At 40.4% G+C, this 288323-nt stretch overlaps 1 protein-coding gene and 1 non-coding gene across 2 annotated transcripts; one reads left to right on the forward strand and one right to left on the reverse strand.

The window, feature by feature from the left end:
• Positions 1 to 34936: 34936 nt before the first annotated feature.
• On the forward strand, positions 34937 to 236765 carry SHROOM4 (shroom family member 4). Its single transcript, XM_054718521.1, has 9 exons — positions 34937 to 35177; positions 114919 to 115070; positions 190329 to 190463; positions 192739 to 195214; positions 201592 to 201653; positions 223739 to 224554; positions 228737 to 228917; positions 235228 to 235497; positions 236481 to 236765. The coding sequence occupies exons 1-9, from the start codon at positions 35061 to 35063 to the stop codon at positions 236748 to 236750; spliced, it is 4479 nt and encodes a 1492-aa protein (XP_054574496.1). The 5' UTR covers positions 34937 to 35060; the 3' UTR covers positions 236751 to 236765.
• On the reverse strand, positions 177296 to 177397 carry LOC114228572 (U6 spliceosomal RNA). Its single transcript, XR_003614723.1, has one exon. It is a non-coding gene; the product is annotated as a U6 spliceosomal RNA (small nuclear RNA).
• Positions 236766 to 288323: the final 51558 nt, after the last annotated feature.

The raw sequence follows: 288323 nt of genomic DNA on the forward strand, positions 1-288323 counted from the left end.
AACTGTTTACTTAATAAGTTTCCATTTTTTAAGAAAACTGCTTTGTTGAGGTATAATTGGCATATGGTAAACTGCACATATAAAATGTGCATTTTAATTAATTCTGATATATGTATATATCATGAAACCATCCCCACAATCAATACAATGCTTATATCCATCACTCCTGAAATTTCCTCCTTCCCCTTTGTAATCATTTCCTTTTCAGGCAACCACTGGCTCACCTTCTGACACAATAGAGTTTGCATTTTCAAGTTTTTGGTTTTTATAATTTGGAAGTTATTTTTACTGTTGTCATTTGTCCTCATCCAATTCCATCCCCCTTTTTATTGTTGTAAAATTAGGTAGCATAAAATTTGCCATTTTAACAATTTTTAAGTGTACAATTCAGTGACATTAATTACATTCACAATGTTATGGCACCATAAAAATTATATATTTCTAAAATGTTTTCATCACTCCAAATAGAAACTTCGTAAACATTAAGCAGTAACTCCTCATTCCCTCTTCAACCCAGACTCTGGTAACTATTAATGTACTTTCTGTACCTATGAATTTGCTTCTTCTAGGTACTTAATATAAACTGAATCATAAAATATTTGTCCTTTGTGTCAGGCTTATTTTACTTAGCATAGTGTTTTCAATGTGCATCCATTCTGAGGCATGCTTCAGAATTTCACTCTTTTTCATGGCTGAATAATACTCCATTGTATGAATATACCACATTTTGTTTATATTAGTCTGTTGATGAACACTAGGGTTGTCTCTACCTTTTGACTAGTGTGAATAATGCTGCTATAAACGTTGGTGTACACGTTTCTATTTGAAACTTGTTTTCATTTCTTTTGGATATATCTAGGAATAGAATTACTGAGTCATATGGTAATTCTGTTTAGTTTTCTGAGGACTTGCCAAACTGCTTTTCACAACTACTTAAACATTTTACATTCCCACCAGCAAAGCATGTGGGTTCCAATTTCACTACAACTTTGCCAATACCTGATATTTTCCATTTTATACAAAAACTATAGCCATCCAAACAGGTATGGAGAGGTATATATATCTCATTGTGGTTTTCATTAGCACTTCCCTAATGACTAATGATGTTAAACATCTTGTCATATGCTCATTACCATTTGTTTTTTAAAATATATTTTTATTGATTTCAGAGAGGAAGAAAGAGAGAGAGAGAGAGAGAGAGAGAGAGAGGGAGAGAGAGAGAGAGAGAGAAACATCAATTATGAGAGAGGATCATTGATTGGCCACCTTCTGCACACCCCACATTGGTGATCGAGCCTGCAACCTGGGCATGTGCCCTGATCAGGAATCAAACTGCGACCTCCTGGTTCACAGGTTGACCCTCAACCACTGGGCCATGCCAGCTGGGCTGCTTATTGCCATTTGTATGCTTTCTTTGAAGAGATGTCTACTTAGATCCTTTTCACATTTTTCTTTTAAAAATATATTTCTTTATTGATTTCAGAGAGGAAGGGAGAAGGAGAGAGAGATAGAAATATCAATGATGAGAGAGAATCATTGATCAGCTGCCTCATGCACGTCCCCTACTGGGGACCGAGCCCGCCACCCAGGCATGTGCCCTGACCAGGAATCGAACCGTGACCCCTGGTTCATAGGTCAATGCTCAACCACTGAGCCATGCTGGCAGGGCCCTTTTCACATTTTTCAATCCAGTTGTTTGTCTTTATATGTTACTAGAGGCCCAGTGCATGGATTTGTGCACCTGTGGGGTCCCTCGGCATGGACTGCGAGAATCAGCCGAAACTGGCAGTCCAACATCCCCTGAGGGATGTAGTAGGGTGTGAAGTGGCAGGCAGCTAGGGAGGAGCCTGAGCCTGGGCCAGGTGATGCACCGCTCCCGCTCACCCCGGCCCTGCTGTGCCTGCCACTGCTGTTCGGTAGGCTTGCTGTTGCTCCACTGCGGGCACCTCTGCAGCTGCGCTCACCAGCCACGAGCCCTGCATCTGGCACATGCCCCTCCCAACCCAGTGTCTTGTGTCCATTGGTTAGGCTTATAGCTTATATGCATGCATACAAGTCCTCTGGTTGATCTCTTACCCCCCACCACCCTCCCCTGCCTTCCTGCTTGACAGTCTGCTCGATACTTCTTTGCCTCTGTATCTATTTTTGTTTATCAGTTTATAATGTTCTTTATAGTCCACAAATGGGTGAGATCATGTGATATTTATCTTTCTCTGACTGGCTTATTTCGCTTAGCATAATGCTCTCCAGTTCCATCCATGCTATTGCCAATGGTAAGAATTCCTTCTTTTTTTTACAGCAGCATAGTATTCCATTGTGTAGATGTATGACAGTTTTCTAATCCGCTCATCTGCTGATGGGCATTTAGGCAGTTTCCAAATCTTACCTTTTGTAAATTGTGCTGCTATGAACATAGGGGTGCATATATCCTTTCTGATTGGTGTTTCTGTTTTCTTGGGATACATTCCTAGAAGTGGGATTACTGGGTCAAATGGGAATTCCATTTTTAGTTTTTTGAGGAAACTCCATACTGTTCTCCACAGTGGCTGCACCAGTCTGCATTCCCACCAGCAGTGCACGAGGGTTCCTTTTTCCCCCCATCCTCGCCAGCACTTGTTGTTTATTGATCTGTTGATGATAGCCATTCTGACAGGTGTGAGATGGTACCTCATTGTTGTTTTGATTTGCATCTCTCGGATAATTAGTGACTTTGAGCATATTTTCATATGTCTCTGGGCCTTCTGTATGTCCTCTTTCAAAAAGTGTCTATTTAGGTCATTTGCCCATTTTTTGATTGGATTGTTTATCATTCTTTTGTTAAGTTGTATGAGTTCCCTGTAAATTTTGGAGATTAAGCCCTTATTGGTGATAACATTGTAAATATGTTCTCCCATGCAGTGGGCTTTCTTGTTGTTTTGTTAATGGTTTCTTTTGCTGCACAGAAGCTTTTTATTTTGATGTAATCCCATTTGTTTATTTTCTCCTTAGTTTCCATTGCCCTAGGGCCTATGGTCGGCAAACTCATTAGTCAACAGAGCCAAATATCAACAGTACAACGATTGAAATTTCTTTTGAGAGCCAAATTTTTTAAACTTAAACTTCTTCTAACGCCACTTCTTCAAAATAGACTCGCCCAGGCCATGGTATTTTGTGGAAGAGCCACACTCAAGAGGCCAAAGAGCCGCATGTGGTTCACGAGCCTCAGTTTGCCGACCACAGCCCTAAGAGCTGTATTGGTAAAGATATTGCTAGGGCAAATGTCTGCTATTTTGCTGCCTATGGCTTTTAAATGTCTAACACTTTTTAGCCTGAGTTTCAAGTTAGGTGAAACAGAGATGAGCATTTAATGTCAGTCCATTAGGTAGCCCCAGACAGGTTGGAACAGATATACACAATACTTGAAAAGTAAGACTTCTTCTTTCTTTGGAACTAGGGACCAGGATCCCACACTAGGAATATGGGCTAAGACAGCTACTGTACTGGGGAGAAGATGGGTAATAGGCAAGTAAAAGTGCCACAAGCTTTTTCCTACCATTTTTAAGTTGCATTTTTCTTTATTAAGCTTTCAGTTGGTTGATGTAAACCCTTGACTGTTTTCCAGAGTACTGACACAGTTTATTCTGACAGGTTTTTTAAATTGCTTTTTGATGTTTCTTTGAGAGCATAGAGATTCTATAAGTCCTCCAGGTGATTCTGATGCAAGATTAATTTTGAGAATTTATCATGGGTCTAAGATATGGCTCAATTTTCTGGACTTTGTGATACTCTCTGGCATCTCTCTCTTAGCATTCTTTGATCAGAAGTCCAGTGGTGAGTTGACCTCTACTCATGTCTCCTTTCTCTACTGCTCCCAAAGAGAACACATAGTCATGGCCACTCAACATTGGCTCCACATCCCTTATACTACTGGACTTTATCTAGGGGAATCAAAGTCTGAGAAAGTCAGACCAGCTATGGCTGAAAACGTGAAATCTAGAACTTGATTGTGGCTTAATCCCACTCTACAGAGGCAGGGTTACTGGTCTTAATATTCATGCAAAAGGCCATAGAACCAAAATTCAGAGACTGAAGTAAATTTGAGTGAATCTCAAATAAATGATGTTCTGGGGCAGTGAAGGCTTCTGAATTTCCATGTAGGAGAAGCTTGGATAATTGTTCTTTTTGTAAATGGTCTGGGCAAACTAGGGATTTTCAGGGCAAACTAGGGAATTTGTTCTGAAACTACATTTGCATACTATTTTGGATTAGAGTGTTGTTTTTCTGGGAGTTTTAGGAGTGACTAGACGAAATCATGAGGGTTTAAAGCCTTATCCCTACCCTGATACCAAATCAGGTGTCTCTCCCTCTGCTGGCCCTACATTCTCTTGATCAGTAATGAGTATCCATCTATAGAAATAGACTTGAAAGGATGAATGAAAGGACCAGTCCGATGAGACAGCAAATATCTCCAGCCTCACTGTAGAGTCAAGGTCCTCCTAAATAAGAGTAGAGATAAAAAACCTAAACTGGAGTCACCAGACTTGAAGGCATGCACACTCAGTCCTCTGCACTCACGTGCTTCCCTAGGAGTCCACATACCACACCCCACGCACATGCTGTGAGCCGAGACACAGCATGATTATACTATAAAACAACAACAGCAAAACATTTATTTCCAAAAAAGGACAAGGTCACAAGAAGAAGCCTATAATAATTAACTAAGTCAATGGAAAACTCATTTTTTTAAAATACCCCCCATGGAGGTTTAGGACAAAACAACAGCTTAGTGACTATTTGGTTACAGTTTATAGCTACTTCTTTTGCCCTTGATACACTGCTGTGGTTTTTCAGTTTCCTCTGCCAATCTTGCTCAGCACTGGTGATTCAAAGATTAAAGTCCAGATATGTGAATTAAATAGCCTGATATTTAGACTTTATATGTGGGCTCTTCTGAGCCCAGTGACACCCCCCCCAATGCTGATTTTTGTCAGTTTTTACCCTGGGAAAGGTAGTGTGAACTACATCAGTTAGAATCTAGTCAGGAAAATGGAGCATATGAGTCCAATAGGTGAACTTTAGTGGGAAAAACACATGAGAAGAGCTGAGAGACCAAACAGGAGGAAGTGAAGCAAGCACCCAGAGGTGATCAAGAGTAGAAACTGCCTACCATCTCTAGCACTGCAAGAAGACAGGGAGAAATCAGTGTTACTATACCCAGATACCAAGTTCATTGTAGAGGCTGTCAGGTAATAACTATAAAATTGAGGGGATGCTCTTCAGCAGAAATTAGAAATTAAGAGGATACCCAGCTACAGCCAGAGATGCCACTTGAATTAGAGAACATTTTTCTGTATACCTTTCGTTGTTGATCAGCCAGAACCCATTTCCATTTCATCTGATATCTACACCATGAGTTTTCTTTCTAGGGAACTGCTCCTCTCCCATTTGGTTCAGTCTTGGTGATACAGTCATGCCCAACTCTTACTAGGGCATGGGTAGGCATATGATGCATGGTATTCCAAGCACATTCTCTCTCAGCAATTTTAATATTGAGCACAAGGACAGAAAATAGTTGGAACTGTTTTAGCCATATGAGGGTACCTTGAAAAAAAATTATGCTTCAATTCTTATTTACGTAGATTCCCAAAGACACTCTAATTCATACTTGTTTAATTTTTCTAAATTTTTTAAATCAAATTTTCCATTCAATTTCTTTATCTGTTCAAATTTGCTTAGGTCTGGCAATTGTTATGACTATGATGCTTGTCATTCCTCCATGCATTGAGTCGTTGTGTCTAGTCTTCAGAATGCCCTTCCTTGTATCTTTGGTCTAATAATGTCTACTCATCCTTTAATATCCAATCTAAATGTTACTTCTGTGAAACCTTCCCCAGTCTACACTTTCTCTAAAAACTTAAGTTGTTTACTCTTCCAATTTCCCACCACACTCTATACATATCTCTGTTTCAGCACTCATCAGACTATCTGATTATTCTATGTTTCCTCATCTGTCTCCCTTCTAGATTTTAAGATTCTTGAGGGCAGAGCCATGTCTTATTTTAACCTCAGGATTCTTAGTACCTAATTCTCTCAGTAGATGTTTGATACAAGCTTCATGAATGTATGAACAAGTGAATAGATAATGTTACCAGCACTAAAGACAGGAAACAGAAACAACAGAGAGAGAGAGAGAGAGAGAGAGAGAGAGAGAGAGAGAGAGAGAGAATGAAAATAGGGTGGTGAGGAGTAATGGTTAATTACAAGGCTCTATCAGGAAATACTGTTTTGGGCTAAGAAATATAGACAGAGAGGTCTTAGTGTTCCACTTGAGATGATAGCTATTAGATTCTGTAGAGACTTAAGGGACGTAAGTTCAATGGTATGCTGGTAAATATTTAACAACTAACTCTCCAGGGGAAAAAGACCTTAATTTGTAGCAGTTGCTAATGTCTTTCTTGTAATTACCCCCACCATGGCCAATTTCAAGTTACCAATGTGGTATTATTGAATACAGAGTTGAGAAGAGATGCTCTGTAGCACACCATTATATGATATTTCCACCATATAGCTACAACAGATATAAATAACCTTAAATCATACATAATAGTAACATGTAGTAAAATAATAAATGATACATATTTATCATCTTTATTTAAATATAAGCTTATGTGATTTAATATTTTATTGATTTTTTAGAGAGAGAGAGGAAGAGAGAGGGAGAGAGAGAAATATCGATGTGAGTGTGAAACATTGATTGGCTGCCTCCTGAACACCCCCAACTGGGGATCCAGCTTGCAACTCAGGCTTGTGTCCTGACCAGGAATTGATCAGGCAACCTTTCATTGCATGGGAGGATGCCTGATCAACCAAGTCACACCAGCCAGGGCTTTAATTTAATTTTTTAAAATATATTTTTATTGATTTCAGAGAGGAAGGGAGAGGGAGGGAGAGTTAGAAACATCAATATTGAGAGAGAATCATTGATCAGCTGCCTCTTGCACTCCCCCTACTTGGGATCAAGCCTGCAACCCAGGCATGTGCCCTTGACCAGAATTGAACCCAGGACCCTTCAGTCTGCAGGCCAATGCTCTACCCACTGAACAAAACTGGCTAGGGCTTTAATTAAATTTTTAATGATGGCTGTGTTTCACAACTTCCTTGCAAACTTCCTGAAAATTTTACTATCAGCTCTCAAGTGGAGAGACAGCTCCTAAGGCAGCATGGTATAGCATAAAGCCTGTGAGACTTAGAGATCAGACACTCCTGGATTCAAACCACAGATCTACTCTCATGAGCTGCGTAAACTTGGGCAGGGTAATTTGTCTTTTTGATTTGTTACAGTGAGAATAAATAATTTATTTGCAATATTTCACCACGACAACTATATCTAGCTACATATTTACTAGCACTATAGGTCAGGTTTCATATCCCTTTGGTTTCTTTTTTTTTAACCTTTATTTTTACTAAAAGAAGAAAAAAAAACAATTCACAAAGTTGTTGAGAATGGCAGCAAGTATTTGGTGGTTCTGACAGATAGTTTTGGATATGCATATTCAGATAGAGCATTAAACTAGAAATTTAGAATGATTTCTTACTAAAGGCTACATTCAACACTCCATCAGACACGAAGGTGATAAGCATTTCACATATAAAAACTGAAAGGATGAATGTTTCAACTTGGAAGATAGTAGCAAATAGATCTAATCCTTTCTTTGGCTGCATTCAGCTCTGAAAGGTATTTTTCCACATTTCATTACAGCATGTGGATGTGGATATACAATATACCTTTTTTGTTGTTGTTGTTCTCCAATGAGCAAAGAAAAGCACCAAGTCAGATTTAGAGATTGAACCGTTTGTACCACATTTAAGTCATATAAAAAAATCCTGATATCATAAAATAGTAACATTTAAGCCCTGAAGTGATAAGCTCAGGCTGTTCAAAATACAAAATATATTGCTGAGATATACCACTTGAACATTCAATTGAAATAATACAGATGGTCTTTGGTGTTATCACTGTCATGAAGAAATGCTTTATGTTTTGTCCCTCAAAAAGCTTGGGAGAATATCTTTCCCCTTGAATGACCTTCATAAATCAGATAGACTTGTACTTACTGCCCATTTCTTCACTTAGCATCATGAAAAGATAAACACTCAATGCGGGATATGTTTTCATAATCCCAATCTGGACCCTTATCTTCAGCACTGAATCAAAATCAAAAGGCATATTATTGACCACTAATGTTTCTTTGAATACATCTAAGTATGAATTGTCATTCAGGTACAGCTTCTTTTATTCATGTGACTGCAGCACCCTTCCTTGTTGCATGCATAGCTGCTACCTTGTCAACCTTGGTTTTAGGCCAATGTTTTTCAGTCTTTAGCAAATATCACAAAATTATCTTTAAGTACATGAAGATTATCTTATCTTGAAGACTTATTTTTCAGTGATAACTAGAACAAAAGTTCACTAGCTCTTTTCTTAAATATGCACATCAATATGCCAACTGAAAGATCACTTAGTGTGTTCACATATTAAGAATTGTTCTTCCACTGTGCAATGCAATGATATTATGCAAGCTATGCTAGTGATAAAGAAATTGTGCCAAAAATTTATTCTGAATTTTAATGAATATAATAGTAGCCACAAACTTTGTGATTAGTGCTATAAGTTTCTTAGAAATAGTATTAGATGTAGTGCATATACTCTAATCACTGCAATTTTGTTAATACCACTGTAGTTTAGGCCTCTTATCTCTTGGTAATAATATTCATCAGTTTAATATTGGAAAGCATTATTTTCTGCTTATTCTAGAGACATTTGACAGGCTACCAGAGGGGTTTGTGTGCTTTCTATGAAAATGTTGTGAAAGCTAAGGTTGCACCACTGGATAATATAAATTAGTGTTCAAATATTCATTGTTTTAATTCCTCTTTACTAATTTCTGCTGCTATATTAGGAGAAATGGTTGTTTTTATCATAGAAAAGCCACATATTAATCCCATTAATCATAAAAATAGCAGTGTATATGAAAAGCTTTTGCATTCTACTTCATATTTTCAGATTTACTTGTCCTAGTACATATATCTTCACATTCTATATTTATGCCAAAGTCAAGTTCACTATTTGTGTTTTTAATGCTGCCATGACTTGCTATTGTTTTCTATCACTGTTTTTATACTTGAATGAACCACTTTTGAGGCATTAAAACATTTTGGGAATTAAAGATAAAATACAGCCCAGCTGGTGTGGCTCAGTGGCTGAGAGTGTACCCAGGAACCAAGAGGTCACTGGTTCAGTTCCTGGTCAGGACACATACCCAGGTTGCAGGCTCTATTCCCAGTAGGGGGCATGCAGGAGGCAGCTGACTGATGATGTTTCTCTCTCATTGATGTTTCTATATCTCTATCCCTCTCCCTTCCTCTCTCTCTAAATTCAATAAAGGAAAAAATATTTTAAAGATAAAATACAAAAAAATTGTAACCATGAAACATACAAAATTAAGAATATAACCAAATGACAAGAACAAATGACATGACACAAACAACATCTTGTTCACTAAGTGTTATACAAGATGAACCAATCACTGCATTCTTTGTAGTTTATGCACAGCCTCACTGGTTAACACCACATTGAGATTTTGGGGTGGGGGAGAGCCATGATGATTCAGGGGTAATCCTGTAATTATGTCTCACAACCTCTGGCATATAATGTAAATACATTGCATTACCAGAAATAAAACCATTCTATACATGAGAAAACTGAGTCTTAGAGAAGCAAAGTAACTTACCCAAAGTTTTACAAGTGTAAATCAAACCCAAGTTGCCCAATTAGCTGCCTCACGGAGGCATCAAGATAAGCATCATCTCCTTTGGCATTGATAGGAATGACGGAAAGAGATGAGGGTATTTAGCTTGGGAAACATTGAAGCCTGGCTAGGGAGCAAGAATGGCAGAGGTAGCTGTGTTCAAATATGTGAAGGACATTCCTGAGATTAAGGAGCAGTCCTGTCTGGTTGGTTGTCCTGAGGGCAGAACGTGGGTGTATAGGAGGAAGTTACAGGGGGGCAGGAACAACATTCTGTCAAGTGGAATCCTGAGCTTGCTGAGGCAGGGAGCTCCCAGGTCCGTCCCAGTTCACTTAGAAACTGGCTGGGAGTGCTTGGCAGGAAGGCTGAGGAGGGGGTCTTACACCAGGTGGAGAGAGTGGGAGCAGGTGATCTGACAGATTTTGTAGCCTGGGTCTGATGAGTCTGGAGGCAGGAGGGCTGATGAAGTGGGACAGATGGACTCTGTGCCCCTCTGGACCTGACACTCTGGTGCCTTGGTTCAACTCTGTCTCCTGGCTGCCCAGCAGTAGCCCCGCCTGTTTCCTGGGTGGCCAAGGGGAGCCTGTGAGATTCTCTATGGGAGGCTGAAGTCTCTGCCTCCGAAAGGCACATGGGCTCTTTCTCCTGCTACACTCAAAGTGCCACCATATTTTGGCTTCTTCTCTTGCCCAGCTTCCTGAATCTAATGTTTAATCTTGAAAGCTGGAGAACAGAAGAGATTCAGGATACTGTCTGTACTTGGAAGCCAATGCTGTAGAAAGGTGAACAGCTGAGAGGACTCAACTTAACCCTTGGCCATTCTCAAACCACAGGACACTTTCTACTTGAAAAATATAGAGGGAGACCCTCTAGTTTAACTCCACCCACACCACCAAGTTGCAATTCCCATATCCAATAAGACCCATCTTGGCTTTCATTATAAATGCAGAAGAAATGGAACAGCATGACTTAAGGCCAAGAAGACAAGTAACACCTGGTTTGAAATTTGGTCAAGACTCCAATGTTAGCGGTATTATCAGAAGATTTTTCCAATGTCAATGGTAGAAGATTTTAGAGGTTTATTTAAACCATCTCTTTGGCTGTATGCCTAATTATAGCTGGCAGGAGGATATAAAGGAATTCAAGAATTCTCTATAGTAGTATTAGGGGTAGACACGGAATAGATGGCTAAGAATGCTCTCCTAGGCTCAGGAGTAATATATTGCTGGTATGTACTGTGATTAAGACTCTTGGATTAAAATATTAACATACTTCTGAACAGATTTTTAAATAGTCACAAGACTCTCAAGTACTGCTTTGTCATGGCTACCCTAGCTTACCCCTCTCCAGGCTCCTGCCATGCCTCCCTATGAACCAGCAACTACTGTGACCAAAGGTGGTTCAATATTTCTGATTAGTCTCAGGTCTTTTGTCTGGGAGAGGGGAAATGAGACTTGATCAAGCACTTCAATAGTCAGAAGCCAAATTTGGAAGAATTTTAATGTACTATATGTAAAGAGAAAATACAAAGCAATTTAGGTCAGGAAGAAGAGTCAGTGAAGGGTTGGGTTCCAATTCCCAACATTATGATCTGAAGTAAGACAGGTAAGCTTTTTATAACAAAGTGGATTTAGTGTTACAAAGCTTAATATTTTCTAAGAGCTTCTATGAAGGACAATAAAGATTGTCTTTAAATCTATAAGTTGAGATTTGTTAATTACTGTTATTGTCCCTCTGATAGTTCTGAGTACAGAATACAGCATTTTTTTCATAATGTAGTGATCCCCCTTGAAATATGTCGCATATAATAGTACCAGCTAACATACTAAACACTTACTCAACCAGACACTCTTCTAAGCACTTTACATATAGCATCCAATTTAATGCAATGATTCAGACATCACTATCATCACTATTTGATGTTGAAGAAACTGAAACCCTATACTGATATGGTCCACCAAGCCCTACTACTTATTGAAGCCCTACTACTTCTACATGCGAGGGAACTTTAATATCAATGACCTCATTTTATCCTCCAACATCTACCTTAAGGGAGGCATTATAACCCTAATTTTACAAGAAAACTGAGGCTCAGAGAAGAAGCCACTCACCCACGGTCATCCAGTCAACATCATCAGAACGGCAGCTCCAACCCAAGGCTTTTATGCCAAAAGTTGTGACTTCTTGCCTCATGTGCTTGCTTATCTCCCAAATAATTTTCCTTTTTTCCTAAGGTAGGTAGTTGTATTCTTCCCTATCTTCATGTTCTCAAGGTCATGTTCAATTTTCCCCAATTGGTAATTCCCTTCCTGGGACTCCTGGTAACATTCAACCTTTAACATTACTCTCTAACCAGTCTATAACCTGATTCTCATTAAAATGTCCCCCAGATTTAGTGTGCATTGATCTTTATCTGAACCAATCTTTAAATAATGGTTGCAAAATGATGATTTTTCCAACTCTATCACTCCCTTCTTCCAAATCCTTCACAGCTGAAATCACAAAGCTGCCCCATATCTACTTCCTGAGCCAGCCAAGCAAACTTAATGACCCCTGTATCAGTTACAGTGCTTTGGGCTGTGACTACAGGTATCTGACTAATTCTTATTTATACAGTAAAGACATTTCATGATCTCACATAACAAGAAGTATGGAAGCAAGTTAATTTCGGGGTTGCTTAATTCAGTAGTTCAATTATGTCATCAAAGACCCAGGTTTTTTCTATGTTAATGTTCTGTTATCCTAGGTGTGTAGTAATGTCTCCTTTCTTCAATAGCACACATTCTCTAAACGGAAACAACCGTGATCCCTGTCTGAAGATACCTGAATTCATGAAGCATGACATTTTTTCCTCAAATAATTTCTTTTTAATTGGGCTGTCTCCAATTACCCTATTAAAAATTATAAGCCCACCTCTGGCATTCCCTCTCTTCCTCCCCAGCTTCATTTTTCTCCATATCACTAATAACCACCAGGGATGCCACATATTTTATTTGTTTCCTCTCTCCCACATTAGAATGTAAGCTCAATGAAGGTAGAGACTTTAGTCTATTTTGTTTACTCTTATATCCCCAGTACCTAGGGCATTGCCTGGCGCACAGACTGCACTTAATATTTGTTCAATTAATTAATGGCCACAAGATGGCTGCCATAACATTAAACATAATTTCCTCAAACAACATTCTAAGCACCAAAGACAGGCATGGGACAAAGAGGCTGTTTTCTTTCAAAGCCTGCTGCTTTTATCAGACACTACAGTCTTTCTCAGAAACCCCACTACAGACTTTCCCTAAGGTCTTATAAATCACAAGCAGTCACATGCTCACCAGTAGGCCTCACTAGGCAAATGGGGATGGGCTTGCTATGATTGTTTTAAACCAATAATGATTCATTTCCCAAGGCTGGGCAAAGAACACCTCTGGGTTGTTTCTTTAGCATAGGACTGAACATTTGAGGCTGTCAAGTGATTAACATACAGTGTTTGCCATAGTAACTGAGCATGTTCTTGAGGACATCTTCTAACCCCTCTTCTCCTCTCTTGTCCCAAGGCAAGGACAGCCCTTATTTATCTGACCAGATCCCATAGGACCTTTCTTTCATTCAAGTCACACACCTAGTTCTCAGATTTTGCTCTCTAATACCATTTCCCACTAAAAGAAATAACTATATAGTGGAATGGCCAGTCAACCAAAATTAATATGCCCCCCAAAATTAATATGACTAAGGAAGAGGCAAAAAAAGACATTATATGCCTCCATGTATGATTCCCTAAAAAGGACATAGCCTATACGGTATTCCAGCCTGGAATACCTAACTTGAACCTAACCACAAGGAAACATCAGGCAAACACAATGAGAAGCTGTATATATATATATATACAGCTTGGCTCACTGCTCCTCAGTGCTGCCACAGAGGCAGGAGAGGCTCCCGCCACCGCTGCTGCACTCACCAGCCATGAGCCTGGCTTCTGGCTGAGCGTTGCTCCCCGCCCCCCCCACCCCACCCCCGTAGGAGCACACTGACCACCAGGGGGAAGCTCCTGCATTGAGCATCTGCCCCCTGATGGTCAGCGTGCATCATAGCAACCAGTCGTTCTGGTTGTTCCGCTGTAATGGTCACTTAGGCTTTTATTATACAGATATTTCCCATTTAAATTCTTTATTGTTGAAAGTATTACATATGTCTCATTTTCTCCCCATTGGGAACACTATATATTTTTAAAGCATAGGGTAGAGAAGACTATATTCTTAAAAATAGCAATGTCATAAAAATAGAAAGATATACTGTGGAAATGTTCTAGATTAAAAGAGACTAAAAGTACATAACAACTAAATTCAATACCTTATCCTAGACTGGATCCTGTACTGGCAGAAAAAAATACTATAAAGAACAACCAATTGCAACAATTGGAAGATGGAATGGCCTGTATATGAAATATGGAAACTAGTTGATATTAAGTATCATATTGATGTTAAATTTTATGATGTTGATAACCATATTATGGTTGTGTAAGAGAATACTGAGGTATTTATCAGGAAAGGACCATGATATATGCAACATACTTTTAAATAGTTCAGGAAAAATCAACTATGATTTATGATACATATAGATAGATAAGTAGATGATAGATAGATAGATAGATAGATGATAGATGATAGAGCAAACAAATGATAGAGCAAATGGGAAAACTGTTTTAACAATAGGTGAATCTAAGTAAAGGGTATATAAGTCTTCTTTATATAATTCTTATTATTACAACTTTTCTATAGCTTTGAAAATATTTAAATAAAACATTAAAAATATAACTCATGATCCATCACATCCTGTTTAGAACATTTCTGTGCTTAGTTTTCTAGAAGCTCTCAGGATTCCAGTATAGTAAAAGATGCCACTTCTGGATTTGCATGTTTTGGCAAATATGAACTTATCCAAATTATTTATTGGAGATCTTCCAGAAGAATAATTACTCAACAAACATTTTTCGTGTGCCAGGCACTGTGCTACAGACATGCTGGAAAAAATGTGACTAAAGCCAGCTTCTTGACCTTAAGAAGTTCATGAATAGGCATGTAAGTTATGAGTCAAGTGCTATAATTAGAGGAATGGACAGGTTCTAAGCGAAAACAGCAGAGAGATATCTTATTCAGCCTGAGGTAGGGATCAGAAGTAGCAAAGGAATGTGGAGTGGTCAGGGAAATTTTCCCAGAGAAGATTATTGAGTTAAGTCTTAAAGAGATTAGCCTTGTGGATGATGAGAAGGGGAGAAAGACATTCTTGGCAGATAGAACGGAATGAAAGAGGTAGGATAGTAGTTAAGAACACAGACTGTGGAACCAGAATGCCTGGGCTTCGATCCCAAATTTTACACTTATTAACTGAATTACCTTTGGTAAGTTAGTTAGCCTCTCTTTGTCTCCATTTCCTCATCTGTCACATGGAGGTGATGACATTATCCACCTCATAGGATAATTGCTGATGATTAAATGATAGGAAATGATACTTTTAGACTACAACATGGCATATAATAAGTGCTCAATAAATGTGAGCTCAGTTTATGTTCATTTTTTAAAAAACTACGAGTTTTGAATGCAGGGTTCATATCTGGGAATATAGGGAGAAAGGAGGGAGGATGTGATGCCAAATTAAGGAATTCATACTTTAACCTAAAGGCAATGGGATATTATTGAAGGATTATAATGATTTAATCTAATTTGTTCTTTATAAAGGCCCTTCTGGCTTAGAGAATGAAGTAGGGTAAGAATGGAGGCAGGAAAACCTGTGAAGAGGTCATTGGATTAATTCAATGAGAGGAGATCAGAATCTGAGATAAGGTAGTGAGGCAGAGTGTTATTGAGGAGGGAACATATTTAAGAGACATCATGGGAATAGAAGTCAAGGCTAACTCCCAGGTGCCTGACTTGAACATTGGGATGGATAAAGGCTCCATATCCTGAGATAGGGAACAGAGGTGGGGGACAAAGATGATGAGTTAACTTTTACCAAAGGAAGCTTGAAGGGGGATTTCTAATAAAAGGTAGAATAGACAAGGTTGGTATTTGCTACCCCTTAAGATTTACAAAGCAAATTCTGCCATTTTCTACCTGTTTGGCCTTCACCTAGCTATATGCCTTTGCGGAGTCACCATTTCCTCCACTATAAGAGGATTTTAATGATTAAAATGCCCTAGTGTACCTTCAAATAGGTTTTCTATTTGAAGAAATAATGACAGAAACTTCCCCTACTTGGTGGAAAAAAAATAGACTTACAAGTCCAGGAAGCACAGAGAGTCCCAAACAAGATGAACCCAAAGAGGCCCACACCAAGACACATCATAATTAAAATGCCAAAGATTAAAGACAAAGAGAGAATCTTAAAAGCAGCAAGAGAAAAGCAGCTAGTTACCTACAAGGGAGCACTATATTACTTCAGCTGATTTTGCAACAGAAACTTTGCAGGCCAGAAGGGAGTGGCAAGAAATATTTAAAGTGGTGAATAGCAGGGACCTACAACCAATATCACTCTACCCAGCAAAGCTATCATTTAGAATTGAGGGTCAGATAAAGAGCTTCGTAGACAAGAAAAAGCAAAGGAGTTCATCACCACCAAACCAGTATTATGTGAAATGTTGAAGGGTCTTCTTGAAGAAGAAGAAGAAGAAGAAGAAGAAGAAGAAGAAGAAGAAGAAGAAAAATATGAACCATAAAATGAGAATAAATACATATCTATCAATAATTGAATCTAAAAATTAAAATAAATGAACAAGGAATCTAATGAACAAAGTAAACTGATGAATAAAATAGAACCAGAGGCATGGAACAGACTGATGAATCTCAGAGAGAAGGGAGGAGCAGGAAGTGATTAACCAAAGAACTTATGCATTACCTATGGACACAGACAATAGGGAGGTGAAGGCCTAGGGTGGGGTGGGACCAGGGTGGAGAGGGGCAGTTGAGGGGAAAATGGGGACATCTGTAATACTCAACAATAAAGAGTTTTAAATGCCCTAGTGTAAGTGAAAAGCACACAATAAAATATAAATCTATTGTGATATATGATACATTTGTGTTATGATACAAATTCCAGCTATTTTTCTTTTGGTGACAGCTGACATTCAGGGAAAATAATCTTATTCTTAGGTCATCTTTTAGGGAAATTCAGAAAACTTTTCCCTTCCGGGGAAATAAAAGGGTTTCAAGAATACGTAGGAGGAAAAAATACGTAGGAACAGACCTCCCTTGTCTTAACCCTGTGTTTTTCTCCCCTTCTAATTTATCTAGCCTAAAAATAGGTAAGAAACTTGAAAATACTAGTAAGTCTTCAATGGGATGTAAAGGGCCAAAGCTGAAAATATGACTACAGAGGCCAAACTTGAGGTAGAATTAAAAAGTTCTGGAGTATGTCAGCTGTATTGAGATCCAGACACTATGGTTGAATTCCAGGCCCTGACTAGAGGAGCCTTATAAAACCTTTTGCAAAATGCTTAGTTCTCTTCTACCCTTATGTAGGTATGTGTGGTTTGTACCTATAGAGGCCACATAACAGGCACCCCAATTCTCTGTGCCACAGACTAACTTTTCTCTGCACATCCTGAGGGGCTTGTCTGCAATGGACTTGCCTCATAATGTTTCTATGGAAGTCCTTACAAGACCCAGATTCTTTTAGAACAGCAGATATAGCTATTCAGGTTACAAAACCTGAATTAGAAATATATAGTCTCTCCCTTGGACGAGAGTATAGTCTTTCTATTCAATTCAGCTTCTCAGAGATTTGCTTATTTATTGCTATTTTATTAGGCTGGCATTTTTTTGTTGCAGCGCCACATCTTGTGACCAAGATCTTTGAATCATTCATCTTTCAATCTTTAGGCTCAATAAATATACCTGTTTCTCAAAACCTCTGTCATTTTTTGTGTGGGTGATGAGGAGCTTCACTTTCCTTACCTATAAAATAGAAACATGAATACTTTCCTTGCGGCGTTGTTGTGAGGAACAAATTGAAAGTGCCTACCCTCAATAATATCAATAATAAAAATAAAATATAACTTCAAAATAAAATAAAAGGATCAAAGTACATACCCTTCATATTCATTCAAAAATATTTACTGAGAACCTACTATGTGCAAGACACTGGTATGCATTGGGGATACAACAATGAACAAAGATGAATATTACTACCCATGTAGAGTTGATATTATAGTGGGGGAAGATTGACAAACTAAATAAGTAAGATATATAATATGACAGATGGTGATAAAAGCTATAGATAAAAATAAGAGAAAATATGGGTCTAGTGGGTGCTAGTCAGAGTTGGACATCACCACACAGTAGGTGCTTCATAATTGGTAGTTATTTCTTTTAGGTCTCTTTGGTCTCTACCTCAAGCATTAATTGGATACAGATCCTAGGTACTTGCAACAGTTCAAAAACATTTATCAAAACCTAACTATGGTCCTAGCCAGTTTGGCTCAGTGGATAGAGTGTCAGCCTGCAGACTGAAGTGTGCCCAGTTTGATTCCGGTCAAGGGCACATGCTAGGGTTGCAGGCTTGATCCCCAGTAGGGGTGTGCAGGAGGCAGCCAATCAATGATTCTCATCATTGATGTTTCCATCTCTCTCTCTCCCTCTCCCTTCCTCTCTGAAATCAATATATATATTTAAAACTAACTATGGATCAGGGACTCACTAAGTTTGGGGATGTAGAGATGAACAAGGTATGATCCAGAAGCACAAGGATAGTTCCAATGTACTGTCATAAGTGACCAGACACACAGGGTGAAGGAGGGCAGAGTGTAGAGGAGAGCCACTTAGCATACTTAGGGGTCCTGAAAGGCTTTATGAAGGTGTTGATGCCTAAGCTCAGACTCAAAGGCTGAGAGAAAAGGCATTGGAAAGGGTGAACTCGGCAGAATAAATTACACAAACAAACTCATGAGGCCATGGACCAGAGAGATGAGTAAGGAGGAACTACATGAAATTCAGGGAATAAAGAATGCCAGGAGATGAAGCTAGAGAAATAGGCACAGCTCAGGAGAACATGGAAAGTTAAATCATGGACAACACACAGCAAAATTATGGAACAACTAGAAGTCTTTGGTAGGGAAATTACAAGGGCAAATTTGCATTTTATAAAGACTACCTTGTAGAATAAAAGGTTGCAGTTTGTAGACTAAATTCTTATCAAGGAAATAAAACCTAAAGGCAGAGAATCCACATAAGGCACTACGAGAATAGACCAGGAGAGCTTGATTTGCAGGAGATAGAGAGAAAAAGATGGATTTCAGAAATAGGAAGCAAAATTGGAAGGCCTTAGTGGCTGATTCAATTAAAAATGAAAAATCAAGGGTGAATCCCAAATTTCTGGTTTGGGTGGATGGTAGTGCTATGATGGGAAGTACAGAACAAAAGATGGATTACCTGGGAAAAGATGATGAATTCAGTTTTGAACACTCTAAACCTGATTCAATGGCTTATTTCCAGAAGGTTTTCTCTTGGGACTTGGTATACTTTAAGGTTTTATAGTCATGCATACATAGGTCCAGATTATAATATGGGGGTTATAATATAATTTACCTCATAGGATAAGGAAGATAAAATGAGATATTGCACATGAATTGCTTAGCACAATGCTTGACACAGTAAATTCCAACTATACATTAGATATTAGCTATTATTATTAGCTTCTTTTTTTTTTTCTGGGCTCAGATCACACCTGCTGATTCTGTTCAACTCTCCTAAGTTTTCTTTCAATGTTTTCTAGCTGACTTGCCTCTGACTTCTTAGCATATTCTTTTAGGAGCTGTCTCTGAATTTCTACAATCAACATTAATCCTCTTGTTTACTCTCTAGTTTCTTCATGGATTTAAAAGGAGCTTCATCTTTATTCTGAACATGGTTTCCCTGCTGAGTCACTCTCAGGCTCTCCTTAACCTTCAAATCACGAAGATTTGTACTGCTTGCTTGGAAGGAATTTTAACAGGTATGTCTTCTAAACACCAACATGCTTAATATCAGCATGCTTCCTCTATCATCTGATAATTTTGTTACTGGGTAAGAATCTCCATTGCAACAATTTCCATGATGGCAGCTATCATACATTTAGCTAGCACCTATGAAACCAGAGGCTTGACATTTATTCTTCCATTTTATCCCTAGAAGTCTTCTGAGGTTGGAGCTAGGATTATCCCAATCTTGTAGCACACAACTAAGATTTATTGAGCATTTACATAATATCAGGCACTGTTTTAAGCACTTTGCATACATTAATTTATTTAATTCTCACATCCCAAAATGTAAGCTCCATTATTCCAATGAACAAACCAAGCTTCAGACAAGTTAAAGTAACCTGCTTAAGGTCACATAGCGGATAGTGGGATATTGAGAATGGAAATACAAGTGTGTTCACTCCTGTGCCCTGCTGCATGCCACAGTGGGACCAGAAAAGGAAGGGCTAGGGAATGGGAGAGAGCCTGACTGTGTATGTATATCTGTTAGGATGAGTAAATGTGGCTACTGTCTATCTTTGTATTAAAAGACAAAACTAAGTTGACTGCGTAATTGGCTTTACTTGTAAGGCAGCGATTTTCAACCATTTTGATCTCATGGCACATATAAACTAATAGCTAAAATTCTGCAGCACACCAGATATATTTTTTGCTGATCTGCCAAAAATAGGTATAATTCTGATTCATTCACACTGGATGGCTTTTGTTGTGTTGGCTGTTGTCTTTTTTTTTTTATTCGACAATCTAAGGGAAGAGAGGTCATTGCCTCTGATTAAAGTCAGATATTGCATGTTTTAAAAAGTCTTGCAGCCCTAGCTGGTTTGCTCAGTGGATAGAGCATCAGTCTGCAGATTGAAGGGTCCCGGGTTCGATTCTGGCCAAGAACACATTCTATGGTTGTGGGCTCCATCCCCAGTAAGGGGCATGCAGGAGGCAGCCGATCAATGATTCTCATTATTGATGCTTCTATCTCTCTCCCTTCCTTTCTGAAATCAATAAAATATATATATTTTAAAATGTCTTGCAGAACGCCAGTTGAAAATTGCTGTTGTAAGTTGATGAGTAGAAAATAGAGTTAATGGATCTGGTATTTGAAATTCCTTCTCTAACTCCTTCCCACTCCTCACTCTTTACCCAAACACACATTAAAACTTCTAAAGTCAATAATAAAAAACACTGAAGTGCAGAGGAAGAGACTGTAATTCCACCCCTTACCCTAACGCTAGAATTTTCATTTCTAAGTTGTGTCCTCATTTGTAAAATCCTTTCTAATTTGTGTGCATATAAAGACAATTTTACCTCGTAACTATCTTGTATTTTGTTTTATTTATTTAACATTATAAAATGAACTTTTTATTATTCTTATTTTATTTGCTAATAGACCCTAATATACATCAAGTTGATCAACATTAAGATTATTTCCATTTTCTTGTTAGTAAAACTGCATTGACAATCTTTGTGCCTATCGACTTTTGCTTTCCTTCTGCTGATGTCTGTCCTTAGGATAGAATTCCCAGAGAGGGATTGCAGTGTCAAAGGGCAAGGAACATAATTTTGGTTCTTGATGCAAATTGCCAAATTGCTTTCCCAAAGGATCAGACTTATTTGGAGTGCAGCTGTAACAGTGCAAGCTCATCACTGACTGATGGATTTTTTAGTTGCTATCTTTCTTTCTATGTTTTCAATTTAGTCTTAACTCTTATTGTTTCTATGATTAGATATATACTAAAAATAGTGTGAAGGTGGCAGGAAAATACAAATTACCAATAGGAAATGAAATAACTAGCCATGATTTAAAATCCCTTTTAGGTGTATTTGTGTCCACAAGGGTCTCCCTCAGGCTGCTGTTTCAGTCCTTTTCAAGTCCATTTTTCCATAATGAGATGGCAGGTGGAAGGAAATATGGGATCCTGGCCCCCATTGGGAAGATTAGCTGGAGAGTGAGGAGAGACTCAGCCAGTGTTGGGGAACCTGGTGAGTGACACATGTAGCCAGGATACAGAAGGCAGAATCACAGTTTGAGGATGAACTAAGAAAAATCAGTGGCATCAAAGTTTTCTCCATTCTGTAACTAACCCAGTAGTACCTCCCTCATAAAGAAACTAATTTGTAGTCAGAATAAATAGAGTCAAGAAGTAGCACTGGCAAAAAGGAAGGAAGGTCCAGACCTGCTGCTACTTGGAACAATGGAGAAGCAGAATAATAAAAATTCTTACACAGTAAGCTCTTTCAAATGTGTCCAGTATTGTGCAAAATGCTTCCCCTGGCTTATGTCTAATCCTCACAGAAACCCTAGGAGGTGAGCACAATTAAGGTGTTTTTACGGATGAGGAATTTGAGGCTCAGAGAGGTTGAGCTCATAGGCAACATGAAGAGGTAGTAAATAGCATGAGTTCTAGAGCTAGGCTGCTTGGGTTGGAAACCTGGCTTTCCCATTTACTAGTTATGTGGTTTTAGGCAAGTTATTTCACTTCTCTACCCTTCAGTTTCTACTTCTACTTGTAAAAGAAGATAATAACAGAAGAACCTACTTGACAAGGCTTTTTGCAAGGGTTGTAGGAAATAATACAGGGTGGGGCAAAAGAAGAAACTAGGCACAGTGGATAAGTAACTGATCAAAGGTTAACTTAACTGGTAGATGCAAGTGCTAGAATTTAAATCCAGGGCCCTAGAGCCCACATGTACAATCACTACACACTATAAACGACTGACTTTCATTAGTGGTAAGGGGCTAATTAATAGAGGATAATCTTAGTCTCTAGCATAGTGCCTGACACATATAAGGCATCTTACCTAATAATAGACAAACATGTAAATTGACCATACCTCCGATATGCCCACAGCCAATCAGATTGAGTATGCAAATTAGAAGGCCAAAGATGGCAGCCGCCCAGCTGCTCCAGGCACAGAGTGGCCAGGCAGGACAAGATTCCTGCTATGAGAGGGAGGGTGGCGGCGGGGGGGGGGGGTGCTAAGGGATCTACAGGAGTGGAGTGCCACAGCGAAGACAAGACTGCAGACTCTGGAGTCTGCAGCAAAGATGAAGAAGGCAGACTCTGGCCGGAGTGAAGGCCTGGGTCCCAGGTGCCAGAGGAAAACCGGTGCTGGAAGCCAAGGGAAGGAAGGCCTATTGTACAAATCTCTTCGTGCAACGAGCCTCTAGTTTATTACATAATTTTGGAATGTTGAGTGAGCCATTTATTCCTGTTACCATGCAACCCAGTAATCATTGTGTATTTAATCAAATAAATTAGAGAAAAGTTATTTAATTTGTCTAATTATTAAATTAAACTATTTGCCTGAATTACCCTTCAGTATGGCTCCATGTCATTAATCATCTGTTCAAAATGCACAGCAAGGCTATTCATTCATCCTTTATTGATTGAGAATACCTACTAGAAGCCAAGCCTCCATACTATCTCTAGGGATAGCAATAAATAGACATAGAAACTCACTGTCTAGTGGAGGAGACATACATATATACAAATACAAATGATACTGTTTGATCAGAGGCATTGACAGGGGAGGAACATGGGAGAATATAAGAGGGAAACTAAGTTTTAACATATAGGGCTTTTGCTGCCCCACATGGCTTCTTCTGGTAACATATCTCATCCCACCTAGATGGGTACATCACTCAACCCTAGTAGGATGATTAAGTTTATATGTTTACTTGACTGGGCTAAAGGATACCCAGCTAGCTAGTAAAACATTATTTCTGGATATGTCTGTGAGAGGAGAGTGTTTCTGGAATAGATTACCATTTGTATCAGTAGACTGAATAAAGATTGCCCTCACCAATGCTGGTGGGCATCATCCAATCTGTTGGGACCTGAGTATAATAAAATGACAGAGGAAGTGCAAATTTGCTCTTTGCTTGAACTGAGATATCTATTTACTCCTGTCCTTTAGACAGACTGAATTATACCACCAGCTTTCCTGGTTCTCCAGCTTGCAGGCAGCAGATCATGGGATTTCTCAGCCTCCATAATCACGTGATTCCTATAATTAATAAAGAAACAAACAACAAAAAATTGGTTCTATTTATCTGGAGAACTCTGACCAACACATATTGATAATCAGAGAACTCTGTTCCTCTGGCCATGGTTATTAGTTTGGGGATAGACTCAATTCTAGAACTTTTGCTGGAACCATTGAGAACATGTTTCTACTGGGGTTGCTAAGTGGTAAGATGCAAATCTGTAGCTCTTGGTGGATATCTTGGCCATCATGCAGGGAGAGCCTGTTTAAGAACTGAGTCAACATAGAGGAGATCAGGGCCAACAAATAGAAACAGATTGCTGGTGACATCATTTGAACACCTGGGTCTAGCTATGCCTAAAATTGCCCCTGTGATTTTTCAATTAGTATCATTAACCCATTTATTTTGGCTTAAGCTTATATGTGTTGTATTTTTATCACTTGTTAGCAAAATATCTCCTCTCTCTCTCTCTCTCTCTCTCTCTCTCTCTCTCTCTGTCTGTCTGTGTGTGTGTGTGTGCGTGAGCATGTGCAGGCACATATTCACTGATATGCTGATTAAATAGGGAAGGCTTCCTGGAACAAGTGAGGCCTGAGCTACATCTTAAAGTATTAGAAGTTACCTAAAGCAAAGGGAAGTGTACTCTAGGTAGAGAGACAGCATGAGTAAAAGTATGGAGGTAGGATACACCACGAAATGAAGGGCGGCGGGGATATTGTAAGTATTTTGATGTGGCCAGAGGGTAGAGTGAGAGTCAGAGGAGGAAGAACCAAAGCTAGGAGGGCAGGGCAGGGGCCTGTAGTGGAGCCTAAGAAGATTGCAATTTTTATTTTTTATATTCCTTTTCTATAACTCAGCCACATTTTTACATTTTTTTCTCCTTTTGTTATTAGTTCGGCAGTAACATGTACCATTAAACAACATCAAAGTAGAAATCTTTCTAGGCTTGGGGTTTGGTCAATCTCAGGACCCTTTTTGGGTTCTAAATCACTAACGGAGCCTCTTTGTAGTGTCTTAGTTGCTGGCTGCTCTAGGTCAGGCAATCCTTATCTTCCATGAGGAACAGCCAGTCCAGGGGAAGAGACAATTACAATAAAATATGATCAGGGCCACAATGAAGTGATATAAAGGGTGCAAAACATCAAGAAAGCAGAGTTAGAAGTACCAAGGAACATTTCTTCTATAAGTATGACCTTCAAAATGATTTGAAGAAAGTATAGGGATTTGCCAGATGGACAAAGGTGAAGTGGAAGGCATTCTAGGTAGAAAGAAATGTTTATAAAATGACCTAGAGATACAAGAGAACAGGTTGTGCTTGGGGTAACTGCCCATAATTTGGTACTTCTGGAGATCTAAGTGTTTGGGTTGGAGGATTAGAAAGTGGCACAGGGGAAAAGTACTGGCAATGTAGCAAGGAGCCACATAATAAGGATCTTAGTCAAGGGATTTAAGATTTTATTCAGGAAACAATGCAGAACCATTGGAAAAAGATGGACAGAGGAGTGACATATAGTTTTTGTTTAGAAAGAGTTCTCTGCAAAGTGAAGAATGGATTAGAGGCATCTGGGCAGAATAGCAGGCATCAGAGAGAAAGCTGTTAGAAAGCTGTTCCAATGGTCTAGTTGTGAGATGATGATGAAGTGGCAGTGGGCATGGAGATAAGTGGATGGATTTGAGAGCTATTTTAGGACTAGAAATGACAGAGCTTGGTGACTAAGTGAATGCTAGTGATGTTGGGAGAAAAAAAGAGGAATTAAGTACGATATCCAGGTGTCTGAAGTTTAATTTAAACCAGTGAAAGAAAAAACAACCATTATAAGTGCCCTATATATTAGAACATTAAGTATTGTCAGGTTGCTGACAGCTGTTTCAGAATTCAAGAACCTCTTTCTTTAGCAATCTGAGCTGCCAAACTTTCTCTCTCTCTCTAAAAAAAAAAAAGGAGCCAAGCATCCTCGAATTTGAACATAAGTCCTTATGTATGACTTTGTTCATGAATCTACATGGGTGGAGGGGTGTATGATGTGTACACATCTAGTCACATAGGATCACTTCCCTCGAAGAAAATATTTGGAGTAAGTAATCCTTTGCAGAAGCCCTCTGACACTCCTAGACAAAGGCAGTTGTCTTTGTCTTTCCTCTTTGGACTAGGTTATTCTAGATTCAAGCAAAAAGAAAACGACTTCCTCTTCAGCCAATGTTTCATAGATGGGGTTCATTTCTACTTAATCCAGAGTAAAAATAAACTATCAAAGAAAGAAAAGAAGGATACATATATATCAATATTTTGCCTGCAACTATGTACTTCTCCAGAGCGTCATCAAAACGTAGTGGGGACTTTGTTGTACTCAAATGCCCATTGAATTAGTGTACCTTTTCTACAAAATGATGGAAACTTTTTGAAAGTAAAAGTACTGGGTTTTGTGTGTATGTGCTTGTCAATTTTTTTCTTTTCATAGCTAGAGGAGTTGAGGTAGGAACTTAATATTCACCAAAAATGCATTTATTAACGACCAAGGAATGATGAACAACTCACAGAAAACAGCATTTGGGAAGCTGAGAAGATTGGCTAACACACAGTTCAAAGGAAGGGGTGGCCCCTGTCCACGCTGGGTCCTAAGTAGAGGTCATCTTCAAACCCACATATTGGATCTGACCAGTTCATCTGATTTTTACATCCATGATATGAAGGAGTCAATCCCTGGCTGAAACTCCTCTAGAGCAATGACAAACATTCATCACAACCCAGCTGAACCTGTACCAGGTGAATGATTGCCCCAAGGGCAAATTGAAAGTTTCTAATTGGGCTGACATTCGTGTGAGTTTAGAACACAAACAAACCAACTCCTGCTCCAACAGGTCTTCCCATAGAGCACCAGCCACCACAGATGGAAGCCTCTTGCACACACACACACACACACACACACACACACACACACACACACACACAGCCTAGATTTATCAGCTCAAGAAGGATGAAGAGGCTTTAAATCTATAGTCTCAAACACAACACCAAGCCTAGCCAAGATTCTGAGATTTCATGAGAGAGTTGGTATTTTTCTGAGTGAATAAAAGCACAGGATGGCCCAAATGGGCTACATTGGCACTGGAAGGATTCTTTACGAAATTGCCCAAGGAGAAATGGAAACTCCAACTTTCTCTAGTAGCATGTACTTACGAGGATTTATTTTAAAAAAATATTGCCCAGCTATAGTATCTTGTATACTAATGTTATACTAGTTTTAACTCAAAAGAAACAGGCTTCAATCCTGTCTTTCCCTAGCCCTAGGCAAAATTCCCTAGGAATCAGACTCTTTAGTACTATAGTCTACTTAAATTGCCCTTTGCTCCACCCTACCCCCACTACAGGTACCCTTAGGTGTATAGCTAGATGGGAGGGAGGAACTTGCTATTATTTTCATGTAATCTATATATGAATAATACCTGGAACATTACACTTTTTTCCCCTCTCCACTGATAATTATCATTGCCCCAGATCTCTCCTCTGTGAGAAACATCCAGAAGAGCCAGGGTAATTACTGGGCAGGGTGGGGATATGTGGGAAAGGAAAGAACAGGGCCCTAGAAATCCAAGTAGAATAGTCCAATAGATCCACCTGATGAGATAAAAAAAAAATGAACACCTATTGATATTATTTGTGGCAAAATTTGTTTCATTAAAAAAATTTGCTCTGGGTTCCTTTGCGCCTATGGGTCAACTAGCCCAGGAATACTCTGGGCCCACCAACACTTGATTTTACAAGGAAGCATGGAGGGACAATTAGAAAAGCAATGAATTTATTCAGCCTTTGGTTTTACCTGTAAAATGATGACTCTAATTGTGACTCTTACCTTATTTTCCCACAGGAGTGATGAAATTAAGAAGATGACTTGATAAAATTCACTGAGTATCTTAGATGTATGTGCCATAGAACACTAGATAACAATCACAAAAAACAAGATAGATTTCTCTAATATGATCATTTGCCTATGACAAATGAGAACTTCCTTAGTCTGTAAACAATGTGCAAATAGTCTTTGAGCCAGCACAGAAAGGGTTTCTGAAATGATGACTACTACCTCACAGACTGGAAATGGGAAGTCTGAGGCTCCAGAATGGAAGGAAAGAGGAATAAAATTAAGCAGTCTTTTGAGGTAGAGCCTGCTTCTAAGGGATAAGGGCAAGAATTATTATAAGGAAAGGAGGCCCTCAAAGCCAAATTCAAGGAATATATCTTCATTCCCTCTTCTCCTCTCCCCAACACATACCAAGATCATTTCCCCCCTGAGGACCAAATGGAGCTTGGACCTAACACCCACACATACATTCTGTTACATAGATGTACATACATAGAGGCACTTTGGCAGTCAGAGTTGCATTCAGAATAGGCCCGTACAGACATTCAGAAGACAATAATGAACAGATAAGTGGACACACACACTGTGTAGAAATGGGTTGGGTAGATATATTTGGGGAGTAGTGATAAATAATAACACCCTTCTCATCCACTCCCAGGTTCAGGACCAGTTGAGAGACACAAGAAGCTGAAAGACAGAAATGAAAAAAATATCTGTTTAGCCTGGCTGGTGTGGCTAAGCAATTGAGCATCGACCCAGGAATCAAGAGGTCCCGGTTCAATTCCTAGTCAGGACACATGCCTGGTTTGCAGGAGGTAGCCAATCAATGACTTCCTCTTCCATTGATGTTTCTATCTCTCTATCCCTCTCCCTCCCTCTCTCTCTAAAAATAAATAAAAATACATTTTAAAAATATGTTTATTACTGTTAAAAACTGGATTGAAGGACATGGAATATATATAAAGCCATAATAAGCTTTCTAATACTCCCCATTTAACAGACAGAATTGCCAACTGACCCTGGAGTGGGGAAAGAAGCCAAGAGAGTTATTCTAACAGAAGTACTCCCAAATGGAAACATGGAGAGAACAGAATGGAGGACTCTAATCCCTTCCCACCACTGCTTAAAAAGGAGAGTATGACAGAGACATGATTAATCAAGTTATCACAGAATGCTTTTCCAGCATCACTGCTTTGAAATCCTGGTTTTACCACTTCTTGGTTCAGTCTCTTCACTTGGAATAAGTTAATTATACCACTTTTCAGGGTCATTGTAATCATTGCCAATAATGTATGTAAAGTGCCTTGCATAGTGCCTAGCATTTAGTAATTGTTTCTCAATCTAGGGCAAATTTAACTCACTGAATGAATATTGTTCTGTTGAAACATTGTTTCAGTCAATATGTAAGCTCTTTAAAAGAACAAATGTTATGACCATACTACCCAAAGTGACCTACAGATTCAATGCAATCCCTATCAAAATTCCAATGGCATTTTTCACAGAAATAAAAATCCTAAAATTGACAAGGAAATGCAAAAACTCCTAAATAGCCAAAGAAATTTTGAAAAAGAAAAACAAAGCTGGAAGCATTACACTTCCTGATTTTGAGCCATTTTACAAAACTATAGTAATCAAAACAGTATGATACTGGTATGGAAACAGATATATAGACCAATGGAAGAGAACAGAGAGCTCAGAAATAAACCCAAGCATATGTTGTCACCTAATCTTTGACAAGGGGAACACACAATGGGGAAGAGATAGTCTCTTCAATAAATGGTGCTTGGAAAAGTGTATATCCACATGCAAAAGAATAAAACTGGACCCCTATCTTACACCATTCATAAAAATGAACTCAAAATGAATTAAAGACTTAAATATAAGACCTGAAATTGTAAAACTCCTAGAAGAAAAACATAGGGGGAAAGCTTCATGGCATTGGGCTTAGCAATAATTTTTTTTGATATAACAACAAAAGCACAGGCAACAAAAGCAAAAATAAACATAAGTGGGATTACATTAAACTAAAAAGCTTTTGCACAGAAAAAAAAAAAGAAAAGAAAAGAAAGTAAAAGAAAAGAAAAGAAAAGGCAAAGGCAACCTAGATAATGGAAAAATATTTGTAAGCCATATATCTGATAAGGGTTTAATATCCCCCAAAACAAATAACTTGATTTAAAAATGGGCAAAGAATTTGAATAAGCATTTTTCTGAATAACACATACGAATGTCCAGCTGGTTTATGAAAAGATGCTTAGCATAACTAATAATCAAGCAAATGCAATGCATGTCGTTTCACACCTGTTAGAATGGCAATTGTATATTTAAGAAAACACAGAAGTCCATATTAACAAGTATTGGCAAAGAAGTTGAAAAATTGGAATTCTTGTGCAATGTTGGTGTGAATGTAAAATAGTGTAGCCAGTATGAAAAACAGTATGGAGGTTACTCAAAAAATTAAAAATAGAACTACCGTATGATCCATCAATACACATCTGGGTATTTATCCAAAAGAATTTAAATTAGGATCTAGAAGAGATATCTGCACTACTGTGTTCATTGCATCATTACTCACGTAAGCCAAGAGGTGGGAACAAAATAAATGCCCATTGACCAATGAATGAATAGAGAAAATATGGTATATACACACAATGAAATATTATTCAGTCTTTAAAAAAGAGGAAATACTATTATGCTACAACATAGATAAAACTTGAGAATATTATGCTAAATAAAATAAGCTAGTCTCAAAAGGACAAATATGGCATGATTTCACTTATATGAGGTATCTAAAGTAGTCAAATTCATAGAAGCAAAAGTAGAATGGTAGTTGTCAGAGGCTGGGGAGACATAGAAATGGGTATTGCTGTTCAAGATGTATAAAGTTTCAGTCATGTAAGTTGGAAAAGTTCTAGAGACCTGCTGGAACACATTGTGCATATCCTGTATAATAAAGAGGTAATATGCAAATTGACCATCACACCTTTGACAAGATGGCTGTGCCCATGTGGTCAAAGATGGCCACCCCCATGTGGTCAAAGATGACCTCCACAAGATGGCCGGCAGGGGAGGGTAGTTATGGGTGATCAGGCCAGCAGGGGAGGGCAGTTAGGAGGGACCAGGCCTGAAGGGGAGGGCAGTTGGGGGTGACCAGGCTTGCAGGGGAGGGCAGTTAGGGGCAACTGGGCCGGCAGGTGAGGGCAGTTAGGGGTGAATGGGTTGGCAGGGGAGGGCAGTTGGGGGTGACCAGGCCTGCAGGGGAGGGCAGTTTGTGGGGGGGACCAGACCTGCAGGATAGGGCAGTTGGGGGTGACTGGTTGGCAGAGGAGAGCAGTTGGGGTGTGACCGGGCCTGCAGGGGAGGGCAGTTAGGGGCAATCGGGCTGGCAGGGGAGCAGTTAGGCGTCAATCAGGCTGGCAGGGGAGTGGTTAGGGGGTGATCAGGCTGGCAGGCAGGTGAGCTGTTGGGAGCCAGCAGTCCCTGGATTGTGAGAGGGATGTCCGACTGCTCACAGGAATCAGGCCTAAACTAGCAGTCGAACATCCCCCAAGGGGTCCAAGATTGGAGAGGGTGCAGGCTGGGCTGAGGGACACCTCCACCAAGTGCACAAATTCCATGCACCGGGCATCTAGTAGTTAATAATACTGTGCTGTAAACTTAAAATTTTAAGATAATAGATTTCATGTTTTCTGTTATTTTTTTTTTTTACCAAATTTTTTTAAAAAATGTATTTTTTACTAGAGTAAGGATTCTGAAGCTAGGGGTCTATAAGCCTCAGAACAAACTGTATATAACATTGGGAGATTCTGTGAGGCCTTCTAGAGGTGAGATTGTATAGCTTTCATTAGAATCTCAATAGAGTCCTTAATTCAGAGAGGTGCTCAAGACACTGCTATGAGGAATATTTGAGTTTACAAAGGGTCCATCTAAGAAAGTTTTCTTTAAAGTTCAGAAAAGGACTGATAGTTCAGTTTTCTTTCTTCCCAAAAGGTAAACTGGTTGATAGAGTTCTAATGAATTATAGACTCTTTGTGAGGATGTACATGCGTGTGTGTGTGTGTGTGCGTGTGTGTGCGTGTGTGTGTGTGTGTGTGTTTTAATGAGGTAGAAGTAAACAACTTGTTTTTAATTTCTCTTTCCCTGTTTCTGCTGATTGGCATTTGCCCACATATTCTATTTGCTCCTTTTAAAAAACCCTTTGTGATCCTTCTTAACTTTTAATATTAGCATAATCTAAGATTCTATCTACACCACCATTTTCATATCATTCTGATATCCCTGAGTGAGATGATCCTCTCCAAATGGCTTCAACTATAATGTAAAAGTATATTATTAATCACCACCTTTCTCTTGATATGGAGTTTCCTATTTCTACCTGCTTACTAGACTTCCTACCTTTTTCCCCACAGGCAATTTCACATACTTTAGGTGAATTACTTATGTTTGCTGGACACACACACACACACACACACACATACACACACACAGAGAAATATACCCAGGGACTCCTCTCCATTGCTTTAATTTCACTTGGTTCATCTCCATCATCAAGCCTTTGTTTGCACATCTACTATGTTTAGACACTTGCCAGGAAATAGTCACAGAATTTGCAAACTGTAGAGGAATTTAAGAAATCAAATAGCTCAAGCCCTTCAATTTACAGAAAGGGGGAAAGATCTGCTTAATATCACACAGCAATTTAATGGCAAAACCAGCTTAGAATCCAGACCCCTCACGTTCTACCCAGTACCCTACCTAAATGATGAATCATGCTCCCACTAGCTGTACTTCTAGGAAAGAATGAGATCCCTGCTACTAGCAGTGATTTTTATCAGTAAACAAGCAACATTATCTAGCCATCCGCTATTTAAAATGTCTACTAGTACTTGTGTGCTGTTTGCACCAGGGGTTAGGTAGTTTATGTTCTTCTGCTGAAGAGATGTAAAGAACAGACCAAAGAGTGCAACAAGACATCAGCATGGAGTTAGTTTTAGAATGAAAATAGATTGGTTTACTTTCATAATAAGGTTGTGAGGATTTTTACTTTTTCTTTTTCAAAGTGTTTTCATATGTATTATTTCATTTTAGTCTTCAACAGGCCTGGGTGGGGCTTATTAGCTGAAATTTACAGATGAACAAAAGGAGACTGAAAAAAGTTCAGTGATTTGTCCAAGGTAACTAATTTAGTTAGTGACAAGGCCAGGGCTCACATGTATGACTACTGCTTCTAAATCTCTTTCCTCTAGTCTAGACACATAATTCTAGTAGACCTGGAGTGATGACTGCATATCCGATGAACTGAACTTTACAGATTTTAATATGCTGAGACTGAAACATGCTGAGTTCTACCAAGTGACAATCATAGAGATAGGAAACTTATCCAAAAAGGGGGGAAAAAATCTGAGTTTAAAGACAGGACAGAGCAAATGAATGTTATGTAATAGGTTGACACACAATTAAGAATAAACAGCCGAAACCGGTTTGGCTCAGTGGATAGAGCTTCGGCCTGCGGACTCAAGGGTCCCAGGTTCGATTCCGGTCAAGGGCATGTACCTTGGTTGCGGGCACATCCCCAGTAGGGGGTGTGCAAGAGGCAGCTGATCGATGTTTCTCTCTCATCGCTGTTTCTAACTCTCTATCCCTCTCTCTTCCTCTCTGTAAAAAATCAATAAAATATATTTTTAAAAAAAAGAATAAACAAACAGAGATGCCATTTTCTCAAAATTTCTGCTTTCTAGTAGGGGAAATGAAAAAAATGATCATGATCAAAATTATTTTTGCAGGTCTAAAACACTGAAGGTGATTTTCCATTTGATTCATCTCAGAGGACTTTTTAAAAGTGGACTATAGATACCCAAACTGCCATTTTATTAAAGAAAAGTCAGGTCAAATCATATAATGCAGACAGTCCAGAAGACTGAGAAGAAAGGATTGGGGGAGGGAGGGAAGCCTGTGAGAGAAGTTTCAGTGGCCTGCTGGGGCACAATGCACGCCAAAGTGTGTTGAAGAGGCAAGTGACAGGTAAGAGAATAGAAGCAGAGTGGAAACCTTGCCTGCAGAAAGCTGTCTGTGGAAGGAAGGGTGCCACAGTGTGTTCCTTGGCAATGAGGAAGATGCTGCACAAGAAGAGGGCAAGAGGCTGGAGGAAGGAGAGAGTGGAAACATCCTGTTGAGTCACAAATGAGTTGTCAAAACTTTCCCTGCTAGTGTGAAGACCTTTAAAAACTCACTGCTTGCAAATGGCTCCAGAAACGACACGTCAGAAAGGAATGGTAACCTGCCCAGCTCAAGAATGAGAGGTCAGCATACGATTTAGTAACAAATACACTTTTTGAGACTAATACTGTGTGTGTGTGTGTGTGTGTGTGTGTGTTTGGGGGCTCCTGGTCTACAAGCCCAGTGTGAACAGATGAGCAGAGATGTTCTGGACCCTGCCTAAAAGCTGATTCTTACAAAAGGCACAACATTGTTAATTGGCCAGCTTATCAATGGATGCTCTTTCCTGTAGGTTTGTTTAGGAGTGGAAACAATACTGCTAGTCATACAAGTTTGCTGATTCCTGGCTTGGTCATCTCAGTGGGGCAAGTGCAAGGCCGTGCCAGGAACTCCAGATGACTGGAACATACACAAGCACAGTGCTACCCATAGACGCCAGCACTGAGCCGGGTGCGGCTGAGCCCGGGCAGGGGGCATCCTCAAAGTGCTTCTTTATTTAAACTATGCTCCAGGGCAGTGTTTCATAATGACCCTACACACCTAGCGCATACGCATAGAGCAGCCTACACACACAGCCCCACTGTGTTCGCTGGCCTGCTTACTTTACTTTCCATCCCTCTAGGCAAGATCCACAAATTAGCAGTCTTGTAACCCTCCTAGGGACTGGTTCTTGGGACCTTCAGAAGAAAAAGGCAGTCAGAGGAACAAGAACGCGCTAATCGGGAAACCAGGGTTTCAGCCCACTCGGCCACGCGGGCCATCTACACTAACGACTGGCTGGAGGGGCGGGGAACCCAGCCGTAAGGAGGAGGACCAAAGTGGGGGCCAGCTTGAATGAAACAATGTAACAATTGATGTGAGGCCTCGCCTTGCTCCCACTTCCCAGCGATCCTATAGGCGAGGTCTCAGTGACTGCCCCTCCCTATTGCTCCGTTTTCTTGTCCATTACACGCTATCCCTCCGCCTCTCCTTCTTTCTTTTCTTTTCTTTTTTTTTTTTCCTCCTCCTTTCCCCCCCCTCTCTCCCCCTTTCTCCAGCTCCGTGTCATTTCCTCCTTGCGCTCGCTCGGGCCGAGCGTCTCCAGCCGGGAGAGGAGGCGGAGCAGGGCGGTGCGGGGTGGCGTAGCGCTGGAGGGCAATGGTGGCGGAGCTGCTGGGGGCGGAGGCAACGTAGCCCCCGCGGAAAAGGAGCCCCGCGGCGCCTGAGCCGAGCGGAGGATGGAGAACCGGCCTGGGTCCTTCCAGTACGTCCCTGTGCAGCTGCAAGGGGGGGCGCCCTGGGGCTTCACCCTTAAAGGGGGTCTGGAACACTGCGAACCGCTCACGGTGTCGAAGGTAAGAACTGGCGGCTCTGCCCCAGCGGTGCCCAACTTTGAATGGGCAAACGGGTGTACGGGCTGCAGAACGGGGCCCTCCGACCAACTTTGAAACTTGGCTCGGGCTGAGGGGTGAAAGCCCCCCCTGTGGCTCCTTAGCGGCGCGGAGAGCTCCTGCCACCAGCCCAGGCACAGACAACCCCTGAAGTGTGGCGAGAGCGCTGCCCGCAGACACACTCGGGAGGCTCTTGGGCTCCCCCACGTCGGGGCGGCTGCTCCCCTCACTTGGACTAGAGGAAGTGGTGGCTGATGGGGGTTTCTCCTTAGAAGTTCCCGCGCCCCTGCGGGGCAGTGAGCTGCTACAGGGGCAGGCGAGGCGGCTTGGCAGCTTTCTCAGCAGCGGTGGCCCTTGGTCGACCAGTGGGCCATCCTGTCGGGGGCAGGTTGCAAGGCTAGGGTCTCCTGTGGGAACGGAGATGAGGCATCGGTGACTTTCGTCGGCCTCACTTCCCACGGCCGGACGCGCGCACATCCATTCAACTCGTGGGGCGTTGCTGCCGCCGCTTAGGTTTGGCCTTTCCCTCCCTCCCCAGTCCTGTCCCAGCGCCGGCGAGATTTCCTGCACGTTGAGGAGTGTGGAGGAAACTTTTGCGCCATGGAGCGCAGCTGTGCTGGAGCTGCCGCCGCTGCCGCCAGGGTTTGTTTGTTTTAGGAGGCTGTGATCTGCTGGAAGCCAAGTCACAGCTGAGGACCAGGGAGAGGAGCTCTCCCAAGTGCTCCAGAACCCGCAAAACTAGCCATTCCTGGTAGGCGTGAGGGTGGGGGCCTCTGGGGCTGTTACTGGGAAGAGAGATTTGTAGGACAACTCACCTTGAGGCGCCAGATTGCCAAGTAAACCAACTTCATGTACTTGATCCCATTTTTGTTTTGTTTTTTGTTTTTATTTCTCTTAAATGCTCAAACCTGAAAAGCCGTTCCAACCCGCTGAAATTGCAGTTGAGGTTGTAGATGTGGGTTTGGGCTGGAGATACAAAGATGTGGCTTCTCAGCAGGGGACAAATGTCACTTCTTTTTTGGCTTTTTAACCTGGGTCATGTCTCAGCAGGGGCGCGAGTGCCCCCTAACCTGAGCTGCTTTTGCCTTGCTTTGGAGCTGCTGGTTAATTTCTAGAGTAGGGGTCCTTAAGGCCTTGGGGCCCACCCACACTCTTATCAACCCTGTGGTGTTGTCATAGGGTGTACCAATCAGCTTGAGCAGTCTGAGGTATGCTGAGGCACATTTTTGAGGAGCTGCCAGGGAAACCTGGGATCTTTAGCCTCCCCTGACACCAATAACTAGTCCAGATCTTCACCCAACACTCCCTTCCCCTGTACTAGTCATATATTTCTAACCAGCCTGAGATGCTTTTGTAACCCACTGTCATACCCCCTCCTAAGGCACACCCCTTCCAATCCTCTCTGGAGGGAGTAATATGCTTTTCTTTAAACAAAAACACTGTCAAACAACCCCTTTGGAGGGGGGAATCCTGGCCTTCGGGATTTCTTCTAATCACCCCCACCCTCCTTTTTCATCAAGGTCACAACTGGCTATGTAGCCCTCCATGATCTGGCAGTTCCTCTCTTTTTCTCCTTACACCACCCACAGAATTTCCACTGTCTGCCTAAACAACTTGACTGGGAGAGGTCACTTTTGACCTCTGCCCAGGGCTGACCCATTCTGAGAAGTACCCCAGAGAGTGCTTGCTGCTGTGCTGCTGGATTGTTATGTGAGCCAGCGCTAGCATGGCAGGGGGTGTTACTAAGTATGGGGCAGCCAGCAATTTGTGGTCTGGCTGGGGGATTATTTGCGGGTAGATGAGGGTTTCCTTGGCCAAGCTGCTGAGGAAGTGACTCGTGTGTTGAGAGGCAGGGTGCCTTTTAATGATTCCCTTTCCATTGAATGTACAGGTGACCCCTATTATATGAAGGCTCATTATTACACACATTTAGAGAGGTAGGGGGTAAAATCATTTCTCCCATCCCGCCCAAATAGCCTGGTTCCTTACAGTAAAAGTCAGCTATATATGATCTGGTTAGCCCCAACAATATATAAAGGGGCCATAGTATTTTTTTTTCAAGTGCAGTGGTTACCTTTTTTTTTTTCTTGCCAACACACCTCATGGCACATTTTATTCCCCTTAAGCTTTAGAACAATATAGCTTTCTTCTTGAAAATAGCTTCAGTATGAACACACTGGTGGTGATGGAATGGAAGGGCATAGAAAGAGAATCCCATTGGCAGATCAAAAATTTGGGTTCTAATCCTTGATTTGCTACTCACTAGCTCTGGGATTCTTCATACTTCACTTGTCCTCCATGGACTTAAGTGCCACATGTCTACAATGAGTTTCATGTGGGTGGTCTTTAAATAAGACGATGATGGTCTAGTAGCCAATCCTTTATGCTAGCTCAGGCCCTTTGCTCCTCAGAAGGGTTTCAGACTGAGGAAGATGATGCTTTGTTCCACTTTCACACAGGGTTACTTTTATAGTGTGTTTCCACATCCCTTATTTCATTAGCATTTTACAGGCCCCCTATGAGGAAGTCAGGGAAGGTTGTGGAGAAACTGATGGAAAAACTGAGGCCAGGATGCACTGAGTGGCTTCACTAAGTCTGATTCTTGTAGTACTGTAGTTTGTGAAGGGGCATGGGACAATGCCATTCAGGTACATATCCAGTTTTGGCAACCTCCCACCCCAGTGACCCTTTCTATGCCAGCCTATGGTTCCACAATGGGCCAGGACTGGGTTGTAGACACTCCCTGATGGAGTCTGGGCTCAGGGAGTAGGATAGGACTATTTTGATGATTTTAAACCACGTGTGATGATCTCAGGTCGGCAGAGACAGAGGTAAGGTACAAGAATCATGGTTGGAAATGGAGAACCTCCTTTGGTATCATGGGGAAAGAATCTCAAACATGATTGGGTCTGGGTGGTATGGCGTACATACCTGGAGATAGCTTATGGAAAAGGTGGAGTCATTTTGAGAGTGGGTGAATTTGAGAAAAGGTGATTAGTGGGAAAAGAGTGCATGTAGTATGAAAGTTTACCTCATATGTGTCATGGGAAAACCTTTGGACCAGGAAATAATCAGGTTGGGGAAATCATCAATTCCTACCAACTCCTGTGATTTTCCTGAATGTGGGGACTTCAACTACCCAAAGTTATGATGATTGCTATAGTTTCCTCCTGACAATCAAGTGACAAAAAAGAGGAAATGTTTTTTTTTTTAAGTTACTGTTAATTATCCCAAGTGTTAGAGATGGTTTCTAATTTCCCTATTGAAACATGACCCACAAGGGAACTGGGTCCATGTTCTTGGTGTTACTAATTCCTTTGGTTAGTGTCTTATACTACCTTGTTGGTCCATGGAACCTATCTGGATGAAATGGGGATTCTCTTCTAAACAGATTTGTCTGTTTTGCTATTTAGGGGTCCCCCTTTACAGTATAGAGAGCCATCTATGAAGTTGGCTTCCTGCGCTGGAAAAGATCATCTTTGGGAATGGGTGACCTTTCCAAGGTTCTGGAACTAATTATTGTGCATCACATGGGGCCTTTTAGTGTGGTGAAGGACTAACTCCCAAGAAGCACACCCCACGAAGGTCCCATTGTGAATGCCAAGCCCAGCCTGAAACACAGCTAAAAAATGTTTCACAGGAACTGTCCTTTTCCATATAACAGGACCTTTGCACCCAACAAAAACTCAAACTTGCAGCCAAGTTTACTGCCAACCACAAGAGAGCCTTAATCTGACTTTACTGGGATGGAGCGGGAACCAGATAGAGAGAGGCAAAAGGTGGAAATCAGGGACATCTGTAATACCCTCAACAATAAAGATAAATATATATTTTTAAAATAGGGCCTCTTAGAGCCCACTTAGTGATTCAAATTTTATCCTCCTCTCTGTCCCTCTGTTTCTCTGTCTCTCTGTCTTTCTTACCCCTGCCCACTGAGAGAGAGACTGAGCTATAGCATAGCATAAGGTTCCTATACACATTTTGTTATTGGTAATGTGCCCTGAGGTTGGCTAAGGGTGGAGAAAAGAAAGGGTGGAGACCAATGTGGAGATGCAGGAAAAGGAGGAAGAAAATTGGGTGTGGGAGGTTAAGATGGTGCAGAAAACAGGCTCACGCTACATATTTGCCCTTTTCTTGGCCCATTTTTAGCGGCAGTCTCCATTTGGCACAGTGAAAGATGTGGGGGCTAGTGACTGCCCTGGAACTAAGTTAAGTAGAGTGGAGCAGTAGCCTGGAGGAGGAAGAAGCTTCATCTCCTCCATGTAATGTGCACTGATGTCACGATATCATTTTACCCTTTCTAGACCCAAGTCTCTATTTGCAAAATGGGGTTAGGCATACATGCCTGATTTTTATCATCAAAGATGACAGGAGAATGAATTGGGCAAACTCTAATACTGTTTGTCTAGGAAGATGGCAGGGAATGCTCTTTTAGTTGCTTTTAGGCCCTCCTCATCCCCAATGTGAGCATATTTCTAGAAGAAGCACACAAAGACACAGTTGAGATTTCAAGAGGACATTGGTAAAGTCAGATTAAGGCTCTCTTGTGGTTGGCAGTAAATTTGGCTGCAAGTTTGAGTTCTTGATGGGTGCAGAGGTCCTGTTATATGAAAAAGGACAGTTTCTGTGATACATTTTTAGCTGTGTTTCAGGATGGGCTTGGCACTCACAATGAGACCTTCATGGTGTGTGCTTCTTGGGAGCTTAGTCCAGCATGGTTACTTACATGACTCCTCTCCTCATCTCTGCCTTTAGAATCAGCAAAGATGTCTACTGCTCAGTTCCTCAACTGCTATCCTCTCCCATAAAGTAGTAGGCATTTGGGGACATGATATAGGAATTAATCCAAAGAGATAGAAAGAAGGTTGAAAGAAGGCAGAACAAGAAGGGCAGTGGTATATCTGGTAACCTTTGGCTGAGCTTTGGGTACACACTACTTTTGGGCCTCCTGGACTGTCACGATATACCTGGTACCCTATTGAGATCCACATGTGTGGTCCCTGAAGTGAAAAAGGTGAAGTCTGTTAGAGGGTTTTCCATTATCTAAGCTTCAGACAACGAAAATAATTCAACTCCAGCTGGGAAGACACTTAAGCGTTGTCCCTTGAAAAATTAAAATTATTTATCCCCTTGCTCTTTCCATCCCCCTCCCAGGATATTTTTAAACAGACTTGAGATTGGTGTTTATGGAATGATTATCTGGAAAGAACATCACAGTTTTTATAGTTAGGCTTCTTCAGAAGCAGGAGGAGTTGGGGGAAAGATGCTGACCCATCTGAGAAAAGTTACTGAAGAACAGCAGGGATTAAGTGAAAGGTGCTCTCACTATCCCCCTACACATTACACACACACACACACACACACACACACACACACACACACACCAAAGCAGACTCAAAGCAGGGCTGTTAACCTAATGCTATTCTTGAAGAAGACCTAGAATCACAAATCCTCAGATGATGAGGGCCTTTTGGAAGTCCTCTGGTCTTAGTCTTAACCAGTCCATGAGCCTCCTATGTAGTAGCCCCGAGCTTATTCTCCTGTGGTCATTAGGGAGCTTACTCCCCTTTTAGTTAGTCCATCTCACTGTTAGAAAGTTTTGTCTGTGGACAGCTTTTTATTAAGTTGAGATGCAATCATTCTTCCTCTAACTATCATCTATGGGTCCTAGCACTACTTTCTGGGACCACGCAGAACAAGGATGCTTTCTCTGTCTTAGAACAGCCTTTGGGAGGTCCAAAGACAAAGACTGTGTCCCCTTGTTTCACTTTTCTATGCTAATGAGCCATAGATCTTTCAGCTGTTGAGATCCAGTCTCCTCTTCTGTTTCTTCCTCCCACTCTGGCCACACTCCAGCCTATCTATGTTCCTCTTGAGTTATGGAGCCCACAGCTGAGTACCATAACTGAGGAGAGTCTGACCAAAGTTGAATAGGATCATTCTTGAAAAAAAATACGGCTGAAGACCACTTTGGCTTTTTCTGGAGTCCATGCCATATGAAGATCCTGTGTCAAGCAAAGCCTTTTAGTGGCGGTATCTATCTATACTGCTGCCAAGCTATACCTGCACAAGCCCTCCACATGGGTATCTGGAATACCCACATAATACATTTGGGAGGGACACACTTCACCTATTACTATTGATTTAGAATTTCCCCTAGCCCTGCTCCTAGCTCAGGCCAGCCTTGGGAAAAGTGTTCTAAGGGAGATGAAAGAGAGGACAGAAGCCTTGATTTCAAGGAGTACATATGTTTATACAAAGAAGACAGAGAAGGAATTTTTATCATAGAAGAACGAAGTGGCATTTAATGAATAGTGTCAAAGTCAGACTCTAAAACATCAGATTTAAGTTATTTTATTTTTTCCCCAACTGCTGGCTTAGAATTTGTAGGAGTAACCTCTCTAAACTTAATTTTCCCCTTTGGGGAAAAATTGGTGTCTCCAAGATTGAAGATGTTGACCATATGTGATATACAATCAGCCCCCAACTTACAGACCCCTATGTAGGAATTTAGACACAGCAGTTCTTGTCCCCAACTCCTGTCAGATACTTATCTCCCTGCACATTGCCACTTACACTGACTGCAAAAGCCCCTGCTATTGCTGCCATTTCTGGGTTCTCTGATCTTTCTGTACCTGGAATACCCACAAGAGTCATTCCTGCTGGAGGTCTTGCACCCATAGTTTCATTTCCCCATGTCCTCATATCTATCAATTTGTCACCTGAGATGGGCAAATAAATACGTTGTGTTTTTTTTTTTTTTTTTTGCTACTAAAGCCCTGATCAGGAAGTGTATTGGGGTGAAACTTAGTACTCATTATTACTGAAGGATGACAGGCCTGGAGAAGAGAGAGTGTCTAGGACACATGTTCCATTGATACAATGTTATTGATAACTAGTGTCCTGGTGCACAAATTCGTGCACATTGAAAGGAAATCAATTAGAGGAAATATTTTAATATTGCTATTTGCCCTTTCTCTATAATAGAAGTGTCAATCAAATTCACAATTGATAATGACAGATCAAAACACATACATGTGATTGGCGCCAGCTTTATATGTATCACACATGTGCAAGTCAACTTAGCCTTTTATAGATATAGAATGAACTTGCTTAATTAGACCTGCTTTCTGATGTAGCTAAACTTTTCCCAGCCCAGTGAAGCACCCCAGCTTCTCTTTCAGGTAATTGTCAGCAACACAGCAGTAAATTTCAACATGAAGCAGATTATTATTGTAGATCATGCAGGGAGAACAAAGGGTAAAATATTTAACTGCAACAGTGTTTGACTATATTCTGCACAGTGAGAAAACCTGAAGTCATTTTCAAGTTCCATCATTTCTTACTTCTTTTCAGTTAGGTCAAGTTTCTAAACTTTCTAAATCTTGATTGTCTTACTAATGAAAAGAAAATAGGATTCTACCGAGTCTCCTATCTACCTACTCCAGGACTTCTGTCAATATAAAATAAGATGAGGCATGTGTAAAACATTTTACAAACATTCGGTTAAACTGTAAAATGTTTGTACCTGACTATAAAGCCAATCAGGTTCCTGGGCTAAAGAAACTCCAAGGAGGCTAGTCGCTAGGGAGAGGAAGCCAGGCGTGGCTACATGACATAATTACCTGGTGCCCACAGCAAACGTTTCCGGGCTGGGCTGTGGGCTGCATTTTGCGCCATGGGGTTTTGGCAGTGTTGGCTGCGATTTGGTGGGGTGTCACTCCAGGGTGTTGGTGGGGCCTGTGTCTCACTTGGGGGAAGCCGAGTGTTGGTTTGAACTGGCGCCATTTATTTTTAAACTAGAGGCCCAGTGCACGGGGTTCATGCACTAGTGGGGGGCGTGGCCTGTGGGGATCAGCCCGCTGTGGGAGTGCCGCTCATTCCAGTCAGCTGAGAGGCTGTGGACCTGCCCTCTGAGCGGCTACTCCCACCCATCCCTGTCAGCTGAGTGGCTGCTCCCACCCGCTCATCTTGGTTAGCCAAGTGGCACTCCCACTGTGGGAGCACACTAACCACCAGGGGGAAGCTCCTGCATTGAGCATCTGCCCCCTGGTGGTCAGTGGATGTCATAGCGACTGGTCAAGTGGTCATTCTGCCATTTGGTCACTGGGCTTTTATTATATAGGACTAGAGGCCTGGTGCATTAAATTCCTGCACTCGGGGTGGGTGGTCCCTCAGCCCAGCCTGTGCCCTCTCACAGTCCAGGAGTCCTTGGGGGATGTCCGACTGATGGACATCCTTATTGCTGCCGTGGAGGCGGGAGAGGCTCCCGCCACCACCACTGAGCTTGCTAGCAATGAGCCCAGCTCAGGGATTCTGGCTGAGTGGTGCTCCCCCTGTGGGAGCACACTGACCACCAGGGGGCAGCTCCTGCATTGAGCATCATCCCCCTGGTGGTCAGTACATGTCATAGCAACCGGTCGTTCTGCAGTTCAGTCGATTTGCATATTAGCCTTTTATTATATAGGACTAGTGGCCTGGTGCATGGATTCATGCCTTGTGGGGTCTCTCAGCCTGGCCTGCACCCTCTGGCAATCTGGAACCCCTCTGGGGGTGTTAGACTGCTGGTTTCGGCCTGATCCCTGCAGGCCAGGTCAAGGTACCCCACCAGTGCACAAATCCATGCTCTGAGCCTCTAGTATACATATAAGATTTTTGTTTAATCTCTTCCCACTCTCCCCCCACCCCCTTTCCCTCTGAGATTCATCAGTCTGTTCCATGTTTCCATGCCTGTGCATTGAGCATCTGCCCCCTGGTGGTCAATGCGTGTCATAGCTACAAGTCAAATGGTAGAACTGTTGAATGGTTGGACACTTAGCATAGTAGGCTTTTATATACATATACTAGAGGCCTGGTGCATGAATTCATGCACCAGTGGGGTCCCTTGGTCTGGCCTGCAGGATTGGGCCAAAACTGGCTCTCTGACATTCCCCGAGGGTCCTGGATTGTGAGAGGGAGCAGGCCAGGCCGAGGGACCCCACCAGTGCACAATCAGGGCCGGGGAGGGATGCAGGAGGTTGGCCAGCCAGGGGAGGGACTGCGGGAGGGCTCCAGGGCATGTCTGGCCCATCTCCATCAGTTCCAATTGGCCAGACCCCAGCAGCGAGCTAACCTACTGGTTGGAGCGTCTGCCCCCTGGTGGTCAGTGCAAATCATAGGAAGCAGTTGAGCATCCTTAGCATATCATTAGTATATTACGCTTTGATTGGTTGAATGGCTGACTGGTCAACCAGACACTTAGCATATTAGGCTTTTATTACTTAGGATATATGGCCAATGCATGTCATGGCAGCTCCTGCATCGAGTGTCTGCCCCCTGGTGGTCAGCGCACGTCATAGCTACCAGTCAGACAGACAGACACTTAGCCTTTTATATATGTTATTGATAATAGCTAGGGTCATAACAGTTTTGGAAAGGCCTATTTAATTCATAGTTTATGACTGATGAAATTTCAGAATCTAACCACCATGTACAATATTCTATCTACAGGAAACTATTTAAAGATCCAAGTTACTTATTTATAAAAAGTATTCTCTGCAAAACCATTCATAAGTTCAGAATAAGAAATGCTCTAGATATCTCTGTTACACATATCTAGGTGGGTTTTGGGTTTCTACCAAAGATGCTCATATCATTGTTTGTGCACACAGTGTATGTATGCATGGTTAAATTTCTTTTTGAAACGGAATTCCACGTTTACCTGAGTTATCTTGTTATCAGCAATTGACCCTTCTATATTGCTTATGTTGGTACCTAGATCAGTTTCAGCTTCTGTGTAGCCAATATTTGTCTCTTGGTACTCCCCTGAAGTATACCTTTTAGGAAGACTTTAATTAATTACATCATTAACAAATAAGTTGATATATTATTCTTCTTGGTTAAAGATTGTGTTGGGGTAGAGGTTTGTTTCCTAACACTCCTTTGCCCCATCTAGTGTAAATAGGCCAAGTGGGAAGATCATCTTAGGCATTAGTTTTTCAAGGGATGATCCGTTCTTCCTCACATCACACTGGTATGTTTACTTGGGCACATAGCCATCCTGGCTAAGCACTGAAGTTGCAAGGATCAAGATGACTTGGTTTCTCAAAGTAACTAACCCCTCCCCTTTGACTTCATCTCCACTCCCTCTTCTTACAGTATGATTCTGTGGCTATGTTATGTCACAGAGTGAGCACTGCCTGGTAGCAACAGAGACACATTTTCCATGCATCCAAGCTGCCCTTCTTTCATGACTGGTCTTGGATTCCCAGCCCCCACCCATCAGCACCAGTTACTTGAGGCCTACATGTTGAACTGTCTCATTCAAATGCCATTGCTTCTTTGTTCATTCATTGGCTGCCCTGTCCTCTGTCCAAAATCCAACTTTTCCCCTTCTTTGGTTAGAGTGGGCCCTTCTAGTCTGCTGTACCAGCTTAGTCCCTCTTGTCTCAGCCATACTTCTGGTGGTGGTGGTGGTGGGGTGTGTGAGAGAAGATCACAGAATTAAAGTTGATAAAGTTTAAAAACACTCAGCAAATTGATAGCTAGATTAGGGGGAAATTTTCTCATGCTGTGACTCTCTATCCTGTTTTAGTGGAGGACAAGACCTTTGTCACATTCCTGATACCCTCTTATCAACTTGTTGAGTAATCTTGGCATATTACTTCACTTCTATGGACCCTCCTGTTTCTTCTCAGACTCTCCATGAGGCAAGCTTCTGCTTTATTGATGAGTTGCTAAGGGCTCCAGTATCCTTGCTTGGTCTTGGTGGAAATGTGAAGGTTGACTGACAGCAAGCAGTTCTTATAGTGCATTGCTTTTCTCCACACTACTACTTCCTATCTTTCCAGAAGTGACTATTTCCTGGTATGTTCTCAGGGATGGCATGCAGCATGGTCTGTTAACTTTCACTCAAATCTTTTAATGTTATATCTGTGAGGAATGCAGGAGGTGGGACTAATTTGACAGGATCAAGGGTTAAGCCCAGTGATGGACAGACCCTTTGTGGTGTCTTCTGGCCCCCACCCCAATGCCACTCAGCAGATTCCCAGCTGTATGGTTGTCTCTCTTCCTGAGCCTCTGGCAGGAAACTTTTAAATGGTTCTCCTATACTGCCTTTCACGGTCCATCAGAAATTGATTTTTCTTATGGGGAAGGGGGTTGGGGTGAGGTGAGGTAGAGCTGAGAGTAAATCTGGTTCAACTAGTTATTCTGGAAATAGGTTAGAGTCTCATGGCTGCAGCCCCATCTTTGCTTATGAAAAGATGACATGCTAAAGCCGTGTCTTTGTTGGGCTGCCTTGCTGTTTTCCATTTCTTTTTGTTTATGTTTTATGTAAGTAAAAGCTCCTGTGAAAACTTCTGCAGGTAGGCAGCTTTTGATGGCACCTTATCTGACTGATATGGTGAATGATGACATCTTGGAGTCTCAGGGGTGAGTAAATGTCCGGTACTGACTCATGTGTTGTTTTTTTTTTTTTTTTTTGGAGGACTTCCCTGAGAGTTTAGAGTTCTGTATTAATTTAAATTTTCAATCAGGGAGTATCAAGATAACAGGCTGAAAAGTGGACAAGCTAAGGACTTGGATATACCACTTATGTGGATGTGCCTCACTGGGTAGAGACAATGTAGTTTGGTTGGACCTCAGCAACCTCTTGAACCAAAAGTGTAGTCTAGATATGATGGGATAGAAGAGGTACTGGCTCTGCTACATGGCAAATACTGTGGTTTCTAGGTGTTTTATATATATTCTTATTTAATTTTTACAGTAATTCTTTGAGGTAGATATTGATGTCCCCATTGTACAGATGAAGGGACTGTGGCTCAAGAAAAGTTAAGTAACAGACTCCAAGTCACACAGTAAGTGGAAGAGCTGGCATGCAAATTTACTACTGTCTGACTTTAAATCTGTCTTTTTCTATAATACCATGTTTTTAGAGATGAAAGGAACAATGAGAGAAAGAACTGGATAAGAATATGGGGGTGGGAAGAGATAAGAGAGATATGAAAGAATTATAATTTAGTGTGAAAACTGGTAATAATGCCAATATACCCTCAGGGGTTCAGGTCAAAGGAAGGGTTTTTGATTTTTTGGGGAGTTTTAAATCTCAAATCAGTGTAAGGGGTATGAGCCTCGATTCAAAAGACATGAAGTCCAGTATTTGCTTTGCCAATTATTATTTATTTGTCATTGGGCAAGTCATTTCCCTCTCTGTGTCTCAATTTCCTCATTTGCAAGATTAAAATAATAAAACTTGTACTTTTTTCCAGTAGGGAGGGAGATTGGTTTTATCCTTTAGTTCATGTAAAATTTGATGTGTCTGTGATTTAAGAAAGAAATAAAAAGCATTCTACGGGTGTCCATTATCAAATGGCAATTCTCTCAAGATAATTGTGAACTTAAAAAATGAAGTTTCTGAAGTTACCAAATCATTGCCAGTGTGTGAAATGGCAGGATACCTTCAATGTGACGTTTGCTACCGACGCAAGTTAGAAGACCAGACATAATTTCTGGCTAATGTCTTAACAGCCAGCAATTTGAAAAGCTATGCTAACCCTGGTTTGTCTCCTAAGAGCTCTCAATTAAGCCTCCAATCAATCAGTCAGTCAACCCATCAGTCAACACGTATTTGCTGAGCACTTTGTAAAGAGTCTAACCCTAAACTAGAGAATTCAAGAGACAGCCACCAAAGACCTGTTCCTTAGAAGTGATGGTTTTGTTGAAGACAGGCACTACTGAAAACCCAGGAAACAAAACCCTCGAGTTTCTGAAACCATGGGGTAGGATCTAAGAGCAGCATTTATTCATCGAGAAGAGATTTCATTATAGGCTGCTGTGACTGGGGAGCTTTGTGGGAAAATGGAGAAGAATTGGAATTAGGCCTTGAGGGATATATAGGATATAGATAGTCTGGGGAGAAAGAAGGATATTCATTTAGTTAGTGCAAGTGCTGCATGTTCTAAAGACACAGACAGGAGATTGAGACCAGTTGGTCCACTCCACAGTGAACTGATTACAGCATGAGCTCCCCGAGGACAGGGGATGTGTTGTTTGTTCATTTGCTCACTTAATTCATTCACTAAACTTACTGAATGCCTGTTCTGGGAGCTGAGCTATTCTTCCTAAGGCCTGTAAAACCATCACAGAACTCCATAAATGTCAATTTTATTTGTTTTCTAACAAATACTTTCTTTTTTAAAAAATATATTTTATTGATTTTTCACAGAGAGGAAGAGAGAGGGATAGAGAGTTAGAAACATCGATGATAGAGAAACATCGATCAGCTACCCCTTGCACACCCCCTACTGGGGTTGTGCCCGCAACCAAGGTACATGCCCTTGACCGGAATCGAACCTGGGACCCTTCAGTCCGCAGGCCGACGCTCTATCCACTGAGCCAAACCGGTTTCGGCAACAAATACTTTCATAATGCATATCCTGGGCCAGGCACTGGTTTTCTATTTGAACACATATGAACTCATTTATTAACTCCATTTTACAGATGATAAATCCAGGCATAGAGAGGTTAGGTAACTTGCTCAATGTCATACTGTTTGTGTGGTTGGCTAAATGAATCAGTGTATCTCTGCTTGATTGTTGCAGAATAATGGGATATAAAGGTGAATGGTGTGAGCCAGTTATTCTGAAGAACTCAGAAAACTGGGCTACATAATGGCTTCAAGTTGGGAATAGGTAGTGATTTAGTTGTTTGGGAGGAGTAGAGTTAATGTTTTAAAAATAAAGCCCCTAGCACAGTACCAGCCACATAAAAGCTTCCATGAAGAAAAACCTGAACTGAACAATGAAAGGGCACATTTTGAGAGTCAGTCATCTCGGCAGTGTTGTGACTGTTATGCGTCAGCAAGTTGCCAGAAGTTAGTGGTAATAAAACACCATTTGCATCTGAAGAAATGAAGGAGAGGTAGGAGTTAAAGGCAAATCCAGTATTTCTAACCTAGAAGGTTCTAAGTGGTGCTGGGGATTGGGAGGGCTAGTCAGTTTTGGATCTTTTGAGACGGAGGTGTCTATAGGACAATCAGGTTAAGAAGTGCCATAGGCAGTTAAAAAAAAGGATTTGTTGATTTAAGGCCACTGATCAGTTAAAACAACAAATCATTATTTCAGGAACACGAGGGTTAACATAGACAATGTACTAATCTGCTGATTGTTGTGAAAATTTGTTAATTGCCAGAGAATCACATGCCCCAATAGACATTGGAACAGGCCTCCATTGTTATTTAATGGGACTTTTTGGTCATAGCTCGGTCTTGCTTCCCCTCTAAACTGCAGGATGTCTAGTCACCTCAGGTGTTAGTGGCTGAAGTTAAATTTAGTACTTTCAAGTGATGAGAAAGTCCCCAAATCAAACAAAAAACTAGAAGAAACTGACAAAAGGCCAAACTTCAGACATAATGCTTGAAATGTTAAAATGTTCTAGGTTGTGAAAAAACCTCAGTTGACTTGCCAAGATGTTTAAGGATTGCTTTCTCTATATGAAAAACACAGTGTTGAGGCTTGGAAAGCTAACCTCAAATCCCTGGAGTCTCAAGTCTGTATTGCATTTTTGTTGTTAGCAGTTTGATACTCTCCGCATGGTGTAGTATTATTAATTTGTGAATATCATTGTTAATATTTCTACGACAGTATTGGTTCTTGAGTGTGACCTTTGAAAAAACACTGTTGAACTTGCAAATATTATTCAGTTGCCTTCAGTGGTGTCCTCATCAAACTCTCATCCTGATTTTTACATTATAATGATGACGACATAGGGATTTACTTCACAAATTCATTCACTGCTATGGGAAGGTGGAAAACATTGCTTTACCATTAAGAGACTATTTGCAAATTTGGAGTGATTATCTGACCCAAATCCTAGGCCTGATGCCCTGCATACGTACATGTAATTCTCAGAAAAGTTTACCTTTGTGTGCGGAGGGGCCTGGTGATCTCTCTCCTACCCCCAGCCTTTTTAGATTTCTTTTCTAGAGCCATTACTTCTTTTGTTCAGCATCATCTGCTTTTCTGTATGCCGAAAACTAAAACGTAGAATGTTGTAAAGATGCTGGTGCTAGGGGACTTGGTTTATTCCCTCCCTCCCTCCTATAGACAAACTCACTTCTTGCTAAAAGACTAAGGGAACATGGGTTCCTTTACCTAACTCTTCTCTCTGACAAGGTAAATCACTTGCAATTTATGTTTGCAATTGATTTGAATATCTAGCTGCTGGGACTTTTTTGTGAAAAAGACTACCTGAGTACTCTGGCTTTTACAAGAGCCAGCTTGCCAACTTCTGCTGTGTGAGCCCTGCCTGGTGGGTGGAAGATACTCAACTCCTCTGGATGTAAAGGGTTAAATAAGTAATTTTCATGTTTTCCCGCGCCGTTGGGCCGTTGGCTGAAGAAATGTGCAGTGTTCTGAAACCTGCCCAGGCTCTGCACATATTGTATCTGCTTAAGGAAGGTTTTGGCTCTTAGCCCTTCTCAGCTGCATTAGAGTTCAGGTTACATCCTTCTCCCCTTCCAGCCACTAATAAAAGCCAAAAGAATTAAGGATCAGGGAGAGTTAATTCCCACTGCTAAGACCCAGGCAGGGCTCTTACACCTCTCATCCTGGCTTCTAGGTTGGAGCCCTAATTTAAGGCTGAGCTCTAGTCTAAGCCTGTAAGTGACAGTGATCTGGAACAGGCCCCAGAAAAGCACTTGACAATCAGGTTTTGCCCTATGCTGTTAGGTCTCTCCTTCTCCTCTCCTCTCCTCTCCTCTCCTCTCCTCTCCTCTCCTCTCCTCTCCTCTCCTCTCCTCTCCTCTCCTCTCCTCTCCTCTCCTCTCCTCTCCCCTCCCCTCCCCTCCCCTCCCCTCCCCTCCCCTCCTCTCCTCTCCTCTCCTCTCCTCTCCTCTCCTCTCCTCTCCTCTCTTCCCCCTCCTCTCCTCCTCTCCTCTCCCTTCCCCTCCCCTCCCCTCCCCTCTCTCTCTCATCTCTCTCCTCTCCTCTCCTCTCTTCTCCTCTCCTCTCCTCTCTTCTCCTCTCCTCTCCTCCCCGCTCCTCTCCTCTCCTCCCCCTCCCTCCCCCTCCCTTCCCCTCCTCTCCTCTCCTCTCCTCTCCTCTCCTCTCCTCTCCTCTCCTCTCCTCTCCTCCCCACTCCTCTCCTCCCCCTCCCTTCCCCTCCCTCCCTTCCTCTCCTCTCCTCTCCTCTCCTCTCCTCTCCTCTCCTCTCCTCTCCTCTCCTCTCCTCCCCTCCCCTCCCCTCCCCTCCCCTTCTCTCCCCTCCCTCATCTCCTCCTCTGTTTGGATCTTAGAAGAGACCAGTGACCCCAGGGGCCAAGCCGACTGATGCTATTACAGAAATGGAAATGATGTATCAGAGTGCCTCTCTTCTAAACTGGAATATTTGGATGAAGCTTCTACTTTTTTTAAAGTCCCTGACCAACTTCACTACAACATTAGGAGTCTCATTCAGAATAAGAAATGCTATTGATATTTCACTCAACTTAAAAGAGTTGCAAAGTAATGAGCTCTGAGATAGTGAGCTCAGACAGAGGGCAGCTTTGAAGGAGGATCTTGCAAGAGCTGGGACAGGCAGGAAGAAGCCTCCTTCTGGAACAACTACACTACTATAGTGGCCGCCTCAATGCTTTCCCTCCCTTTGATCATCCCTTCCTCCCCCCTAAAATTATTGAATGGCTCTCTCCCAAACTACTTCAGCCTGGTGTATGGCTCATTCTCCATCTGGCTCTAGTCTTACTTTCTAGAAATTCTTCCAGGACCTGGTTTTCTTTCTGCACCAACCCCCCCCCCCCCCCCCTGCCGCCCGAAATACACCTGGGAAATTATGGCCTCCAAATTTCCCACTCTGATGTTCTTTGAGTGGCTGGGCTTCACACTGCATACTTGGAAGGCCTTCTTTTCTCTTCTAGGCCCCACCCAATTGGGCCTAACCTTCAAGCTCTATCTGTATGCTTCAAGGGCATCATCTCAGTTGGCTCCTGATGGAAGTAATTGCTCCCTTTTGGAAGGCTGGAGTTTTGATTTTCTAGTAGAAATCATTGGGTACTTTCGCTGCCTTGTATCTGGCTTACTGGATGAAAATCTTCTAAAGGACAATGGTTATCTTTACCATCCTCAGCGAAGAACACAGAATGGACTCTCCATAATGATTGGCTGGAAGACTCAAGCAAAAATTTTGTGCTCAATAATTGGTCATTTTTGCCTTTCCACTCCCAATCCCAAATTAGAAAGAGGATATGACATGAAGAGCTTGATACACTAGCCAAGTTTTCTAGTCTTTCTGTGATACCTAGTATGTTGGGTGAGCTAGGAACAGAGGGAACACATAAAAGGAAATAATGGTATTGGCGAAAGATGAGAGGGATCTCGGATGCAACCGTGAATGAGAGGGGAGATGGCAGCAATGGAGGATGGGGATGGTTACTTGCTTGTCCCAGAGCTGCCTAGAGTTTGGTTTGCAACAGTTAGGTTCCTTGCTGCTGCAGCTCCTGTGTGTGAACTGTATTCCTGAGGCTTGTACTAGTATGTGGGAAAGGCCTGTTGGCTGATGATTACAGCATTCTCCTTGCTGTTGGGAAGGGTTGCCATGAGACTCTTAAAACAGCAGCCACCCGTCTTGTTGCTATGTGTTTGGGGAGGGTAAAGTGTGAGCTTTCTGCCTGACTCCAGTGTTTTCACTGCTTCAGCTGAAAAGAAGTAGCTTTATGTGAACATACTGTGTGTGTGTGTGTGTGTGTGTGTGTGTGTGTGTGTGTGTGTGTGTTTTCACTTTTGCTTAAGCAAGCCCTAACGTATTCTGACTGACTAGCCTTGAATGTGAGTCACCGTCTGGTATTTATACCCAGTGCCTTAAGTGTCCTTATTATTTGACCATGACATTCCTTTTCTCACTATTTTACTCAAAGCTGAGAACGCTGACAAGGGCCAGAAAGAACCATCTCTGTCCTTCTTCCTAATGGGGTCTAAACTAATTGGTGGCTAACTGTCTCTGTGGAAGTCAATTAGGTTATGTTAGGGCACTAAAAGGAACAGATGGAAACTCACAGTGGCAGTACTGTGACAGTTTAAAAGACACACTGTGAGGTCTTCTCTTAGTCTGGCTCAGACTATTACTGGAGCAGATTTTAGGAACAGGCCTAGAAAAGGGACCCCAGGAAATGTTTGTTCTTATTAGGATCACTTAGTAAGTTTGAAAGGAGTACAGACCATCTGAGAAAGTCTTAGAGGTGATTCACTCTTTTCAGTTATTGGTGGAGAAGCAAAGAATGTTAGCTTGCTCCTTACTTCTGTTCCCATTAAGGTCCTTCTGAAGTTGAAAATTTTGTTTCGGAAGCATACTCCTAGAGTGTGGGAATGGTAAACCCCTTCAGGGCCACTGTTGTTATCAAAGGGACAGAGCCTCAGAGAGGAAGGACATGACTTCTAGCATGGTCATTTGGAGGCCAGGCAGCCAGTAAATCATTTGAGAATGAATTAAAAGTTCAAAGGGCAGGAGGGAATTCTTTGGCTGACCTCATAGGTGCTTGAAAAATCAAAGGGATAGCCAGTGTGCTTTTATTTTTTGAGGGCCATTTTGAAAGGGCAATGGAATGGAAGTGCAAAGTAGGAAATTGGCATTGCTGCTTTCACGTGCTTAGGAGCCTTAACTCTGGACTGGGGATGATAAAAGTTCCCATTAACTAAATGTCTTGGGAACTTTATATGTATAATTTCTGATTTTTCATCATTACTATAAATTAAGTAATAGTATTCCTATTTTACAGATGAAAAAATGAGGCTTAGAGAGACCAAACAACATTCTCAAAGTAACAAAACCTGTAGTGGTAGACCTGATTTGTACCCAGGTCTGCCTGACTCCACATCCACTGTACTTTAGAATTTTGTTTAGAAAACACTTTTTTTGTGACTCATGATTTCTTTCCAATACCAATATTAATTATTCCTATGACCATGTTCTGTATGCCATAGCATTGGAAAAAATGGGTCACACAGAACCAGTTGTTCCCAAGCTTTCCTGGGAAAATGTTAAATATGCAAATTAGACTCTCAGGATTAAGTAATATAATGTATGAGAGCTACTTAGTAGTGTCCCTAATTCTCAGATGCAGAAACTGAGGCTAAGAGGGTTAAATAACTTTCCAAAATTCATTGGACTAGTAATTGGCAGAACTGGTATTCAAAATGTAGTTTATTGGGTTTTAGAGTGTCTCAATGCCCCCTGTTGCCTCTTAAACTGGGATGGGGGGCACAATGAAACAAAAATACCCCAGCCTGACCGTCTTGACCCCCACAAATCTACTAATCTCACATGCCCTCTTTGCCACCAAATTTTCTTAAGTATAGAGTGGTCTTTTTTTTTTTTTTTTTAAGAGCAATGATGAGAAGTCATGACTCCAAAATCTCTTGCCTTGACCTTTAAAAATATATATTTTTATTGATTTCAGAAAGGAAGGGAGAGAGAGAGAGAAATAGAAACATCAATGATGAGAGAGAATCACTGATCGGCTGCCTCCAGCATGCCCCACACTGGGGATTGAGCCCATAACCCAGGCATGTGCCCTGACCTGGAATCAAACCCTAATCGCCTGGTTCCGTGGTTGGCAAACTGCGGCTCTCGAGCCACATGCAGCTCTTTGGCCCCTTGAGTGTGGCTCTTCCACAAAATACCACGGCTTGGGCGAGTCTATTTTGAAGAAGTGGCATTAGAAGTTTAAGTTTAAAAAATTTGGCTCTCAAAAGAAATTTCAATTGTTGTACTGTTGATGTTTGGCTCTGTTGACTAATGAGTTTGCCAACAACTGTCCTGGTTCATAGGTCAACGCTCAACCACTGAGCCATACTGGCTGGACTTGCCTTAACCTTTTTATCAAAGCTCTAGGTTCTTCAGCAGTCTGATGGACAGTGTCTATTTGAATATTTTTCTTTTTTTAAATCTCAAATCCTAATATGTCTAAAGTGGAACTTACTATTTCCCCCTTACCAAACAGGCTCTGTCCTTGGCCTCCTGTTTTCTACTCAGCTAGCATTGAAATCTTGGAGTGACTGCCTATTCATCCTCTATATCTGATCAATCACCATATGCTATCAGTCTTCCTTCAAAATAACCCTCTATTCTTTTCGATTCCTATTACCACCCTCTTCCATTCCCTTATTTCTGAATTACTGGATTCCTGGCTGTCTTCCCTACCTCTAGGCTTACCCCTTTTAAATTTACCCTGTAAGTCACTTCCCCAATCTGAGAATTTTAGTTTTCCTGTTTGTATAATGAGGAAGCTGGACTGCCTGGTTGATTTCTACAGTCCTTTCCAGCTCTAACATTCTAGACCAGCAATCTTCCTGAACAGTATATTCCTACCTCCTGCCACTGACACTCCCTATACTGCCCTCTATCACTTAAATAGTTGCTATGGCTCCATGCTCCTAGCAAGTGCCTTGCACAAATCTTTCCTCCCTATTGTTTCTAGTTTCTTTGTCCTAACTAATGCTACTTACAGTTTAAAGGAATTTTAGAGGTCATTCAAGTTGTCTAACTCTGATCCACTGCCTAACTACTATTTATAACATCCTTTAATTTGGTTGACCAGGCTATGCTTAAACCCTTCCATTGATGGTAACAACTACCTCACTAGCCAGCCCTTTCCATTGTCAGGTAGCTAGAGTTGTTATAAATCTATCACAAACTGACACCAATTTGCCTGACTTTATGGCACTCTGTTATTCAAAACTCCCTTCATTTTGATTTCAGTATCAACCCTTGAAGTCTGACATCCCAAGTTCTCCATAATATGGATCCTACTTTCTCTTCCAACCTTAAATCCTGGGTACTTTCTTTGCACTTCATTCAAACAACAACAGCAAAAAAATCGGCTAACATTTATTGAGCACTTACTGGATGTCAGGCACTGTTCATAGTCATTTTAAATTTATTATCTTATTTAATCCACACAGCAATCATATATATTTCTATTATTCTCTCCCCCATTTTATAGAGGAGGAAAATGAGGCATATGGAAATCCAAGTGATTTACCCAGAGTCTCACACCTAGTAAACGGGAGAGCTAGGATTTTAATTCAGCAAGGTTGTTTTGAGAGTCTATGTTCATCATTCCTGTCATACACTGTCAGACCCCAATGTGACAGTTTTAATGGTTGAGTCTTTAGGGGTTCTATGTATAAGATTATGTGTTCTGCAAAAATAGACAATTTTACTTTTTCATGTCAAATTTGGATGCCCAATGTTTCTTGTTAGGACTTCAGTACTGTCTCAAGAGTGGGCTTCCTCATCATGTTCCTGATCTTAGAGGAATTGTTTTTAGTTTAATATTGATTACTTCTCACCTTCTCGCTCCCTTGTACTTAGCATTTATTGCTATGCTATCTACAAACTGGTGTGAATTTTGCCTTTTTACGTAGGTAGATAGATAGATACTTCACTTCAACCTAGAGACATTATTCAACCTAGAGATTGTGAATTTTAGTGTGCATGAGAGAGAGAAAATATGAGAGAATATGAGTGTGTGTGTGTGTGTGTGTGTGTGTGTGTGAGAGAGAGAGAGAGAGAGAGAGAGAGAGAGAGAGAGAGAGAGAGAGAGAGATACCTCTGTGTTTGGGTGGAGTTTGCCTTGTATTCTGAAGAAAGATTCCTTGTATTCTGTTTTAAGAAAACTCCTTTAAAATGCTACATCCTACAAAACTTTTTCCTCCCTCTCCCTCCTTCTTCTCTTCTTTCTCTATTCCCTCCCTTCTTTTGGTAGTGATGTGGTTTCCCAATTGTATTTTGTAAATGATTTCCATCTGAAGTTTCCAAGTTCTCTGGTTGAGTGAGATATGCTTATCTAGCATGTTACTAATATGCAAGAACATGATTTACTACCCAGACAGACAGACTAATTCAATGGATAACACATCGTTCTCTAAAGGATCATGATACTGTTGCTAATTCCCTATGTGTACCAATTTAATTACATTTCAGAAGTCAAAAAAATTTAAGTAGTTCCAGTTGCAGTGTTCCAGTTCACTAAGCATTAACTATAAATCACTAGTGGGTACTTTAAAAAAATCTTTTGATGGATTGGCTGGTATTTTACATGAGTATAAGCCAACTACCTAAGGGTCTCTAAGTTGATTTTGTAAAGTAAAAATGTGTTCTTGATCTCTCTCTCTCTGGCCCCATAATATCTTTGTCAACCCCCACCCTATCCAGTACACCTTTCACAGGGCCCCCTTTTCTTCTCCCTTCATATATTTCATCAGACTCTTTAAGGGAGTCATAGACTGGTTGTGATTATTACTGAACCATATGGGAACCACACGTCTTATTTTTTCTTCTTCTAGTTTTTTGAATAATGGTTATATCTTCTTAAGTGAATTAATAAAAAAAGACTAGTTTTTAACTATTGAAAAACATATTATCAGGTAGCCTTGCCTTAATTTCATCATCCAATAAAGCCAAAATTAATAATCCTTTTTTTTCAGCTAACACCTGAAATCTGTTCTATAGGAGGGTGATCCTGGTTACTTTAATATACTTTAGTGTGAAGCTTTTATGACCTCTTAATGTTTTTACTAACAATCTTCTGGATTAGAAAGGTCTATGAGTCATTATTTAGTTTCTTTATCCAGAATGAGCTGTGCATACTGTGTAAAGTTTGACTACAAAATAAGCATACTGGCTTTTATTTGTTTGAGAAATAAGTCCCTATTTTACATGTGTATTCACTATGGTGTTGAGGCAAAGTTGGGGGTAATGTGTTTTCTAAGTATACTAATTATATGAAGTTGGGCTTCATTTTATTTATTAGCATATTAAGCCTTCTTTTGACCTTCTCCAGTTTGTTACTATTATCCCTGAGATATGGTGACCAGACCTGCATATAGTATCCCAGGTAAAGGCAAACCATGAAAAAGGAATTGGTAGCAGGTTTAGATGAAGTATTGAGGGAAGGGAGCATCTTCTCTCTCTTTTTTTTTTCTTTTCTGTTATTGACATACCTAGACCAATTATTTTGGCTGAAACAACAAATTAGGCTGCTGTCTTCAGGAAACATTCTACAGTGATTTCCAGATCCCTTTACTTGTTCAGCGCTTATAGCTTGGAGGGCATATTCCCAGAGACAGAACCTATACTTAAAAAAAAAAAAAAAAGCATTGCTCGGTCGGCATGGCTCAGTGGTTGAGTGTTGACCTATGAACCAGGAGGTCATGGTTCGATTCCTGGTCAGGGCACATGCCAGAGTTGAGGGCTCCACCCCCAGTAGGGGGTGTGCCAGAGGCAGCTGATCAATTATTCTCTGTCATCATTGATGTTTCTGTCTCTCTCTCTCCTTCTCCCTTCCTCTTTGAAATCAATTTAAAAATATTTTTAAAAGCATTAATTACCTTAAACTTGTTTCTCCTGAGACTGTATGTGGAGTGGCTGGAAGGTCTCTTGGTCTCTCAGCCTAAGTATAAGTAGCCAGAGTCAGACAAAGCTTCTTTGGAAGTGTCCAACCACTCCCACCCATTGTTCTCCCATTTTTGCTCCTCTAAAAGCACTCATTAGAAATATATGCATATTTATAGAACTGCCTGCCAATCCTCCTTGCTCACCCCTAAATTGCAGTGGGCTTCAGCTCTATTTACATGACCAGTGTGGAGTAAAATAAGAACTTTGGTTTATAAACATGAAGATAAAATGCCTATATCAGATCATCCTTTCATTTTAGCCTCCTATTATCATCCTAGTCTATCTTAGATCTTAAGTATGTAGAATGAAGGGAAATTTGCAGTTTAATGTGGTATAATTTGAAGACCCTTGTGTCAGAAAAGAGAATGTACCCAGGAGATCTCAAATTAGCTCTAATAGTTGGGTGGATAGGACAGAGGAGAATGTAAGGGAAGGAGGATTGTGTTCAGGCATAAGATAAGTTTAACTTAAGCCTTTACTGTGGGGAGGACAAGAGAATTCCAATAGCCTGGCTGTTTACATTGTCCCCAGTGCTTATGCAGATACACAGGTAGGACTCTGTCTGTCCCCTAACTTATATTTTCCCCATTTACTTATATGCATTCAGTAGACAAAGTTGGGCCATCTGTTATGTGTAAGGCTCCCATTTCTGAAACATGGGTAATTTTCTTAATATTTTTGGCTTAGCAAAGTGACTATTTGAGATTATTATTTAATTTGTCTCAAGTATATAATTGCAAATGGAGAACATGAACAATGCCTGACTTCAGAGAACTTTACCCCATCCCACGCCACCCTCACCAGATTTTTAATTCATGTAAAGCAAAATACCCTACACTCTACAGTCGAGATTGTTACTTCCATGATCAGTTATCTTGGGCAAGTTACTACCATTCTCTAGGCTTCCTTTTCCCATCAGTAAAATTCTGATTCCAACCTTTGTTTTCCCTTTGTGAGTGCAATATGGAACATAACATTATCTTAAATGGTGATGATAATGGTTTATTTTAATCTTTTTTAAACAAAAAAATTTAACTACCCATTTGAATCTTAACTCTGTTGGGAGTTTTTGCTTTTCAGGCAATTAAGTGAAACTCTTATAATATCCATCTCTATGTTCTTGAAAAGTGATCAAGTGAGTCAGACATAGCTGTATCTACAATTTAAACAATAGTCATGTGTTTTTATCAATATGAAACCCTCTGAGGACACAGACTCCTGAGCTGCCTTTAGCCTGTATGATGCTTTTATGCCAGATATGAAAAGACTCCCCTTTCCTCAGGTGCATTCAGCCCTGTATAGAGGCACCAGGCTTGGCAAGTGCAGCCCAGATTCCCATTTACTCCCTCAGCCTTGGGGAGTAAATGGGAACTCGGGCTCCCTTATGCAGTGCTTAGATGCTATGTGATTTCATTACTAGCGCTTTTTATAATGTGCTTTCAGATAGGTCTCAATTTTGCTTGTTTTTCTAACTCTTTAAATTTGAGTTTTCCAATTGGATCTTATCACTGCCATCACTGACTTATTTTCAGCTGTAGCATTCTTTGAGGTTGCAATGAAATGTTTGTTTCTCCCTCACTTTCTTACCTTTTGCTTGTCATACCACATTGTTGATTCTAGGTCCCATGATCTCTTCCTCCTTTTTGGTTGACATTTTAAAATTATCTTAATCATTCCGGTGGCTGAAATCTCTCACCTGTATGCAGGGATAATTCAGTGTCTGTTTTCCTATCCTTAGTATACAGGGAGTGACTTAGGACTCTTTTGCGCATTTCCTGACCCAAGGAATTTATTACTTAACAGCTATACAAAGATGTCCTCACCCACATGCCAGACACCATACTGGGACTTTCACAGCTATGCCTCTGGCCTCAGAGACTTTTCTCTTTACAAGATGCTGCCACTTCTTGCTATGAGTTTGGAAGACTCCACAAGGCCACCATTCTCACAATCCCCCTTCCCATCTTTTCAGCAAGGAGGGAACACTATACTACTTTCTTAGCTCTGGCCCTAATTCCGGACATTACCTCCCTCTGGCTTCTCTTAAGAGGTTTGCCTTAACTGGTGGTGGTGGCTGTGGTGACTGGATGATTCCCTAGGGTAGGAAAGAGGAACCAGAGGTTGCAAAGTCCAGGAGGGAACTGCTAGAACATTGTGAGCCTTTTTCTTCTTCCTGTGTGTTCCAGACTCCCTAAGTTCAGCATAGAAATATCTGTGCCTAATTCCCATTTAGGGGAGTCCAGATAGCAGACAAGTTTTCATTAACCATTTATTGGCCTGGAATATTGAAGGGGAAAATCCAAGAGACCCAGATGATTACCTTTGGCTTATCTTCCACAAACTGTTGGCTTCATGCTTACGTCACTGAATGCAATATCCACAATACTATTTTTATTATTTGTATCAGTGAGCTGGTGAGCTCTTACAGAGCTAGATCCTGCTTTTCCAAACTTTGGATACCCAAAAGTGTCAGACTATCAACTTTTACCTCCTTCTATATTATCTTTTAAAACCATCAACTGTTTCTTTTATCAATTTCCTGTAAAACCCCCTGCTTATAAACATTAGACAATATGGACTCCCAAGTCCTTCAGACCTGAATTTAAGTCTAGCTATGTAAGCTTTGCCTTATGTAAAATAAGACTACTATCATTCTCTTTGAAGAGTTGTGAGAATTCAGTGAGGCTATGCACATTAAATTTCCAGCACACAGTCCATCATGGAAATGGCTGTTTCTTAATGGCCTAAACAGCATGATTATTGATGGCCTAAATTTTGAAATACTTAACATAATTACATCTAAAAATTTATAATACCTAAAACGTATATAGTGGTAACTGTGTCAGATGCTGTTTAAGAGCTTCCCATTGCTTCACTCATTTAATTCTCACAACAACATTTTGAATATCTATCAGTATCTCCATTTCACAGATGAGGAAATTGAAGCACATAGAGGTTGAGTGCCCATGGTCACTCAGCTGGAAAGTGGTGGAGCCAGGTTTGTGATCTCAAGCTGATAGGCTCCAAATTCCATGTCCACTAGGCTATATTAAATAAATTTGATCACGGATGCTTTTAAATATGGCCTTTAAAACTATTTTAGTTGATGAGCACTTACTTGAGGGCCTCCTACATGATAGGAGTTGAGACAAAGAAAGAGAAAAATGTACGTTACTATTTTTAACTATCTTACCATCTAAGAGAGAGATGGACAAATACCTGAGAGAGACTGAGGACAGCTTGAAAAGAGTAAATAAATCTTGTCAGTTCATTATAGCTGTCAACATTTTGCTTTACCTTGATAGCTTTAGGGCCTTCTAGGTCATTGCTTCTCAAACATTACTGTGTATACAAATCTCTTGATGAATACTATTAAATGCAGACTGATTCAATAGGTCTGAGTGGAACCAGAGATTCTGCCTAACAAACTCCCAGGTAAGTCTGATGATACTGGTCTTGAGACCACACTTTAAGTAGAAAAGTACAACACATTGAGGGTCTGCTAGGTAATGCAATGCTTTCTAGCTAATCAAAAACATGTTGAAGTCTTTTAAGGTGACTATATGGGGAGTGGGATGATTGTTGGAGAACATAATAGAAAAATTGGTTTAAATATTGGTGTGATATGTGAAGAGCACTGGGGGGTCTTTGTGGCAGGCCAAGCAAAGGATTAATATGGTCAGAAACATGATTATTGGTGCTTTGTGGTGGGTGGATACTGGCAGCCAGAACTGAAGGAGGTCCAGCTCAGGGACTGGTGTGGAAATTCAGGCAATGAGAGGGTAAAAGCCAGGAATGTAATTATGGCAGTGGAAATGGGCAGGAAGGCTGGCTCCAAGACAGATTGATTTCTGTAAACCACCAAAAATTCAGCACAATTAGGATTTCTTCAGTAATAGCTCTGAAGTGAATAGTACTCTAATGTTTGAAAAAATTACTTCCACATCCATTATCCCATTTCAGCAACTATGGGAGATTAATAGTTACTTTCACCCACCCGCATTTTACAAATGAAACTGAGATAATGTAGTAGCAACTTAAACCATGTTTGGGAAAAGGCAAAACTAATTGCAAGAGAAAGGTCATTGTGAAAAGGGTCACTATTACTCAACTTATTTTTATAAGTTGATTTTTCTCATTAGCAGAGTAATATATTTTGATTAAAAGGTAATATGTATTTGAGATCATCATACTACATGGCTATATTGTCTATATTCTCCCCTCAAATTATTCCACTTAACTTATTATGGCTCTTTTTTCTTGTCATTAGAAACATTTTTGAAAGCTTAATTTTAAATTACTGCATAATAATAGCCCCATATGGATGCACTGTAATTTAATTTATTACTTCCATGAAATTGGCCATTTAGGTTTCCAATTTTTTGTTATTATAAATAACATTGTGGAGAACATATTTGTACATGCATATTGGTCCAAGCATCTGATAATTTACTTAAAGACATATCAACTCTTTAAGAAGTCTTCTTACTGATTTACAATTGGGCTGATTTAGTGCTTGATAAAAGATTGGGTCAGCCTAGGGCTTGGGGAAGTTACCCAAGATCTCTCATTGTCTCAGATTACATAGTGAACTCTCACTGAGCCCCAGGTTCAGGAAATCATGTCTTGGAAAATTATGCTGCATTTTGGTATCATCATTGATCTTAAGTCTCCTCATGCTGGTCCATCAGCAACAGATATGATTATCCATTAGTGTCTGGACTGGGGTTTGGGTGAGGCGGTGGGCAGAAGTGAAAGAGAAGGCATAGTTACTGCTTGCAAGGGGCTTATCAGCTCTCTGGGGAAAGAGGTCAGACACATGTGGGATAATTAAGGACTAGAGCAAATAAAAACACCAGCTTATGTAGCTTGAAAATCTGTAGAGAAAAGCAAATATGTTAATGATATTATGGGTGATTTTGTTTTCTTCTTTTTGCTAACCTATATTTTCTGTGGTATCTATATGGAAGAAGTAGGAAGGCAATATAGTGTGGATCTGGAGGCTAAGTTGAACTGAAATTCTGTTATTTATTGTGTGACCTTGGGTAAGTTATTGAGCCTTTTCAAGCCTAATTTTTCATCTGTGAATTACACATAATGATATTATTTATATGTAGGTCCTCTAATGTGAAGAAATGATCTAAGCCACTAAGTGCTTAGTCTTGTGCCTGGTACACAGTATTGCTTATTACTAGGTAATAAGTACTACCTAGTATTATTATATAGTATTTAAATAATGGGTTAAAATATACATATGTAATGCTATATGTATGTATGTGTGTGTGTGTGTGTGTATATATATATATATATATATATATATATATATATATGACTACCTATTCTGGTTTTTGTAAATATATATATATATATATATATATATATATATATATATATTGCATATTGGTCCAAGCATCTATATATGTGTGTATATATATATGTATATATGTATATATAAACACAACCATATAGTTCTTATCATTGTCATAGTTATATTTACAAAGAACAGAATAGGTAGGAATTTTTAAAAGCCTATAAATCCAATTTTGAAAGAGGCTTTCTCTGGCACTCGGCTGCTAAGGGAAAGTTGCTGCTGCAGTCCCTTCTCACCACCACCAATGTTGGGCGCTTGGTTCCTTAGCTGTGCAGGGCCAGCACTATTCAGCAGCAGGTTGACTTGAGAGACTACAAGTTGTGAAGCTACAAACATCTGGGTTCAAAGCCTGGAAGTCCTCTTTCCTAGCCAAGTACTCCTGAGCAACTCCCTGTATCTCAGTTTCCTCATTTGTTAAATGGGAATCATTCCTTCTTAAGTTGCAGGGTTGTTGTCAGGAGAATTAAATTAAACAATAATGCCAATATGATTGTATTTGGTCCATGGTTGAGTGTAAATTATTTTATTTTCATGAAGCTGTTTGAGGAGCATTGGTGTCAGTCACACCTGAGTTTAAACTTGGGCTTTGTCACACCAAAGCAGTGAGGGATGACCCTTTCTGAACCCTGTTTTCTCACCTGTAAAATGGGGTCAAGGGTACTTCCCTGATAGGGTTATTGTGAAATTTACTATATTAAGGCATACACTAGTCATATCATCATTATTATCTCATGTGCCCTTTTAGTCAGGTACTAAAACTAGCACATGAGACAAAAACCATCAATTATTGGAAATTCCCTCTGAAAATCCCTTGTACTTGCAATAGAGTGCTACTCTATATTTAGAACCCTATACAATACTTGTGTAACTTTGTGAACCTATGACATGGACTAAAGGAAGGAACAGGATCCTCTCTCTCATACTGGCTTTGAGGTAGTGAGCTTCCAGGAATGTGAGTTACCTATGAAGAAGGCCATGTGGCAAGCATATAAAGGTAGCCGCCAGCTGACTACCAGCAAGTATCCAATAGCCCACAAGGAACTCAATCCTGTCAACAGTCACATAAGCTTGGAAGCAGATTCTTCCCTGATTGAGCATTATTTGAGACCTCTGACCAACACCTTGATTTCAGCTATGCAAACAACCCAGATAAGCTATAGTCTGGACTCGTGACCTACAGAAACTGAGAAATAATAACTCTGTGCTGTGTCAAGCCACAAGAAAGGAATACATGGAAAGTATTGATGCAGGTGTCTGGGCATTCAAATCATTCTACCTCTAGAATGACCATCAAATTCCTAGTGGTGAATAAGGGGATCTGTGGAGAATTCTTGAGGCTTCGTTTGTTGGATTTGTTCCATTTTGTTTTCATATCACACCTCTACCTTAATCCAAGTTAATAGAATTGTGGTTGTGAAAATTTATATTGTATGTAAAGTACTTAGTCCAGTTTCTGCCACTATGAGTAAGGACATAATAAAATGTTATCTGCTATTTCTCTGAGTAGTAGTAATAATAACAGTACCAGTAAGATATGTGACAGCACCTAACACAGGGCCTCATACCTAGTCATTGATCAATAATATTTGCTGTTTTGGGTAATTGGATGCATATACATAATATTCCTTTATAGTGTAGTAAAGAAGATTTGGCGACCTGCTTCCTATCTTTCCAAGGTTCCTGCTGTGGTTCCATGGCCATTTGTAACATTTCAACCTGGAATTTATTCTCAAGTAATTCTGAAGGCATAATTTTGCCTTACTCATCTTTGTACCCTCACAGTTTCTAGCACATGATAGGTACTCAGTGAAGAAATAGAAGGATGCAAGAGTCAGAGGTTTAAATCAAACAAAGACTCTTCTTGCCTTTGTGAGATTTTTAGGGACCAAGCTTCAATTTGGGCTGTTGTTGCTTTTCCTGGGCTTTTGGCATCAAGCCTTAATGGTTTTGCATATTCTTTGAAACCTTTCTCTGAGCTGGAAACAGTTACATTCTTAATGGGGTCTCTGTGGTATAAGTACTTGAAAGTATAAAAGCTGGCTTTGGTACACTGAGCACTTCAAGGAAGAAATGGCCCTTGAGAAGGAAGGTGATAGAGCAGCAAATAAGAGTATGAGATTTAGAGTCAAGAGAAACCTTAGCTCAAATCCTAATGTTGTTACTTCTATGGGTCCTTGGGAAGTCTCTTAAACTCTCTGAGCCTTGATCTCCTGTCCTCATCTGTAAGATGGGGGACAATATCCTAATATATAAAAACCCTGGATCGTAACGTCCAGTAATGACCGAGGCTTGACCAACCGGAAGTCAGTCCTGCAGTCAGCGCTGGGTTGCTGATTGCTGAGGGGGCTGCGAATCAGGGCCAGAGAGAGGCCAAAAGAGAGAAGCAGGGACTGATCCATTGCCTCTGTGGCAGCTTTTGATCAGCACTTGCCTCTCTCTTTCTCTCCCAGTCTGGCCAGCAGCCACACCTCATTTCTCTCCAGGCCTCCACCAGGGCTGCTGATCAGCCCCACCTTTCTAATCAGGCCCCATTGATAGACCCAGAGACGCAGACTGGCATAGAAACCGACCAATCAGAACCAAATCTGGGTGAAGTGTGAGGAACCAATGCCTGCCTAGGAGGCAGAGCTTTTGACGCTGACTGGCATAGAAACTGACCAATCAGAACCAAATCTGGGTCAACTGTGAGGAGCCAATGGCTGCCTAGGAGGCGGAGCTTTTGACACTGACTGGCATAGAAACTGACCAATCAGAACCAAATTGGCCAGTAGAGGAGGGCAGTTGGGGGCAAGATCAGGCTGGCAGGGGAGGGCCGTTGGGGGCAAGATCAAGCAGGCAGAGGCAGTTGGTGATGAGATCAGGCCAGCAGAGGAGAGCAGTTGGGGGCAAGATCAGGCCAGCAGGGAAGGGCAGTTAGGGGCAATCAGGCTGGCACACAGAGGGGTTAGGGGCAATCATGCAGGCAGGCAGGCAGGCAGGTGAGCGGTTAGGAGCCAGCGGTCCCAGATTGTGAGAGGGATGTCTGACTGCTGGTTTAGGCCCAATTCCCCCAAGGAGTCCCTGATTGGAGAGGGTGCAGGCTGGGCTGAGGGAACCCCTCCCCCTCTGTGCACGAATTTTGTGCACTGGGCCACTAGTTGCACAATATTACATACCTCTTGGTGTTGTTATGAGGGTTAAAATATAATGTGTGCTTAAAGCTATGGTACATAATAATTGCTCAATAAATATTAGCTACTATTGTTATTGCATAACATATCTCTTCTTCTTTTCAAAATGAATATAGCTTTATTGTTTCCATGTCATCAAAAGCAATACTGTTCATTGTTTTAATATTAACTTAGAAAATAAATAAAAGATTAGAGAAGAAAATTAAAATAACCATACATTCCTACCACCCAGAGATAACCATCACTGATAATTAGGTGTATATATGTCACACTTTTTCTATGTTTATATATACACACATATTAAAAATGAGGTCATATGATATGTATTATTTTATAGCCCACTTTTTTATACCTGACAATATGTTGTAGAAATCTTTTCAGATCAAGATAAGCATTTTAATGGCTTCACAGTATCACACTTTATGACTATATGAATGCTATAAATATTGTAACCAGTACCATAGTAATTTAACTTGCTTCTAATGATTTGCTAATATAAACAGTGCTACACTGGACATTTATGTACATAAATCTTCACACACTTGTCTAATGATTTTATTAAGAGACATTCATAAAAGAAGCAAATTTACTAGGTCAAAGGGAATACACTTTAAAAAATCATCCCTTTCATTAAAAGCACATACTGGATTAATCTTTATTAAATGAGATAATGAATGGGAAAAAACTTTGTAAACTGTCAAGAGCTGTATGCATTATTTCATTTCAATTGTTATTGTTAGAGGTGTGGCTGACTGATGACTTTAAGGCAGGGGTGGGGAACCTTTTTTTTTTTGCCAAGGGCCATTTGGATATTTATAACATCATTCATGAACCATATGAAATTATCAGCTTAAAAATTATCCTGCTGTATTTGGTCAAACATTTAATTAACTCACCCCTAATGCCTTGGCAGGGCCAGACCAAAGGATTTTGTGGGCCTTATACAATCCTCAGGCTGGACATTCCTCACCCTCACCTTAAGGACTAGGAGAGGGGAGAAGGCTTGATTTCTCCCTGATTTCCACAAAAATTAGGATTACCTTTATGAACATGTATGTATAAGTGGATCGTTACTATTTATTCTCCCTCTTGATGATGAAGAACGACTCTTGTAGCCTTGAAGTGAAACAATTGCTTTCAAATGGCTGCTTCTAGACAAATGTTCAGATCTATTCTTTGCCAACCTCAAATTCTAGGAATTCACTTGAATAGAGAAGCACAAGGTCTCCAAAGCTGCTTCTGTCCTGTGTCATTCCACTACACTCTTGAGAACCAAGCCTGGGGGCCTGGCTACTTTATTTGTGTAGGTGGGGAGGTGGGGGAAGGTGTTAGGGAGAAATAGTTTTTCAAGGCAAGGCTGGTTGGTCAGTGCCTAGCTTAAGGATGCCTTGGTCACACCTTTAGTAGAGGGACTCAACTTTCTAGTGAGCCTGACATTCCACAGAGCTCAGGCCAGCCTAAAGAGACCAACTTACCCACCCACTCCTCTGGCTTCCTCTTTTTCTAGCAGCCAGAGTGCCTCTTGAGTGCAACTTTATTGTAAGCATTGTTGAGTAGGGGGAAGTGTGTATTGAGAAGTCTTGAATCTGGATCTCCTCATCTAACAGCCTGAATTCTCTCTGACTTCAAAGGCTGGGCACTCATCCAGGAATGATGCTCTTGGCCCCTTCTAGAAGGTGGGGCCAGGTGTGGGAATGCAAACAGACTGTGGGGGCCTCTATGAGGGTGGAAGGCAGCAGAAGAATATGTGACCATGGAGGGGAGCAGATGCCTGTGTGCTTGGCCAGGCTCCACCTTATAAAGGGTGCTCCTTGTAGGAATGTTTTCAATGATGCCTGTCAGAGAGTTTGGGCTCTTTGAACCTCTAAGTCTGAATTGGGTGATGTTTGCCATAAGCGGTAATGAGCATGGAAATGATTTATTCTGGTATCTTGACTATATTACTGTAAAATCACTGGCATACTGATGGAGCCTATTGATCCTCAAACTGTTTCCTGAGTTCTCTCTACAAATCCATTCTCTCCAATCCCAGCAAATCCTTGTCACTGCTGGCTATGTGTGTGCTGGTGTCTCAAAAAGCAGCACCCTGTGGGTATTTTGGACTCATTTGTCCTCCTTTCTACCCAGGCCTCCAGTTCATTGAGCTGTGAACTTTTACCATTCCTTCTCAATCTGTGTACTTTCTCTTCTGACTCTGTAAGCAAACCTGTGCACATATATTTTCATGTGTTCACATGCATTTTGGGGTATGCATGCTTGGGCCCTCGAAGCTATTTGTAAGTCTGCATGTGTGGGTAAGCCTTTTTTTGTGTGTAAAGGAATATATCACATCTGTGTGTACTTCATCAGAAACCTTGATTGTGATTGGTTCTGTGGAGACAGGCCTGTGGGGAAAGGAGGTATTGTGCTGAAGGGGAGTGACTGGCCCTTCTTTTGGACAAGCAGGCTTTGGTGAGTCCTTAATTGAATTATGAGTCTGGAGAACTGGAAAGCTTTTCTCCCACTGTTGGGGAAAAGATGGGAGATTATACTGACTCTGGAAGAAAATGTCTTCATTTCTTTTTACTAGAATATGTGACATAGAGGACTAATACAGGGTCTAGATTCAGAAGGCCTATTCTATTTAGGAAAATGTGGGGTTTGAGATGTGCAGGTGGGCTTAAGACATGTGAATGTTTTGAATAGTTTTTATATTTCCCACCCTCTCTAGACTTTAAGCCTTTTGAAGGTACATTTTTCCTTATTGTTTAAAATATATTTTTATTGATTTCAGAGAGGAAAGAAGAGGGAGAGAGAGAGATAGAAACATCAATGATGAGAGAGATTCATTGATTGGCTGCCTCCTGCAAGCTCCATACTGGGGATTGAGCAAATTGGGCATGTGCCCTGACCGGAAATCGAACCCTGATCTCCTGGTTCATAGGTCGATGCTCAACCATTGAGCTATGCTGGCTGGGCCATTTTCCCTTATTTTTGCATTTCCTCTTTGGGTCTTGTACAACACAGACACTTAATAAATAGTGAATGGATTATTAAGGCAAAGGGATAGACTGCTAGGCTTACTGAGACTGTTGATGGCCCTATAGAGTCCCACATAACTCCTCAGGAAGGAAGGCTTAAGCCCGGGAGGTCTTGTTTCCAGAGCCAGCCTTAGACAAGGGTTCCTCCCTCCCCACTCATGAAGTAATTGGCAGAATGGTTAGAACAAGTGAATGATTGTGCCATAATTAGTTTATGACCCGAGGGCATGCCAGTTTGTAGCCCTGCCAGTCTGCTAGCTGCCACCAGCACAGATATGCCTCATAAAAACGCAAGCGACAAAGCTATGGCACTATTCCCTGGGCCTGCTAAGCCTAATGACTCAGGCCTATGAACTGAGAGTAACTGAGCTAGTGTGTTAACATTTCCTGAACACTGACCTTTTATATTTTTATTTTATGCAAAAGTAACCTTTATTTCTTACAGTTGTTAATCCTTTCTTTGACTTAATCATAATGCTCTTCCCTTCTTCCCTTTCTTAGCTTGCCTTCCTCCCACTTTCCCTCCCTCTCTTCTCTTTCCTCCTCTTTGTTTTGGAAGGAGAAACATAGTGAGGCTAGAGCAAGACAGAGTATTTGGCCCATTATGTAACAATAATTGAAATCATTCCCTTCTGATATGCTCAGGAAATGGCTCAGCCAATGTCTCCTGCAGGTCTCACTCTCCTGGCCTTCTGCTGGTATGATTATTGCCCAAATACTCTCTTCCAGTGCCCTAAGAGTTCAAGAAACCCAACTTTGTTAATGGGAAATCTATCAACCTGCCAACCTAATTCATATAAATGTGTGCCAGAGTGTTGGTAACAGACATCAGCCGATTTGGATTCTGAAAGTACCTTTTGATTCTGAGGTTCCATGAGCTCTTCTTTCCTTTCCTGTCCATCAACCTGCATTGCATTTTTAGTTCAGATGCTCAACATATGGGAATCTTTGGACCCATTAAAGTTTAATTAAGCGTGTACACAGTATTTGTTGCTGACCAAAGCACTAAGCAGCTCATGTTTATAGGTAAAGCAAGAGATTTACAGATTCACTAATACTGTTTTTACCTATAAGAAATAAAGTGATTTGCAAAATGACCAAAATCATACAATGGCTCCCATTCAGGGATTCCTTTCAGAACTAGTAGGATTGTTGTTTACAACCTCACACAAGCAGAATTAACACCCTTAGCTCCACCCAGGGTACAGAACCAAGGTGGGAAATTCTTCACTTTTTTTTTTAAATCTTCTTGTCATCACAGCCAAGTTTTCACAGCTTAAATTTCATCAGAGTGTTTTGTTTTGTTGGTTATGCTATTCAAAATGAAGATATCATTCTCTTTTAACGTCATCATCAGTCACTTTTCCCACCCAAAATGTTCTTATTTCTATTTATTTTGAATTGCCTTTAATGTGTCTACTGGCTTCTTTGGTAGGGCTGGTGTCCGGGTCTTGCACAAAAGAAGACTCTAATATGTTTATATTAGTGTCTGTATTTTGGCCCTACATTGATTTCAGATTTGAAGGCTAATCATGTATGGCCTTCAGTAAAACCTGTAACTTATAGAGAACTGACATTTTGTGTTTTTTTAAAAAAAATAAGTCTGAGAATGGATCCTTGATAAGAAATGTTTGAGGTTGAGTGTGTTGTTTTTTTTTTTTTATGAGAAATGAAAGGCTGTAATTTTCACATATTTGTGAAATTCAATACGTTTTCTATTATTTCAAAGCAGTAGTGATCTGTAATAAACCAAAGAAACCTACATTTACAGAAATGTATTTTAGTTGATAATAGGCATATGAGCATGACTTTAATAAATAAATTTGCTATTACTAGTACTTGTCCCTAACTTTCTCTTTAATCATCACATGACCACATGTATTCTCAAGACTTATAATTTATAGGCTATTTTTCCTGATAAGAGGTATTCAGAGGTATTTCCATATGAAAATATTTCTAGTATGAACTAGAAGAGTTTTGTTCAAAAACATTAGTGTTCATGAAATGCAAACAGTTGTACTAAGGGCCTGTTATTAAGGCTAAACCATTTTCACTAATGTCTCACTTATCCTGAAACTCAGAACATAGCCTGGACCCCAGTAATACGTTGTTTAAAGGCCTTGAAACAGCTGCCACAACCTGTGGTACAGGGTAAGAGGCCCTCATGCCTTCACTTCAGAGAGACCCACTGAGTCTTAATTTAATGGGAGCCTGTTATTCCCTCAGTTATAGAAGAATAAAAGCAGTAAACTAGAATTGGGGGTAGCCGGTCACATGGGTTTCAGGAGGTAGTTTACAATGATAGTTGCTTGCTAGACAACTGAGATGGAGAGACCACAAAAGGAAAGACCTGGTGATGTGGAATAGGTACATAGCCTTCCACTAAAAAACATAAGATTGTGGTATTCTTTAGTGTTGCTATGCTAGATTTTGCTTAGCCATTCTATTATTATTGGGAATTTAAGTTCTTTTAAAATTTTCACTCTTATAGAAAGTGAATGGTTTCTGTACAAATTGCATTTCTTCTGTTTAGAGTTATTGCTTCCTGATATCTTACCAAAAGTATAATAGCCAGGTCAAAAGGTATGAGTTGTTTTATTGCTGTTGCTATATGTTGCCAGATTGTACTCCCAAAAGATTAAACTGTGTAAGCACGCCCATTTTCTCACAGCCCTGCAACACTGAATGTTATCATTTTAAATGTTTTTGCTAGTGTAATAGGCATATAAGTATACTATCCATTTTTAACATTTTTATTTATTTAATGAGGCTTTGCATTTCTTAATGTCATAGTTTGCCATGTTTCCTTATTCATTTTCTTAGAGCACTTATCAAGAAAAATGGACTGACCTTCTATATTTTTATCTATTCTTTGTATTTTGGATAGTCTAGCTTTATCATTTATGTTTGTCACATATTTTTCCAATTTTATTGCTTTCTTTTTGTGTGTGCTTTATTATATTTCACTATGCAAAAGTGTTCTTTTTCACATTTATATATTCAAATCCATCCATCCTGTCTCTGATGGTTCTTTCATTTTTCAATATTCAGAAATGTACCACTCCTCCACAGCTGGGACAAATATGTGATTCTGTCCTCCCCACTCCCCCAGGGTGTTTTTTTTCTTCTTTTTTGTGTTTAATTCTTGGACCCATCTGGAATTTATTGAAGTGTATGGTATGAGGTATGGATCTAAAGTAAAATCTCCATACTGATAGCCAAATGTTTTAGCAATTCATTTTGGCAAATACCTCTTGAACTCCTCCTATGTGCTAAACATTGTGCTAAGTACCACAAGAGAGTTGTTTTTTTTAAATGAGGCAAAGTCCGTGCTTTCCAAGTGTGTGATCCTGTGTCTGTGTCTGTCTTTCCCTCTCCCTTTTTCTCTGAAGAGGGGAAAGGTGGCAGTGGCAGTAATAGGGTAGATATTTAAATAATTATATCAAAATATAAGGAATCATTAAAGAAGTGAAAAGCAAGAAAGTGAAGGAATTTAAAGAAGTGAGAGATTCTACCTGAGACAAGGTAAGGCCTCAAGGCGGAGATGACATTTAAGAAGCGCTCAGATGACAGGATTTTATTCATTCAAAAAACATGTACTGAATATCTGTTCTGCTAGGCCAGTGGTCGGCAAACTAATGAGTTTGCCGACCACTGGACTAGACTAAATGTTACTGTGTAGTTGGAAGCTGTGAGGATTAGGCAATTGTGGCATACTGTGTGCAAAGAGGTAAAGGGTAATATATGACAGTGGTCAGCAAACTCATTAGTCAACAGAGCGGCAAACCGCGAGCCGTGGTTTGCCGACCACTGTGCTAGGCCATGTGCTGGATGTGAGGGATAGAGATGAACAAGACATAATCCCTGAATTCAAGGAGCTCTCAGACTAGCAAGACTGGGTGCTGATAAAGGAAACATACCAGGGGATAGTAGAAAGGGAAACAGATGTGGTTGGAGAAAGTTACAAATTGGGGAACAGTAGAGATTGAGATTGGAATGTTAGGTTGGGGTCACTTTTAAGGTGGACCTTAAATGTCAAGAGGAAGCATTGATTCTTACATTGTTTTGGCATGGAGAAGGTTTAGGGATATGACAGTGCTATGTTCAGAGTGGATTTCTAGGCCAGTCCATTTCATTTGGAAGGCTGTTTTCTGGACTGTTCTCTGCTGGACTGTCTCTGAAATGTGAGAGTGGGGTAAACGTGTGTACCATTTTGATATTTGGGCTCTTTGGCAGTATGAAGTCTACCCTTTGCAATATCTATTAATATGTCTGATACCTCTCTGTAGTTTGTGATATCTTTAATTTATTGCAGATGGTTCTTTTAAAAGCAATCCTTTATTCTCTGTTTCAAGTAGTTAGGATCACCTGCTTTTTGCCTGAGTTATTTAGGAGACATTTTAGAATGAGTACATCAAAATGGCTAAAATGAAGTATATGATGCTTGAAGGATAAAGTTCAGATATCAAGAAGATTTGGTTATGGAAAAACAGCTCATACATACCTTTTGCTGGAAAAATGAGGGGCCAGTATGTATTAGACAGAAAATTAACTTGAATGAGACTGCTCACATGAATGTACACTTAATAAATATGTGAAGTGTTTTCTTTTTTGTGGGTATGAAGACTATAGTGTGGAACTTAAAACATTGGTAACTGAACCCAAGTCATCTGCAAATTTGAAAATGAATTCTTTTCCAGAGCTCAAGAAAAGCTTAATCAGAAGCTTAAAAATTAGTGGTTTGGGAGCAGGACTTCCAGAAAGAATGTGTGAAGAGCTTGACTAACTCTCTTCCCAGGGAAACAACCACTTAACTGGTGAAGATTATTAAAAAAAAACATATTTAGTGTCTGGAAATTCACCTAGGAGATTTGATATATTGAGAAGTATTTTAAAGGAAATCTGCCAAGTCCAGTAAGAACAATGGGAGTCTAGATGTGACCTCGCCACCATCCAGCTCCATGCTATAGATGATTTACTCTGGGCAGGTATAGCCCAGAACATGGGGCTCCCTTACCATCAGTCCCCAGTTGTAGGGCTGTGGTTTCACCCTGAGGGGTGAAGGGAAGGAAAGGCTGCCAGCATTTCTCTTTCCAAACTCTAATAGGGTAGATATTCTCCAAGGTTTTTTTGTTTTTTCAGCTTCATGTTGTGGAAGCTCTATTTTGGGCTGGCATGAACAAGAAGACCACTCCCCACCCCAGTTTCCATGTGTATGGCAGAGGTTCAATGCCAGGAGAGGCAAGCTTAGAACACCACATTCCAACATCTTCCCCCAGGTCCTGCTTGTAGGGTTGAGGTTACACACCATGAAAGTCATACCAAGAAGGTGGGGGCTACCATCCCCACCTTCCAGCTCCTGCTTATAGGGTAGAAGTATCACTCAGGGAGAATCTGACCACCACAACACCCTTACTCCCATAAAGTAGTACAGAAAGTCTGCTCAATGGGTTAAGTAAGACTGGAGGATCAGCAGCTCAGTAGCTCTGTGGAGGGGGCTGAATTTATTTGGAACAGAGCATGGAAGAATTCATCCCTGAAGGTGTTGTATTGAGCAACTAGTAGAAGGCTAGTAGTTCCATTAAACTAGGAGCAACACATGGAATGGAAGACCAGCTAGAAATGTAATAGAACCAGAGAGAGAAAAAGAGACAGCTAATAGGAGCCCTGTTAAGAACACACTTATGCCGAAGCCGGTTTGGCTCAGTGGATAGAGCGTCGGCCTGCGGACTGAAAGGTCCCAGGTTCGATTCCGGTCAAGGGCATGTACAATGGTTGCGGGCACATCCCCGGTAGGGGGTGTGCAGGAGGCAGCTAGTCGATGTTTCTCTCTCATCGATGTTTCTAGCTCTCTATCCCTCTCCCTTCCTCTCTGTAAGAAATCAATAAAATATATTTAAAAAAAAAAAAAAAAAAAGAACACACTTATCCCTGAGGGCCAGGAAGGCTATGCACGTATGCTACATTGCACTTACTCAAAAGCAACCTGAGTGGGCACTTGAGAGCTACTAGTCACTGCTTGAACATGAAGCTGACTTAAAATTATTTCCTAAGGTGCACAGAGATCTGTGACCAAGTTTTGAAGCCTTACTGGCTCAAGAGGTATAAGCATAACTTTTGACCAATCACTCTCTGAATATTGTTATTGCTGACCCAGGAGCAACTCTGAGGTAGTTTTCAACAATACAATGAGGCCCTGCCTGTGTGGCTCAGTGGTTGAGTGTTGACCTATGAACCAGGAGATCACAGAATATAAAATAGTACAGTTCTTTGTAAAATAGTTTGGCAGTTCCACAAAATGTTAAATATAGAATTACCATAATTCAGCCCCACTCCGAGATACCTATTTACCCAAGAGAAATGAAAACATATGTTCACACCAAAACAGATACATCCAAAATGTCCATAAAATGATGAATGGATAAATAAAACATGGTATATCCATATAATGGAATATTTTTCAGCACTTTTATAGGTCATATCATATGAATGAACGTCTAGCACATTATACTCAATGAAAGAAGCCAGACACATAAGTCTACATGTTATATGATTACATTTATATGTAAAAAAAATCTGTAGAGACAAATTGATTGGTGGTTGGGTTTGGAGATGGGGACTGACTACATATGGCACAAGGTTTTTTTTGTTTTTTGTTTTTTTAGGATAATGGACATGTTCTAAAATGAAATTGGGGGGTAGTTGCACAATTCTGTAAATATGTTAACATTCATTAAACTGTACATGTTAAATGGGTCAATTTTATCATATGTAAATTATATATCAGCAAAGCTGTTAAAATGCAGTGGTTTAAGAAAATAATAATGATGATGATTTTATAAAGAATAAGATTACTAAACAAATTAAATGATAATATCCACTCCAAGATAAAGTATAATTCTCAAATTTATATTCCCGTTACATTTCCAGGACCTTGTTCCATTTGTTAATTTCCTCCATGTACTCATTGTGTATGCTACAATGGACCTCTTCCTTTGGATTCTGTGATCCACCTTTTCACTTGCCTTGAGCCTATGTACCCTTTCAGAACTTCTTTCTCTCCAGCATTCTGGATTGTGCTTTCCTAAAGCCCTTTTCTCTTGAGATTTATTTTATTTTCACATCCTGAGTGTTTTTTTCAAACCGTTGGTTCTATTTCTTTGATGAAAAGTGGCAAATAATTTCCCTTGGGTTTATGAATTTGGCAAATGTTTAGTGAGCACTTGCTGTGTACTTGACCCTGTGAAGATACTTGTTGTGGCTTATGTTGCTGATCTTTGTGTTTTGGGAATAAGAATTTTTAATATGTCACAAAATATTCTGTATAGAAGTTACATTTCATTAGCAATTTTGTAAAGACAAATGATGTTAGTTGGGTGATGAGATGTGTTGCATTGCTTTGGGAAAGGCTCTTCAATCTTTGGATTGAATAGCTACCAATTATTGAATATCTAATGTGTGCCAGGTAGAGAGATAAGTGCTTTACATACATCAACCCATTAAATCCTCATAATGTCCTTATGAAATAGACATTTAATTAGGTCCATTTTATAATGAGGAAACCGAGGCCTAGAGAATTCAAGTCAACTAACATGAGGAAGAGCATGTAATCAAATCCAGTTTTTCCCAACTATTAATCTTGTACTTGTTCCATTATATTACATTGCCTCCTGTTCTGTGTTACTCTTCATTCATTGATGCAGGGAACATTTATCAAGTCCCTAGCTCAATTGTATGCCAGACAGACCTGAATGGAAAGGGGAATCTTGCTCTGCTGAAATGTCATAAAAAAAAACACACACTTATATTTTCTAACACCATTTTCCCTATTTCCCATAACTGTGATGCCTGGTAATTTGGAACTATCAGGGGAAATTAAATAACTTCACCCCTCCTCTTCCCAAATGCTGCAGCAAGTTCTCTGAGGTGAGAGTATCTTACTTAGTCCCTGAAGATGAATGAAATCCCAAGCAATGGTTTTATAAATGCCGTCATACCCTACTCCCAAAGGTTTTCTTTATGCTTTCAGTATTTGAGCGGCTCCCAACAAAATGCTTACTTTATATCAGATGAGTCAAGGGCCATAGAATACTTACTTTATAGAAGATGAGTCAAGGGCCTTTTCTTTCTTTTTTTTTTTCAAGGGCCTTTTCTTTCAAGAATGATTTTTTTTTTCAAAAATGTTAAATCCATTTAATGCTACTTAAAGGGGTTTTTAAGGGCCACATAAGGAATCCCAGTAGCACAAATTCCCCTCTTGGGCTTGGAAACTCAGAAGGAGGTGGAAAGGGATTGGATTAAACCCAGGGTTGAAACAGCTATTTCTTTATGCCTTTGTTAAGGTTCTTGTCCTTTTTGTTTGTTTCATTTTTTGTTCCTTCGACAAACATTTATAGAATTTCAACCATGTAGCAGGTGAGGTGCTAGGTTGGTGCTGTCTAATAGAAATATAAGGAGCTACATATGTGCCATTGTAAATGTTCAAGTAGTCACATTAAAAAAGTAAAAACAATCATGTGAAATAAATTTTAATATTTTATTTAACCCAATGTATTCAAAATGTTAACATTTAAATATGTAATCAATATAAAAAGTTATTAGTGAGATATTTTACATTCTTTTTTCATATTAAGTTTGAAATCTGGTGTGTATATTAAACGTACAAATACATCTCAATTAATTTGGACCAATCATTTTTAAGTGCTCAATCATCACACTTGGCTAGTGGGTAGCAACTGTACTCATAGCCTTGCTTTCAGGGATATTGAAATATATTAGACTAGAGGCCCAGTGCACAAAATTCGTGCATGGGAGGGGGGGTCCCCTCAGCCCAGCCTGTACCCTCTCCAACATGGTACCCTGACTGCCTCTTACAATCTGAGATCGCTGGCTCCTAACCACTCGCCTGCCTGCCTGCCTGATCGCCCCTAACCACCTCTGCCTGCCTGATCACTCCTAACCACCTCTGCCTGCCTGCCTGATCGCCCCTAACTGCTCCCCTACTGGCCTGATCACCCCTAACTGCTCCCCTGCTGTCCTGATCGCTCCTAACCACCTCTGCTGCAGCTGGGACTCAGGATTCCCTCCTCTGGCCGGTTGCAGGCACCTGGGACCTGGGCTTTCCTCCCTCTGGCTGGCTGCAGGCACCCAGGACCTGGGCCGACTTTGCCTGGGCTGGCCGCAGCCGCAGGGGACCGTGGATGGGCGGCTTTGCCTGGGCCGCAGCCGCAGATGCCTGGGACTGTGGGGCAGGCAGCCTGTCCCTCTCTCAGGCCACAGCCTGAATGGTCCCCATTCCTCTCTTGCGAGCTCATTTGTGCCTGGCTGGTCCCTATTCCTCTCTCCCCAGTGTTGAGTGTCTGAGTTGTTATGGCATGAGGGTGTAATGACTATTTGCATATTAGCTCTTTATTATATAGGATACCTTTCTGTAAAGTGATGAGGAAAGGCACATCAGCTGGAATAATCCTAATAATAATTTATTTAGCATAAAGCATTTCTTTCAATTATGAGCCACCTGGACTGAAAACCACAAGGTTAAAACCCCATGTAACAGTCCTTCAGGCTCCTTCAAAGTCTCCTCCATTACTTTTGGGAGAGTAGCTCTCTTAAAGTAGGATATCATTTTGATTCTGCAAACATTCTCCAAAGCAGGGAGGTCACAGATCTCTGCAGAGTGGCCATGAATTGGGGCAGGAAGTGATTTAAGGTGGGGACCTTCAGGGTCATCAATGAAGAGGCCCCTGCTATTCAAGACGTTCAAGTGATCCAGGGGAAAGACCAATAAAGAATGAAGTACTAGCCTGGGAATTCTCTCACTTTTCACTATCCTCTACCTTTCCCCATTGCTCAATCTCTTCTCCCAGGACATTCCATCTGTCAGGTGCTCCATGTCTCTTTGTGCTCTGGGGGATGTATAAATGTATGTGTGAGGCGTGCAATTATGTGTGTGACTGTGTGGAGGTGTATGGCTATGTGTGGGACTGTGTGGGTGTTACCATGGCTTAGCTATGCAAGGGATAGGTGGGTAGTTTACAGACCCAAAAGTATGTCTAGGGATAATCAAGTGAAAAGATTCTTTCTAGTTTGTGTCCACTCAGAAGATACAAATTAATGAAGCCTGCATTTAGGCCCTGAGATCACTTGACAGTTTTCAGAAAGACTCCTTCAGTAGTTGCAGGCCTGCCTGGAACAAAGGAGAATTAAAAACTGGTATTGAGTTTTCCACCATTGGAAGAAAATATTTTAAATCTATTTTGTCACATAAAGGGCTCTTGGAATTGTCTTAGGTTTTAAGTACTCTTCCTTGATTGGAAATATAGAGGTGGGTTTTTAAAAGAGTTCCTTTGAATAAGGCAGGTTTCTTTTTTTAACGTTTTGGAACAGTAAGGACAGGAGGGATGGGAGAGTTGTGCTTTGTAGAAGGGACCCTTCTCAGAAGCCCTTAAGCCACATCAGGCATTCCCTCAGACTGGTTATAAAGGCAGTCTGGCTAATGGAGTTAATCATCTGAAAACTAAGACAGGTGGCCATCTTGTTGCTCTGAAACAGACACAATCACAGATTGTCTATTGTCTGCTTTCCTCAGGGAGAAGATGTGGCTCTAAGCCAGTGTGTCAAAAGAGAAGAAAAAAAGGCACATTCCTTAGGATTAAGGTGTGAGTGAGACTTACTCTGTCTGTTCTATCAGAATAGGAAGTGCTTACGGACCACATTTTCCAGAGGGCTTAGTCTGCTGTTGACAAACCATGTGCAGCCAGGAGTGACTAAACCTGGCTTTAAAACTGGAGGAAGATCAGAACTAGGAATTCTTGTAATATTGGACACAAGAAGAATGGAATAAAATGTTTATCCTCTATGTTTAGTCAAGATTTACTGAATCATCTTGTGTTATCTTACCAGATGTAGGAATAATAAAGAGGAAAGAGGAAGGTAACTTTCATTTACAGAAATGTGCCATGCACTTCACATATTCTTTTTTTAAAAATATATTTTATTGATTTTTTACAGAGAGGAAGAGAGAGGGATAGAGAGTTAGAAACATCGATGAGAGAGAAACATTGATCAGCTGCCTCTTGCACACCCCCTACTGGGGATGTGCCCGCAACCAAGGTACATGCCCTTGACCGGAATCGAACCTGGGACCTTTCAGTCCGCAGGCCGACGCTCTATCCACTGAGCCAAACCGGTTTCGGCACTTCACATATTCTTAAGGCCATCCTGTGGGGAAGATGGCACCTTTCCCACTTTATGGACTAAGACTCATGTGACTTATAGCTAGAGAAGAAGCATTCCAACTTGGATATGACTTATTCTAAAGCCCATTTCTCCCACTGTCATACACTGCTGCCTTAAATCTTACTACTTAGCTAGGGAAACATGACTTCTATTATCAAGAAACAATCAGAGAAAAGAAAGTAATATGTTAATTATAATTAAATACTAAAAATGTGAAGTAGATACAGCATGTATTTGATATGATAAGGAACAGTTCTAAGATGAGGGAAGACTTTTTATTTCCCTGATAGTGTTAGTGTCATGTTGGGTAGTAGGAGAAGTGGATACGGAGCTGTCAACAATACAGCCCAATGTTGCTAAAGGAAATGACTATGGTCACATTCCGATTCCCCCCAAACTATGCAGAAACCAACCTGGACAAAAATCTAACAGTGAACCCCAGCTCTTCTTGATTTACAGAATATCATTAGCTCCTTAGATAACATTATTTTGACAGACTGATAGAGAGTCACCCTTTTGGTAGGCTAGGTTTGGATTCTGGTAGGTAGAGAAATACTAGCTCTCTATTGTTCCCCCTGGAGTTATGGCTGAGAATTCAATGCCTGATAGTTATAGAGGAGAAAAGTTTCATTATTATTTTGTTGTATTGTCACATCACCCTAGGAGCAACAATTTCACAGTTGATCAAAGATGTGGTACCACATGGATCCATCTATAATCTGAGCAATGTTTAGCATAAAACTCCACGATTTCAATTAGAGTGACAAGATTTTTTCATTGCCTCATAAGTCTTAACAAAACCAACTGTCTTCTTAAAAAATGAATAAAGATAGGTTCAATTAACAGTGCTTCTAAAAATACATTCTCTTATGTGTATGTCTTTATGAAACCTTGGGTGAAGGTAAAGAAGGCAAGTCTGAAAATTTTCTTATTTTTACATAGCAAGACAGACTCTTACTGTGTAATATAGAGTGTCATATTAAATGATGTCTTAATGACTTAAAAAGTCTTAATGGCCAGCCTCTTCTAGGCCAGCCTCTCCCATTTGAGAACAATCTTAACCAAGCTGTGATTAGAGAGCTTTTATTAAATGTCCAGCACTGTTCTACTGCTGTTTACCATTTTCCAACCTAATTATTTCCTTGAGGATGACCAAGGATGATAATGAACATTATTAGGTAAGGTTTCTTCTCTTACGAGCCTTAAAATCAACTGAGGTCAGTGCAATTAAAAATAACAGAAACATCGATCAGCTGCCTCCTGCACACCCCCTACTGGGGATGTGCCCGCCACCAAGGTACATGCCCTTGACCAGAATCAAACCCAGGACCTTTCAGTCCGCAGGCTGACGCTCTATCCACTGAGCCAAACTGGTTTTGGCAGGAGTTCATCTCTTTAAGAAGGGTCTGTAACAGCAGCAATAAGGATTCCTGCCTGAAGCCCTTTGGACGCTTCCCTCTGGAAAAAACATAGGTCTTTAGTAGCTAATTTGGCCAGGTAGGCTGGCTCATGTGGCACTCCTTTTTTTCTCTCAGTAATAGGGTCTCATCACTGGCAGATCTGGGCATAGAGTCTAGCAAACACCTTCATAATAATCATTCCATTCCTGGAAGTGCTGCCTGGAAGAGACCAAAATAACGAGATGGTTTATTACCAGCTTGAAGTCCCCAAGAAACATCTCTGTTTTTCAGTACCAGTTCACTGTAGCTTTGATAACTCTCAAGAGATAGATGATGGAGGTCTTGTAACAACCAGATTTCTAATGGCAAGGGCACAGCCAAGTCTTGGGTCAGCAATGGAGGCCAGTTTAGTTATTGGTAAGCCTGTTGAAAGAGAATCTACTCATAGCAAGAATACCAAGAAGTTGATTCACTACTTCCTCACATATCCTATGCCTTAAACAATCCATATCTGATGAACTATTTTCTTTAAATATACCAAGATCCTTCCCACCTCTTTGTCTTCACATTTTTTATCCTTTGCTAGAATGTTCCTTCTACATGGTGAACTCTTAATCATTCTTCATGGTCTAGCTCACATGACATATTCTCTGTATATCTTTCCCTCATTCCAACTCATTCCCTTTCTGTGGTCCCACAGTCTTTTGTATAGATCTGTTTTGTAGCTTTGCTCATACTAGGGAGTATATTATCTATGAGGATATCACTCTTTTAAATTGTGACCATTTCTAAGATGGGAATTGTGCCTTATTATCTCTGTTACCTCCATTAAACAGAACAGAGACTGGCATTCAGCAGGCTGAACCAAGTAAATGCTGACTGAGTAATTGAGTTATTTATTCAGATGTGGCTGGGGTTGCACATTTCTGGATTTCATCATCATTAAGCTTTATTTGATATTATACCCTGTGTATGTGTATTTCAGGGACCTCTTGTTTAATGAAATGATTAAACTTTTTGATCTTTTTTTGTTTGTTTCTTTGAGCAAAAGGTACATTTGTAGCCTTCAAGTGAATTGGTTCAATGCCCAGATTCCAATGGAATACCACTGGCTCCCTCTTGTGAGGCAATCTCAGAATTTCTCTTATAATTAATTTCTTAGTTCTGTGGACAAGTTCTAAGTAGAGTTGTTCTAATGGTCTGAATGCTTTGGCTCCTAAGTGCTGTTAACCAACCAGTTCCTTCTTGGGAAACGTTAATACCTTCAGTTGACAAGGATAAAAGAGTCATTCTGGGAATCTTGATCAGCTTCAAATCTGAGTATCAAGGATTCCTGGGGGGAGGGGGGGTCATCTTTATAACCTAATCTACAAAGCAACTCATGCCAGTTTTGAGTTGCTCTCTTTCTTAGAGGTTTCTCTGCCTATTAGAAGGTTATTTCTTTTAAGGAACTAAAATCTGCCTCTGACTGGACCAAAGCCTACTCAACTGTTTCTTATTATGTCAGGTTTGCAGTCATCTAAACCACTTCTTGTAGATAATTTCCATCTTGTCACTGGCTCCAAAGTTTGTAACTTGTTACATGTTATCCTTGTTAAGTGCTTCCCATTGTTCCATCCAGTCCAGATTTTTAAGTTTCCATCATATGTAGGACCTTTTATGTCCTGGGTGAGCTGCTCTTTTAGTTCCTCAGTATAAGCTCTCAGTTATGGGACTTTGGAATACTACTTCTCACAAAACAGCATGGTGGTATTGAAATGATGGGCACCAGATCTGCGTTTAATTCATTCACCTCTTTGGGTGATTGTCATGACTCATAAGATACTATCTGTAAAGCATTAAGCACTGAGCCTGAACACTTAGTGGGTGCACAATAGAAGTTAATGTCTTTCTTTCTGCCAGCTTTGCCCTGCCCACTACTGCCCTCTACTGAAGAGAGTCAGTAACTGCTTTGAACTTGAATTCTAATTTGAGCTAAGTAGCTCTATTCAGTTTTATCTCTTTTTAGCACTTTAGAGAAGGGGAATCTTGCATGAAACATATATAACACAAACTGGCAACCTGGCTTCAATTATGTAAAGTAGACCTTGTAAAAATATTGCAGCCAGTAGCATTGCCTATTTCTGACACAGCACAACTAAATTAGAACTCTGTATTGCATGGATAGCTATTGGTGAGAAATTATTTTTTCAAGTATTACAAAATCCCAAGACAGTAATCATAGGTGCTGTTAATATAATAAAAATTTATGCTGTTCACTGTCATGTAAACAGTCAAGATCACAGCCTGAATCTGAATTCATTCACAGATTTTCTGGCTAATAAGATTCCTGTGTTCTTTCTGAGGAGGAACATTTATATGAATTAGTTCTTTTAATTCCTCTGAAAAAATGATGTAGGTTTTTCAAAAATATATTTTTTATTTATTTCAGAAAGGAGGGTAGAGGGAGTGAGAGATAAGAACATCAATGATGAGAGAGAATCATTGATCGGCTGCCTCCTGCACACCCCACACTGGGAATCAAGCCAGCAATCGGGGCATGTGCCCTGACCAGGATTCAAACTGTGACCTCCTGGTTCATAGGTCAATGCTCAACAATTGAACCACAACAGCCAGGCAATGAGGTATGTTTTCATAGAAGAAATAAAAATACAGGGAACCAAGTGGCACTTAGTGACACATTAATGAAAGGCCATATTGTTGGAATTCTCCTCCATGAGAGAATTTTAGGGGTGCAGAGGGTAATTCCTAAGCTTGGCAATCAGACATTATAGTAGAGTGAAAAGGATAGCCTTGGTATCAGATATGAGTTTGAGTTCCACTTCTGCTGTCTACTAGCTATATAATCTAGGTCAAGTCCTTTGACCTCACCTTACCTCAGCTTTGTCTTGTGTTAAATGATACACAATTTACCAACCTTGTGGGCTTGTTGTGAGAATTATGAGGTTAACAACTCTGTACCACTTAGTATAGTGCTTGGCAAGCAATAAATCATTGTTCTTAGGATCAATTTCAGTTAATAGCAAGTAAGCCACTTAAAGCTACAGTATCATTTTCCTATTGGAGAGTGAAAGGAACAATATCATGTACATGATTTGGAGATTTAATTCCTGTGTTCATGTAGGAACTGTGTCACCCTGGTTCCTTCAGATTCCACTAGAAGTTTATAATCTTTCACCTAAAGGGCATAGGAATACACTAGGTTGCTTAATAGCCCTTGGTGGCATGTGAGCAAAGATTGTGAGAAGAACTCAGGAGAGTAAGGTACCACTTATGCTCTGGCGCACAGTTCTTTAAATGCAAGGACTTAGATTTACCAACCCAAACAGAAGTGAAATGTTGCTGCCTCTTTTGGATATCTATAAACATTATGTACAAGAATCTGGTAAGCTAGTTACCAGGGCCCCCTTTTCAGTGGAATGTGGTTGCTAGAATCATTGTTTTCTGTTGAGGAATCTTGATCTAGAGAAAAAAAAAAAGGAAATCCCTAAAATATTCTGTTCACAACAGAGAGCAACCTGGCTGAATAGGTTTCTTAGTAAGGATAAACTTTACCACCAACCTACTTTGTACATTAAAAAGAGACACAAAAACTAATCTATAGTGACAGAAAGATAATCAATGGTTGTCTGAGAAAGGGGCAGGGAAGGACGGATGGCAATATAAAGAGCAAAGAAACTTTTGGGGTTAATGTATGTCAGCTGTAGATTAATGAAGCTGTTATTGAAAATGAACCCAGTATACCTGCAACCTAGTAGGTGTTCGCTTAATATGTGTTGAATTAAGATAAATAATTGTGACAGCAACTTCTGGAATGGCTATGTGAAGAGTTCAGCAGACCCAGTGAAATAATCATTCTAATGGTTAAAATTACCAACATTTTTTAGTGTCTGAAAATTAGTTTAAAGGCATGCAAAAAATTGGAAAGCTTTTATTTAAGAAAGTTTATGGAGTCTTGGCAAGAACGATTGGCATCTGAGGCATTTGAGCTAAGACTTGCTCCTACCTCTCCTTCAAGTTTATATTTCAGAAGATTTATTCTAGGTGGGCACAGCAAACAATAAAAATAAAAACAAAACAAAACAAAAAAACAGGGGCTCTCTTCTTCACCAGATCCTGGTTGTAGGGCTGTTGTTTTACGCTGGCATTGGCAGGCTGCAAGTGATTTTTATTCTGCCCTCTAGTTCTGTGTTACGGGAAATTTATTCTGGGTGGGGATGGCCAAGTAGACTGCCCTGCCCATCTCTCACTCCTAAGATGGAGTCAATATCCTTGATAGGTACAGCAAATTGAGTGGCAGTTCAAGAACCTGGGGACCCCCATTTCTTCCCTCAAATGTCCAGTGCCTGGGTCCAGGTGTTGTACTTGTCAGACAATGATTTCAAGAGCTCTAGGGCATAGGTGTCACTCCAGAAGACACAGGCTGCCATATCACCCTCTCCCCACCCAGCATAGAAGCACATACTATAGAGGCTGACTTTCTTCAGAACAGAACATGAAATGAACGCATGCTTAACAGTGTTATTGAAAACCATAGAGATCATAGTAGTGGAAAGTAGAAAAGCAATTATATATTAGTAGAAAACAAAAAAGAGCAGATCAGCCAGATATTTTGCAGAGAGATCTAGGCAAATAAACAATAAAAAAAGACCCTACTAAGATCAAACCTCTCTTGTTTTCTGGAAGGCTGTATCCATGCACAAGGATAAACCCTGTGTAGGGGCAACCAGAAATGTTATAGAACTTCTAAACTCTATTTGAATGTAGGGTAGAATAAAAAAGTTCCTGAATTGTGAAGGCATTACACAAGCTATACAAAGATACATTGGCAAAATATAGAAGTCTAATTGAGTCTGGGTGCTTAAGAAAACCCTCTATTTGATAATAGGCTAAACACTAACTATGCTGAACTAGAGGTGACTCAGTGTGACCAGAATCCAGAGTTATTATAATATATTATTTAAAATATCTATTCTGCAAAAAATAGCCTTATTAAATAAAACACAATGCCATTTACATTAGTATTCCCCAACATTAAATACTTCAGTATAAATTAAACAAAATATGTTCATGAACTATATGAGGAAAACTACAAAAAGTTCAATGAATGAAATCAAAGAACTAAATAAATGGTTAGGTATTCCATGTTTCATGGACAGAAAGACTGAATATTGTAAAGACGTCAGTTTTCACAACTTAATCTATATATTCAATGCAATCCCTATCAAAATCCCAGCTGGTTATTGATAAACAAATTCTAAAGTTTATATGGAGAAGCAAAAGTCGTAGAATAGCGAACACAATATTCAAGGTGAAGAACAAAGTTGGAGGACTGACATTACCTGACTTTAAAACTTACTATAAAGCTACAATATTCAAGACAATGTTGTATGGATAAAAGAATAGACAAATAGACCAATGGAACAGAGTGAGGAGCCCAGAAATAGACCCACATAAATATAATCAAATAATATTTTGACAAAGGAGCAAAGACAATACAATGGAGCAAAGACAGTCCTTGCAACAAATGGTGTTGGAACAACAGGACATTTATATGCAACAAATGAATCAATATACAGATCTTACACCCTTCACAAAAATTAACTCAAAATACATCATAAACCTAAATGTAAAACTATAAAATTACTGGAAGACACATAGGAGAAAAATCTAGGTTACTTTGGGTAATGCAATGAATTTTTCGATATAACACCAAGGCATGATCCATGAAGAAATAATTGATAAGATGGACATCATTAAAATTAAAAACTTCTTCTCTGTGAAAGACATTGTCAAGGGAATTAGAGTCAATCCACCAGACTGGGTGAAAATATTTGCAAAGATACATCTGATGAAGGACTTTATCCTAAATATACAAATAACTATTAAAACTCAACAATAAGAAAAACAACTCAATTAAAAAGTGGGCCAAAGATCTTTTTTTTTTAGTTTGTTTCTTTTTTAAATTAAGTTTATTGGGGTAATGTTGGTTAATAACATTATATGTTTCAAGTGTACAATTCTTTAATACATCATCTGTATGTTGCATTGTATGCTCATCACCCAAATCTTATCTCCCTCTGATACCATATATTTGACCTCCTTTATCCTTTACTACCTCCCCTCCCCCCAGCCTTCTTCCCCTCTGGTAATCATCATACTGTTGCCTGTGTTTATTAGTTTGTTTGTTCATTTGTGGCTTTCTGTTTTATATCCCACATGAGTAGAATCATATGGTTCTTGTCCTTTTCCATCTGACTTATTTCACTTAGCATGATGCTCTCAAGATCCATCCATGTTGTTGCAAATGGCAATATTTCATCATTTTTATGCCTGAGTAGTACTCCATTGTACCATATCTTTATCCAATCATCCATTGAAGGACACTTAGGTCGTTTCCATGCCTTAGCTATCATAGATAATGTGGCAATGAACACAGTGGTACATATATCTTTATGAATAAGTGTTTTAACAAATTGGGCCAAGGGTCTTAACAGATACCCAATCAAAGAAGATATGCAGAGGGTAAGTATATGAAAATATGTCCCATATCATATGTCATCAGGTAAGTGCAAATTAACACAATACCATGACCCCACTTACATATTAGAATGGCCAAAATCTAGAACACTGACAACATCAAATGCTGACACGTATGTGGAGCTATAGTAACTTTCATTCATTGCTGGTAGGAATGAAAAATGGTATAGCCACTAGGCAAGAAATTTTGGCAGTTTCTTACAAAACTAAACACATTCTTGATCAAATGATTCAGCAGTTACACTACTTGGTATTTACCTAAAGGATTTGAAAACTTATTCACACAAAAACACACAGGTTTGTTTATAGTAGCTTTTTTCAAAATTGCCAAAACTTGGAAGCAACCAAAATACCCTTCAGTAGGTAAATTGATAAATAAACTGTGGAACATCTAGATAATGGAATATTTTTCATAGCTGAAGAGAAAGGAATAATCCATAAAAAGACATGGAGGAAACCTTAATGCATATTAACACGTTAAGCGCCCAGCCTGTTTTGTCTTCTGGACAGAAAGTATAGTGTCAGTCACCAGTGACTGACTGGGTGCTTAATGTGTTAAATAAGTGAAAGTAGCCAATCTGAAAAGGATACACAGTGTATGATTCCAATTCTATGACATTCTTAAAAAGGAAAAATTATCCTATATCATAAAAGGGTAATATGCAAATCGACCAAACAACCAGTCGCTATGATGTGCACTGACCACCAGGGGGCAGACGCTCAATGCAGGAGCTGCTGCTTCCTGGTGGTCAGTGTGCTCCCACAGGGGGAGCACCGCTCAGCCATAAGCCAGGCTGACGGCTAGTGAGTGCAGTGGTGGTTGCGGGATCCTCTCTCACCTCCACGGCAGCTCTAAGGATATCTCAGGGCTCCTGGACTGCTAAAGGGTGCAGGCCGGGCTGAGGGACACTCCCAACCCCCAGTGCACGAATGTTGTGCACTGAGTCTCTAGTAGAGATAATAAAAAGATTAGTGGTTGCTAGTGGGCAAGGTTGGGATGAATAGGCAGAACAAAATCAATCTGAGTGCTGACTGCAAAGGAGCCAAGGGCTGGAGCTGGGCTGTGTGTTAGGGGCCACTTCCCTTAGGTAGGCTTTTGCCTGACTTCTCTACACTTGCCCTCGCAGACACCCCACATCCTCACCCACCAACAGTCACATTCTTTGGCCTTCCCTGAACATTGCTGTGGGCCCCCACACTGGATTTCCCTCCCTCCTCGGACTTTTCCAGAAACATCTTTTCTGCATTGAGAAAACTTTCATTTTCTCTCCCCCTCTGCTATTACTTAACTCAAGGACAGAGGAAAAAGCTGCAGTCCAGAAACATACTTAATAAAAAAAAAGAAGAAGAAGGAGAAAAAGAAAGAGAAGAAGCCTCAAACCGATCCCAAATCTTTAAGAAAACAATCCCATAGGATTTGATTTTGAATTGCCATGCAATGTGCGGAATGTGAAACATGTGCTAATCAGAGCTCTTTCTGCTTGGAGCCTACCTGATTTCTCTCCACCCTCCCTAGCCAGCTGGGCTAGGCTAGGCCCAGGGGAGCTACAAAGCCGCCAGCTTAGAAGATGGAGACAAATAGGGAGGCCCCATAGGACAAAGCAAGACTTGTTACTAGTTTTGAAGCCAAAGCAACACACATAGCGTTTAAGGGCTGTGGGGGTAGATGTAGCAAAGCCTGGGATCCCAGCTTTGAAGTTAGACTGAGACTGACTTTCAGTGACTGTACTGGAGGCAGCATTTTCCAAGCTGGTCCTCCATTTGCTTCACCACCCTGATTCTCATCTTGACTATCTGTTGTCATACTTTCCCCACTCAGTCTCTCTGCAGCCAGTCAGTGCCTTTTCTGTACTGTTTGCCCACAGGGCTGTCACAGTGCTCTTTCTAAAAGAGAGGTCTGATCTCTACTCCCCTATCTTCCAGTCTTTCTCATTTCCTTCAGGAGAAAGCCCACATTCCTTACATGATATGTAAACTGATCTCAACTGCTGTAGCCTCACGTGTCCTCACTCCTGGTAAACCCACAAAACTATTTACAGTTTTTCTGAACATGCCTTTTCCTTTTCTGTATTAGCCCCTTTGCATCTGTTACTCCTTCAGCCAGGAATGAATACCGTTTTTCTCTTTTTCTCCATCAGGGTGTATTCCACTCATCATTTAAGACCAAGTGAAACCTTAGGCTTACTGGAGAGGGGTTTTCAGCTCTCTTCTTGTTTCCAGAGCTCAGTGAATATACCTCGGGAAAGCAGAGAGGTGAAAAGGAAAGAACCCAGATTATGGAGTCAACCATAATGGGTAAATAACTTAATCTCTCTCTCTCTCTCTCCCTCCCCCTTCAGTTTCTTCATCTGGAAAATGGAATATAAATCCCAATAGGGAAAAGTAGTTGATGTTGATAAGTTCCAAGCACAGTACCCAGTACGTTAGATACTTGGGCAATGTTGCATGTTGTAAAATAGATAGGAAAAAAATGATCCCTTCACCCTCAGTTGGGACTATAAGGAGGCTTTTCTCACCAGGTAATCTAGTGAGTAGTGTTCTCTGGGACCTGCTTTACCCAGTCCTCTTCATAAATGTTCATCTGCCTTTGGCCATCCTCACATCTAAGGGGAGTTGTGCAAGTATCTTGCCTTCTTAGGAGCAGCCATCAGCTGCCTTCCCATTCACATCCCTTAGAAATCTGTATGAGAAAGGAGGGATGAAAATCATTTAGCATTTCATTCTTCTTTTCCTCATGCCCTAGTCTTACTTCCCAAGCCCGAAAGAGATTTTTTAACAATCATTTCCACGTAGACCTTGTTCTTTCCTATAACCTGCTTGCTCCCTAGTCTTTTTTCTGCAATTGGGATTTCAGAAATGAAACTGTCCATGAATAGGAATCTACTGTTCTCAGATTGGGATGGACATACACACGAGCTGGTTTCTCATCTGGACTCTATTTCAGAAATGTACACAAGATGTCAAAAATATACCACTTGGAACTAGAGCAATATTTATTTTTTAAAAATTAGGGGGGAAAGTTTCCTTGCTTCAATTCCTACTGGAATGTAAAATAACTATGTGCTGATGCTGCAGTTTGACAGCATTGATTTAGTTACCCTCAGGGTCATTGGATGAGTGGTGCATGGCTGCAAACACACACACACACACACACACACACACACACACACACACACACACACTCACACACAGAGTGCTTTGTTGTGAACTGGTAATTTCAGGCATTCTGATACCAGAGTAAGGCTTTATTGGATCAAGCCATCCATTAACAACACTTTACTAAGTGTTCCCTTGTGTGCCAAGCCTTGTGCTAGGCAGGCAGAAGAAAAGAAGCCAGGGAACCAGAAGTCACAGATGGAGTAATCAGAATACAACATAAAAGTATAATGAAAGCACTAATGCAGTAACACAGACTAAATATTAAAGGGTAATATTAAAGGATAAGGTTACTGAATTGGGGTCCCAGGGCACATTTCCTGGATGGGATGGTCAGACCTGAGCAGCACTGCGTTGGAGGACAGGATTGAAGATGCCCAGTCACTTGCAGTATCCTCTCAGAGATGTCCATTAGAATGTATTGAATGGATATTAGTATGCAGGAGGTAGGAACAAGAATGATCTAGAATTATCCATGTCTGAAAGAGGCCATATGAAAAGTTGAGAGTAATTTGAGACCAAGAGGCCAAATGCACCTTAGTCCTAGTGTTACCACTGACTAATTGTGAGTGACGTTGGACAAGTCCTTTCTCTAAGAACATCAGTTTCCCCATCTATACATTGCAACTAATAACTATCAGTCTTACCCACCTCCTAGGACCATTGTTAAGAGAACAAATGACATAGTTGTACTTGGAAGAGTAGAGAGGACTATCCATAATATAAGTTGGTATTATGAAGGCAGGTGTTTATACTGTAGCCACTCTCCTGCAGCTGGGAATAGGATGACCTCAGTATTTGAATGAATTTTTCTTGGCAGGCCTCTTGCCTGCCATAATTATAGCCTGCTAGCCACTAGCTAAGTGTTCATAGTTAAAAAGGATCTGTCACACAAATATATACGTGGGCTCGTGTGTGTGTGTTTGTGTGTGTGTGTGTGTGTGCGCGCGCGCGCACGCGCAAGCTTTCATTGGACTAGGATATCAGAACCATGACAACAAAAATACTGAAAAACAAAAGTGATATGTTGAGATGGGGATTTGTGCAAGCATTTTTAGGCCTCCTTATAGAAATACATGCTCTGTTGCCCTGCACTAAGCCCCATTATCTATCATCTTTGGTATATTGCAAAGCCTTTCCATTTATCTCCCTGACTTCATGCTGCCCCAATCCATTTCATCCTCTGTACTGCTGCTGAATTGCTCTTTCCAACCCACATAGAATTCCTGGGCTCTTGGATGCCCACAAGGTAGCATACATGCTCATTCACATGACATTGAAGTGGGGCACTGATATGGCTACACCTTTTTCAAATTGTGGAATACTTTGATACTCAGAGCTGCTCCTCTGAGTTGCCTCAAGACCCCTCTTGTTGCACTGTTTCTCACTCCTTTGGACCCAGCAACTAAAATGATAGTGCCCAGCACAGCAGAGAGCCTGAAGAATACTGTTTCATGTATTGACCTGCATCCATTCTGCTTGGTCAGTGCTCTTGTGTTCTGGTTTTTAAATATTTTGAGGATTACCTTCACATTCACAATTCATCTAATCCCAGCTCATCTTTCTGGCCTCATCTCTCACAAGTTCTCCCCACAGATTTCAACAACACCGAAACCCTCATGTTTCATGCCTGAATTTGTACACCTGTCTCTTACTATACTAGAAACTTGAGGGCAGAGACAATGTTTTACTCATTAATGTAGTCCCAAAGCCCAGCTCAGAACCCAGCATGTAGTGGACACTCAATACATGTTTGTTTCTTAACATAGAGCATGCTGGTAGATGGGCCATTCTATTTGTAATCCTATAATCTACTCCAGAATCCAGACCTGAAGCTGGTGCAAAGCACTTTCCTGGTCTTAATAATACCTCATGAATTAATTATTCACATTTCCAGTGCCCTTGAAAGGGAAGGAAAAAGCAAATATAATTTCCATTCTATTACTATGGAAGTGGAAGTATTTTAAGAGTGTGTCTCAATCACAATAAATTCTTAATAGAGCTTAGACATAAAGTCATATCTCTGGAACTTTTCCTTACCTATCCTATAAAATAAAAGGGTAATATGCAAATAGACAGAACAGAACAACTGAACAACCAATCAAAGAGTAATATGCTAATGATATGCAAAGGCTGCTCAACTGCTTGCTATGACATGCACTGACCACCACAGGGTGGACAGTCAACTGGTCGACCAGTCGCTATGACGTGCACTGACCACCAGGGGGCAGATGCTCCGACTGGTAAGTTAGCTTGCTGCTGGGGTCTGGCCAATCAGGACTGAGTGAGATGGGCCGGACACGCCCTGGAGCCCTCCCACAGTCCCTCCCCAGCCTGATCATGCACTGATGGGGTCCTTCAGCCTGGCCTGCGCCCTCTTGCAATCCAGGACCAATGCTGGAGAGCTGGTTTCAGCCTGATCACACAGGCCACTCCCCTTGGGAGGGCGCCAGGCGCAGGGCTCATGTCTGTTAAGCACTGCTTTGGCAGCACGAGCCTCTCCCAATCAAGTCTGATTGGGCGCGGCAGGCACAGTGGGGCTGGGATGAGCGGGAGTAGCAGGTAGGAGCTGCAGGTGGCATTGGACTGTGGGTTTCGGCCCTATCCCTGCAGACCACCCAGAGGGACCCCACCCATGCATGAATTCTTGCACCGGGCCTCCAGTAGTACTATAAAGCCCTTTGGGTTTTGGTGGTGAAACTGTTGTTCTAATGTGAGTAATTGTAGACTACTGCCTTCTGGGGAGGTGCTGGTTTTCAGTCTCTCTAAGGGGGCCTGAGGACTGTCTGTTGGAAGTGATGTAAATGTTCTTGCCCCTTCTCCTCCAACACTGCCAGGAGAAACATTCTCTTGTGGGGTTGGGGTGGAGAATACATTGCATCCCTCTTGAATTGGTTGCCAGCTTCTGCTTCATTAACATGGCTTCATAACTGGTTGTTCCTTAAGCAACAGGCGGATTTTTGTTTCAGTAACCTCCCCGACAGACTTTCTCTGAGATTCATCTTCCCCTCACTCACTGTAGCAAGCCAAGCTGTGATTACTGTAGAGAAGGCCAGAGTGAGAGAATGGCTGAGCCCTATTTTCAAAGAACTTAGTCTTTCTCGGGAAGCAGGTCTCATACACCAGGTTTGACTTAGGCTGCAAGTAACTGAAACTCCTACTCTAAGTCGAAGTTATCTTACATAACAGGAAGTCCAGGGAAAAGGCTGGCTTCAAGATTGGTTGATTCTGCTGCTCATAATGACTATTAGCAGGTTTTTTACCTTGCTCTTATCCAGCAGGAGAGAGAAGAATCTAGTAAATCCTAAATCCAGTAAACCATGTTGGTGTAAAACATTCTCAGTTTCCTCTTTATAGAAAGTAGAGAAACTGGAGACCAACAGGGTAGACTCAAGAGCACCCACTGAGTTCATATTAGCAATGTGGCCTTGTATGAGTCAATTAACTACTCTGAGCCAGTTTCCTTATGTTTCAAATGGCAATCATAATATCTGACTTGCTTCCTAACAGGTTTGTGGTGGGGATCATGTGGCAATGTGAAAGCATTTGGTAAACCATATAAAGTGCCATATACTTTGAGGCCTTTTAAAATGACTATCATCAGAGAATATGTACACGGAACACATACTGTATATAAGTCACTATTAGATTACAAGGTTCAAGTTTTCCCCAAACAGTTTAATAAGCATCTACTAAGCCACCCATAGATGCTAGGGACACAAATATGAAAAACCCAGTCTCTGCCCTGAGCAAGTTTCCAATAGAGCAGAGGAAACACCCATGAAGAGATAACTTCAATACTATTTGGTAAGTGTGTGGAAAATTAGAGGTTCCACACACTGGAAGTACACAGGATTTACTAGCTTATCCAGGCTACATAGGGAAGGGATAGAGGCAATGTCTGGAGCTTATAAAGCAATAAAAGTTACAAAAGAACCATATAACATAGATACATGCACAGCAAATCCCCCCAAACATCCTTCTTACTTTGTACTCTAGGAGCAAATGAAGGAGTAGAGTCTGTAGAAAACAATGAGTAAACAATAGGGTGATAAATTCTTTTCTCCCTCCTCTCCATATGTTGTGGTTAACCCACACATGCTCCTTAGAGCTTCTAATCCACATATACAGCCTGAAATCTAAGCATCTCCATGAATAACAGCGTCTCAAATTGTCATTGAACACCGACCCTCACTGGCAGAACAGTAGCTTCTGAAGTTGCTTTATGATCTTCTATAGCATATCCTCCAGGAATTACAGAAGATCAGGCCCCTAATAACTGGTTAAGACATGTATATCAACTTTTTCAGAAAAAAGATTATTTAACTGTAGAGTCTCATTTTTAATGATATCCTATCATTAAAAATCACAATCCCGCTGAAACCGGTTTGGCTCAGTGGATAGAGCGTCGGTCTGCGGACTGAAAGGTCCCAGGTTCGATTCCGGTCAAGGGCATGTATCTTGGTTGCGGGCACATCCCCAGTAGGGGGTGTGCAAGAAGCAGCTGGTCGATGTTTCTAACTCTCTATCTCTCTCCCTCACTGTAATAAATCAATAAAATATATTTTTTTAAAAATCACAATCCCCTATCCCAGTGGTCGGCAAACTCATTAGTCAACAGAGCCAAATATTAACAGTACAATGATTAAAATTTCTTTTGAGAGCCAAATTTTTTACACTTAAACTTCTTCTAACGCCACTTCTTAAAAATAGACTCGCCCAGGCCATGGTATTTTGTGGAAGAGCCACACTCAAGGGGCCAAAGAGCTGCATGTGGCTCGCGAGCCGCAGTTTGCCGACCACGGCCCTATCCTATGTTGCTATCTTAATATGCCTTAAACTAAAACTATAGTTTATGTGCATGTTTAAAACAACAAAATGTTCTTTAAATATAAAGCAATTTTTCAGTTTTTTTAAAAGTGCTGTTTTCATTGACTTTATGAGTTCGATGAACTGTGTAAGCCCTGCTGGTAGTGCTATGAGGATAGGGTATTAGGGCATGGAAAGTCTGTACAGTCTAATCCATGAATCAAACATTAGGGTTAAATGCTGAGTTCCAGTGACAAAGCCTTGCTTGTCACCACTCTCTTATGTAGAGATCTTTGCTTCCCAAGGACCTTTTGCTAGTGGAGGGTCTTGCCTTCAATTTGTAAGAAAGGCAATATCTGTGAAGTACAATAAAATGAAATGCAGTAAAATGAAGTATGCCTGCTTTTTTATTGTTGACAGTATTACAGATGTCCCCCATCCCCGCCCCTTTACTCTCCACCATCCAGCTCCTGCCCACCCCAGGCCTCCCCCACATTATTTTCTGTGTCCATGGGCTATGTATATATGCATATATATTCTTTAGCTAACCTCTTTCCATCCCCTTTACCCCCTTCTCCTCTGAGATCTGTCATTCTGTTCCATGCCTCCATGCCTCTGGGCCTATTTTGTTAATCAACTTACTATCGTCATTAGATTCAACATATAAGTGAGATCATGTGATATTTGTCGTTCTCTGACTGGCTTATTTCACTTAGAATAATACTCTCCAGGTGCCTCCTTGCTGCCATGAAGGGAGAGAGAGAAACATCAATGATGAGAGAGAATCACTGATTGGGTGCCTCCTGCACGTCCCCTACTGGGGATCAAGCCTAAAATCCGGGCATGTGCCCTTGACCAGAATCGAACTAGGGACCCTTCAGTCCACAGGCCAACAGTCCATCTACTGAGCCAAACTAGCTAGAGCGAGATCTTTCTTTTTCACAGCTGCACAGTATTCCACTGTGTAAATGTACCACAGCTTTTTTATCCACTCATCTACTGATGGGCACTTGGGCTATTTCCAGATCTTAGCTATTGTAAATTGCGCTGTTATGAACATAGGGGTGCATATTGTATATTGTTTTTAACTGTGCAGTGCAGTTTCCCTAACAGTTAGGGCCTAACTGAACTAGCAGCTCCATTGGTAGCCAGAAGTTTCTAATGTTTCTAACTGGGAGGCAGTGCCGAGATTGCTTTTCCTTCAGTTGGCATTTAACAAGATTTGGTCCTCAGGTTCCTTCACTTTGAAAAATTTCACCTGCAAGCATTTCTTCTCTTTTCAAGCAAACGCTTGTGAAAGGTGGCCCATTGATTACAGCAATTAACTTATTAGTTTAAACGGAGGTGAGAACCTTGAATAATTTGTTTGATTTTATTGTAATTCAATGTCAGTGGTGTATAAGGGCTAACATTAAAGGCTGCTCTTTTCAGCAGGGACTCTTTCATCTGTGTTTGTTTAAAAGTAAAAATAATGCTGCTAAACAGAAAATGTTCCCAGGTTGGTCTTCAAAGTGAACTGTAGTCAGTTAATTGAAGCGCAGATCAGGGCTGTGGGCTGAAATATACACAGAACACTCAAAGGAGTGTGTGTGTCTGAGTAGGATTTAGATGAGAAACCCAAAGGGCCTTTGGCCTATTTGATAAAGGCCTGTTGGAGCAGATAAGCTGAGTTACCTCCTTGAAAACCAGGCTTGGAATAATTTGGTAAGTAGTAGGTCCGGAGTTTATGAAAGGTATTATACACTGAATTGGCAGAGATACTGCACCAAACATGCCTGTAGCCTTGGTCTTGTTGGTTAATGGTACTTTTGTTGGCTGACAATGTGAACATCACCACTAGGACTTCTAATCCAGGGATTTCCACTATTGAGAGTTTACAAAAGCACAGATTGCTGGGGCCTGTCCCAAGAATTTCTGATTTAGTAGAAGACCAAGGGTGGGTCTAGAAAATTTGCATTTCCAGGGAGCTGTTGCTGCTACTGGTTCAGAAACTACACTTTGAGAACCACTGCATTAATGAATGAATGAATGAATGAATAGGATCCCTTGTGCAAGAGCACATTTTCCCCCGCCCCCGTAACCTTATGACATTATTTATAGTTGAGTGAGAATGGGCACACCCTATGTAGGATGTGTTTGATCCTGTTAAGTTTTAGAATGAGGGGATTACTAGGGAGGACATAAACAGGAGTCCTCTCTTATCTGTGAGGGTATACATTCCAAGACCCCCAGGTGAATGCCGAAACCATGGGTAGTACAAAACTCTAGATATACTGTTTTTTCCTATACATACATACCTATGATACAGTTTAATTTATAAATCAGGCACAGTAAGAAATTAACAACAATAATTACTAGTAAATAGAATAACAAAAATAACTATATATATAAAAGGCTAATATGCAAAGTGTCCCCTCACGAGTTCAACAGGGAGACTGGGAGTTTTATTGCTTGCTGTGACATGTGCTGACCACCAGGGGGCAGCGCAGAGCATGGCGGGCGACCAGCGACCAGCGGTGACGGCGGGGTGCTGAGGGAGTGAGGGAAGGAGGAGGCGGGGAACCTGATCAGCCCTGATTGCAGGCCAGGCTTGGGGTCCCTACCTGTGCATGAATTTGCGGGCCTCTAATACTATAATAAAAGTTATATGAATGTGTTCTCTCTCTGTTTCTCAAAATATCTTGTACTGTACTCACCTTGTGATGATACGAGATGCCTGTGTGAGGAGATGAAGTGAGGTGAGTGACGTAGGCATGGTGACACAGCATTAGGCTACTTTTGCACTTTGGGCCATTATTAAGTAAAATAAGGCTTCCTTGAACACAAGTACTGCAATACTGCCACAGTTGATCTGATAACTGCAGTAGCTATTAAGTGACTAACAGGCAGGGAGCATATACAGCGTGATTATGCTGGACAAAGGGATGAGTCACGTCCTGGGCGGAATGGAGTGGGATGGCGAGAGATTTCATCAAGCTATTCAGGACAGTGAACGATTTAAAATTTATGAATTTTTTATTTCTGGAATTTTCCCTTTATGGTTTTTGACTGCAGTTGATCACAAGTAACTGAAATTACAAAAAGCAAAACCGTGGATAAGGGAGGACTACTGTATACTACCTCTTTCTTTAACATGCACAGCAGGGATTTCAGTTTGTACTGCGCTGATTATGACCCTGATTTTTTTCACAATCCTAACTGATCTTGCTGCAGACAAGGAAAGAACCCAGGCCCCAAACCACATGGCACAGTTTTAATCAACTCTCTCCTGTGTCGGGACCCTCAGAAAGAGATAATATGTGGCTATGGAGACCATACGTCCCAGATTTCCTGGGATAGCTCTGATTTCACATAGTATACCCTCTCGTCCCCATAAATATAATTGTCAGACCATGTCCTGCTTTGGGGTTCAGAAAATATTGTTCCCATATGCATGGCTTAGGGGCCTTGGGGAGCCAAAAACAAGTCTTCACTGTCTTTCTTGAGATTGAAGAAGCCAGGGCAAAAGCTTGGCTTACAGAAAGGGCTACAGAGTTGGGATAAATCTAAACATTTGAAATCAGCAACAAGCTGCTTGTTTCTTCTTTTTGTGTGTGTGTCTCAGTGAAGTGATTCCTGTTACAGATCCTTGAGTGCTACAAATACGAGATTCTGAGCTCTGAGAGGGACTGAATTGGACCTCTGGCTGCCTCTCTTTCCTCCTTCCCCGCTCTCTGAAAGGACCACACAGAAATAGCCCAGACAGAAGAGCCACTCCAAAGAAGGAAATTCCACAACCTTCATTGACCCACCACTCAGTCTAATATTTACCTACTTTCTCTGGCAGGAAGTCCTTCCTTCTTGCTAACACCAGTCCCTCTCATTGCAATTTTAGTTTCTTTTCCTTTGCTCTGCTTTCAATCAAAATTGAGAACAGCTGGTCCTCACCCTCTATGTTTTTTATGTGCTTAAAAATCATATTAAACCATTCTTCCTGGGCCCAGGTTTAACCATCCTTGGAGCTCCTTTATCCTTCCTGCATGCATCTGACTTGCCAGCCGTTTAATCATCTTTGCCATAGGGAAGCAGCTTAGGCAGTTTGGGCCAACAGTGCAGCAAAGCCCAAAGCTTTATGATTTGTGCTAATGGGCATGCTAAATGTTTAGTGGAGGCTATTTTCGAGCACGCAATTGTGAACAATTTAAAGTGGACTGTACATGGAACCCATTTCCTTCCCCGGCTCCCCCAACAGGGCCTCCCCTTAGCAGCTGAAATGAGTTAGTGGCAATCAGCGTAGAGTAGGAATCCTGTGGTTTCTGCCCTTTCCCTCCTGCTGGTTCTATGGCAGATAGTCTCCTAAAATGAGCTTTCTCCTTAGTATGGCCAGTAACTATGTCTTTGGAATCAATTGGGCAAGGGGTTTAGGAATCACTTCAGCCAAAAAGCAGGAGGTTTTAGTGTTGAAACTCCATGTGAGGTTTAGGACAGGGTGCGAAGACAGGGGTTAACAGGGGAGAGAGAGAGGGAGGGAGAGAGGGAGGGAGAGAGAGGGAGAGAGGGAGAGAGGGAGAGAGGGAGAGAGAGAGAGAGAGAGAGAGAGAGAGAGAGAGAGAGAGAGAGAGACTCATAATGTTTGCTATATACAGGACGATTGCACCTCAAAGTCAGGGCCAATTTTATTCCTAAAGAGAAGAGGGTAACTTGCCATTCCACATGGTTTTCTGTGTCAGATGGGTTACCTGCCTTTGCTGTGGTAGGGGAGGGCTGTTATCTTAGGTCACCCAGCAGGGTTGGGTCCAGGGCCCATACTCATCAGGACATAATAGACCTAGCTGATGGCACTGCAGAGGAAAGGGATAGGGTCAACTGAGATTTGTCCTGTTCTCATTGTCACACTTGTTGGCGCCTCCTTTTTAATCAAACCTTAAAAGATCTTATCTTCATAAACGCTAGCCAGGCAGTTTGTCTCTGCAAAGCTACAGGGGCAGTTAATGCATCCGGCCATAAAGAAGGAAGAGAAAATGACAGAGAAGAAAAAAATAGCATTTGTATGAGGGTGTCATTGAAGGCTTCATCACAGATACACTCAAGATGTAGACAGGAACAGAAATTGTCTTGGGATGGGGGGTGGGGAGAGCAGTTTGATTGAAGCATTAGCTACCTTGGCACTGAGCCAAGGCAAATTGCCAGAGAACCATTAAACTCTGTGTAATTCCATATAATTCACAGCAGCCACAGGTAATCTGAATCAGACCTGACAAAACTTCCCTATCACTTATTGTTCATTAGTGCTGAATGCATACTACAGATATTTAAACTTGTTTTAGTCATATCGTGGTGGCCATATTTTCCAAACCCCCCACATCAGGAAACCTGGCTCGACAAAGGGTTTTTTTTTTCTGACTTGTGAATTTGTTTATATGAAAAGCCTCACGAAGGTATAAACACTAAATCCCACTTAAACACTGAACAACTGGCCTTTAAGGAAAAGAAAGCTATAGTTACATGAGATTGAGTCAGGGCAAACTCTCATTCAGACATTGGTGAGGGTCTCCCCACCACACACACCTTTTTAGGGGTCTGAGGGAATTGGTTAACTAAGCACTAAATCAAATTAGAATCTGGTTTATGCCCATCGTCTGTGTTTGCTCTTAAACTTTTCAGGAATGGTAGACTGAAAGGGCCTGTTGTGATCTCTGTACACGGGAAGGTAGAGTAGATGTTACTTTGAATTCCCAGATGCTGGGCGCAGTTAAATCTCCCAGCATTCATGGTCTGTTTGTGAGGGCTTGTGTGTGTTTTAAATTAACTTCCTAAGGATGAGAATGTTAAAAACTAAGGAGAATCATGTATGGGTACAAGGTATTGTTGATATGCACATAAGTTTACTTAAAAGCTTCATTCCTCCCACCAAATTAAGTCTAACAATCACCTCTGGGCACTCACCACAAACAGGAGATATTTAGCTCAAAAGATAATTATTTTTGGACTATTCTGAGTCAATAATGATAATGCTTTTTTTTTTTTAAAGCTTGGAGACTTAAAGTGCCTTTTTAACAGAACTCTTTGCATTGCTAATTAAGTATCATGAGTAGCAATAGACCCATGGAAAACAAAAATGTGTTATCACATCCTTGCAGAAGGAAATATATTAAACCTAATAGATTTTTTATCTTGGGCAAGTCATGTAACATCCATGAGCCTCAATTATATGATCAGCGAAGTTAAAATAATATTACTTGTCCAGAATCAGAGAAATAAGGATGGGTGCTATCCTGAGGTCCCTTCTAAGTCTAATTTCAAACAGTATTTATTGAGCAACTACTATGTGCTCAATACAAATATTTGTTTTCCTAATTGCCAGTGATAGAGCTATAAAAAGACATTATTTGACTTCAGTATCCTGACAAAAGGTAAAACATATGTAGAAATAAGTGAAAGAATACAAAATGATGACTTTTGTGAAGAAAATAAAACAAAGTAATGTGATGGAGAATAAGGATGGAAGTTGGGAAAAGAGAATAAATCTACTTTATATTGATGGTTAGGGAAGACCTCTCTGAGGAGGTGACATTTGAGCTGACACTTGAATGATGAAAGGAGCTACATAAGGATCTAGAAAAAAATAATGTTCTGAACAGAGAGAACAGCAAGTTCAAAGGTTCTGAGGTGGGGATGGGCTTGACCTCTCTAAAGAACAGAAAGTTCAGTATGACTGCAGTGTTTGTAGGAAATGAGGCCAAAAAGACAGACATGGCCAGATTGTGTAGGGCTTCTAATCTGCTATTTACTTGGTAGGAATCATTCCTGGTCTCCCTGACTGATTTAATTAGTGAACATAAGTGCTAGATGTTAATGATAGTATTCTTGATGTTTGCCCATAAGAATTCCAGAAAAGGCACTGGTGGGTTGTAGGGGGGAGGCTAAGGCAGAGAAAACAAGCTCAAATACCTTGTGGAGAGAGAGGTGGCAATGGAAGAGTGAGTACCCAGGAGAGGTGGTTAGGGAGGGCTGGAGAAAGTTTGGAGGGAGGAGGAAAAGCACCAGAGTGACCTTGGCTATAAGGAATATCCTCAGTGCCAAGGTCTGTGGAGTCCACTGTCAGATGCGATCAACCATTAAAGAAAAAGGGAGAAGGCTCGACCCTTGTATTTAAAATTAGAGAAGTGGAAGTGAGCAGGGACTGGAGCTAAAAATCTGGTTCTTTCTTTTCATCCAGCCTTGCCCTGAAAAGAAAGCTTCCATATTGTTTTATCCTTAGTGAGTCCCCTGATCTTAATCTTAGATGCCTATCATGTCCTCCTTCATTTTCTTCTCAAATAAATCCTGGCATTTCAATCCATGCGCTCTGATGTAAGAGTCCCTACTTAACACCAACACACAAACAATTGAGTACATTTCTCTCTCTCTCTCTCTCTCTCTCTCTCTCTCTTCTCTCTCTCTCTCTCTCTTTCAATTGTGGAAATTCAGTTTTGTTTTATTTGATACCGCTTGCTGAAATGGTATGTCACTTCTCAGTCACCATGTGAACTGGAAAGTAGCTTGGACCAAACAGTGTGATGGCTTACCTATTAACAGCTCTGCAGCACTCTGAAAGCAGTAGTTAAGTGTGATAACTTAATATTAAATTGGTTCTATCCAAGGGTTGGTAAAGAATATTATTGCTATTGCCTTTGCAAAATATATGTATACCTTGGTAGATTGTTTCTGTGGAAGTTGTTTGCATTGATAGCCATTATGCAGAAGGATGGGAGGCAATTGAAGGCCTCTTTACACACTCTTTATGTAACACTGTTCAGAGGGCTAAGCGAAGAGCAAAGATCAAAATCACTGCTGAGGAAAGGAGTCCTGGGCAGAGGCAAACAATGTCCTGGGAGCAGAATGCAGGGGCCCAACTATGGAAAAGAGAAATCCAGCCACCTCTCCCTTCACCCACATCTTATAGAGGGCACACAGGTGCCTAGTAAACTGTACAAGTGGCTTCCAGACAGCAGAGCAGGCCTATTGTTTTTCAAAGACAGCCTTTTGTCCTTTCCCTAAAGGGTGTTAGTCCTTTGGTCTTTTTCCAGTCAGAAATGACTAATGTTGGGTATGTGTACTCTTTAGAAACTGTCTTTGGCTTTTTGCATAATGGGTTATAAATAAATGGCTTCAGGGAACCAGCAATGAGTTATTGAGTGAACTTGTTTTTGGGATGGCTCAGATTCCAGATAGTTAATCATATCTTCTTGGGCTGAAAGGCTGTATGTAACTCATTTACATTCAGCTGGGAAGTTAAAAAGATACTTTTAATGATCTTGAGGAATAGTTTTAACATCGAGATTGGGTTGATAGTAGAGACATAAAGATTATATTAACCCAAGTAGAATTATTTCTGTCTCTAGTAATCTGATGGAATTTCACAGCCACTTATATTTTAATTAGGGCATTTCTTCCAAGCATTCATGCACAGCTCATAAATGTCAATAAGTTAATGCATCCTATTTCCATTGTTTTTATATTAGACTAGAGGCCCAGTGCATGAAATTCGTGCACTGACAGGGGAGCTCCCTCAGCCTGGCCTATGCCCTCTGGTAGTCTGGGACCCCTTGCTCCTCACTGCCCGCCTGCTCACTGATCCTTACCACTCTGCTCACTGATCCTTAGCACTGCTGCGAAGTTGGGAGAGGCTCCCACCACCACTGCTGCATTCACCAGCCATTAGCCCAGCTTCTGCATTGAGCATCTGCCCCCTGGTGGTCAGTGCGCATCATAGCAACTGGTCATTGTGGTTGTTCTACCGTAAAGGTCGCTTAGGCTTTTATTATATAGACTAGAGGCCAGGTGCACGGATTCGTGCACTGGTGGGGTCCCTCAGCCTGGCCTGCGGGGATCGGACTGAAACTGGGTCTCCGACATCCCCTGAGGGGGTCCCGGATTGTGAGAGGGCGGTTCTCCAGTGACGCACTCCAGAATCAGGCTCCCTCCTCTTTGGTTTCGGGTGCGTCATCTGAGAACTGCAGCTGCCAAGTCACTGCAGCTCGGCAGCTCCTGTGTTGAGCATCTGCCCCCTGGTGGTCAGTGTGGGTCATAGCTACCAGTTGGCCAGTCACTTAGGCTTTTATATATATAGACTAGAGGCCCAGTGCACAAAATTTGTGCACAGGAGGGGTCTCCTCAGCCCAGCCTGCACCCTCTCACAATCTGGGACTGCTGGCTCCTAACTGCTCACCTGCCTGCCTTCCTGATCGCCCCTAACTATCCCCCCTGCCAGCCTTATCACCCCTAACCACCTCTGCCTGCTGGCCTGATTGCCCCCAACTGCCCCCCTGCCAGCCTGGTTGCCCCTAACTTCTCCCCCACTGGTCTGGTTGCTCCTTACTGCCCCCCTGCTGGCCTGGTCACCCCCAACTTCCCCCCTGCTGGTCTTGTCACCCCCAACTGCCTCCCCTGCTGGCCTGGTCACCCCCAACTTCCCCCCTGCTGGTCTTGTCACCCCCAACTGCCCTCCCCACTGGCCTGGTTGCCCCACACAGCCTGATGTTCAGTTGTTTGGTCGACCCTCATTAACTCCCCTGCCTGCCTGGTCACCCCATGCAGCCTGCTGTTCTGTTGTTTGGTCATACCTCACTAACCCCCCTGATAGCCTGGTCTCCTCATGCAGCCTGCTGTTCAGTCATTTGGTCGTCCCTCACTAACCCCCCTGCCGGCTTTGTCGCCCCATGCAGCCTACTGTTCAGTCGTCCATCTGGTTGTTCAGATCGTGACAGCCCCTGGCTTTTTATATATTAGGATAGTATGAGAAAGGCTGTTGGACTTTCCTGTCATCTAGGGACACCCACTAGATGGACTTTCTGGTTTGTCTTAGACTTTTTTAAATTTATTTTTTAAAAATTTATCTTTATTGTTGAAAGTATTACAGATGTCCCCCCCCCTTTTTTTTTTCCTATTGACCTTCTCTACCTGGCACCCACCCCTCCTAGGCCTTTACAATACTATTGTTCCTGTATATGGTCTATGCATAACCTATCTAATAAAAGAGTAATATGCAAATTGACCATCACTCCAACACACAGGATGGCTGCCCCCATGTGGTCAAAGATGGCTGCCCCCATGTGGACACAAGATGGCCACCACAAGATGGCCAGCAGGGGAGGGCAGTTGTGAGGGACCAGGTCTGCAAGGGAGGGCAGTTGTGGGCGATCAGGCCAGCAGGGGAGGGCAGTTGGGAGGGACCAGGTCTGCAAGTGACGGCAGTTGGGGGCGATCAAGCCTGCAGGGGAGGGCAGTTAGGGGTGCCTAGGCTGGCAGAGGAGGGAAGTTGGGGGCGACTGAGCCTGCAGGGAAGGGCAGTTGGGGGGGACCACGCCTGCAGGGGAGGGCAGTTAGGGGCAAACAGGCTGGCAGGGGATCAGTTAGACATCAACCAGGCTGTCAGGGGAGTGGTTAGGGGGTGATCAGGCTGGCAGGCAGAAGCGGTTAGGGGCAATCAGGAAGGCAGGCAGGAGCAGTTGGGAGCCAGCAGTCCTGAATTGTGAGAGGGATGTCTGACTGCCCATTTAGGCCTGATCCTACTACTGGGATTGGGCCTAAAAGGGCAGTCGGACATCCCTCGAGGGGTCCCAGATTGGAGAGGATGCAGGCTGGGCTGAGGGACACACACCCCCGTGCACGAATTTCATGCACCGGGACTCTAGTATGCATAAAATTCCCAGGTTAATCTCTCCCCACCCCCAGTCCCTCACCCCCCAGCCCCTACCTTCCTTCTGAAATTTGTCAGTCTGTTTCATGCTTCTATGTCTCTGGATCTCAATTTTATTAAAATAGACATTTAATGGACATAAGAAAAAAGACTGGAGGAGGAAACCATCAAAATATTATTTACTATCATGTCTAATTGGGAGAATATGAATGAATTAAATTGTTTTCTGTGTTTTCCTCTATTTTCAAAATTGTCTACTTGGGTCACATATTATTTTGTGTAAGTTCCTTTTAAATAACATACATCCCTTTATTGTAATAGAGTTGAATATAAAGAAAAGAGCAAAAAGAGACCTAGTCTCTTATTACCCAGAAAATTCTGTTGGCATTTTAAAAAACAACAACATATAAACATTGAGAGCCTAGAGAAGTGTAAAATTAATAGTGGAACTTCTCATCTGCTTACCCCCTCCATTTTTCCCAGTCTGTGGCTTGTCTTTTCACTTTTTAGTGGCATTTTCTATGAACATATTTTTTTTTTAATATATAGATGAACTCCACTATAACACTCTTCCTCTTATGGTTATTGCATTTTACATCCTGCCCAAAAAACTTTACCCACAAATATATTATCTTATGTTTTACTCTAAAACCTTTATGGTTCTAGTCCTGTCATTTAACGCTATGATCTGGCCAAATATTTTTAGTAAAAATTTGCATCAGTAAAAATATTTTGAGCATGTGTCTCTAATATACATAATCTTATTTGTGGATGACATAATTTATACCACCAATATTAAATATTAACAGGCTTGATTTTTAATTTTTTAGATAAGCATAAATATAAACAGGAGTTCCAGAATCTCTTGTTCAGTAGATCATCTTGTGCATAACCTGGGAAATATATACCCCACTCTGGAGATTATTGTTCTAAACCACCAAAGGCTAACATTTTTTTTACAAACACTGATATTATTAACATCAGTAAGAGACTTCAGTGTAATCAATCGACTAGAGTTTATAAAGTGTGAACAGGACCACAATAAGTATATTGCTAATAGTGGAAGAAACCCTGAGTTTACTCTTGCATAGTGATGTTTATTCCCCCTTATCTGACTTATGGAGACAACAGGATGATCTGGTAGGATCAAAGACAAACTGACTTTTGGTTGCTGATGTAGGCTATAGTGCTTTTGACTCCCTATCCCTTTTCATCACCAAATTCCTAGAGCTGAGTTTGGCTGACTGAGTTTTTGGCACAGATACTTAGAATTTGACTTGGGCTAATCCCTAGGGATATTTAATGATTTCAAGCTTAGAGGGCCTTTGTTGTGAGGATTAGTAAACTAGATAATGATTAAGCAATTGGGGAGGTGTCTACAGGTATAGGGTCTGCTGTGGCGCACAGCATAGTTCCCTTGGTCCAAGGTCAGGGGAACCCATGGGCCTGATTCACAGAACTTTACATTCTGGAACAGCCCCTTGTAGAATTTGGGCATCTGCTTCTTAGTTGGTAGAGGGAAAGAATATCTTTTCTCTTGATGTCTACCTCCTCCTTGATCTGTCTCCATACAGGGATTATTACTTAGAACCAGGCCTGTTTACTTTTTTTTTTTTTTGCCTGCTTACATTTTTTTTTAATTGGTTGGTGTTTTTGAATTCTTCTTTATTTAAGAAAAAGGTTTTTGTTTTCTATTTTTCCTTTTGGAAACTGGAGTAAGGTGGAGAACATAAAATCAGAAACATTAGAGTGTCTTGTTTTTCTATTCTAGACTACTTTGGAAATTTGAAAGGGATTTTAAAGGGACAGAGTTGCTACAAGAGAGACAAAGTAGGGCAGCCAATATGTCCACAACCTGGAATTGAACTGTTGAAAGTCATGGCAAAGACACTGCAGAGATTTCAGACTGTATCTCCCCTGTCCAGGGCACTCTGATTAGTCTCTCCTAGCATGGTCAGATTCTAAGGGGTACCACTAGGGTACAGAGGGCAGATCAGAAATGTTCCCCAACTTGTGATCTACTCAGGATTTCAAACTAAGTTTCAGAATAAGCACAGACTTATCATTATTTTGCGGTCCTACTTCCTAATAGTTTAACTTCTTAAATCTAGCTTATCTCCACCTCTATATTTTCTTTCTATTTATTCCCTAGAAAAGGCCAAATTGCTGAATGAGTGTCTGAAGTGTTACTAGAAACTGAAAATCGTCTAGAGGGTACTAAATAGACATTCACAGGATATTCTATTTTCTTAAAGCAATGAAGTCACTGTATTCTGGGTGGACCTCTTCTGTCTATTTGCAACAAACAACAACAAACAAACCATCAATTTAAACAAGTAAACGTTTTTACCTTCTTAGACTAGCTGACGGATGTAGGAATATGGGCTGGTAATTTGGCCAGAAGGTTCTAGAACTGGCCAAGAAAGTTTTAGTCAATGCCTGATTTTCCAATAAATTTCTTGTGGCAAGTAGAGATATTTACAGTCATGTCATTGATTTTTAATGATGCTCTTACACCATTGTTATAAGCATTCAGTACCATTTAGTTATCATTGCAGATGCTATTTCTTTTGCTGACAGCATTTTTCAAGATAAACATGATTTAACTTTTTTCTTCACTTTCTCATATCTTATAAATTTATTCAAAAGACCCAAGCAAGTATCTGCTAATGTCTGACTAAATAAAAGCTACTAGAAAGCTAGTAAGTGCTGTTAAGTCAATTTTTCTTTGCCTTTAACTCTCAAGGGGCCGACTTGTCACTTTGTTGCCAGCTATCAGAGCATTTCATGCTACCTTAAGGACCCATCAAAAATTTCTAAATCATCAGCTCATTAGCACAAAATGGGGCTTGTTGGGGGCAACCAGGCTGGCAGGGGAGGGCAGTTGGGGGTTACTGGGCCAGTAGGGGAGGGCAGTTGGGGGCAATCGGGCTGGCAGGGGAGCAATTAGGCTGGCAGGGGAGTGGTTAGGGGGTGATCAAGCTGGCAGGCAGGCAATCGGTTGGGAGCCAGCAGTCCCGGATTGTGAGAGGGATGTCTGACTGCCGGTTTAGTCGGACATTCCCCCGAGGGGTCCAAGATTGGAGAGGATGCAGGCTGGGCTGAGGAACACCACCCCCCCTCCCCGGGCACGAATTTCATGCACCAGGCCTCTAGTAATAAATAATAATACAACTGTATATATACTTTTGCCCCATCCTGTATATATATTTTCCCCTCATTCTCTCCCTTCCTCCATTCTTTCCTTCTTTTTCTTTCCTTTTCTTTTCCATTTCCTTGCTAGAAAAATGAACAGTTGTTTTATCTTCTATATAAACAAATGTGTGGTTGAGCCATTGACCTGGAGAACTGGCTCTCAGGAGGCAAAACAATAAATGAAAGACATGCTGTTTCCCAGAAATCTATGTGGAAGCAGGGGAAGAGAAAGACTAGTGAACAATAGTTTTTTAAAAGCATAAAAAAATCAGGAGTATGAAAGAATCAGTTGTATAGCTCAGTAAATGTCCTGTGTCTGGGAAAGGACTAGTTTGGTATATAGCCCAATATATCTTCAACCAAAGAGAGTTTCATACCCTGCTTTGGATCAGTCTGGACTCTGGGATTGTGCTTGGTGCCAATAATTGGCTGTTTTGTTGTTTGCAAATCCTCACACTTGTGCTAAAGTGGCATCGTCTGTCCTGAGGAGGATACTGCCAGTGACTGAGAAAGGGCATGGAATGGCAAAAGGGGCATGTAGTCAGCCTGAGGCTATAGTCTAAAAAAGAGTTCCTGCAAGGACTCAGATAATGGCAGCTGAAGTGGCAGTAGGGAATGCAAAATGCCTGAACTTTTGCTACAGCAATAACTAAGCATTTTAGTTTAAAAAGTACCCCTCTTTCATTTTCTGGCCTAGAATAAACAGAGATCTTGCTGATGTAACAAAGTGCTTAATTAACTCGAAGTGGTATTTAATATCAATATATATTGAAGGGAAGACTTGCTGTGGCTAACAGTAATATGGATAATTGAGTTGTATGAATAAAAAATGAGTAGAGTGAATTAAGACTAATGCACATCAACGGGAAAAATCTATTAGCAGTCATTAGTTAGATTCCTATTTGTGGTTGTTTGTTAGCCTAAGGAAGCCTTGTTGAAATTCCTGCCTGATGCTGAGGACCTTCCATGGATGCCAAAGGAATGAGTCATTCAAATAGAACTCCTGAAATTCAAGTATAGCATTTTTTTTTTTTTTGGCAGCAGGCAGCAGTGACTGTGGAGTAATAATGATAATGACAATTGAATAAGAGTGCAATCCTAATTAATTTGCTGAGAGTTGTTCCACATTTACCAATATAGGCTTGTTTTGAGTGGTGGTCCAGGTACTGGAACAAAGGTATATATATTCAAAGTCACTTGGCTAACCTATAATTTATCAAACAAAGATTAATTTAAAAACTGTTGGGTTAGCAGCAATACATTTAATTACAGTCTGTGATTTAACTTAAAATTTCAATTTATTTGATGGGGTTTTTGAAATCCTTAACTAACATTTTTCTCTGCACTAAGGAGGGCGCATCTGCCAAATTGCATATGAACTGGCCAACCTAAAGCTCAGCAATATTCTAACTTCCATGGTGTGGGATAGATTGGATGCTATTAAAAACTGAAAGAAAGATTGGAACAAGAGTAGAAGTGTAAAAACACCTGCGGCAAAGACCAGCCCATAGTTGCCCTACTTAGAATCTAATTTTCCCTAAGGATTGTGTGGTTTAATCACCCTCACCTCAACTTGCCCTTGGGAAAAAACAAACAAACAAACAAACAAACAAACAAACACCTCTTTCTGATTCTCTCAGTGGACTGGACCTTTTGTTACTAAACCATTTGTGTGGCTATATGAACTTTAGATGGTAATCCACCCTTGAATCTAGGAGTTGTGTGTGCCTTCCTCTTTTCTGTATGCCCAGCATGTTTTCCTGTGCATACTAGAAATTCACTAAAAACTTGAAGACTGAATTAATGGATAGATGAGATGGATGGAATTGATGTTCCAATAGGTAGAACTCACTTTGGGGGTTGAAGGAATATATAACATACTAGAAGCCTGGTGCACCAAATTTGTGCAGTAGGAGGGGGGTCCCTTAGCCCAGCCTGTGCCCTCTCGCAGTCCAGGACCCCTCGGGGGATGTCCTCCTGCTGGCTTAGGCCTGCTCCCCAGGGATCGGGCCTAAGCCAGCAGTTGAACATCCCTCTCACAGTCTGTGATCCCTTGCTCCTTATTGCCCACCTGCTCACTGCTCCTTACCTGCTTGCTGCTCCTTACTGCTCAGCTCACTGCATCTGCCCCCTGGTGGGGAAGGACTGCAGGAGGGCTCCAGGGCATGTCCAGCCTGTCTCATTCAGTCCCAATCAGCCAGATCCCAACAGCAAGCTAACCTACTGGTCAGAGTGTCTGCCCCCTGGTGGTCAGTGCACGTCATAGCAAGCAGTTGAGCAGCCTTAGTATATCATTAGCATATTATGCTTTGGTTGAACGGCCAACCAGACAACTGGACACTTAGCATATTAGGCTTTTATTATATAGGATAAAAGTAGCTATAAGCAAGGACCCTTGGGGGACATTCTGCTTTGATTTTCCTTTGTCTACCACAGTGGCTATTATTTATGACTTTGCTTTCAATGCCCCCCTTCTTCCCAAGATTGATCTTCTCAATGGAAATTCTCTAGGCTGTGGTGGAACAGTGAACACACAGGTTCCAAGCTTTTGGTAAATGCCCCCTATGTGCCAGACACTGGAAGCACTGTGCTGGGTACTTGTTGAAGAGACACAGATAAATGATCAATTACTTTGTTTGTGCATACTTTCTATCTTTTGAGTTTGCAATTCCACTCACAGAATATTGAGCTAGAAGCTACCTCCAGAGTCAATCTCCTTATAATAATCAGAGCTCTCACATTTATTGAGGACTTACTGCTCCCAGACACTTTGTATACTAACAACCCTGTGAGGTAGGTACTCTCATTATCTATATTTCACTTATAAGGTCCTCAAGACACAGAGATATTAGGTAACTTGCTCCGGGTTACACAGCTAGGAAGTACTAGACCCAAGATCCAAACTCAAGTTTGTCAGAGTTCAAAGTCTGCTCAAAGATAGGAAAGGACTTGCCAAAGGTGATTTTGCTGGAGTCTAGCTCTTTGGACTCTAATTTACGTGCACATTTTGCTATGCCATTCTGCTACTCCGGCCCGTATTGTGGGGTTCCTTCCAAGCATAATTTTCATGTTTAGAAGTGCTTGTCTCCCTAGAGCAGTGGTTCTCAACCTTCCTAATGCCGCAACCCTTTAATACAGTTCCTCATGTTGTGGTGGCCCCCAACCATAAAGTTATTTTCGTTGCTACTTCATAACTGTAATTTTGCTACTGTTATGAATCGTAATGTAAATATCTGTGTTTTCCGATGGTCTTAGGTGAACCGCTGCTGTAGAGCCTAAGACCATCAGAAAACACAGATATTTACATTACGATTCATTAACAGTAGCAAAATTACAGTTATGAAGTAGCAACGAAAATAATTTTATGGTTAGGGGTCACCACAACATGAGGAACTATATTAACGGGTTGTGGCATTAGAAAGGTTGAGAACCACTGCCCTAGATGGACATATTGTATTATTATTATGTTGCCTCCTTCCTCAAAGGCTTGCCCAAGCTTTACCTTCAGTAAATAATGGTCTATGATCAGCTTCTTAGCTGCTGCCTGGAGCTTCCTGGAGCCATTCCTCACCCACCTCACTGCCTCCTCCCTGCCCCAGCCCTGCCATGCCCCACTGCAGTACTACTTGTGGCTTAGAGGTTGGGAGGAGCCAGAGAGTAGAATTTTGGGGAAGGATTTGCCTCACCACCTGCTTTCTATCTTGTTCTCTGCAACACAGATTGAAGATGGGGGCAAGGCAGCCTTGTCCCAGAAGATGAGGACTGGTGATGAGCTGGTGAATATCAATGGCACTCCATTGTATGGCTCCCGCCAAGAGGCCCTCATCCTCATCAAAGGCTCCTTCAGGATCCTCAAGCTGATTGTCAGGAGGTAAGGTACAGGGAAATTTCCTGCACGGTGCAAGGGCTGCCAAAACCACTTGGTTGGTAGTAAAGCCTCAATAGAGTCATATCTCTATCAATATCACCAAGGAAAGAGGTGTTTCCCATGAACAGAATTCTGTACACAACTGAAGAATACTGTATTAGGAGAAAGGCCTTTGGTTCAAATCCTGGCACTGTCACATACTATCTGTGTCTTTTGTATAAATTTACTTTACCTCTGCAAGATTCTGACTTATTTGCTATTGAGAGAAAAAAATGAGTCAATGCACACCAAGGGCCTACCTACCCCACCGTTTTTCTGTCTTCTTCATAACAGGCTGCCACTGCTCAATCACGTAGATTTAAAGAGACCCTACTACCTTCCATGGTAGACATTCTGGAGGCTGTGGAAAACTCTAAGATAGAAACCCTGCCCTTGAGGAGTATACAGTTTAGCAGGGGAGAAAGTATTCACATGTGATTAATTAGCAACATAATTTTGAAGAAAGCAATTAAGGAGATTTCACAGAGTGAAGGGTGATTGTCAAATGGATTGTTCAAACAGATATTGCTATTAGAGTTCAAGAGAAAGAGAGGACCTTCAGAAGAGATTGATAGGGTAAGACTTCATAGAGGAGGTGAAATTTGAGCTCAAGGGTGGGTAGAATTTGACAAACAAACCATCTGAAGGAAAAGGGCACTCCAGGTAAGTTGAGTGGCATAAACAGAAGGAATGTAAGGGCATTTTAGAACATAGTCATTCTACTGCCACCAAACATCTGCTTACTGGTTAGCTTTCCATATGGCTGCTGCATCTTTGCTCTGTACTACTGAAAATTATACTTAATGTCTGTTAGCTTGTTTTCTATACACATGCCTAGGTTTCTCCATATTAAATATTTTTATTATAAAAAAGAATTTAAAGCATCCTTCCACAATTATACTTTCCTCTCTAGCTACTGCACTATCTTCTTTCTTTTGCTGATACTCAGTCTTTCAAAAGGAGATTCTATAATCACTGTCTCTACTTCTTCACCTACCATTTTGCTTTTTACCCATTGCAGTCTGAATTTGACTCTCAGAACTCCACTGAAACTACTCTGTCAAAGCTGCATATTACTTCCTAACTGCCAAAATCAATGGATTATTTTCAATCTTCATCATATACAATTTATACATAGTCTTTGATTTTGTTGCTATGGATTATGCCCACCTTTGTGAAACTCTCCTTTCTTGCTTTCAAGATATCCATTTACTTGTTCTTTTCTTACCTCTCTGTTCATTTTCAAATGTTATTTATTTTTATTTTTAAATTAAATTTATTGGGATGACATTGGTTAATATGATCATACAGGTTTCAGGTGTGGTGGGTTTCTATGTTACAAGATCTGTATATTACACTGTGTGTCCACCACCCAAAGTCAAATCTTCTCCTGTCACCATATATGTGACTCCCATTCCCTGTGGCAACCACCACACTGCTGTTTGTGTCCACGAGTTTCAGTTTTATATCCCAAATATGAGTGAAATCATATGGTTCTTAGCTTTTTCTGATTGACTTATTTCACTTAGCATAATATTCTCAAGGTCCATCCATGTTGTTGCAAATGGTGCTATTTTATCCTTTCTGATGGCTGAGTAGTATTCCGTTGTGCATATGTACCACATCTTCTTTATCCAGTCCTCTATCGCAGGACACTTTGGTTGTCTCCATGTCTTGGCCACCATGAATAATGCTGCAATGAACATAGGGGTGCATATATCTTTGTGAATACACATTTTCGAGTTTTTCAGGTATATATCCAGGAGAGGGATTGCTGGGTTTTATTCTTAATTTTTTGAGGAATAGCCAGACTGTTTGCCATAGTGGCTGTACCAGTCAACATTCCCACCAGCAGTGAATGAGGGTTCCCTTTTCTCCACAACCTCTCTAACACTTGTTATTACTTACCTTGTTGATAATAACCACTTGATAGTGTGAGGTGGTATCTCATTTTAGTTTTGATTTGCATTTTTTTTTTACTTTTCTTTTTTTTTTAAATTGGGGTGACATTAGTCAACATGAAGATATAGGTTTCATGTGTGGACTACTAATTTACAAAATCTGTATATAGGACCGTATGCCCACCACCCAAAGTCAAAGCTTCTCCTGTCACGTCATATTAGGACCACTTTTCCCCCCACCCTCTCCCTCTGGCAACCACCACACTGCTGTTTGTGTTCATAAGTTTCAGTTTTATATTCTAAATATGAGTTAAATCATATAGTTCTTAGCTTTTTCTGTTTGACTTACTTCACTTCGCATAATGTTCTCAAGGTCCATCCTTGTTGTTGTAAATTATGCTATTTCATCTTTTTTATGGGTGTGTAGTACTCCATTGTGTATATATACCACATCTTCTTTATCCAGTCTTCTTTGATTTGCATTTCTGTAATTGCTAGTGAGGTTGAACATCTTTTCATATATTTATTGTCTGTTTGTATGTCTTCTTTGGAAAGGTTCCTGTTCAGGTCCTCTGCCCATTTTTTTGATTGGGATGTTTGTTTGGTGTTGAGTTTTATGAGTTCTTTATATATTTTGGAAATTAAACCTTTTGTAGGAGCTACTGTTTACAAATATCATCTCTCATTTGGTTGGCTGCCTCTTTGTTCTTAATGTTCATTTTTTAAAAAACCAGGTTCCTACCTACTCTTCCTTTAACCATTTCTTAAATGTTGGTGTTTCCCCTATTACCATCCTTCCTGACTTCATTAATATGCCATCAAAAAATCTCACCCAGTTCCAGAGCTTCAATTATTATCTATATGTGGATGAGTATATCTCCTGTGCCCTAGACTCATATAACCAACTTCCCATTGGACATTTATACTTAGATGTCTCAGAAGCATTTCAAGGACAACATGCTCAAAACCTAAAATGTCATCTCTTTCTAAGCTCCTTATCACAGTGATTGAGACAACCATGCCCTCAGTTAACCAAGCCAGAAACACAGAAGCCACCTTTAATTCTTCCATTGTTCTCATGCTCCACATCTAAATGCTTTATCCTGAGGAAAGAATAATTAAGAATGGAAGGATTTTGAGTTAGTAGGGGTGAAGTTATATAGGATCCCAATCATTTACTGGTATTATATTACTTTCTGGTATCTAATATTAATATTAAGCCATGCCTGCTCATGTATTTGGATAAGAGGTGACATCTTAAGCAATGCCTTATACAATACACACATTGTCACTGACTCAATCTTCAATTGGTCATGATTTAGGTTATAAATAAGGCTTCTTGGAGGGGTAGCTTGGTGCATTTGGCAGAGTTTTTGTTTTGGAGTCAGATAATCCCATGTATGTTACTTCCTAGCTCTGTCATATGGGAAATAGTAGTTATTATATAATGGCATCGTTGTATTGATTAAATGAAGCAATTTATGTAAAATGCCTTTTTCATAATGGGTTATCAATGAATTTCAGTCTCATTTCTTTCCCTAGGACATAAAAGAAGCATAATTGGGATAACCAAACACTATTAAATAAGGAGAACATCAGAACTGTAGTGTACTTTGCAACATAACCTTCAGAGAACATGATTTGCTGGGAAATCATTTAGAGGCGACAAAGATCTGAACAGGAAATAAAGGTCCCTGTGAGATACTGATTATACAGAGATACCAGAAATACCAGCACTTTGCAGAAATGCAGACACCATGCAGGGTGACTTATGAGCCAGTCATAATAATGAGAGTGTTCAGGTGTGTCACTCACTCATCTTCCCCTGGTAAGCTCCAAGTCCTCTTTCTCTTACCTATAGCAACATCAGCCACTACCTACCAGTCACTTAATTATGGCCTTTGGAGATAGTAGGGGCCCTTTTGTTTTCATTGGTGTGGCAGTTCCCATGGCTCCCTGAACCTATGTAGTTTACCCTTTCAATCTTTTCTTTTCAGCCCTTATTGGAGGAGACTTTCAATGGCATAATTTATTATATGATGCTGCCCTCTTGTGGAAAACATAACCTTCACCTGTAGACTACCCTAAGGATAGTATAAGAAGGACAGTTATTCATTCTTGTAGGTGTAAGTTATTCCTCAAATTTATGAAAGAGCTCTTAGCACATAAAATAAATGTGTTCTCCCTGAAATTTAGTATTTATACTAATGTTTTAGAATAAGGTAGAAAGACTTTGGTTTGAGTAAGCAATCAACTGACGAAGATTCAACACTGAGCTTTAGGTCTAGGCTTGAGTCCTTTGGGATGAATATAAAAAGAGGGAACTGTATAATATGGCCTATTCTGAAAAGCCAGCCCAGCTCTTCCTCCTATATTGCCTTTAGATAATGGTCAACAATATCAGAAGTCTAGGTGTTACCTTCAACTCTTCTCCCTTGCCCCAGTCCCCATCAATCCAGTTCCCTTCAATCCAGTCCCCTAAAAACCTCTCTGTAGCCTTTTTCTTAATTCAATCATTCATAATTTCTGCCTTCTCATCTTTTGGTCTTAGCTCCTTCCAATCAATATATCCTCCAAATAAGTTATCTTATCATGTCATTTACCTATTTGAAAAAACAACAACATACCAATAACAATAATCATACAATTATTTTTGTCCCAAGAAATTCATTTTATAATGATAAAAGATATAAGCTATATTTAGGATATTGTAGTCATAGACCTTCTTTGTTTTCTTTCTTCAAAAAATGGCATCCAAATATGTAAAGAAAAAACTGTAATACAAGAAAAAAAATTAAAGAAATGTCTGTATTGGAGATATCCATGTAATTTAATCATTACAGAAAAAGTATACCAAAAATATAAGTACTTAGAATATTTGAAAAGCATAATCCATCAAGTCTAATTAATAAATATAAAAATATTTTAAATTTATTTATTGATTAAGGTATTGCATTTGTCTCCTTATACCCCCATATAAAAATATTTTTATGGATAGTGAATACTCTCTTTTCTGAGAACATTTTCAGAAAACAGAGAAATAGTCACAGAATATATATATATATATATATATATATATATATATATATATATATATATAATTTTATTTGTATTTATTGTTGACAGTATTACAGATGTCCCCCACCCCTCTCCTTTACCCCCCCCTCCATCTAGACCCTGCCCCACACCAGGCCTTCTCCACACTATTGTCTGTGTCTATGGATTATGCATATATGCATATATGTTCTTTGATTAATCTTTTCCCGCCCTCCTACCTCCTTGCCTCTGAGATATGTCAGTCTGTTCCATGCCTCCGTGTCTCAGGACCTTTGAGTAGTATGGACACTTTAATGATGTAAATTCTTTGAATCTATGAACACAGTATATGCCTCCACTTGTTTGTATATTCTTCTATTTCTTTTTTTAATGTCCTATAGTTTTCCCAGTACAAGTGTATTAATTACCTCCTTGGTTAAGTTTATTTCCAGTTATTTATTTCCTTCCTTCTACTTACTCTGTGCTTTTCTTGTTGTTTTCTTTCTAATTCTTTAAGTTGTATGGTTAAATAGTTTATTATTAATTTTTCTTGTGTCTTTAGGTAGGCTTGTAATGCTATGAACTTCCCTCTCAGGACTGTTCTTGCTGTGTCCCATAGATTTTGGCTGTTGTGTGTTTGTTTTTGTTTGCTTCCAGGAAGATTTTAATTTCTTCCTTGATCTCGTGGGTAAGCCATTTTATTGTTTAATAACATGCTATTTAGCTATTTATCATGTGTTTGAATGTTTTTGAGTTTTTTATTGTAATCAATTTCTGGTTTCATGCCATTGTGATCTGAGAAAATACTTGATATGCTATCAATTTCCTTGAACTTGTTAAAACTTATTTTGTGTTCTAACATATCATCTATCTTTGAGAATGTTCCATATGCACTTGAGAAGAATGTATATTCTGCTGCTTTGGCATGAAATGTTCTCTAAATATCAATTAAATCCATCTGATTAGTATGTCATTTAAGGTGGCTGTTTCCTTGTGTGTGTTTTTCTAAATCTGGAAATCTATCTAGTGGTGTCAGTGAGGTCTTAAAGTCCCCTACTATGACTGTATTGCTATCACTCTGTCCTTTAAAGTCTACCAAGAGTATTTTTAAGCATATACACTGAGTGGCCAGATTATTATGATCTCTGAACACATAATAATCTGGCCACTCAGTATATATATTTTAGAGGCCCAGTGCATGAATTCGTGCATGGGTGTGGTCCGGCCAGCCTGGCCAGAGGGAGGGGACATGGGCGGTTGGCCGGCCTGCCTGCTGGTCGAACTCCTGGTCAAGGGGGCAATTTGCATATTAGCCTTTTATTATATAGGATATACACTCAGTGGCCAGATTATTATGCGTTTGGAGATCATAATAATCTGGCCACTCAGTGTATTTAGGTGTTCCTATGTTGGATGAGTATATATTTACAAGAATTATATTTTCTTATTGTATCAAATTCTTTATTATTATGTAGTGCCCTTCTCTATTTTATAGCCTTTGTTTTGAAATCTATTTTGTCAGATATAAGTACTGCTACCCCAACTTTTTAAAAATTTTCTATTTGCATGGAATATTTTTCCCCATTCCTTCACTTTCAGTTTGTGTGAATCTTTTGTTCTGAGGTGGGTCACTTCTAGACAGCATGTATATGGCTCATGTTTTCTTCTCCATTCAGCTACCCTATGTATTTTGATTGGAACATTTAGTCCACTTATATTTAAGGTTACTATTGATAGGTACTTATTTATTGCCATTTTTCTTTATACTTATTTTCCTCTCTCTTTCTTTTTTTATTGTTTAAAGTATTACACATGTCTCCTTTTTCCCTGATTGACCCCTCCCAGGCCACTCCCAAACCCCAGGAAATGCCCCCACCACCCCAGTGTCTGTGTCCGTTGGTTATGCTAGTATGCATGCATACAAGACCTTTGGCTGATCTCTTATTCTCCCCACCCTCCCTGCCTTCCCTTTGAGGTTGGCTGGTCTGCTCAGTGTTTCTTTTTCTGGTTCTATTTTTGTTCATCAGTTTATGATGTTCATTATATCCCACATATGAGTGAGATCATGTGATATTTATCTTTCTCTGATTGGTTTATTTCACTTAGCAAAATGCTCTCCAGGTCCATCCATGCTGTTGCAAATGGTAAGAATTTCTTCTTTTTTACTGCAGCATAGTATTCCATTGTGTAGATGCACCAGTTTTCTAATCCACTAATCTGCTGATGGGCACTTAGGCTGTTTCCAAATCTTAGCTATGGTGAATTGTGCTGCTATGAACATAGGGGTGCATATATCCTTTCTGATTGGTGTTTCCAGTTTCTTAGGATATATTCCTAGGAGTGGGATCACTGGGCCAAATGGGAATTCCATTTTCAGTTTTTTGAGGAAACTCCATACTGTTTTCCACAGTGGCTGCATCAGTCTGCATTCCCACCAGCAGTGCACAAGGGTTCCTTTTTCTCCACATCCTCGCCAGCACTTTTCGTTTGTTGATTTGTTGATGATAGCCATTCTGACAGGTGTGAGATGGTACCACATTGTCGTTTTGATTTGCATCTCTCAGATGATTAGTGACTTGGTGTTGGTCTTTTTGGGTTCAACTTAGACTTGTGTGAGTTTTTTCTTCCTCAAGTCTGGGAAAATTTCTGTCATTATTTCTTCCAACAGGTTTTCTATTTCTTGCTCAGTTTCCTCTCCTTCTGACTCCCCTATGTTGTTTTATTTTGTGTTGTCCCAAAGCTCCCTTAGGTTCTCCTCCTGCTTTTTTTATAAAATATATTTCTTTATTGCTTTCAGAGAGAAAGGGAGAAGGATAGAGTTATGGAAACATCAATGATGAGAGAGAATCATTGATCGGCTGCCTCCTGCTTGCCCGCCACTGGGGAACCCAGGCATTTGCCCTTGGCCGGAATCAAACTTGGGACCCTTCAGTCCACAGGCTGATGCTCTATCCACTGAGCCAAGCCGGCTAGGGCTCTCCTGCTTTTTAAATTTTGTTTCCAGTTGCTGCTCTGCTTGGGTGTTTCTTTCTACCTTGTCTTCTAACTCACTGATGTGGTCCTCAGCTTCTTCTAATCTACTGTTGATACTCCCCATTGTGTTCTTTATTGCAGCTATATCATTCTTCATTTCCACCTGGTTCTTCTTCATTTCCTCTTTTTTTAAAAAAAACACATTTTTTATTGATTTCAGAGAGGAAGGGAGAGGGAGAAAAAATAGAAACATCAGTGATGACAGGGAATCATTGATTGGCTGCCTCCTGCATGCCCCCCATGGGGGATAGATCCTGCAACCCTGGCATGTGCCCTTGACTGGAATCAAACCTAGGACCCTTCAGTCCACAGGTTGACACTATCTACTGAGCAAAACTGGCTAGGGCTCTTCATTACCTCTTGATTCTTACACATGTTATTGAATTTATCTTCCATCCTTTTAGGTGTCCTTATGACCATGGCTCTGAATTATTTCTCTGACAAATTGCTTGCCTCCATTTCATTTACTTCCTTTTCTGGTGATTCCTCCTTTTATTTCATATGGGGGCTGTTTATTTGTCTCCCTATTTTTGCTGTTCCTTTGTGGTTGTTTATGTGTATTAGATCAAACTTCTATGTCACCCAGATTTTTTTGAGTTTGTCTTATATAGTAGACTAGAGGCCTGGTGCATGAAATTCGTGCACTCGGGGGGTGTCCCTCAGCCCGACCTGCACCCTCTCACAGTCTGGGAGCCCTTGGGGGATATCCAACTGACTGCTTAGGCCTGTTCCCTGCATGGAGCAGGCCTAAGCCGGCAGTTGGACATCTTTAGCACTGCTGCGAAGTTGGGAGAGGCTCCTGTCACCACTGCTGTACTCATAAGCCATGAGCCCGGTCTCTGGCTGAGTGGTGCTCCCCCTGTGGGAGTGCACTGACCACCAGGGGGCAGCACCTGCATTGAGTGTCTGCCCCCTGGTGGTCAGTGTGCATCATAGCGACCAGTCATTCTGCTATTCGGTTAATTTGCATATTAGCCTTTTATTATATAGGATGTTCTGTGGGACCCTGTTGTGCAATCTCTCTGGTCTTCTGGGCTGGGTATTCTAGGGATGTCCCTTACTTAGGATATTTCAGTTCTCTTGGTGTAGTTGGGTTTTGAGTGTTATTGTCCTGATTGTGGATGGAGTCTTCTCTCAGGGTGTCTGGTTATGTAGTTTACTCTCTACCATGTTGACTGAAAAGCACAAAATACAACTCGACAAGACATGACACAGAGGGAACAAAACACAAATGTATTCACGACACTGATAACCCCAATAAAAGTGACCACCAGATAAAAGATAATTAGGAGAGAGAAAAGAGAGCAAAAAATGATATTGAGAAAAGGAAAAAATGTAAGAGAAAAAAGAAAAAGAAGAAAAAAGAAGGGGAAAATATACATATATGGGGAGAAAACTCCACAAAACAAACAAGCAAACCAAAAAGTGCAAATAACAAACACCCAGAAAAAAAGGGAGGGGGGGCAGAATCTATAGAAGCAGAGCTTATTTTCCAGAAATTAATGTAATTAATGTAAAGGAATTGAATGAATAGGGGAATGGCCTCAGTTCAGTATAGAGAATGTAGAAAGAGAATGAGTGGATAAGAAGAAAATTAAACAAACAAACAAACAAACAAAATAATCAGTAAATAAAAAAAATAAAAAGACTAAAAAATGTTTTTTTTGTCTTTATCTATCTATACATTCATCTATTTTTGGAAAAGGAGAATAGAGGAGAGAGCATATAGGATTGAGTTTAGGGAGTGAAACTAAGCTATTAGGAGAAGAAGAGAGCAAGAGTAGAGGAAAAACAAAAGCATAAAAATTGGCTAGCGAAGAAACAGAAAAGAGAAGGGTGCATGGACTTGGAGCAGGGGAGAGGAAATTAGTTATATGAGTAAGCCAACTGATACTACAATAATAATAATGCTTCAATAAAGCAGATAAAGAAGAACAATTTTTAACGAGAGGTAAAAAGAAAGGAGAGAGAAAAACTAAAGCAGGAATAGGAGACGAGAAACAGGATGAAAAAGGGAGAAGTGAGGAAGAAAAGGGTAGCAAAAAAGAAAAATTAAGATAAAGTAAAATAATGGTAAAAAATAAAAATAGAGTGCAGAAAAATAATCCAAAAAAATGAAAGGTAAAAATAAAAAAAAAAAATGAAGAAAAAAAGTTTTTTTCTTTCTTTCTTAAAATAAAAAAAATAAAAAAGTGAAGTGTTGTTCTCTTTAGATGGGTTTTAATGTCCCATGGGGGCTGGTTTAAGACCCCTCTGTACTGTTCTGTCTGCCATTTCTCAGTTTCCTGTTAGGTAGTCAGCACCGTGTTGAAGTTCACAGTGAGTCACTACTCCTCTGTCTCTGACTCCACAGCCTTGGTTTCAGGCAGGGGAGACCAATCTGCCCGCTTTATTTGTCTGCCTGCCTTCAGTTGTATTTACACAAGTATCTATTTCTGACACAGAATCTAGGTGGGGGTGTTTCTGTATTAGTTTCCAGGACCAAACGGCCCCTCCACCCAGTCCTCCAGGGCTCCCTGGAGTTATTCACATTCTTTATTTCCTCTGCAGAGCTTGAGGCTGGGTGCTGCTGCACTAGTTGCCCACAGGCTGGGAGGGGCTGGCTCTTCAGGAGAAAAATGGGTGCTTAGGGTTGGAGGGACCAGAATGTCCCAGTGCCAGATTCCTGGTCACCTCTCCCTGTCCTGCTCCTCTCCACAGCCTCTCCACAGTTTCCACAAAACTGCACCTCCACCTTTGCTACAGCCTCGGTGAGTGTTTGCAATTGCAAGGTCCTATGAACTGGGTTTATCGAGTAAAAGCAAGGAAAATATAAAGCAAAACAGCCACACTGCTGTGCATTTCTCTCCCCTGGTACCACACGACTAGGGCAGTTCTTCAGGCTGCCTTTCTGGGCACAGCCTCTTGCAGCTGTGGACTTAGATCTAGATTCCCTGTCTGCCAGCAGCCCTCTGGACCCCGTTATACAGTCGAGTGTTACACATGTCCCCAAGGGATGTGGACTTGGTGCAGCGCAGGTTCCTTCTGACCCTCTCATCCTGGTAGTTAGGCGTCTGTCTCTCCAGCCCAGATCCCCGATTCTACCATTCTCCAGGTGTCCTCTATCCTTTCTGGCCACGGATTGTCTCACCAGCTGTGTTTAACTTGCCAATTCCAGGTGGATGTTATTTGATTTAGTTGTTTTTTCTATCTGCTCCTTGAGAAGGCACAGGACACGTCTGCCTATTTGGCTGCCATTTTGTCTCCCTTTCCTCTCTCTCTTGATTTCTTCTCCTTAAAGCAGTCTCTTTAACTTTTCTTGTAATGCTGGTTTGGTGGTAATATCCTCCATTAGCCTTCTTTTGTCTGGGAAGCTCTTTATTTTGCCTTCAATTTTAAATGTTAGTGTTGCTGGATAGAGTAGTTTTGGACTCAGGTTCTTGCTTTTTCTTTTACTTTGAAAGCTTCATGCCAATCACTTCTGGCCTGAAGTGTTTCTGTTGAGAAACCAGCTGACAGTCTAATGGGAACTCCCTTATAGGTAACTTTCTTTCTCTCTCTTGCTGCCTTTAAGATTTTTTTTTGTCTTTAATATCTGCCATTTTAATTATGATGTGTCTTGGTGTGGGTCTCTGTGTTCATCTTGATTTGAACTCTCTGTGCTTCCTGAAATTGTGTAACTTTTTTCTTCCCCACGTTAGGGAAGTTTTCTGTTATTATTTCTTTAAACAAGTTCTCTATTTATTGCTACTTACTGCTCCTTCTGGTACCCCTATGATGTGATGTTGTTATCTTTCATGCTGTCCTAAAGTTCTCTTAAACCAGTGGTTGGCAAACTCATTAGTCAACAGAGCCAAATATCAACAGTACAACGATTGAAATTTCTTTTGAGGGCCAAATTTTTTAAACTTAAACTCTTCTAACACCACTTCTTCAAAATAGACTCTCCCAGGCCATGGTATTTTGTGGAAGAGCCACACTCAAGGGTCCAAAGAGCCGCATGTGGCTCGCGAGCCACAGTTTGCCGACCACGGCCTTAAACGATCCTACTTTTTAATTCTTTTTTCTTTTTCCTGCTCTGATTTGGTGGGGTTTTTTTTCTACCTTGTCTTCTAAATCACTGATTCAATCCTCTGCTTCATTCAATCTACTTTTAATTCCTACCAGTATATTCTTTTTTATTTATTTATTATTTTTTAAAATATATATTTTTATTGTTGATAGTATTACAGATATCTCCCCTTCTCCCTCCTTTCCCCTACTCCCCTGCCCCCAGGTCTTCACTACCTTATTGCCCATGTCCATGAGCTATGCATATAAGTATATAAGTTCTTTGGTTTTTCTCTTCTTGTCAGTGTATTCTTTTTTAAAAAATCTTCACCCAAGGACATGCTTAGAGGAAGGAGAGAGAGAGAAAGAGAGAGAGAGAGAGAGAAACATTAATTGGTTGCTTTCTGTTTATGCCCCTACCAGGATCAAACCTGCAACTCAGGTATGTGCCCTGACTGGGGGAATTGAACTAGCAACCTTTCAATGCACAGGATGATGCTCATCCAACTGAGCCACTCGGGCTGGCCCAGTGTATTCCTGATGTCAGATATGGTATTCTTCATGTCTGAGTGTTGAAGTTCCTTATAACCATTACTTTGAACTCTGTATCTGATAAATTGCTTGCCTCTATTTCTTTTAGTTCTTTTTTCTGGAGCATCCTCCTTTTCTTTCATTTGGGAGTTGTTTCTTTATTTCCCAACATTTGCTGTCTCTTTGTGTTTGTTTATATGTAGTAGGTAGAACTATGCTTCCCAGTCGGTGGGATGGCCTTATATAGTACATGTCCTGTGGGACCCAGTAGTGTAGACTTTGTTCTCCTGAGCTAGATGCTTCAGGAATGTCCCAGTGCATGTTATTTGGGCTCTCCTGTTGTAATTGGGCCTTGATTGTCATTGTTCTGTTCATGGATGGGATCTCCCCTCAGGCTGTCTGTCTCTGAGGCTCAATGTTAACCATGTCATGTGAGCTATTGTGCAGGCACTGACAGAACAAAACAAAACACACACACAAAAAAAAACACCCCACAACCACACATATAAAATACCTCGACAGTGACAAAAACAAAAAACAAAACACACACATGAAAAGAGAATAAGAAAAGAAAAAATATGAGAAGAATAAAAGGGGAAGGTAAAAATATGAAAGGAAAGAAGCTAGAGAAAAAATAAGAATAGGAAAAGGGGAATGGTATAGAAGAAAAGTAGAAGAAAAAGAATATGAAAAGGAAAAAGAGAAGAGATAGAAGAAAGAAAAAATAAGAACAGGAAAAAAGCAGAGAAAGAAGGAGAACAAAAAACAGAGCAAGAAAAGGAAAGAGAAAAATAAGATATAAAGGATAAAAGGTAAAAATAATAATGAAGCAATAAAAAAGAAAAAAATATAAAGAAAAGAATGCAAAAAACAAGCCAAGTGGCATTCATCTCAGCAGAGTTTAGTGCCCCTGGGAGCTCCCTTTGTATTTTGCTTGCTCTTATGTTGATAGAAGCTGACTGTTTTGTATGCCATTTCTGTGCTTCCCAGGAGGTACTTGGTGCTAGCCACTGTCAGAAACTGTCCACGTTTGGCTCTCCCAATGGGTTAGAAGCTTCAAGCGATCCACAGTTTGTGACTGCCTCCACAGGGCTTGGCTGCGCATGGGAGGGGCCAAGCTGTGTTCTAGTTCCAGGGCAGATCAGCTAATATCCCAAGACACCTCGGGATCTGCCTCCACCCACTTCTGCCTGCTGTCCAACTGCTAGACTTAGTCACTGAAAAGGCTGTTTTCAGCCAGTGAGGGGGATGATGTTCAAATTTCAGGGAAGATGATGGGTATGTCCGCCCCTCTGTGAGTCACACATCTGAGTCTGTTGCGAATATTTCCCTGACCTCAGCAGGACAGAACCCCTCGTATGTAGTCCAGTTGTGTTTGCTGGAAGCTGGGAATTTCTATCACGTCTCCCATGAGGGAGAAGCACCAGTCAGGTTCCAAAGACAATGGGGGAAATGGACCCATCCCAAAGCCTGTCACTGATGCCCCCTGAGACTGTCCAGACCCATAGGTTTGGCTTCTGTAGCTGTTCAGCTAGTGTCAAGATGCAGCGTGGGGCAAGCAGGATTCCTGAGGGTGGGGCCGCTGTCCCCGAGGGGTGGGGTATTTGCCTTTCCCAGGCTGTTGCTGCTCAGAGGGGTTTAAGCTTCCAGGAAAAATGGCTGCAGCGGTATGGGGGGAGATGACTGAGCACAGGATTCCTAGCCACCACTTTTTCACATCTCCCACCAGTGCCTCTCACCCTAGCGTCTCTTCAGGTGACTCCAGTCCACACCTCCCTCCCTCCACTGAAGCCTCATTGAGTGGCTGAAAATGAAAAATCCTGTGCTGCCGAAACCGGTTTGGCTCAGTGGATAGAGCGTCGGCCTGCGGACTCAAGGGTCCCGGGTTCGATTCCGGTCAAGGGCATGTACCTTTGTTGCGGGCACATCCCCAGTAGGGGGTGTGCAAGAGGCAGCTGATCGATGATTCTCTCTCATCGATGTTTCTAACTCTCTATCCCTCTCTCTTCCTCTCTGTAAAAAATCAATAAAATCTGAAAAATCCTGTGCTCTTGTTTTTTTTGTTTTTGTTTTTTTAAGTGGCTTTATCTCCAACTGGGTCCTTATCTCCCAGGCAGAGAGAAGCCCCACGGCCTTTCATAGCTGGATGTTTTGTGTGCCACTGTTCTCAGCTTTGGTCCTCTGGGCTGGGAGACCAGCCTGGGGTTTAGGCTTTACTCCTCTCAGGGACACATCCCCTACCCTCGCAGCTGAGATATCCCTCTTCACCCTCCACCTGCCACCCATGGGAGCTGGGCCAGCCCCTCTTGTGACCCCACCCTTCCTACCAGTCTTAAGGTGTTTTATGCCCTCACTTGTTAAAAGTTTCCTCTTCAGCTAGTCTTCAGTTGGTAATTCAGGGTGAATGTTTCTCAGTTTAGTTTTATTACCAGCTTGGTTCTGGGAGGAGGTGCAGGAAGATCCACCTACTCTGCTGCCATCTTGAAACCCCTGAGAATATATATTTTTTAATCATTATATGGTATGCCACAAAAAAACTTTTGAAAACTCTTACAAATAGAAATTATATTTATCCTCTTCTCTGATGATAATGTAAAAACTTTTGCAAATTTAAACAACTGCTTGAACATTTCAGAACACATTTACATGCATGTGTTAGCCCAAAGAAACACTAGTAGACTAATAAAAAATAACAAAAATGAGATCATGACTTATAACTTTGAGAACAATATTCAGAAGTAAATCTATAACCTTAAATATATCATTATTAAAATGAAGAATAAAATTACATTACTAAGAATCCAATATAATATGGAGCCAAGGGGTAGGTTTTTTAAATGGCTGAATGAATCAAGTAGATATGCCTCTAGCAAATTTAATCAAGAAAACAAAGATGAATTATAAATAAAATTTAAAGGATAAATGAAATACAACAAATACAAAGGTTTCTTAAATTATAGGATACGAATTCAGTTGTACCTTAATAAATTTGTGAATCTCAGAGAAATTCAAAATATCTAATGACATTTTCAATGCCAAGTATTATTGAGAAGTTGACAACTAAATGTACCTGTAACTGTAGAAACACTGAAAACAATTACCAAAGAGAAACAGGGTCAGATGTTTTTATCAGTGAGTTTCTTCAAACTTTCTAGGAACAACCAAGTTCAATTTTATAAAAATGTTATCAAGTTGAAAATCTTGCAGTTATTCACATTGTTTTTGAAGCTAAGTCACTCTGATGTCAACACCTGATATACTGCTCCAAACAGAATATTCTATGCAATTTGTGAACTAAGATGCAAAACTTATAAATGAAAATCTTTCAAATCTACTTGAATAATATTGGATGATAAAACTTCATTACAAATGTTATAATATTTTAAAAGATAAAATCTTAATTCTCACAACGATATAAAAATGAACATATTTTTAAGATTTTATTTAAGTAATTAATGAAGAAATTGTAATGTGTTACAACCAGTTCAAAGGATAAGTCAAAGAAGCACAAATTTAATTTAAAACTAACAACAGATTACAATAACCAATTCGGAGCTATTAGGAGAAATATATTCCATTCATAATAGCAACCAAACACAAAGAATTCTTAGGAATGACTAAAAAGAAATATGTATCAAAGAAAGAGGATGCATATGGTAGAAATGACAAAACTGCACAGAAAGATAAAATGTAGACAACTAATTTATTTTATTTTATTTTATTTTATTTTTGTCTAAAGTTTTACATATGTCTCCTTTTCCCCCAATTGACCCCCTCCCCAATCCCTTCCCAGCCTGGGCAAGCCCCCACCGCCGCAGTGTCTGTGTCCATTGTTTATGCTAATATGCATGCATATAATAGACAAGTAATTTTTAATCATGTGGGTAAAGTCTCAAGACACTGTGTTAAATGATAAAATAAAAAAGCAAGACAATTTAATGGACAGTTTGTTAATATGCTCTGGTTTAGGCATGCTTTCCACAGATAACTTTCAAAGCATTATTCCTCCAGCTGCATGCAAAATCCCTTCACTTTTGAAATTCAAACGAGCAGGTTTTACCATTTTTATTTCTTTACCAATATCATCTATCAGCCTCCAGGCCATTCTCCACTATTGTTTTATACTTTGGCACCTGCTTCACTGTCATCTTCTCTATCCCAATTTCTACTGTCATACTGAAAGATTTTATTGTCCTAGTAGAGCAGGTGTTGGGAACCTTTTTTTCTGCCAAGGGCCATTTGGATATTTATAACATCATTTGTGGGCCATACAAAATTATCAACTTAAAAATTAGCCTGCTGCCCTAGCTGGTTTGGCTCAGTGGACAGAGCTTGGGTCTGTGGACTGGGGGATCCTGGGTTCGATTCCAGTCAAGGGCACATGCCCAGGTTGTGGGCTCGATCCCCATTGGGGGGCATGCAGGAGGCAGCCGATCAATGATTCTCATCATTGATGTTTCCATCTCTCTCTCCTTCTCCCTTCCTCTCTGAAATAAGTATGTTTTAAAAAAACCAGCCAGCTATATTTGGCCAAATATTTAATTAACTCACCCCTAATGCCTTGGCAGTGCCAGACCAAATGATTTTATGGGCCTTATATGGCCCGCAGGTCAGATGTTTCCCACCCCTGTCGAGAAACCCTTGTAATATCAGCAGCTCACTTCCCCAACTGTACTATGGACCTTGCCAACCTTTCAGTCAACAAAATATTTATTGAATGTTTAGCCTATACTAGAGTCCGGTGATTTGGTCATGTATTACATAGGTATGGTCCCTGCTCTTATGGACCCCTGACAACTTCCATTCTTCTCTGACAGGGTTTCTTATCTAAATTACAGAACAAAGAAAATAACTTGAGTGACTATTATCTCAATTGCTTCAAGGTTAATACAAAACTAGGAGCACTCTAAATCAAGCATGTCAAAATCAAAGACTAACGAGGGCCAACTAAACAAGGTTTAAGTTTATGTGGGCAAAAAACGAAAGCTTCAATTTTATTTTGATAGAGACATGCTGAATACAATGGGGTGAAATAAATGAGTAATCGTTAACATAAAATAATAGAACATTTTAATAAAAATTAATTTTTTTCTTGAACATTAACTTACCAGACACTGAATAACTGCACAAATTAATAAGCGTAACGCAAATAAACCTATTTTTCTTATTCTCTGAAAGTGAAATATTTCCTGTTGTGCACACCAAACAAGTCAGTCCAAGATTAATGATGTGGCAATGGGTTGCTAAAATATTCGCTGCTAGTATTAGTGGAGAGAAATGGTGCACCTACTCATAGGTGCATAAGGGAAATGAATGCAACATGATTATAGTAATCAGTCATTAGTGAACATTGTAGTTTGTTATTAATAATTATGTATAACAGGATATTGTAAAAATTAAGTTATGAAATTTTTATTAAAATGTTTCTTACATACCGTTATATTGGCTGGGCCTCAAAAATATTCATTGTGGGCTGCATGTGGACCATGGGCCGTGAGTTTGACATGCTTGTTCTAGATGCATAAGCAAGAATTTAATTCATTACACATGATGGATATTTTAGGACTGTGGTTCTCACTGGCAAGTATCACTTTGGGGCTTGTTAGAAATGCAAATTATTGGTCACCACCTACTGAATCAAAACTTTGGAGGTGGTGCCCAGCAACATCTTTTAACAAGCTTTCCAGGTGACAAGCTTACAGTTTGAGAACCACTGCCTTGAAGTATTACGGTTTAAGTTCTCAGGAATTGGTTGAGGAAGACTAATTTTTACTGTCTCATAACAACCTCTTCTCCTTCTACCTTTCTAATTACCCCTTTCTCTTTACACTTGCTCTTCAATACCATCAAGGCCTCAAATATTATTTTTTCCTACTGCCAGTCTCCCTTTTTAAATATATATTTTTATTGATTTCAGAGAGGAAGGGAGAGGGAGAGAGAGATAGAAACATCAATGATGAGAGAGAATCATTGATTGGCTGTCTCCTGCATGCTCCCTACTGGGGATCGAGCCCAAAACCTGGGCATGTGCCCTGACCGGGAATCAAACCATGACCTCCTGGTTCATAGGTTGACCTTCAACCACTGAGCAACACTAGCCAGGCTCAGTCTTTTTTTTTAAACATATATAACCATGGCCCAGGATTCTCCTTACTCTTATTAAACCTGAGCAACTACATTTATTCATGGTTTTAACTACCACATCTGTGTTCATAATTGTACCTCTAGTTCTAATCTCTCCCCAAAATTCATATACACAGTAGCCTGGTAAAAACATCCACAGGAAAACCCAACAGAAAATTGAAATGCAATGTGTATAAATCTGAATTCATTATCAAGCTTATAAAAGTCTCCCCATCCAATAGCAGTTGACGGTACTTTCATCTACTTAGTCATCCAAGTGAGAAAACTCAGTCATTTATGACTCCTTGCATTCCCTCACTGAGGCATGTTGATTTTACCTTGTAGACACTGTCAGAATTTATCCTCTTCTCTTCATCACCACTGCTATTGTATTGCCCTAGTTCAGGCCCTCATCATCTCTCCCTAGACTACTTCAGTAGCCTCTCAACTATCTCAGATCTGTCTGCCAAAGTGTTGCCACAGAGATAAATCTAAAGTGCAGATTCAATTATATCAGTACCCTGCTGAAAACTTGTTAGTGGCTTTCCTTGCACAGAGGCATATTCTATAACACATTTAATATCTTCATTCCTATCCATACCTATAAGTTTATCTGGCACTCCTCAACTGGAGTAATACCATTGCTGGAGGAGTATCATTCCTCAATAAGTTCATTGTTGTTTAGCAATTCTGTGACTTTATTTTCTCTTTTCTACTTGGAGCATGTTTTCTACTTTCTTTCCTTAGTTAATGCCTTCATATTAACAGTATTTAAGACTCAGTTCTAGGGTTGCTATGTCTAGGATACATTTATGCCTTGGGTTGAGGTAGGTGGCCTTTCTCTGGCTCCCATAACACTCTAGACTTTATCACATTGTGTTGAAATAATCTGTTTCTACATTTATCTTCCTCATTAGACTAGGGGTTGGCAAACTATAGCTCATGGGCTAAATCCAGCCCACCACCTGTTTTTGTATGTCGTGCTAGCTAAGAGTGCTTTTTAAAATACGTTTCTAAATGGTTGGGGAAAAACAAAAGAAAAGTAGTATTTTATGACATATGAAAATTATATGAAACTAAAATTTCAGTGTCCATAAATAAAGTTTTATTGGAACAGAACCATGCTTATTCATTTATGTATTGTCTATGGATCCTTTCACATGACAATGGCACAATTTATTAGCTGTGACAGAAACTATATGACCTGTAAAGACTAAAATATTTATTATTTGTCCCTTCCCTGAAAAAAAAATGGTTGACCCTGGACTAGAAGAACCATGAAGAGAAGGGCTGTTTTGTATACATTGTTGTGTCCCCAGCATCTGGTACACCATATGGCCCCAGGAAAGACTTAGGATTTATATATATACTGATGTAGGAAAGTAGGTACTATGAGTAACTGGTCCACTTGATAATTATATTTTTCATGGTCAACTAAATTGGCATGTGAGATTTCATTCAGTCTCTTATGAGTATGGTTATCCGTGAGCCTGTTTTTAAGTAATTGATCAACTCTAGGTACACTGTTTCTTTTCCTTAAAACCTGATGTCCATGTCTTGGACCAACATGATTATGAAAAGGAACGCCCATATCTTGGGGCTTTGTCCAGGTTACCTCCCATCCTCCCCAGCTGACCTGTTTCTGTTGTTATATCCCTGCCATCTACAATTAAATAAAAGGGGTTAAAAATGTTAAAACTGTAGTTGTCCTATCATGTATTAATGTATCAGGGATAGGAGGAATTTTGAGTTAACATAGTGTTAGAGAAGTCCTGGAAAGGCAAGAAATGGGAGAATCAAAATAATATTATAAAGCAGGGGTAGGTGAACTATGGTCTGTGACCAAATCTGGCCTGCAACTTGTATTTTGTAAATAAAGTTTTATTGGAACACAGGGTTGCTAATCCATCTATGTGTTGTCTATGACTGCTTTAATACCATAAAGGCTGAGTTGAGTAGTTGCAAGAGAGTCCAATATGGCACTCAAAGCCTAAAATATTTACTACCTTACCCTTTACAGAAAAAGTTTACTGGCTTCTGGTATAAATAATACTCCAAAAAGATGACCTTCAGACTCCATCTAGGGGTTAAAAGGAATGAAAGGAATGATCACAGTCTACAAGTAAGAATGAACCAAAAATTACAGAATGTTTAAACCAACAAACATGTAAGGCAGTCTGATGAATTATAGGATTCTTAAGATTCAATTATTATTTTGAATTTGGGTGATGATGTGGTTGGTATAGGACAAAATGAATGATATTTGTGTTCACACAAGTATGAGTGCTACTGTAATCTAGATAGTGAGCTAGCTGCTGGGGATACCATGGAGAATAAAACAGATATATTCTCTACCCATATGGAGCTTATAGACTGTTGTATTTACTAGCTGTGTGACTTTGAGCAAGTTTATAGAACCACTCTTAGCCATTCTTTCCCCACCTGTATAATGAGATCACTAACACTTCTTTTGAGTTTGTTGTAAAGATTAAATTATACACACTGAATGGCCAGATTATTATGATCTCTGAATGCATAGTAATCTGGCCACTCAGTGTATATCCTATATAATAAAAGGCTAATATGCAAATTGTCCCCTCGACCAGGAGTTCAACCAGCAGGCAGGCCGGTCAACCGCCCATATCCCCTCCCCCTGGCCAGGCTGGGCGGACCCCACCCATGCATGAATTCATGCACCGGGCCTCTAATATATATATATATATCTGGCCACTCAGTATATATAATTTTTTCCTCAAGTCATTGAAAGAATATTTATTGAGTACCATCTATATGCTAGGCACTATTTCAGGCATTGGTGATATAGTAACAGCAGATTTAAAAAGAAAATCTTGCCCTTATGGAAATTGCATTTTAGTCAAGTATATCAAAGTACCTGAAACAAAGTAGACACTTAGTAACTGTTCTTTTCCTTTTCCTGAAGAAATACAAGTTAGGCAGCACTTATCCTTCAGTCCTGATTTTCCACAGGGAGTACAACACTAGTTAAAACTTCACTATAAAAATTTCCTTTCAGTGGCTAGCACTTTTGACAACATAGAACAGATATTATTATCAACCATTTAGTACGTTAATAATTGTCAATCATTAGATTGCATAAGTCAAGTTGTGAAAAACAACTAGCTCCAAATTGGCTTATTTCTCATTTCTTAAATGTGCCTCTGCCTCTTCTATGTTGTTCCTTGACCTAGAAAGTTTCCCATCCCTCTGTGCCAAACCAAAGACTGGCCATACACTAAAGTCAAGCTGCCGATTAAAGGAAAATGTAATAAAAGAATCTTTGTAATCACTGTATTCAGCAACTCCATTTTATAGGTGAAAAACTGAGGCCTGGGATGAGAAAGGACTTTCCTAGGGCCACACAGCTTGGAAGTGACAGGGGTAAGACTAAACCAGCAGCTTCTGCTTACCAGCCAAGCATTCTTTCCACTGTTTCTAGGACATCTCACATTCTCTACCTCCTCTAGGAAGCCTTCCTGCATTTGAGGGAAACATCTTCCTATATGCAAAGTACATTTCTGATATCCTTTACCTTATCTTTTGCATCTTACAACTCCTATTTTATGAATTGATTCACTTCCAAGGGTTTTGCCTTTCTCCTGAATACAGGAGACTGCCATGTCCCTCTGCCAGCATTACCTTCTTCCTGAGCTGCAGAGTTCCATTCCAAAGTGTGCATTATACCTCACCCAACCTCCTCCTTGATATCTCTATTTCTGTCCATTTTATATTTCTTCCCCCTATATGTCAAGCTCATGACTGCAGAATCATCTTCAATTTACTCTTTTACCTCCAAGACCTCTCTAAGCTCCCTCGGCAGTGTTTCTAATATCCATCTCATCTATCACCTTTGTCCTCTTCCTGCTACTGCCAGGGACTCATTACCTTTTGTCTGGATGCCCTCCAACCCATTCTCTGCAGTTCTGCCAAGTGAATCTCCCAAAAGTACATTTCTGTATTCATTTCAATCAGCAGCAATTGTGCTCCGGGTAAACCTCATGAGTTATGAGATCGAGATTGTACTTAGTCTGAGTCATGTCCACTTCCTTTTTCAAAATATGCCCTAATTGCCTCCAGAATTAAATCTAAACACTTAATTCCATCATTGATGAACCTGTATAAATGTGTTTAAATGACTTTTCCCCTACCCTTATCTTCCTGAAACCCAAAGGTTTATATATTAAGAGAGTTTATCTTCTCACTTGGACATATCGATTCTTTCCCTTGTGGCCTGGGCCTCATTCCCTTCCACTTCCTGAAGAAACCTCTCTCCTTTGATTTTCCCTTTTTCATATATTGTCAGCTTGTTGTCCTCTTTGCCATGGTTCCATCCTCTACATCTACAAACCAGCTCATATCTCTCCCATATTGAAAAAGAAAACTTTTTCAGACTTATGTTCAGATATTGCTCTTTGCTTCTTTCATAGCTAAACTACTTTCATGGATAACATGGAATAGACGGGTAGGAACCAGAGGGGAGGGGGCTAGGTATGACTGGATAAAGAAGTTGAAGGGATTAACTAAAGAACATATATGCATATCCCATGGACACAGACAATAGTGTGGTGATGGCCAAAGGAGGGGGAGGCAGGAGTAGGTGGAGGTGGGCAAAGGAAGGGGCGGGGAAAGGGGAAGTCTGCAATAATGACATTAAAATTTTTTAATAAAAAAGAACAATTGTCTCACTATTTTACTCTACCACCTTTTATTTTCAAGCACAACCCATAACAATCTAATGCTATCCCTCACCGCATCCCTCAAGTGACTCTGGCCAACATTAACTGTTAATTATTTAAAGAAATGAACTTTTTTCAGTTCTTATCTTATTTTACCTCTGTATTAGTATGCTAGGGCAACCATAACAAAGTAAAAACTGGTGCCTTAAAACAACAGAAATTCTCTTCACAGTTCTGGGACTAAAATTCTGAGATCAAGGTGCTGGAAGAGCCACGCTCCTTCTGAAGGCTCTAGGAAAGAATCCCCCCTTCCCTCTCCCTAGCTTCTGGTGTTTGACAGCAACACTTGGCATTACCTGGATTATAGATACATCACTCTAATCTCTGCCTCTGTCTGCACATAGTATTTCCCCTGTGTTTCTACAATCTACATGGCCTTATTATATAAGGTCAGCAATCATTGTATTTATTTTTTAATTGTTTGAAGTATTACAAATAGTAGTACATATGTCTCCTTTTTTTCCCCCATTGACCTCCCCCCGGCCTCCCCTACACCCCAGTACATGCCCTCACCTGCAATCATTGTATTTAATGCCTACCCTTAATCTAGTAGGACCTCATCTTATCTAATTACATCTGCAAAAGACCCTATTTCCAAATAAGGTTGCATTCTGAGATTCTGAGTAAACATTAATATTAGGGGGACACTATTCAACCCAGTACAACCTTTCCTCAGCACTTAACATATTGAACACTGCTTCCTTCTCAAATTTTCCTCTTTCTTTGGCTCTAATAATACTATCTTTTTCCTGTTTTTTCTTTGGCGTTGCCTGTATATTCCTTTCCTATGGCTCCTCTTCTTCCACTTTCCCCTTAAATATTATAGTCTGTAAAGTTCTGCACAAGATTCTTCACTCATACGACACAATCTAGTGATTTCAATTGAATCTGGTGATTTCAATTCATTCTCATGATTTTACTTAGCAAACATTACTTCTCTCTCATTTTATTCCACACCACTCTCGCATATATCCCACTTCTTTCTGGACATCTCCATTTGCCCACACAGATATCTCAAAAACTTCACATGCATATATTAAACTCATTAACCTTTACCCCCAACACTTGACAAAATCTGCTTCTCCTGTGTACCTCTATATGTGTAAACTAGGGATCTGGTTCATGAAATTTCTGCATTGGGGAGGGGTCCCTCAGCCCAGCCTGACCCCTCTCACATACTGGAAGCCCTCAGGGGATATCCTACAGATGGCTTAGGCCCGCTCCCCATTGGGAGCAGACCTAAGCTGCAGTCTGGCCTCCCTTTGTGGGAGGCAACCGGGCTGATCAGGAGAAGGCGCCCGCCCCATCACCCCTCTGCTGCAGCCACTGCCGGTCACCGCAGCCACCAAGGTATTTTCATCAACACGGACTCCAGTCCCTTCACCATGAAAAAATGACAACTTTCTTTAAGCATTTTCAAGATGTGTCTTTCATAGGATATGACATTTCTTTCTTTATTTTTCTTTTTATCCTCACCTGAGGACATGTTTCCATTGATTTTTTCCCCTTCTCTCTGATCACAGGCTCAGCCCCTTCCCAAGCCTAAATCTCCACCCCAGGCTTTAGGCTTGGGAAGAGGTTCCCCCCATTCCTGGCACCTCCGATCACAGGCTCAGCCCCTTCCCAAGCCTAAAGCCTCCACCTGATGGCCGGCTGGGAGTGACCTGGGTGCTGAAGAAGTTCCCAGGACCCAAGTATGTATGCAAATTACCGCCATCTTTGTTGGGTTAATTTGCATACTCACTCTGATTGGCTGTGGGCATAGCAGAGGTTTGGTCAATTTACATGTTTCTCTATTATTAGGTAAGATAGTTTACAGTGAACTCAGTTTCCTCAACTACTCACTTCTGTATCTAATTGATCAAATCTTGGCAATTTTTATCTACTGAAAATTTTCCAAATTTCTCCTCTTTTATATGTTCACTGTAATAGTTTTTCAACTAGTTTATCTACCTCCAGTTTTACCATGTTCCCTACCTCCTGAATTTACTCTCCACACTCTAACCAGAATCTTCTTAAAAGTAAAACTTGTCATGAAACTCTTACTGACCAAAACTCTTCATGGTTTCATATTGTGTTCAGGATAAAGTGCAAACTCCTTTATTTGGTTGAACAAGGCCCTTTGAACAAGCCCGTATTCAACTATATGTACCCATATTCAACTACATGTTATGGCCATATTCAACTATATGTATTTTCCCAACTATACCATCATCTCCCATATCTCTGTGTCTATTCTGCTGCTGCTTCCTAGAATGTTGACTGCTCTCTCCTCTTTTTTGTTTACCTAACTCTTAATCAACACTTAAGACTTAACCAAGGCTTTACTATTTCTTAGATACTTTCCTTAGCTCTTTCATCCATGGGCTATATTGTTTTTATGCCATAAACAGAATCCTTTGATTTTCTCTATCTATAACTGATAACTTTATATTGTAACTGCTGTTTATTCATCTGTTTCCCCTGTTAATTTTGGGCAGTGTCCATGTGTTATTTATCTAGAATAGCCATGATAGTGCCTAGTAGGGTTATAAGCTCAAAACTCATTGAATAGCTAGTTGAATCGAATGAATACGTGCCAGGCAAAGGCAATCAGGATTATTGGAGTAAGGATTAAAAGCTGAGAATCCCAGGGAAGCTGGGTTGTTACATTTTCAAATACTTGAAAAAATTGAAGTGGTGGGCTCAAGTAAAGAAGAAATATGAGTCCAAGATGAATACAAAGTTTCTTGCTTATTAGACTAGATAGAGTTACAATAACTAGCATTTATTGAGTGTCTACTAGGTACTGAGCATTTGACTTGATATTTTATATGTTATATCAGAAGGAAGGAAAAGAATGAATTTAGTTTTTAGACATGGACATGCAGAGTTTGAAGCATATGTAAGACTGGGTAGAAAAGCCCAGTGGGAAATTTTAACTATAATGATCAGATATAAGAAAAAAAACAAAGACTCAGTAATTAGATTGTGAGTTATTTGAGTAGATGTTAATTGGAGCCATTGGGGGTGGGTGGTTAGGAGGGACCTTCCCAAAAGTATAGAGGAGAAGGGAAGAGGACTGGAGCAAGATATTGGGGAACATGTATTTAAGAGCTATGCACAGGGAGAGGAACTATCCTTCCTGTCTCCATCCTTCCCTTCTTCCCTTTCATCCTTCCTTTTATCATTCCTTCATTAGACAGATATTTACTAGGGCCATACTCTGTACCAAGTACTCTTGTAGGAACTGGGGATATAACAGTCCCTTTCCTCATGCAGCTGGTATTCTAGTGGAGACAGGGGAACTAGACAGTAATCAAAAACAAGTAAACATCTATATATATAAAAGGCTAAATGCCCATCCTTCCCTCTGACCAGTAGCTATGACACACACTGACCACCAGGGGGCAGATGCTCAACACAGGAGCTGCCATGATGTGCACTGGCCATTTAAAAATAAATGGCACCACAGACCTGGCATTGATAAACCAACACTTGGCTTCCCCCAAGTGGGACACAGGCCCTGCCACCACCCTGGAGCGACAGCCCACCAAATCATAGCCAACACTGCCAAGACCCCATGGCGCAAAATGTGGCCCACAGCCCAGCCCAGCCCAACAACAGTAGCTGTGGGCACCCAGTAATGATGTCACATAGCAACGCCCAGCTTCCTCTTCCTAGCAACTAGCCTCCTTGAAGTTTCTTCAGCCCAGGAACCCGACTTGCTTTATAGCCAGGTGCAAACATTTTACACTTCAACCAAATTTCCTCACAGAATCCCTGGAGTAGGTTGATAGGAGACTCAGTAGAATCCTATTTTCTTTTCATTAGCAAGACAATGGAGATTTAGAAAGTTTAGAATCTTCACCCCACTGAAAAGAAGTAAGAAATAGTGGAACTTGAAAATGACTTCAGGTTTTCTCACTATGCAGAATATAGTCAAACACTGCTACAGTTAAATATTTTACCTTTTGTTCTCCCTGCGTGATCTACAATAGCAATCTGCTTCATGTTGATATTTACTGCTGTGTTGCTGGCAATTACCTGAAAGAGAAGTTGGGATGCTTCACTGGGCTGGGAAAAGTTTAGCTACATCAGAAAGCAAGTCTAATTAAGCAAGTTTATATATATATATGCTAAGTTAACTCGTGCATGCACGATATGTATAAAGCTCTCACTGGCACCAATCACATGCATGTGTTTTGATCTGTCATCATTGATCATGAATTTGGTTGACACTTCTATTATAGAGAAAGGGCAAATAGCGATATTAAAATATTTCTTCTAATTAATTTTCTTTCAATGTGCATGAATCCATGCACTGGGACAATAGTATTATATAATATCAGTCATAAGTGCTATAAAGAAAAACAAAGCAGTGTAAGAGCATATAAAATGGCTAAATGTGGATATGGTGGGTGCAGTGAGCACAGGGAAGACTTTAGCTAATTCAAGTAAGAGCTTTCTGAATATATTTGAACTAGGAATTAAAGGATGAGAGAGAGGTAGCCATATAAATATCTGGGGGGAAGAGCTTTCTGGCCAGAAGGTTATCAAGAATAAAGGTCCTTTCTTGTGTGCTTGCATATGAGGCTAACCAGTGATCACGGACAACAGGGGGAGGGGGGCATGAGTGTGGGGGGCTTTGGGAAGGGAACGGGGGGAGGGGGTTGATGACAAATATGTGATACCTTAATCAATAAAGTAATTAAAAAAATAAAAAGTAAGGATAAAAAAAAAAGAATAAAGGTCCTTAAATGGGAAAATGATTTATGTATTCAAGGATAAGAAAGAAAGCTACTGAAACTGGAGCATAGTAAGCAAAAAGAAACATGAAAGGAGATGAAGTTGAAGAGGTAATCAGGGACACAATCACATAGTCTTGTAACCTCTGATAAAGAGTTCAAATTTATTCTAATTGCAGAGGGAAGCTATTCTAAGCTGGACAGTGGGTTGTTTTTGACTTGGAGATGAACACCTGGATGCTGTATAAGGAACACACTCTAGGGGGCAGAGAAGAAACAGGGAAATTTGTTAGGAGGCTAATTACAATAATTCAGGCAACAAGTGGTTATGGGTTGGACTTGAGCTTTAGTAATGGAGATAGTGAAATGTAGTTGGATGTGGGATTTGTTTTGGATAACTTGTTGATGGATTAGGAGTGAGTTGTAGAATTGTGGTATGGAGTGGGTGGGCAAGAAATGATAGGTTCTTTGGTTTTGGCCTGAATAACTGGATGGTGCCAGTGACTAAAGTGAAAAAGACTGGAAGAGGAACAAGTTGATGAATGGTGGGCAGAAGTAGGAAATAAAAAGCTTGATTTGTTCAGGTTAAGTTTTAGATGTCCAATGGGCAGCTACATGCTAATATTTAGTAAGAAATTACATAAATGCATCTAAAGTTCAGGAAATAACTTAATGTTAAATATATAAACTTTGGAGTCACCCTCTGATGATTAAAACTTTGAGAATAGGTGAGATCCGGAATTGGTTAAGTATAGACACCAAAGAGGGGAGGTACTTGGACTGAGTCCTGGGATACTCAAATATTTAGAGATAGGGAAGATAAGGAGCAACCAAAAATGAGCTGAAAGGGGGCTATTGTGGTGGAAGGAAAACTAAAAGAGTGTTGTCTCACAACTCAAGTGAAAAAAACTGATTCAAGAAAGAGGGAGTAGTCAATTGTGTCAAATGTTGATGAGACATTGATTCTGTGAATTGATTCTTGATTTTTGGCAACATGGAGGTCATTGGCAATCTTAACAATAGAATGTTGGAGACAAAAGCTTGAGTGAACAAGGGAAGATAGTAAGTCTAAGTGTTTAGCTGTGAAGGGAAACAGAAAAGTGGAGTGTTAGCTGGAAGGCAAATAGGATCAAGAAAGGGAGATTTTCTTTTAAATCATGAACATTAAATATCTGACTAGTAATAGGGTAATCCAGTAGTGAGGGAAAAATTAATGGTATACAAAAGGAGGGATAATTGCAGTAGAAAGGTCATTGGGGAGGTCAGAAAAGAAGTGAGAGATTGAACTTTGATACAAATTAAGATAAATCATCTGTATTAAGAAGACAAAAAGGCAAGGTAGGTTGGTGATGAAGTGATAGAAAGATGAGGATATTCTCTTCTCTTTTTAAAATAAAATATAAGGGTGAGGCATCATATGAGAGTGAGAGGAGGAATGGGATGTAAAAGAGAAAAAGAAAGGGTAATCAGAGATGTAGGAGGAGCTATGGGAGAGTGGTATCAGGAAAATCAAGGGTAAGGCTGGGATTTTAAGAATAAGCAAGCCATCAATCAACAGTGTTAAATGCTCTTGCATTTGAGTTGTATGAATATTGAAAAAAGGCTATTAAGTTTGCTGATTAGGTTATTGGTTGACATTGGCAGAAAAAGCTTCATTAAAACATTAGGAGCAGAGATCCAAGTTCAGTGAAGGGTAAATAGGAGGAAGGAATTGTATATGTCAACAATATCCTTTAGAAAAGTAGGTGGGGGGTGTAAATTGTAGAAAAGGACCTATTTATCTCCTTTATTAGACTGAATTCCTTGAGGAAGAGGAATATGTCACATTCACGTTTTATACCTAATGACTTGTACAGGGTATGACACGGCTGTTTTCCAATGAAAGTTGAGTATGTGAGTGAACGAATGAATTCTGTACCCAGATAGGGTCAACAGAATCTTCTAAGATGTTCTACTGAGGAATTGGATCTGTCTTACTACCTTCATCAAAACATGTGGTTGGAAAAAATAGCTACAGATGTGTATCCTAGATGAATAAAAAATGGAGATAACAAAGAAGGCAATTCAAATGCAATCTTTGGTCTCTGCATATCCACCACACTGCCCAATGTATAGGAAGTGACTTGTAAAGTCTGAACCCAGAACTGCAAGATATTAGATGACATTCTCTGCATAGGGTAGGGAATACTGTGGTGGCTAGTAGTTGTGGCAGAGTTGAAGAGTTTCTTCTACCAAAGTTAAAGGGTCAGCCAACTGACCCTTGGATAGGGGAAGGAATAGGGTGTGAAAGCCATATAGCTATAGTTGAAGGGTACAAATACAACAACAAACAAGGAATTGCATAATATGGAATCAGGGTAGATCAGAGCATAATTAGATTAAAAGACAAGGGCTGACTATCAGAGAAACCATATTGAGACAGAAAATTACTCAATTATGGGCTAACCTTTGAGAGGAAATAGTGGAAACCCTGCCACTGAGTCATTTATAATTATTTACAATTAGGCAGGACAATGTAGCTGAAAAATAATGTAGCATAATACAAGGAACAGTTTTGCTGTTTTCCCAGAGGGATGGAGTGGATGTGACCTAATAGGTTTTTCCTACGCTAATTTGGTTGCATGTGTCAGAGAAAAGACTGGTTGATCATTTTGTTCCCCTTCCTCCCCCTACCCCATAAAGTGACTTATGGCTGAGTTGACCACAGCGCTATAACAAAGAGAATGCCTATTAATAAGGCAGATGACAGAATATGGAATAAAAGGCCAACAGGTTGTAGGAAAAGGCACAAAGTCCCGCAAAACTTGAAGAGTTGTTCAGAAATAGGTAAAGCTCCCTAAAGTTAGGACCTTGTGTTGTTCACTATTGATTTCAGGACATGGCTCCAGAGTCTGGAATATAGCATTTTATGAATAAATAGCTGATGAATGAATGAATAACACCTTTAGAAGAACACTTAGGAGCACCAATATAATATGAGCAATAGACTAATAGGTTGAACATGTTCCTTAACATTTCTGGGTCAGTTTTCAATGTGTTCTTCAGAGGCATATATATTCTCTCTTCAGAGAATATATAGGTAAGATACTTGGGATTTTGTATTTTAACCCTTTGCACTCGCTTGCTTTTTTCTCGATTCCTTTATTCTAATGTTAACCGTGTCGAGTCACACTCGACATCTGAGTGCAAAAGGTTAAGAAATACTAGCTCTATTTCCTCTTTATTTTTCCAGATTCAATCTTTCCAGATAAGCCAAACTTTCAGTTTATGTTTTACTACAGTGGGAAAATAAAATATTATACCTTTTCACTTAAAAAATCATAGACATTGAGGTTAAAACAGCTTTGCTTAACATTAACCAACAGTCTAGGCAATTTTAGAGCAATTTTTAAAGACAAAAACAGCTAAGGCACTACCAGATATAATATTCTTTCACTTTGCTTTTATCAATTTACACTGAATCTTAATTCAAATAAAATAAAATAAAACTCTCTGGCAGCATGTTCTCATCCTTGGGACATGCTCGGTATCCAAAACCTCCACATCTGCCTGGCTCAGTGATTAACTGCAATTTATAGTCTTGTGGCCACAAATAAGCTGCTCCCCTGGTCTTGGCTATAGGAGCTAACCAGTGAGAAAACCCAAATTTACCTTTTTAAACCTCCTTGCTTCCAGATTTCCTTCTATCATTTTGTTGTCTTTCCATATCAGACAGAAATTATAGAAAAAAGAATGGCTTCATTCAGCAAGTGATATCACTAAGTGTGTCACTTTCCTTAATTAGGAGATATTTTCTTTTTCTTGCATTTCTTCTCTTCCTTCCACTTTGCTGCTTTTTAAGCTGGAGTTAGGAGACACAGATTTAAGCTGGATACAATAACTGGTTTTTAAATTAATATCCCAGGACAGGTCACTTCCTTTAGCAACACTGTCTGACAATTTTTTTTTTCTGAAATGTTTTTTAGAGGCTTATATGTATGCCTTGCATAGAACAGAACATTTAGAACAATATTAAAACACAGTTTTAGACCGGAGAATTAAAGTGATCTTATAACAGCTAAAGATGGGTGTAGAGAATTTGGTGAGCATTCAAGGAAGTACTATAAAATGATAGATGGATAAAAAAGTCATTCAAGTAAAGGCTTTGTAAAGAATCAAAATTATTCAATCCAGAGAAGATAGTTTTCAGACCCTTAGAAATACACACTTGCCGAAACGGGTTTGGCTCAGTGGATAGAGCGTCGGCCTGTGGACTGAAGGGTCCCAGGTTCGATTCCAGTCAAGGGCATGTACCTTGGTTGCGGGCACATCCCCAGTGGGGGGTGTGCAGGAGGCAGCTGTTCGATGTTTCTCTCTCATCGATGTTTCTAACTCTCTCTCCCTCTCCCTTCCTCTCTGTGGAAAAATCAATAAAATATATATATATAAAAAAGAAATACACACTTGCCATGGATGGTTTAAAAAAACAAAACAAAAAATGCCAACTTAACTTATTTTACAACCAATTTAATGTCCATGGGGTAGTTTTGCCTTGCAAAGTAAAGAAGCTGTGTGTTGGTGTCTTTATACATTTGTTTTAAGACAGGAAGAAATGATGTAATAACTACTTTAAGTACTGAAAATTATTCTCTACAACAAATACTCTGCTATTCTAGAATACCAAGAATGTGTCCCATGGTTTCCTCTATTGACCCCTTTTACCCTGTCAACCCTAAGACTTCCCACCAGCCACTTTATTCTTCTTGAAAAATCTGCTTTCACATGCTGTTCATACCTGAAAACACATTCTGTGATACACACAACAGGGTGTCTGTTTTCTTTTCTTCCTTTTTTTTTTTTTTATTGAGGACAGCACAAGAAAAAAAAAGCATCATTTGTAGCATGAGGGAGTTTGCTAGGTCTTCCAATCTAGAAGACTTCAAAATCACTTTCTGTAGTCAGTGATAATTTAACAAAAAAGCTATAGAATTTTATTTGCTGACCTCAGCACATCCTTACCTCCCTGGAGATGCCATGCTGAGACAGAAGAGAAGGGAATTGGCAGCAATGGCTGAGAAATAGATGAACTACAGCCTTTTCATCTATTTTATTCAAGGCAGAGTTCTCTAAATGTTAATGCATCAAAGGGAATCTAAACTACTTATGTAAAGACTGAATGGCAAGCACTCAAAGAAATAACATTGGACTTTGCTCTGTAAATTTCTTTTTGTCCCTTACACATAACAGGCACACACCCAGCTTCTCAGTCTGTCCTTTCAATATGTAACATAATTTATTACGATGGATTCAACTGCCTGAATTCTGATGCCTTTCACATTTATATATCTAGCCCAGACTATTTTCTGAATACTAACCTCATATTTCCAGTTGTCCAAAGGACATTTTTGTCTGTAAACACAGTTACCTCGACCTCAACATGTCTTGATACCCTCCTCCAAAAATAAGAACCTCTTTTCCTTTTCTTCTCATTTAATAGTCCTAGTCCCCTAAAGTAGGGCTTAGAGAAGTATTTTGAGTCTCCCTTTCTCTTAGCTACCCATTTCACTTTTACCTAATCAGGTCCATATCATGTTCATTCTACCTCAGATAGGTTTCCCACAGATTTTATGCTTTTAGCTTCCTTGAACATCTTAACCATTCCTTGAGGACACAATGTCCTCTCATGACTTGTTGTCTCTACAGATACTGTTTGCTCTGCTTAGAATTGTATCCCACCCTTTCTTTATCTGGTAAATCTCTGTTCATTGTTAAAGGGCCCCACTACATTTTATAAGCCAGTCCTCATTTTCACAGGAGAGCTGGTGTTCCTCTCTTCTGTATGCTTACCACATTTCATCATAAATATCAGTTTAAGTATCTCTTTTCCCTACTAAACTTTGACTCCTTGAAGGAAGGGACTGCATCTTAGTCATCTCTAAAATCCCAGAACCAAGTACTTAACAGTCTATAGTAACAATTAGTAAAGAATGAATGATATATCCTAAATCCAATGTATCAGTTTACATGAAATCCATGATGCATTTTAAATTTTTTTTGTGTAATTATGAGACTTACACTGAGGTTCATAGTTGTCCAGTTGCTGTAGCACCAGTTTTTGAAAAGGCTATCTTTCCTCCATTGAATAACTATTACAATTTTGCCAGAAATATGTTGGGCATATATGTTTGGCTATATTTCTGGATTTTCAATTTTCTTCTTGGTTCCTCTGACTTTCTAGAATAATTGTGTCTATATACCTACAGAAATATTGATGATATTTTGATAGGAATTTCATTAAATCTGTATATGAATTTAGGGAGAATTGATATCTTTACTATGTTGAGTCTTCAAATCCATGAATACAATGTGCTTCTCCATTTATTTGATATTTGATTTTTTTTATCAGCATTGTTGTAGTTTCCAATATATACATCCTACACATGTTCTGTTAGATTGATACCTAAGCATTTAATTTGTTTTGCAGAAATTGTAAATGATTTTTTGGTATTTTTTTTTTAAGTTGTTCCACATGTCTGTTGTTAGTGTATGGAAATGTGATTGCTTTTGGTGTGTTGATCTTGTATGCTTCAAATTTGCTGAACTTAGGAGTTTTAGTAGTTTCTTTTGTTTGTTTAGTTTAGGTTTATTTTTAGATTCCTTGGGATTTTCTACATACATCATCTGCAAATATGGACAGTTTTATTTCTTTCTTTCCAATATGAATGCTTTGTATTACTTTTACTTACCTTATTGTGCTGGCTATAAATTCTAATGTTATGTTGAATAAGGGTGGAGAGAGTGGATATATTTCTTTCCCTTGTTTCTGATCTTAGGGAGAAAGCATTCATTATTAAGTATGATGTTAGTAGTGGGATTTTTGTAGTTGTTCTTTATCAAATTTATTCCATGTTTGCTGAGAGCTGTTATCATGAATAAATATTGGATTTTTTCTGGTTCAATGTATTATTATATGAGTTTTCTTCTTTAGCCTTTTGCTGTATCATATTGACAGACTTTTTAATTTAGGTAAACTTCATATATAACATTATATAACTTTCAGATGTACAACATTGTAATTCAACATTGTATGTACTACAGAGTGATCACCCCCAAAAGTCTAGTTACCATCTTTTACCATACAACTGACTCCCTTCACCCATTTTGACCCTCCACCCTCCCTTCCCTCTGGTAACTACCAATCTATTCTCTGTATCTATAAGTTTGTTTTGTTGTGTTTGTTCATTTGTTGTTATTTAGATTCCAAATATGAGTGAAATCATACGGTATTTGTATTTCTCTATCTGACTTATTTCACTTAGATACTCTCAACATTAATCCATGATGTCGGAATGGCAAGACTTTGTTCTTTTTTAAGGCTGAGTAGTATTCCATTGTATTTATATACCACATCTGCTTTATCCATTCATCCATTGATGGACAGTTAGGTTGTTTCCTTATTTTGGCTGCTTTAAATAATGCTGCAATGGTTATAGGGATGCATGTGTCTTTTTGAATCAGCGTTTTTGTATTCTTTGAATGAATACCCAGAAGTGGGATAGCTGGATTGTATGGTAGGTCTATTCTTAATTTTTTGAGGTATCTCCATACTGTTTACCACAGTCGGTGTACTGATTTACATTCCTACCAACAGTGTATGCGTTCCCTTTTTTCTACATTCTCTCCAACACTTGTTTCTTGTCTGTTTGATAATAGCCTTTTTAACAAATGTGAGGTGATATCTCATTGCAGTTTTGATTTGCATTTCCCTAATAATTAGTGGTGTTGAAATACATTATCTATGAGTTCATTATATAGTTTGGATATTAACCCTTGTTGGATATGTGTTTTTAAAATATCTTCTTCCACTCAATAGGCTATCCTTTTGTTTTGATGATGGTTTCCTTTACTTTGCAGAAGCTTTTAAATTTGATTTAGTCCTAATTGTTTTTGCTTTTGTTTCCCTTGCTTTTGGATTCAGATCCATAAAAAACATTGCTAAGACTGATTACTTAAAAATCTTTAATAAAGGAGCTTACTTTTTATGTGTTCTTCTAGGAATTTCATAGTTTGAGGTCTTACAGTCAAGTATTTAGTCAATTTGAGTTAATTTTTGTGTATGATATAAAATAGTGGTCTAGTTTCATTATTTTGCATGTGGCTGTCCATTTTTCAGCACCATTTATTGAAGAGATTGTCCTTTCTCCATTGTATATTCTTGACACTGTTGTTGTAAATGAATTGTCCATATTTGCAGATGAGATGATACCATATACATAGTAAACTGTAAAGACTCCATCAAAATATTGTCAGATCTAATAAATGAATTCAGCAAAGTTACAGGATACATGATCAATATACAGAACTCTGCGATGTTTCTATACACTAATAATGAACAGGCAGAAAAAGAAAACAATCCCATTAACAATTACAGCAAAAAATAATACAATACCTAGGAATTAATCAAGATGAAAAATCTATACACTAAAACTATAAAACACTGATAAAAGAAATTGAAGAAGGCTTTTCAAGATGGTGGTGGAATAGGTGGATTTTATATTCACCTCCTCTGAGGACCAAACTGGAAATACAACTAAATCAAAGAACAATCATTCTGAATAACCAACTAAAGCCAAGCTGAAGAGGGGACTTATAATAAAGGATTTATAGAAGAACTCACATCAAGACTGGTAGGAAGGATGGAGACATGAAAAGATCTGGCCCACTCCCAGGGCACATTCCTAGGTGTTGGATTTGATCATAAAATTTTTATCCTTGGTTTTACTGATGTGGTGTATATAGTTAATTTATTTGTGGCTGAGGGTACAGAGGAATGTCTCAACTGCAGGATGTTCCCCCTAGAAAGTATGGGGCCTAAACCCCAGGCCAGACTCCCCAGCCCAGATCATCAGAGACAGGAAGAGGTGCCCACATAACATCTGGCTGTGAAAATCAGCAGGGTTTCTGTCCACCAAGGACAGATGGAATTTGCTGAAGAAGAAGGCACCCACTTAAAGGGCCAATGCACAAAATTTTATTTGCAGCCTCTCACCCTGGGCTATGGGTTTGTCATATATGGACTTTATTATGTTGTTAGGTTCTCTGTATACTCACTTTGTTGAATCCTACCTAATAAAATAGTAATATGCAAATTGACCGCACCTTCGCTACGCCCAAGCCACGCCCACCAGCCAAAGCCACACCCACCAGCCAATCAGGGCGAGTATGCAAATTACCCAACAAAGATGGCTGTTAATTTGCATATGCTGAGGGAGGGAGGAGTGAAGACTAAAGACAACTTAGAAGGAAGAGGGAGGAAAAGCGGAAAGCAAGGTGGCTGCCAGAGGGAAAGCCCGAGCAGAGCGGGGTGGAACGGGGCGGAGCAGGGCCAGCAGCAGTGGCGAGCGGGTGCAGGCTCGGTGGCCGCAACGGCGGCAGCAGCGGAAGCGCACCCGGCCGCAACAGCCACTTGCAGGATTTTCCTGCAAATGGGCTACTAGTTGTTTATAATTGTAAATGGATGTTGAAATTTGCAAATTCTTTTTCTGTATCTATTGAGATAATTATAATTTTTAAAAATCCTCACCCTATGTTTTTATTGATTTTTTTAAGAGAGAGGAAGGGAAAGAGAGAAACATTGATATGAGAAACATTAATTGGTTGCCTCCCATATGTGCACCAACCAGGGATCAAACCTGCAACCTAAGTATGTGCCCTGACTGGGAATTGAACCCACAACATTTTGGTGTACGGGATGATGATCCAACCAACTGAGACACATGGCCAGGACACATACCTAGGTTGTGGATTTAATCATAAAGTTTTTATCCTTGGTTTTACTGATGTGGTGTATATTAATTTATTTGTGGATGTTGAGCCTTCTTGCATCCCTGAAATAAATCCCACTACATTGTGGTGTATGATCCTTCTAATGTATTGTTGAATCCAGTTTGCTAATATTTTCTTTAGGTGTGCATCTGTGTTCATTAAGGATACTGGTCTGTAATTTTCTTTTTTGTGTGTGTTGTCTTTGTCTGGTTTTGGCATTAGGGTAATGCTAGCCTTGTAAAATGAGTTTGAATGTATACCTTCCTCTTTAATTTTTGCAAGAGTTTGAGAAGAATGGGTATTAAATCTTTGAATGTTTGGTAAAATTTGCCAGTGAAGCTGTCTGGTCCTGGATTTTGTTTGTTGGAAGGTTGTTGACTAATTGAATCAGCTTTACATCATAGGAATAAACCTCAGTTATCCACATTATATAATTTTTAATATATTGCCAAATTATATTTTCTGATATTTTATTAAGGATTTTTAAATTAAATTTTTCATTATTTGAGGTTTGTAGTTTGTATTTTCATGCTGTATTTGTCTAGTTTTTATATCAGGGTTTAATTCTAGTTTCATAAAATGAATTTGGAAGTGTTTTTTCCTCTTTGATTTTCTGGAAGATATTGTGTAGAACTTGTACTAATTCTTCCATTTAAAAATTATTTTTATTGATTTCAGAGAGGAAGGGAGAGGAAGTGAGACATAGAAACATCAATGATGAGAGAGAATCATTGATTGGCTGCCTCCTGTATGCCCCACACTGAGGATTGAGCCCACAACCCAGGAAAATGCCCTGATCCATGAATCGAACTGTGACCTCCTGGTTCATAGGTCGATGTTCAACCACTGAGCCATGCCAGCTGGGCGTACTAATTCTTCTTTAAGCATTTGGTAGAATTCTCTATGAAACCATCTGGGCCTGGGGATTTCTTTTGTGAGAATTTTTAATTTATGTGCACAAAGTTGTCTGTTTGATATCTGCAAAGTCTATAATAGCCCTTGTTTCATTCATGATATTGGTAATTTGTATCTTCTCTCCTTTTTTTTTCTCTTTGTCAATTTTGCTAGAGGTTTTTCAATTTCATTAGCCTTTTAGAAGAATCAGTGTTTTTCTCTAATTTTTTTGTTTCAATTTCATTGATTTTTTTGCTCTTATCTTTACTATTTCTTACTTTCTGCTTGCTTTGGGTTATTGTACTCTTTTTTCAATTTTTTTTAAATATAGATTCTTAGGTTTAAGCCTTTTATTCTTTTTAAATATAAGCATTTAGTTGCTTTAAACTTTCTTCTTAATACTGTTTCAGCCATATTTCACAAATTTTGATAAGTTGTATTTCATTTTCATTTAGTTAATGTAATTTCTGATTTCTCTGGAGAGTTCCTCTTTGATTCATAGATTACTTAGAAGTATGTTGTTTAGTTTCCATTTGTTTTCTATTATTCATTTCTATTATTCATTTCTTTGTGTTCAGAGAATATACTGTGTATGACTCCAACTCTTTTAAATTTCTTCAGGTTTGTTTTATAGCCTAGGATCTAGTCTACCTTGGTATATGCTCTATAAACACTTGAAATAATGTGTATTCTATTGTTGTTGAGTGAGGTATTCTATAAATGTAGATGAGATCTCGAAGGTTGCTGGTAATGTTGATTTCTTCTATATCCGCACTTATTTTCTGTCTAGTTGTTCTATTAATAGTAGTTGAGAGAGTAGTGCTGATGTCTCCAAGTGTAAATGTGGATTTGTTTATTTCTCCTTCTAGTTCTATCAGTTTTGCTCACATATTTTATAGTTCTGTTGTTTGCTGTATACACAGTTAGGTTCATTATGTCATCTTGATGGATTGACCCTTTAATTATTTTGCAATGATCCACTCTTTCTCCAGTAATCTTATTTGTTCTGAAACCTGCTTTATCTGCTATTATTATAACCATTCCTTCTTTGTTTTGAGTAGCATTGCATCATATATTTTCCTATTCTTTTATTTTCAACCTGCCTATATTGTTTTATTTGAAGTGAATTTCTTTTGACAGTATATAGTTGGGTAATGTGTTTTATCCACTCTGCCAATCTCTGTCTTTTAATCACCCTATATATTTACAGTAATTAGTGATATGTTATGGCTTAAGTCTAAGATTTTAATTTGTTTTCTCTGTGTTTTTTTATTTATGTTTTCTTTTTTCCTGCCTTATTGTGAGTTACTTAAACATTTATTAAAATTCCATTTTTATTTACCTCTAGTTTGGGGGTATATCTCTTCATATAGATTTTTAGTGGTTGCTATATATACATAATTTATCTCCATTTATTGGTGTTCTCATTTATTTACCAGTTTGAGAAAAGTATACAAAATTTGCATCCCTTTACCCTCCTTCATTTATAATAAAATTGTCTCAATTTTTACTCTACATACATTTAGAACCACATCAGATATTGTTATAATTTTTGTTTCCACCATCAAAAATAATTTAGAAAACTCAAGAGGAGAAGGAAGTCTATTTTTACATTTATATATTTCTGTGTTGTTACTTCTTTCCTGATATTCCAGGATTCCTTCTTTTGTCATTTCCTTTCTATTTAGAGAACTTCCTTTAGCCATTCTTTAAGAATAGGTCTGCTAGTGATGAATTCTTAGTTTTGTTTTTTCATCTTGATTTCCCCTTCATTCCTGAATGATGTTTTTGTCTGGATATAGGATTCAGTGTTGACAGATTTTTTTTCTTCCAGTAGTTAAAAAATGTTGTGGTACTTTCTTCTGGCTGCATCAATTTATGATGAGAAATCATATGTCTTTCAAATTATTTTTCCTATACAAGTAAGGTATCATTTCTTTCTGCTTTCAAGATTTTTTCTTTGTCTTCAGTTTTCAGACATTTGGCTAATATGTATCTTGGTATGAACTTCTTTGGGTTTATCTTGTTGGAATATGCTTAGTTTCTTGATTGCAGGTTAATGTCTTTTGCCAAATTTGGGGAGTTTTCAGGCATTACTTTTTCAAGTACATTTTTTAGCCCTACTGTCTTTCTTTTTTCCTTCTGGGACTCAGGTGCCATTAATGTTACATTGTTCATTATAGTCCAACAGTTCCATCAGGCTCTATTTATTTTTTCAGTTTATTTTGTTGTTGTTGTTCATGTTGGGTAATTTTTAGTGTTCTTTTTTAAAATTCACTCATTCTTTTGTCTTCTCCATTCTCCTATTGAAGCTATTCACTTAGTTTTTAGTTTTAAATTTTTTATTTGGCTCTTCTTTATAGCTTCTACTTCTTTGTCAAGACGTTCTATTTCATTGATGAGAATTTATATTTTTTCATTTGGTTCATGCATGTATGTAACTGCTCATTGAAACATTTTTCTGATAGCCGCTTTGTCATATGATCCTAACATTTCTGTTATCTTGATGTTGGTATCCTTTGGTTATCTTTTCTCATTCAGAGATCTTCATGAATAGTTAGAGCACAGAGGATTTTTATGGTGGTGAAAATATTCAATATAATACTTTAATAATGGATATATGTTGTTATATATTTGTCTAAACTCCTACAATGTACAAACACCAAGAGTAAACCTTGATGTAAATTATAGACTTTGGTGATATGATGTGTCAGTGTAAGGTTCATCAATTGTAACAAATGTACCACTTTGTTGGCAGATGTTGATAATGGGGGAGATTATGTGTGTGGACAGATGGGATATCTCTTTACCTTCCCCTTAATTTTGCTGTGAACCTAAAATTGTAGTAAAAGAAAATATGTCTTTTTAAAAAATCCAATGTCTTTATTAAAACAAATTAAGCAAGGAGAGGACAAAATGGCAGTGGAATAGATGGATGTGTCCTGAGCCTTGTCCTGGAGCAGATAGAATGAGCAGCTGAAAAGAATAACATCCACCCCGAATTGGCAAAGGAGACTCAGCTAGTGAGACAATTTGCAGCTGGAAAGGGCAGAGGACCCCTGGAGAAAGCCCAGGGCACTGTGACTATGTGAGAAGCAGACACGTCAGCAGCCCACTCCTGTACAAGGAGCAGCAGCCCCACAAACAGTCTGCCCCAGGTCAAAGAGCAGCAGCCTCATGTAGCCTGCCCCTGTCCATGGAGCAGCAGCTATGTGAGTGGCCTGCCCCCTCATCCAAGGAGCAACAACCATGCGAGCAGCCCACCCCCATCTGAGGAGCAGCAGCTGCATTAACAACCTGCCCAAGACTGAGGAGCAGCAGCCCTGCGCAGCCCACCCTCATCCAAGGAGCAGCAGCTGCGTGCAGCCCACACCCTGCACCCATCTGAGGAGCAGCAGCTCTGTAAGCAACCTGCCCCTGCCCAAGGAACAGCAGCATCACAAGCAGCCTGCCCTGTCCAAGGAGCAGGAGTGACATGCAGCCAGCCCCCATCCAAGGAGCAGCAGCCACATGAGCAGTCTGCCCCTGTTTGAGGAGCAGCAGCCACACGAGCAGCGCGCGCTCATCTGAAGATCAGCAGCTATGTGCAGCCCGAACCCGTCCAAGGAGCAGCAGCCTCGTGAACACCCCACCCCCATCCTAGGAGCAGCAGCTGTGTGAGCAGCCTCCCCCCACCAGCCAGAGGAGCCACCACTGCTGCTTAACAGCACCCACCAGAGGAGCCGCTGCCAACTGAGGAGCAGCCACTGCCACGACCACCTGGGGAACAACCACAGCCCAAGGAGCCACTGCCACCCAAGGAGTAGCCCCTGCATGACCCAACATCTAGATCCATCGATGAAATAAAAAATGGGTAGACAAAGAAACCCCCAAAGGAAAGAAAATGAGGAATCGCCAGAAAAGCAGCTAAGTGAAACAGAGGCATGCAATATGTCAGAAAAAGAACTCAGAAAAAGGGTGATACAATTTATAAACTGGATGGATGAAAAAATCAACAACTTATGTAAGAATAAAGAAAATATGAAGAGTGATATAGATGTAATAAAAAACACCATGGAAAGTTTCAACAATAGACTAGGAGAAGTGGAGGACCGAATTAGTGAATTAGAAGACAGGTAAGCAAAACACGCCCAAACTGAACTGCAATTGGAGGAAAAAAAATTGAAAGACAGGAGGAGAGCATAAGGGAGCTATGAGACAACATGAAATGAAGCAACATACGAATAATAGGGGTGCCAGAACAACAGGAAGAGGAACAAGAGTTAGAAACGTATTTGAAGAAATAATGTCAGAAAACTTAGCTGATGTGGGGGAGAAAAAGTCACACAAGCACAGAGAGTCCCAAACAAGATGAACCCTAAAAGACCCACACCAAGACACATCATAATTATGATGGCAAACGTTCAGGACAAAGAGGGAATCTTAAAAGCTACAAGAGAGAGACAGAAAGTTATGTACAAAAGATCTCCCATTAGATTATCAAATTATTTCTCAAAAGAAACACATCAGGCCAGAAAAGAATGGAAGGAAATTTGCAAAGTGATGCAAAGCAAGGGACTGAATCTAAGAATACTCTATCCAGCAAGGCTATAATTAAAAATTGAAGGGGAAATAGGAGCTTCATAGACAAAAAAGGGCTAAGGGAGTTTATCACTACCAAGCCAGCAATACAAGAAATGCTAAAGGGACTGGTGTAAAAATAAGAAATAAAAAGGGAAGAAGGAACACAGGCACAAAAAAATGGCTACAAACAAGTACCTATCAGTAATAACTTTAAACATAAATGGACTAAATGCTCCAATCAAAAGACATCGAGTGGAAGGATGGATAAAAAAACATGACCCATATATATGCTGTCTACAAGAGACCCACCTCAGAACAAGGGACTCACACAGACTGGAAGTAAAGGGATGGAAAAATAACTTTCAGGGAAATGGAAATTTAAAAAAAGCTGGGGTAGCAATACTTACATCTGACAAAATAGACCTCAGAGTGAAGGCCATAACAAGAGAAAAGAAAGGCCACTTCATAATACTAAAGGGATCGATACAACAAGAGGATATAACCCTGATAAACATATATGTACCCAATACAGGAGCACCCAAATACATGAAAAAAAAAAAAAACTGCTGGAAGATATCAAGAGAGAGATCAACAACAATACAATCATAGTAGGACTTGAATACACCACTGACATCACTGGATAAATCCTCTAGACAAAAAAATCAGTGAAGAAACAGCAATCCTAAATGACTCACTAGATAAGATGGACTTAATTGACATCTTCAGAACATTTCACTCCAAAGCCACGGAATATACGTTCTTCTCAAGTGTACATGGGACATTTTCAAAAATAGACCACATATTGGGTCACAAGCAAAGTCTCCCCAAATTCAAGAAGATTGAAATCATATCAAGCATCTTCTCAGACCACAATGGGATAATATTAGAAATAAAAACAATCCAAAAAATTCAAACACTTGGAAGCTGAATAGCATGCTATTAAACAATGATTAGGTTACCAAAGAGATCAAAGAAGAATTTAAAAAACATCCTGGAAACTAATAACAATAAAAACACAACAATCCAAAATTTATGGGACACAAGGAAAGTTTATAGCTCTACAGGCCTATCTCAAAAAATAAGAAAAATGGTAGTAAATCATCTAACTCTACACCTTAAAGAATTATAAAGAAAGCAACAAAAAAAGCCCAGAGTGAACAGAAGGAAGGATATAATAAAGATTAGAGCAGAAATAAATGACATAGAGACAAAAAAAAAAATAAAAACTTACAAAAGATCAATGAAACCAAGAGCTGGTTCTTTGAAAGGATAAATAAGATTGATGAACCTCTAACCAGGCTCACCAAGAAACAAAGAGAGAGGACCCAAATAAACAAAATCAGAATGAAAGAGGCGAAATAACAACAGACCCCACAGAAATAAAAAGAATTGTCAAAAAATACTATGAACAACTCTGTTCCAACAAACTAGACAACCTGGAGGAAATGGACATATTCCTAGAAAAATACAACCTTCCAAAACTCAATCAGGAAGAATTTAAAAATCTCAATTGGCCAATAACTATGGTAGAAATTGAAGCAATCATCAAAAACCTTCCAGCAAACAAAACCCTGGTGCCAGATGGCTTCACAGGGGAGTTTTACCAAACATTCAAGGAAGAACTAAAACCTATCCTCCCCAGACTATTCAAAAAAACTTAAGAGGAAGGAAGACATCCAAGCTCATTCTATGAAGCCAGCATCACCCTAATCCCAAAACCAGATAAAGATAACACAATGAAAGAGAATTACAGGCCAATATCCCTCATGAACATAGATGCCAAAATCCTCAACAAAATTCTAGAAAATTGGATCCAGCACCATGACCAAGTAGGATTTATCTCGCGGATGCAAGGATGGTACAATATCTGCAAATCAATAAACGTGATACATCACATAAATTTAGAGATAAAAATCACATAGTCATATCAATTGATGCAGAAAAAGCATTTGACAAAATTCAGCACCCTTTCTTGATAAAAACTCTCAGCAAGGTGGGAATAGAAGGATCATACCTCAACATAATAAAAGTCATATATGATAAACCCACAGCCAATATCACACTCAATGGGCAAAAACTAAAACCATTTCCCCTAAGAACAGGAACAAGACAGGGATGCCCACTCTCACCACTCCTATTCAACATAGTACTGGAAGTATTAGCCATTGTGATCAGACAAGAAGGAGAAATAAAAGGCATCCAAATTGGAAAAGAAGAAGTGAAACTGTTCTTATTCACAGATGACATACTATACATAGAAAACCCTAAAGACTCCATCAAAAAATTATTAGACTTAACAAATGAATTCAGCAATGTAGCAGGATACAAAACTAACGCTGAGAAACCTATGGCATTTCTATACACCAATAGTGAACTCACAGAAAAAGAGACTAAAACAACAATCCCATTTACCATCACACCAAAAAAATTAAGATTCCTAGGAATAAACTTAACTAAGGAGGTAAAAGACCTGTACATGGAAAACTACAGGACACTTAGAAAAGAGATAGAGGAAGAAATAACCAGATGGAAGAAGATACCGTGTTCATAGATTGGTAGAATCAACATCATTAAAATGTCTATACTACCCAAAACAATCTATAGATTCAATGCACTCTGCATTAAAATACCAACAGTATATTTCACAGACCTAGAATGAACTCTCCAAAAATCCACCTGGAATAAAAAAAGACCCCGAATAGCTGCAGCAATCCTAAGAAAGAAGAACAAAGTAAGTGGGATCTCAATACCAGATTTCAAGCTGTATTACAAAGCCACTTTTCTCAAAACAGCCTGGTGCTGGCATAAGAACAGACATACAGAGATCAATGGAATAGAATAGAGAACCCAGAAATTGACCCAAGCCACTATGCTCAATTAATATTCGACAAAGGAGGCAAGAACATACAATAAAGTCAAGACAGTCTCTTCAATAAATGGTGTTGGGAAAACTGGACAGATACATGCAAAAAATAAATAAATAAAACTAGACCACCAACTTACACCATACACAAAAACAAACTCAAAATGGCTAAAGGACTTGAGTGTAAGATGGTAAACCATAAAAGTACTAGAGGAATCCAAAGGCAGCAAAATCTCAGACATATGCCGAAACAATTTCTTCACTGATACCGCTCCTAGGGCAATGGAAACTAAAGAGAAAATAAACAAGTGGGATTACATCAAAATAAAAAGCTTTTGCACAGCAAAAGATACCATCAACAAAACAACAAGAAAGCCCACTGCACGGAAGAATATATTTGCCAATGTTATCACCAATAAAGGTTTAATCTACAACATTTACAGGGAACTCATACAACTTAACAAAAGGAATATAAACAACCCAATCAAAAAATGTGCAATGGACCTAAATAGATACTTTTTGAAAGAAGACATAAGGAAGGCCAAGAGACATATGAAAACATGCTCAAAGTCACTAATCATCGGAGAGATGCAAATCAAAACGACAATGCAGTCAGAATGGCTGTCATCAACAAATTAACAAATGACAAGTGCTGGCGAGGATGAGGAGAAAAAGGAACCCTCCTGCACTGCTGGAGGGAATGCACACTGGTGCAGCCACTGTGGAAAACATTGTGGAGTTTCCTCAAAAAGTTAAAAATGGAACTCCCATGTGATCCAGTGATCCCACTTCTAGGAATATATCCCAAGAAACTAGAAACACCAATCAGAAAGGATATATGCACCCCTATGTTCATAGCAGCACAATTTACGATAGCTAAGATTTGGAAACAGCCTAAATGCCCATCAGCAGTTGAGTGGATTAGAAAACTATGGTACATCTACACAGTGGAATACTACGCTGCTGTAAAAAAGAAAGAATTCTTACCATTTGCAACAGCATTGATGGAACTGGAGAGCATTATGCTAAGTGAAATAAGCCAGTCAGAAAAATATAAATATTACATGATCTCACTCATTTATGGAATATAATGAACAACATAAACTGATGAACAAGTACAGATCCAGAGACAGAGAACCGTCGATCAGACCATCAAACTTCAGAGGGACGGTAGGGGAGGGTGGGAGAAGGGGGAGACATCAACTAAAGGACTTGTATGCATGCATGTAAGCCTAACCAACGGACACAGACAACAGGTGAGTGAGGGTATGAGTGGCGGGGGGGGGGGTGATGGAGGATAAGAACACATATGTAGTACCTTAATCAATTAAAAAAACTATCAAAAAACAAATTAAGCAAACGTTAAGCACCATAGGTGTTTCTTTTAGATGATGAAAGAAACATAAATCTTGAAGATGTTCAGTATGTCTCACCAGTCCTTATTAATATCTTTTTCAAGCTCCAGTCTTAAACCTGGGTTCTGACCAGCATGTGAACCCTGGACCTTAGTGCAAGTGTCAAGCTACCTTCTGGGGATTTGTATCTGAACTGCCAGCTTTCTGGACTTCAGGCCAGTTTCTATTTTGAGTAAAAGCTCCAATCTAGCAAGAGTGTATTGATTTCTTTCCAGCTAATCATAGGGAAAGCATTGGTTAGCTCTTTTGGCATCTTTGTTCAACTAAAAATGATTATCTGGCTCCTAATGCAAAGATATATTCTTCATTTTTTCCTGTAATGAAGGTGCAGAATATCATTCAATTTTATTAAGTATAAAGTTAATGCATGCCTTTGAATAGTCTTTGAGAAGTTATATAGTGTAGGTTTTCTCTCTAGAGGAAAGGGGGAACATCACCCGCCCTTCTCTTTCAGTCATAAAATTTGTTTGAATTAAATTTACACAAATTGAAAGTTACTTACCTTAGGTTATCTCTCTTTGCACTTTAGGAAAAGATTTCTTAAAGTACGAGTGGCCCTTCCAACAGAATGGAACATTTCGAACAACAATTAAAAACTAGTTTTGGTGTATAAATTTTATATGAGATTAGGAAATGTTTCTGTTGGGAGAAGCCTTGGGTTTAATAAAGAAAAGTTTAAGGGTGACTGGAAGAGGGCACAAATGAAGTGATGGGAGTATGGCTGACCTCTTATATGTAATTCAGGATCACTATTATGATGAGCCCCCAGAATAGGAGAATTGCTAGAAGTGCATTTTCAGGCCATAATCAAAAGAATTTCTTCTTCCTTTCTCTTTGTTCATTGGGGTAAACACTGGCAATGGCCATAGGTTTGCCGCAGCTGGACAGGGAAAGTACCTCCGTGTTGCCTATGTATTATATACCAGGACCTGATTAGCTTGCTTGGCCTGAAACCTCATGTGATCCTGAAAATACAATAGTGATAGAACCTTACGTCTATTGAGTTTTCACTACAGTTTCATAAAGTATGTATTATGTGAGGCAACCAAGATTCAGAATAAATATTTCAGCTGTCTAAAGCCACATAGCTAAAATGTTTCAGGGATGGACCTCAAATTCAGTCTCTCTGTGTGACTCCAGAACCCATCTCTTTTCCCTGTATCAGCATTACTGAGGGAACCAAGCCATTGGGACTATCATAGTTCTGCAGCTCTCTGAGATAGTGCTGTATCAGTACTTTATCCAGTAGTTGGTTTAAAAGTGTTAAGACTAGTAAGGATAAATTAAGTTATCCTTAGGGTTTTAAATTTAGGCTGCAGGGTTCTTCCAAGGTACCTTCCCACCTAAGTGTGAAGAGGTTAGCCAGAAGCATGATTACCTTCAGATTTAATAGAGACTCTGTAAATGTTAATACTGCCTCTATCCCACCACTTACTGCTGGCCAGGTACAGTGCTAGCAATTCTCAAGTGCATCATGTCATTTATTTATTTATTTTTATTTTTTAGTTTCACCATATTGATTATTCTCCACTGAAGTTACCTTAAACCCACCAAAATTTAGAGACACTAAGCTACATTCAGGAAATATGCAAATAAAAATTTCCTCTTTTGTAAATATGAAAGACTACAGTTTTTCAGGAACCCCAGGATAGCCAAAGGTTGGTATAATTAGACACATGATCCTTTTTATTCTTATATTTCTTCATCGATCAGAAGTTAATCGTAGACAAATTATGCCACCATCAGTGGCATCTTCTCTTTTCTTCTTCACCTGTGTGTTATACTTCTCTTCACCTTCACTAATACCCTAGGAGGAGGGATCTGGCTGATGGGGGAAAAGACCTTCCTTCGCCAGAGTAATGGGGGCTCTTACTGGCTTGTCCTTTAAGGCAGTGAATCTCAAGGTGTGGTCCCGGAGCAGCAGCCTTGGGGTCACCAGGAGCTGGTTAGAAATACAAAGGTCCACCTCTGATGGTGAGACCAACACCTCTGCATTCTAACAAGCCTCCAGGTGATTGTGAAGCACACAAGTTCTAGGACCACTGATTCAGAGAATAGATACCATGACAAGCACCCACTGGGGAGTGCACAGAAAATTCTATGCTCTTCTTAAAGACATTCCCCAAATTTATTGGTTAAATGCAAAAAGAAAAAAGGTCATATATTAAGTACTGTGCCTTTAGACATATTGCAAATTAAGAAAATTTATCCCAAACAAATGCCACTATGGGGCATTTATCTTATAAGCTACAATCTGAGGTTTGAGAACTTCAAAGCTTAAGGGTTTTTTTTTTTAATTTAAATTCTTTATTGCTGAAAGTAGTTACATATGTCTCCTTTTCCCCCATTGATCTCACCCCGGCCTCTTCCATCCCCAGCACATGCCCTCACCCCCCTACTGTCTGTATCCATTGGTTATGCTTATATGCATGTATACAAATCCTTTGGTTGATCTCTTACCCCTCCTCTTCCCGCCCTCCCCTGCCTTCCCTCTGAAGTTTGAAGGTCTGCTCGTTGCTTCTATGTCTCTGGATCTGTTTTTGTTCATCAGTTTATGCTGTTCATTATATTCCACAAATGAGTGAGATCATGTGATATTTATCTTTCTCTTACTGGCTTATTTTGCTTAGATGCTCTCCAGGTCTATTCATGCTGTTGCAAATGGTAAGAATCCTTTCTTTTTTACAGCAGCATAGTATTGCATTGTGTAGATGTACCACAGTTTTTTAATCCACTCATCTGCTGATGGGCACTTAGGTTGTTTCCAAATCTTAGCTATTGTGAATTGTGCTACTATGAACATAGGGGTGCATACATTCTTTCTAGCATCATGTCATTTAATAGTCACAGCTCTCTTATGAGGTATAAGAATAAATACATATATCTCCATATTACAGATGAGAAAATTGAAGTACAAAATAAATGAAGTAACTGACATGTCTACTTTTTAGCCAAGTCCATCTGACTCCATGTGTAGGTTGCTCTCTATAACACCTAAGTTGGTTCCTACCTACCTACCTACCTGCCTGCCTACTTTGCTTCTGTATCAATAATATTTTTAGAGGCTTTAAATTGAATATTTTAGGTGAGATCTAAAGAGATCCTTGTGTGGCTTTAAAAATCCTTAGGCTATACATGCCTTTTTCTTAGCCTCTCCCTGTGAATATTATCCTCAGCAGTAACCTTGTACCCCTGTGGAGCCCAGAGCAAAAGGAAGTGTAAATTGGTCTGAGAGGATAATTGAGTCTTTCTCAGTTATCTAAGCTTTTAGCTTTGCCTTGACCTTGGGTGCTTGCTAATCTAGGCAGAAAAACATACCAAGTTAATTGGCTCCTGAATGGGGTAAGGTGCTAGGTGTGGGTCTGTTTGCAACTGAATTGAAGGTTATTGGATTCTTACATTAAGACGTCCAACAGCCATCTGTTGAGTGAAGGCATCTTCTTTCCTGATGTACAGCTGGGTCAGTCTCCGTTAGAGGGAAAAATGTTGTCATTTGTATTCTGCATCCCTCCTGTTTCTTTGGTGTGTGCTATGTTTAATAAAGCATGCATTAGGAGATACTAAAAAAAATAGAATTTAATCTAGTATTTTTCTCCCAATAGGTTTAAATTGACCCCAAAGTGTATGTGTGTGAGTGTTTTAGACCAAGTATCACTGAAGAAGTTGACATCTCATTATGTGCAGGTTATTGCATTTGTGGAACAAAATCTCCCTTAAGTGATATATCTACTATGCGTCATAAAAAATTAGTTTACTTTATATGTGCATGTTTTCATTTCAGGCATCTTTAATAGGGAAATATATTCTGGTAGATTAGTTTACAATGTTTCTAAATAATAAATCATAAACACAAATAAAAGAAAACATCTAAAATGTGCTTATTTGAGAGTCAATTATATGTTGATTAACCTTATGTGCTTTTGCCATAATTCTTACTATTGTCATTTCCCCTTGTTATTAAACAATTCATTTTTGGAACATAAAGTGCATAATTATGAATGTTAATATAGCACCCTGCTGCATCTCATCTCCCTTTGCATTATAGCACAAGTTTAAACCAGAGACACAAAGGTACTTTCTCTCATTATTCATAGTAACTGTAATTAGACACTAAACGAGATATAAATATATTTATTATTTACCTATTTTGTGAATTATAATGTTCTTACATTGACTATAGAAAATAATATTTACAATTCAACTGAGAACTATGGAACCCTGTTTAAAAAATGAAAGAAAGTAATCTGTGTTGTGGAGGATAGAACAACGGAATTGGGAGTTTTAATTGCAGGCTCTGAGTCCTCAGTGGAAATACTATTGGGCAAGTCTTTTACCTTCTCATAGTGTTGTCTTTATGGGTAATTCAGGGCAATAATTTCCACCTGACAGACATCTGGTAAGGATTAAATAGGTATTTCATAAGAGAGTGCCTAGAAGCCAGTGAACATTTACTGTTTTTAATATGGCATTTGAAAGTTAAAAAGAAAGTAGCCAGTTTCTAAATATTAATTCACCAAATATATGTTATATAGCAAGTTTTCATGATATAATTTCATTGATTTAATAAATTTTTTTTAGTTTAAGTGCTTGCATGTACATAGTAGGGATCACAGCAGGACAGGAGTATTCTCTAGCCTTGAACTCTAGTAGAAAATGATAAGACACATATAGGTGAAATGGTTGAGTAAGGAGATAGATGAGTGTCCAAATGAGTGATACCAGCAGTAAGTTATTATGTCGACTGGAAGAACATCATAAGTAGATTGCAAAAAGGTGAGTGGCTTGACCAATTCCTAAATGGTGTGTGAGAAGGCATAGAGAAGATGGAGAGAAATGTAGGTCTGGGGAATGTTAAGGAGTACAAATCCAGCTTAAGACTTATATAGGGGGTCAGTAAGGTAAATTTGAACAATCTATAGAAGGCTCAAAAAAAGCCTTTAAACTAAAATCTTTATTTAATAGGAAATGGGGAGCTATTGCAGAATTATGAGTAGGTAAATAATAATGAAACTGGTGTTTGTGGAAAATTGGTGTGAGTTGCATAGGATGTAGGAAGGCCATGTGACATGGCTGCTTATATAGAGTAGGGACAGTTTTCAGTAGTGTAATACAGTGGAAAGAACATAAATAGTCCTTGTTATATAACAGAACTACTGTCAAATCACATATCCACTGGCTGATCTTTTATGTTACTTAATCATAACTTCCTCATCTATAAGATGGGGATAATGATATCTACTTTTCAGTGTTATATGAGTAAATGAGGTGATATGTTTAAAACCCTTTGGAAATAGTAGTTGGATGAGCTCTTCTTTCTGGAAATTTATTCCCTTTGATTAATCATCAAACAATTCTTTTTCATGGTTTTATTCCTACTAATTATTTTTAGCTCTTCTCCCTTAATTTGTCTCTGAACCACTCATATACCCTAAAACAGTAGTCCTCAAACTTGAGTGTGCATTAAATCCTCTGGAGAGTTTCTGACCAATAAATTGTCAGGTAATGCTGGTGCTACTAGATTGAGGACTGCACTTTGACAACCATTACCTAGAGTTTTGTCTTAGACCTTCTTTCTCATTCTAAACATTTCTTGTTTTTTATTTTTTAAAAATATATTTTATTGTTTTTTTTACAGAGAGGAAGGGAGAGGGAGAGAGAGTTAGAAACATCGATGAGAAAGAAACATCGATCATCTGCCTCCTGCACACCCCCCTACCAGGGATGTGCCTGCAACCAAGGTACATACATGCCCTTGACTGGAATCAAACCTGGGACCCTTCAGTCTGCAAGCTGACGCTCTATCCACTGAGCCAAACTGATCAGGGCTCTAAACATTTCTTGAGAGGCTTCAGATATCACTAATGTCTCCTAGATATCTATATCCAGAGAAGACCACACTCCTAGATCTCAGATTATCATTTTCAACTGCACGTTACACTTCTCCATCAAGTAGTTTCCCAAACAAATCATAATGCAACATGCCCAAACTGATTCTAAAATACATATGGGAATATAAATGTATAAGCTGATTCAGGAAAGATCTGAAAAAAGAAGAGTATTAATGGAGAAATGACCTGTTGAAACATATAATAATACACTAATTAAAACAGTTTGGTACTATCAAATGAACAAACATCAATGGAGCACAACTGAGTCTAGAAATTGATCTGAAGACATAGTTTAATATGTTATCCTATATAATAAAGAGGGGAATATGCAAATTGACCATCACTCTGCCACAAAGATGGCGGTGCCCACAGTAGAGGCGGAGTTTCCATAACACAAGATGGCTGCACCCACAGCAGAGGCTGAGTTCCCATAATGAGCCTTAACGAGCAATCAGCAGGGACCTGAGGCTGCGCCACCTCCCCACCCCCATGGGGCTTAACAGGGGACCTCAGGCCACGCCCCCCACCAGGCAGGGCTTGACAGGGGACCTCAGGCCGTGCCCCCGCCCTGGCACTGTGCCAGGGGATCTAATGCTGCACCCCCCCGCCCAGTGGGGATTGACGGGGGACCTCAAGGTGTGTCCCCAGCCCGGTGCTGGGCTGGGGGACCTCAGGACGCACCCCCCACCCCGGCCCAGGCTGGGGGACCTCAGGACATGCCCCCCACCCAGCGGGGCTTGACTGGGGACCTCAGACCATGCCCCCCACCCAGTGGGGCTTGATGGGGGACCTCAGGCTGTACCCTCTGCCCTGGTGCTGGGCCAGGGGACCTGAGTCTGTGCCCCCTGCCCAGTGGGGCTTGACAGGGTTGGGGCCAGCTGGGTTGGGGTCTCGCGTAATTTCAAGGTGCGTGTGGGTCGGCAGGGACTTGACTCTGGGTCCCATGGCACGCCCTAGACGCTGACAGGAGGAAGATTTTCATATACATTTTACTAATTTTCTTTCAACTCTGACATTTCTATTATAGAGAAAGGGCAAATGGCAATATTAAAATATTTCTTCTAATTAATTCCCTTTTAATGTGCATGAATTTCATGCATTGGGCCACTAGTTTTAATATAAGATTGTATCTAGAAATATTCAAGGTCTTTCTAAGCAAGACACAAAGGAAATTATAGAGTTAAACTTGACTACACAAAAGTCAAAAATTACAGCATCACAAAAAAGCTATAAACAAAATCCAAAGGAAAAAATACTGGGAAGGTTTTGCATCTGATATGGGAAAGAACTGGTTCTCTTAATACATAAAGAGCTCTTGAGAATGAAAATCACTAAGGAATATACCAACAAACCATTTGAAAGAGGAAAAAAGGAACTAAGCAGGCAGTCTGGAGAAAAAGTGGCTTATAAAAAAAATAAATGAAAAGATGCTCAAGAACACAAATAATTAAAGAAATATAAATTAATTTAAGCAACAACTCTCACCTTAAATTACAACTTTCACTTATCAGAATAGCAAAAAAACAGAGCATTTAATATACCTATTTTTTTTTTGGCAAGCATGTCGAGAAACACATACTTTTACCTTGCTATATACCTTGCTACTCAAAATGTGATCCTAGGACCAGCAGTATCTGTATCAACCAAGAGCTTATTAGAAATGCAGCCCCATCCCAGACCCATTGAATCAGAATCTGCATTTTAATGAGATCTCCAGGTCATTTGTTTGCACATGAAAGTTTGAAAAGCTCTGCTCTAATATATTGTTAGTGGAAGTACAAATTAGCATAACCTCTTTGAATTTCAGGAGACTTTACAACGACTAAACATTTGCATACTCTTTGAACCAGAATTCCATTTGTAGGAATTTATCTAACAGAATAACCATGTATGTATGTAAAGATGTACAAAGGTATTCATTGCAGCAATATTTGTATTAGCAAAAATTAGAAGCAACCCCAGTGTTCCTTAATTGGATAAAGGGTAAATAAACTATGAAAAATTCAGACAGTGCAATACTGTGCAGTTATTAAAAATCTGTGGAAAAAGTATATGCTGATAGGAACTTATCTTCCAGATGTATAGTTAAGCACAAACAGCAAGGTTCTGAACATTATTATTATAATGCCCATTTTATAGGTAATGTGAGGCAGAGATGTTAAATAATTAGTTCAAGGCCACACAGCTAGAAATGGAGGATTTAGATTCAGACAGTCTGGTGGTTTCCAGGGCTTATTCTCTTAACACTATGCTATACTGCTGCTCAGGAGTAAACAAGAAACTGTTTACTGTGTTTTCCCCTGGTGTCTTTTTCATTGTACATGCCTTTGTATTATATGAATTGTTTGCCTTCTGCAATATTGCTTTAAAAATAAGAAATACGTAAAAAAAACCCAACTTGTTCAAAATTGGGATAATTCCCCTCTACTCTTCTGCTGGCATTGGTGACAGGCAGAATCATTCATTGAAATGAGAAATCTAGCAGGCATTTTGGATTTCCTCTTCTTTACCCCTCACATCTGTCTAATCAGGCACCAAGATTTGTTGGTTCTACCTCCTAGACAAGATAATTCTCAAATCTGTCCCCTTACTCTATTCCTGAATTATAGATCACTTGGATTATAACATTTATTTCCTAACTGGTCCACTTGCTTCTTTTCTCCCTAAACAATTCTAACATACATCTTTACAAAATGCAAATCTGGTTCTGCCACTGTTGCTTAAAATCCATCACTGGCTCTCCAGTGCCTGTGGGAAAAGTCCAAACTCATTAACAACCTAGATCTTTTACATTCTAGCCCAGCCTGCCTCTCTATCCTTACTTCCCACCACCCCTCTTCATATATTCTACCCTCTGGATATCAATTTTTCCTCACATTTCCATAATTTTAACATGCTATTCCTTCTACAGAAATACCTTTGATCTGGATCAATTCCTATCCTTCCTTAAAGACCAGACTTTAAGCATAATCTCCATTATGTAGATTTCTCTGGCTGCAAGCTATAAGAAATTATGCATTCTTTCCCATGGTCTCTCAGTATACCAAGGAAATGTCTCCGTTATCAAAGCACTTCTGCCTGAATGCTGGGTATTCATACTCCTTATGGACCCCAATGTGGATGCAGTAACCCTCAGCCTGCTTCTCTAGCTCTCCCCCATGGCTAGTTCAGGTTTTTTCCCCCAGGTCTACCAGGGGCCCCCAGCACTCTTCTTGCTTACCTGGAACATTTGGGAGACTTTCCCTTTTATTTTCAATTTTGGATTCATCATCCTCCCGCCCCCGTCCTTCTATCTCTACCTTTAGGCAAGGCCAGTTAGAATAAGGATTAAGAACACAGGCTGCCTAGGTTCTAATACCATCTCTATGACTTTCTAGTTCTGTGATCCTGGGCAAGTTACTCAACCTTTCCAAGCCGCTGATTTTCTCCTCTTCAAAATGGGGATGACAATGGTAGCACTTGCCTCATAGGGTTGTTAGGGAGTATTACATATGTTATTATTTGGCCCAGCCAGTATGGCTCAGTGGATGAGCGTAAACCTCTGAACCAAAAGGTCATGGTTCGATTCCCGATCAGGGCACATGTCTGTGTGGGCTTGATCCCCAGTGTGGGGTGTGCAGAAGGCAGCCAATCAATGATTCTCTCTAATCATTGATGTTTCTATCTCTCTCTCTCCCTCTCCTTTCCTCTCTTAAATCAATAAAAATATATTTTTAAAAATATTTTAATATTTGTAACATATAGAAAATACTGGTTTTGAGATAAAAATGCCTAATGTGAGGTGGGAGAATCTTCTCAAATTGGCATAGGAGGCAAACCTTTTTCTCCTTTGGGACTCTTTTCTACTAAAAGTGGCATGTTAAGATTGGGAACAAGTATACCTGAGACAACAAGAATCCCCTCCCCTTTGCAAGTCTCCTGTAAATTTGGTTTATTTCCACAAATGGAAAGATTGTAAGTTTCTTGAGGGCAATAATCATAGTGCAGACATATTAAACTCCTTGGCACCTACTAGACACAGGGTTTATTCTCATCAATCTTAAAATTAAATTCAGAGTCCCTATAACCTGATCACCTAGCTCCTGACTTCTTCCCCAACTTTATTTCCTATCCTTCCTAGTCTTGCTTATTTCACTCTGGCCACATTGGCTTTCATACTGTTCTTAGACCATAGCCAGATGATTCTATTTCAGACCATTACCCTTGCTGATGCTTCTGCCTAGAATATTTTTCCTTCAAATATTCACCTGGCTCTTTCCCTGTGTTCATTTCGGTTGCTGCTCAAATATTACCTCCTACCAGAGGCCTTCCTTGACCTCATTCTCTAAAATAGCATTGGCTCCATGCACCTCTTGTCAGTCAGTCTATCCTTTTCCCTGTTTTCCCTGTCTTCATAGCATTTATTACTATCTGACATAGGTTTATTGAACTGAGACCTATGAGAACTGAGGTCTTGTCTGTTTTGTTCATTGCTTTGCCCCAGCACCTTGAACAGTGTTTGCTTGGCTTTCAATGACTAATAAATGAGTCAATCATTCAGTGACTAAATAAATGAATGAAGTCAGTGCTAGTACCTGTGTAGAAAGGGATATATAACAAATTCATTCACTCTTAGAATTTTGAATATTTCATAATTTTCATTCCATGATTCTGTCTTTCAGCTTTAGTATTTTCAAATTAAATCTATATCCATGTATAGTTTTTGTTTCAATTTTACGAACATCACCTTGATAAAATTTAAAATCTAATTTAAGTCAATTCCAAGTTTCAAAAAAAATAGCTGATTGGTTTGTTCTCCATCCCAAGGGGAAAGAATGTGTATATGTGTATAATTGAGAGAGAGAGAGAGAGAGAGAGAGTGAGTGAGAGAGAGAGAGAGAGAGTGTGTGTGTGTGTGTGTGTGTGTGTGTGTGTGTGAAGATGGGAGAAGGGCAGTCCATGTTCCCCAAAAGGAGAATAATTTAATTTCTATTCTGCGATTTTTTTTCTAAATTGTTTCAAAACAATTTTTAAAAACCTAATTGAAAACCAAAGAAGTGAAAAGCTTTATGAACTAGAGGTTTGTAAATATAAATATATCAGAGCAGGAAATTTCTCAGGGGCTCATGCAGAGTATTGTGGAACTCTGTGAAAATGTGTGAAAAGAACCTCTGAAAGGGATGTAGCTATAGGGCAGCTGCTTGCCAGCTCATATATTCCCACAACAAGGGAAGCTGTGACCCGAGAATTTCCCTCTTTGTTCTGGGACCTTCCTCACTATGAAGTAGTATGTTCCTGCCCCTGGAGCCAAAATTCTATTTGAGCAGTTTCTCTCTATTATGTACAAAGCCATTGTCAGTTGGAGGGAGGCTCCCAGCCTCCCTTAGAAGACAAGACCCCACATAAGTCAAAGCAGCAGTCAGTAGTTTAAAGAAACCATTTGAAAATCTTTTAGATGTATGGCAGCATTTAGAGGGATGGGTCTCAAACTTGAGCATGCATCAAAATCACTTGGAGAGGACTTGTTAAAATTCAGATTGCTGCCCCCCCCTCCCAGAATTTCTGATTCACAAAAATTTAGAAGCAAATAAATTTGGTTCAAGCCTTGTGTGTTTTACTTCACTTCTCTGACCTGAGTTTCTTCTTTTGTAAAGTACAGTTTATAAAGTTGTAGTAAGGAATAAATGGAATGATGTCTGTGGAAGTTCTTTGTGAAGTGTAAATATGGTATACAAATATTAGCAGTTAGATGGCTTCACAATTGGTACTTGCTGCTACCCCCACCCACCAGATTTCCCTGTGCTTTGTACCCTCTCCACCCAACTTTGTCCCAACCAAGTCCATCAGGCACCCGGAAAGAAACTAAAGCCAAGAAGGCCCTGAGTAGCAAAAAAGAATTTTTTTTTTCAATTCAATAGGCACAGCCTTGATGCTGACTTTGATTTGACCTCCTTTTTCTTCTGCCTGTCTCCCCTAAACTTGCTTCTTGTTTTTCCAGCCCTGGCAGCCTCACACAGCAAAGAACAGCTCCCAGTGCTAATATTGAGGTAAAAAGTGTCAGATCGAGTTTTTAAAAAATTAGCAGAACAAACCGAGGAAGCCACTGCTAAGCAGGAAAGCATTGGTTGGGGAAAGCATTTTGCTAAGTTCGTGGGTTCTAAGCTGATTTCCTTAAGGGTAAAATCCACATGTTTGAAATAATTAAGTCGAAGTACAAGTATAATTGCAGATTCCTAACTGAGGAATATGTCAGATAATTCTAACAAACAGTTGCCAGGATACATGATATGTATATATAGAATGGTGTTCTTTTTCTTTGGAAACCTTTTCTCATTCCATGTATTCCATGAGTAATACATAAGGCCTGACCAGTGTGGCTCAGTGGTTGAGTGTCAACCTATGAACCAGGAGGTCATGGTTCGATTTTCAGTCAGAGCACATGTCAAGGTTGCAGGCTCAATTCCCAGTAGTGGGCATGCAGGAGGCAGCTGATCAATGATTCTCTCTTATCATTGATTTTTCTGTCTCTCCCTCTCCCTTCCTCTCTGAAATAAATAAAAATATATACTTTTTAAAAGTAATACATGTGTAGTATAGAAAATTTCAAAATTTTAAATAAGTGTAAAATAATTAAATGACGCTTAATTCTGCTACAGACAGACAAATACCTACTGGTAAGAGTACATTTCCATCTAGACTTTGAAAATGTATATGCTTGTATATGAATACTAGAGGCCTAGTGCATGAATTCGTGCACAGGTGGGTCCGGCTGGCCCAGCCCCAATCAGGGCGAATCAGGGCTGGGTCTGTCGGGAGGAGGAGATGTCAGGAGGTTGGCCAGCTGGCCTGCCTGGATCAGGGCCCAATCAGGGCCCCTGATCAGGGCCAGGCTGGCTGAGGGAAGGGGCCACATGTGATTGGCTGATGAGCCCTGCCCCTGATTGGGGTTGGGGGGCCAATTGGGGGCAGGACCAGCCATGGGGAGGGGCAGTGGGCTGGCCAGCCCTGCCCCCAAATGGGGTGGGTGGGGGTGCCAATCGGGGGCCAGCGGCCTGGGGGAGGGGCCATGGGTGGTTGGCCAGCTGGCCCTGCCCCTGATTGGGGTGGGAGGGTCGATCTGGGGTAGGGCCAGCTGGGAGGAGGGGCTGTGGCTGATCAGGATGGTGGGGGCCCATCGGGGGCATGGCCAGCCAGGGAGAGGGCCTGCAGGAGGTTGGCTGGCTAGCACTGCCCCCTATTGAGATGGGGTGGTGATCAGGGTCTGGGCTGGCCAGAGGGAGGGGCTGTGGGCTGATCAGGGTGGTGGGGGCACATTGAGGGCATGGCCAGTTGGGGGGAAGGGCTGCAGGAGGTTGGCCGCCCAGCCCTGCCCCCTATTGGGGTGGGGGGTACGATCAGGGACTAGCCGGTGGGGGGAAGGGGCTGCGGGCCTATTGTGGTGGTGTGGGCTGATGGGGACATGGCTTGAGGGGGAAGGGAGGGGACATTTGGCCAGTAGGCCCGACTCTTGATCGGTGTGTGAGAGTCCAATCAGGGGCAGGCCAGCAGGGAGGAGGGGCCGCGAGGTTGGCCGCCAACCCCACCCCCTCATCAGGCCGGTTGGCTGGCTACAGTGGGCATCATAGTGACCAGTCATTTGGTCATTTTAGTCATGATGCCTCTTGGTCTTTTATTATTGTGACTAGAGGCCCAGTGCACAAAATTCGTGCATGGGGGGTGTCCCTTAACCCAGCCTGCACCCTCTCCAATTGGGGACCCCTGCGGGATCAGGCCTAAACCGGCAGTTGGACATCCCTCTCACAATCCGGGACCACTGGCTCCTAACCGCTTGCCTGACTGCCTGATTGCCCCCTAACTGCTCCCCTGCCAGCCTGATTGATACCTAACTGCTCCCCTGCTGGCCTGATCTCCTCCAACTGCCCTCCCCTGCCAGCCTGATCACCCCCAACCACCCTCCCCTGCTGGCCTGATCGCCCACAGCTGCCCTCCACTTCTGTGACACACCTCTTTCGCTGTACTGGCCTCCTCTGTGCTGCGCAAAGCCACGGGACCCCCAGGCCTCACCATGTGGAGCGGCCACTGGGCCCCGCCTCTGCTGTGCACATGGCCATCTTGTGGCGGCCATCTTGTGACAACATCGCAGAAGGGCATCACGCCAGAGCATGACGCCACCTAGGCTTTTATTATATAGGATATGTATATACATTTTTAAAAATTGGTCTGGTACTATGTACAGCTTTGTATACACTTTTTCTTTCACTTATGATTATATCATGAGCCTTTTCTAAGATCATTAAGTAGTCTTCAAAAGCATGGTTTTTAATAGCAGACTATTATTGTCTTATGTAGATGTATAATTCTTCACCTAATTCTTCCTAAATGTTGGATGGTTAGGATGTTTTTAATTTTACCATTTTAAGTAACCCTGCAGTGGATGACACTTCATGTACATAAATCAATGTGTGCATCTCTAATTGCTCTCTTAGGATAGATTCCTAGGAGTGGAAAAACTGGATCAAAGGGTAGGAACCTTTTTAAAACAGATATAATTCATATAACATAAAATTAAATACTTTCGAATACATAATTCAGTGGTTTTTAGTATGGTCACAAGGCTGTGCCACTATTACTGCTATCTAATTCCAGGAAAAAAATGTGGAGCACTTCACAAATTTGTATGTCATCCTTGTGCAGGGGCCATGCCAATCTTCTCTATATCATTCAATTTTAGTATATATAGGCTGAAGCAAGAACATTTTTTATGTCTCTTGATAACATGACAGATTTCTGTCCAGCAAATGTGTACCTCTATCCATCCCCACCCATTTTATTGTTTTGCCTCTTTGATTACTTCTTCTTCCTCTCCCACCTGAACTGTAGCTGTTCTGTAAAGATCTGCCACCCACCATCTTTCCTTTTCACACAGTACTGTGGGCAATCACATCTACTGCAATAGCCTTGGCTGCTTGCCTCCTCTCTGTGGATAATGACTACATGGCAATACCCTGTCCTGACCTCTTTCCAGCACTGCAGCCCAGACTCAAGGATTCTTGCTGGGCATGCCTATCTATATAATTTGACAGCACAATAAACAAACTTGTGTCTAAAATCAAACCATGTGTCCTGAAGCCAGCTCCTGCTTTCCACTTCCCATTCTAAATTAGTGATAACACCATTCTCGAAGGTGTTTCAGTCATCTTAACTCTTCTTTTTCCTTTATATTTAATTAGTAGTCCAACCCTGTTGATTCTGCCTTGCATATTTCCTATCACATTATTCCCTTCTTTTTTTTTCTTTTTCTGATATTTAATAGATTACCTTTTTATTAAAGATGCCAGTTATGGAGTGTTTTTTGAAATGTTATACTTGGACATTTCTTCTTTACTGATCCTTCATTTGGTTGTTTTGGAAAAGAAGATGCCCCCCCACCCTTGGGGATAAGATCTGGTTTTATATTTAACATTTCTGCTTTATGTTTGATGTTACTTTGAGTTGCCACTTTTTCCTGGTGATCATGAACCACCTGCTGTTTTTTCATTTGGAGATTATGTTTCACTGAGTATTTATTATAATTTCAGCTTTAAATATAGCATTTTCATGCATTTAATACATTTAATACTTACTGTGAAACAGATTAATGGACCTTTGGTGTAAAGCTTAGGAACATTAATTTAGTTCACTCTGGCTTATTTAACTGTGTTGCAGCGTTACTGGGGTACACTTTTTCAGGGCACGTCTACAAGTTGAGAGAGGATGTCAGATGAGAATAGCATGACATTTCATTTTCTCATGCTGCCCAACAGTTTGATAAAGAGCACTCTTAGGGAAAAATAAATAATAGTTTTTCATTGAATTTTCAGCTTGATAGTCTAATCTCCCGCTTCTAAACTGTCCTGTCATCTGTATCTGGTACCTTGTTTTGACCCCTCATCCTGACTCTAAGATAATTTCTTTGTCTGTTCATCATTCCTCTTTCTATTTTTGTTTCTTTGAATATTTTATTCCTTTTTTCGTGTATTTTTAAATTTTAAAAAATGTATATTGTTGAAACTATTACAGCTGTCCCCCTTTCTCCCCCATTGATCCCCTCCTCCCCACTTCTCTCCCCTCCCTAGGCCTTCACCCCACTAATATCTGTGTCCATGGTTTATACATATATGCATATAAGTTTTTTGTTGATCTCTTCCCTCCCCGCTTCCCTTTGAGATTCCATAATCTGTTGTATGCTTCCATGTCTCTGGATCTATTTTGTTTGACAGAATTTTTTGTTCATTAGATTCCACATATAAGTGATATCATATGATACTTGCCTTTCTCTGACTTATTTCACTTAACATAATACTCTACAGGTCCCTCCATGTTGTCTCAAAGGGTAAGAGATCCTTCTTTTTGATAGCTGCATAGTATTCCATTGAGTAAATGTACCATTTTTTAATTAAAAAGAGTTCGTTACAACTTGATAAGGGGCATTCATGAAAAACCTACAGCCAAAATCATACTTAATGGTAAAAGACTGAATATTTTCCCTTAAGATCATGAACAAGACAAGGATGTCTGCTCTCATCATTTCTAGTCAACATTATACTAGAAATTCTAGCCTGGAACCTCCAAAGGCTTTCTCTTGCCTTTTGGATTATGTAGCATAAATGCTTTAACCTGACACTTAAGGGCCACCATGTTCTTGTATCACTCTAATTTCACTTCCTATGTGCCTTATAGAAACTGTGTGTCCTTCCTACAGCATATTCCTGCTTTCCCCACTCTTGTTTATACAAAACCTGGCATAACCTCTCCTCCAGTTTTCTATAGTTGAAATTATACTGTGTCTTCAAAAATTAGCTTGGAGTCTCTATAAATTAGCTTGGAGTCTCTATAAAATCTTTGATTCAACCAGCTTTGCTTTCTTTTATTTAACTCTCCTTTTGTTAGCATTTCCTTTATGACATGACATTCTGCCCTGTTTAATGGTTACATAGGTATTTTTATTTACCCCTTATCACACTGTAAATACCTTGAGCACCGGGATTATATTTTCTTGGTTTTGGTGTGTTTCATAGTAACTCTCTAATCACCTTAAATGTAGATAGAAGCTTTATAAATGCTAGAATAAAAGAATGGTGAAAACTGCCAACATTTTTTTAGAACTACTAATGACTCAGTTTCAGGAATGAATTCTGTGCTAAGAAGGAACAAATGCCAGATGACCCAAATATCATGGTTTATTCTTTTCCCTCATTCTCCACATACAACCCATCAAAAAATACTGTCAGCTTTATCTCTTCAAGATACCTTATCAAATTTCTTTTATTTATGCCTACTGCTTCTTCCCTGTATAAACCACCATTATCTCTTATCTATAAAAACTTTTTAAACTGGTTCCCCAGATTCTTCTTCTACCTAAATCCATCAACCAAGTGAGATCTTCATGAAACTTAGATCATGGTAGTGTCCTGCTTAACAACCTCTAGTAGCTACTAACTATACTGAGAATAAAATGTAAACTTCTTTCCTTGACTTTGAAAAACTCCATTATCTGGCCTTGATACTTCCCCAATCTCACCTCCTACTACTGTCCACCTTGCTCACTGTGCTCTAGCTATGCTGAACATTGGCCCTTCTTCATTGTCATGTTTATTCAAGGCAGAATGAGTAGGTAGTCTTGGTTCTATTGGGGTCCTGGCTATTGTTAGCTATTGTCTTAAAGCTTTGTGTCTTTAGTAGTGCAGATGGCCAGAAGTAATTCCAAGGGCTTTTAGACTTGACCACAAAACCTTTGTGGATTCTATCTTTCCCCTGAAAAGTGGTATCTCCAATAATGAATTTGAGATTAGCAATATTTGGCTTAAAGGGAGAAGAAAAGAAATCTATAATTCTCATAACCTTCTTCCCAAGGGATGCTACAGATATGTCTGCTAGAACCCAGAGCTGGAGGGCAAACATCCTCTATCTTCTTTATCACTCTTGATATTGGTGTAGGAAATTGGACATCACAGCAAAATCTGACTCTATGGATGGTTCTCTATGAACCTGCTGTCATTTTCCCCGTGTGCTCCTCTGAAGTCTCTGTCAGTCCTCTTAGCTTTTGTATATACAGGAAAGAGACAAAAACTGTCTTCAATTATTCAGTTCTTGACTTGCTCCCCTTACTCCTAGAAGCTACGAAATGTGCACAATTCACCTCCTTGCCTTTGGGATAACTGATAAGAAATAGTCTATGATGTGTATGTTTTATCAGATTATGCATAGAAAACCTAGAATATACTCCCCAGCCCATTCTGAAAGAGAATTCCGTGTATCATTTTTCTAAACTCCTAAACATTTTCTAGCCTCTAATATTTGAAAAACTCTCCCACATCATTCATATGGTTGCCACCTTCCAACCTTCTGTAGAAAAAGACATGCCCCCATGTTTTAAAGATTCCAATGTGAAAATGGAGAAATGAAAACAGAAGGTTAAATGCAAAAGCCCTAACCAGATGAAGTTATCACTCTCTATTTAGAAAGCCAAAAGGCACACCCTGACACACACCACAGCATTTGGAGGAGTCTTTATTTCCACCCCAACATTCCCTTCATTTCCTATTCATTACTCTAGCTTTCTTTTAGTTAGGGTTAGGGTTAGGATTGAGTGGAGAGGTGGGAAAGGTGGGTAGGCAGAGCTGGGTAACAAAGCCCTGTCTCCATAAAGTATTCATATCTGAGATGACCCAGATTATAACTTTTCCAGACTGAAATAAAAACTATTGTCCTAAAAGTTCTCTTTAAAATTATACATACATACACACAGTTACACATATGCAGAGATACATATGTACACACATACATACACATATATACAAATACATAAATATACATGCACAAAGACACATACACATATAGACATGCACATTTGCACATATAGACATATATATTTCCCCTTGGTTGGATCTGTAGTAAGGATCTCTAGATCACCAGGCTTCAAGTTCCTTCAGCTAACAGTGAGGAGTGAGTGGGCCTTTATAGCTCTGTATCCCTCCATGGTGATCAAGCAGATTTCCCCTCTTCTGTCAGATAAACAAGCCATGCATTGTTCTGTCTACCGGACGGTGTGCAGGCTTCCCTTCCTGCTGAGCTGGCCAGAACGAGCTTGGATCCCTTCAAGTGGGGCAGGTGGAATGTGCTGTTTGTGTGGAGACTGGAAGAGCCACAAAAAGTAAACAGAGCTAATCAAGGACACTCTTTTGTGCTTCCCTTGTCTAAACGTTTTATTTTTTATTGATTTGAAGGGGGCGGGGGGGGGGAGAGAGAAACATCAATCAGTTGCCTCCCAAATGTGCCTTAACCAGGGATTGAACCCACTGCCTCTCAGTGTAGGGATTATGCTCCAACCAACTGAGCCACACCAGCCAGGGCTCTAAACACTTTCAAAAGAGGAAAGAGCCTACAGTAGGTTATAGGCCAGACATCCTGACTAAGCACAACCCCAAGCAACAGTGGCCATATTTTTCTTCTTGCCCTAGAGTAGGGCAGAGTCATGGGTCTCTTTCTGCTTGCTCCTTACCTGTCCCCCCTCTACATATCTTCTCAGGGGTCTGCTGGGAGCCAGGCTCAGAGATAGATAGTGATATCTGAATATATTGGGTTGACAGCCTAAACACAGTTAGAGATTGACTCCTTCCAGAATTGGTTCTCATCTCTCCTCTTACCTCTCCCAACAGTCTTTATAAGGACTCTTCTGGGAGCTAGCTTTTGGCTTATCTGCTACTTCTGCCTGCACGTGCCTACCCCCAGTGCACCCATGCCCACTTCTTATCCTCTGAGTTCTTAGAAAATAAACAGTAATCTTTACTTACCTAGGAGGCTATAGTCATTTTATCTGGATCTAAGCTCTGCTAAGGTAGAGGGTGCCCCTTTTATTCCCACCTCATCTTCTAGCCTCTTGCCCAAATCCCATACTGGCCAAACTGCTCACATTTCTCTCTTATCTTTCCTTGTTGAAGAATTTCTCAAGTATATGCTGTCTGTGCCCTCCTGCCTATCCTATCACCTCTTCTGGTGACTACCCAAATAATACTCCCACCCCGCCTCCATACCCCAGCCAGTCCTATGAACATGCTTGTGCCACTAGTCCTAATTTCTTCAGCGTCCCCCCTGCCCCCACCACCCCGGCTACTGACAGAGCCAAACTGCTATCAAACTCATTGCTCTTTATTTTGTTAGGAAGTGGGGATCTGCAAGCCTCATTAAGGAAGCGCTTTTATAGGCTGGGTTACTTAGTGGAAGAGGGAAGGTACTTGGCGACCAGAAGATTAGGGAAGGCTGGACACCCAGGACTGAGTAATGACATGAGAAGAGACTGTTTATCCTGATGTTTGTTTGTTTTTTCAGAGCAGGTTTTATTCCCTCGTGTACTGCTAATGGTATTGTATTCCTTAGTGTGTTGTCAAAGTGTGGTTATCATACCTGCAGCATTAGTATTGCTGTAGAGCTTGTTAGAAGGTCAGAATCTCGAGCCTACTCTAGACCTATTGAATTAGAATCTGCATTTTAACATGATGCCCAGGTGATGAGTATGCCCACTAGAAGCTCTGTTCTAGAGTACTAGGTTTGGCTTTTGTATCTTCTCTTAACTAATTCTTTCTCTTTCATCTTCTTTAGGATCAAATAAGTTATTCTTCTTGCTACTAATAGTATCTTGCCTATTATTATTTTGTGTAGATGATAATACTAGTAGTAATAACAGATGCTGTTTACTGAATGTCTACAGATGAGTAAACTGAGGTTCTGCAACATGCTCAAGGCCAAACTAGTCAAGGCCACACCAGATCCATATGCCCACAAAAATCTCCAAACTTTACCTATACAGTACTTATAACTACCTAAGGAGTGCCTATAGACTTACTTGAATAATATCTGCCTTTTGTGGAATAAACATCAACCCAGACTTCCCTAGGAGGTACAGAGGGCAGTGAGGGGAAGTGGCCTCTAACCTCCAGGAATGATTTCCCCAGAGAGGAAAGGCCCTAGCATATTTCTTGTCCTGTGGGAGCTCACGTAAGCCCTTTCAGGAGCCAGAATTTGCTGGAATTGGGACCAGAGGTCAAAGGAAACTGGAGTGGGAATCAGGAGGATTATGAAGGGAAATCCCCAAGAGAAACTAAATTCTGATGCCTGAGCTTGGGCTTAGAGTGTGCAACAAACTCATGTAGGGCTATTCTGGGTTCTGGCTAGTGCACAGGTCAGTGAGGACATCATTTGAAGCCCTAGCCTTGAGCCTAGGCCTATTACATCATGTCATGCTATAGCTAGAAGGGTTGTTGGTGATGATGGAGTCCAATGTTTTATTTTGCAGAGAGGAAACAGAAGCTCAGAGAGGGGGAGTAAGTTGCCAGAGGTCAGAGCAAACTCAGGGCAGAGCTAAGGATGCTAACCCTGAGTGCCACTCTTCTGGAGGTGGAGTCTCTGGTGTGAAATAATTTTCTTTGGGTCAGCTCAGGTGCCCATAGGAAGCATAGACTCTGTAAATATGGCCCAGAATGGCTTATGAGTCTTTATATCTCAGCAGGACCTTCACTTTGGGAAAATCTCTAGGTCACATAACCCCAGTTGTGTAAAATCAGCTGTAGTGCTACTTGCTCTTCTTGTCCTAGAAGCTACTAGGCCTGGCTGATCTGGACTTTGCTTTTCTGGGGCTTAGAAGATCTGCGGAGATGGCTGGGTGGGGTCAACTCAGTCCAGGAAGTACAGGAATTCTTTTAAGTGTATGTGTCTGGGGTATTTTTCTCTCTCAGTTACGTGTATTTTTAAAAATTCTTTTTAGACACCCGCTTTATCTTTCCCAAACATCATTTCCTTGCTCCTTTCCTGAGTTCTAGCAGTGGCTGGGGGCCCAGCTTCCTTATTGGCCTCTAAGCTGTGGAAGGGGGCGGGCCAGGACTCAGAGGAGGCTGGAATCAGAAACAGGGGGGCTGTTTATGCTACTGGAACTGCCCTTCATCCTTCCCTTTGCCACCAGGGTACAGGCTGGTTTCTTGAGCAGGGTCTTCACTCCAATTGATTTCTTGACACTGGCTTTCATTCACTAAGGCTGTGGCTACATCTAGGGCCAACCAGGCTACTGGTCATACCTTGCCTTCAGTACCACTCTTTTCTGTTCTTGAAACCTGGACCTGGCTGTGTCTGGGCCCCTTGGATCACACTGAGGAGCTTGGGTTGATGGCCCCTCGTCTAAGGAGGTCTTAACTGGAAGGCAGATGGCTCTCAGCTAAGGGAGGATCCAACTTGCTAAAAGAAGCCCTGGGGGCTGGCTGGAAGGATTGTTGATGAGCATCTGAGCTGATTGGATACCCAGCTCTCTCCTAAGCCATCTCCTCATCGTGGGCTACTATCCTGGTAGGTACAACTAGTAGCCGTGGCCATCATGGCTGCTGTCTCTCTCCCCACTTCTGCTTTCTTTCTTCAGTATCCCTTACTTTTTGCTTCCAAGGAAGGAGTTTTGGGGTAATAAATGATGGGGCATGTGTTTGATGTTAGTCCTGAGCCATCCTTAGAAGAAAGGGATAGTTGCCTCCACAGCTAGGCCTAGAGCTATCTGGCTAGTGTTGGCATTTTCTTACCTCTCTGCTTATTTCTCCTCATCCCACTTCCCCACTGCCTAAAGAAGGTATGGTTTAAACTCTAGGATGACTGGTTTCCTTTTCTGGCTGCTTCTTGTTTTAAATATATATTTTTATTGATTTCAGAGAGTAAGGAAGAGTGAGAGAGAGAGATAGAAACATCAATGATGAGAATCATTGATCAGCTGCCTCCTGCACTCCCCACACTGGGAATAGAGCCTGCAACCCGGGCCTGTGCCCCTACCGACCGGGAATCAAACCTTGACCTCCTGGTTCATAGGTCAATGCTCAACCACTGACCTAGGCCTGCTAGGCCTGATTGCTTCTTGAGGGAATGGCTAGGAGATGCCTCAGGTATACAAGCTTTTTGAGACAGATTACTCTTTGAGGAAGAGTAGTTGTGTGGTATCCTAGAAAGGGCTGAAGTATCTGAGCCTCAGTAACAACTGCTGGTGGCTAGCTATGTGCTTTTAGCAAAAGCAATTCAGCTCTCTTGGTCTTTGTTTTCTAATCTGTAAAGAGGGGATAATAATAGCTCTTATAAGGTTGGAGTGAGGATTGAATCAGCTAATGCATGCAAAGTGCACATTTTAAACATTGGGACGGATCACGAAAATTCTCGCTTCAGATTACACAGTGTTTTACAAAGTATCATACTTTAAAAAGATAGTAGCTTGTAAGAACATGTAATAAATAACTTCAAAAGCAATGGGTATTTAATTTTTAAGGCATGCCTTTAACATTTATGTAAAACATTTTTTTGTACTCGTCTAATAGAAACTTATCTGGCCACTGGGTAAAGCTAGCAATAAAACTACTGGTCCGCAATGTGTTAAGTATTCAATAAATTGTCCCTATTGTTACTTTTTAAATTTCATAGTATTTCAGGTACCATGCTGAGTGATTTCACATATGGAACTTCATCCAGACTACAACTCCTGCATAAGGGATGGTTATCTTCCCCATTTTACAGATAAAGTGTCTACAACTCAGAGAAGTGATTTGCCCAAAGTCACAGCTAGGATTGGAATATAAGTGTAGACTGTCTGAGCTCTTCAGGAATAATTATAGACCAAGTATTAGACTCTCTATATAGTTTCATCTCCTTTCCCAAACTATGGCTAGAAGACTCCAGCTGTGGCTACAGATCCTCTGTTGGGATTTTCTTTCCCCAGCTTATATTTTCCCCCAAATGGTCCCAAAGCCCCCACTGCCTTGCTTATGTATACTTTGGGATTTTTTCCCATTGCTGGAAAAGCCCTAAAGAGAGTAGGGGCCTTTTATTTTCCAAAGTGAATCAAAAGAGTGGTACAGCAGAACTTTGACAGTGGATGGACAAATCTGGGTGGGAGTACTCTTGAACCATTAAGACAAGTCTGAGCTGATAACCTTTATTATAGTACATATTATTGACAACTTGCTATGCATCAAACTCTGTTCCAGATGCTTTGAGAATATTATCTAATCTCTACAATAACCTAGCCAGGTAAGGATTATTGTTCCTTTTCTCAGATAAGAAAAGAGCTCTGAAGCTCAAATGGGTTACGTCAGTGGTCGGCAAACTCATTAGTCAACAGAGCCAAATATCAACAGTGCAATGATTGAAATTTCTTTTGAGAGCCAAATTTTTTAAACTTAAACTTCTTCTAATGCCACTTCTTCAAAATAGATTCGCCCAGGCCATGGTATTTTGTGGAAGAGCCACACTCAAGGGGCCAAAGAGTCCCATGTGGCTCGCGAGCCGCCGTTTGCCGACCACAGGGTTACCTGACTTGCATAGAATCACACATCCAAAGTGGTTAAGATATGAACCTAGAAAAAAAGGGCACATCTGTAATACATTCAACAATAAAGATAAATTTTTAAAAAAAAGATATTAACCTAGATCTGTCTCACTTATTTTTGCCTCATTGCCTATGGACTCAGTATAGTTGGTAGGATGAGACTAACATATATGAAATAATGATGAGCAATATAAAACAGATTACTATTAGGGACTAAATTGTGAGTACTAAATTACTAAGGGCAAGCTCCTTGAAGGAAACGGCATTTGAGCAGTACCTTGAAGAACAGTTGGAATTTAGATTAACAAAATGGGAGGGGGCCTCCTAGGCAAAGGGAACAGTCATAGTAATAACTAAAATTGGTTGAGGGCTTACCAGACCTTGTTCTAAGCAGTTGGCATGCATTGTCTCATTTGATCTTTACAAACCCCATTAATTAGATACTATTATCTCATTTTACTGCCATGGCAACTAGAACTCTGAGAAGTGAAGTCATGTAGCAGGCGTCCTCAAACTACGGCCCACAGGCCACATGCGGATGTTTTTGCCGTTTTGTTTTTTTACTTCAAAATAAGATATGTGCAGTGTGCATAGGAATTTGTTCATAGTTTTTTTTTTAAACTATAGTCCGGCCCTCCAGTGGTCTGAGGTACAGTGAACTGGCCCCCTGTTTAAAAAGTTTGAGGACCCCTGGTCTAAAGCAACAGAGCTAACAAGTGTTGGAAGTAGGACTCAAATCAAGGTGGTTCAAGTCCAGAGCTTGTGCTAGGTTCTACTGGAAAACCATCAGCAAAGGCACAAAGCTGGTTTCAGAGTGTGACTGGAGCAGAGATATGAGAGATTGGACTGGGTGGATAAAGACAGCTTTGAAAGTCTGATCCAGTTTATATTTAATGCAGGACAGAGTAAGAAATAGGGAGCCAGTGAAGATTCTTGAATATGAGAGTGCTACAATTCAGTTGGTGTTTGACATGATATGATCTAAAACTAGTGACTGGAGGTGAAATAAGGGGACACTGACTGGCAGATTGACATAATATTTTGGATGTAAATTGTTAAGGGCCTGGACTAGAACAGGAGGTGTTGATGGTAGGTTATGTGTTGGAGAATTGTGATTATGTGGAATAGTCTCAGTGAGAATGGAGAGAAAGACACACACACACACACACACACACACACACACACACACACACACACAGAGGCTCAAAGCCAGAGAAATATAAAAGAAGACTCTGCAGAACTCAGTAAGTAATTTGACAGTTGGGGAGAAGGTGGTATTAAGACTGACTGCTAGCCTTTTAAACCTTGGACTCAGAAGAACTTCAGGGACTTAGATGTGGATGAAGAGCCCAAAATGAGAGAGGTTCCCTGTTCTCCACTGTGTCCTCATTGCTTAGTGGTACTGTACATAGTTGGTACACAGTCCATAGTGGTACATAGTATTTCTGTGAGAAGCCTTATAAATAGTTGTTAATGAATGACTACCGGGTACAGAAGCTGGAGAGATTTCTAGCATCAGGAATTTGTGTATGAGCATGCCCCCAGCTTTCCCCACACCACCCTGCAACCCCTGCCCAGGGCTTTTTTGAGCCTTCAACATCCCTGCTGTGCACTCTGAAATCCATAAGAGAACAATGTGGTTAAATGTGGGGGCCTCACCTGGCTTTCATCCCCATAAATCTTAGTCACTGCTACTGACCTGTGTGACTCTGGTTCCTGACCTTTGACAAACAGCTTCCCCTGCCCTTCCTTTTAAACCTCCTTGTCTGTGTCTGGCCTGTTACCAGTCAACCCATGTTTTTCCCAGAAAGGCCATTCTCCTCAGAACTATATTTTTAGGCCTTAGCCCTCTAGAGCCTTGCACTACTTGGATTTTCTGTGTTTCCGCTGAATTATCCCACTGTGCAACAAGCTTCTGTAAACAGGGGCCCTTACCTTAGTCAACTCAACCCTTAGTATCTAGTATGGTTTGGTGGAGGAGAATTATAGACTAAGTAAATAAGCTATCATTCATTTACCTCTCTGTCATCTACTAATTTATCATCTGTTTCTCCTACTCTGTCATTCATCTCTATCATCTAGTTATTTCCCTACAATCATTATCATGGTTTTCTCCCTTTCTGTCATTTGTTTGTCTTTGTATTATCTTTCCCTCTTATCTCTATAATCTACCTGGCCCTGCCAATTCCTTCCTTCCTTCCTTCCTTCCTTCCTTCCTTCCTTCTTTCCCTCCCTCCCTCCCTCCCTTCCTCTCGCCCTCTCCTTATCCTCCCCCTCCCATCCTTTGTCCCTTTCTCATTCTCTCTCTCATCAATCTTTTCTTTATCTTCTGGCATTACCCATGCCCCATGTGTGCTCTTCTCCATATTATTCTTATCCACATCCAAATATGGAATTTATTCATATGAAATATATCAGAGGACAGGGATTGGTCCTGTTTAAGCCAATGAGTTCAGGAGTTATTGCTTCAGCTTCCAGCACCAGACAGACCCTATGGTTGCATCCAGAGCCTTGGCCTCAGACCTGTTTCTCTTATTCACCCCTAACCTGGTGAGCGGAAGTCTCCTCTGTCAGCCTAGCATGCATCTTTCACCACATTGTTCTATTTTGCCTGGCAGGAGTTGGGGCTCCTTTGCACCACTTTTCTACATACTCAGGTGTCTCACCGCTTATCCTTCACTCTCTCAAGGCCTTTAACCACTCTTTATTTGAATAACTCTGTCTTGTTTACTAATCTATAACTCTCAAAGGCAAAGACTATATTTGATTCGTGTCTGTGTCACCAGAGCTATAAATAGATGGTATACAGTAAACATACAACAAATTCTTATCAAATGAATAAGCAAAGGTTGGTGAATTTGAAGCCCAGTGTTGCTCAAACTTCTCAATCACTGGCTGATTCCTTTCTTAGAGAAAAATGGGAAGATTGGCCAATTGATTTTTTTTTTCCGTCAAAGACAATTTAGGGTAGAGTCACTGTTCATTGGTCAGCAACACTCATTTATTCCACAAATATTTACTGAGCATCTACTATGTGTTTGGCATTGCTGTACATGCTTGGGATACACCTATGAACACAATAGCTGTGTGAAGTTAATATTTTGTTTCTCCAGGGATCACCCTTTGGGATGAAAGAGATTTGAGTACTAGGAGCTGAAGAGGGCCATCAATATTCCTATGCCAACTCCTTGCAAGATGTTGTACTTCATTTTAGGAGAAAAAAAGGGTGGGGACGGAAGCTGCTTGGGAAGTGATTTCAGCTCTGGTTCTCTAAGCTTACTTCCTGTCCCTTTCTTGCTGTAGGAGAAACGCCCCTGTCAGTAGGCCGCACTCATGGCATGTGGCCAAGCTGCTGGAGGGATGCCCTGAAGCGGCTACCACCATGCATGTCCCTTCTGAAGCCTTCAGTTTGTCCTGGCATTCCGGCTGCAACACAAGGTGAGTTTGGAACTCTCCTCTGAAGGTGGTCTGGAGGGTAGGTAATGTGATCACTTCTTCTCCTCTGATCTAGTACCTTTTGGATGTTATAGAGCCCAGAGTGCTATAATGGAAAATGCAATGGGATTCCAATCTGCATTCTAGTCCTAGTCTGATGATAATTCTGTAGCTTTGGGTCACTCCCATTCTTGGAAAATGTTTCCTTGAAATACTTAACTTACTTGGCTTTTTCCCTGCTTTTCATATGTTTCACCGGCTGCTCCCCTGCCATCTCTTTCCATGGTTCCTCCTCACCTCCTCTAAATGTAGGAGGGCCCAAGGGCTCAGTTCTGCTCCTCTTCCCTGTCTACAGTGACTCACTACAACCTCATCCAGTGTTCATCAGCTCTGTCACTGAGCCAAAAACCTTCAGAATGTGATCTCCCTGAATAATAGTGAGTATCTCTCAATGCAGAGAGTGTGGTATAGTCTGTTGTTGAAACAACTTCCCATAAGAGGTATACAACTATTTCAGCAAGCTCAGAGCCAGTAAAGCTGCTGGCCTTAGCTGCCTTTTCCCTCACACAACAATATCATCCAAGAAGGGATTTCTGTTGAAGAGGTTCAGGGAAGCTCAAGGTTGAGTTGGCTCCCACTCAGTGACTTTACTTGGCATTGGAAGCCATAGGCTTAGTGCAGAGCCAGAGGTAATTTTGATCTAGAAGAATACACAGAAACACATTTTGATCTTGATTCCTGTTGGAGAGGGGGTGTGGTTGTTTTGAGCAGGAAGGGTGGTGGGGTGGGTAGCAGGTCCCCTTGCCAACAAGGAATTGAAAGGTTCTAGCCCAGAGGTCAAGTGAACAGAGTGGCTAAGGGGCAGTGCAGGGAGCAAGAATTATGGGAGGCTGATCTGAGAGTCTCATGAGCTCCTGCCACTACTCAGCTCTGGCTTTTTGAACTGTGGCCTTTCTGAGAGCAACCTGCAACCTCTGTGGTTCTAGTCATAGGAGTTACTGGCATGACTTGGCTCAATTTGGCTTTGTGTGTGGGAAATCATACTTAAATATTAAGACTGTGTCTGACCCTAGTCCCTTACTTGGTCTCCCCAGTTTGCCTTTACCATGGAGAATGAGGGCAGCATCATGGTCAAGGGCCACTATACTATCAATATTAGTAGTAAAGAGAATGCTGATAACAACAGCCATGGAAACAGCAATCAAGAGAGCAGCAGATAACATATATTGAACTTTTGCTAGGTGCCCAGCTGTGACAAAAGCTTTACATTTACTATCTAATTTTACTCACAAAGCAACCTACCAATGCAGATATTACTATAGTCCCATTCAACAGATGGTATAACAGAAGAGCTAAGACAATGGATTTACAGAGGCCTGGGTTCCAATTCTAGCTCTGCTTCTTTAGTAGCTTTGTGAGGCTGTCAGTTTACTTGACCTCTTGAAGCTTTAGTTTTCTTAATTATAAAGTGCAGATAATTTCTTGCCTTAAGTTTGAAATGTGACACTCTAAAGTGCCTGGTACATCATAGGTCCTTGGTAAATGGTCAGGATTATTATTATCAAGAAAAAAAAACAGAGATGCCTCAATTCCAGCCCTGTCTGAGCCACATGCTAGAACTGAGTTACCTTGTGAAATATAACCTCCTAAAAATCTCTTCCTTGGCAGAGCTTGCTTTATACCAGTGGTTCTCAAAGGTGTGGTCCCTGGACCAACAGCACTAGTATCACCTGGCAACTTGTTAAAACCAAAAATTCTCAGTATTTACCCAGACCTAAAACTTTGGGGATGAGGCCCTGTGTTTTGACAATCCCTCCTTGTGATTCTGATGCATGCTCAAATTTGAGAGCCACTGATTTTCAAAATGGGCTGTCTGAAATTGAATCAGACCTTTAAGGCCCCTCTCTAATGTTAATAATCTGTGATTGTATCTCCTGGCAGAGAGCCCCACGCTGACACCCTGGAAACAGTGACAGGTCAGAAGCAATTCTAGATTCACTGACATCAAGCAGAACATAACCTCCAATGGAGACCTCACACTTTTAGTCTTTGGGATCTTGCCCCATCCTTCTACCATATGCTGTCTTCTCTCCCATTTTACCATATCACTGTGGTACCCCAGTGTCCATATCTTTCCCTTACTTCCTTTCTTGCTGTATCTCACTTTCATTGGTGGCACAGGTGCCTTTTGGGTTGTCTTGCCTTCTCCCATGGCAGGGCTGGCCACAGTGGGAAAGGGATTTGGCAATTTGGCTAACTAATGCCCTGTGTCTTACAGTGACGTGTGTGTGCAGTGGTGTCCACTCTCCCGGCACTGCAGCACTGAGAAAAGCAGCTCCATTGGCAGCATGGAGAGCCTGGAGCAACCAGGCCAAGCCACCTATGAGGGTCACCTCTTGCCCATTGACCAGAACATGTACCCTAACCAGCGTGACTCAGCCTACAGCTCCTTCTCGGCCAGCTCAAATGCCTCTGACTGTGCCCTTTCCCTTAGGCCAGAGGAGCCAGCCTCTACAGACTGCATCATGCAAGGCCCAGGGTTAACTAAGACCCCTAATGGCAGACCTAATGTGGCGGAGACCTCAGGAGGTAGCCGGCGCACCAGTGGGGGCCAGCTGACTTCCAGCTCCCAGATGTCATCCCGCCCACAGGAGGTCCACCACTCAGGGCCTGCCAAGGCTGCCAAGGGCCCACCACAACCTCCAGTGAGACGAGACAATCTTCAGACCTCCAGAGCCCAACTCCTCAATGGAGAGCAGCGCAGGGCTTCTGAGCCTATGGGCTCTTTGCAACAGAAGGAGAAACCAAGCTTAGACACTGAGCTATGCCCAAGGAACCCTCACAGAGTCTGCTGCCTCAGTGGGCAAGACCAAGTGACCAATGAGGGCCATCAGAACTGTGAGCTCAGCCAACCTCCTGAATCCAATCAACAGGGCTCTGAGCACTTACTTATGGAAGCCTCGAGCAAAGCTGCTGGATTCCAAAAATCATATGATTCCAGCCCACACAGCAAGGCTTCAGCAGAGATAGCTAAGACTTCTTCTTTTGGCAGCCCTTCACGCCTCACAGGACCCACAGGCCATCGCCATAGTGCCCCTGAACAGCTGCTGGCATCCCACTTGCAGCATGTGCACCTTGATACTAGGAGTAGCCAGGGGATGGAGCTCCCAACTGGACAGGATGGGCATGAGTGGACTCTGTCCCCATTGCATAACAGCCACACAGGGAAGAAAAGTCCATGTCCCCCTATAGGAGGAACCCAGGACCAGCCCAGCAAAGAGAGAAAGACCAGGCCAGTGGATGATAGGTCTATGGGCTCAGGACACCAGAGGCCAAGCAGCTCCCCTCATGAAGAAGCTGATGGACATCCTCCAGAAAGACGTTTTCAGGACCCAAACAGAGTAAGCAGAGCAGGCAATGAATTGCCCAACCAGCAGCCCTCTGCCTCTGGATCTCTTGTTCAACAAACCAGGGACTGTTCTTCAACCACTAAAGTAGCTGGCACCACAGAGGCAACTGAAGAAGGGGACAACAAGCCCAAGGAGTGTAGCCGGGTGGGTGGTAGGCGAAATGGAGGGACCCGGGGACGCTCAATCCAAAACCGACGGAAGAGTGAGCGTTTTGCTACCAACCTGCGGAATGAAATTCAGAGGAGGAAGGCCCAGCTCCATAAAAGCAAGAGTCCCTTATCACAGCTGTGTGACACTAAGGAGCAAGTGGAAGAGGCCGAGGAGCCCCTGGAAAGTCCTCTACTTCCTGCCTCTAATTCACCTTTGTTACCTTCATATGAAAAACCACCTAGCCCCAGAGATAAGCTCTTTAACAAGAACATGATGCTTAGGGCTAGGTCTTCAGAGTGCCTAAGCCATGCCCCTGAGAGCCATGAATCTAGGATAGGCTTGGAGGGCCGAATGAGCCCTAGCCAGAGGCCTGGCCAGTCCTCCTTGGGTCTGAACACCTGGTGGAAAGCATCTGATTCATCCTCTTCAGACTCTGAGAAAACAAGTGTTCACCGCGGAGTCTGTGGAGGTCATTGGAGATGGTCTCCAGAGCACAACCTGCAGCCGCATGTGGCACTAGCCACAGAAAGCTCTTCCAGCCCAGGAGATAACAAGGAATTGAAGGCTTCTACTGCCCAAGCTGGGGAGGAAGCTATCCTCTTGCCCTTTGCAGACAGAAGAAAGTTTTTTGAAGAGAATAGCAAATCCCTCTCTACATCTCATTTGCCAGGTTTAACCACTCATAGTAATAAAACTTTTACCCAGAGACCAAAACCTATAGACCAAAATTTCCAGCCAAAGAGCTCCAGCTATAGGGAATTGAGGCGCCATCCCATGGACCAATCATATCATTCCACAGACCAACCATATCATGCCACAGACCAATCATATCATTTCATGTCATCCCTTCAGTCAGAAACTCCTACTTACTCGGAATGTTTTGTAAGCAAAGGTCTAGAACAATCCATGTGTTGTAAGCCACTGCACTGTGGTGATTTTGATTACCACAGGACCTGCTCTTACTCCTGCAGTGTCCAGGGAGCTGTAGTACATGACCCTTGCATTTATTGTTCTGGGGAAATCTGCCCTGCTTTGCGAAAGAGAAATATGATGCCAAACTGCTACAACTGTCGGTGCCACCACCACCAATGCATTCGGTGTTCAGCTTGCTATCATAATCCCCAGCACAGTACCCTGGAGGACAGCAGCTTGGCACCTGGCAACGCTTGGAAACCCAGGAAGCCAACAGTGCAGGTGAGGACTTGCTACTTGCATGGGTGAGCTTCACTATTCTCTTTCTAAGGAGAAAGCAAGGTGAATCATTTGAAAACAATTATAATTTCTTAAAACAATATAGTCTTGGCTCCACCATATGGTAGTTTACTAACCTTGGGCATGACACGCAGCTATCAAAATTGCAATTACCTCATCTTTAGAGTTAGAATAAAATCACTTTTGCTTCATGAAATGGACCAAACTGGGATTTATACTCTGGCCGTATAATTGGTATCTGAGTGACCTTAAGCAAGTCATTCAACCACCAAAATTGGCAGTTATGTGATTTTTAAAGGGACAAATAAATTTTTATCTCATAAAATGCCAAGTACTAAATGAAGTCTTATTACCTCATCACTAAAGTGGAGGAAAATAATGGCTGTCTCATAAATCAGTTGTGAGGATCAAATGAGATCGTGTATATAGAGTGTCTGAGCAGTATTTGATACAAAACAGCATGTATTCCATTTCCTGCTTTAGAACTATTTGGAGCTCCAAAATTTGCAAATGGTCCCCCAGGCTTTGCTTTAAGGAATCTGATCTGTCTGGTTTTCTAAAGGACAAATACTTCTCCCTCTTCTCCAATTTCTTTCTCTGTCTGAGACCCAGGTTTACACTGGCTGTTGCTATACCTGGTTATGACCTATCGCCCTAACATAAGCTACCGCCATCTCCCAAGGTATTTCTGGGAGGACCCCCTACGTCTTTACCAGCTCACTGCCAGATTACTTCTCCGTGGCTTTCTTAGTGCCACCTTTGGCTGATGCATTCAAACCAGAAGTGAGTTCCTGTGTTGAACTGTTGTTGCATAGGCAAATGCTTCTGAATGACTTGGTGTATGAAATTGCTCAATACATATTATTTGAATAAAGGAACCTTAGATGTGAAAGAAGCCTTACACAGAAGAATATATACTCTGCTATTCCTTTTATATAAAGTACTAAAACAGCTATTCTATGGAAAATAATTCAAAACAGTGGTTTCCTATGGGAGGTGGCACGGAGATTGACTGGGAAAGGGCATGAGGGAATTTTGTTGGGTGATGATAATGTTCTATATCTTGATAAGAGTTTGAGTTACACAGGTGTATGCATTCATAAGAACTCAAAAAATGTACACTTAATATTTGTGCACTTCACTAGAAGTAAATTTTGCCTTAAAATATTATAAACAAATATGGAACTTTATTTAATGATATGAATGCTGAAGTTTTTGAAGTCTATTGGTTCTCTAACTTACTTTAAAGTTTCCAGCATACAAATGTTGCACATATTTTGTTATATTTATCCCTAAGATTTTATGTTTTTGATGCTATTGTAAATAGTATTGTTTTCTTAATGTCAAGTTAAAAGTCTTAGTTACTATTATATAGAAATACAATTCAATCATGTGTATTGGCCTTGTATCCTATAAACTTTTAAAACTCACTTAGTGATTCTGGTAGCTTTCTGGTAGATTTTTAAACATTTTTCTACTTGGTAATATCATCTGCAAGTGGAAATAATTTTAAATATGTCCACTGTGTATGTTTTTTCTAGGGGAGAGGGAGAACTTATTGCACAGCCTAGGACCTCCAATACAAGGTTTAATAGAAGTGGTGAGAGTAGATATCGCTGCTTTGTTTCCAGTCTTTCAGTATTGTGATGTTAGCTGTCGAGTTTTTTTAAATATGTTTTTACTGATTTTTAGATAGAGAGGAAGGGAGAGGGATAGAGAAATAGAAACATCCATGAGACATGAACATTATTGATGGGCTGTGTCCTGCACGCCCCCTACTGGGGATCGAGCCTGCAACCTGGTCATGCACCCTGACCAGGATTCAAAACCTGACCTCCTGGTTCCTGGGTCAATGCTCAACCACTGAGGCACACCTGCTGGGCTAGCTGTAGGTTTTTGTAGATGTCCTTTATCAGGTTGAGGAAGTTCCCTTTTATTCCTAGTTTAATGAGAGCTTTTATCAGGAATCTACTGATATGGTGAATTACATTAATTGATTTTTGAAACAAGAACTAGCCTAGCATTACCCACTTGGTCAGGACATATTATTCGCTTTGTTACTAGATTTGATTTTCTCATAGTTTAAGGATTTTTAATTAAAAATGTTAATGTTGACATTATTGCAGAAGCTCCCCGCACCCCTCCTTTGCCCACCTCCACCCTCTCCTATCTCCCCCTTCCTTGGCCTTCAGCAAATGTTTGTCTGTGTCCATGGGGTATGCATATTTGTTCTTTAGCTATTTCATTCACCTTCTTTATTCAGTCATCTCCACATCCCTCTCCCCTTGGGCATAGGCCAGTCTGTTCCATGTATTCAGGCTTCTGATTCCATTTTGTTCATCTGTTTATTTTGTTCATTAGAGTCCATGTATTAGTGAGATTATATGATATTTGTCTCTCTCTGACTGGCTTATTTCACTTAGCATAATACTCTCCAGGTACCTCCATGCTGTTGCAAATGGTAAGACTTCCTTCTTTTTTACAGCTGCATAGTATTCCATTGTGTAAATGTACCACAGCTTTTTTATCCACTCATCTGCTGGTGGGCGCTTGGGCTGTTTCCAGATTTTGACTATTGTAAATAATGCTGCTACACAAGGATGCATATATTCTTTCTGATTGGTGTTTTGGGATGCTTCGGATATATTCCCAGAAGTGGGATCACTGATTTTTGTGTCTATGTTTATCAAAGATTATAGTCTGTAGTAATCTTATAATGTCACTAGAGGCCTGGTGCATGAAATTCGTGCGCTTGGGCGGGTCCCTCAGCCCAGCCTTTGCCCTCTCGCCATCCAGGAGCCCTCGGGGGATGTCCAAATGACGACGTAGGCCCGCTTCCCATGCGGAGCAGGCCTATGCTGGCAGTTGGACATCCTTAGAGCTGCTGCGGAGGCAGGAGAGGCTCCTGCCACTGCCGCTGAGCTTGCCAGGCATGAGCCTGGCTTCTGGCTGAGTGGCGCTCCCCCTGTGGGAGCACACTGACCACCAGGGGGCAGCTCCTGCATTGAGCATCTGCCCCCTGGTGGTCAGTGCACATCATAGTAACCACTCATTCCATTGTTCAGTCAATTTGCATATTAGTCTTTTATTATATAGGATTGTCTGGTTTTTATACCAGGTGCTGGCCTTACCAAATGAGCTAGGAGGCATGCCCTCCTCTTCCATGTTCAGGAAGAGTTTGTACAGAATTGGTATTATTTCTTCCTTAAATGTTAGATAAAATTCATTATCAAAGCCTTCTGGGTCTGGAGTTTTCTTTGTGGAAAGGTTTTTAAACTACAAATTCAATGTCTTTAATAGGGTCATTAGGTTGTCTATTTCTTTTTATATGAGTTTTGGTAGCTTGTCTTTCAAGGAATTTGTCTATTTCATTTAAGCTTTTAATTTTATGGGGATAAAGTTGTTTGTAAGAATTTGAAATACATAAAGAATTTAAGATAGGATGGTGGATGGATAGAGGAGTGAGTAGTGAAATATGTGATAAGGCAAATATGGTAAAATATTAATTGTAGAATCTAGGTGGTGGATATATGTGTTAATTGTAAACTTGTTCAACTCTTTGTATGCTTGAAAATATCTATAATAAAATATTGAAAAAAATGAGAGAAAATATAAAATAACGGTTTAGGGGCACTGATGCTGGAATCAGACTGCCAAGGTTCAAATTTCTAAGTTTTCCCACTTTAAAAATGGGGGTACTAATGGTACCTACTTCAAAAGTTGGTTTTGAGGATTAAATGATGTAGCTTGTGTATGGCACTTAGAACAGTAACTGCCAGATAGATAAGTGTGAGTTATTATCTTTTAAAATAAGGGAGAGATTGGCTTAGCTTGAGAAACTGTTTGCTGAAAGAAGAACCTACAAATAGACAATAGAGAAAGGGGACTGAAGTTGGAGGGAGGCAGAAGATCATAGCTACAGAAGTGTCAGTCCAGGGCCAATAACTCTGTAAAGGAAGGAGGTAAAATTTGCAGGTTGCATCTATTGGCAGCAGCAATGCAGGCCTCCTTTTGCACTCTGAGGGAGGGACACATTGAGTCCCTAATGCCTGTTAGACTAGCTAAACAGGTCTGCTTAGACACTAGCCTTTCAGACATGTATGTAGCCATATAAGAGCCACTTCATGCTCATTCTTACCCCAGCCACCTGAACACACCCTTCCCCCAAACATGAGTAAAGTTATAGCATGGATTAGGATACCCCAGCTCACATGACTAAGGTAGTTGTGATGGTGGCTGTGTGAAGTAGGGATGATGCCTTCCTTATGGCCCCTGGAAGATGTTCAAGAGGTAATTGGCTCCTGTTTTGTGCTATTAAGGGAACTAAAATCAGTACACACATCCCTCATACTTCATGCCAGTTAGTTTTCCATATATTATCAGGTTATTTCATTTAACAATTGTATGAGATAAGTTATAATAGTATCCCGTTTTACAGCTGAGGAAACTGAGGCTCAGAGGAATCACACATCTAGCAAGTGGCAAAGGCAGGATCTGAACAATTATAACTAACATTTGAGTGTCTACTGTGCACCAGGCATGGCTCTAGGCACTTTACATGTGTCAACTCATGCAGTCCTCAAAGTAATCAAGAAATAGGCAATGTTATTATCACAATCACACTGTTAAATAGCTGGGGAAAATGAGATTTTAAAAAGTTATATATTTTGCCTGAGGTCACATAGCTAGTAAAGGGCAAGTGTGGGACTTGAATAGTTTTGCTTCAGGGCCAAACTCCTAATTGACTTTTACACTGTTTCTCCACAGGCTGATTGCAAAGCCCAGGCTCTCTCCAGTATGGCAGGACACCTTCTAGTAGTATATCTTCCACTGGGGCAGCAATCCCCATCTGCACCAAGCCATGGGGTGACTAGCTCTTTGGTTCAAAGGATGCGGGCAATTTATAGCAACCTAAGTGGCTCAGGAAAAAAAGTAAATCTATGAGGGAGGTTGGGAGTTGGGACAGGACTTTGTTTGGTTTGGCCACTGCTATTTACTGAGCACTTCCCATAGGGCCAGACAGGGCATGGACAGGAAATCCTGGCTCCCACTGTGGCTGAGCAAGTAACATGTCTTTGAGTGCAGGGACATCTCACAAGGGCATCAAGGCAGAGTCTGAAATCTAACAAGTGGTTAGAGCTGCTCTACCATGACACATCCAGGTGGGGACTGCTCTGGTCCTGTAAAAGCTGAGTAACCTCATCCTTTCCATGACACTTAACATCCAGAGTTTCCTATGTGCTGAGCAATGTGCTAGGCATTATCTATGCAGATCCCACTACTGGGAACCGAGCAAAGCTAGATATAGCATAGTCCTTATTTGCCAGAGGGGAATCTGAGGTTTGGGGAGGTGACATAGTTCCTCTCAAATAGCACAGCTATTAAATATCTTCGCCAGTATGACTGACACCAGATGTCTTAGTCCCAAAAGGGAGTAATTTTTGTTTAACTGGGGCAAAGGTAATAAAACTTTGAATGGGACCAATAGTAGCATTAGAGAAAGAGGGAATTTGGAACATCACTGAGGTTTAGGAATACCTATGCATTCATTGGGCTAAGCTCTGGGTTGCTAGATAGAAGGTACTGAAAGCAAAACCAGGGAGAATGTCAAAGGCAAATTTGTATTAGGTTTGGAGCTAGACTAGGAAGGTAGGGACATTTTTACAAATGGCACATGTGGAGAGGGGACAGAGTTGTTTTGGCAAAGCCCTTCAGGAAAAAAATGCACAGGGTGAAGAATGTACTCCTGTAAAGTGGGGAACATGGCACCCAGCACTCAGGCTCCCCTGAGGTAAGCCCACCTCATCCCCTGCCAGCGGACCTGGGAGGAGGAAGGGCCCTTGCAGTGTGCTGGAATGCATGATCTTCCTCTGCCTCACTCTGGGAAAGGGTTGCAGCAGCAAGAGCTAATTTAGGCCTCAAAGCTCCCTCAAGGGCCAGGGATTCTGAGAAGATGCTTTCTATGTTGGTAGAGTAAAAGGGAGAGAGCAGGTTCACCAGGCAGAACAAACAAAAATGCCTTCTTTACAAGAGCCAGAGCAAACAGCAAACATGCTAAACTGGTTTTTAACGTGGTTTGGGAGGGGAGTGGAGAAAGAGAGGGAAACACTGTGTTTCTAGACTACACTGTCAAGATCCCTAAGCGCTCTCTTGGTCTCTGCATGCCCCCAGCAGCTCAGCAGGCCTCCTGATAGAAAGGCAGCCCTCCAGGTGGGTATTTCTCTAACTGCATGGGAGAGTAGAAGAAACCATCTGGGGGACCTGGCCAGGGACAAGTTTCTGAACTCTTCGCATTTTTGAGGCCATCTAGATACCTGACTGCTCAGAGCTCTCTGACTTATCAGAATTTTGCTTTGCAGGAATTTCCTGGGGACAAATGGAAACCAGTAACAGGAAACAGGAAGACCAGCCAGTCAGGGAGGTAAGTGGCTGCTCAGGGTGTTGGGGTGAGTTGCTACCTCTGAGGTTTCTATAGAAATGGTAAGGTCTTCTGTTTGCTCAGTTTTCTTTGAGGAACCTGGTTTGGAGTTTACATAGATGTCATCCAGCCTGGCCCCAGACAGCTGGGCTACAGACCAGACTGATTGCTAAGACGTTTTGTAATACACAGTGGTCAGGCAGGATTGTGGAACGTTGTGCCCATCATCTTAAGGACTTGAGGCAGGCCTTCCCAGGCACAAGAACATATGGGACCAGACCATGCTGAAATACATGAGAAGGCATAAATTATGCCTACCTCTCCAGTGGTCACTAGGCAGTTGGAGGGAGCAGAGAGGAGGTAAGGATGTCTTGCTACTTCTGTGCCTTTGTCTCAGAGTTGTTGGAGGTACTTGTGTCTTGAGTTCTGCCACCTTTATTTTTATAGGGCTTGTTGAGAACTTAAGGTCTGCCCATTAAAAGTCCAAGGGCAGCCCCGCCAGAATGGCTCAGTGGTTGAGTGTCTACCTATGAACCAGGAGATAACGGTTCAATTCCCGGTCAGAGCACATGCCCTGGTTGCAGGCTCGATCCCCAGTGTGGGGTGTGCAGGAGGCAGCTGATCAATGATTCTATCTCATCATTGATGTTTCTATCTCTCTCTCCTCCCTTCCTCTCAGAAATAAAGAAAAAAATATATTTTTAAAAGTCCAAGGGCAGATCATGCTAACAATAGATTAAAATTCCTGAAAGAAGGAGAATTTTTACAAATGGCATATATGGCTTGGGCTAGAGGAAAAAGAGTTGTTTGGGCAAATCCCTTAAGGGGAAAAATGCCCAGAATGGAGAGTGTGCTCCTGTACTGTGGGGGTATGGTACCCAGCACTCATGTTCCCCAGAGATGAGCCCACCAGTCATAGGTGAACATAAGGAGTGACAGTTACCTTCTCGGTGTTGCTCTACATCAGCCTGGCTGGACTCTCTCTTTTGTGAAATTCCTTGATATACTCTTTCAGTCAGTTCTTCTCCAGGCCTAATTGTACAAGAAGCTCCTAAATTATAGTGATTCTTTAACTCAAACTGTAGGAATGAATGTGGCATAGGGAAGAAGGCTGTCAGCCTTGTCTCTGAAGGGGCTCTTAGGGAGGGGACACTAAAGGAGAGGACTAGAATCTGGGTCTGTTGACCACTGGGGTTTTTTCTTGGGGGTCTACATTATCCCCTGTTTTTTGTTGTTGTAGTCAGGAATAATTTTGGCTTTCTTTTGGTTCTAAAGTCTGGGTAAACTATCAGTTTTCTGGTTGGAAAAAAGAAGGAACCCAACATTTATTGATTATCTACTAATTATTAATCACTGGGCTGGATGTTTTTACACCCATGATCTCATTAATTCTCCACAACAGCTCATTTTTTACTATAGATGAGGTCCAGAGAGGTTATATAACATAGCTGAGGTCATGCACCTAGTATAAGTGATAGAAACAGGATTCAGACCCAAGTTTGGCCCCAAAGTTCATGCATTTTCCATCATAACTGCTTCAATTGAGATCCCTAAAGAACTCTTCAAACTGATCACTCAGCATCATGCCTCTGCAGTCTGACCTGGATGGGGATACTTTGGGATTCTATGACTGGTCCTGATTCCTCACTGTGAACTGGGTTGTACCATGTCCTTTGAGAATTTGTTTCAGTCTAGTGGATCTGCAGAGTTTCCCATATTAGGCTGAAAAACCAAGAGAGGAGACCAGGCCTTGGTCATAGATTTACTCTATGACTAGCACCGAGAAGTTGCTGAGTGGCGTTGTCATTTGCTTGCCAAATGAAGAAACAGAGCCTTCACCACTGAACGGGTAAAATGACAGAAAAATAATAATTTTAACTAAAATTTCTAATGTTAACTAAAAGTTCTCTATTTGGGCACCATTCAAAAAATTTATTTATCACTATAACCTTAAGGGGTAGGTACTATTAATCTCCCCATTTGCCTGAGAGAAGAAACTGAAGCCCACACAGATAAATTCATTTGCCTAAAGTTCCACAAATAGTAAGCTGACTAGATCCAGGCAGTCTTACTTCAGAGACACTCCACAGTAAGTCTTCACTTAATGTCACCAATTGGTTTTTGGAAACTGCAAATTTAAGTGAAACGATGCAATGAAACCAATTTTACCATAGGCTAATTGATATAAACGAGAATTAAATACCTATGGCATTTTTTGGTCACAAATCATCACCAAATTTCTAAATGAAGACCCAAAACACTTCTAATATTCACCATTGAAATAAATGTGAGCTATACATACATTTAAAAATATTAATAAAAAGTCACTTCTTTTCCAACTCACCTATTGCAGTTCAGGGTTACAGGTGGCCAGAGTTGATCTTGGCAGCTCAGGGAACAAGGTGGGAGCCCACACTGGACAGGACACCTCACTCACATAGACTCACACTCAGATGGGGACCACTCACACAGATAGGGCCACTCACACACATAGACTCACACTCAGATGGGGACAATGTAGACATGCTAATTCACCTCACATATCCATCTTTGGGATGTGGGAGGAAACTGGAGTCTCCGGAGAAAACCTACACAGATATAGGAAGAATATGTGAACTCCATACAGATAGTGGCCCTGGCTGGGAATCATTTTTTTTTCTAATCAACTTTATAACTTCATAACAAGATGCCATTGAACAAAGTGATCAAGAACCTGCAGGACCAAACCAGACAGAGTCGGACCTGCATTACCACCATTTGTCCACCATCCATAACTGAAATGTCAGTGCTGACATGTACACATAAGGAACTGTTGGACATTGAAATTGGGTCTCAAAAGAACTATTGGCCCAGAAAGAAACTCACTACACACTGATTCATTTGCCTGTCACCATAACCATTATTGCTTGTCTCATTTTCGGTTCTTATAAGTGTATTTCTAGTAGCACATGATCTCACTCACCTAGGGGAAATAATGAACAACATAGACTGATGAACAAGAACAGACCCAGAAACAACGAGGCATGGATCAGACTGTCGGGCCTCGGGGGGAGGGTAGGGGAGGGTGGGGGTAAAGGGGGAGATCAACCAAGGGACTTGTGTGCATGCATATGAGCCTAACCGGTGGTTAAGGACAACAGGGGGGTGGGGGCATGTGTGGGGAGGGGTGTGGGATGGGAATGGGGGGACGAGGACAAATATGTGATACCTTAATCAATAAAGAAATTAAAAAATATATATAAAAAAATAAAAAAACAGTTGACAGACAAGTGTAAACCAAAAAAAAAGAACCTGCTGTACTAGCCTATGGTGCTTCTCCAAAAATGGTTCTCTTACCAATCAGCCAATGAAGTAAGAACTTTATTTAAAACGTAGTGTAGGTGCTGCCTTCTTCTACACAAGCAGGGAAATATTAAAGAGCAGCAAGAAGCATAAAGCCTGCCCACCCACAGCTTGAGCAAGAAAGACTAACCCACACAGAGTTAAGTAGCAGTAATAATTAAGTACCATTTGCAAAACAACCCACATACCACAAGCTAAGATACACATATTATGTTATGTTTTATTTTCCCCAAAACTCTGTCAGGTAGGTAATTATTTTAGCTAGGGTGATGGTTCTCGAACTTGAGTATGCATTAGAAACACCTGAAAGGCCTGTTAAACTAGAGATAGGCAAATCTCACCTCCAGCGAGTGTGATTCAGTAGGTGTGCAGTGGGGCTCAAAATGTGCATTTCTAACAAGCTCCCCAGGTGATGCTGATGCAGCTGGTCCTGGGATCACACTTTGAGAATATCGACTCAGAAAAAAATCTGAGGTTCAGACATACTGGTACTGAGTAATTTACTGAATGTCTCACAGGTACTAAAGGGACAAGCTAAGTGTTGCTTACTCAGGCGAGTTGCTATAAGATGAAATGTCAGAGACACGTTTAAACAAGATAAGGTCATATATGTAATACCTTAATCAATAAAGAAATTTAAAAAAAGAAACACCTGGGACACTGTAAGGGGACAACACATGATAAATATTATTGTGTCTTGAGTTTATTGGACAATAAGAACACTGAAGGTTGGGACCTACAGGAGGAAAGGATCAGAAGAGAGACTAAGCAGGCTGTGTGGGAGGAATAAGCCCTGTTGGTTAAGGGTTCTGTTCTTGGAGTCAGTTGGCCTGGGTTCAAATTCAGTGTCTTCCATTCTCTAGCTGTGTTAAGGTGGCTTAGGAAGTGTCTCTCTCTCTCTCTCTCTCTCTCTCTCTCTCTCTCTCTCTCTCTCTCTCTCCTCTACCCTCCCTCCCTGCTTCATCAGTTTCCTTATTTCTAATATGGGTTAAAAGTACCTACCTCATGTGATTATTGTGAGGATTAATACATGAGTTAATATATGTAAAGCATTTAGAACACAACTTGGCACCATAAACCCCAATTAAATGTTGGATGTGATAATGAGGTGTAGGAAGAGGAAAGGGAAGAAGAGCAGCAGCAGTAAAAGTACAGAAAAAAGGGCAAATAGCCAAGTATCAGGCAAGGATAGATAGGCCTTAAAAACTAGATAGGATCACAAACAATTGAAGGTTACAGATCAAGTAAGTGACATGGTAAATGTAGCTAGCACTTTAGAAAACTTGGCAGCATTTACAGTCTAGATGGGTTGAAGAGACCAATTATGGGCAGTGATCCAGGCATGAAAGAGTGTGGCCCTGGATTGGGAAGGAGGGGTGATGTAGAAGGGATAGATAAATATGTGTGATATTTAGGAGAAAATGTTGGTTTATTGTGAAAAACAATGTTATAGAAAATTAAAACCGGAAGAAAAAGTAGCTTTAGTGCTACCACCTTAACACCCTAATTGCTTTCATTTTTATGCCAGCTTTTATTTATAGATATAGAGATTTTTTTTGGCTTGATTAAATAACTCTGTAGATGTGATTTTGTGTGTCCTGCTTTGTTTTTCCCCACTAAGCAAACAATTTTTCATTTTGCTGTACAGGCTTCTTCAAATGTTATAAATTTTAATGGCTGCATAATATTTCACTAGATTAATGTGCTCTAATTTCCTTAATCATTCTCAAATTGTTGGATAATTAGATTTTTTCCAATTTCTTGCTATTATAAAGTAATGCTGCAGAAAAATTTCTGTAGCTATAACCTTTTTCTCATTTTGAATTATTTCATTAAATACAATTATCTAGAGTTGGGATTACTAGTTGAAGGAATATGAACATTCTAATTGTTTTTGATAGATTTCACCAGACTGCTTTGCTAGGAGGTGGTTTACACTGCTGTTAGCAATTTACAAGTATACTAGTTGCCCAAGATCTTGCCATCATGGAAAATTTTCTTTTATAAGATATATTTTTATTGATTTCAGAGAGGAAAGGAGAGGAAGAGAGAGATAGAAACATCAGTGATGAGAGAGAATAATTGATCGGCTGTCTCCTATATTCCCCACACTGAGGATTGAGCCTGCTACCCAGTCAGATGCCCTGACCGGAATCGAAATGGGATCTCCAGATTCATAGGTCGACACTCAAGCACTGAGCCATGCCAGCTTGATGGAAATTTTTCTTTTTCTAATGCAATAGGTGTAAATGATACCTATTATAATTTTAATTTGCTTACTTTGATTACTTTAGTTTGAAAATTTTTCATGTGTTTATTTGATATTTGTATTTCATCTCATGTGTTCTGTTCAGATTATTTGCTCACAAATATGTGACACCTTTTCAGAGAAAAGTAGAGCAAACTTGGTGATTGGAATTTGGGAAAGAAAGGAGATAAGTAAAAAATAACTCCAAAGCCTGATGACTTGGAGAAAGTTATTAACATAGCTGGGGCAGGTGAGAAGGGGAGCTGGTTTGGTGGAGATGATAAGTTTGAATTGGCATATGTTGAATTTGAAGTTAGAGATGGAGACAAATGGATTCTTTGAAGGATGCTTGTGGATCACCCAGCAGAGGGTAGTATGAGAAAGAAGAACCAGCAAACAATACTGAATGGGCAAGCAGCTGGAGTGGTAGAAGAAGAAGTATGCCAGAGCACCATCACCGAGGATAAGGAGAGCACTGCTACTGGCTTTGACAGTTTGGAACCACAAGTGACCTTCAAATTAGCAAACTTAGGAAATAGATGACATGATAATCTGTAAGGGAGATGCATGGAGGAGAAGTGCACACAGCTTTATGTATCATAAATTCATCTGTTTTAAGTGTATGCTTCAATAAGTTTTAGTAAATTTACAATGTGGTGCAGTCATCACCACAATCCAATTTAAAAAGATCCCTTGTGCCGATTTCCAGTTATTCCTCATTCCCACCTTCAATTTCAAGCAATCACTAATCTATTTTCTGTCTCTATGGATTTATACTGGACATTTCATGTAAATGGAATCATACAATATGTGGGCTTTTGGGTCTGGCTTCTTTCAGTTATCATGCTTTAGCAGTTCATCATGTTGTAGCATGTATCAGTATTTCCTTCCTTCTTGCCGAGTAATATTCTACTGAATGGATATACCACATTTTATTTATCTATTCATCCATTAGTAGACATTTGGGTTCTTTCTACTTTTTAGCTGTTGTGAATAATGCTGCTATAACCATTGATATACAAATTTCTGTGTGGACATATGTTTTCAGTTCTCTTGGGAATATACTTAGGAGTGGAATTTCTGAACCATATGGCAATTCTGTTGACTTTTTGAGGAACTGCCTCACTGTTTTCCAATGCAGCCATACCATTTTACATTTCCTCCAGCAATGTAGAAGTGTTTCTGTTTCTTTTCATTAATTTTAATACATTGATTGTGTGTTAGTGTTACTGTGCGACTTGAAAAATACTTTAAAAGAAGAATGTTTCAAAAAACACTTAAACATTAAAAATCTATATATATAAAAGGCTAAGATGCAAAGTGTCCCCTCAGGAGTTCAACTGGGAGACCAGGTATTTGATCTCTTGCTATGACGTGCACTGACCACCAGGGGGCAGTGCAGAGTGAAGGAAAGCCCTGGCCAGCAGCTGGAAGGCCCTGATCGGCCCTAAACACTAGCCAGGCCTAGGGACCCTACCTGTGCACAAATTTCATGCACCAGGCCTCTAGTGTCTTTATAAAGGAGTTAGCTAGGGGTAGGTAGGAGTAAATTGGATGATAGATGAGGGGGCAATAGGCTTTAAGGTAGTGGTTCTTAAAATGTGGCCCTAAGACCAGCAACCTAAGTATCACCTAAAAACTGGTTAGAAATGCAAATTTTCACGCCTCTTTCTAATCAGAAACTGGGATATTGCCCTGTGATCTGTGTTTTAACAAGCCTTCCAGGCAATTGGGATTTGAAAAGCTAACTATGAGAACCATTGGTTTAAATGAAGGTTTGGTCAGGATTTGGGAAACTGGTTTTAGTTTAAGAATAGAAAGGAGAGGTCAGTGGAAAGGGAAGGAGTATTGATACTGAAGATGGAGGAGGCAGATTCACAGTTTATAAACTGAGGGAAGATGAGTAAGGCCTAGGAAAGTTCAAGGGCAGAGATAACATTTAAGAGGTGAAATCCTGATGGAGTTTCTACTCCTTCACACAACATATACACATTTTAACATTTCTTATGTCATTTCTGTCACAACAGGAAGGATGAGTGTAGGTGGGAAAATTAAATGTATATTCTTAAGCCACCCTCTTTTCCTGGAAGCCTACAACAAATTTTAATTCCATGTAGTTACATTCATGGTTGTCTCCCTCCACTGTTATTTATTTTGTGTGCAGAGAATTCAAACGCATTTTAAAATTAGCAGGAGGGAAAAAATTAGTGAGTAGATCTGCTGGGAGAAATAGCCACATACGTGTGATGTATTGAAAACCCAAAAGAAAGTATTTTATGGATTATCTATTTTTGTTTCTGTACCTATGATTGCCTCCTGTGATCCTTTCCATTTTGAACAAATCTTTAGAATATGTAGGGTGTTCTTATGAACATGGCCACAGTTAATCCTCACAACAATCCATGTGCTTGTGTGGCTAAGCATTATTGTTCCCATTTGACTGAGAATGGAAGGGAGATGAAACTCAGGAAAAGTTTTATACTATTATTAACAACTGTAACAAAAATATAATAGTTAACATTTATTAAGTGTCAGGCACTACTCTAAGCATTTCACAGAAATTATTTCATTATTATTTATCATTACCCTGTGAGATAGTTATCATTTATTGACCCACTTTAAAAATGACTTTAAAAAATAAAAATGAGGAAACTTATAGATAAAGTCACTTGCCCAAGGTCAAACAGGTATCTGATTATATCTGTTATATAATTTCAGAAGTAACCCATTACTTCTGAGATTATATAACAAGTACATGACAAAACTATTACCCAATTTTTTAAATTCTTAGCCTAGATCTGACTCTCTTCCTTCCCTTTGTCATACCACATCATGAGCAGAGTGTGGAATATCCAGAACACATTTCCTATGTGCTGATTGAATGAAAGAAAATGAATAATTCAGCGTTGAATTTCATTTCATAGGAAGAGTAAATTTTTTAGGAAGACTTTGCCACCTAAGAAGAATGCAACCTTCAGAGGTGTGGAAGGATTTGTCAAAGGCATGACAAAGTGAATTTAAATACTTTGGTATTAAATTAATACCTGGGAACACAGAACTTATTCAAGGAAAATTATAAAACTCTTAATGGGAGAAATAAAGACATGAATAAATGCACAACTATACTCTGCTTCAGTTTGGAAAAATTATAATCGTGATTGCAATACTCCCTAAGTGAATACATATATAGATGTAATAAACTACCTATTAGAGTCACTATGGGATACTTTATAGAACTTGTCAAATTAATCGTGAAATTTATCTGGAAGAATAAGTGGGCAAGCATACCAAATAATACATTTATTTAAAAAGGTAATGATAGTAGATTTACCCTATCAGATTTTAAATCCGGTCATAAAGTGACAATTATCAAAACCATATGATAGAGGGTTGAAAAAAAAGTCAATGAAATTTAAAAAAAGAGAGATTCTAGGAACAGATTCAAGCTATTCTAAGAATATAGAGCACAATGGAAGCAACCCTTAACTAGAGAAAGTAATCACTCTTTCTTTAAAAAAAATGTTGAGAATCCTAGTTATCAGTTCAGAGAATAATTAGGTCAATATTTCATACAATACTCTGTAATAAATTCTAGAAAGCAGACAAGTAGAATAGCATATTTATTTCAGTTATGAATGGAAGGTAAATTGGTGTCTGTTTTAAATGGAGGATAATGTCAGAGACAAGATGGATGGTTTCAAATATATAAAAGTTAGGGGGGAAACTTTGTACAAAAATGTAATAAAAAGCTAAACAACAGAATGAGGAAATTGTCTGGGGTCAGTATCACTGATAACAGTTAACTGTCCAAAAAATATAAAGAATGGATACAGATATTGAAGGTCAGCTTGTAGATTCAGCTTCATAAAAGGGTGAAGAAAATGAATAGGCAATTTACACATGAGGAAATAAAGGCAGTAAAATCACTGCATGGAAAAGTACAACCTCTCAAGCATTTAAAGAAAAGCAAATAAAAACAGCTTCAAGGTATCACAACCTGCTTATTAAATTATAAACAATTAATAAATAGAAATTAATAAATGATAAATAGAAATTACAAAACCCTTTATTGGCAAGATGTGAGGAAACATATATGTTTCTGGGAGTAGTATAAATTGGTTAAGTTTCCTAGAGGGCAATCTAGAAATATGTGACAAGGGTTACAAAACTGCTCATACTCTTTGACCTAGCATACCCCCAAGGAAGTAACACAAAAAGGAAAAGTAATTTGCTTAAAGATTATAATAAATGTATTATAGTAGTGCTATTTATAATCATGAAAAGATTTTCCTATTTAATATATCATCATGGTGGACTAGAAAACAGCCATTAACAATGGCAGGTATACAAATACTGGGTCATGCACAGAAATGGGTATTTGTAATCTCATTAACCAAAAAAGGCTAAATCCTAAATCACATGTTGAATCTGATAATAGCCTTACACAAAGAAAATTAGAAAGGCATCTAGTAAAATGTAAATAGCTGGAGTTGAATGCACATGGTGTTCTCTGGATACATGTCAAGTTAGCTGGAATTTATATTAAAAAAAAAAAAAGAAAATCTGAGGAAGAGGCAACCCACAATGATTTGATTTAGTCCTGGGAAGTTCAACATCAAGGACTTTGGAAAAATCCCCATACCAATAACAATGTTACTTACTAGACATGCTTGATCTCACTGTTCGCTAAAATTTGGTTTGCTAGAATTCTCCATCAACCAGTACTTTTGCTTATCTAAATCTGTGAAAACCTTGACATTTCTAAGGGGGTATATCATCAGATCTTTGTGAGTGAATCTCCAAATTCATCATCACCACTACAACATAGAACCCACTCTGCCACCATAAACTACCACTACTGCCACCATAAACATCTGGCTCAGAAACATCACTTTCTTAAGACCTTTCCATTGCTCTTCACTTCCATCACCAACAATAATAGTTTGCATTTCAATGTCATTATTAACAAAGAAGCACATTTTCTCTCTACCATGGTTATTTTACAAATCTACTTTGACAGCAAATAGAGACCCATCAAGCCACGTTGAGATGGGACTGCCAAGCAGTTGACTAGGCTTCCTCCTTTGCTGGGTGACTTGCCCTACAAACCGGTATGTGATGCTTTGCAAAGTCAAATTCAAACCCTTTGCTCGTTGAGCAATTACTACATTTCATGGATCTTTAGGGTTACTCCAAAAACATTAAAACCTCAAATGCTTAACATATGCCTTCCAAAGCACTCCTCTATAATAATAATTGTCATTCATGATTCATAATACCCAGGATGCCTTATAAACCATCTGAGATAGAATCATGTTCTTTATAATGTTCGTATTAAGTCCATTTCATTGTATTCTTGGTCTTTGAAATTCAGTACATTAATGCTTTGTATACAGGAGGATTCAAACAGACAAAACTTGTAAAACTTGCTCCCTCCCCCTTCCCCTACCCCCCCCCCCCGCCCCACGACCAGGCCTGTCTATTGTTTAACCATGGTGGGGCACCACATTTCTTTAAATAGTATCAGGATTCCCAGAGTTTTTTTGGAGCTCCAGTATTCCCAATATTTTATTTTGTAAATCTTTATTCCACTTGTCCCATGTTTTAAAATGACTTTATACCTTTTAAGATACCCTGGTGAGTTGGCAACCTGATAGATAATGACTGACTACAGCAGTGGATCTCAAAGTGTGATCCCGGACCCACAATTCCATCATCACCTGGGAAATTATTAGAAATAAAAATTCTCCACTTCATCCCAGACTTACTAAATAAAAAGTCTTGGGGTTGGACCCAGCAACCTGTGTTTTAATAAGCCCTCCAGGTGATTCTATTGCATGCTTAAATTTCAGAACCATTGGATATTAGAGAAAAGAGGTTTAATAATCATGGCCAGCCTGATACTCAGCTAAATTGTCCTTGTGGATATCAAACCTTCTTGGCCCCTTGGCAATGTGTTATGTTCTCCTAAAATTTCTACTATTAAATCTCTTAAGAAGGTTATGAGAACACTGGAGAAGCAGCATTCGTGCTGGCCAAAGCATGGGCATTGGAGTCTGATGACCTTAGTTGTAACTTCTGGCCACTTAATCTCTTTGTTTTACCTCAGTTATTTAACCTTTCTGAGCCTCATTTCTTACACGAGAAAGAGAATACCCAGATCAGAAGATTGTCTCAAAGGTTGAACGAGGTCAAGTTTGTCAAGTGTGCAGCCCTGCACCTTACATATGACAGAATTGCAGTAAACAAGAATTGTTATTATCATCCCTTATCACCATGGGTATGACACTACGTAACATCCAGGGTCTAATGGGAAGACCTTCTTGGAAATTTTAAGTTGAGGTCATTGGGGAGAGGAAGCTAAGCTTCTCCCAGGACAGCACATATAAAACAAGGACTTAACCTGATCTCTTCAGAGGACACTGCATCAGCCTCCTAGGTGCTATTGAAGCCTCAAGGGGATTCCTGCTATTTGCATTTTTTTTTTGGCCAGGCTAATTGTTCCTTACTTGAAGTTCTGTGAAGCTATTGGCAGAGAAGGGTGGTAACAACAAACTCTGAGCCCTTGCTCCCTCCCCATACAGCCTCCTTGTGTCCCACTTCCTGGATCTTGCAAATATTTCCTTCAGCAATAACCCAGGAGTGGCTGTTTCTCTTGGAGCAGTCTTATCTTTTGGCTGCTGAGGAAAGAGAAAGGGGAGAGGGGCTGGACCTGTGCACTCTCACTGCTGAGATCCTGGAATGCCCAGCTATTGTGGGGAATTTAAAAGGAACATTTCCAAACAAGAAACTTCAAAAAAGCCTAAGGAGGAGCTTTTTCAGTATTTGCAAATATTGGTTTTCACGTTCAATTACTATTAGGCAAAAAAAAAAAAAAATTAACAAAAGGGGAAAATCTATTCATCAGAAGATACGTAACCTGTGCCAAGAGGAAAAGAGAACAGCCCAGGACTTGGCAGGCAATTTACTTTTGTTTTTGTAATGTAGTCTCCTTGCTGGTGTCAACAAAGCCCTTTCTCATACTGAGCCTTCATGCTTTCTCCCCTTTCTTCAGCAAGGAACTAAAGTCTTCATGGACACTTGGGGATGAATGTAGTGCAAGGACTCTTTGCCCCTCCCCAGGAGTCCTTGCTCCAATGAGATTGCCCCATGGAGGAAAATAAGGCAAGTGTCAGTCTGGGCACTACTGCTTCTTATTAGTTGGTAAAATGAGATATCCTTTCTAAGCTTCAGGATCCTCTTCTAAAAACTGGCAATAATGAAAACCATTGCATGGGGTTGCTGTGAAGATTAATAGAAATGTATACATGGAAGTGCCTACAATAGTGCCTAACACATAGTAAGAAGTAAGAAACTATATTTTCCCTTAATAAAGCTCCTTGTCCTCCACTTCAGGGAAGAATCCTACACTTGGGTCCAAAATGGAGTTGTAGATTTCTGTGTACATAGGAGCCTTGAGCCCTTTGAAAATAGTACCTCTGGAGGCAAATATCAGCTTGAGCCTGACACACTTCAATAGAAGCCTTCTGTTCACCAGTTTGCTTCAGATATTAGTGCCAGGAAGGCAAGGGCTATGTTGGTTTTGCTCCTCGCACAGTGTAATATTCAATGAGAGCTTGCAATGACTTGGTATTGGCTCAGCTGATCATATTGAAGGCCGTTCTTCCCCTTCCTGAAGTCCTGTGTACTCTGTTCCACTGATATAAGTGACTCTGCAATGCTCAGGCTGGCCCTAAATAAGTTGTGTAAATGGGAGGGCAGTGCTTTTAAAATCAGAATTGATGTGGAGAATAGTAACTTCCAGATTGCCTTGCTAAAGCCCAGTGCCTCCAGATAGGGCCGCAGTGCCATGAATCGGTGCACCAAATGTTCCTAGAAGGCATGCTCTTTTCTTCCAGCTGATTCTGGAGTTGGCTACCCAGGGGTAAATTCTGTAAGACTGACAGTGATTAGTACCTAAACAAGACAACTTAGAATACGTAGTCCTTCTGATCTTATCTCTGCTCTTAAGCTTGTCTTTTATTATCTTTCCTTTTTAATAGATGGGATGAGTGAGTAAATGAGACCAATGTTAAAATCCTTAGTTAGCTAGGGCTTCCTGGCTAGGCAGCCATGTGGCTGAGATGAGACCCAAAGTTTTCTGATCTCTTGGCTATTAAACAGGTCTGAACATTAACCATAGGGGGTACAGTCCAGCTCCCTTGATGGGAACAAGGAACAAGGTTAAAGCATACAGCAGTGAAGGTTGTACACTGAACAACTTATACAACATTGTGCAGTGCCCTGAGTAAGGGACTTCACTCTAACAATAAACATAGTCCTTTCACTTATTAATCACCTTTCATGTACCCAGCATCATTGCTAGGTCCTTTTTATTTTATTTTTAAAATTGAATTTATTGAGGGTGACATCTATACTAATAAAAGGGTAATATGCTAATTAGACCAGACATCTTCCAGACGTCCTTCCAGACAAAGCTACGGTGGTGGGGACTGAGGCAGAGGTGGTTAGGGGCGATCAGGCTGGCAGGGGAGGGCAGTTAGGAGCTATCAGGCTGGCAGGAGAGGGCAGTTAGGGGCGATCAGGCTGGCAAGGGAGCAGTTAGGGGGCGATCAGGCTGGCAGGCAAGTGAGCGGTTAGGAGCCAGTGGTCCTGGATTGTGAGAGGGCCTAAACTGTCAGTCAGACATCCTCTGAGGGGTCCTGGATTGGAGAGGGTGCAGGCTGGGCTAAGGGACCGCCCCCCATGCACGAATTTCATGCACCGGGCCTCTAGTTGGTTAATAAAATCATATAGGTTTTAGATGTACAATTCTATAATACATCATCTGTATGCTGTATTGTGTGTTTACCACACAAAGTCAAGTCTCCTTCCATCACCATTTATACCCCCTATACTCTCTTCTTTCTCCCTCCACTGTTCTTTCCCTTTAGTAATCACTATAAGGTTGTTTGTATCTATGAGGCTTTTTTTTGTTTGTTTGCTTAATTCCTTCACCTTTTCACCCAGCCTCCCAACCCCCTTACTCTCTGACAGCCATCAGTCTGTTCTCTGTTGCTAGGTCCTTTTTATATAGTTTATCCTCCCTCACAACAGCTTTGTGAGATAGATATTTTACTAAAACTGAGGTAAATTAAATACTTTGATCAAGGTTGTACAGCTTTAGGGTTATACAGCCAGATTTCAAAATTTTCCTGGAATTTAGACTCAAGCCTTTCTGACAATGTGTTCTTTCCGCTCTGCTCTATTGCTTTTCTTGTACCCTGGCTAGTAAGAGAAGAGAGTGGTAAATTTGATTACTATCACAAACCTGGGTTATCCTCGCCGCAACTATAGGACATTGGCCCAAATGAGGCCTTTGGAGATGTTGTCACTGCATGAATTTTATCAGGTCAAGATTGGAGATAAAGATGGGGAAGGGGGAGAAAGACAGGGATAGAAGGTGGAAATGTGTGTGTGAGGGGTGGAAGACAGGATGTATAGCCTGGAAACCAATCTAATTGGAACAAATAAATCTGCCCTCAAACCTCCACCCCTAAACCACAACACTCATACATCCTTTTTTATCCTGGCCCTTTATTTCTATATAATATGGTCCCTGAGCCACTTGTATTAGAATCCCTTGGGCCAGTTGTTAAAAATACAGATTCCTGAACCCCCACCAGAGGTACTAAGTTCCCATTTCGAGAACTGAAGCTCATGAATTTGTATTTTAAACAACTTCTCCAAGTGGTTTCCAGCTTTTTGGATCATGAACTCTTCTGAGAAAGAATTTTTAAAGAATGTGCCTTTAGTATATGCTGGTAGTTTATTAATAAACTAGTAGCCCATTTGCAGGAAGAATCCTGCAAGCGGCTGCTGCAGCCGCCACACCGGCACGCCTGCAACCGCGCACCGCTGCCGCCCACCCCGCTCCGCCCCGCTCCGCCCCGCCCTGCCCCACCCCGCCCGGGCTTTCCCTCTGGCAGCCACCTTTCTTTCTGCTTTTCCTCCCTCTTCCTTCTAAGTTGTCTTCAGTCTTCTCCCTCCTTCAGCATATGCAAATTAACTGCCATCTTTGTTGGGTAATTTGCATACTCGCCCTGATTGGCTGGCGGGCGTGGCTTTGGCTGGTGGGTGTGGCTTGGTGTAGCGAAGGTGTGGTCAATTTGCATATTACTATTTTATTAGGTAGGATTCCTTATATGTACTGATATCCTAATATTTGTGTTTTTAAATGCAAAAATATACATTAGTATTCTTATATGAGAATGGTCTCTAGTTTTCCTTTATGTATCTTCTAGTTTTGGGGTTTTGGTATTGACACTGTGCAAGATTCTTTTCTTATCCCTCTATTCTCTAGATTCCAGAGTCTAGAAAAATAAATAGTATTGGGGTTGTCTGTTTCTTGAAGGTTAGAATTAACACAAGACCATGTGAGTGTGCTTTTTATTTTTGGTCAAATTTATCAATGTTCTTCTATGGTAACTAGTGGGTTTAGATATTCTCATTCTTCTCATTTTGTGCACTTGGGTTTTAAAATTAGATTTGCAAGTGGCTTATCTGTCTTATTTTAATTTTCTTTTAAAGAATTAGCTTTTAGCTTTAATTATTTGTACTATCATTTATTTTGTAGTGTATTAATTGGTACCATTAGTTTCCTTTCTGCTTTCCTTAGGTCTATTTTTGTGGTGGTTTTCTTAACTTCTTTTGTTGAATGCTTAATTCATTTATTTTAATTTATTCTTATGTATTGCTATAAGTATTTAAGTCTACAATTTTTCCTTTTACCACTGTTTTAATCAACTATATTCTCTAGATTCTAATATTTTCATTGTTGTTATTTTCTACATATTGTATAGTTTCAGATTAGATCTCCTCTTTTACTAGCCTGGAGAATGTTTTCCCTTTTATTTTTAATTTTTGTTATTAACTAGAGGCCTGGTGCATGAAATTCATTCATGGGGGAGCACGGAAGGGGGCGTCCCTCAGCCTTGCCTGCACCCTCTCGAAATCCAGGACCCCTGTGGGATCGGGCTTAAACTGGCAGTTGGACATCCCTCTTGCAATCGGGACCACTCATCTGCCTGCCTGCCTGCCTGCCTGATCACCCCTAACCACTCTGCCTGCCTGTCTGATTGCCCCTAACCACTCTCTTGCCTGCCTGATTGCCCCTAACCGCCACTACCTGCTTGTATGATGCCCCTAACCACTCTGCCTGCCTATTCATTCATGGGGGGCGGGGCGGGAGGGGGCAGGGTTCCTCAGCCTGCAACCTGTTCACCCCTAACCACTCTGCCTGCCTGATCACCCCTAACCACCTCTGCCTCGGCCCCCGCCATGGTGGCTTCATCCAGGTCTTCCAGAATGACATCCGGAAGGTCATTTGGCTGTCCGGTATAATTAGCATATTACACTTTTATTATTATAGATTTTGAGTGTTGCTGTATTGTGATTAGATACTGTACTCTGTACTACTTCCACTTTTTAGCTTAATATATTGTCAATTTAAAAAATGTTCAATGAGCCCTTAAAAATAGTCTTTTTTTAATGTATGAATAAATTTAGATTTTTCCATTATCTTAGTTTTTGATTATCAAATCTGTCATCAGCTGAAGGAGTGTCATATTTTGTTTCTTCTTTTTTCTACCTTTGTATTTCCTATAGATTTTGTTTTAGAAATTTTTTAATTTTTATTTTTTAGCTATAGATGACATACAATATTATATTAGTTTCAGGTTTACAACATAGTGATTAGAAATTTATATCACTTATAAAGTGATCACCTAGAAAAGTCTAGTACCCTCCTGACACCATACATAGTTATTATAATATTTTGACTAATATTCCCTATACTGTACTTTACATCCCCTTGACTTGCTTTAGACACTTTTTTTACTGTAGAAATAAAAAATTACTTAAATGAAGTAAATTTAATTTTTTTTGTGCTTTAGAAATTTTGATGCTCTGTTATTTGGTACATAAAGATTTGGAGTAGTTAGATCTTCATCATGTGTTCTAATCATTAGTATTATAGTGCCCTTCTTTGTCTTATTAATTGATTTTTGCCTTTAATTCAACTTTTTAATATATAAGTATCATGGCCCTTGTTTTTTCTCATTTTGGCATTAATTCATGTACTAAACAACTATTTATTGAATACCTACTGTGTGCCTGGCACTAGATATCAGATGAATGAGACATACAAGATCGCTGTCAATGTGGAGCTTACATTATAATTAGAGGGTGGCACACAAAATAAATAAGTAAAAATAGGTATGTGACATACTAATAATATCAGGTGGTGATGTATTCTCTGAGAAAGAACAAAATAAAAAAAGGAAAAGTAAGGATAAGTCATTTTAGATAAGTGTTCAGGATAGTCCTCTCTGCCTGTTGGCATTTGTCATCTTTTTACTTTCCATTCACCACCTTGGTTTTTTTGTTTGTTTCATGAAGGGAAAATGCCAGGGGGAAGAGTTTGCACACAAGGGATTCTTTTAATCCAAAAGAGATCTAGGTAATAAAACATGAAGAAAAAAATAAAGGAGCTCTAGGTGGGCTAAGGCCTAAATGAGAAGAGAATAGGGAATGTGATGTGTGGATATGAATTTCTGATCCATATGAGTGATGAACTAGCCACAAGATGGGGACTGGAGATAAGAGGAATGAAGGATATTTTGCTTTCCATTCTACCTGAGCTTACATACCATTATGAATATTATTAAAGAAATATTCTTGGTCTTCATTATGACTATTGAAGGATATTCTGTCCGATGATTTTATTGAACTGCTGGAATTTCCTGTCACTGGGCAGTACTTAGAATGATGCTGATTGCTTACAGTCTACAGCAGAAAACCAGATCTTTTGGTTTAGCAGACTTAACCCTTTATACTATAAAGCTAAATAGATGAGTTCGGTGACTCTTTATTATATAGAAGTTTGACTTTATATATTCATATATCCTATATAATAAAAGGCAAATATGCAAATTGACCAAACGGCAGAACAACCAGTCGCTATGATGCGCACTGACCACCAGGGGGCAGACGCTCAATGCAGGAGCTGCCCCCTGGTGATCAGTGTGCTCCCACAGGGCTCAGGGCTAGCAAATGCAATGGCAGTGGCAGGAGCCTCTCTCACCTCCGCAGCAGCGCTAAGGATGTCCGACTGCAGGGAGCGGGCCTAAGCTGTGAGTTGGACATCCCCCAAGGGCTCCTGGACTGTAAGAGGGCACAGGCTGGGCTGAGGGAGCCCCTCCCCACAGTGCACGAATTTTGTGCTCCGGGCCTCTAGTATTTAAATAAACCTGAACTCATTTACCTTGGATATTTTTTCTATTGCTTATAATGTGAGCAATCTCATTTCTCCTCACAATAGTCTTTTTAATTTTGATAGTACATACATAGGCATATAACATCTATTAAAATTCTGTACACATACACCCTTAATTCGTGAATCTGGAACTTATTTTGATATATAATACATGGTATAGTTCTAAATAATACTGCTCTGCAGTTATCTCAAGAAAGATTTATTAAATGATCTTTATCTCCTTGTTATGGAAGGCCAATTATATATGATACTAGAAGCCCAATGCACGAAGATTCATGCAGGAATGGGCCTTCCTTTCCCTGGCTGCCGGCACTGCCTTTCCTCTCTGGCCCTGCCTTCCCATGCTGCCCAGAGGCCCTGAGTGGCTGGGGCAGTGCGGAACACCTGTGTCGTCGCCATGGCGATGACACAAGCATCCCACCCCACCCCCGGCTCCTCTGTGCCTGCATATGCAAATTAACCCGCCATCTTTGTTGTGTTAATTTGCATACTCCTGATTGGCTGGTGGGTGTAGCAAAGGTATGGTCAATTTGCATCTTTCACTTTTATTAGTGTAGATTTTGGACTTTCCAATCTGTTCCTATAATCAGTAACACACTGTTTTCACTGTAAGTTCTTTATAATATGCTTAATCCCTTACTCACCCCCCATTTTCTTCTATAACAAATATTCTTTAATATGATATCCTGCTTTATTTTACTAGCTATTAAAAAATTTCTATTGTTAAAAATTCCTATTGAGAATTCTGACTGGAATTGCATTGGAAGGAGATATTTTAAATCCAAAATAGAAGATATTTACAAATGTCATGCTTGATGTTTTTTCTTACAAGTATAATAACATGGACAAAAAATATACATGTCAAATTCATGATATAGCTTGCATCTAGAGAGGCAATAGGTTAATGGAAGTGGGGAGTAAAACAAGGGTATTTTTATTATTTTTTTGTTTGTTAATCCACACCATATTTTCCCATTGACTTTTAGAAAGAGTGGATGGGTGGGGGAGAGACAGAGAGAAACATCGATGTGAGAGTGACACATCAATTGGTTGCCTCCTGCACGTGCCCCAGCCTGGGGACAGGGATCGAGCTTGCAACCAAGGTACATGCCCTTGACCCTTCAGTCTGTGGGCTGATGCTCTATCCACTGAGCAAAACTGGGACAGGCTTTTCTTATTTCTTAAAAATAAATTCATGAGTGGCACAGTATTAAGATGTCTTTATTTTGAGCACTAGTTGGGAACATGAATATTTATTTTAGCAATCTCTGTATGTTTGTAAATATTTTAAATTTTCATAGTTAAAAACAAAACAAAAAAGAGCAGCAGATGAAGCAAGATAACCAGACTTGTAAGACTAAGGATATAGTACATGTAATCCGAGTGCTACAAACAGACTGAGGTGGTGTGTGTATTCAGTCTTTGGAGATAGATTGTTCAGGTTCAAACTCTAGCTCTGCCACTTACTAGCTTTATGGCTCCAAGCAAGTTACTTATCCTTCCCATGCCTCAGTTTCCCCAGCTATAAAATCAGGACAATAATAACAACTTCCTATAGTTATTATGAGGATTAAATAGGTTAAGATATGGAAAACACTTAAAACAGTGCTTGGTATTTAGTACATACACAGTGTTAGCTATCAATAATATATATTACTAGAGGCCCGGTGCACAAGGGTTGTCCCTCAGCACAGCCTGCACCCTCTCCAATATGGGACCCCTCAAGGGATGTCCAACTGCCCATTTAGGCCCGATCCCGGTAGGATTGGGCTTAAACGGGCAGTCGGACATCCCTCTCACAATCCAGGACTGCTGGCTCCCAACTGCTTGCCTGCCTGCCTTCCTGATTGCCCCTAACTGCTTCTGCCTGCCAGCCTGATCACCCCCTAACCACTCTGCTGCCAGCCTGATTGCCCCCAACTTCCCTCCTCTGCCGGCCTGGTCACCTCCAACTGCCCTCCCTTGCAGGCCTGGTCCCTCTCAACTGCCCTCCCTTGCAGGCCTGGTCCTTCTCAACTGCCCTCCCTTGCAGGCCGGGTGCCTCCCAACTGCCCTCTCCTGCTGGCCATCTTGTGGTGGCCATCTTGTGTCCACATGGGGGCAGGATCTTTGACCACATGGGGGCAGCTATATTGTGTGTTGCAGTGATGATCAGTCTGCATAGTACTCTTTTATTAGATAGGACAGAGGCCTGGTACAGGGGTGGGGGCCAGCTGGTTTGCCCTGAAGGGCGTCCCGGATCAGGTGGGGTTTCCCTTGGGGCATGGGGCGGCCTGAGCGAGGGGCCTGTGGTGGTTTGCAGGCCGGCCACGCCCCCTGGCAACCCAAGTGGAGGCTCTGGTATCTGGAATTTATTTTCCTTCTACAATTGAAACTTTGTAGCCTGGAGCAGAGCCAAGCCTGCGGCTCCCTCCGAGGCCCGCAGCCATTTGTGTTGGGGTTATAATTGAAACTTTGTTGCCTTAAGCAGGTGGGCCCCGCCAGGGTGTGCGGAAAGCTTTGCTTCCCCTGTTGCCGGTGGCAACCCTGGCCTGCTCTCTCAAGCTCCTTCTGCCGCCATTTGTTTGAATTTGTTTACCTTCTATAATTGAAACTTTGTAGCTTGAGTGGAGGCTTAGGCCTGGCAAGGGCAGGCAGAAAGCTTGGCTTCCTCTGTTACCTAGGAAACCTTGCTCTCTGTGGCTGTAGCCATCTTGGTTTGGGTTAATTTGCATGCTCCCTCTGATTGGATGGTGGGCGTGGCTTGTGGGTGTGGCTTTGTGGGTGTGTTGGAGGTATGGTCAATTTGCATATTTTTCTATTATTAGGTAGGATTATTACCACATTTACTACATAGATTACATTGTTTTGTGGATGCTTTAAATTTTACGTAAATGATGTCATCAAAAATATGGGATCAACCTAACTGATGTGGCTCAGTGGTTGAGCATCAACCCATGAACCAAGAGGTCCCTGGTTCGATTCCCAGTCAGGGCACATGCCTGGATTTTGGGCTCGATCCCCAGTAGGAGATGTGCAGGAGGCAGCCAATCAATGTTTCTCTCTCATTGATGTTTCCATCTCTCTATCCCTCTCCCTTCCTTGCTCTCTAAACAAAAAACCTCAATAAAAACATATTTTTTGAAAATATGGGATCATCTGAAACCTGCTTGTTTTACACAATCCCCATCTGCTCTTTTGCAGGGAAATGGCTCATTCCAAGGCTGACTTTTCATGGGCAACTCCCTTCCATCCTTGCCTTGAGAACCCAACATTGGACTTATCAAGCTACCGAGCAATCTCTTCTCTTGACCTCCTTGGAGATTTCAAGCACTCCTCGAAAAAAACAGAGGAAACTTCAGTTTATGAGGAGGAGAGCTCCATGGCCTCCATGCCCCACCCACTGCGCAGCCGTGCCTTCTCAGAGAGCCATATCAGCTTGGATCCCCAGAGTTCCCGGGCCTGGGGGCAGCCTAGGAAGGAGCTCTTTACCAAAGTTGATGAAACCCAGCTAGATCCTTTGGGAACCAGGAAGAAGGCCTTTCCTCCTCCTCGTCCTCCTCCTCCCAACTGGGAGAAGTATAGGCTCTTCCGTGCAGCCCAGCAGCAGCAACAGCAGCAGAAGCAGCAACAGCAGCAGCAAGAGGAAGAGGGGGAGGAGGAGGAAGAGGAAGAGGAGGAGGGGATAGAAGAGGATGAGGAGGAAGAGGAGGAGGGAGGCGAGGAGGAGGAGTTGCCACCCCAGTATTTCAGTTCAGAAACCACTGGTTCCTGTGCTCTCAATACTGAGGAAGTCCTGGAGCAGCCACAACCCCTGGGCTTCGGTCACCTGGAGGTCTCAAGGCAGGGTACACAAAGCCTCCCAGCAGAGCAAGAGTCTTTTACTCTCCATTCCAATGACTACATGCCTCCAATAAGGGGCCACTTGGGATCTCAGCCGGAGAAGGCTCAGCCCCCTTGCTATTATGGCATTGGTGGACTTTGGAGGACATCGGAGCAGGAGACCACTGATCCCTCCAAGTAAGTGCTTATGAGATATTAGGTCCCCGAAGAGATAGGCAGCATGCGTTTGAATTCCACCTCCACCATGTACCAGTTGCATGACCTTGGACTGTTCCCAGCCTCAGTTTTCTCACTGGAAAATAGGCATGATGATACCTATCCCACACGGTTGTTATGAATATGAAGTTAATCTATCACATAGTAGGTGCTCAGCAAATTGTAGTTGTTCATGATCTTATCCCTAAATACCACTATCAAAATATATTTATTATTTCCCAGTTTGTCTTTCAGGTATGCATCAGTTTCTGGCCCCTGAGACAGAAAGCATTAAACCCTTATTACTTGTACAAGGCTTTTCCTAGAAACCTGGCTCCTGCCCTCTTCTACTTTGTCTTATGCTTGCTTTTCAGAACAAGAGGCCAGGTTGAAACCTGATTTGCCTTTGTTCTACGACCTACCGGGGCTTCTAAACTCTTCCTAACACCCCAACATCAAAGGTGTTACTGGGGTTGCATGCTTTATGCCCTGATCATTCTTTACAGTAGCTAAGAACATTCTTTTCCTCTTCCACTTTCACCTCTCTCTTTGCATTTTCTTCATTGAGTAATACGTGTAGTTGACAGGATAAGCTGCCTGGGCAGGAAGACCAAAGCCTTCCTGGCCGCTGGTCTGCCGGTGTCTGTTCCCTTCACTGTGCCAATGCCCATATGCATGCACTACAGTGTGTGGTTGTCCTCTTTGCTCCAAAGCAAAAGAGCTTTGGCTTTTAGCTCTGCCAGGCCTCCCACAGAGAGCTCAGCCCACTCTCTTCTGGGAGTGAAGATGGGGGGCAGGTGTCTTTCCTTTAAGTGCTTTATTAAATCCCTTTACAGAAGGAATCTGCCTGAGACTTGTTACTATTAGAAGTATCTTATTATCATGTCTTTTACTGACAGGCAGATCCATTACTTGGCTATCTGGAGCTAGTCAAGGTTTTCTAGCCTGAAGTGCCACAAGCACAGCACTTACAGGGCCTGGCTTCCAGACACTGAGAGAATCTCTTATTATATCCCTAGTGGCTGCTTCTCAAGCTGTCCGTCTAGCTGGGGAGCATTCTTATTATAATCGGAAAACATTTTGTGGAAAATGACTATGATTGTTACCTATCAAGGGGAAGGAAAGGTGACCTACCACTTAATATTCACAAGAAAGAATAAATGAATGAATGAATGAATGAATGAACATCTGCTGTGTGCCAGACATTGCTAGTCATTTTATATTCATCATTTCATTTAAACCTCCCAATAGCCCTAAGCACCATTATTATTCCCATTTGACAGATGAGAAAACTAAAGCTGAGCAAAATAAGGGACTAAATAAGTCAGAATTGTGCAGCAAAAATTCAAAACCAGATTTGTCTGCCTCCCAAATCCACGCTTCTTTCGCTATCCTAGTCTCAGATATTGTTCTTTTGTAGACCAGACCTTTATGAGGCCCTTCTGTCTCCTGTAGGGCATTGTGCTCCGAGGTAGTAGTTATAGTACCTCTGTCAGTCTGCTAGTTCTTCCTTTATGTACTTCCATTCACCTTGGCACCTTGGATAGAGAGAAGGAAATTGCTTTTGTTAGAGATTTTTGTAAGGTGTTCCAGAGTTCCTTTTAAATGACTATGGGATGCAAGGGAAAGCATTTGTTTGCGTACAACCCTGGCTTGTGGCTACAGAAAGTCAGTTATAGATGCTTTTTTGAGTGATAGCGATTTAAGGAACAGCATCGCTCCCAACATAGCTAATTTTTTTTTTTTTTGCTTGCTTACCATGTGCCAAGCATTGTTCTAAAAACGTTCATGTATTGATTGGTTTAATCTTCACAACACACCTATAGTAAATACCATTACTCTCCTGCATTTTTTAGATGAGAAAAGTGAGGCAAAGAGAGATAAAATAATTTGCAAAATACCACAGGTAGCCAGAACTCAAGTAGTCTGGCTTACTGTGGTCATCTCAAGATTTCTAGACTGATCAAGAAGAACCTATTCCAGATCATCAGACTGCACAGAGTTCTCACGAGAAGGAAGTGGCTTTAAAATTTATTTTTATTTTTTTCAGTTTTATTGACATAGAGCCACATCCTTTAAAAAAATATTCCATACTTTCCTGCAGCACTTTCTGCTCAGAACACTCATATATGCCCTAAATGTTTTTTATATATAAGAATTCCCTATCCTATACATTTATATGCCCTTCAGAATGTTCTCTTTTCTCTGCTAACAGAGATATTGTTCAGTCAGAAAATTTTTTACATGCAGGTTTTATATGCTGTCAATTTGCTCCCCTGGAAGTATAGCATAGTGTGGCTAAAAGCACAGATTTTGGTCTTGGCCAGAGTGGCTCAGATGGTTGAGCATTGTCCTGTGCACCAAAAGGTCACTGGTTTGATTCCTGCTCAAGGCACATACCCAGGTTGTGGGTTCAATCCCCACAGCCAATAAATGTTACATCGATGTGTGTGTTTTTCTCTCTCCCTCTAAAAAATCAATAAAAATATATTTTTTCTTTTAAAAAAGTACAGATTCTGGAGTTAAATAACCTAGGTATAAATTACAGGTCTGTCATTTACTGTCTGGTGACCTTGGGGCAGTTACTTTACCTTTCAATGCCTCATGTTCCTTATCTGTAAAGTGGTTGTCATGAGCATTGAATTTTATATCTGTATCTACACCTCCCCCCCCACACACACACACAGGCATCTTAGGAAAGTTTCTGGGACATAGTAAGCCCTGTGTGATGTTAGTGAGTAGTGTTCCTTTATCAGTGTTATTAGCTTAAAAACCTACATAAATGAATACCTAGGATGAGGAATGCTGGCATGCTCAAATTTCTTTTGTGTGATGAATTAGGAGACAGCATAACATGAATCAGTAAAAAGCTGTGGAGCATTTTAACCATTATTTTTGACCTTTATTTAAGAGCTGCAAATAGCTGCAAAAATGACTAATGAGATTTTCCTATTTTTCCTTTCAAACAGCTAGAGGTTAGCAGAGGGGCAGTGACACAGACAGGTGGAGGGTGGGGGTGGCTGGTAGGCAACAAGAATATAGAAGGGGTGGGCCTCTCCCTTGCATAAATCATGGGTGAAATTATTTGCTCATCTGTCCCTGAAGCCCAACTTTTTTTTTCCTTCTTTCCTCATGCCAGACCAGAATCCTTGATGGCAGAAGACTCCAAACCCAAGCCAGCCTGGAGCCAGAGCTACTTGTTTCCTGAAGAGCAGTTGTCCTTCATGGGCTGGCGCTCCGAGAAGCAGCACCTCAGTCCCGTGGGCTTCAGTGAACTCAAGACAACAGGGTCTGCTGCTACACTTGTCAAGCCCCTGGGTGCCACTGGTTCCATTTCCCCCCCATATTATTCTGCAACTATGGAGGAGGCTGGGGCCATTGGGGATACACCAGAAGTGGAGAGATGCTATTCCTTCTCAGGCAGAAGGCCTGCTCTACAGCAGGCAGTCTCAGAAGAGCTCATGAGAGATGTGGTGGGCCGTGACAAGTCCCTGGCAGGGGTGCTAACCCCAGCCTCCAACATGGTGACCACTGCTGAGGTCATGGGTGACCTCTTTGCTGTGGGAGATCTGCAGTGGAGGGGCCATCTCAAGCAGAAGTTGTACCATCAGGAAAGAAGAAATTATCGGAATGTCCAAGAAAGCCACAGGGTGCCTTTGTAAGCAAGCAGACTAGATAGAGCTGGGGGTGGGCGATGTCTAGGATGGGTAGGAGGGATGCAACAGACTTAGAAGACAAATAGCTAAGGTCTCAGATACATCCCTACCACCTAGACCCTCCCTTGGGGTTCATATACTGGGGCCATGAACCAAGGGGAATAATTGATGATAAGCCCAGGACTTTAAGGGCCTGTCAGTTTTTCTGGATTTTACCGGGTTGTCAATTACCAAACCAAATTATCTCTAAGGAAGTCCCTGTAGCTTCAGAAGTCAGGGACAAGGAAATAGCCTTTTAAGTTCTTAAAATTGGTCTTGACTTGAATTCTAGATGGCCTTTATGTGGTCTGTTTATATTTGAATAGTGCCACCTGGTCCATTATTTTCTTAGTTTACAACTCCTTGGCAAAGCAGGATCCCACTGTATTACACATAGGGAAACTAAGAAGCAGAAAGGTCAGCAGCCTCTCAACAGAGGTGTTCAAATGGTCACCCTTTGTTCCCACAGGCAAGAATTTCAGCACTTCTCGCCTCCTCAAGGGGCCCCAGGGATTTCTACCTCTTACTCAGCTTATTACAATATTTCTGTGGCCAAAGCAGAGCTGTTGAACAAGTTGAAAGACCAACCCGAAATGGCAGAGATTGGCCTAGGAGAGGAGGAAGTAGACAATGAACTGGCTCAAAAAAAGGTGAAAATTTTTTTTATATACCTTAGAAATTTTAGCTTGAGTGAGTCTAGAGATTGCCCTGCCCTCTCAGCTCTTTAGAACATCTTGGTATATGCCTATATTTTCCGTCTGAAAATCAAATAGCCTCTCTGGGTTTCTCACAAATGCAGCTCGAGTCTCTTTTTGATCTGGTCAATAATAGTAATTATGGTAGTAGTAATCATAGTCATCACTGCAGTATCTAATCCTTAAAACAACTCTACAAGGTAGACATTACTGTCCCCTTTTTGCCAATTGAGAGGACTAAGTTGCCCAGGGTTATAGACTAGGTGGTAGATTCAGGACTTGAAGTCAAGACTGTCTTTCTTTTGGGCTGTCCCTCTGAAATAAGCCAGCCTTGTTTGTTTGTTTTTATTTGTGGTTAATCCTCACCTGAGGACATTTTTTCCCATTGTTTTTTTCAGAGAGAATGTAAGGGGGGGCGGGAGGAGGAGGAGGAGGAAGGAAGGGGCTGGGGGAGGACCGGAAGTGGGGAGAGAGGTGAGAGAGACATCAATTAGTTGCCTTCCATACATACCCTGACCAGGGCCAGGGAAGGAACCTGTAACCCAGGTACATGTCCTTGACCTGGAGTCGAACCCATGACCCTTTGGTGTGTGGGCTGACACTACCACTGAGCAACACCGACCAGGGCAAGCCAGCCTTGTTAAGTAACACACTGCCCAGGGCACATCAGAGTTTTGGCCAGTGAACTCTAACCAATGGTAATCATTGATTGTATTATCTGTGAACTTTCTGGGACAGAGAACAGACTAACTATGAAAAGGAGAAATTATAAGCTGGTAAACTTTAGTGTTTATTTTTCAAAAGTAGTCAGTAATCTCTTAAAAAATGTTAAATAGATAAATGGAAATGATGTTGCTATTGCAAAGCCTCCCCTTTCTTCCTCTAAGTACCACTAGCCTGGTTGTCTAATCAAATTCCTGGAATCACTTTGCCCTCTCTGCACTTACCCATTTTATTTCATAAACAACTGGGTTTCCATGACAACCTGAAAGGCCCAATTTACCATTTCGTGGACATCTGAACTCAATGTAAATTAGTCATCAGCCCATGTTTCTCATTCAGGATATGACCTGTAGGAAAGCTCAAGGCTATTTACAAAAGTCCCCACCACCACTTTCCAATCTGAAACAAAATGTCAGAGAAGGAATTAGAAGCATGATGGTATTAAAGATTTCTTGATCCAGATGCCTGTTTTCTTGGATTCCATGTTCCCTAATCATGGCAGGCTTCTCCTGTCTTACTTAGGACCTTCTCATTAGGAGAAAACCTAATAATAGTCTGACCAGAAGAAGAGAAAAATGATCAGAAATGGTGACGTATAGAAATAGCAGATAGTGATTTGAAGTGATTGTTGGTGGGCTGGAACAGTTTTTGTCTCTGAGGAAGACAGTGAGTAATGATACTGATTTGTAATATCCCAGAAAAGCAGCTCAGTTCTAGCTAGGTCTGTGATGACTCCATACTCTATCTACTAACTTTCCCCAGGGTTGAATTTCAGGTTGCAAAGACCAAATGCCAAGAAAGAAAGGGTTGTCTCCACTTTTATCCTGGAAGACCTATGGAACCTAAGAACTGGGTTGGGTAGTTGATTTTCCAGGTTGATCATTTGGCCCCCAGCCCTACTTTGTCTTTGGCATTGAGTTTTATTTTGGAGACAAGAAGATAAGAAATATCTGGGAGCCTCTTGGCATCTAATTGTATTGACTCATTCATATCATTTAGCCCTCATTCCCAGTGGATTTTGGAATTTTTCCTAATTTAAACTTATTACACTTCAGACTGAGATCATGGTGATCTCCTGAAATATGACAACAGATTCTGAACCCAGAGCAGGGTCTCTTGGTCTTGGTCACCTTGGATATCTCTAAATAAAGTACTAGAAAATAACACAATCTAGAAAACTATTCCTGGGAAGGAATAATAAACATCAAAGCATACTTCTTATATACAAGATACTGTTCTAAGCACATAAAATGTACTAACTCATTTAATTACATAACAGCATTTGAGATAAGTACTATTGTTACCTTATTTTCAGATGGTAAAATTGAGGCACAGAGTGGTTGAGTTATTTCCTCAAGGTCACTCTACTACTTAGTGGCAGAACTGAGGTTCAAACTCAGATAGCAGTAGTAGTAATACCCAGGTAATCCTATATGATAAAAGGCTAATATGCAAATCGACCAAACGGTGGAACAATTGGTTGCTCTGACGTGCACTGACCACCAGGGGGCAGACGCTCAATGCAGGAGCTGCCCCCTGGTGGTCAGTGCACTCCCACAAGGGGAGTGCCCCTCAGCCAGAAGCCAGGCTCACGGCTGGCAAGTGCAGCAGCAGTGGCAGGAGCCCCTCCTGTCTAGGACATCCCCCAAGGGCTCCTGGACTGTGAGAAGGCGCAGGCTGGGCTGAGCCCCCCCCCCCACAAGTGCACGAGTTTCGTGCACTGGGCCTCTAGTTATATAATAAAAGCCTAATATGCTAAGTGTCCTGTCGATTGGTCGGCCACTCAACCAATCAAAGCATAATATGCTAATAATATGCTAAGGCCACTCAACTGCTCGCTATGACATGCAGTGACCACCAGGGGGCAGACAGTTGACCAGTCAACCAGTCCCTATGACGTGCACTGACCACCAGGGGACAGACGCTCTGACCTGTAGGTTAGTTTGCTGCTGGGATCTGGCTGATCAGTACTGAGTGAGATGGGTTGGACACACCCTGGAGCCCTCCCGTAGTCCCTCCCTGGCTGTCCAACCTCCTGCATCTCTCCCTGGCCCTGATCATGCACCAGTGGGGTCCCTCAGCCTGCATCCTCTCACAATCCAGGACCTCTTGGGGGATGTCAGAGAGTCAGTTTCAGCCTGATTCCACAGGGCGAGTGCCGCTCAGTGAGAAGCCGGGCTCATGGCTGGTGAGCACAGCAGTGGTGGTGGGAGCCTCTCCTGCCTCTGTGGCAGCGCTAAGGATGTCCAACTGCTGCCATCAGTCGGACATTCCCTGAGGGCTCCCAGACTGCAAGAGGGCATAGGTCGGACTTAGGGACCCCCCCAAGTGCATGCATTTCATGCACCGGGCCTCTAGTAATATAATAACAACAATAGCGGCAGCAGCAGCATTAGTGAACATGTATTTAGTGATTAATGTTCCAGACAAATTACTAAGTATTTTACCTCTATGATATCACTTAACCCTCACAAGAATAGGGAGTGGGAAGAGAGGAGGCACTTCTCCAATTTAGAGATGAGAAAACAGAAGTCTCAGTGGGACTGGGTATCTCACTCAAGGTCACACAGTTTTGAGGAGGTAGAATTGGAATCCAGGCATCTCTGACTCCACAACTCCACTCTACCACACTACCTTCCTGTAAGTGCAGTCCCAGAACTGACTATAGGAGAGACAAATTAAAAGACACAAGCAGTGCTTCCCTCAAACTTACAATCAATAGTAGGAGAGTAATCAGGTGCACACACAAGAAACAGAAAGTGAACAACTTCAAATTACACAATAGGATTCTAATTCTAAACATCTGGAGAGTTCAGAAAAGAAAAAGATTATTGAGAGAAGACTTATGGGGACAGCGGTTTTCAGCAGGAAGGGTAGAGACAAAGCTGGGCTCTGAAGAAGGAATGGGACTGGCCAAAGTAGGTAGAACTGCATAAGCAGATCAGAAACACAAGAATTAGTGTTGTGAACACAGAGGAGGGTGAGGAGCTAATATTGAAAGGTTCTGAGGAGTGGAATCAGAATGGTAGAGTGGGGACAAACTGAATAATAATAATAATAATAGCAGCCAGCTTTTACTGAGCATTCAGTCTGTGCTAAACCCTTAGCATTCATTATCTCATTGAATCCTTATTATAATTCAATGAAGTAGGTACTGCAGTTGTCCCCATTCTGCAGATAGAGAAAGTAAAACTTCGTAAAGAAATTCACCTAAGGTCACACAGCTAGGAAGTGGCAGAGCTTTAAGTCAAATGTAGTTATTGAAACTCTAGAACTCAGACTCTTATTGAAAAGGCTTGAAAAGTTAAGCTGAGGGGGTAAAAATCTAGCACAATGCCATGAACACCAGAGGTACTTAAATGGATAGAAGGAGATTGAATAAAGAAATAGGCAAATACTTGATGACAATGCTTTTTTAACCTATGTTCTCATAAGCATTCCAATTTCTGTTTATTAAACAGTATTTATTTATTATTTAATTTATTGGGGTGACAGTCAATAAAATTTATAGGTTTTCAGGTATACAATTCTATAATTCATCATCTCTATACTGTATTGTGTGTTTACCACCCAACGTCAAGTCTCCTTACGTCACCATTTATCCCCCTTTACCTTCTTCTACCTCCCCCAACCCCTTTCCCTCAAGTAATCACCATACTATTGTCTGTGTCTGAGATTGTTTTGCTTAATCCCTTCACTTTTTTCACCCAGTTACCCAATCTCCTTCCCCAATGACAGCTGTCACTCTGTTCTCTGTATCTATGAGTCTGTTTCTATTTTGTTTGCTTGTTTATTTTGTTCATTAGATTCCACATATAAGTAAAATCATATGGTATTTATCTTTCTCTGACTGGCTTATTTCACTTAGCATAATACTTTCCAGGTCCATCCATGCTGTGGCAAAAGATAAGATTGCCTTCTTTTTTATGGCCACAAAGTATTCCATGGTGTAAATGTACCACAGCTTTCTGTCCACTCATCTATTGATGGGCACTGGGCTGCTTCCAAATCTTGGCTATTATAAATAATGCTTCAATGAACATAGGGGTGCATATATTCTTTCAAATTAGTGTTTTGGGATTCTTCAGATATATTCCCAGAAGTGGGATTGCTGGTTCAAAAAGCAGTTCCATTTTTTATTTGCTGAGGTCACTCTATACTGCTTTCCACAGTGGCTGCACCAGTCTGCATTTTCACCAACAGTACATGAGGGTTTCCTTTTCTATACATCCTCTGCAACACTTGTTTGTTGATTTATTGATGATAGCCAATCTGACAGGTGTGAGGTGGTATCTCATTTTGGTTTTAATTTGCATTTCTCTGATGATTAGCAATGATGAGTATCTTTTCATATGTCTATTGGCCATTTGTATGTCCTCTTTGGAGAAGTGTCTATTCAGATCCTTTGTGCATTTTTTTAAATGATGGTCTGGTGTTGTTGTTTTTTAAATATATCTATCTATATATAAAAACCTAAGTGACCATTATGACTGGTCAACCAGACGACTGGTCGCTATAACATGCACTGACCACCAGGGGGTAGACCCTTAACATGGGAGCTGCCTCCTGGTAGTCAGTGCACTCCCACAGCCAACCTCCCACAGTCCCTCCCCACAGCTGGCTGGCCCCGATCAGCCACAATTGCCGGCCAGGCTGAGGAACCCCACCCATGCACGAATTTGTGCACTGGGCCTCTAGTTTTTGATTTCAGAGGGGAAGGGAGAGGGAGAGAGAGAGAGAGATCAATGATGAGGAAGAATCATTGATCAGCTGCAACGTACTGGGGATGGAGCCTGCAACCCGGGCATGTACCCTGACTGGGAATCAAACCGTGACCTCCTGTTTCATAGGTCACTTGCTGCTCAACCACTGGGCTGGATTGTTTGTTTGTTTGTTTGTTTGTTTTTTGGTGTTGAGTTGTCTGAGTTCTTTATAAATTTTGGATATTAACCTCTTATCAGATGTATTGACAAATATATTTTTTCATTCAGTGGGTTGTCTTTATTTTTTTTATGGTTTTTTTTGCTGTGCAAAACATTTTTAGTTTGATGTAGTCCCATTTGTTTATTTTTTATTTTATCCATTGCCCAGAGAGATATATCAGAAAAAATATTGCTATAAGAAATGTGTGAGATTTTATTGCGATGTTTTCTCTAATATTTTTATGGTTTTGAGTCTTAAATTTTGTCTTTAATCTATTTTGAATTTATTCTTGTGTATGGTATAAGAAGGTAGTCTTAGTTTCATTTTTTCAGCAAGTATTTATGAAGTTACATTTGGTATTAGCCCATGGGCATCACTTGTCTAATGCCAAGACATTTCATAGTGACAGAGATTCCTCCCAGATTCTAAAAGATGGGAGAGAAGACTGTCCTGAAAACAGAAAATTCTCATGTGACTTGCTCAGGTTTCTTTTGTTTCCAGTGACTAGGGTAGAGCCCACCATCTGTTACTTGGATCCAAAAACATGGGTTACAAGAACATATCAGTTTCTGACAGTCCCCATCCTCTTCCTTTGCTTTCTTCTCCTTGTTTCTCCTAGATACAGCTTATTGAAAGCATTGGCAGAAAACTTTCTGTCCTACGGGAGGCCCAGCGAGGATTGCTGGAGGACATCAATGCCAATTCTGCCCTTGGGGAAGAGGTGGAGGCCAACCTAAAAGCTGTCTGCAAGTCCAATGAGTTTGAAAAATATCGTTTGTTTATTGGGGACCTGGATAAAGTTGTCAACCTGTTGCTGTCACTCTCTGGACGACTGGCCCGGGTAGAAAATGCTCTCAACAGCATTGATTCAGAAGCTGACCAGGAGAAGGTAGAGTTGGAGTCTCTTGGGTGTGGATGGAGGGAAATGCCATATGTGTTTTCTTGAGGCTTCCTCTTTCAACTTTGGGTAGTCTGGGAGGGAGTAGAGCATAGTGTTATGAGTGTGAGCACTGGTTTTTAAGTGCCTTGAAATTCTGGCTCTACCCCTAATTAGCTGTGTGACTTATAGGCAACTTACTTAACCTCACTCTGTCTCAATCTCTTAAAAATGGGATGAACACACTCCATACTACATAAGGTTTGAAAATTAAATTAGGTAATTCATGTTAATGTCTTAAAACAGGGCCTGGAACAGGGTAAACATTGAATCAATGCTGTCAGTAGTAATAGTAGCAGCGGCAGCAATCTCTCTCTTTCTCTCTCTCTCTCTCTCTCTCTCTCTCTCTCTCTCTCTCTCTCTCTCTCTCTTTTAAAGGGCAAGGTCTCATCAAGTATTTGAGATTGGGAGACTGTCAGTTCCACAGGTTGGGTCAATTTGCATACATTCATGAACCCAAACTGCATTGCCTTTCCCTATGCAAGTGTTATTAGATAAAAATTTTATTTTACAATAAGAGGCACATAGGCATGTGCCTACACACATGGCTACACATATATACCCACACAGAGACTGATACCATTTTAAAAGCATTCTTGCAGTGATGGTTGTTCACCAGATAGAAGGGGCCTGAGCTAGCTCTGTCAGAGCCTTCCCTCATATCTACCTCAGAGATAGTCCACTAATTAAAGATAGTTTAGCGATGGAAAAAGGGAATTGCATATCCCCCTGGCCAGAATCACTTTCGTGTATATTCTCCCCCTGCTACAGGAAAGAAAAGCTTTTGCATGAAGGTGGACTTCAGGGCAGGAAATCTACGATTGATCAGTTAGCAGAATGCGTAGTTGCTTTGTGGCAGCATGCCCGGTGGAGCAATGGGTTAGGCTGATGACTGGTAATTGAAATGACTCTTAATTGGTTTTCTATTTCCCCAGTTGGTGCTGATGGAGAAGAAGCAGCAGCTGACAGGGCAGTTGGCAGATGCCAAGGAGCTGAAGGAGCACATGGACCGGAGGGAGAAGTTGGTGTTTGGCATGGTCTCCCGCTACCTGCCTCAGGACCAGCTCCAAGATTATCAGCACTTTGTGAAGATGAAATCTGCTCTCATCATTGAACAGCGAGAGCTAGAAGAGAAGATCAAGCTTGGGGAAGAGCAGCTCAAATGTCTCAGGGAGAGCCTACTCCTGGGGCCTAGCAATTTCTAATTCTGCCAGCAGACTGCCCACATCATCACTGCCCAGCCACAATGGGAAGTGCTTTCAATCTTTGTTAGCAGTTCGTTAGCAAATAGCAGTTAGTTAGCAGTTTGTTCCATATCCTCTACCCTGGATATCTCTCACTGCCCCTTACCAAGCAGTATGCCCAATCAGCTAGGTCACTCTGGGGAGACCCCAAACTTCTACCCTAGGAAGTAGAAGCAAGAAGTAGAAACTGTAATGGAGTGTGATCATACAACCACACTCTTTCCCACAGTTTGCACAGCAAGCACTTAGCACACACAGAATCAACGAAGTGCCTTCATTCTTCTTTGTAGTAGGATATCAGAGACATCATGCACTCACCACCCACCCACACCATAATCAGCCAAGCTCAAGGCCCAGTCATTTCCCACAGAAATTTGACTGTCTTGAGGGCATTTACCTACTGGAATTTCAGGGCTTTACTCAAGCTTTGCAGTGGGAAGCAAAGAAGGAGAAATTTTACTTAACAGAATGTGAGCAAAGGATTTGGGATCCCCAGATGCCCTGCTGGGTAGAGCTAGGCTTAATGAAATTGGTCCCATCCCCACCTTTACCAGCATCTTCATAAAGGGAAAGAGGCCCACTATCAGCCCTGGCTAGTGTGGCCCTCCTCCTGTCCTAAGACTTTGGACCTACCACTTCCTATTTCATCTTGCCTTTGTATTGCTGGAGTTACAGATGGCTACCCTAAGGGCTTCCCACTATGGGCCATGAATAGCTCGGCTAAAGCTGACTTCTGCATACATGTTTCATTACTGGGGGGAAGGGGTTCTTATTATATTTTAAATGTCCTTTTGACTTTATTTATTTTTATTGTTTTTTCTTCTTTTTTAACTAATAAGGTGAGAGGAGGGGAGTTAGAAAGGGAAAAGTTAGCCCAGAAGGAAAACATTTTCTATAGATCAGCCTGAATTCACCATAGCTAGGTAACCGGTGTCAAGGCTTTGAATTATTTCCACCATAGCTGACAAGTATTTAAGAAAGTTCTCACCTTGAACTCAGAGCTTCTCCAGTGTGGCCTGGTCCTATACTTCCATTGAAGTATAGATAGCCATGAGCTTAGCATTCCCCAACAGGGTCCAATTTTTTTTCTTACTTATTTTTCCTTGAAACCAAAGAAATCTGAAACTGACCAAGGTCCACCTATTTCTTCAAGTCTTCAAGCTAAGGAAAAGGCTCAGGAGGAACTCCTCTACCTAATTGCTTTCTCAGCCTGTGGTCTGGCTCAGGGAACCAAAATTTGTGGTAGCAGAAAGCTCTAGTCAGGGCCAGCCCCCCAGTACAAATTATGAACCAGCCAGGATCTGAGGCAGACAAACAACTGATGCTGCTGCTTTTGCCTAGTTCCTGGCACTGGTAGCCAGTTTCTGTCCTGGGAAAGCCTTCAGGTGATGGCAGGAAGGTAGTTGTGGCCAAATTGTCTTGTTATACAGCTTAGTTCCCTATTCCTTGCTAACTAGCCCATACTTGGTATTGCCCAGCCCTTCCCAGCATCCCTGACATCTGTTCTAGTCATTGCTGAGTTTCTCACTGTCTTTGGAGGTTAACTGTAGCAGCAGGAGTGCCTCAATTGACCAAAAGAATTTGCCAAGGAATTTTGCTGCTGCTACAAATACTGGTTCCTAACTTCCGTTTCCTCCTCATTGTATTTGAAAACAATAGAAGAATCTTGGCCAGCAGGGTGTCCTGGGCTGGGGGGGGGGGGTGGGGTGGGGGGCTGAGTATGCTCTTAATATACTGCTGCTGTCAGAACTACTGTTAAAATGTCAACCTGCCATTCTCCCCCCCAAGTGGAGAATTCTACTTTATTCAGGAAGGCTGATGGCTTGTAAAGGGCTAGGTTTACCCAAGCCAAGGTTGAGGAAGGTGGAGGAGTGCTTTTAATATAAGCTGTGGCTGCCATGTTTTTAAAAACACAGGCTCTAAAATAAACAATGAGCAAGATTGAGATGAGGCCAATGTAGTCCATCATCATAAGATTGTATGCTTGTGTGTGTGTGTGTGTGTGTGTGTGTGTGTGTGTGTGCGCGCATCCAGAACAGATTTTTGGAAATATAGGCCCATAGAAAAAAGTGATCACTCACCTGGACACTATGGCCACAGTCTTAGTTTTTCTAGTCAGCGATAGATTGGTTGTACCTTAAGTTTATCACACTAAAAGTACTATCGACTCATATTTTTGTCCCTCATGCCACCTCAAATTATTTTAGAGTTGGAATCAGAACAAAAGGATGCTTACTTGTATACAGAGGGGCAGTTCCAAAGATCTTAATAAAATAAACCCAAAATTATATTACTCAATATAATTAATGCCCAGCACTGCTAACTTGGCAGTCCCACTGTGAGTGATAGTGCTATAAAGCTGTCCCTTTTACTTCAAATGCTGAGTCTCTCCTCTGTTCTCATGTCCTGGGCTCTGCCCTCCACAAAGGTCTGCCAGAAGGAAGAAGTTTGGAAGGCAGGCCAAGGGATTTTCACAAAGCGTTATTGGTCTTGAAGTCTGCCCTCTCCCTTCAAATACTCATACAGGCCCCAGTGTGTAATAGGTAAGTACAGTGGTTGATATAGAGAGAGGAATCAGTGCAAGAGCTACTATGATATGTCCCTTCTAACTCCCCACTCCCAGAGCCTTGGGTAATCAAGTCTCCTTGAATCCTACTAGCTGCAGACTCGGCCAGGGTATAGCAGTAAATGCTCAATGGGAATCCAACAGAAAGAGACAGAGACACTGAAAATAAAGTCCTTGCAAGGGAAAAACTGGAAGCAGAGATCCAAAGAGGGTGAAAAGGTGAAAAGCCTCTTTTAAGACCAGGTTCAGGTTCTATTTTCCATTTAACCTCATGTGCCAAAAAGTTGTCCAGGGGCACTAGAGCCACAACGCCAGCCTCCCTAAAGGCGCTGCTCTGCCAGTAGCAAGTTTCAGATGGAGGAAGCTGGGCACATTTCTGGCCACTTCCTCCTGTCTGCAGCTTGGTGACTCCCGCTGTGTTTGCCAAAGGAGTTATCTATGCCAATAATATTTCTGTAACAGCATATTATATTCTTTGAAGATTAGTAGATCTTTAGAGGGGGGTGGGGCAGGGGGCAATTTCTATAGATAAAGAATCAGTGTTTGTTGTACAACTGTTGGGGGTCATCTATCCCATGTGAAGCTATTATTTTTCTGAGTCTTAATTGTTTCTGCATTTGTGTCCTCCACCACTCCCTTCTTGGCTGACATTGATATGCCTGTCAGATTGTCATCAAGGGTTATACTTCAATAAAAGGTGCTAAGGACAAAAATAATTATCTCATGTGTTTTGACTGAGGTGATGGAAACCTAATATCCTACTGAAAACTATTAGAAAGGAATTTGATCACTTATCCATAGTTCTTCATAGGTAACCATTTGACCAGAGCCTTACCCACATTCCTAAATCCTTAACCTGGCCCCTCAAGGATTGCATTGGTACTATATCATTCATTATCCTCAGTAAAATAATTTAGAATTCAGGAGGAGTCAACAATAGTTTTAACCACAAGTGTAAATCTCAGCAGTATAAAGAGTCCAGTTCTGAAGTCTGTTCTGATCAGAAGTGAACAACTTTCTATACCACCTCTAATCTTGAGTTCTGTCTACTAGTATCATCTTCCTTCTACCTGATATTCTGGTCTCACACCCTCACTCTTAGCAACATAGCCAAGATAACCTCAAGCTTTAGACCCAAATGCACTCGAGGCAACTCTTCTCACCCTGAAAAACTTAATTTTTTTTCTGTTCCATATATTGTTCATATCCCAACTGATATCCTATTTCAGATATCCAGTGTGGGGGAGTGGAAAGAGCCTAGCTTTGGCATTAGCATGAACTATGTTCAAATCCTGGTTCTGCCACTTAGTCTATGAACTTGGTTATTTGCTCAACTTCTGATTTCCTTTTTATCTATAAATGGAAACAATAATATATATTTTACAGGGTTGGTGTGGCTTAAAATAGTAAGTGAAAGCTACCAGCTACCTACTGAGAAGTTGTTAGAAAGGCATAATCCCAGACTCCACCCAAACCCACTGACAAAAGTCTGCATTTTAATTAGATTCCCAGGATATTGATATGCATATTAAAGGTTGAGAAGCAGTAACCTATCACAAACATGCTCAATACATGGTAACTACACATTATTCTAGTCCTGATTTACTCAATAATTCCTTCTGAATCCTAGACATATTCTTGCTCTTCTCATACTGCCTGCCTAAATGAGTTCAGCAAGGTTGCATGATATAAGGTTGATATATAAAAGCCCATGTATTTCTATACATTAGCAATGAACAATCTAAAAAAATTAAGAAAACATTTCCCTTTACAGTGGTATCAACTTAATAAAATACTCAGGAACACATTGAACAAAAGAAGAGCAAGTACACTGAAAACTACAAAACATGGTTGAAAGAAAAATTTTAAAATCTAAATAAGTATAAAGATACCCATGTTTATGGATGGAAAGACAATATTGTTTAAAATACATTTTATTGATTTTTTTTTTACAGAGAGGAAGAGAGAGGAATAGAGAGTTAGAAACATCGATCAGCTGCCTCTTGCACACCCCCTTCTGGGGACGTGCCCACAACCAAGGTACATGCCCCTGACCGGAATCGAACCCGAGACCCTTCAGTCCGCAGGCTGACGCTCTATCCACTGAGTCAAACCAGTTTCGGCAAGACAATATTGTTTAAATGACAATATTCTTTAAATTCATCTACAGATTCGATGCAATCCTTATGAGAATCCTAGCTGGCTTCTTTGCATAATTTGAAAAGTCAAACTTGAAATTCATATGTAATTGCAAGGAACCCAGAATAGTTAAAATAATCTCTAAAAAGAACAAAGTTGGAAGACTCACACTTCTCGAGTTCAAAACTTACTACAAAACCACAGTAATCAAGACTGTGATACAAGCACAAGGTTAGATATATAAATAAATGGAATGGTATTGAGAGTACAGAAATAAACCCTCACATTTATGGTAAATTAATTTTTGATAAGAATACCAAGGTAAAATGGAGAAAAAATAGTTTTTCAACAAATTATGTGGGGACAACTGAGAAACCAGATGGAAAAGAATGACGTTGGACCCCTGCCTTACACCACATGCAGAATTAACTTGAAATGGATTATAAACCAAAATGTAAAAGTTAACATTACAGAACTCTTAGAAGAAAACATAGTAGTAAATCTTCCTGACACAGGGTTAGGCAGTGATTATTTATAACTCCAAAAGCACAAGTGATAAATAAACAAATAAATTGAAGTACATCAAAATTAAAAACTTTGTGCTGCAAACAATACTATCAAAGTGAAATCACAATCCACATAATTGGAAAAATATTTACATATTGTATATCTAATATTAGACTTTTATTCAGAACATATAAATAACTATTAAAACTCAATGATAAATAAAATGAGAAAAGGATTATAATAGACATTTCTCCAAAGAATATATGCAAATTGCCAATAAGTACAGGGAAAGATGTTCAACATTAAAGACATACAAATAAAAACTATAGACCTAGCAGGTTTGGCTCAATGGATAGAGCGTCGGCCTGCAGACCAAAGGATCCTGGGTTTGATTCCAGTGAAGGGTACGTACATTGGTTGGGTTACAGGCTCCTCCTGGCTCAGGCCCTGAGCAGGGCTCATGCAGGAGGTAACCAATTGGTGTGTTTCTCTCACATTGATATTTCTCTCTGTCTTTCCCTCTCTCTTCCACTCTCTCTAAAAATCAATGGAAAATATCCTCAGGTGAGGTTGAAAAAAAAAAACTACAATGAGAAACTGCCTTATACCCACTACAATAGCAATAAGAAAAAGACAAACAATAACAAGTATTGGTGAAGATATGGAGACATTGAAACACTCATACATTGCTGGTGGAAAACAATTTGGCAGTTCCTTAAAACATTAAATATAAAGTTTTTAAAACTTTTTTTAGAGAGAGGAAGAGAGAGAGAGAGAGAGAGAGAGAGAGAGAGAGAGAGAGAAATATAAATTGGTTGCTTCCCACCTGGGACCCATCTGGGGATTGAACCTGTAACCTTGGTATGTGCCCTGACCAGAAATCGAACCAATCAGCTCTTGACCATATTTAACTCTTCTGTGCCTGGGTGTCCTCTTCTGTGGATCAGAGGTAACAAAAACACATACCTCATTGATTTGATGTGAGGAATTATTGAGTTAATCCATGAAAAGTGCTTAAAACAGGGCCTAGAATAAAGTAAGTACTCAATGAATGTTAACCATTATTATAAAGTTAAAGTAGAAAACAAATGAGTTTCTTGGTAGAGCTGGATATGCGGTAGGTCCTCAGTAAAAGGTGGTTCCATTCCTCACCCACCCTGATCTGTGCCCCAAGTCAGGATTTCCTTAGACTTGCAGAGAAAATGTTTCAGACTAAGGAAGTCACCATAGTAAGTATAATTTTCTGGCAGGCTTATCTTTTTTAAAAGTTATTTTTTAAAAATATATTTTATTGATTTTTTACAGAGAGGAAGGGAGAGGGATAGAGAGTTAGAAACATTGATAAGAGAGAAACATCGATCAGCCGCCTCCTGCACACCCCCCTACTGGGGATGTGCCCGCAACCAAGGTACATGGCCTTGACCTGAATCGAACCTGGGACCCTTCAGTCCGCAGGCCGACCCTCTATCCACTGAGCCAAACCGGTTAGGGAAGGCAGGCTTATCTTAATGGAAACAATGTCATCATCTGTTAGCTGTCTCTACCGCCATTTCCCAGAAAATACCCCATTAAGAGCAGTAGGGTACAAATGATTTTACATGTGGACTACTTGGACTCTGATTTGAGGATAGTGTAGGAAAACCCTCTACTTTTTTCAAACCTCTCTTTAGATTTGGAGTCTACTTAAATATTGAATTCCCTGCCCGAGGTTAGGCAGTTTCACATATTTTTATTTCCACTATGGTTTTCTATCAAACTATACACTTTTAAAAACTTTAACTTAATCTTTACAAGAGCTCTGTGATTTTAAACACTTACGTAGAAATTCAGAATTTTGTCAGCATTTTTACTGTATGTAAATTAAACAAAAGGGATATAACTGTAATGTCATTCATTCAACTAATATGGTAGGTATTGGTTTATGCTGAGGAGAACCAGCAGTGAATGAAATAGGCAAAGTGCATATTCATAGCACATTTTATCCTAATGAAAGGGACATACACAATTACGTGATACTTTATATATAAAATACACATACATACATAATCATTTTTTACCCTGTACAGAGGCAAAACAGATTTTTCCTTGATGCCATAACTATTACTAATAGGCTAAATTCATGAATCTCTTTGCTAGTGTAATAAGTAAAATATTTCATATTAATTTTCAGCAGAGATATTATTTTATTACTAAATAAAATTTGTATTGTGATTTTTTAAAATGTCTAGCAAAAGGATGGCAACCCCTTAGCACTAAAGAAGTCAGATTAAAATAGCTTAGAAAGGTTGAATTCTACTATTGATAAAGACAACCAACCTATATCACGTGGAAATCTTGACCATTTTGTGCATGGTTCAAACATGGCCACAGGCTAAAGGGTTCTGGCAAAAGCCTCTCTCCTACTGGGCAATGTAAACCTTAGAGAATATGCTCTAATTGTAAACTGTTTATGTTTCTTAAATATGGCACTACATCCTGGATTTGCTCATTGCTATTAACTGAGTAAAACAACATGGTTTTGAATTCTCATTTTCTCCCAGCTACTGATTTTTCTACCTAAAAAGGATAATTAATGGAACTCACTTTCTCAGGTGCTGAGTTGGTCATATTTTTTGCAGAGTAAATAATTTGGGAAAAGGCCATCTGAGTGAAAAATATTTCCAACTTGAAAATGCATGAGGTTAAATGTGAATAAGTCAAAGTGCTAAAAAAATAACAACATGTACCCTGAGTTGTCCACATTTTTTAGTTTGACAAAAGTAAAATAGCAGAACCGATAGTAGATATAACAAATGATAACTTGTAATTGAGAGAAATCTCTCATACTGGCTAAGCTTGAACAGCTACCATTTAGAAGTCTCACAAATGACTATATATTTAAACACCTTTTACAAATATAAAACCTTTATTTTTCTTTTAGGAAAGTAGATTGTGGTAAGAGTGAAGAGGGACAGATAGAGAAGAGTAATGAGACTGGATAAATTAGGTAATGCTGTGTATTTAGAACAAAATTTTGGTCACTTCCCCACAGCCTGGTAGCTATTAAGTCCTGTTGAAGAATCAGTTACTAAAACTTTTTGTAAACAAATCCAGTTTTGACAAAACATGGCCTAAACCATGTCTGTTCCTGAAACAATCTGAAAATGAGGAAAACCATGTGTCTCCTGGACCTTGCTAGAAGGCACTCAAAACCTTTATACCTACCCCGACTCTGATAGTGTTCCTTTATCAGTTCTGCAAAGGGGGTACTTTTGTGGTTATTAAAGAGAAGAAATAACATCCTACCTGCTTCCAGGATCTGAGTATAGGGTACACATAACACCACTTTTCAAGCCTGACTCCCAAATGGCATATAAGGCCAGTTCCCTCTACCTGGCCTCACTGCCCACAGAATAAAGTCCAGACTCCTTGTATACAAGGCCCTTCATAATCTATCTCTTATGTACTTCTCCAGCTATGACTTCTGACACCTCCTCACATTCATCCTTAGTTCTTGCCAGTTCTCCTAACATGTTACACAGTCTCATCCCTCTGTGCTTTCACAGAAGTAAATACCTCTGCCTGAAATCCTTCCCCTGATTTCTTCCATTAATTGCAGCTCGTCATTTGATACAACTCAGATTTCACTTCCTTCAGAAATATTCCTTTATTATACTAATAACAGTGTATGATGTTTGGGTAAGATAATTGTTTATGCTTTCTGTCTCTCCCTTTAGGCTGTGGGCTTCTCAAGGGCACCAATTTATATCACTAACATTTAGTGCAGTGGCCCTAGCTCATATTAGGCAATTCAGAAATGTAGGGTAGTAATATTTATGAGAGAGATGCATTCATGACACACTTGCTGTAGGATTCATATTTTGGAGATATTTTATGCTGGCTTATTCGCAACAAAATTATTAAATACTAGAGGCCTGATGCACAAATTTGTGCATGGGTGGGGTCCCTTGGGGTGGCCTGCGGGGTGGCCTGGCGCTGCCCCCTCACTTGCTCCACCATCCCGCCTGTGGGGGGATCAAGCAGGTGCGGACCCCCTGCCTGGCTCCCTCAGTGCCTGGGAGCCAGGCAGGGTCCTCCTGTGCTCCCTCACACCTGCCTTGGCCTGGTGCCACCCGCTCACCTGCTCCACCATCCTGCCATGATCCTGCTCTCATCCTGGCCCATCGGAGCTGGCAGCGCCTCCACTGCAGCCTGCTGCCAAAGCGGAGTCACCAAAGCCCACCATGTTCCGCGCTGCCCCCTGGTGGCCAGCACACGTCATAGTGAGTGGTTGAATTCCCGGTCCAACTCCTGGTTGAGGGGACAATTTGCATACTGGCTTTTATTATATAAGATTGGGATCTCTTAAAGTCTAGTCCCAGTTCCTCTTCTCCTTGTTCTCTCTCTTTCATGTGTATGTAGTTGATTCCTAAAATTTATCTCCAGTTCAGGTCTTCTCTTAGTTCCAAAGCTTCATATCTGTTTGGATGCTCAATGACACTTTAAACCCCATATGTCCAAAACTGAACATGTGATCTTTCCCTCTAAAACCTGGTCCCCTACAGTGGTCTTTATATTTCAATGAATAATAACCCCTATCCAACCAACTAAGAAAGACAGACATCTTAGAGTGATCCTACATCAAAATATTAATGATAATTTTTTTAAATGTTAGTAGTCAATTTTTTAAAGTTTATCATTATAATCTGGAACAAAATTTTCAAGCACTGTCACACTGCCTACCATACTGTTGATTTCTCCTCAACAGCATTTTTATAGTCACAACTTTACATTTATCTGTGTGACTTGTAGATTAATGTTTTAGTCTTATGCTAGATTATAATCTCCAGAAGAGCAGGAACCTGTGTCCAGTTTTCTTTATAATAGTTGTTTTGGTCAAATAGAGTTCTTGGCTCCCACATCCCCCTTTCTCCTATGCATCCTCACCTCACATAGGAAGGGGAAAGGTTAATATCATAAAAATGCATCAGAATTATTCTATCAGAGATAATCAGTAAATAGCAAGAGAGGGGTTTATGAAAAAGAAAGTTCACTTTAAAACATTTAATAAATGTGAAAATTTGGAAGCAACATAAATATCCAACAGTAGGGGAATTATTAATTTTGCATGGTACATATAATTCATGCAGGAAGAATAGATACCATTCCTTTCTTTGTTAGGTGATTACCCTGGCCAGAGACACAGACTACAAATGAGACTGCAACCCAAGCATTACCACCTGCATTTCCTAACAATAATAGTGTAGCTAAAAAAATAATGTACTTTGGAGTCAAACTCTAATTCTATCAATCTTGGATGGGCAAATGGAGGTCTGCCTATCTCAATGAGGTTTGTCTAAAGCAGTGTTTTTCAAACTGTGCTCCTTGAAATACCAACAGCAGCAGCATCTGGGAACATGTTAGAAATTCAAGTTTTGAGTCTCAACCCAGACCTACTAAATCAAAATCTATGGATATGGGGCCCAGCACTCTGTTTTAACAAGTCCTCCAGGTGATTCTGATTCATCTTCAATAGGAGATCCCAAATCCAAATCACATCTGTTTTACCCAAGTCCCATTTTGGTCTCCAACCACCAGGTGGCAACCTTTGCCTAAGGTCCTATGAGTTGACCAATGGTTACAGTAAGTGGATGTGGTCTAGTCACCTAACTGTCCAAAGGGCAGTAAGTGGTAATGTGATATAGGGATGTGAAAAGAAAAGTGGGTGATGGAAAAGTAAGGAATGAGGAATATGGCTGGAGGGGGCTTTATCGCTGCTTTGAGCTCAACAAGTTAGCTTGGGTAAGGAAGACGAGGTGGTGGTGTTCGAGGTGCTGGTATCAGGTTGTGTAACATTTAACAATTCAGTTCATTATGGGTATAAAGCAAGGTACATAAATGTTAGTTTGTGGGCAACCAATTCCATCTATGCTTTTCATTTTTATAATCCCTAGATACCACCCAAAAGCAAGCACCAGCCCACACATCACCTTACCCTCTTCCCACCCTTGTACTCTAATCATGAATTTCTTACCCAATTCCCTTCCCAACATTGATTTCCCTCTTTTAAGACCTTTCCACAGTTCTTCCTGGAACCCCATTGCACAGTAAATCAAGCTCAGCCCATGGAAACATAGAGATATTGTGGTTGCCCCTCTTTATCCTTCCTTAACTGAGACTTGGTAGTTCCCTGAATATTCTACTTTCCATACAGCTCTCTTTGGTGAAATCCATTATTTTTCTTATTCCTCATAAATTATAGGATTTGACAAAGATAGCAGAGAATGGGAAAACCCCAAAACAGAAATCTCAATGGAGGATAACATTTTTCTCATCTCTGGCAATGAAGACATGTCATCTAGCACTTTAGCTTCTCAGTTTTGTTGCTTCAATTCTATTTTACTTCAGCCACTATAACCCATAACTACACAGTGGATGATTTTATCTACATGAAATCCACACTGGAAATCTTTTACATACATATAAATATTTTATTGATTTCAGAGAGGAATGGAGTGGGAGAAAGAACTAGAGAAACATCTAAGATGAGAGAGAATCATTGATTGGCTGCCTCCTGCACGCTCCACACTGGGCATCGAGCCTGCAACCCAGGCATGTGTCCCTGACCAGGAATTGAACCTTGACCTCTTGGTTCATAGATTGACGTTCAACCATTGAGCAACGCCGCAGGGCTGGAAATCTTTTTTGACTTGTTTATCTTTTTCTTTTTTTCTGCCTTCTATAGAATAGATGGAATTTTCTTCTTCTGGTTTAAAAGTTATACATTATATATTTGTCTTTATTGTGGTTTCCCTTAACACGCATGTTTATTTAGTCATATTAATTTATCAATATCTATGTTTTCCTTTAAAAAATACAAGTATTTGAAAATGTTCTTATGTCTTTTGGGTACCATCACACCTTCTCTATCATTTTGAGAAGGCTTAAAAAGTGAGGTCTGAGTTACTATGAATATGCTTTTTCTTCTGTTTTGTTTTGTTTGTTTGTTTAATTTTAATATCAGCAATAAACTATACCATGATATTTATCATGCTCACTTCCCATATCTCTTGCAGCATCTCTTTTTCTCTTCTAATTTGAAAACCTCAAAAATTGCTGTTAATGAGGATTTTTGTGTGGCTAGCCTTCTGAGACATTGTATGACCCAGAATATTTTATTAGTTTAATACATTTAAATGAAAAAGGAATTATATGCTCAAAGTCCTTTTAAACACTGCAAGTCTAGTCCTTTAAAAAGATTACTTGATTGTCTTCTTGTACTCAAATTTGATAAGAAGTATGTTATCAGTTTAATTCTTTGCTTTGTAGAATATTTTATTTTTCAATCTGGAAGCCTTGAGAAGTCTTCGATATTTTTTAAAATATATTTTTACTAGAGGCCCAGTGCATGAAATTCGTGCACTGGGGGTGGGGGGTCCCTCAGCCCTCAGCCCTGCCTGTGCCCTCTCACTGTCTGGGACCCCTCACTCCCTACCGCCTGCTTGCTCACTGCTCCTTACTGCTCAGCTCGCTGCTCCTTAGAGCTGCTGTGGAGGTGGGAGAGGATCCCGCCACTGCCACTGCACTCGCCAGCCCTGAACCCAGCTTCTGGCTGAGTGGCGCTCCCCCTGTGGGAGCACACTGACCACCAGGGGGCAGCTCTTGTGTTGAGCATCTGCCCCCTGGTGGTCAGTGTGCATCATAGCTACCAGTCGTTCTGGTCATTCTGCCATGTAACAGTCGCTTAGGCTTTTATTATATAGATTGATTTCAGAGAGGAAGGGAGAGGGAGAGAGCTATAGAAACATCAATGATGAGACAGAATCCTTGATTGGCTGCCTCTTGCACACCCCCTATTGGGGATCGAGCCCACAACCCAGGCATGTGCCTTGACTGGAATCAAACTCCGGACCCTTCAGTCTGCAGGCCAATGGTCTATTCACTGAGAAAAACCAGCTAGGGAAGTCTTTGATATTTTAAAATTCCATTTACCTTATCTTTCCTAGTCTGTGTTTGAAAAATGGGGAGAAGAGAGGCCCAGGTACCACAGAACCTGTTGATCATTCCTATTTGTTGCCACTTTATAGGCAACTGCTATGATGAAGGCTTTATCCTGAAACGCATTGAAAGAAGCAGCACTGTGAGGAGTCCATGTCCTAGGTTCTAATACACCAGTCTTGGGGATTTGAAAGGGATGGAAGAATGAATGTCTAATGAAGTAATCCCCATCTGTTTTTAACAACCTCCCACCAGTCAACCAAGCAGATGGATTGGGTGGGGTTTTGTTGTTGTTGTTTATTTGTTTGTCTTTTTATTTCTGCCCTGATATGCTCTGATTTATCCACAGTGACTGATAACCGTGGTTTGGGATGTTTCCACTGATTTCTGAAGTGAAGTGGAAATTAAAGGAAACACTAGAGAAAAACTTCAAAAGCTTTCCTCAAACTTATCCTCTCTCTGATGCCTCCAGCTACCCTCTATTCCAGGCTGCTAAAGGAAACCATATTGCTATGCAGATTGAAGCCACTGCAAACTTCTTTTCTCAACTGGGCCCTCAACACCAGTCAGCTACCTCTTCATTTGTTAGCTTCCTCTCCCATTTGTTCAGTGCCATTCGAATATTCACCATACTTGTCATGCCCCTCCAATCCCACTTCTTTTCAGCACCTCACACAACTCCAGAGTCATCCTCTCATATGTGAATGGCAGTCCTAGAATACAACATGGAACACGGTTAAAATTATAGCTCTAGTTGTGCTATACTGCAGCCTTGCAGAGACTTTGGATCTTACTTCAAAGGCAAATGAAGGCAATGAAATGACAAGAAAGGAAAATTATAGGCCAATCTCTACATCCAGTAAACATATCCTTCAGGAATAAATCAGAAATCAAGACATTCTCAGATGGAAAAACTAAAATAATTTTCCATTGGTAGACCTATTCTGTGCTTAAAGGAAGTTCTTGAAGTATAAAAAATAATTTTTAACCCTTGCTGGTTTGGCTCAGTGGATAGAGCATCAGCCTGTGAACTGAAGGGTCCCAGGTTTGATTCCAGTCAAAGGCACATGCCCTGGTTGAGGACCTGATCCCCAGTAGGGGTCATGCAAGAGGCAGCCAGTCAATAATTCTCTCTCATAATTGATGTTTCTCTCTCTCTCTCTCTCTCTCTCTCTCTCTCTCTCTCTCTCTCTCTCTTTCCCTTCCTCACTGAAATCAATAAAAATATATTTAAAAAATAAAAAGTACTAATAATTTTCAAAACAAAAACTTTTATGTGCATGGCAGGGTGAGATACTACTAAGTTAATGTCCAAATACCCTGCTCTTTACCTTTTCCACAGAATGGATTAATAAACAAAACAAGGGACCAGGATGTTTGGAGCAAGTGTCAGGTTGTAGTGGCTTTAACAAGCTCCTAGGTAACTGCAATACACTCCAGAGTTTCATCTAAACTCATCATGGACATGGGATGAGTTGCCAAGACAGAGAGGAAGTTGTACAGCTTCCTTCAGGGGAAGTAGTGAATTGGAACCACTGGATTTCTAGTTTCTACCTCTGTTCACACCGAGCACCTAGGTAGTGACAGGGCCTGGATGGTTATAGCCATGAAGATTTGGGTATTAGGCACTTCAGCCCTAAGAACCTCAGTGAAATGTCTTATAGCAGAACTTGGTATGGAAGGGGTACAAGGAACGACAGAGCTCATCTCTGAATGGATAACATTGGCTGGAAGAGGAGCAATGAGATCTTTGTTGCCAGACTCCTCCTATTCTTTTCCTGGACTGCCCAAACCCCCAAATTCTGCAATAATTGAAGTGAGGTGAAAAGATCCCAAAAAGCAATTGATATTGGACTTCTGGCCAATGCTGTTGAGTGGGAACTCATATAAGATTTATGTTTCTAATTTAATCCTATTATTTTCTAATTTTTATTGTACTTTTAAAATTGGATATACAAAACACTTAATTTCTAATCATTTGTAAGCTCAAAATAGAGTTAAAAACCAATATTATTCATCTGCTAAATATATTACTAACTCTGAAGCTACCCTAAGTTCCGCAACAAACCTTCAGTCCTATACCTCAAAATTGCTCAAAAATGAAACTTTCAAAATTATAGTTATATTAACAAAGCCACTATATTCAAAGTTTATCCCAACACTAGCAGTAATATAAACAAAGCAAAGCCACAGTTACAATAAAATTCTATTTTCTCTATTTCACAAACCAGAGAATTAATTTCATTTTAATTAAGACTTTAAAATATAAGTTATCTTCTGTTAGGTGGAGAATGCAAGAGGAAGTATGCTGTGAACAGATGATGTCTCTCCCTCCATCCCTCTTTCTTTTTTAGAAAACATTTTAAAATATGTTTTTATTGATTTTAGAGAGAAAAGGGGAGGGAAATAGAGATAGAAACATCAATGATGAAAAAGAATCACTTATCAGCTGCCTCCTGCGTGGCCCCACTGGGGATCAAGCCCACAACCGGGCATGTGCCTTGAGCAGGAACTGAACCGTGACCTCCTGGTTCATAGGTCAATGCTCAACCACTGAGCCACACTGGTTGAGCCCTCTTTCTTTCTTTAATGTATATTGATATCAAAAGATTTATAAAGATATGTAACAAACTCTTAAAATAACAAATAAAATAAAGTATAGGTTATCTTATTTTAATTTTTTTTTAAATCCTCACCTGAGGATATTTTCCCATTGATTTTTAGAGAGAATGGGAGAGAGGGAAAGACAGAGAGAAACATTGATTGGTTGCCTCCTGCACAGGCCCAGACCAGGGCCCTGCCCAGGGAGGAGCCTGCAACCGAGGTACATGCCCTTGACTAGAATCAAACCCGGGACCTTTCAGCCTGGAGGCCGATGCTCTATCCACTGAGCCAAACTGACTAGGGCTTATTTTAATTGTTAATTAAAGGTTTAATTTGAGATCATTATAGAATCATATGGAATTTTAAGAAATAATCCAGAGAGATCTTGTGGACCTTTCACTCAGTTTCCCCCGATGATAATGATAATACAATATTACAATAGTGATATTGACATTGATACAATCCACTAATCTCATTCAAAATTTTCCAGTATCACTGTTACTCATCTATGTATTTAGTTCTATACAATTTGTCCACTTGTGTAGGATTGTGTATCCATCACTACAGTGAAGATACAGAACAGTTCCATCGCCTCAAGGATCTCTTGTTTTGCCCTTTTATAACCACACCCACTTTCCTTCTGCAACTCTCCCCTGAACCAAAACCGCCCTGACAACCACTAAATGTTCACAATTTCTTTGATTTTTGTCATTTCAAAAACTTTAAATAAGTGAAATTATACAGTACATAACTTTTTGGGATTAGCTATTTTTCATTCATCATAATTCCCTGGAGGTTTTTTCTATTATATTTTTCAGTTTGCATTTGGTTCTTTTCTATAACTTCTATTTCTTTGCTATGATTTTCTATCATTTGTTTCTAGCATGTTCATAATTGCCCATTGAATCATTTTCATAATGGATTCTTTAAAATCTTTGTCAGATAATTCTAACATATGATTCATCTCAGTGTTGGCGTCATTTGAATGTATTTTCTCATTCAAGTTATTTTCCTGGCCCTTGATATGACAGGCGATTTTTTTAATGTATTCTGGATATTTTGGCTGTTGTGCTAGAAATTCTAGTCCTATGTAAATCCTCTACTTTAGCTGGCATTCTCATTTAACTGTAGCACATAGGTCCTGGGCTACTGTTGTGTGCATTGGTTCTAATAACAGTTCAATTTTCAGAGCTGTTACTGTGCTTCAATCTGCTTGGAGTATCTGGTGCCTCTGTGGCTCCCACTAGTCTGTGCTGATTCTACCTATGAAAACAGAAGGTACTTCTTTCAGATTGGATTGTGTGATGCCTCTAGCTAGGGAACAGGAGTCTCCATAAAAAAGAACACTTTCAGAATTTGGCCACGTGTGGCAGGATCCCTCCTCCCATGACATGGCCAGTCTTTGTTGGGGAGAGTATTCTCAGATCCATGGACACAAAGAAGTTCCTAAGCTGGGTCACTAGTTCTGTAGGCATCCCACTTTCAAGAAACTCCCTGATCACCCAATACCTGTCAGTGGTGATGGAGAGTCTCAATAACTACAGGAACAAAGGGATTTATTTCCAGGATTCCTAGTCATACTTAGAAGGGGAGAGCAAGGTATAAATGAGTTTATGCCACCTTTGCTGGACCAGAAGACCTTTTTATTCTCTTTTATGATAGTTAAGATGTCTTAGTATTGAACTAATCTCTTCCCTTTTTTAAAATTGTACACAGGATTTTTAAAATATTGTTCTTGCTTTACATCTAAGAAACTTGTCACCTCTCATTTCTACAGCTAACTGGATTACTCACCAATAAATGAACTGAGACAGTTACTGGTATTTTTATTCAATGTTATCATTTTTAAAAAAGACAAATCTCCTTTTTTATGTGTAATATACAGAAAAGTGAATAAATCTAAAGTTTACATACCAGCAAATCATCACAAAATGAACACACTCATATAGTATTTCTTTTGATTAAAAAATAATCTGGAGGTATAGTTCACAAAAATAAGAATATACTTAACACTACTGAATGACACACTTAAAATGGTTAACATTCTAATTTCCTGTTATGTGCTTTTTACCAAATTAAAAAAACTGGAGGGCATTATGCTAAGTGAAATAAGCCAGTCAGAGAAAGATAAATATCACATGATCTCACTCATTTATGGAATATAATGAACAACATAAACTGATGAACAAAAACAGACCCAGAGACAGAGAACCATCGATCAGACTGTCAAACCTCAGAGGGAAGGTAGGGGAGGGTGGGGGTAAGGGGAAGAGATCAACCAAAGGACTTGTATGCATGCATATAAGCCTAACCAATGGACACAGACAACAAGGGGATGAGGGCATGAGTGGGGGGATATGGAGGTAATGGGGGAATAAGGGCACATATATAACATCTTAATCAATAAAGAAATTTTTAAAAATAAAAATAAAAAAAGAATCTGGAGAGACAAAACCACTAAATTCTGAAAAATATCAATAATATCTCCAGACTCACAAGCTAGCAGAGGTCACTGGAGCAAATTCCTAGCATATACACTCTATGTCTTCAGCTCTTTTTCCTCCCACATATTTGGGGAAACCCACATATTTTGGGTTTTCATCTTTTAGAAAATTAAAGAAATGTGATACCTGTTGCATTTTAACTGTATGGATAAAGCAAATAATAGCTACTCTAGTTGAAGTCCAAGTTGTGTAGCAGCCCTGCCCTTTTCACTTGACTTTTCACTACACAGTCATCCTGTCATCAGAACCATTATACAAATTAGTGAAATAAAATAGGTAAAATGTCTGCTACATGCATATGTTCTTTAAAAACTTGTTGCCCTTGCTGGTTTGGCTCAGTGGATAGAGCGTCAGCCTACGGACTGAAGGGTCCCAGGTTTGATTCCTGCCAGGGGAACACGCCCGGGTTGCGGGCTCGATCCTCATTAGGGGACGTACAGGAGACAGCCAATCAATGATTCTCTTTCATCATTGATGTTTCTGGCTCTCTTTTCCTCTCCCTTCCTCTCTGAAATCAATAAAGATATATTTAAAACACACACACACACACACACACACACACACACACACACACACACTTGTTGACCATGTGATAAAATAAGAGGGTCATAGAAACTGGCTTATATTATAAACATGATGCTGACATCTTTAAAGAATAAAACCAGGGAAGAACAGTCAAGAATGGGACTTATGTGCCAAGTACCATAAAAAGTGATTTATAAATGACAACTCATCTAACTATCTACAATTAATGCTAAGAAAGGGGTACTAATAATTTTCCCACTTGACAGATGAAAAAACTGAAACTCAGAAAGATTAGAGCAACTTGCCCACTGTCACACAGTAAAAAAAAAAAAATAGAACTAGGGTTTGAATTATCTACTCTTTATCCCAGAAGTAAAGCCAACCATGTCCAAATAATAAGGCTCAAACACCTTTTCATGAAGTCCAATACTCCAGTCCCACAGATCTTCCCAGACTTTTCTCTCTACTTCTTTACCTTGTATTTTACTCCCTCTCTCACCCTTCCCCTTTCAACCATTACACATTTACACCTGCTGTTCCTCACTTCTATGCTTTGTTCCTACTGCCCTCAACTTGGCATCCTCTCCCTCTCCCATTTACATGGCTAAATCACCTTTTCTTGGAAATCTTCCCAAATCTAACTATCCCTGTTTCCATAACTTGCCCACTCCCATATATTCCCACTATGCTTATTTATACTGAATTGCCATTGTATACTTACTTTTTATGTAAGCTTCTTGAAAATAAGAAACATTTTCTATTCATCTATATTGTATCTAACATGATTTCTGGCACATACTTGTTATCCAATAAATGCTTGTTGAACGAGTAAATGGACTCTAGTATTTTTACTCTTCAGCCATTCATCTATTCTAGTCTGAATTTTGGAACCGTATTCTTGTGCCAACCACCTCTACTGCTATTATTTACTTAATATTTTCTTTAACTCAAGTCTCTTTTTAATATTTTAAAACAATTCAGTCTTGTTCTAAGCAATATTTGTGAAATCGTGACTATGTACTGGAAATATATATTCTAATATACATTAAAATGAACACATAATAATTGAAATTCAAAATGATCACCTGTTTACTGCCTAAATCATCCTGTAAATCTTCAGTGCCACACATATCATGCTTAAGGAAATAATCATCTAATGTCACTGTTGTTGTTGCACTAAGCCTGGAACTGATGGGCAGAGGAAGCTGAGAAGGGTAGATGGCAGCTGGATTACTTTGTAATAATTATCACTAGGACAGGTGACTTAATACTGAGACTATTTTGATTGAGGCAGGAAGTCCCTAAACAACAGCAGTTGCCCATGGTACTGCTTGACCAGTCTCTGGAATATGGCATCCCAGACTTGATCCCGGGATGCCTACATGCTGCAAGGGGTTTAGCCTAAGCCATACCTGGTCCAATCACAATGCACCTGCTCTGTTTAAATTGGGCTCTGGCCCCAAGTATTTATTTATTTATTTATTTTTAAAAATTTATTGTTTAAGGTCGTGGTTGGCAAACTGCGGCTTGCGAGCCACGTGCGGCTCTTTGGCCCCTTGAGTGTGGCTCTTCCACAAAATACCACGACCTGGGCGAGTCTATGTTGAAGAAGTGGCATTAGAAGAAATTTAAGTTTAAAAAATTTGGCTCTCAAAAGAAATTTCAATCGTTGTCCTGTTGATATTTGGCTCTGTTGACTAATGAGTTTGCCGACCACTGGTTTAAGGTATTACAAATAGTAGTACATTTGTCTCCCTGGCCCAAGTATTTAGTTCAAGCCTTTCCAGAATGGCATATAACGTGTAGTACTGAACATGAAGCACTATAGCCCAGTGCTGATTCTTAACTGGGTGACCAGGAGCAAATTTTCTGAAATTAAGTTTCCTTATCTGTAAAACTGTCAGAAATTCTGACTTAATTGGTGCAGTGGAGATTGGGCACTGATAGTGTTTTTCAAGTTCTCCAATATGTAGCTAACGTTAAGAATGACTGAGTTAATTAGAGAATTAAATGAAAGCATGTATAAAATACATGATATACAATAAATACACAAGAAATATGAGCTATTATTAATATGATCATCATCTACTATTAAGTTTATTCATTGGTTACCTTTTCTAGTTTCCACTGTAGTAACTTGCCTTACTCTGGCAAGGTCATGCATCTCTAACACCAGACCAGGCCAGCTTTGTGAATCATGTTTTATGGCTTTGAACCTTATCTTTTACCCTCCTAGCAGAACCTCTGTGATGAGTCCCTGTCACTGGGAACACACGTACTCCACACATCTGGTTGAAGCCACCTGTGGTCAGGTTTACGGGTAATTGTGAATAAGACCTCATATCCTGCTTCTCTGTGGAATTTGAGATGCAGCTGGTGGTCCTGGCAATCACATGCTTCCTCTTTCTCCCTCCCTCTTATCCAGGGACATCAGATTATAAGAGAACAAGCTGTTCTTCTGTCTTACTAATGGGGTGGGGAGAGGAAAACAGTCCAGCTATATGCCTATGAGTCGCATATGAGCTGCATATAAACCGCAGGTGAGTTCACTGTTATGGAGGGTGTTTTGCCTTTTTTTCCCCTTATTATCAGTCACTGAAGCTGTTTTTGAACCTAAGGAAGGCTGGTAATGTGGCTACTTGCTAATAATTACTCAAAAAGCAATAGTTAATGTTTATTGAATGCCATGCACGGTGTTAATGCACCTATTTATGGATGATCTTATTTAACTCCCAAAGCAATCCTTGGAGACAGGCCCTATTTTCATCATCTTCATTTTTTCAGATAAGAAGACTGAGAGGCCCAGAGAGGTAAAGTAATTTGTCTTATGGTAGCAGGTATAGGATCCCAAGAAATCTGGCTCCGGAGACTGTGTATTTTTACCCAGATCTCCAGACTTAATTCTAGAGATGCAAAAGACGTGAGAGTTTGACCAATCCAATCCCCTTATGCTATCAGTGAGGCCCAACTAAGAAAAGGAACATTTTCCTGAACCATGGGCATCTTTTAAGAAAATTTACTTAACAAATATTTATTGAGCACCTACTAATGCCAGGCCCTTTGCTAGTTGTTGCAGATATACAGGTGGTTTTTTTTAAAGTAAAAAAATCTATACCCTAATGAAGTTTATATAGTAGGGGAAAGACATATTATAAACAAATTAATAAAATAAAATTTATATACTAGAAGTTGATAAATACCATAAGAAGGAAAAAAAAAAAAACACAAGGAAGAGACCAAAGGAGTATAGGGGTGGCTGCAACTTTAAATAAAGCAATATCAGGGAAGATCTCACTGAAGAGGGCATTATTTCAATTAAGACTGAAGGGGTGAGGAAGTGAATTATTTGAGTATTTGGGGGAAATTTTTTCCAGGCAGAGAAACAGCTAGTGCAAAGTCTCTGTGGCAGGAGTATGCTTGTTATTTCCAAGGACCAGCACAGAAACCAGTGTGGCTGTAAACCGAGTGAGCATGAAGCAAAATAGTAGGAACTGATGTTGTAGAGCTAAAGAGTGCACAAATCATGCAGAGATTTGTAAGTCTTTGTAAGATATTTGCCTTTTACTCTGAATGAGATAATGTCATTGAAGGATTAGGAACAGAGAAGTGATATAATCTGACTTGAGAATTAAAATATCCTTCTGGCTGCTATAAGGAAAACAGACTGTAGAGGGGTAGAGGCAGAAAAAGGGAGATGAGTACAGAGTCTATAGTGAGTGAATGTTGGCTTAGAACAAAGTGGTAGCAGTAAAAAGGATGAAAAAAAATGATCAATTTCTAAGTAAATGTAAAAGGTACACCCATAGAGGAATCCACAGGCAACAAAATCTCAGACATATGCCACAAGAACTTCTTCACTGACACTGCCCCTAGGGCAATGGAAGCTAAAGAGAAAATTAACAAATGGGACTACATCAAAATAAAAAGCTTTTTTACAGCAAAAGAAACCATCAACAAAACAACAAGAAAGCCCACTGCATGGGAAAACATATTTGCAAATGCTATCACTGATAAAGGTTTAATCTCCAACATCTACAGGCAGCTTATGCAACTCAATAAGAGGAAGATAAATGATCCAATAAAAAAATGGGCAACAGACCTAAACAGAATATTTTCAAAAGAAGACAGAAGGAAGGCCAAGGGACACATGAAAACATGTTCAAAGTCACTTATTATCCGAGAGATGCAAATCAAAACAACAATGAGGTACCATCTCACACCTGTCAGAATGGCTATCATCAACAAATCAACAAACAACAAGTGTTGGCGAGGATGCGGAGAAAAAGGAACCCTCGTGCACTGCTGGTGGGAATGCAGACTGGTGCAGCCACTGTGGAGAACAGTATGGAGTTTCCTCAAAAAACTGAAAATGGAACTCCCATTTGACCCAGTAATCCCACTCCTGGGAATATATCCGAAGAAACTAGAAACACCAATCAGAAAGGATATATGCACCACTATGTTCATAGCAGCACAATTTACAATAGCTAAGATTTGGAAACAGCCTAGGTGCCCATCAGCAGATGACTGGATCGGAAAACTGTGGTACATCTACACAATGGAATACTATGCTGCCATAAAAAAGAAGGAATTCTCATCATTTGCAGCAACCTGGATGGAATTGGAGAACATTATGCTAAGTGAAATAAGCCAGTCAATGAAAGAAAAATACCACATGATCTCACTCATTTAGGGATAGTAAAGAACATTATAAAGTGGTGAACAAAAAGATAGATACAGAGACAGTAAAGCATCAAACAGACTTTCAAAGTACAGGGGGAAAGTATGGGAAAGGTGGGGGAGTTATGAAATCAAACGAAGGACTTGTATGCATGCATATAAGCATAAACAATGGACGCAAAACTCTGGGGGGGGGAGGGCATGTGCGGGTGTGGGGTGGGGGGGTAATAGTAAGATATGTACACATATAATACCTCAATAAAAATATTAAAAAAAAAAAAAAAAAAGGTACACACAGTTGTAAGGGAAGAGCAGTTGTGAGATGTGAGAGAAAGAGTCAAGAATGTCTGATTCAGACTCCTCCTTCACACTCCCTGTCGGGCCCAAGAATTGATTTGACCAAGCAGTTGCTATTAATTATGATTCTCTCTTCTTGTCCGGGTTTTAATCCAACTCCAAAGATAATCTTGGAATCTACTGCCCTCTAGGGAATTGTGGGAAAGATCTGAAGCCAGCAGAATCACTGTAGTGAACCACTGTAGCAAAGGTAAGGCAACTTGGCCTGATGTGCCCTCTCCCAATCTGACTACCTACCCTAGGACCACTGCAAGAAAACAGAATATTGTGAAATTGGAGGCCATATGTACTCATTTGCCTGTTGGGTGAGGCAGCCATTATGGCCTGAGAAGGAAATAGTGTGGTTCCCCTGGCCCTTCCTGCAGACAGTCAGCCAGCAGAGACCTACTTGACAGCCTGCAGACAGAACCCCAGGGGGAGGAATCCACTCTACTTCAATATAAGTCTCCTGTAAGACAGAAGTGCCACAGATCCCATGGCAGACTTTGAGAATCTAGAAGAGGCTTTTTTGGTTTTCTATTTGGGGTGACAGCTGTACATTAAGATATTTGCATGTGAAAAGTAAAAGGTTTTGTTCCCCCTCCCTTCCTTGATTTAGAGTCTTGACTATTAGGGTTTACAGTTTCAAGATTCTTGACAACATCAGCTAATCCTAGTCCTGCTTTCCATTATGTGCCTCTAACAACTGCTTTTCCAGGAAGATATCAAACAGATTAAGATTTTCCATAGCGCACATTTGAAACATAAAATGACATTTTGTTAGAGAAGAAAGATAATTTTCTAGGAAATTGGGAGAGGTCAAAGTCTTGGCAGGGTACCCGGACCTTATGTTTCCACAGGTATTCACTGCTATCTTTCCAGAACTGGACAGGTAGGTAGATGAAAGGGATTGAGCAATGCAGATATCTCCAAAGCCTAGCTGTGACATGTGGACCAACGTCAAGATGAGAAGTTGATATCCAGCCTCTTTCCTTTCTAGCTGTCCTCATCCCAATGGTAGTACCCCAAAGGAATTACTACTTCCTAGCAATGGTGGGCACACATGTATGGCATTACCCTAACCCAGTGGTCGGCAAACTCATTAGCCAACAGAGCCAAATATGAACAGTACAACGATTTAAATTTCTTTTGAGAGCCAAATTTTTTAAACTTAAACTTCTTCTAATGTCACTTCTTCAAAATAGACTCGCCCAGGCCGTGGTATTTTGTGGAAGAGCCATACTCAAGGGGCCAAAGAGCCACATGTGGCTCGCGAGCCGCAATTTGCCGACCACTGCCCTAAACCAAGCCAATCTTTGTTCATACTTGCCAACTGGAAGGCACCCGCAACCCAAGGTTGTAGAGTGTCCAACAGTCTGAGCCACAAGTTACCAGGAGAATAAATCATAAAAAAATGAATGAGGTTTCACTTAGATGGGCCACTGAGGAATCACTGCCTAAGAACATAAAATTAATTATTTTTTTGTTCTATAAACAAACTTGCCATTGTTTTATTTTTAAATTTTTATTATTGACACTAATGCAGATGTCGCCCACCTTTGCATACATCTACCCAGCCCCCACCTCAGGCCTTCACCACACTGTTGTCTGTGTCCATGGCTATGTATATGTTCTTTGGCTAATTTCTTCACCTTATTTTATATAATCCCCGCCATCGCCCTCCCCACTAAGATCTGTCAGTCTGTTGCATGTATCAATGTCTCTGGTTCTATTTTGTTCATCAGTTTATTTTGTTCATTAGATTCCACATATAAAGATTATATTAAGGACTCTACAAGTCATAAAGTAAGCAATATTCATGACCTCCATTTATGGTGTACTCTGTGCTTTATTCATTTAATCCTCACTGCAGCCTTACAGAATTGGCATTGACAGACTCATTTGAAAGGTGGGGAAATGGAAGCCACCACTGACTTTGTCTTATGTCACATACTAATCAATGTCAGATTCAGGATTCAAAGTTGGGTTTGTCATGTTGCTCTAAATTGATGGGAGTGTCTGCAGAATTTAAGACCCTTTGAAGTTGGCTCACTTCTTACCTATGAAATTCTCTTGTCTCATGGATTCCCTGTACTCCAGTTGGACCTCTATCGGCACAAACCCTCATGAAAACACCTAGCACACTCAGGAGGTAGGTGGGGTATTAGTTAAAACTGTAGGCTCTGCAGCCAGAATGTCTGGATTCATAATGCCATTTCTGCCACTTCCTTGTGGTGTGGCCCCAGTTTCCTTGTCTGTAAAATTGGGGTAATAGTAATCTCACATAGGGTTGTTTTGAGGATTAAATGAGATAGTGCACACAAAGCTCTTAGAATGGTGTTTGGGATAGAAAAAGAATTCTTTAAGTGTTAAGTATTGTTATTCCTAGCTCTAGCTTTTTCGTATTTCTGTTAAACTTTATTTGGAGAATAGTCCCCACCCTCTTCTTTCCAACCAGGTATTTCTTAAATAACCTTCAAAATCCAGCTTAAACCCCATGTACTCTGAGATTTCTCTGACCACAACTTCCAGTACTTACTGTATGACTGTATCATCCACTCTGTGTTCACAGTTCCTAACCTATGTTTGGGACCTAGAAGGTGCTCAATAAATTCTCATGGAGATGTACAATTGTGTGAACAAAAGAGCCATGTTGCCAGCTTGTTTTTAATATGTGAAAAACATCTGCCCTTTCCTCTCCTGCCCAATTAGGCAATGCAGACATTCCTGTTCTTTTATAGCGCAGCTTAACAAGACTTGGATTTCAGGATGGAATTTTTTTGTCCAGGCAACTTGCTCATTTTTCATTCTCTGACTCATCTCCAGGAGACAGATTAACTTAACTTGCTAATACTTTACCTTCACGACTAGATGCCTTACTGATATAGTGGGAAAAGTATAATTTTCTTCCTTTTTACTGGTCTAAAAATCACTGGAAGATTCTGATTTGCGGTTTTGAAGCTTCTCTTCCTAGTCCGATTTCTGGATCCTCTTCTCACCCCATTCTGTACTCTACCTGAGTGATCACATTCATTCATATAGTTTTAATCACCACCTGTATGTTAATGGCTCCTATGCAGTGGTATGCTGGTAAATATAGGCTGTGGCAAAAGTAGGTTTACAGTTGTATATACACAAACACAGGTTTTATTGTTGCATTATTATTTATTCATTATTGTATTATGTGCCATACAAACAACTATAAAACGACTTTTGCCACACCCTGTATTTAACCACTGGCTCTCTGAAGAAAAATACTTACTGGTTTGTATGTAGTGTTTGTTATTTTCCCTTGTGTAAATACTTCCATCATGGCAGACTTCAAGTTACCAACATGCAATCACTGAACACAGAGATGGCAAGTGATGCAAAATAGAATACCATTATATAAGATTTCCATCATACAAATACAATGCATGCAAATAATCTCAAGAGCATAGATAAGAAAATAAATATGAAGCAATGAGTTTTGAGTATTTATCTTTGTTCTTATTATAATTTATATATTTTACATGATTCACTTACATAAATTTACATAATTTAGTTCCTAATAACTGCTATGTTTAACAACCAGTTCACTTAAATCTCTGAAAATTTAGCAGTCTCTCATGAGCCATTACAAGAAGGACCTAGCACAACACTGCTCCCATGTATAAAAAATGCTCTCCTAAATTCCAGACCTATGTACTGGAACAATGACAATTTAACTTTACTTGGATGTTCAACAGGCACCTCTAACACACTTCAACAATTATATTTTCCATCAATTCCCACTGTATGACATCTACTAAACACATTGTCTTCCCTATCTCAGTAAATGGCACCACTAGTAATCTAGTCACACATGCCAGAAACCTGGAAATCATCTTTGGCTTCTGTTCCTTTTTAAACTATCCAATACCTCTTTTTTAAAATATATTTTTATTGATTTCAGAGAGGAAGGGAGAGGAGAGAGAGAGATAGGGAGAGAGAAACATCGATCAGCTGCCTCTTGCACACCTCCTACTGGGGATGTGCCCGCAGGTACATGACCGGAATCGAACCTGGGACCCTTCAGTCCGCAGGCCGATCTATCCACTGAGCCAAACCGGTTTCGGTTCGTCTCTTTTTAAAAAAATAGATTTTTATTGATTTCAGAAGGAAGGGAGAGGGAGAGAGAGAGATAGAAACATTGATGAGAGAGAATCATTGATTGGCTGCCTTCTGCACACGCCCTACTGGGCATCGAGCCCACAACCTGGGCATGTGCCCCCGACCAGAATCGGACCTGAGACCCTTCAGTCCACAGGCTGCTGCTCTATCCACTGAGCCAAACCAGCTAGGGTCCCCTGTGCCTTTTCAATTCTAACTTATCAGCCCCTTTCCCCTACTATGGCCTTACTTTAGGCTTTTTCACCTCATGCCTAGAACATGACAATAAACTCCTAACTGCTCCCCCAATAATTCCATCCTAACTCTCTACTGATATATCCTACAGAATTTAACTAAAATGAAATTCAAACCTCACACTGTCATTATCAAGCTCAAAACTTCTCAGTGGAGATTAACTTCTAGTATGACAGTGTGAGGGCCTCCACTGACACCCTCCCCAGTAAAACTGATGGAAAATATTTTTTAAACAACCATTTAAATATCTGGAAACAGCAAATGAAGCAACATCTATTCAAGAAAATCTCCAAAAAATCAGTTAACAAATGTAAGTTTATAGTATTTAAAAACAGCTCCTTCTATCCTCTTCTAAGCTCAAAAAGAGGGGATATTTTACTCCAGATTACTGCAGCCAAGAACACACGGCTCTAGCTCTCCCAGCTCCCCGTTAGAGGCTTTCTTCCCATGCAAAACAGAACTTCAGCATTTTGCACCCTGCCTCAAGCTACCTGTTGCTGAAGCTAGATCCTGGGTCACTGTGATCAGGAGGTGATATCTCTCATCTTTCACCAAACCCCCACTTATAGATTAGAGACGGCCTTGAGTGAGGCATGCTGAGAATACTAGGACCTTGATCACATTTTCCTGCCTTATGATGTGGTAGTTCCAAGGCAGGAGAGGAAAGCTGAGAGCATCTAACTGCCCCCTTCTACCAAGGGATCAGTTCATAGAGTGAAGAGTGTCACTCAGAGAGAAACTTGCCAATTTCTCATCCCCAGCTCCAGAGCATTGGTTCAGAGATTTGACCTGGGGGTGGGAGGTGGGGGTAAGCAAGCCATAAACAGATAAATCCTAATCTCTTACTAAAGAAACTGACATTATTTATAACACCTTGAAGAATAACAGGTCTACTGGAACACTCAAGAACACTGGTGATTGTGGTGAAAAATAATTGGAAGGAGGTTCATGGATTTAATAAAGGTAAATTCTAGACTGTGCATAAAATCGTTTGCAAAAGAAAACTGGGTAATAAGACAGCTGGAAGGAGCCCTCCGGGAGTCACAACAATTATCAAACACCGAACTCAGAAACTATTATTTCTGAGAAAATGGAAATTCTGGAGTTTAAAAGTATAACTGGACTTCTGGTAATAGGTTCCTTATAAGGAGCTTGGAAGTTGCCATTTCATCCCAACAAGTAAAAAGCTAAACTGACTTAAGACTCAACAAATATTGTATCTATAAGATAATTGAGGACACAGGGAAAACTGCTGACCCCAACATTCGAGAGACAAACAGGCAAATAAGATTATCACAACATATCAGAACAGATACTTAGGAGCAGGAACCACTGCTGGTGTAGAAAAAAAATCTGAACTGTAATTGATGAATTGCTGGAATCTGATTATGAAAAATCCTAAGAGATAAAAACTCCAGGAGGACCCAGTTATGTTAGGGGTGCCAAAATATTGTGAGATTTGCCTCCAGGAGCTCAACCAGTTTCCTATAGTAAATATCAGAAAAATTCCCTCAGGCTTCCAGCAGGGTGAGAGGAGAAGGAACCATTTTGAAATACACCACTCTATTAGAACACTCTATTCTTAATAAGGCCTGCTATCAGGTGAACTTAGTTAACCAGAGCCTAACCTGCTGGAGCATTATCAGAACTTAACTGACATGGGGGAGGGAAATATCCAAATCTAGCTGCCTCTGACTATCCTTTCCCACTTAACTAGATAGAAGATGACTGAGAAACACTTGTGAAGTGTGAAGTCCAGAGGTATAAGCTACCTAAAAAAAAAAAAAAAAACTGAGACCTAACCATAGAACTATAGAATGCTTCCCTTTCCCCCACACTTCACCATCACATTACTAAAGACCTATTTACAACAGTTTATTTTACCTGGTATATCATGTTCAGTTTTCAAGGAAAAAATTCCAAAAGCATAACTCACTCTTTGAAGAAACAGAGCAAACAACAGAAACAGACATGGAAGGGATGTTGGAATTATCAGACTGGGGATTTAAAACAACTATGATTAATATGCTGAGGGCTTTAAAGGATAAAGTAGACAACATGCAAGATCATATGGGCAATGTAAGCAGGGAAGTAGAAATCCTAAGGAAAAATAAATAAATTCTAGAGATAAGAAAACACTAACATAAATGAAAAATGCCTTTGATGGGCTTATTAGTAGACTGGACACAGCTGAGGAAAGGATCACTGAGCTAGATTACATATCAGTAGAATCCTTGAAAACCTAAAAGAAAAGAAAAACACTAATAATACAGTACAGAATATCCAAGGACTGTGGGACAACTACAAAAGTTGTAACATGTGCATAAGGAGACTACCAGAAGGAGAAAAAGGAGAGGATGAAACAGAAGAAATATGTAAAACAATAATTACTGAGAATTGCCCCCAGATTAATGTCAGATGCCAAACTACAGATCCAGGATTCTCAGAGAATACCAAACAGGTTAAATGTAAAAAAAAAAAAAAATCCCATACCTACCCAGATAAATCTGCTATAAACATCCATGTGCAGGTTTTGGTATGAACATAATTGTTCAACTCCTTTAGCAAAATACCAAAGAGCACAATTACTGAATCATATGTGAAGAGTGTGTTTCATTTTGTGAGAAACAACCAAGCCATCTTCCATCTGTACTATTTTGCAGTGAATGATAGTTCCTGTTGCTTCACATACTCTTCAGCATTTGGTACTGTCACTGCTATGGATTGTGAGCATTCTAACAGGTGTGTAGTGGTATCTCATTGTTATTTTAATTTGCATTTCCCTGATGACATGTGATGTGAAACATTTTTTCCTGTGCTTATTTGCTATCTATTTATCTTTGGTGAGGTGTCTGTTAAGGTCTTCAGCCCATATTTTATACAAGTTGGTTTTTTTATTGTTGAGTTTTAAGAGTACTTTGTATGTTTTAAATATCCCTCAGAAGTTTTAACTCTCATGATTGTTCTGGTCGCTGAAGGAGGTACACATGAGGCCGAAAGTGGTAAAGAATTATAAATTTATTAGGCCATCTGGAAACCAGATGGGCTGAGCCCCAAAATGGCACCAGCACCCAGAGATGGGGAGTCAGAGTTTTTTTGTTGTTGTTGTTGGTTTTTTAAAATATATATTTTATTGATTTTTTACAGAGAGGAAGAAAGCGGGAGAGAGAGTTAGGAACATCGATGAGAGAGAAACATCAATCAGCTGCCTCCTGGACACCCCCTACTGGGGATGTCCCCTCAACCAATGCACCAAGCTACATGCCCTTGACCGGAATTGAACCTGGGACCCTTGAGTCCGCAGGCCGACACTCTATCCACTGAGCCAAGCCGGTTAGGGCGAGTCAGAGGTTTTAAGGGACTCTAGCTGGGCTTTTTTGTTGGGGAATTCTCTGGGTGGGTCCATATCCTGGGCAAGTCCGGAGGGAAAAGTCACTGGTCTTAGCAAATGGAATGTGGTCTAAGTGAAAGGGAATATTGGTTGTGAAATGATCTAAAGGTCAGTTTCCTAGGGGAGCAAATATCTATTCAATTATTTGATCAGACCTAACACTCCAGTCTTTTTGTTTTATGGTTTAGGGATGGAAGCTGTTTCTTCCATCTGAGAGAGGATGTCAAGATCATAAGAGGATGGACTTTGTAGTCAGCTGGAACACTGTTAGATTGCTCTTGGTTGGAGTGAGGGGTTGCAGCAGCATGATTTCCCTGAGAGACTGGTTGGTGAAGGCTTGAAAGCAGTCCTAAAGGAAAGACGAAAAATGACGCAGAATACATGGGCCAAAAACGAGAATGAGGAATAAGAATAGTAATGGTCTTATGAAGGGAAGTACCCAGTATACCAATTTACATTTTTTTAGCCAGTAGTCCCATGAATTTGATTGATGTTCTCTAATCTTTGCGGCCTTTTCTGTTAATTTTTGGGCAGCATTCCTGACTAGGCCAGACTGATTGACATAAAAACAATATTCTTCTTCCAGAAAGAGGCATAGATTCCCTTTCTCCACACTTAGGAGGACTAGTCCTCTCTGATTTTGGAGGGTGACAGCCCCTAGTGAATTTATCTGATCCTGAATTTGAAATAAACTTTTGGCAATGTCATCTAGGCTTTCTTGTAGGTTCTGATACAGGAGTTAAAAATGTGATAGAGCAGCAGTTAAGCCTCCTATGCCAGTCCCAACACCTGCTGAAATACCAAAGGTTATGAGGAGAGGGATTATTTGGACTGCCCTTTTGTGTCATATATGATGGGTTATGGGGACAGGTAAAGACTGATTATTGGGGGGCTATGTCTACGTTGGGTGAGAGAGAGACTAGAGTACAGGTTCTTGTCCAATTGATCATTCCTGTTTTGAGTAGAACTCTGTCTCTTGCTAAGAAGGGATGTAGAAAAAATTCCTAGTACATGCAAAATAATTAATTATAGTCAATGTTTGATTAAGATGCTAAGTGGATACTGCATGGGAGACCATATTTGCCAATGTTATCCCCAATAAGGGTTTAATCTCCAAAATTTATAGGGAACTCATACAACTTAACAAAAGGAAGATAAACAATCCAATCAAAAAATGGGCAAGGATCTAAATAGACACTTCTTGAAAGAGGACATACAGAAGGCCAAGAGACATATGAAAACATGCTCAAAGTCACTTATTATCTGAGAGATGCAAATCAAAACAACAATGAGGTACCATCTCACACCTGTCAGAATGGCTATCATCAACAGATCAACAAATGACAAGTGCTGGTAAGGATGCGGAGAAAAAGGAACCCTCGTGCACTGCTGGTGGGAATGCAGACTGGTGCAGCCACTGTGGAGAACAGTATGGAGTTTCCTCAAAAAACTAAAAATGGAACTCCCATTTGAGCCAGTAATCCCGCCTCTAGGAATATATCCCAAGAAAACAGAAACACCAATCAGAAAAGATATATGCACCCCTATGTTCATAGCAGCACAATTTACAATAGCTAAGACTTGGAGACAGCCTAAGTGCCCATCAGCAGATGAGTGGATTAGAAAACTGTGGTAAAAAAAAGAAAGAAAGAAAGAAAGAAAGAAAGAAAGAAAGAAAGAAAGAAAGAAAGAAAGAAAGAAAGAAAGAAAGAAAGAAAACTGTGGTACATCTATACAATGGAATACTACATTGCTGTAAAAAAGTAGGAATTCTTACCATTTGCGACAGCATGGATGGAACTGGAGAGCATTATGCTGAGCAAAATAAGCCAGTCAGAGAAAGATAAATATCACATGATCTCACTCATTTGTTGAATACAATGAACAACATAAACTGATGAACAAAAATAGAACCAGAGACATAGAAGCATTGAACAGACTGTCCAACCTATGAGGGAAGGCGCGGCGGGGGGTGAGAGATCCACCAAAGGACTTGTGTACATGCATATGAGCAAAACCAATGGACACAGACAGTAGGGGATGTGAGGGCTTGTGCTTGGGGGGGGGGGGGGCGGTAGTGGGGGAGAAGTCAATGGAGGCAAAAAGGAGACTCATATAATACTTTAAACCAGTGGTCGGCAAACCACGGCTCATGAGCCACACATGGATCTTTGGTCCCTTGAGTGTGGCTCTTCCACAAAATACCACATACAGGGGCGCACGTACAGTGCGATTGAAACTTCGTGGCCCATGCGCAGAAGTCGGTTTTCGGCCTGGGCGAGTCTATTTTGAAGAAATGGCGTTAGAAGAAGTGGGGGTGTAGGTCGCATGTGGCTCGTGAGCTGCGGTTTGCTGACCACTGCTTTAAACAATAAAAAAAATAATAAAAAATAGAACCAGAGACATTGAAGCATTGAACAGACTGTCCAACCTATGAGGGAAAGCAGGGGGTGAGGGATAAGAGATCAACCAAAGCACTTGTGTGCATGCATATGAGCATGACCAATGGACACAGATGGGGGGGGTGAGGCATGTGCTGGGGGGTGGGGGCAACTGGGGAGTGGTCAATGGGGGAAAAATGAGACTTATGTAATACTTTAAACAATAAAGAATTTAAATTAAAAAATCTGGGTGGAGTTTTTATGTGATACCCAAGGCTGAGGAAAACTGTTGAGTGACTTGGAAGGTAAAAGCTGGTTCAGAGGCAGTCACTTGTCTGGTTTTGCTGCTTTTCTGGGCCTTGACCTGAAATACAACTGATGCCTAGATGTTATCTTTAGGGAGGAAAAGGTCAGGGGGTCTAAACTGCCTGATTACTGATATACTAGGGGAGGATAGGTTATTCTGAGGACAAGATTCTTGTTTTTCCAGTTTTGCCCCTTGCTAAGCATCTGGAGCTTTCTGCCCTGGTGAGTTTCTGTACCTGGCCCATCATCCTTGCTCTGAGGGTCTTGGATTTGGGCAGAACTTGACCCAGAGTCCTTTCTTGTATTTTAAGCATGGGCCTGAAGGAGGCTTAGCCCCTGCCTTACCTATGCATGGTTGGAGGACCAGCACTTAGTTTGGGGTTCATGAGAGTGGTGGCTATGAGCCGTGGCCTGATCTCCCTTTTGTTTTTGGATTTAGGTCTCCTCCTCTCTATTATTAAAGACCTTAAAGGCCAGGTTAACGAGGTATTTTTGAGTGATTTGTGGACCTATGTCTATTTTTCAAAGTTTGTGGCCTATGCCGGGGATTGATTGGGGTATAAAATGGGTGTTCAGAAGAAGGGTTCCCTCCGGGGAGGTGGGGTCTACAGTGGTAAATTTATGTAAGGCCTCTGTGAGGTGGGAGAGTAAGAGAGCTGGGTTTTTGTCAGGGCCTTGAATGATTTTATTAAGTTTGTCATAGTTGACTACCTCATGGGCAGCCTTTTTGAGTCCAGCATTGAGACAGGTGATTATATGGCTATGGAACTGGCACCCAAGAGAATTAACTTGATAGTCCCCTCTTGGGTCTGTTGGAGGGGACCACGCCAGTGTCAAGTGGGTTGTCCACTGCATTCTTCTGAGCTGCTAGCCTGATGCTCTCCTTCTCCTCTGGGGTTAGAGAGGAGGACAGGGGGACTTAGATGTCATGCCAGGTCAGGTCATAGGACTGGATCAGATACTCAAATTCCTTAGTAAAATTTGTCGGGTCTCTGGGAAAAGACCCAAGTCTTTTTTCCAATATGGGAAAGGTGGGACATAGAGAATGGGACATGGACTCAGACTATGCCCTTAGTTCCTGCTCCCTCCCTCAGGGGTAGAATGGGCACAGGAATAAAAACATCTGTTGAGGAAGGCATTCTTTAGGTGGCCGGAAAGCAAGTGTTAGGTAGGGAAAAGACTGTATTGAAGCTCGTGTTCTCCAGATTTGGGCTCTAATGGACCGGAGGAGAAGGTGGTTTCTGGTTAGAAGGGGGGGTCTGGGTTTTAGAAATCTACTGCAGGTGAGAGAGGGGACACATGGGGAGTGGAGGTCAGTTGTCTGTGGGGTCAAAAGTAGATTCAGAATCAGAAGTGTTAGGGGTATGATGTTCTGTGTGAAAGAGAAGGATCTAATAGAGAGGCTCGAGACCAAGGATTAAAAAGGCCTAAACATAGAGAATCTCTGACCATTTTCCATTGTGGTGACAGCAATTATCTAAATCATGCCATGGGTTAAAATCAAAAGTGCCATTTCAGGCCATTGAGACTCATTATCTAGTTTGTATTGTGGCCAAACAGTGTTAGAAAAGAAAATGAGGTGCTTGGGCATGATCTCAGTGAGTCTAAAGCAGTTGAGATTTTTTTTTTTTTTTTTTTTTTTTTTTTTTTTTTTTTTTTTTTTTTTAAATATTTTTATTGAGGTATTATATGTGTACATATCTTACTATTACCCCCCACCCCACACCCACACATGCCCTCCCCCCCCCAGAGTTTTGCGTCCATTGTTTATGCTTATATGCATGCATACAAGTCCTTCGTTTGATTTCATAACTCCCCCACCTTTCCAAACTTTCCCCCTGTACTTTGAAAGTCTGTTTGATGCTTTACTGACTCTGTATCTATCTTTTTGTTCACCACTTTATAATGTTCTTTACTATCCCTAAATGAGTGAGATCATGTGGTATTTTTCTTTCATTGACTGGCTTATTTCGCTTAGCATAATGTTCTCCAGTTCCATCCAGGTTGCTGCAAATGATGAGAATTCCTTCTTTTTTATGGCAGCATAGTATTCCATTGTGTAGATGTACCACAGTTTTCCGATCCAGTCATCTGCTGATGGGCACCTAGGCTGTTTCCAAATCTTAGCTATTGTAAATTGTGCTGCTATGAACATAGTGGTGCATATATCCTTTCTGATTGGTGTTTCTAGTTTCTTCGGATATATTCCCAGGAGTGGGATTACTGGGTCAAATGGGAGTTCCATTTTCAGTTTTTTGAGGAAACTCCATACTGTTCTCCACAGTGGCTGCACCAGTCTGCATTCCCACCAGCAGTGCACGAGGGTTCCTTTTTCTCCGCATCCTCGCCAACACTTGTTGTTTGTTGATTTGTTGATGATAGCCATTCTGACAGGTGTGAGATGGTACCTCATTGTTGTTTTGATTTGCATCTCTCGGATAATAAGTGACTTTGAACATGTTTTCATGTGTCTCTTGGCCTTCCTTCTGTCTTCTTTTGAAAATATTCTGTTTAGGTCTGTTGCCCATTTTTTTATTGGATCATTTATCTTCCTCTTATTAAGTTGCATAAGCTGCCTGTAGATGTTGGAGATTAAACCTTTATCAGTGATAGCATTTGCAAATATGTTTTCCCATGCGGTGGGCTTTCTTGTTGTTTTGTTGATGGTTTCTTTTGCTGTAAAAAAGCTTTTTATTTTGATGTAGTCCCATTTGTTAATTTTCTCTTTAGCTTCCATTGCCCTAGGGGCAGTGTCAGTGAAGAAGTTCTTTTGGCATATGTCTGAGATTTTGTTGCCTGTGGAGTCCTCTAGTATTTTTATGGTTTCCCGTCTTATGTTTAAGTCCTGTATCCATTTTGAGTTTATTTTTGTGTATGGTGTAAGTTGGTGATCTAGTTTCATTTTTTTGCATGTATCTGTCCAGTTTACCCAACACCATTTATTGAAGAGACTGTCTTGACTCCATTGTATGTTCATGCCTCCTTTGTCAAATATTAATTGAGCATAGTGGTTTGGGTCGATATCTGGGCTCTCTATTCTGTTCCATTGATCAATATGTCTGTTCTTGTGCCAGTACCAGGCTGTTTTGAGAACAGTGGCTTTGTAATACAGCTTGAAATCTGGTATTGAGATCCCACCTACTTTATTCTTCTTTCTGAGGATTGCTGAGGCTAGTCGGGGTCTTTTTTTATTCCAGATGAATTTTTGGAGAGTTCTTTCTAGGTCTGTGAAATATGCTGTTGGTATTTTGATGGGGAGTGCATTGAATCTGTAGATTGCTTTGGGTAGTATGGACATTTTAATGATGTTGATTCTACCAATCCAGGAACATGGTATGTTCTTCCATCTGTTTACGTCTTCCTCTATCTCTTTTTTCAGTGTCCTGTAGTTTTCTGCGTATAGGTCTTTTACCTCCTTAGTTAAGTTTATTCCTAGGTATCTTAATTTTTTTGGTGCGATGGTAAATGGGATTGCTTTTTTAGTCTCTCTTTCTGTAAGTTCATTATTGGTGTATAGAAAAGCCATAGATTTCTTGGCGTTAATTTTGTATCCCGCTACATTGCCGAATTCATTTATTAAGTCTATTAGTTTTTTGATGGAATCTTTTGGGTTTTTTATGTACAATATCATGTCATCTGCAAATAAGGACAGCTTCACTTCTTCTTTTCCAATTTGGATGCCTCTTATTTCTTCTTCTTGCCTAATTGCGATAGCTAATACTTCCAGTACTATGTCAAACAGGAGTGGTGAGAGTGGGCATCCCTGTCTTGTTCCTGTTCTTAGGGGAAATGGTTTTAGTTTTTGCCCATTGAGTATGATGTTTGCTGTGGGTTTATCATAAATAGCTTTTATTATGTTGAGGTACGAGCCTTCTATTCCCACCTTGTTGAGAGTTTTTATCAAGAAAGGGTGTTGGATTTTGTCAAATGCTTTTTCTGCATCTATTGATATGACTATGTGATTTTTATCTCTCAATTTGTTTATGTGATGTATCACGTTTATTGATTTGTGGATATTGTACCATCCTTGCATTCCTGGAATAAATCCTACTTGGTCATGGTGTATGATCTTTCTGATGTACTGCTGGAGCCGATTTGCTAGAATTTTGTTGAGGATTTTGGCATCAATGTTCATGAGGGATATTGGCCTGTAATTCTCTTTCATTGAGTTGTCTTTATCTTGTTTTGGTATTAGGGTGATGCTGGCTTCATAGAAGGAGCCTGGAAGTGTTCCTTCCTCTTGAATTTTTTGGAATAGTCTGAGGAGGATAGGTTTTAGTTCTTCCTTGAAAGTTTGATAAAACTCTCCTGTGAAGCCATCTGGCCCCGGGCTTTTGTTTGCCGGAAGCTTTTTGATGACTGCTTCAATTTCTTCCATAGTTACTGGCATGTTGAGCTGTTTAGAATCTTCCTGATTAAGTTTTGGAAGGTTGTATTTTTCTAGGAATATGTCGATTTCCTCTAGGTTGTCCAGTTTGTTGGAATAGAGTTGTTCGTAGTATTTTGTAACAATCCTTTGTATCTCAGCGGGATCTGTTGTTATTTCACCTCTTTCATTTCTGATTTTGTTTATTTGGGTCCTCTCTCTTTGCTTCTTGGTGAGCCTGGCTAGAGGTCCATCAATCTTGTTTATCCTTTCAAAGAACCAGCTCTTGGTTTTGTTGATCTTTTGTATTGTTTCTTTGGTCTCTATGTCGTTTATCTCCGCTCTGATCTTTATTATTTCTTTCCTTCTGCTTACACTGGGCTTATCTTGTTGCTCTCTCTCTAACTCTTTGAGTTGTTGGGTTAGGTAATTTATTACCATTGTTTCTTGTTTTTTGAGGTAGGCTTGTAGAGCTATGAACTTCCCTCTCAGGACTGCTTTCATTGTGTCCCATAGATTTTGGATTGTTGTGTTTTCATTGTCGTTTGTTGCCATGATGTTTTTTATTTCTTCCTTGATGTCTTTGGTGACCCAGTCATGATTTAATAACATGCTGTTTAGTCTCCAAGTATTTGATTTCTTTGGGTTGTTTTTATTGTAGTTGATTTCCAGTTTTATGCCACTGTGATCTGAGAAGATACTTGATATGATTTCTATCTTCTTGAATTTGTAGAGACTTTGCCTATGTCCTAACATATGGTCTATCTTTGAAAATGACCCATGTGCACTTGAGAAGAATGTATATTCTGTGGCTTTGGGGTGAAATGTTCTGAAGATGTCGATTAATTCCATCTGTTCTAGTGAGTCATTTAGGTTTGATGTTTCTTTGCTGATGTTTAGTTTAGAGGATTTGTCCAATGGTGATAGTGGGGTATTGAAGTCTCCTACTATGATTGTATTACTGTCAATCTCTCCTTTGATATCTTCCAGGAGTTTTTTAATGTATCTTGGTGCTCCTGTATTGGGTGCATATATGTTTACCAGAGTTATTTCTTCTTGTTGGATTTCTCCCTTTAGTATTATGAAGTGGCCTTCATTATCTCTTGTTATGTCCTTCACTTTGAGATCTAATTTGTCAGATATAAGTATTGCAACCCCAGCTTTTTTTTCATTTCCATTTGCCTGGAAAACCTTTTTCCATCCCTTTACTCTCAGTCTGTATGCATCCTTTTTTTTGAGGTGGGTTTCCTGTAGACAGCAGATATCTGGGTTTTGTTTTCTTATCCAGTCTGTTACCCTGTGTCTTTTGATTGGGGCATTCAATCCATTTACATTTAAAGTTATTATTGATAGGTACTTATTTGACGCCATTTTTATTCTATACCCCTGTGTACCTTCTTTGCTTCCTATTTCTTTCTTTTTTTTTTTTTTTTTTACAGCAGACCCTTTAGCATTTCTTTCATTGCTGGTTTGGTGGTGATAAACTCCCTTAGTCCTTTTTTGTCTGTGAAGCTCCTGATTTCACCTTCAATTTTGATTGATAGCCTTGCTGGGTACAGTATTCTTGGATTTAGACCCTTCCTTTGCATGACTTGGTATATTTCATTCCATTCCCTTCTGGCCTGATGAGTTTCTGTTGAGAAATCAGTTGCTAGTCTGATGGGGGTTCCTTTGTATGTAACTGTCTGTCTCTCTCTGGCCGCTTGTAAGATTCTTACTTTGTCGTTGGTGTTTGCCAACTTAACTATAATGTGCCTTGGCGTCGGTCTTTTGGGGTTCATTTTGCTTGGAACTCTGTGAGCTTCTTGGATTTGTGTGGGTTTTTTCTTCCCTATATCAGGGAAGTTTTCTGTTATTATTTCTTCAAACAGGTTTTCTATTCCTTGCTCAGTTTCCTTTCCTTCTGGCACCCCTATTATCCTGATGTTGTTTTGTTTTGTATTGTCCCGAAGTTCCCTTACGCTCTCCTCAATCTTTCTAATTTTTGTTTCTAGAAGCTGTTGTAATTGGGTATTTTTTTCCATCTTGTCTTCTAGCTCACTTATGCGGTCCTCTGCTTCATCTAGTCTACTCTTGATGCTTTCTATTGAGTTCTTTACAGCAGCGATGTCATTTTTCATTTCTTCTTGGTTCTTCTTCATTTCTTCTTGGTTCTTACTCATATTGTCGAATTTGTCTTCCATCCTTTTCAGCCACCCTATGATCATTTCTCTGAATTCTTTCTCTGATAGGTTGTTTGCCTCTAAATCGTTTACTTCCTTTTCTGGTGATGCCTGTTTCTCTTTCCTGTGGGGGCTGTTTCTTTGTCTCCCCATGGTCTCTCTTCTCCGGATGTCTGGTTATATAGATTTCTCTCTCTGGCGTTGATTTAAAGGTATAAAATACAACACAACCAGGCACAACAGACAAGGCACTGAACAGAATTGTATTCACGATATTAATAACCTCCAATAAAGGTAACCACCAGAGAAAGACAAATTAGGGAATAGGAGTGGAAGAGGGAGAGTAAAAAGAAAGAACAACAACAACAAAAAAAAACAAAACAAAACAAAAAAAACAACGAGTGTGAATCTGAACTTGGGAAAAGAGCAGAAAGAAAGAAAAGAAAAAGAAATAACAGAAAAGAAAAAAAAAGAAAAAAAAAAAGTAAGAGAGACAAGAATGATACTAAGAGAGAAAAGGGGAACAAACTATATATATGGGGAGTAAACTCCACTAGAACAACCACTATTCCCAGCAAATTCCAGCAACACGAGCCTGGAGATTAATACAAACTGCAACAGCAGCTAATATCAAGTGAGGCAAGGGAAAACAAAAGTAAAAAACAAACAAAAACAAAGCAAACAAAAGAACCAACCAAACCAACAAAAAGAATAATCAAAACAATCTCATAAAAAAGCATAAAAATTCAATCTAATCAACATTCAAGCAAACAACAACAAAAGGCCCGAGAGAAAAATAATTTTTTTAAGGTAGCGTAGAGAGAGGTTTGTATGGATTTGGAGCAGGGGGTTGGGAATTAGATAATATAAGTAGGGTGAAGTTTTAGCAGGGAGTAAACTGAAAAAGTAGGGAAAATCTAAAGCCAGAAAGGGTTAAGATAAACTGGGGACCAAAATGGGAAAGGTTGGGAGGAGAGTGATGGCATAATGTTAGCTTTGAGATAGGGTAAAACGATTGTAAGGGAAAGATGCAAATCGAATGTAGGACACTAATCCAAAAAAAAAAGAAAGAGAAAATCAAATGACATTAAAAAAAAAAAAAGTAAAATAATAGTAATAATAGTGTTGATTGAAAATAAAAATGTAATAATTAAAAAGGTGAAAATCGAGTGAGGAAAAAGAAAAAAAATTAGTTTCTTAAGTAAAAGATGCAAAAAATGAAAATAAAAAAATATGAGAATAAAAAATTTTAAAAATTGAAAAAAGAATTGAAAATTAAAAAATAGGAAGACTAAAATGTGCAGTAGCGGCTGTCATTCACTTCCTCTATTATTCTGTTTGGTACGCCTTTTTCCCAGTCTGGGCGGTATTTCAGTTCAGCTTCATTCCAGGGCTCCTCAGTGTTGGAAGCCAGTCCTGCTTTTTAAGCCAGCCGTGTCTTAATTTCTCGTATTTATTTTTAATTACACCAGAGACAATTAGCGTTTCAGCCCCTGGGTGGCAGTGTTTCTGAATTGACTTCCGGGCCTCTCTAGCTCTTTTTTCTTTTCTTTTTTTTTTTTTTTCCCCTCTATGGCACTCACTACTGGTTTGTGGAGGTATGCGCCTCAGAGCTGCCTCTCTGATGGTCACACGCAGCTCTGGTCCCCAGGTTCTGAAAAAACACCTTCCCCCTGCAGTCTTTCAGGGTTTCCGCCTGGGTTTACCTCTGTATTGGGCTTAGCAATCAGAGTCGGAAAGAGCCCAGGTGTGCGGACCGTGGGTCTGTGCCCCCGACTAAGGAGCCTGCACTCCTTTGAAAATTCTTAGTCTGACCCTCCTCGTCAGATTAAAATAAGTTGCTTTCAAGAGGTCACTTCTGTTAGCAGCTCAGAAGACCCCCCTCCTCATTCACGGATCAGGGCAGTTCCAACTGCCTCCGATTTTTCTAGGCACAGACCTCCCGGCTCCTGCCGGTCCTGCGGTCCTGCGGCTGCCGCGCTTCCCTCACCCAGCGCTTCCCTCACCCACCGCGGGGATTAGAAACCGCCCCTCATTTCAGGCGAAATCTGACCTTTCCGTGGTGCAGTGAAGAGTTTCTTTGAATCCGAGTGTTTGCGCTGATAGGGGACCAGTGGTCTGGTGCTCCCAGCAGCTCAGTGTTTGCAGTTGTCGCGGAAAGTCAGGTTTCCACGAAAATCCTTCTTTCCTTGCAAGATGGCGAGGCGCCCGGCGAGCCCGCAGCTCCAGGAGGGGACCCAGCCCCTGTGGGTGCTGCGCGGTCAGAGGAACACTGCCCAGCACTCCCCCGCCTTCTCCTGGAGTTTAGCTGTCCCTTGGCTTGCCCTCATACACTCCCTCTGCGAGCCTCTGCTGCTCCGACTCTCCGCCCCAGGAACAGACTCCAAACCCGACTCTATTCCGTCGCCATTTTCTCTCCGCAGTTGAGATTTTTAAGGAGACAGCCAATAGGGTCTCAAGAGCGGAGGAAGCATTTCCCATGATAAGGAGAATAAGCATGGCCCACGAGAGCAGAAGAGTGAATGACAGACTACAAGTCCAAAGGTGGCTGTTTAGGGCAGGTGTCCCCACCACTAAACAAATCACCATGAGAAATGAGGGGTGACTCTCCAGACTGGATGTCCTCAGTTCAGAAGGACACAAAACCAAATGGCCAAGGAGTCTTCTGGCCTAGTGCTAGAACTTTTGAGGAGAGGACTTTTGAGAAGTCAGTGAGAGTAAGTGGACAGAAGACTCAAGATGAGGGAAATTGTGGAATGTCACTCACCTAGAGAAGATTGGCCAGTGTGGGATGGAGAGTCAAACAATGGAGAAGAAGAAGTTCCCAAAAAAGCGGCCTCCTTGGCTGGGTGGGGAAGGTTCATATGGGAAGGAGGCCAGTGATCTTGTCACCCAAGTAGGATTGGAGGTAAGCCCAAGATGAGCTGCTGCTGCCTACCGCTCTCCAAGTAGCAAACTGTGTGCAACCAAAGCCCAAGTGATGGCTCCCCTTCCCCATGGAACTCTCCCGGTTTTCAGCACCAAATGTTAGGGTCTCCGAAGGAGGTACACACGAGGCCAAAAGTAGTAAAGAATTATAAATTTATTAGGCCATCTGGAAACCAGATGGGCTGAGTCCCAAAATGATACCAGCACCCAGGGATGGGAAGTCAGAGTTTTTAAAGGACTCTAGGTGGGCTTTTTATGTTGGGGATTTCTCTGGGTGGGTCTGGATCCTGGGCAAGTCCAGAGGGGAAAGTTAGCAAATGGAATGTGGTCTAAGTGAAAGGGAATGTTGGTTATGAAATGATCTAAATGTCAGTTTCCCAGATGAGGGGATATCTATTCGATTATTTGATCAGACCTAACAAAGATAATCTACACTGAGCCACTAACATCTCATTGAAGTTAGCATTTAAGTGTTCCTCCCATTGTCTTACTCTAGAAGCTTCTGCTCCTGGTAAGCTGTGATTTTCTGTATTCCCCTGTCTCTCCATCTTTTGGGGTGGTAATTTGTCCTGTCACCTCAATTCTCTGATAGATCTAAGAAAAAATATTTATTTTCAGCATGTTCAACTCTTCTTATGTTGCGAGTGTGAAACTAATAACTTGTAAGCTCTTCGCATGTTGGAACTGAAACCAGAAGTCCTCCATTTAAGCATTTGTATAATATGTGTTTTGTTATGTATTCCAACCTCTGTGCCATCTTGTTTGCCTCTTTTCCTATACAAGTTGAGATTTTCATGGTTCTTTGTATATGGGTGATTTTGGATTATAACTTTGACATTTTGAATATTCTGTTATAGGACTCTGGATCTTGTTTAAGTCCTATGGGAAAGATTGGTATTTTGTTTTAGCAGACACCTGACCTTGTTTAGTTCAAACCATAAGTTTCAACCCATTTTCTGTAGGCTGTGGTTCTAACGTCAGTTTAGTTTTCAAAGACTTTGCAGTGCTACTTAGATCTATCCTTTATGTGCACCACCCAGTGGTCAGTGTAGGACCTGGACTGAGATCTGTGCATTATCTCAGTTCTCAAAATATTTGTTATGCTAGGGAAGATTAGACCCACAGTTTCATATGTCAGGATTGAGCCCAGGAATTCATCAACTTCTTTATGGGATCATTTTCCTATGCTCCATCCCTGCTATCTCCCTAGTACTTTTTGGTTCCCTAGGCCTCCTTTATCGTGTCCACAAACTGACCACTTCTGCAATTGTCTTGCATTCTGAGTCCGAGCAACAGGAGGATCAAGAAATGTAAGAAACAGAAGTTATAAAAGTGTAAAATAACCAATGAAGTTTGGCCTGGCTTTCTTAGAGCCATTGCTCCACTAAACAGAGTGAAAAGTTTCTCTTCCTCATGGATTTGGCTTCTACAGTTTGCTTTTTCCATCACATTCACTGCTACCTCCTCTCTCAGTGAGAAGCCACTTGGGGGCTGGGGCATGAGAGAACAGAGAAAAGAACCAGGTATTTCTTCTACTTTCTCCGAGCTCTAAGTGTTCCTTTTTTTTTTTTTCTTTGACCTTTGATCTAAAAGTAGAGTGTTTTCCCTATATTTCTCTGTCTGCACTACAGCACTCACTTTCATGTTTTGAGTTGCATTGCCTTTAGGCCAGAGGATTCCAGAGGAGGAAATATGGTAAATTTAAAGCTGGTTCAGTAGTACTTTGATTTTTGATGTTCTTCCTCTGTTGGTATTTATTTTTCAGAGTTCTCAAATAGCTGCACATGAATCCATTCCAGGTTTTATTTTCATATTCTGTGGGAGAGAAAGGCTGGCATATATTTACTCCATCCTTACTGGAATCAGAACTCCTTGAGGAAAATTTTTGAAACATAAATCAGATTATGTCACTCCCCTACTCTCAACCTATCACACTTACAATAAATTTAAAACATATACTTCTAAAATGTAGTGACAATCCTTCCAGCTGGTTTCCCAGGATGCAATGTAAGAACAAACAGAAACTTCATTTCATATATACCAATATCAACCCCAATCAACAAAAAGAATATCAACACATATTAATATTTGCTGTTCATATGATACAGCCTCTGATTTCAAGTAGAAGGGGGAAGGAAGAAAGACATATGATAAAATGAAATGAAAATCACAGAAATGAGTAAAGATATTTCCCAAGGAGAAATAGTTGGCTGTTGAACAAGTAATCTCAGACATAATTCTATGAAAAGTTGTGCAAAGAATACATCTGTGACCTGGAGTGGTCTTGGAAGGCCTCATAAAGAAGATGATGCTTGAGAGAGCCTCATTTATTCATTCAACAAGTATTCATTGATGACTTTTTATGTGCTAGCACCCACCCTGACATTCCTTTTTATACCACTCTGACTTTTTTCTATCACTCTGACAAAGCCCTTTGCCTAAAGTTAATGACTGGTCAGTGACAGAGTTCAAATTGGAGCTCAGTTTTTCAGGGCTCTGAAGTCTGCACTTTATAAACTTCTAGAATGAGCCTCAGGTTGTGAGTACAGGGAATAGCATATACAAAGATGCAAAATTAAGAAAACAGGAAACATAAGGAAAAGAGTAAAGAGTTAAGCTGGTTTGTGGAGTTGCAGAAGCTGGTATAATAGAAAGACATCTGAATGCAGGTAGCCTAAAATGCCAAATATGTGACATGATAAATGTGTCCTTTTGAGAATATTAATCAAGTGTCACTGTGCAAGATGGATGTGAAAGCAAGAGATTGAATGACAGGAGACAAGTCAAGTCCCTTGATGTTGCTCAGCAATCTTATGCCTCAGCAAATCCTCTCCTTCCTCTCCAAGCTTCATAACACTTTTCTTCAGCTCCTTAATCCCCCACCCCCGTTTTTGTGCTTTCAACAACTGACCTTTATGAAAGAACATTAGAGGAATTAGGTACAAATGCCTTCCATTCTTGACTCTTTACTGTCAAATTTATCTCTAGCTTGCCCCCATTCTATTCTCCTTAGTAATAATAGCTACTATTTTATACACTTACTGTCTCATGTGATCCTTTCAACTACACTGTGAAAAGGTCTAGTTATCCTCAATTTATAACAGAAAATTGAGGCTGCTTGTCAAGTTTGCCCAGATAGCAAGTGGTAGATTTGGGACTTTAACCTAGGGCTATTTGATTTCAAGATCACCTAATAACTACTGCAGTCTGACAGTGAGAGGTATCTGCACCATTCTTCTCTTGGGTTCCATTCCACCTACCTCCTCCTACCTCCTTGGTGTCCTTCTCCAGCAAGTAACCCTTGTCTCTCTCCTATAAAGTCAACCTCTCTGTTTTCATGGTCATTTTCTTCTCAGTGAATATATACCCTGAAGTCTCATCTAATAAAAAAACATTAAACTAACAGAGTCAATTTTAATCATTTTTCCCTATAATCATCATTCTAGTTATGTCTTTAAATATTTGTCTATCCTGTCTCTATTTCTTCACTTCTTACACTGAAATCTGCTTTCAGTCTCTACTACTACATGATATTTTTTTTTGCTAATGCCACCAAATTAATAAATCCTATTTCAGTCCTCATATTACCAAGCCTATTTCCAGTCTTCTTATCCTTGTTCCTCTGCCACTGTGTCCTCTATTCACAACTTCCTCACCACTACTTTATTTCAGTTCCTCATTATTGGGGCATGCCTGGGTTGGGAGCTGGGTCTCTGCGCAGGGGCATGCATGAAGCAGCCAATCAATGTTGATGTTTCCTTCTCATCAATATTTCTATCTCCCTCTCCCTTTCTCATTCTCTAAAATCAATAAAAACATATTTTTAAAATGTAAATATAACCATACTATTGCCCTGTTTAAAATTCTTCAACTGAAATATACAACTGCATAGTATATTGTACATGTTCTTGTAGACTTATAGACTTATGGCCATTCTTTAGCCTTTTAGTCTTATTTTCCCCTTCTTCTTGTGCAACCTGTATTCCATATATATTGAGTACCTTCCCCCCCCCCATACTCTCATGCCTTTGCATGTGCTTTGTAACCTCTGTTTCTTACATTTCTTCTCCAGGGTCACTGGTTGAACTATTTCCAAGACTCAGTTTAAATGTAATTTCCTATGTTCTACCATTCTTGACTCACCTCCCTATGTCCTCTCCACTCCCAACTCTTTCACAGGTTCAAATCTCTGAGACAGTTTATTTTTCTGCCCTCTATTTTATCACAGTACCTCTAATAGCACTAATAGGTTCTAATGGCAATCATTATATGCCCCAATGAGACTATCAATTCCTCAAAGACAGAACCTGGCTCATAAACATTTTTGTATTCTGCTGCCTGGCACATAATATGTGTTAAGTGAATGTATGTCGAACTTAAAGAATGAATGAATAATGAATATAAAATAGAAGACAGAATAGAGTTTGGCTAGATATGGGAAAGAGAAGATGAACAAAGCAGCAAAGATGATTGGGGATATTGGTATCAATGGCAGGGAATGGAAAGCTAATAGGCTTGAAGTAAAAATGCTGAAATAGGACTGGTTGCATTGACTGTAACAATGAGATGTCCATGTAACAATTCTGAGCTATTGAAAAAAGAAGCACAAAACATGGGAATGAAATTGAGGTTTCTAATATAGAACCTGGAGATGCCTTCTCTTATAGAAAACAGATGTCCCAACAGAACTTATTTTGATTGAAGTTTCCCTGTATCACTTTCTTATCTCCTATAGATTTGGTGAAAATTGTTATTAAGAGCTTCCCATTTATAATCCCTGACTAAATTATTCTAATTGCATGTGTGTGAGTAAATGAGAGGTGAGGACATTATCCACGTTCCCTTTTAGTCATCCATTCATTCAACAAATATTCTTCAAGTACCTATTCTCTACCACACTCTGTGCTAGGTTAGGTTCTAGTCTAAAGAAGACAAAGTCCCTGTCTTCATGTGATGCATGGCATTGTGAACAAAACACCATAAAACAAATAATCTCATGAACATATGTAAAAAAATAATAATAAGTTAGAAATTGTGAAAACCACAATGAAGTAAAAGTAGAGAATAATTGGGGGAATGCCTCAAGAATTCTTTGAGAAAGTGATATTTAAGCTAAGACTTTGATGTTTAACCTTCTCAATGGCCAATTACTTAGACAAGGCCAAAAATACAAATTCAGAGCCATTGAATGTTGGGGATCTTAGCTGCATAGTCAACTGATCATATCAACCTGACTTCCACATATATATATAATCATTGCCATCATCCCATTCTCACAAATCTACTCAGTTATTGCTGCAGAGGAGCAAAGACTGCTGGGATAAGGGGATAGAAGGGCTCTGTGGTAACTAGTCTCCAAAAATGACCCCCAATAAATCATTACTTGCCAGTGTTCACACCCTTTTATAATCCCCTACCACATTGACTCTGGGCTGGTCCTGTGACTAATTTTCACCAATAGTATGTGGCGGAAGTTATGCTTTGTAATTTCTGAAGTTCAGTCTTGTTTCACCACTTGGTACACTCCTTCCTGAACCCAGCTATTTTGCTGTGATAAAGCCCAAGCAACAATGTAAAGAGGTCTGTATGAAGAAAAACCAAGCACTCAGCCAACAGTCCAGCTGAGTTCCCAGCCAATAGCTAGCACCAACCAACCAGCCATATGAATGAGAGTATTTCACACCTTGCAGCCATACCAGAAAAACTGATAGCACATGAAGTAGAACGGTCAAGTCAATACACACTATCATGAAAAATAATAAACCATTGTTGTGTTATCAATAAAAGGTTGAAGTGGTAACTGAAGTGCTTACACTAATGAAAGACCAAAAGTAAGATAATGTGTTAAGCCAAAGCTGCATAAATTATCTTCTTTGTGCTTTTTAACTTTATTTATTAGAGAGAGAGAGAGAGAGAGAGAGAGAGAGAGAGAGAGAGAGAGAGAGATTTGTTGTTCCACTTATTCATGCATTCATTGGTTAATTCTTGTATGTTCCCTGACCAGGGATTGAACCCGCAACCTTGGAGTATCAGGACAATGACCAACCTTGGAGTATCAGGACAATGCCCAACAGGACAATGCCCAAACCAACTCTCCTTCTAAGTCAGGGCCATGCTTTTTGGTTTTTATTTAGCTTTTCATTTCCAAACTTTTTACTTTTATAATCATCAGTGATTGCCTTTATAATTAGAAAACATAAACATAGTAAGAATTTAAAAGTAGGAACATTCCTAGGTGATTTGGGTATAGCCTTGGCCAGGGGTTTGAGTGGTCAGCTTGATAGATGACTGCCCACACAATCCCTTTGCTGACTCTCTGTTGACTGCACAAATGAGGACCATGTTTTTCATGTAGTTAGTGCAGTATTTGTGAAGTATCTTCCTGACTCATGAGTCCAGGCAGGCCATTGTTAGAGGTTGAATAAAAGGCACCCTCTCCATTTATTTGGAGACTTGAAGTAGAAAGGAGTTACGCAAGGAAATAAATTCAATAATATAGAAAAACAAATCATGTAGCTAAAATAGGCTGGAAGGCTTGGGGACTTGGGCAGAGTGGCTGGACATTTCTGGAAACCGTTGAAATTCTGCATTGAGAGAAGAATCCAATGCAAACCTTTAAGTATCTTAACAGGACTCTTGCCAGTTTGAATCTTCACCTTTTACTCAGTTTCTTTACCAGCACATCTCTTGCCATTAAATTAGCAAATGAAAATCCATTTCCATCCAATCTGTGGAATGTGCATTAACTTACTCAGATTCAGTCAGCCAGCAACTTTGGTGGCAGTCTTCTGTATATGTACATATGAATGTACATGTAAAAATGTGTATATATATATATATATATACACATATACAATATATATATATATATATATATACAGTTGTTCATATGGAAAATAATATAATAAATAATACAAGAATAAACTCTGTGTTTCACATACAACTGTAAACCTACTTTTGCTCCACCCTGTATATGTATGTACATGTGTAAATTTATGTATAAATGTAACAGATAGTCACAACTTGATTATAAATACATCTGCTTTAACAAGCAAATATTATTTACTTCTCCCCTCCAAATTAGAAATAAACTAAATCAAAGCCATATTCATATTTAAGGTACAACTGAGGTTATTTTGAAATAACATAATGAGAGAAGAAATGCTTTAATAATTTCAAGACAAATCCCAAACTTTTGGTTTTGAAAAAAATCTTTGCTAAAAACTATTTGTTGAAATAAGCAGCCAAAGAAGTGCACAAAGGTATGTAATTGGAAAGTTTCTGTCTCATACCTTGATGGTGTGGGTGTTGGACTGAGCATGAGTTGATGGTGCAAGAAAATGGATTCTTGACAGCAAAACGTACTCTTCTTATTCAATCAACTGTGGATTGAAAATAGTCTCATTTTTACCTTGTATTAGAATTACAAAAATGCAATAAATATGTAAATGTGTCCTGATTCAGGAAAATACCTGTGTGTGAAGACTAATGTCTATGGAAATAAAAAAACCTTGCCTCAGTGACACCTAATAAAGCCTGTAAGGAAGCCACTGAGATATAAGAATCGTTGGGAAAAAATGTAGGTTTTAAAATGATAAAAACTTTTAATAGTGACCAGTTCAGGTATAGTTACTTCAGGGGTTGGATACATAGGGAAGGGCCTTTGTTTTAGGTGATTCTGTAGGCAGCATGTGAGGACCTACACTCTTCAGAATTATGCAGAAGGGCCTTATTTACTGACTTGCCAGAAAAGCTGTTAGAAAAAATCTCTGGTTT

Source organism: Eptesicus fuscus, chromosome 1, assembly GCF_027574615.1.
Source record: "Eptesicus fuscus isolate TK198812 chromosome 1, DD_ASM_mEF_20220401, whole genome shotgun sequence".
Lineage (NCBI taxonomy): Eukaryota > Metazoa > Chordata > Mammalia > Chiroptera > Vespertilionidae > Eptesicus > Eptesicus fuscus.

Coding starts and splice junctions, on each gene's coding strand:
- SHROOM4 (XM_054718521.1), top strand. CDS start 35,061: ATGGAGAACCGGCCTGGGTCCTTCCAGTACGTCCCTGTGCAGCTGCAA. Junction 228,918..235,227: donor ATGAACTGGCTCAAAAAAAG/GTGAAAATTTTT, acceptor TGTTTCTCCTAG/ATACAGCTTATTGAAAGCAT. Junction 235,498..236,480: donor CAGAAGCTGACCAGGAGAAG/GTAGAGTTGGAG, acceptor CTATTTCCCCAG/TTGGTGCTGATGGAGAAGAA.